This window comes from Accipiter gentilis, chromosome 16 (genome assembly GCF_929443795.1).
Source record: "Accipiter gentilis chromosome 16, bAccGen1.1, whole genome shotgun sequence".
Taxonomy (NCBI): domain Eukaryota; kingdom Metazoa; phylum Chordata; class Aves; order Accipitriformes; family Accipitridae; genus Astur; species Astur gentilis.
Window position 1 is genome coordinate 4,201,874 of NC_064895.1, and position 255,770 is coordinate 4,457,643.

Below are 255,770 nucleotides of genomic sequence, written 5' to 3' on the forward strand. Positions count from 1 at the left end.
TTACCTGTAACTATTGAGAAACAGTTAAACATGATACTTTTTCTCTATTGAAGATTAACCTATTCCAAGCATAACAGCTCTGCTAAGCCTTTGAGTTAGGGTCCTAGTCCTGCTTCTAGTCTGCACTGTTAAATACAAAAATATCTGACTTGTACCTGTTTCAACATTACCTGATGTCTACCCTTGAGCTTCAGAAAGCACCACACATTTGGCAGGAATTCAAATATTAATATCACTGAACACTTGGTGGAGTAACGAATGAAAAACAGTTTAAAACGCCCAAGAGTCTTTTTAAAGTTGGAGCAGGATTATTCCCCAGCCTTTCTTTCAAAAGTCTCCATGGTTTGTTTGAATTAGCCTATTAGACATCATAAAAATCTCATTTTTAATCACCTTCAGAGTACAGGCGATAGCAGTGGATGCTGAGGATCTGGGTGCTGAAGGTCACTCCCAGGACAGACGGCAGTGTCCCCCCCATCAGAAGACCACGGCACCTTCCCTTCCCTGGCCTGGGGTCAAGCCTTGCACCCAGACCCAGAGGGAGAACTGCAGTACTGCTGCCTTGTGCCAGGAAAATGAAGTGACTCTCAGCCAGTCCAGGAAGAAGCCAGGATGCCAGACCCCAGTTCAGTCATTTGCCAGTAGACACAACTCCATGCGTTGGAGAACCTATGGAATTGCTTATCTCCGGTTTAAACTCTGCAATGACATGGGCCATCCCTTTTTTTCTGAACTCCAACAGAAAATTAACTGTTTACTCCTCCTACAAAATGCATCACTGATTTGTAATTGCTGCAGTAGTTTGCACTTACTACTCCTTATTATTAACAGCTGCAACGCAATAAAAGTCTTGAAAGCGAAATCACTTCACTAGAAGTTTCGTTCTTCTTATTGTCAGCCATACTCCAACATTGCCCTGAGGTCAGCCCGCTCTGGGCTCAGTCAGGTAAAGCCGTGTGAAGAATGGGAGAACCTGTGCATGAACCCGGTCAGTACGCGTGCAGCCACGCAGCTGCGAGTGCTCTCCTAAACAGTGTTTCCCTAGGGCTTGCAGAATGGGTAAGAGCAGGCATTGTCGCTTCTATCTGGACAGGAACCTCTCAGGAGACGAAACCAGCCAGTGGCCCCAAAATATCGTGGACCCACAGGCCACCTCTTGTTACGCTGTCAGTGCAGATTATTGTGGACAGATTAGACTGTGCCTGGCTGCACATAGCTTCAGAGAGGCGATGCTTGCAGTGAGTTTGCCAATCCCAAACCTCACCAACCAGTTAGAGGTGAAGGAGAAGAGGAACATACTGGATTTCACTGTCAGTAGGAGCTCCCAGAAGCTGTTGCGCTGGTGTTGCGCGGCAGATGTGTACCTCCTGGTGTTCATCTCAAATGTGTGGCCCTATCTGATCGCAGCAGTGAATGTTGGCAGCCCAAGCCCAAACTCTTCTCTAGACCATGGGTAGATTGACAAGGGCAGACACAGAAGTAGCCTCCCAAACCAATGCTAGAAACCTGAACATGATGTCCACGTGCCTACCGTTAGTCTTACCGCTAAGCAGGCTTAGAGGTGCTTCGGATACATATTAAGTTTGGTGTTATTGCAATGTGAGTATCACCGGTCTACTTCTAGAGAAGCCAGCTTGCAGCAGGGTCTTCCCTTAACTTGTAAGCTACCCCGTGCCATTTGCTTTGGGGTGTATGACTCGACTAGCGTAGGTAGAGCCTAGGATTGCCCTGTGTATGGCTAGATACTACTCCTTGCATAAGTGAGAGAAGTCTCACATAGAAATCATCAGCTTATTTTTGTTCAGACATCTTTTACAATGTACAAAGAGACGCTACGAGAGTGATATATACAACTTATTCATATGAAACAATTATGCCCTAGATAGTACACGTACTGGATAGCCACTATTAACATGCTCACCAACCCCAATAAGGCAGCCAGTGAGCCTGTGCGGTGTAGGCAAGCCTCGGTCAGTTAGGGAAGGACTTGGCTTCTTAATCCTCATAACAGGCTGATCCTCAGTGTTGCTGAATTGCCACTTTCTGAGTCTCTGCTTTTAAGGATTTTTTTAATACCTTAAGGTACGGATTTTTCAATACCTTAAGGTATGGATTTTTCCCTTTGTATCCATGAGCTGCTACTGTTAACCCTTTTAACAAAATGGTTCTCTCTGTGCTTTCACTTTTCTCATTTTGCACAGCTTTAGCTTGTGAACTTCCTGATATTTAAGGAATTTTCTCATTGAAACCGAGTCAAGACCACTGAGCTGTGCCACACCAGGCTTTGGATCCCAGAGAGCTGAACCCTTGGGCCAAGGGCTGCCCTTAGTCTGATGCAGCAACTGAATTTTCTCAAGTAATGATTTCTGAGCCTCCTTCCCATGGCCCGTTCTATGTCACTACCCAGATACATCCTTTGTGCTAGCCAAATCTCCCCTCTGACCACTTGGGCCAACTCTAAGAAGTCCTTTTTTTGCCAGCTTGAGTTGTAGGACATAGCAACAACAGAAACACCAGAAGCATGCACAGGACGGGGTGAGCACTGCGTATCAGACTGCGAGAGGATGAGGGAAAAAGGGGACCATAAGCCCTTGCTAAACATAGGCATTCATTGTGATCCTGACAGGAACGTGTATTTTACCAGAAAAGTAACGCAGGGTAAAGTCATCAGAACTTGGACTAAATATATTACACTACTGAATAAGCAACATCCATTAATTTTATAGTACTACTGAAAAAGCAATTAATTTTTCATGTTGAGTTTTGTGCTTTACAATCTCTCCTTAAAAGATTTTTGTCTCTTAATACTTTTTTCCATTGGTTTCTTAGGATAGAATTCCTAGGCTGTAATTGCCAATATATTTTCATTTTTCATTCATAGACAGAAGTTGTTTGAACAGATAGGGAAACTGTTTTTTAAAGTATGCACAGATGAACAAACTCACAAACCCAGAGGTCCACAAAAGGATTCCTCTTTTGCCCTTCCTATAGTTCCAATAGTTCTTTCTTTTGCTCGTGTTCCTTCCTCCTATGGGCTTCAATCTATCACCTGGCCTAATTTAAACCTAAACCATACCATGTGAATAATCCTCTTGGCTAGACATGCTAGATGGGCTTTGGGCTTTACAAAAATGAAATTCAAGGGGAAAAGAAAGTTGGGTTTTTTAAAAATTCAGAACAAAGCAAATGGTTTGAAAAAAATGGGCAGGAAAGCTTACTTAGACTTTTGAGAATCACACAGATCACACTGGTTCTAAATATGAATTTCGCCCACTTTGTGCTCTACTGAAAACAAGAAATACTATCAGGTCCTTGGTGGATAGACCTATTAAGTCTTGTACAATATTTATAACACATTTATAACACATCTATAGATGTGATTATATGTATGCATTTATATTTATTTTTTAAAGTTTTCAGTACTTTTTTGTTATATTCACCTCTATGTGTTGATTTCTGTCCCCAGGAACTCTCTCCTGAAATCAATGAAATGCTTTTCTTGATTTTTTTTTCACCCTCTGTTAATGGGTATGCTGTCCACAAGATACACACACTTCTATTATTTTTCTATTGAGAAAAGAAACTAATAAAAAAACAACCCTTATATGTCTATCACTCTGTTCATGACATTCTGAAGGACATGTGTGGTGCTGTACCAAGGGAAAAATGTATATTTTACCTACATAGAGAGACTCGCTGGTTGCTGAACTTCTCTTCTTTTCACAGCTCCAGAGTTCAACAGTTTAAATGCAGGCTGGATTGAAATTACACCAGGTCCAATAGTGCAAGAGGCTGAGTAGCCTAAGAACTATTCTATATAAAGTGGTTTTAATTTTAATATTTTAACTGATGATAATGTTTTATAAATTAGTTCATCACATCGTTTTAATGAAAGCAGCAGCGATTCCCATTAAAATGTTAATCTTAAACACAACACATAGCAGTGCGTGAGGACAGGGCTGCAATGCAAAGGTCCTGAACGTATACGTAACTGTGGGGTGACTCCTGGTTCAAAGGTTCAAGGGATCAGGGAGAAGACACTTGACTCGTGCAAGCGTAGACAGTCAGCTTCCTTAGACTTTTATAATGCATTTTGGAAGAAAACTGCTTAAGATCCAGGCTCAGACAACATTGTGTGGGAGCAGCACAGGGTCAAAATAAACTCCAGAGGAAAGTGGTGATTTTTCCACGTGCGCCAGGAGCGCAGCTAGTAATTCTGCCTGCAGTCACCAGCTGGCATGGACACTGCCTGGTCAAAAGGGCAATGAATATTGCATGGCAGGGAAGAATCACCGTGCATGCTGATTGCTGTGGGTGCTGACACAAATGTGAATAATTCCTGGAGGATTTCACAAAATGTAAGTGTCTGTGTGGTGGCAAAATGTGACCAAGGTTAAGAGCGTGGGAGCATTCCTTTCCCAACGATGCTGGCATTTGTTCTCAGCTATTTGAAATACATGGAGCTAGATTTACAGGAGTAAAAATAAGAATCACAACAAACAGTTTGCAACAAAAATACAGCTTTATTTAATTTCAACATTTATATTATTTCTAAAGAAAATACGCGGTGTTATATTGGGCATCTCTTAAACCAGCAAGCACTTCACGAAATGGTATTTCAATATGGCACATTCATGTGTGTATCTCTGGGGTTAATTATGCTAGTACATAAGATTATCTCTTGAAAGAATATTTGATTGTTATTGCTGCTTTGCAATTAGCATACTGGAAGCAATTTTTGTTTCTTAAATGGTGCTTTAAATAACATTTGTGCCGTGGATTCCTTCTCAGTATAGAAACAGGCCTCAAAATACTCTATGGTTTTAGCTCTTGATCCTAATTCGGGGCTGCAAAAGAAGAGTTTTCATATGAACACAAGTTGCCAAAAATACAGATTAGTAAACTGTGTAACATGCACTGAGGTCACTTAGTTTTCCTAATTTGTACAACCTGATGATCTTGCTAACAAGTGTAACTCATAGTTTCACAGAAAAAAACCCCTAATGGTATATTCAGCCACCTTGCTTGTGCTATAGCTGTGAGAGAAGATGACAGCTGGCAGACCAAACCTACCTTGTGAGATGTTTGCCTGTCTTTGCAACAGCCGGAGGTAAACTGGTTTAGCACTTAAATTTCCATATAGCCGCAACTGTCCAGATCCTAAATGAAATCTCTCTCCCTGAAATTTGGACCCATTTCTTTTTCTTCTACTCTCAGGAAGGATGGAGAAGTGACTAATATCCCTTTACAACAGTCCATTATGAAGAGATATAAACTTCTGTGCCTCTACTCTGCCCTTATTTCTTTCCTTCTGTGTGAAGACACTGAAACCTTTACATCTTCTCTAAATCTCCCATTTGTTTCCCACATCCCGTGCAACTGATTCTTCACTAATACTGAACAAAGACGAGTAATTACCTCCATCATATTATAAGCACTCCCTTCCACATCTCCCTGGAATGACATTTTTCTTAAAAGCATCGCCTCTTCAACTCAGGTTCAGTTCGCGGTCCCCTGTAATCCTCAGGTTCTCTCCTGCAGTATTATTGTAATTCCTTTTCTGTCTGTGCTTTTCATATTTCTTTGTATATGTCTTCAATGAATTTTATCATATTGATTTCAAGCCATTCCTCTAATGTAAGGGACATTTTTGGAATTCGAATCCTGCTTTCCAAGCTGCTTGCAAGTCCTCCCAAACGGGCATTATCTGTAAATTTTGTAAGCTTACTGTCCGTGTGATTGAGCAAGTGATTAATGGCAATATTTGATAGTGCTAGAGCTAGAAGACAGCATTGTGGAAGCCTGTGTGAGATGTTCTCCCACTTTGACATCAAATGATTGTTCTCAGAGCCCAGCCAGCCTTCCAATCAGTTGCACATCTACATTATGTGAATTTAATTTAGTCTGTATCTGCTCTGCTTGCTTATGAATGTCCTGTGGGACTGGGCAGAAGGTACGCTGTATCAAACACATTCCCTATATCTGTTTTGCTGTCAAAGAAGGAAATGAGATCAACTTGATAGGATTTGTTTCTGACGTGTCCCTGTGCAAGTCCTCTTATCTCCTTACTATTCTCTAGATGCCTACAAATGGGTTGTTTAATATGTTATTCCAATGTCTTGGAAATGCTATTAGGGCTGACTTTTCTGTAATTCTTTAGATTCGCCTTTCCTCCTTTGTTAGATATGACATTGTGTTCACCTTTCTCCAGTTTTCTAGGAACTTATTCATCCTGCTAATCACTAGAGTTTGAGAAATTGCTTTGGTTAAGTATTTTAAGGATACGTTTCATTAGGCTGGGTCATCCTGAATACTCCAATTTACCTCAGTATTCCTTCAGGTGTTCTTTTGCTTTTCTCTCCATGATCCTACTCCCAAATTCTTAATAATAACTGAAATAAACTTTTCATCATAATTAACGGTTTTTGTGAAGACTGAAACAAACAAAAAAAGACATTGAACATTTCAGCCTTTTCTATACTACCTATTTCCTGATGTCCCTTGTGAAGTACTGTGTTATATCTGCTCTCAAGCATAGCACATTATTTGCAATATAGTATTGTTTAGCAAACCATTCATTTTAATGGTACTATGTGGTTATGCACACATATATAAAATAATATTCATCTTATTTCAATGACATTACTTCGCAATCTAATTCCAGACCATACCTTAATTTCTTCCAGCTCTTTGATTGCAGCCCACTTAAAATTAATTAAATTGTGACTTTATTTTGTGATGCTAAGAAGTGGAATTATTCTGCATTGGTAATTGTTAATAGAAAATCATTCAGCAAATATAGCCAGCTTATTATCCAAATGCTAAATTGTATAGCTAAAGTACCCTATCATCTTCTTAAACAAAACCATAAAAGTTTGTTAAAGTGACACTAAAGTAGTTACATATTCAAAGTGTGACTGTAATCAAGTCAGAAAAATAGTAATACTCACCACCATCATTAAACAGAACCTCTTTCATTGGCAACCTGTAAAATAAAGGGAAATAAAAGGTGAAAACAAAGTAGAGAGGAGAATAAAAATGGCAGTATATTAAGCAGGCACGGTTCTACAAACTGGTGGACAACTTCATACAGCACCTTGTTTTTTTAAAAACATTGGTTTCCTGCATTGTTAATTTATAACTATGCTTACTGAACTGGGGATGATTTTTTGTGCATCGGCATGTTTAAAGAAGTATACTGCACATAGTAAATTTCAACAGACAAGCATCACCCTGGCTAAATGACATTTCAGACTCATGTGGGGTTTCCATTCATTTTTTGGGACCACATCCTGAGAGAACAGAGCATGTGGCCAACCTTGCATTCACATGGCATGGATGTTGTTTTCCTCCACCTTAGCAAGGCTTTCAACACAGTCTCCTACAGTAACTTGGTACCCAACTCTGGGCTACAGAGTGGATGAATAACTGGCTGGACCACTGGTCTAAAAAGATAGTAGTCAACAGCTCAAAGTCTCTTTCCCAGGTGGCGTTCCAGAGGATGCGAGGGCGACATCTCCATCGGGGAGCTGGGTGGTAGGAGAGCCTACATGTCCAGGAATTCTGTGAATGTTACTAACTTGGTGGGGAGGGAGAGACTGATAGGCTGAGGGTACGGCTCCCATCCTGGAGAAATTTGCCAAGCTGGAGGAATGGGCTAGCAGGATGTTTGTGAACAAAGACAAATACAAAATCCTGCATCTGGTGGGGGACAAGGGGGGCAGGGGAAGTAAACAACCCCATGCAACAGTAGAGGCCAGTGGCTGACTGGCTTGGCAACAGCTCTGCAGAGAAGGACCTGAGGTCTGGTTGACACCAGACTGAACGTGGATCAGACTACCCTTGTTGTGATGAAGGATAACCTCATATACAGCTGCGCTAATTAGAGCATAGCCAGCAGGTTGAGGAAAGCTTTTATTCCCCTCTGCTGGGCACTAGTGAGGCTGCATCTGGAACATAGTTTCCATTTTTGAGCCCTCCCAATAGAAAAGATTTGCCAAGGAAACAGAAGAAACACAATGGAGGACCATCAGGATGGTTTCGAGCATCCCTTGATTTCTGGGAGAGGCATATGACATATGAGGGGAAGCTACAGGACTTGTTTAACCTGAAGGGTAGGCTAAAGGGTATCTCTTTTCCCTCTCCAGCTATTTAAGTGGGGTTTAGAGACAGCTCAGCTTTGCATGGTGAAAGGAAAAGAGGCAACAAGTGGGGAAATTTTAACTAGCCATAAGGAAAAATATTTTTTATTGTAAGAGTGGTCAAGCACTATAACTAATTTTTGTCTTATTATGTGATTCTAATTACTTATGCATTATTTAAATATTGTATAATAAAAAAAAAAGCCTTCTTCAAACTGCAACTGTGTTCTCACTGTATTCAGGGCAAGCTCTTTTCCTCTGAACTATTACACAGTACTCCTGCCATTATTTAAAGGGGACCAAATACAACAGCTGTTTCTTAAAGCCGAATAGAATTAGATTAAAATGACAGTTTAAATGACATACTGACATTTTGTACTTTATCTGTATCACATTTATATTACTACCCTTTCAGACTTTTTAATGTAAATTTACCATAAGTAATACATTTACAGTAATTCTTTTTATAGTGATCACATTAGAAATAAAATCCTATAAATGCACAAAATGCTTTTTCCTTGTTAATGCATGGTGAACTAATATGCCCTTTCATATCAGTAGGCTATAAGTGAAACTTCTTACTTAAAACAAGGAGATATCATTGAAGCTGGCCAAAAGTATTGCCCAAATACCCATTCCAAGTATAAATTTCCTGTTGTACATATAAAGTATTAAAAATTAAAATGTTTAAAGCATTGTTAAAGTATAAACTAAATAGAAAGCATGTCTGCTGATATTTAGAGGTTTTATTTGAGAATTTACAAATGTGCGTTGTTTGGACCTACCTTTCTATTTATAAGTAACAGAAGACTGGAGTTTACTGTTCCCTTTTAGTAGCCCATCCATTTTGGAGGTAAAAGAATTTGTCACAGCTAACATCTGAAATTCTTATTCCTTTAGTAAAAGCAATAGTTATTCCTACTTTTAATGCTCATTTGCAGGATCATTAAATTTTCAGTTAAATGAACTGTTAGGATGATATGGAGAGAGCCTAGGGCTGCAGTCCTCGGCTTGGTCAAAATAAACTGAGTAGTGAGACTATCGCTTTAGAGAAGTACTGTTCGGTGTGTTCCAAAATAATTTTGGAAGATCACAGGTCAGGTCAGAACAGTTCTCATTTTGAAGGTAAGTGGCATCAAGGGATTTTCTAATTTGCATCATCCGAGAGCCTTTTTTACATGTATTGCTATTGCTCTTTGCCTTATTACTTGCTGCTTTGATCTCTATGCTTAATCTCAGTCTGTGAAGCATTCTTTATGAATTGCCTAATGTCCCCTAGTTCATTAGATATTTCATAAATTCTGCAGATCAGCAGTGCTGCAAGTTACTCTGCCCCTGCGTCCCAAGGGTGGGAACAGAGGAGATGCTGACGGTGTCACGGTGTAGCACCCGCGTGCTCTGCAGCCTGGCTGGCTACGGAGCTGGTAGCGATGTTCTGCCATACCAATATAAACAAGTTCTCCACTGGCTGGAGGACAGGGCTGTAAATTGATGCAACACTGAAAGCAGAAAGTGAAGAGTGTGTCTGCGACGTGACAGGTGAGCCCGTGTTTTGTGTCTCCAACAAAAGCGCAAGACCAACACAGTCTTTTGCCCCAAAATGTCTGCGTGCAGAGAAGGACCTGTCCCAGCACCACGTGGAAGAAGGTGGTGCTGGAACAAAGAAGTTGACATTTGAGCAGGAGCAGCTTCCAATACAGTTCCCTCTAGTTTCTTTAGGTATCTCTCATACCCCTGTTCATGCTTTGACAGGGATCTTCTTTACAAGTCGAAAAGGTATTGAACAGAACGTGAGAAGTGGATCAATACAGAACATCTGACCACCAGCAGCAGCCTCTCCCAGGCTTTCAGGATAAGCTGGAGGAGAAGGGAGACTGTACCCTGCCCTCGTACCTTCCCACCAGAGACAGGGAAGGACAGGCCTCCGCTGCGGGCACAGCCCACGCTCATCCATCCCCGCTTCAACCTGGTCGTGATGTCAAGCAACTTTGAGGGGGGGGATTGCGTAAGCCCTGGGTTTTTCTTTGTAAATCCAGGGTACAATGACAGTTTCTTTAACTGGAGGAACATCAGTCTGCTCTGATAACGCCGTTTGGGTTGGAGCTTTGGTCTAATGTAAAAACCTTTACATAAATTCTTTAGTACAAGGACTCTTTCATAAAATGGGTGCCTTTTTCTTCTTATATGTAGAACCTATCAATGATTAATACTAATGTCGACCTCTAACCAGGAACACTCCTTAAGTAAATAAAGATTAAGAGCAATGTATAACAGAACTTTGGACCTCATTGACATTTTCACAGAATTTCAAATTTCAAGAACTTCTGCTATTAAAGTTGTTTAAAGTGGAGCATGGCAGATTGTTTCCCCTTGTAAAAAAAAGAGCTTCTTGTACTAAAACTCTCACAAATTTGCGCAAAAGACAGACAGTGAAATCCTGTCACCACTGAAGTCGATGGAATCAGCTTTTTCTCATGGCGTCTTTTTATGAATGTTGACCCTACAGATGCTATTATTATCTCAAATAATTGTTGCAGATCTTTTAGGAATAACAAACAGATAAGACAGAGTAACAGCTGCAGCAAAAGATTATATGAAGCTAAAGTAATTGTATAATAGACCTGGGATTTTGCAAGTCATATATGAATACGGGTAATGAGTACATACCTTTAGCACCTGCATGCAATGTCTTTTTGTGACTCTGCAGGTACACAGGCCCCGTGTTCTCTCTAAAGATTCTGTCTCAGTACAATTCTGAGAATGATTATAACATCATTCACACATCATAACCTGGGAAAACACTAGCTTTAGTTGAAAGAAGACAGTAGGTATCAGAAATTACTGGTATATCTCTTGGTTAGGTTTTAAAGGAGTATCCTTCAGATCTCTTCTGACTAAAAAGCACTGGCTGTAGAGAAGGATTTGACAAGGAGAAGAATGTCCCTCATTTTTTTTCCTGCTTTCACAGAGAAGTGACAGATCTGATTTGCTTCATGCTGTTACAGAATGAAGCTAAAGTTGCATGAAAAATAGATTGCTGTTCTTCTGAATACAAAGGTAACTCCTTCCCCCCCTCCCCCCCCAGTGAATACTTCACTTTGAGGAAAACAATACAAATTACTAAGTAGAAACTAGCAGCACCTTTCCTTCTTCCCCTCTCTCACTCCTTCCTAAAGGTCAAGGAGGTGCTTACATTTCACAGAGCATCTGCCTACCCATTCTTTTTTGGAACTGCATAAATCACACTGACTTTCTCTCACTGTGTTTTTAACTCTGAGGGAGGAACATTGCAGGAGAAGTTGTTAACTATGAGCCTATATGTAATTTTTGATAAAGAAGAGCATTTTGGTGAGGGCAGAGACTACAGGACAGAGATCTAAGGTCTTGTTACAGCAGCAAGAGTAATGTTGGGCTTATAACTTAGAATTTTTCCTAACCAGTTCAGCATCCAAATAGGACTTCACTGATAAAAAGGACATTTTAAATTAGGTGGAAACTTGTGGGTTATGTAAACTCATGAAGTGTAAATTCAGTATAAACAGTTCCTAGAGTCAGGATAGGTTCCTAAGTAAGAAGAAACAATATAGGTGCCTGAAAGATGTTGTGATTTTAAAAATCATCAACCAAGACCTACCTTATTTTTTTCAATGCACTGACAAGGGAAAGCAGCATAACGCGCAATTCTGAAGACCCAAGCACAGGAAAGGGAAAATGGTGAAAATGTGGTGGCTCTTCAGAGACAGCTCAACAGCAATATATCTCAAAGAACCCACCACCCTCAGGGCAGCTAAGAAGAGTTTGTTCTGAGCTGCTCCTGGCCCTATGTAGCTCTCCTGTCTGTCTCCAAGATAACACATATGTTGATCTCCTTCTGGGTGTCAGTGCTGTATACTTCCATCTCCAGCAACAGATCTCAAGGGAAACATGTGCCTTTGTTCAGTCCTTCTTGGCTGAGAATGAGCAAAGGGGGGTGGTCTCTAGATGTATTTGTGTCTTCCCTGCTACCCTCTAAACATGTAAAGACATTGCTCAGCCTCAACATGGCCAGGATGGTGTCCCCTGGTCACCTCCTCTTGCTAAAAATAAGATTAAAAATTGGAGGAAAAAAATTAGATAACACACCCTATACAAGTACTTTGAAAAGTTAATTGGAGAAGACTTTCTTTGATTTGTAATAAAGAAAACAGAAAATGTGTCATCTCTTGATGTTATTTCCTGACCAGTTTGTGGTGACCCTGACACAATTCTTCCTGCTGTATCTACCTATGGACTGGAGTCCACCTGTATAGTTATAGTCAGTTAAAAAATACACATTAGTGACAGGCCCCAGGGAACATGCACAAAAACACCGCTTGCTCAGCTGTACCAAATAGTATCTGACACTTTTTTTAACTTTAAAGCTACCTATTTGCCTCCAGCTAACATTATCGTAAGTAAGTGGTGAATGATCATCACCCAATACGATGTTAATCAAGGGAAACACAAAGAGTACTGATTTAACAGCCCAGATAAATCCTCTTCTTTCCAGCTGACAGTCTTTGATCTTTATAAATGCAACCACAATTTCATCAGAGATCTTTATTCTATAGGTCATGGTACATAGTTTTTGACTGTTGGAGAACATTCAAACTTTTTAATAAATTGGTTGATAGAAATTCTGTTCGAAGTGTTTGTTTAAAACACAAAGCAACTTTTAGAAGAGAGTGCTATATATTTTATCTGCTTTGGAACAGACTAAGTTGGTCTCTAACTAAAGGAATTTTACACTTTTGTTGTCATTGTCAATTTGGAACATGCTACAACCTCATGTTTTCAAGAATATCTCAGTCACAGTAGTCTGACTTTACTATGTCAATGAGATGCTTCACTTTCTGAACTGATCTTAATAATGCAACAGTTAAATTATGTGTCTTGTTTCTTAAAAGAGTTCTGTTCGAAAAGATCTGTCTTTCCATTAGATCTGCAAAGCTCTTCCTCAATGTGTAAATTGTAAAGAAGGATGAGACATGTGGATCTAGCTGTTTGCTTTCCTCTATCTCATTTTCAAATACAGGAAAATCATCTGCATCATCAGAGGCTGCATATATATATGTATATGCACACATACATACAGAGATTTATATATATATACACACACACAAATACACATATATACATGTGTGTATATATATACATATTTTAGAATGCCTGATGTAGTGCAAATCTGTTTCATCTCAACAGCAAATTTATCCTCAGAACTATTCAGTCCCTCTCACCACCCTCTAATGAAATATCTTTATTCAATAGTATTTCAGAAACTTTTCAGATGAGATGTAAAAAAACCAACCTATATCTGAGAAGCTCAGCAAGGTATTTGTTGTCTAACTTCACTTTTTGAAGGCATCTTGGGGCTTCCTTTGGCTAGATCCACAGCAGAAACCATAACAAGTGCTTTTGAGAAAACTAAGAAGTGGTTCCTGGGAGGCAGAGGAAAGGTGATTGATGGTGTAGAAACACGCAGAAAGGTCAAAGGCAAGGAAGAAGGGAGGAGGCTGGAAGGCTGTGGTGAAAATTCAAACAAAAAGAGATACGAAGTAGCTCTAAGTCCCTGACCCCCTGCACAGAGAGGCCAGGGGTGCACACGAGAATAAGAGGCTACGTTCATGTCTCATATACTCCTGGTGCAGAACAGCAGTCTCTTGATCCACCCAACAAGTGCGTTGTCTACTTTTTTCTTTCTTTCTTTCTTTTACTTTTTTTTAACCTTTTTTTTTCAGTGGAAACCGAGAAAAACAATGAGGATATATTGACAAGCTGTCAACAAAATCAGAATTCAGGCAAACCCTCTGCTTCTCTGAAGGCCTCTAAACAGGTGAAGGGCTTGACCTCAAAACTCCCTTAATATTTTTCAAAACAACAAGAAAGTTACTTATTTGGTAGCAATTATTAGCAAACATCCATTTCATTTATTTAAATGCTCATTTTCCTGCTTTTACGAAGACTAAAATCCAATTTTAAAATAATAAATTTTAAATAAACTGTGTTACAAAAATGTAATTATCATTCCTATCTATATTGTTAAACTCATTAAAAAACTTGTGAAATAATCGTGAGCACACATCTGGTGACCAAGAGAGGTCTCGGTAGTAAAAAAATTCATTCTTGTGTCATAAATGTACTCATATTGCTATTACTGGTAGTAAGTTATGCCTTCTTATGTGGATTTCTAAAATAATGTTGAAAATGTCCTTTAATTAAAGATGTTCTATTACATTCTAAAGCCTACAATAAAGAATATGGTAGTTAATTATATTACATATGTTTATTTCAACATTGAGGCTATAATTCAGCTTCATGTTCATGATCCTGTTGGAAAAAAAACTTGCCTGTGCCAGCAGAACTTTTTTAATTTTTATATACTCTGTCTCAACAGAAAATTGATGATGTGTAGCAGAGCGCTTCAGCTCTCACTGAATGAATTATCTAGGGTGGTAACCACTATGGTCCTAGAGTTTAGATATGTAAAAGTAGTAGGGAACTGGCCACTGAATTTAGACTTCAAGATTTGTGTCCTTCTTCAAAGTCAAATAAAACTGGCACTGGATTCTGATACTGGGCAAACTTGCATTATGTGTTGTTTTATGTTTTCCTGACAGTCCTTTATGAAATTCTCAATAACTAATTATCCTAAGTGCTTGTGGTAGTTGCTGTATCTGGTATTTAAAACAGAAACTATACCAGTAACTGCAAATTGTGGAATGCGTGATTTAAATGGGGCTAACTGCACAATTTAACACATCCCGCTCGCTAACGTCCCAACAGCACATATCAGGAACCTAAAGTGCAAATGTTAGTGTTACTCCAAATTCACATAAGCAACACAGTCTGAAAAACAACTCTGTTGGGTCTTTTTTCCTTCGTTAATCATTAAGAATAATTAATGCTTATCTGGTCTGTGCACTGGACAAAAGCAGATTTGGCAGCTCAGCACATTTTTGCTGATGAAGTCTCCACAATCTACACAAATAAAAGATAAAGCTAGCATGCAAATGGTTAAACCCATTAAATATCAACTGATTACCTCCTTATAGCTGAGTGTTTCATTTTCTGGAATAGGCACTATGGGATGACTGGGCTGCTGAGCCAAGATATCACAGGTCGGAGAGAGCATGAGGTTAAAAAACAGGAAAAAGAAATCCATTATCAATTCAATTTCTATATAAAATATTACTGAAGTTTAATAATGAAGGCCAATACCCTCAGTCATGCAAAGGATAGCAAGGCAATGAGATCCCATCTGCGTTCAACAGGCTCCCCGTTGAACAAGCTCTCTCTTACTACTCTGTGTCTGTCTGTATGAAAATCTATTTCAAAGTATGGCCTGTTTTCTGTTATATCATATTCCCATAATCAAAAGACCGGGGAAGGTATAAACCACTTTCCAATTTGAAAGAGGCATCTCAAGTAAAAATCACAGCAAGGGCACCTGCTTTATAATACATTTAGTATGAGATAATGGACATAAATGTGTTTAAAACTGTAACTGTATTTCTGTCACTTTGAAGATCTGTCTTCTTCATTCTCCTCCAAAAGAGCTCTCCTTAATCTTAAATTTCATAGACATAAATCATACAAACATTTAACTAAAAAATGCTGTATAACATTAATTAGTATGTGCAGAAAGGAGTTTTAGATCTCAGTAATTATCAGTGTTTTCACTATTATATGACTTGCATCTGAGTACTGAAGTTCAATGGATGTGACTCAAGTGAAGAACCATACCAATTTCAATAAGGTTTTCATTAGAATACAGGTAAATAGATAAGCTGGAGCTTATAAATGCAATGTTAAGATCATAAGCTTGTGAGGTTTTCTTATACAGTGACACAGAGACATCCTCTTTAGAGCAAAGGTTGTTGAAAGTGTTAGGGTTTGGGTATTTTATAATTGTACAAAAACAAGGTTGGAAGGCATTACTTTGTTTGGTAGTTAGACCAAATAGTAAATTAACAAATTATGTGTTGCTTAAAAAAATATTGCTCTTACCCTAAGAAAATTAATTTTGAAACTGCTTTTTGAGAAGCAAAACTGATCTGCTAAACTGGCGGTATAAACAAAGAAGGATACTGAAGTGGAATATACTCTAGTTTTCTGCAATTACCTTATGGGTCTACTATGTATTGCTCTCCCTCTTTGTGAATTTGCCCCAATTCATTTTCAGGGAAGCAGGAATCGACTCCAGCAACAACAGCAGCAGTTACAGAAGCTTTGAACCACGTAATTTTTTTTTTTCTTTTTTTTTTCAAAAATAAAAAGGCAAGTGAATAACTTTAGGCAATAAGTTTCTTTCTTTCTTCAGTAAATTTAGACGAGGGAATAATTTTAGGCAAAGGCAGGGTAAGGAAGGGGTAAGGAGCCTAGATCCTCTCAGCGGCAGCATCCCTCCCTCTGCCGCACACCTGGATCCGGATTTCGGCCAGAACAGCTGCCGAGGCAGCCCCTAGACCTCCCAGCACCCTGACAGCTCTTCAGACCAGATCCAGGAGGTGTTTGATGCCCTACGGGGGAGACACAAGTCCCGTTTCCAAACCCAGCATCCTGCAGCTACCAAGGGTGGGCAATCCTTGGCGATGCACAGGTACAAAGTTCTAGCAAAACCTGCATTACCTTGGCAAGCTTATACCATTGAAATAAACCCTAGAGTTGAGTTATCTATTGCCTCACTAGAATATCGCATGTCTGTATTCCAGGCAAAGTAAGAAGGGTCAATCACAAAGAGAAGAGGGAAAGTATCGATCACTTTCCGACGTGCAGCTAAGCTCTCTGAGAAGAATTGTCCACTGCTTGCAAGAAAGAAAAGCTCCCTAGTGAGGCAGCAATCCAAGAATGCAACAGCTCTTTTTCTCAAATTACACAGAGAGCAAATCAATGAAAAATGCACTTTTATTGTGTTATCTCATCCTGGCCTTTCTTGCTAGTATTCATTGCATACCGTGTTAACCTGAAATGCCTCCATGAGTTGTGATTCTGCCTTAGCTTGTTCCTTGAGTATGAGGTCTCAAGTCCTTCTTTAGACCTGACAAAAGCAATGATCTTTTTTGTCCAAGAAATATATTTGCTTCCTTTATTTTGGTAGCATCCTCTTTTCGAACTAAAGAGCCAACATCTGTAACAGTCTCCGTAAAGAGGGAAAATTATGTGTATTATGTGTAGTTTTAACAGACGGAGACTGTTAACATTGATTATTTTGGAAAGGCTTAATTGAAAGAAAAAAGTGAGAGGCAAACAAGGTCTTTACTGATTAATAATGGAGGAAAAAAAATTAATAGAGCCTTAAGACTTGGAGAAAAACTGAACAATATACAGTTCTCTGTTTTCACAAGGCTTCTCTGACATAAAATCCCTGACGTTATCATAGAAGAGTCTGTACATTCTACTAGTCAGGTCTGGAGACCTGATTTTGCCATGACAGGGGATCTAGTCTTAAGGAATTCACATATGGCTACATTTGTAAAGAACTTTAAGCAGTACTTTCGTGAATATGGAGCACATAAGCCAAGTGCTGCATCCTTCCTGCTGAAATAAAGCGTAGGTTTGCAGGTCCCTGAGGGGAGGGTGTTGGGTTTTTCCCTGGAATTGAACAGCTCTGCCTCTGCCAGCTGCAAAGTTGCTGAGCTCCTTGGCCTGGAGGACTTCATGCTAACGAGCTGGACGCCGTTGTCTGTGTTTTTTCCATCGAGCGTCAATGTGTCAGCCTTGCAGTGCAAAAGGTTCGGTGCCTGTCCTGCCAGAGTTTAACCAAGAGGCTACAGAGTCTTATTGTTTCCTCCCTGATTTTTTTCTTACAAATAGGATTTTTGTGTTTTCAAATGCGCACCACACCAGTCCCACATCAGGATGGAACTTGCTGTCCCAGTGCACTTGCTTTCTGCAGCTCCGTGGGTAAGGACCGGACGTTTTTAGAAGATAGAGGAGTTTGAACCTCTGCAGGGTGAGATGAGCACTACAATCAGGTTTCTCACTGGCTGGGCAAGCACTACGGGAGGGCATTGGCATCTCCACGTTGCCTTCTCTGCATGGTGGTCAGCCCAGGGTGTTCGAAGGACACTTAACGGGACAAATAGCCTACCTGATTAAACTCAGCCTTCTATCTGAATCCCAGTACAACTGACGGCCCTAAGAACAGGGGAAAGATCCTCACAGAGTATGGTCCTCTCTGCAAAGATGAGCTGTCAACATCCGAGTACCAGACAGACAACTTAAAGGTACCAGAATGCAGAGTAGGTAGAATGAGGTGGGATTAACCCTTCCTCGCCAGCCTTTGTGTGATTATCATACCTCAGGGTCATATAGGAATGTGCCTGTGTCCACAAGATCTGAAGTGTGAATGCAGCTTGGACTGTGTACTTTTTACGGGTGAGTTGTTTTAGTGAGACTGGATTAAGCTCTGTCACTGGCATTCTTTCATCTCGAAGCAGCTGGCAAGAAGGCCTATTTTCTTCTACAAATGTAAAAGGACTGTGTCTGTTGATGGTGGAAGATGACAATATTGCTTTTATAATTCCTATTCTTGTTTCCTTTGCCAGTTAAATTCTGCATTACTCTTACAAGTTAATTAATAATTCGTAACTTTTCTAAATGTCACTCAGTTTTCTGGTAATGTGACATTTTCTTTATTATTTCTAAGAACCGTGAAAGAGCAAACTAGACAAATCTGTATTTGTGGCTGCAAAAATTTTACTGAGGAGAGCAGAATATCCTGACAATATATAAGTATTTGCAGCATGTAAGTTCAAAGGGAAATTATGTACCTGGCCAAAAGAACCTCTTACAGACTCAGTCAAGGCTTAGAAGAGATGTGGTTATATAACATCTTAGTTAGACCTTTGTTCATTTAGCTCTGTAGAGTAATCAGCAAGGCATATTTGCCTTCAAAAGGTCAGTTTATCTTTATTGTGCTATGAATCACAGCTGCCTCTGAACTAATATAAAGCTTTCTGAGGTGTTCTCAGTGTAAGACCTTTCTCATAAATCTAAGTCGCTCTCTAGAGGGTCTGTAACCTTTGCTAATTGAGACATGGGTTTAAAACTCTTTGGAACCTGTGAGAGATAATGTGCATAACAAAAAAATACAAATGTTTCAACTATAGTAACCAGAGAACATTCACATATACGCTATTCTTTCAAACTACTCTGTTAAGTCTTTAATCCACTTTGAACATAAATTAGGTACTCTAGACTTTGAAGAAACATAGAGTCATTCCTTCACAATGTGAAAAATTACTAACTTCTCAAAGACCAAAAATGTTTATTTATACATGCATAACAAGCAACCTTTTTTTATAAAACAATTTTATAGATAACCACTTTTTCTGAGTACAAGAACGTGAAATCTAGGGTACCAGTAAATGGTAAAACACCCACAGCAGCAGAGCAAGGACTACCTTCAACTAAAGGGAGAGAAAATACATAACATAAAGGGACAATTTATAATTATGATGTCTATAGTCTCTCTGAAATGACACAGTATAAAATCCATTTCAAAGATTCAGTCAATCCTTTTGCACCTTTCACCTCTCGATAAAAGGAAATGTGAAGTAGAAATGGTGATCACAACAAAGATTTATAATGTGCCTTCAGCCACGTATGAAGTCGAACATCCTGACTGGCCTGCAAATCATTATTATACACTCCTGTACCTGTGCACTTTTAACTTGAAGGTTCCGAATCTCTCTCCAGATACTGATACCTGCACAAGAGGGACAACTCGGATGCAGACAGTGTTCCCTGACCGGTTCTCACAGGACACAGGCTTGGAGAGCACCAGAGTGGGCTAAGACTGAAGGATTTGTATCTGAACACCAGAGGCTGGAGGAGTTACAGGGCTTAGCAGGAGGGAATTCCTTATCTCTAAGTGGAGCTGGAGAGAGGGAGATGCACGCAAGCCCAGCAGTGCATCGATTTTTCTTGGGATGCCTTTTCCCAGGCCAAGTTTAATATCTCATGCAGGGCTAGTCTACGATGGAATTGGCTAAGGATTTTCTGCCAAATTTTTTTTTTTTTCAGTGAAAAATACTAGCAACAGGAGAATGAAGCTTTCTGCGAAACATTTTGGTGTCTCTTGCAAACTCTCACTAGTCCCTTAGAAAATTAAAATTAAGTGTTTAATCATAAGAAATCCCACACCTCTCTGAAATACTGTGTTTTATGGCCTGGATGTTTTGCTTTGGATCACTTCCATAAAATATTAAAATGTATTTCGCCGCTAGTGCACTTTGTGGAAATCATGATAAGAGCTTCTATTTTCTTCTGTGGGCTAATCAAGCTCTGCAGTTCCTCACAGAGCTAATTATGGGAGCTGGTGACCAGCAAGGGTACGAGGCCCGTAACAAAGACTTGAGGCATGAGAACCACAACCTACACACCTATAGATTAAGGCAGCAAAGGAGACAAACATCTTCTAATCACATGGATTAGATCTAGCTGTTTTGAGTTAGTTCATATAACCCAAATGATGCATATTGATTTCTGTAGTATTTAAATGTTTTCAAATTTACATCTGTATTGGAAAGAAAATTTCAGAATTTCCAACAACACAAGTGTTTGAAATTTCCTTCAGCATATCGACTGTGAACTATTCATGGACTTACAGAAATCGAGTCATTGCTTAGAAGAGACGATGCTTCCCTGCCCCATGAAGGGGCTCATTGCTCATTGACTGCTAGCAGCCAAAGAACTTGAACTGCTTTCCAGGTGAGTGTGAAATGAAATGGATTAAATATTCAGAGCTGACCTTCCCCCCACATATTTTCTTCCCAGATTAGCTGCAAAACTGAATAAACCCTGTTTTCTGAGTAAGCTTCTCATGCAACAAGGATCTTTGACCTTAGCTACTTTAAATCCAAACCACAAACTTTGACTGAATTTTGAAGAGTATACGTGTGTAACTGTCACCTACTATATTAAATTTGTATTAAGATCCTATTCTGCCTATCATACAAGTACTAAAATAATAGCCACTGTTTAATTAAGAAAAATAGAAAGCTAGTACTGTAATTTACAGTTTATCATATATGACCTCTTCATCAAAGTTTAGAACAGTTTGCCAAAAAGAAAAAAAAACACTAATGCCCTGAATTTCATGTTTGTAACATAGGTAAATACTGGCTTCTTTAAATAAAGCTCTAAGTACATACTTGGAATTTCATCAGAACTAACTATACTTTATACATTTTTCTAACATAACTGGAAGTGGAGTTAATTAAGGCCATATTTCAGCGTACACATTATATCAATACCTGCAATAAAAGTTAAGTGAATTCTAATTGTGCCAACTTGTCCTTTAAAATGTAGAGTTGCCAAAGGTTTATCAGCTCACTGTAACTTTTCTTTGATACCTCAGAAGAGTTTTTTTACAATCTAAGAGAGCAGCAGGAAATTGCCTGGAAACCTCTGTGTTCAATGAGGTCTAAGATACAAATTTCTCTATAGCTCTGGGTGTTTTAGGATAGTTTCCATTAATTAAGATTTTTTTTTTCCTTCACACTTTGTTTTCTCACTGTCTTCAATAAAAAGTGTACAAGTATCATTTTTGTTTCTCACACAGGTTACATGTCCACCAAATCTTGTTTGATATTTTTCACTCAATAGTATATTTCTGCTTTTGCCATTAATAACAACCTTTACCTCTGAGTGGATTCTGTTCTTTGTAATTTTGTCTTTTGTTTTTATTACTACGTTACAAGCAAAGACATGTCCCCATGTAGTTCCCATTTGCCAAATCGTTTAATGGAGGTTATTTTTTGACATTCCCATTTTCTATGGTTTCAAATTCCCCTAGAAATGGAGTCATATCCAGTCCAAATCCAGTCATGGATCAGGATCCTAGCATCAGAAGCAGCCTCTGAGCTATGGCAAGCTAGCCCCCATCACCATGGGATATCTCAGAGAATCCCCTTCACAAACCAACAGAGACATTAGAAGCAGATATTAGCAGTGTTGTAGTATTTGGGCTGTTGTGTTTCCTTTGTTTTTTTTAAGATGTGTGTTCACATATTAGTCTGAAGATACAGAAGGCTAAGATAAAGACATCTCAGAAATGAGTTGTTAGCTAGGGCCAGAATTTCTGTTCTATTTGATGTATTAAAAATGTCTGCCTGTAATCCACTAGTCTACATGAAGTCATCCTAGAAAGCTAAGCATAACTGAACCCAAGTTTTATATTATGGAGAGACTTCTAAGAATGAAGACAAAACATTTTAAAGCACTTTTTGTTGCTTGAGACTGGTTTAAGATATTCCAGCAGAGACAGCCTGTATAAAGAAAGCAGCAGCAGTGGCTGTAAGTATGTTCCAAGAGGAAACTTGGACCCTTCTGGGCACAGCGTTCGCTGGGAAGCACATTTTAGTTTCTAAGTATGGAAAGTGCCTGCTGGGGTTTGATCCTACCACGTTCAAGAAAACAAATTCTTGTGTTTTTTCCTGTTTTCTAAATGAACAGAAGTACAAACCAAAGAAATACCAGGGTTCTACCATCCACAGCTTCTCCTAGGGGAAATAAGACAGAAAGGCTCTCAAAATTGCATAACTAGCCAGGCCAAAAGGAGTGATACAGTAATCAATTCCTTTTTCTCCTTTGGAAGAGCTGTCTCTACAGGAGTGGGTAGCAGAGTTCTTTCTAGGCAGTGCCAGATTCGAGACATCTCCATGTTAAGTGCATGTTGCTGTGTCTCCTGTTGAGCCTAAGCTACCTTCATGTCCTGTTGCTAATTTGATGACTTCGAAGAAAGCAATTGATTACCAAGTTATGATCCTTCTAAAGTTCTTTAGGAGAAATGCCTTTCTTTGGAGATGAGCTGAGCAAGAACTCCAGAGGCATTTTCTGCAGGCATTATCAAACCAAGTCCAAAGTGATATAAATGTCATCTAAGTATGATATGATTAAAATAGCTCGCTGAGCCCAAGCAATGCCATAAAAGCATATACAAAGGAGACACAACAATATTAAGCATTAGTATTTTCCCAACAAAGAGCTCCAATTTGTAGCACAGCACTAATGAACTGCCTTGTTTGCCTCTGATTTGTTTTTCTGTACTAAAGCAATTGTTCTGGATCACAGAGTGCAGAAGGTTGATCAACCATAATACAGCTACACAAGTAGAGCATTTAAATATCAAAGTTCAAAAGCAAGAAAAAAACTCTCTTCTAGAAATAAAAGCAGCTGGGATGATTTCTGGGACAAAAGTGCTTTTCCATGGCAACCTTGAAAACCTGCCGCATTCATCGAACGTCAATTCCCACTATGCTACTATTAATCAAATACGAACTCCAATGAGTAGGAGAGTGGATGGTGAGGTAAACACCACTGATTTAATTTAAAAAAATAATAAAGATTCCCTTTAAATATTCTGCTTACTTAGGAGCCTGCCGACCTGCAAGTGATTATGGAAGGCTGACAATTCCAACACAACACTTAATGATTTCAAGAAAACTCCATTTAGCTCCAGGAAAAAAATTAAATTGGCTTGAGCCCAAAGTTGGGTATTAAATAAAACTTGTCCTCTGCAGTCTTGGACCTTTACTCTTAAAAGTAATGTCTGAACAGAAAGGGTAGGTTTTTAACATTTCTCATACCTCTTGCAAAAAGCCAGTTCCCTCCAATCCATTTTCAAGGCTGTGCTGCTAAATATTGAACCGACAGGGAGATTTTCACAGGGATGTACATGAATGATGTGCTCAGCCCTTGCTGACAGAAAGAAAAGGCGGTCTGAAAGTCAATAGGGACCAAGAGGCAGTCCCCAGCTGAGGGAGCTACACCCGCTCATCCCCTGCCTCTTCATTCCTTTCTCCTTCCAAACGATGGACAGTTTCCCAAAATCTAATACAAATATGTAAAATGTAAATATCTGACAGATATTTACATCGATTGTGCCTCCACGTGAATCATAGAATCATAGAACAGCCCGGGCTGGAGTGGTCCAACCTGTTGTAGGAAAGGGACCCTAGCTGAGATTATCTAGCACCCTGTCCAAACACATCTTGAAACTCCAGTGATGGCGGCTCCACCACATCCCTGGGGAGGTTGTTCCAGTGACTGATTGTTCACGCTGTAAAAAAATTCTTTCACATAAAAATGAAACCTCTCCCAGTGCAAGTTGTACCCATTGTCCCTTGTCTTCTCCACGTGGCTCCCTGTGAAGAAAGAGCCTCCTTCCTCGTTGTAGCCACCCTTTAAGACAGTGATGAGGTCTCCCCTGAACCTTCTCTTCTCCAGGGGAAGACCTAACTCCTTCAGTCTTTCCTCATAAGGCAAAGTTCTCCAGCCCTTTGACCATCTTCACGACCCTCCTTTGGACTCTCGCCAGTCTGTCGGTACCTTTTTTTTGAATGGCAGGGACGAGAACTGGACACAGTACTCCAGGTGCAGAGTTGTGCTCTTCCACCCTACATAGTCCTCTATTAAAGGCTGGAGGGATTCTCAGCAGAAGCACTCTTCGGAGTTAACCACAGAGCTAAATGTTACCTCAGGCTCTCCATCACTGCAATAGTTGCACTCAGGTCCACATTCCTGAGCTGTTTTATTCCAATCAAAAGGAAAAGGAACTTTTTTTTTATAATAAAAAGTTCAACTCGTATAATTACTCAAGACCAAGGAGTGTAAATAAGAGCAGCAGCGCCTGGTGCCTGGGGAGCACAGTGGGGACGGAGATGACAAGGCTGAAGAAAACAGAATCAGCTCACTTGAATGGGCAACATTTCTATTTCAGAAGCAGCCTGTGCACAGATGAGAGGAGCCTTCTCTGCTCTTCTCCAAGCAGAAGGACAGAGACAGTATCTTGGTTCCCGCTGCCTCCTCCCATCAAAGCTAAAACCACCTTGGGAAATGATCTGGGGCACAGCTTATGGATTTCATCACTCTGAGCAGCTATAACCTACAAAACCTGCCAGGTCTATCTTTCAGCTTCATCTCTATAACTCCATCAGCTGTGAAGATTCAGGTACTTGGTGGAGCTTCAAACAAAACCAGGCTGGCACTGGGTCCAGTCTGCCTAAACACCACCACCGTGTCCTTTCAATAAAGCATTTCAGATAGAGACAGCTGTTATTTTCTTATGCCCTGAGCCAACAAATGAAATGATACTGGGTTTAGGAGCTCACCACATCTAGTCTCCCTAATACAAGACAGAGGTGATCATTCTGTTTTTTCCCATATCCCATTTCCCATTTCTGAGAGAACACTTGTTCAAATAATTTTTTAATGAAAGTGCGGGTGAAGAGGAGCAACTCCATTCACTGGCACATCCTGTCTGTTCTCAATAATGTATTGACAATGTATTTTCAATGATTGTAAGAATTTATGGCAGCAGGTTTTGCCCTCTAGTGGAACGTGAAGCAAAATACAACATATAGTTAGAAATGTAACATATGTAGAGATGAACCATGTGGACACTGACCATGTGTTTACTGGATGGCTGAAGAGACAGCAAGCGAGTCACCCCAAGGGATGAGGAGTGGAGAGGGGGACCTCCAGGGAATTTACAGCGATGACAGTTCAGGTTTAGTAGAGAATGGAAAGAAATTCCCATGATATCAGGATGTTGTTTCTACACCTGATACTGTGTCTACTGTACTGTGTTTTCTGTTACTTCTATTATTTATGACCAAAAAAATATATAATCATAGAAACATAGAATCGTTTAGGTTGGAAAAGACCTTTAAGATCATCGAGTCCAACAAATCATGTCTTATTAAAAACTTGAATAGCTTAGACTGTAGTTGGGTGGCACAGAAGACAGGGTTATTCTGAGAAATAGCAGGCAAATATTGTCAGGGGTTTTATCAACATATATTGACTCAAATGTTAAATATTGATCATGTGAATAAGATCAAAATTAATCTTCCTTTGGTTATCAAAGAATGTTAATACTATAGACCAAAACAGAAATGTTAAAAAAAATTAAGTGGTGAATATTTACTTCTTGTGTAAATAAACCTCTGTTTGTATTAAACTAGCCCAATATTGACATTTGATTATTCTGTTTCCCAAAGTATTGGGCCAAACCTACCTAGAGAGTGACATCAGTTCAGAAATACAATAAATTTTACTAAAGGTATTTACTAGCACTACCAGTAATGCTTAAAAATCTTACCTACCTCTGACAATTGAGTTGTCTTATTTTATATCAGTTACCCTTATCTTCATTGGCTAAGACTTTAAAATTATTGCAAATAATTCAATTATTACAATTATTTTAAACACTAGGAAACAATCAATGGTAAATTGAGTTATACTGAAAATTCTCCAAAGAAGTCTCAAAAAAGATACTCCTCTCAACAATCTTTGTCATTCTCACCAATTCTGCTTCAGAAGACCTAACTATTAATTTTTTTTTGTACTAATCAAGGTTAACATCATAGATTCCCATGGATTTTCACTAAATCTCATGGAATGGAAGAAAGAACTTGCTACATTAACTAAATTAAGGGATGCATTTGGAGAAACACAAGCATGGTCATTGCATGTGGTCTTGACAAATGTCAGGAGCCTATTTCACCTACACAATGAGAGGGATGGCAGTGGGAAGTCAACCAGAAGCCCAAATGTGTGAACTTTTTTGCTTAAATAGTCACAGCGGTCAGTACTAGGGCCTCATCTAAAGCACAGCCCTCTCAATTAGCTCCCTGATGACATAACCATTCAAAATGGTGCTGCAGAAGTATTTGAAGTAAAATTAAAGGACCCTTTGAGCTTTCCTTTGATAGAATACAGCACTCTTCAGTGACTTTTAGGCTATGGATGGTGCTGCTCAACCCTGGAAAGTTGCAGACTTAAACAGAGAGTCAGAGTTCAATATGGAAATTACAATATATAAAATATATAATATATATAAAAAATATAAAAATAAAATAAAAACTGTTTGAAGATGTGTGAAACTTACAGAACAATCATGTGAAATACCTTTGCTAATAGTGGACAGTAAAAAATGACCCAAATAAGAAAGCAAATTTATGTTATACAGGGAAATGGAAGAAATCAAAGAGATGATGTAGCTCTTGTATTTACGTTGTACAGGAAGAACGTCTTAACATCAGAGAGGTGTGGCTGCATTTATCAGTTTGCAAAGCTCACAAAGGTTGCTTAGAATGACAAAAGTTCCTCGAGATAAAAAATTGTGGATGAAGAGGCCTCATAACCATCACCACATGCGTGGAATGCAAATACACAGTCTGGGCTGTTCTATGACCTCTGCATTCAAGAGAAGAGTTGTGGGTGCACAGTGCTATGGGAAATCAGAGCAGCAGGAAAATTTCCCTATTTCAGCAATTATTCAGCAAGAAAATCCCTGTCTGAGAAAACAGCTAACATGATATAACAAAAAATTACACTATCTTTATTTTCTTCAGACAACTCTTCCCTGCCTTATTCACCTTCCTATAGAATTTTCTGAGTTTCTAGCAGTCTTTCCAGTAGCAATAGCAAATACTCATTTTCATTATAAGAACTGGCTTCAGTGGTCGTATGAACTGTTTGTTCATGTGAATGCCCTGCAATGAACCAGGGAACTTGTCAAAAAATAGGTGATCCTAAAATCATTGCTGCCTAAATAAACATGTCAGCCCAGCTTAGTAAAAATTGGAACAGAACAAAACCCAGTCTAGCAGATGTGAAAAGGTGCTTTTGTTCAGGATGCCTCAAAGACAGAATGGAAGGTTGGTTTTAGTTTTAGTTTTAGTCTTAGTCCATCATAATAAGTGGGTAAAATGGTAAATTCTATAAACCCCACAGGATGGAGGGGCCAACTTCAGACGATATTGACATTGCCTATTAACCTAAGTTATGTTTCTAGTCAATGGGGAGAAAAAGGTGTTTCCAGGCATTTCTTCAGAGTCTGACAGCCGACCAACATACATTCTCTGCAGAGGTGATACTTGTCTCCACAGCAGTCTTGGCTCCCAATGTGCCTGAAACTAGTAATGCGTATTTCACATTGGTCCTTCCCCTGATGAGGAAACCATGATGTAGCCTAAAGAAACAGAAACTAAGGCCTGTGTTTTAACCTCTTGCATCCCAAATAAATCACACTGTACATCTTGGAGTGGGATTATCTCTCCTGGAATCAAGGTTTGAGCATTTGCAGCCAGATTTTGAGTTAGAAAAAGAGGACATGGGAGGGATGCATCTGAGGGGTCCAAACAGCATCTTCTACAGACTTCCACAGCTGATGCTGTTCTAATGCCAGGCAGGGGCTCTCTTGAGGTATTGTAAATACCTCATTCCAGCTGCTCTTCAAAAAGACTTCCGTTAAGACATAGGGCCCAAACTGGCCCTACACCACCTTACAAAGCTCATTAGCCAGCCCTGTCCCCCACACACCTTGGACTACAGAGATTTTTGTCTAACTTCTTCACTGCTGTTTCAAAGAGGACACAAATGTCAGCAAGGGAGTGATTCCCTTTGCATTGGCAAGAGAGAACTGCTTATCAGGATGACAGATAAAGCCACTGGAAAAGCCTATATTTCTCTCAGGTGAACCTCCCTTCCCTCAGGTTAGTCTCCCTTCCCGTTGCCAAGAAAAAAAGAAATAGCCCATTACCTTACTATGGGTAAATGTTAAAAGTAATCTGAGCATGAGAGATGAAATAGAGTATTCCTCTTTTAGAGAACAGATAGCTTGAATGAAGAGTGGTGGGAGCCCTGTCCTAGCTGGTCTGGAGGAAACAAGCCCTGACATAAGCTGTGCCAAGGGAAGGAAAAGCAATCATATCTCCAAGGATGCTGGAGACACAGGCTCATCTGAGATGCATCTCCCAGAGCACCTGCCAGCACTGAAATCTAATGAATCAGCTGAATTCTGCCTAGAATTAAAAGGATGAAAGCCTGACAACACTTTTGAATCACACCACACTTGACGCTCACCTTATTGTACAAAGAGTTGTGACTGTAAGGGCTATAAGGATTCTCATGGACATCACATGTGATAGAAGACAAGTGGCTGAAAGGTCCAGGGTTTAGACAGTCAGCGAGGGAGACGGACGGAGGACGCAAAGGGGACTTAGTTGGAGGGATCAGTTTAGTTGGATAGAGAGGGTGTAGGAGAGAAGTCTCCTATGAAAAAAAGAAAAGTAAACAGAAGCAGATTAATGAATGCAAAAAAACCCCCACGCTTTGGACAGAAAGCAAAGTGCTTGTCTTGCACCTTTTTTACATTTCATAGGGCTTGACGATTAACTAGGAAATATAACTCTACCTTGGTGCCAATACAATTGCTCTACACTAAGCACTTTCACTGGCATGAAAGTACACACACAAAAACCTGCTGTAGACGTCCCATTAAACCAGTTAGGCTTTGGCTGGGGTCCAGTGCTTCTCCCTCTTGCAGCTCAACTGACGCTCAAGTGACAGAGAAGGAAAGCCCAGAAGGATCTTGTGCTAGGATAAAATGGCCCCATTTGGGGACATTTTCTGAGAGAGTGGATTGGAAGCAAAACCAATCTGAAAACAGTGTCTGCGAGGTACAAAAGGAAGTCTGCCTTGCCTATATACTAGCAGGAGCACTTCAGGCTTTTTAACAAGACTATAACAAGATTTTTCGGCCATCTAAGAGTTAAACCAGTGAACGTGCACACACTATACATGTTACTACTGCAAGTTGTCAGCAGTTAATAGTGTTGCTGGTTAAAAAGACCCAATACCTATGCGCTTTTTGCACCTAAAGGATAAAATCCTTTAAAAAAATTGATTTTTAAAAGATTTGGTAAAGACTCAAGAAGGCATACCCAGCTTTTGGCAAAAACTGTGCTTAGGTTTTGTCAAGGCCGTTGTCACAAAACATCCCAAATTCTCACCCGCTTGGCTGGCTGAGTGGAGACCAGAAACCCCCCTGCGCGCTGTGCCTTTGAGCTCAAGACCCAGAAAATTTGTGACGAGCTGTGATTAGTGCCAGCAGAAGCTAATGCATCACCCACCGAAAGAGTGAGCATGAGCAAACAAGCGGATAAGAGCCCGGCAGCGGCAAGAGCGGCTGGAAGGGCACCAGGCAGCCATCGCTTCACGCCGATTTTTGCCTCCTCCTCAGAGACACCAGCCCTACTTCTGGTAATGATAACACTTGGCAAACTGGCCTCACAGCTTCATGCTAAGTGTAACTAGTATCTCTTTAGTTCATCCTTATCTTGCTCTTACATTGCTCAAAGTGGCTTATTTTTTTAATATCAAAGGGGCCTATGTACATTCTTGTCAATAAGTATTTGCAAGCACATTAATCCTCTACCATATACTGAGTTGTTTTCATATTACTATGTAAAAAAATGCCTATTTTTTCCCCAGAAAAGATTGTTCCCCCAGTTTCAAATGAAAATTTTCATGAAGCTGTCACTTCCAGTATATTTTATGGTGCTTTGTTAAACAAATTGGAGCATACTTGCAAAATTTCTGAAATATTACTGAAATGTACTAAGCGAGAGGAAAAAAATTCTTTCTCATGAAGGGGAAATTGTCATCTCCAGTAAGGGCATCTTAAAATGTGGGAAGCTTAATACTGTCATACTGGAACCTCAGAAATACTGAAATACTACACTCTGTCTGTAACAAGTTTTGGATGGGGGGATATCCACTGGGTAGCCAGTGCTACAAGTTGTATAAGTCCTCAGGAGAAAAAAAAAAAAAAAAAAAGGCAGCATGAGCTAATACGAGAAAAAGCCAAAATAAAATGGGATTTTTCCCTGCTTTGTTAATTTGATTGGCAGACCAGTGTCAATCTATACACAGGGTACCCAGAACACAGATAAGAAGAGCTATCTGTGAGCTGAGCTGCATCCTTTCCAGATGATCTTTACTAATTTAGAAATCTCTTTTTGTCTCCATCCATTACCTTGAATTATCTGCATGAGAACAGCTGCCTGTTAAAGCAAAAATTACTATTTTTTTTTACAAGGGAAATGGCTTTTTCCACATGGGGACATTTCTTAATGAAATGAAAAGCAAACAAGCTACTCTGTTGTGCAAAAAAACGTGTTCGACACAGGGACGTGAAGCTGAAGGTCAGCAGTTACGGCTGGCTGCATCATTATGTCTCAAACTGAATGTCACCCACATAGTCACCAGTGCTCGGTGTCACACTGGGAAGGTTTGGCAGGGAGGGGAGGTACTGCAGAGGTCTAAGAAAAATCAAGAGAGAAGTTATTAAAGCTGATGCCATCTGGAACCTCTTCTAGTCTACCGTCCTCAAAGATGCAGCCTGAAAGGGTCTGTCCTTTCCAGATGGGCTGGGTGAAGGAGGGACAGCAACGTCACCTGGGGAGGGAGTTGTTGGCAAGGAAGGAAAGGAAAAGAAAATGCAGAGAGATGGAGAGAACAGAAATGTAAGAGCTGAGCCTCCCAGCAGGACTGGGAAAATCTCCAAAGAAAACCAGAGAAAATCAGTAACAGCATGAGCAGTTTTGCCCTCAGCCACACTAGATGCCTGCTAAGTTCTTCTTTGGGGACAAGTGGACTAGCACCGGCTCTCCCGCAGAAAGCAAGAAAGCCTAGCTACTAGTCTCCTAGTTTTAATCCACAGTTCTCATATCCCATGAAAGCAGTCAATTCACCTGATTTGGGGGTAATATTGGTGGGAACACCTCCCAGTCTTTGAAAGCCAGCCACTGTGCAGCCAAAAATGCTAACTACTGAGGGCAGGTGAAGAGGGAGAACAAGTGTCCTTGTAGGCTAACAACCCTGGGGTTAGAGACAGCCACGGCAATTTTCAGGAGCGTTTCACAGGTGCTGTAAGATTGTGAACATCCTCATGCGGGCACCCAAGTCTCCTCCACTCACAAGGGACTCGTATCGGCACCATAAACCTACTCTGAGAAGCAAGAGCTGAAGTCATAAGCATGTGCTGTCATGTTCAGTGCTTTAGTGTTTTCCCCAGATCTGCCTATTATCGTACTATTAATTGTTGTATTAGACCACCACTAGAATCATATGGCCATTTCTCACACAAACAAAACCAGTTTCTATTAAGTCAGTGAATCCATCTGAATACAGCTCCAGGTACTTCCTTTTTCAGAACAAAGATGTCTTAACAGAGATCTCCCAAAACAACAAGTATTTTACAGCAACTTGTGGTATTTCTTAGGTCAGGATAATAGTACCAATTTATCAATACTTTAAAGCATATGACATTTTTCTTTTAAATAAAGGAAGCAAAACTGAACCTATTCATTGTGAAATTAACTTTTCCATGTATCAAAGTCAGTGTACTATTTGTTTAGTTCATTTTAATACATAGCTCTTATATAAAATAATTTGGCTTTTGTTATAAGAACCACATTTATTCATGGACTTATTACATCCTCAGCACTTCAGTAATATGTATCGTAGTAATTTGTAGGGTGTAAGTTGATTGGTTTTCACTATTAGCTTCAAATGTCAGAAAGCTTCAGGCTATGGCAATAACCCCAGGTTTGTATTTGCCTGAAAATACAAAGTTTGGTGATTGCATCATTTCTTCATCAGCAAAACTATAGCCAGCAGAATCAGTGCCCAGCTCTGATGAAAGGGAGGTATCAGCTGGGGTGGCCTGGGCCAGAAGTTCTCTAGCAGCAGCTCCAGGTCAGCTCTCCTCTTCTTTCATCCCAGGTGAATGGCAGCACAGTGCCTTGGCATCAGAAGGGTTTCAGTAAGTTAAAGCATGAAAAAGTCATTATGAACTCATCTGAAGTCAATTATTCACTGTCAACCTCAAAAGTTCAGAGACAAATTGTAAATCATCATTTTTAGTATTTTACAGAAACTCTACATTCTATAGGAACCTATAGAATGAGAAACCTTCTGATGCTACCCACATGTGTTGCTGGAACCCACTAACACTACAAATAAACCTTCCTCTGTTTGTAATGCTGCAGTACTCTTGAGAAATGCCAGGGTTGTCCTACAGCAAGTCAGAACTATGGGATGGAAAGAATGGAATGGAAAGAGCTAAAATGCAAATCTTAAAAAAAATCAGCTATAAAAGGAAGAAGAGAGGACTGCCATTGCTAAAGTCTCTCTCTAATGTGACTAGAGAGGCATAGAAGTAAGAGAAATTCAATTAGCAAGGTATTTTATTCACATTGTGTCTGACAAGGACTATTGGCTTCATTTGACTACCCTCCAGATGGAAGATTCCGAACATACTGGATAGGTTAATAATAAGCTCCTACAGGGACATTCAGGTTATGTATCACAGTTAAGGTTTAATTCACAATAATGCACACAAACACAAATGCATGCGAAAAGGCTGACAGAACCATTTCTCTGGTGTTTCTCTGAGAGAATGCCTCATACAGGTCAGCAAAGTTCAAGACCTGCTTTTGCAAAGTGATCCTACATCTTTCTGCAGAGGTCTGTGGGAGAAGACGGCACTTTTGCTGCCCCATGGGCTGCCTGTTAATGGTCCTTGTGTGCGGTACAAGAGCTGTCCCCCCGAGCTGTGGAGGGACACGAATACAAACCTGGGGGAGCTACACACTGGGCAGTAACACCAAAAATCACTGGGGCTCCTCTGCGGTCTCCCTCGGAGAGGGAAGAGTGAACCTTGCCCAGTCCTTGCTGGCGTTTTTAGAGAGAATTTGGGACTGGGCACCAAATGGAGGAAGCACTTTCTAGTCGATGCTATCCAGACACCTGCTTGACCGGGGAGCACAGGATTTCCACTTTCTTTTGTAGTGTTTCCTACAGATACCACAAAAAGGTCCTTTCCTCAACATATAGGTTTTTAGATCACCAAAAAAAGTCCCTGTAGAAAGCCCAGCTGCCCATCTCCAGCCTGTAGACTCTCCTCCAGAAGCCAGGTGCCCCTCAGGAAATCATCCAAGATTATTCCATCATCTTTAAGGAAACTAGCTGAAGATATAAAATCCTTCAGAGTGAGTTACTCACCTGCTCAGTATCTTGATCACCGATTTCTTCAAGGTACTTTTTAAAAGGATTGGGTTGATAGGGTTCCTCCTTTTGCTGTGCACTCTTCCCTTTCACCAGCACAGGACGAATGACACCAGGTTTTGTCTTGACCCACAGCACACCCAGAAGAAAAGAGGCGGAAGAAAAACAAAATAAAATACTTCACAATTTACAGAATATTTGTTAGACAAGTCAATTCCAATGGGGTGTACTGACTAGACTTTTTTAAATTTTATTAATAACATATTTCACCACCAAAACTATTCAGGTGTCATGCTGCCTGGCCTACTTTTAACACAGATTGTGGACAAAAATGGCAAAAGCTGTTTTTATGCACAGAGCCTCACCACTGACCTCTGTTTCTTATTGACACAAAAATAGATACTGGGTTGTCAGACTGTGGTTTGTGGGCTTTGCTGGCGGTTTTTGCTAGCTGTTCAGCTGCATCTTGATAAGTTCATCGAGTCACACTTTATGCACAGCCACACATCTGCTTTCACACTGCAAATTCCTTTCTGGGCTACTCAAAACAGTAACAGTGAAACAAGGAAGGTCAACATGTGATGCTGTTAACTTACACCCAGGCAGCAACATGTTAGGGAAAAGTCTTTCTGGGGAATAATACCAGTGATCACATGCTGGATTTTGACAGTATCTTTAAGACTTCACTTGGAAAAATGCATTTTTAGAGAATTTAATCAGCATGGATCTGTGATACCCCTCATTTCAGACAAATTGGATTATTGAATTAAGAAAAAATTTGCTGGTTAGCTACCAGCCAACCAAAAAATTGACTATCAACTTGTCAATTTAATACAGCTGTGATTTTCAGAATTCCTGCAGTAAAGTCTGACATGATGGATTGTGGCATAAACTCTAAACAGAGGCTAGGGGATAATTTTAAAATAAACAACTTGTTTGGTAAGCAAAGAAAAAGAAGAGAAAAGTGTACATTCTCACTGGAATTCGGTAAGAACTGAAGTCCTGGCAAAGTCTGTGATTGAATTTAAACGTCAGTTATATTCTCCTCTGTTACAGCTACCCCACAGAAAATGGGCAGTCTTTGTCATAACTGATACAGATAACAACAGGACTGCTGCTGAGCTCCTCCTGTGGTTGCGGGTCCGGAGGGGCAGCTTGCCCAGCTGGGACTGGAAATAGGTGCTGTCACAGCTCCCCATCCTCAGTACCCAGCAGGGTACAAAAATGCAGAGAAGAAACTTGATTCGCTATTAGATTTATTTATAAGATTTAGATTATGTACATTTAATAACACCATGCTGCCTATTTACAAGAGCAATACACTTACGGAGTCCGTCTGGAAAACAAAAGAGAATGATGCAGCTGAGATTGCTGGATGTATGATGTAAACTGAGTTATGGATCACCTTAAAATAAGATCCGCAGGCATCTGGCAAGGACAGGGCAAGAGGGGTGCACATCGGAGGGGAGGCTACAGGAGGCAGGAGATGTCCCCATGTCTTGTGCTTCTGCCTCTGCCCTGGGGAAGGACAGAGTGGAGCCCAGGGGCTGGGTGGAAGGTGGCAGAGGCAGGAGGAGCACAACACGTCTGGGAAGAGCAAGGCCCAGGCAGCAAAATATCTTCCCTTAGCTTTGTGTTTTATTCCCCTCCCTCTTTTCCACAGGTTGGGGCCCTTTCATTTGCCTCCTCAAATAAGAAGAAACATATTCAACCGAAAGCAAAAAATAAGCCATAAGGTGGTACTAACTTTTTTAAAAGACAATGACTGCCAAGTTGCATTAAAAACTTAAACTTTTTCGTTAAGAAGGTCAACTTATTGAAAGATACGGTGCTCATTTAATGAACTTACAGTCCATATTTCATTACTATTTCTTTGTAGGATTCACCATGAAATAATTATTTTCCTCTCTGAGATTTCTAAGAAGAGTTTCTAAAAGTAAAAGACTCCTGGCTTTCAACATAAAGGTAAATATAAAAATAAAAAGAAAGCTACAGTTGTTATCAAGTCATCATTATGCAGACAAAGGACCTGTGGCCTTCCAGCGCTCCTCCACACCATGTAACCACGCAATTAAAAGCCCATTGAGGTACCTGAAATCATCAAGGATAAGCTACTCTCCTTACGTAAGAAACCTCTTCCAAAAGCACGCTGTAGAAATGCTTTTAAGGAAGCATTTTCTAAACAACATCGTGCGCTGAAGTGCTGACTGAGTCATATGTTTATGTCTGATTCTGCTAACAGAGTGGCAGATATCGGCCAGCAGCCAGAATTTCAAAACCTTTATTAGCTCCCTGACAAGTTATATAAAATCTTTGATCCAAAACTAAAAACTTGAACTCTTTCTTCGATAGCAGGTGGCACAATTGACACTGCCGAGAAACAAGCTAAGACTGTTTTGCCAAGGAAAGCGTTGGTCTTCCTACAACAGTCCTGAAAAATGGTGAAGGCCGTTATGGTAGCAATGGGCTGCCATCATATGGCTACAGCCCTATTAGCAAATTACACAGGGCCAAGACACAAGCTCCAGAGCTGACCCATAATTACTTCTACCGATGCAGCACCAGGGTGCTCCTTGGCGTGGTTTTGGCCCAGGTCAGCAAGTTCACAGTCAGAAATAGGAGGATAGGCTGGGCCAGGGCACCCGTTGATGGGCATTATGGACACGACCACCCTTCTTCAGGGACAGGAGGTATTTTGGATGTATGAAAATGAGCCTTGCATGATATTTGCCTCCAAAGTCAGAAGACTGAAATTCTCATCAGCAGGTGCATGGGCGTGTTCGCCTGTAATTTTTCCTTCTGTTATTATGACACTGACTGTCCCTGAGATCTTGCTGACAGGGGTGAGGAAGGTCCCAGCTGCAACCCCGTTCCTCTCAGCAGAGGCCTAAAATCCTCTGAGTCCCATGTTTCTCCTATCCGAGTCACTATTGTTTCCCCTTATCCAGAGTATTCAGCGATCTCCAGTATGTAGGGGCAGACACCTCTTTGGTAACTAGCAATGACTGCAGTAACTCTTTGCGGTGCTCTGTGTCACTACACAGACGTTAATTGTTCTGGATAGCTGAACAGCTTTCCTGCAAACAAGAAAGTTGCCTCTTAATGTTTAACAAGGAATTAGCTTTTTAATATGTTTTCGATGCAGTCCTGTTTTGAAACAGCCTGTCTCTGAGATAGCCAGACAAATTCTTAACAAAAAATATGACATGATCAGATAAAAATATATAATAAAATGGGAGAGCTAGCCTTGGGATAAGAGTTAGCTGCCCTCTTTCTTTCCTTTCTGCTTTAGGTCCATCAGACCTCATTTGGCAAATAACAAGCCCTGAGTCTATCTGTTCGCCTGCATAGCATTTATATCCAACTTTTCTGTACAAATAGTTTCTTGCAGTCTTTGAAGCCTTCTCCTTCAAATGGGATAACCAAAGAATTCCCTCACGGAGAGGAACCATTCCCAGTCCTTTCTAACGAACTCCTTAGTTTTTAGGAAAGGGACCTTGGGGCAGATTGGGCAAGTATGCAACACAGCACGCCCCAGCCAATGCAGTCATCTTCTGTCAGCACTGAGAAGCCAGAGTCACCTGAGGAGCCTCTAAACGGTTGAGAGCACCTGCTTTCGGATAGTGAGCATCTGGCTCCCTTGTCATGAAGGATCATTGCAGTTTCCACTGTCAGCAAAAAGATGCTTTTAGCCCTAACAGTACAAACAGAGATGCTTTGTTTAGTTGGACTGTGAAACACCTTAAAATAGTACCCTTCTATTTCTTTTCTGCCACAGATTAGACCTCACAAAGGGGAATATGTTATTGAACATATTTAGTTAATCTTTATTTTCCCCTCTCGAGGCCTTACACTTGCCAAAATCCAGTAAAACAATCCAGCCAGTGTGCCAGTCTACAAGGAAGTTCTTCTTTAGTACATTTGAAGGTGTGAAGGCATATAACTGTAGTTAAAAGGATTTCCTCTTCCTCCAGTTAAATAGTAAATCATTCACATCACTGAAAAGCCTAGGAAGAAAGGATGATTATTTTCTCCACCTTCATGCTGAAGCAGCAGCAGGTTTTGCACCAGAGCAGCGAGAACAGTCACCTGTTTGAAATTCAAGTTGTCTTTATTTTTTTTCATACTGAAATATTTGCATTTAAAGAAGCAGCTGAATTTTCAACAAGACGGCTGATACTATATGGTATTATGATTTCCACTGACTCTCTGCTGAACTAAGCCAAAACTAAAATCAATGGATTTAGTTCTTTTCCATTCTACTCACAGTACAGAGATGAGTCCTTTCCTCAACAGCTGGAGAAAACAGACCCACAATAAGAGTAGTGTGAAGGAGGCATTGACCTCTGCTGCTGTTCTGGGACCAGCAGAGGAGCAAGCCTGCAAGTCTGGGACCAGAAAAGGGAGCAGGTTTGCCCAGGCACTGCTCGCTGCCCAGGCTGGTGGCAGGGAGGGGTATGAGGGCAAGCCCTTAGAACTGACGCTGCTCTCTGCTTTCTTCCCTTTCTTTAGGAAACCCTTGAAACACATTTAAGTTCCCTTCACTCACATTTTCCTTTGGTATATTATTAAGCTTTTTCTTACTTTGTTGTGTGATGGCTCTATATGGACCACTCCTCAGTATAACTGACACATTTCATTTCAGCAGTGCCTGTAATTTGGTGTTATTTGGATAGAGACCCATGGCAAGGACTGCCTTCCAGAAGTCATTCATCAGTGCTCAAAGGCCATAAAATCATTTTAGGTGGACAGATGCACCCATGAGCCCTGATTTTATGTTGGACCTGACAACTATGCTATATTTGATGCCCAGAAGTGGGTCTTAAAAGATGCTGAATGCAGTGCTAGTTTATCTTAAAGCAATCATGGTATAGTTCTTGAGGTGGTGTATTCTCAAGCGTGGTTTAATTTTTTTCATGGAGCTTTGGGCTCAACAGATTTAAATGTAGGAAATACTGGTAATATATGTGTTTCAAAATGAATTAATTAGAGAAAAAATACTTCAAGCTGCCAAGTCACATCTAAAATACACCAGAACAAAATAAGCCATAGAAATATGTCTAGATATTAAATGAAACACTCCAGCTTTAACTCCTGGACCAGACCATTGTTATCTACTTTTCACTAATGTTTTTCTTCCTTCAAATGTTTGAACTCATCTTCTGTCCAGTCTCCAGTTCCTGAACTCCTATCCACAATCCTTTTCATGCAAGAAACTGCACTGTGTTCTTTCTGTTACTGTCATTTAAACCTGCTCACAAAGTACAGAAATACCGTTCTGTATTTGCTCTAAATATATATGACTCCCCTCCTACTATTTTTGTATATAAATACATTTTGATAAATCCTTCCATTGCACACTCATTAAAATTGCACACAGCATTAAAATGTCTGAACCCAAAAAACCTAAGAAAATGGTACCAAGGTATGCAAGACTGGTCCCATATGAATTTTGTCTTATTTGCTTAATGTATAAAGAACAATTGTTACAGTCAATGATAATGGCAATATTGTGTGTAGTGTTGGTGTGCTGGGTATGGCTTTGCACTTTGTTATCCTGAGTCATTCACAGCCATCTTTTAAAAGAGTAGAAAAATCTGTTGACAAGAGTCACAGTGGCATGCCCAATGCTTCGCCTGTCCATTGGATAGAAGTCACAGAGCTGAGAGGTGTAGGTATAATAACTGGTCCCTGGTATAGCTGGTCAGAGATTCCACAAGAGGAGAAGTAATTAGCTGAATCACAAATCCTGCAAAATTTCTAAGTCAGAATGTTACTACTGAAGAGTCATTCATCAATAGAGATCACAGTGTGCTCAGAAACAACATTGCTGTCTGATCAAAAAGACACACAAGAATTCCACTGCTGTAATTTAAACATATAGATAAATAATTAAAATAGTTATAAAAAAAAGAGAAAAAAACATCAAAGGAGCTGCCAAAAGGATGAAACAGTTATAAGTGACCAGAATACTGCTTAAGACAGTAATGTTTCCAAGAAGTTATGTACCAGCTTAGAAGAAGACTTTAAGAGATCAATAAATACTAGGATGTTCAGAGCACTGCAAAGAAGTGAAAAAAGGAATGAGGAAAAGGCTCAAAGGACAGAAAGATGTATTCAAATACAGTCTAGAGAAAAAAAAAAAAAAAAAAAAGAAAAGAAAGAAAAAAAAAATCCAGCCCTTAATATAAATATGTCATATAGTAGGCCAAGCAAGACTTTGGGAAAAAAAAACCCCAAACCAAAAAACCAACAAACTTGCTAAATTTCCTTACAACTAAAAGTCTATGGGGCCAGTAGATATAATCAACACATAAAAAAGATGCATGAAAAAGAGGAGACCAAGGCTGAACTTCAGCTTTCCTCACAGGAGGACTTAGGGAGGTTCTCACCCAGGCAAAGAAACAATTTTGAGGAACTGTTTCAAGTACAGTGTCTATAAGAAAGATTTGAGAAAAATCAATAAAACGAGCAAATAAAGTACAAGGAATAAATAAAGTTGTAAAGCAATTCCAGTGTGAAATTGCCACACTATGAATTGTGGAATTTAACTTACTCCTTCAGACATAATCAGTACCAAGAGAATGAGAAGTGGCAACTATGGGACAGGTTTTACTACAGGATCCTGAATCACAAATCACTACATGTGACATTTCAAGCTGTACAAAGTAGTAGGAACAAATTATACTAAAGAACAGAATTACTATACATTTGGACAAATAATCGGGAATGGCTTTTGAAAGGGCACTCATGCCTGATAAATCTTTTACAGTTATTTTAAAGGGTTAGTGATGCAAGAAAGCTGGCTGATACAGCAGTTATGTTTAAACTAGCAATATGAAATCTTTTGGCATCTAGGAACAGACATTAGGTGAAATCAATTGGGAATCAACAGACCATCTTCTGTGAGGCTCAGTGCCTGGGTTTTTTCTTTCCCCACCAGGTCCCTAGATGCGTGACCAGGGATAACAAAATTGAGGCTGCATCACAGATTATAAAGTTCAGCGAATGTTCAGCCACGCTGCACGTGGATTTCCAAAGGCTTTGGTGAAGGTCTTTCAGCAGGGTCTACTAAAGAAATGAAATTGCTAGGAGTAAAAGAGAATATTTCCTATGGACCAGTCAAAAGATAGGAAGGAAAAGGTTGGCATAAATGTTCAAATTTCACAGTGGAGGGAAGTTACAAATAGAGTTCCTCAGAGACGTGCTCTGGAATCTGGGCTTTGAATTATGGATGTAGATCAGCTAGAAAAGTGTGCCTAGTAAGGTGACAAAGTTTGCCAGTAATACTGAATCATTCAGGGGAGTAAAAACAAAATATCAATGCAAAGAGTTGCAGGGAGATTTTATGGTACTGAGCGAATGAATGATAAAAAGGCTGGTGAAACTTACTGAATTCAACATTGATACATTTCTCAGGGAAAAACTAAACCACATCCTAAATTTACACATGCAGTGATGAACTAATTAGCTTGGAAAGTAGCTCTTGCTACTCAGCAAATATGTCTTGGACTTATTGTATACACTTGTATGCAAACATTGGCTTACTGTTCAATACAAGTAAGAACTAAATAAATTACTAGGAACTGTTAAGAAAGGAATAGAAATAACAACAAAGAATGTTATCATGTCATTCTGTAAATAGGAAGCGGAATTGTTCAGAGCTAGAAAAGAGCAGTTCATGGTTTTAGTCTCCCAATCTCAAAAACCAAAACCTGAAAAAGATACAGAAAAGGGCAACAAGGATCATCAAAGATAAGGGACTGTATCCATACTTCTCAAGAGTGACTAAGCAATTTTAACTTTTCTGTATGAAAAAGAGGTGACTGATAGGGTATTATGGTTAATACCTAGAAATCTTTAATATTATTTAGAAAGTGAAGAAAGAACAATTATTTGCTGTTTCAGTACAAGAGCTGAGGTCAAGTAGTAGGTTTAAAACAAAGAAATAATGTACTATTTCACACAATGCGTAATTAAAAAGTAAACCTTATTGCTACAGAATGTTGTAGAGACCAAAGTATAAAAAGATTTTAAAAGTAACTGGAAATAATCATGAAAGAAGAAGTGGTCAAAGATTGCTAAACAGAATAAATTGATTCAGGAAGTCCCTAAAATTCCGTTAGCTGAAATACAATGGGGAAAATTTCTCATCCCCATCTCATTTTTTCCCAAAGCATTCATTAGTGGTCACTGTCTCTTGGACAGGCTCCATGACCTCTCTTCTGACTCTTCTTCAGAAAGTTTGGCTCCAACAGGATTTAATTGTGATGAGAGCTAAAATGAACATCTGATGCATAATCTCCCTTTCTTTAATTGATTTTTACCCTTGTTTTTCACTAGTTAAGCCAGCTTTGATTAAAACCAGTAAGAAGAAAATAGATGCCGGAACGTTGTTGCATATAAACAAAATTGTAGAAGTGGAATATTAAAAGAGTCCAAATACCAGCAGTAGACTCTACAGTTGTCATGTGCCTCAAGATTCAGGAAGGCTCTCTAGTTTGTCATTTGGTTCCTGGGTTTACAAGTACTGTCAGGATTTACAGTTACTTAAAACAGGTGTGTATTCAGTACAGAAGAAAGCAATGCAGCTCTGTGAAAGCAATGCAGCTTTGTGGGAGGATATTGACTGCTGGTTCTTTCAAACGACTAAGAAAGTAAATAACGATTCCTTTAGATTTTGTGCTTGTGCAAATTTTGAAAAACAGCGTATCACAGCTGTGCAATACATACCAGCTGACTCTCTGTTACCACAGGTGCCGATTTGTAAAGGTTGGCCTGCCAAAAAGGTAAATATATACAGTATTACATACAATATCATAGTGATTATAGCGATGACAGAAGAAAAATCCACGGACAGCAGTATGCTTAGGTACAGAAGCTTTTACCACTGATGCAGTGACATGCAATTGGTAAGAGAAGTTAAAATATTGTCATTTCCAGTTTATTTCTAGGTATAATCAAATATAAATGCCCATTAAACTTTTGGGATACTTTTTTCCAAGTGCAACAAAATTTCACTTTTTCACCTCAATCTAATCTCAAAATGAAAATCCTGACAATTCTGAGCCTGCCATTGTCTGTTAATTTGCAGCATCAATGTTATTAACACTATCAATTGTATTGGGAGCTCAGTCCAACTTTCTCATCCTCTGACTTCACATTATGAAAACCAGAACAATCCTACTCAAGCACTACTCTTTTTTTCTGAGTATACATTGAACAGCAGAAGCCCTATTTTCCAGATAAAGGGTCAATGTGATGAATGCAAAGTATTTGTGTGTGTATGTGAAACAGCCATGTGCCACATGCTTATTTGCCCACACAGTGGTGACGTTCAGGATTTCTGGTGCATTGATCCCTCCAATCAACTCCTTCAAGTTCTTCAGGAGTTCCACTGGATAACACAGTTTCTGTATGGATAACGTGACCTTCCTTGATGTAGGTGTGATTTAGAGGCCTTGAGACTCTAAAATACCAATGTTCTTCAGTATGGTGGAAAAAAAAAATAATTACTAGATGCAATGGTTAGATGTTATAGCAGTAGTAGAAGACAAGTCAGTGCCATTACAGCCTGCACCCTCTGCAGAAGGACCACTACAGTTGGTTTTTTATCAACTCAGCTATATGCTCCTCTCACCATTTTGAGCAAGAAAAGCAATTCCAGCTCATTTGGAGGTGGAAGAACATGCTTTTCCTTTGTTCCCCTGTGACAAAGACCTTGGAGAGATTTGGCCACAGAACTCCAGATGTGGTCTCCCAAGTGCTAGAGCTGTTTCCTCACTCCCTGGACCTGTTGGCTCTAGTCCTGCACTGGTGGTGAGAACAGCATCACCATCAGTCACGGTGGAGGACTGTGCTCCTCACTCACATCTCTAAACACAGCCACTGGTGGAGGAAACCTTCCCACCAACACAGGGACAGCTGTGATTTAGCACAAAATCTACGAGAGGTACATCTTCTGCCCTTGACAGAGTAAACTAGAGTTTTTACTAGTGGTTACTTACACACTAGGGACTCACTTTCATACTATTAATCAAGTGTGATGACCAATCTCCTTGTGGGCTTAAAGACATCAAAGCACTTCAGAATGATCTAAAGATACAAGTGGGCTAGAATGAAATTCTCTCACTTCAGTGGTGCAAATTAAATCTCATTTCAAAGGGGTTACCTGAAATGTATATAAGCACAGCAGACCGCAGATAAAGAAAAACGCTCCTATTTCTGCATGTCTGTGTGCATTTTTAGCTGCTTCATATTCTCTCATTTTTTTCACTTGTGTGTCATGTCTGTAACACTTAAAATAGGTTTTTTAGAATAGAACTGTCAAGAAGAGCAAAAAATGTCAATAATATGCAAAGTAATTATTCCAATTAATCATGAGAAATTATTTTTTAAGCAGTTGTAAGTGGGCTAAATGATAAAACTATAAATTTGCTAGAACTTGAAATTAAAGTTAAGAAAGCTTTCATTGGTGACAGTAATTATATGGAAACACAATGACTAAGTATATATATTAGGCACTCAATAGCCATAAAAGTAATTTCTTTAGAGAATGATTATATTATTATATTATTATTACCCATCAGCAGTATCATCCCTAAAGCCAACAGAGATGCACTATTATAAAATGGTGAATGGGATCTTATCAAAGACCATACAGTTTAAAAAGCTGTTAAATGACAACAGTAGTACTTAGTTGTCAGCTGGTACACACTGCTGTAATTTCACTGAAGTCAGACATTTTTCCATACTTTTTATATGCTTCCTCGCTATTTGTACAATCATTTACATCCTTAAAAGGTTCTGAAGTCCATGAGAAGACAAAAAGTAATTGAGGCTGAAGCAAATCTATGCCATTTTAACTGTTAAACGGCAGGCTATTTCAACATATTTGTATAGTCTACCACTCCATATAACCTACTGAAGTAATTAGTAATATTATCATGTGTGCATGCCTATACATTTACATGTGTGTGTTTATAAATAATACTTTAGCATGATGACACATTTTCCTATCCCTGACTCGTAAACAAATTGAAGCTTTTCTTTTAACCAAAAGCACCCTCAAAGCAACTTTTTGTCAAGCATCTCAATATCAGACATCAGGAATACAAAAAGATTAAGAAAATTATATTGCTAAATTACCATTTTAATTCTTTCTAGTAAAATTAATTCTGTTGCATAAACTAAAAGCCTACTTCTGCGAGTGAGCTGCAGGGATGAGGCCAGTGGGAGGGGAAGAGGAGAAGACAACTCCATGGAAAACCCCCTCAGAGCTTGCTCACCCTAAGGGCCGGAGGACAAGCCACCACCTGGTTTGTTACCTGGGACAGAAATAGCTTTTGTCTTCCCGAGGAAGCAGAGCAAGAGATGGGGAAAGAGCTGTGATGTATGGGGTCTGTCAGGGACACGTGGCTTGTGCCTCAGCAGACTCTGCTGCAGGCTGCAGCGACGGCAGAGTCCAGCAGAGCCTGGACCCACCGAGTTCAGCCACCACGCCACAGCTTGGAGTCCACAGTCTATTTTCTGACACACCAAAACTTCAACATGCTTGTACAATTTACAGGAAAGGTTAGCCGACCAATAATCCTCTGTGTTATTCCCAAATGTATTTTTAAATACTGATTTGTTTCTTTATCTAGAAAGTTCCAGGGGAGACTGGGAAGGAAGAGTTTGTAAGGGTGATTTTCTATGCCAGCAAAGAAAACTTAACTGTATCCATAGGCATGTAAGTTGGATGCCTGAAATATGCTATATGTCAGCCACAGTATTAGGAGCTGGAGATCTGCATTGGAGTGGTATTAAATATCTCTGTTCTCACAGACTACCTCTGAAACACACTCTTTTATGTCATTAAAAAGCTCTCTTCCAATATCCTTCCTAATTGCTATGAGCCCACACAATCTGTCGAGTAAAAAATCACAGTATGCAATAAAATATGCATACCACCACATTCAAGAAGCAAAATGGAATTGTTCAGTCAAGCGTTGTGCTGGCATGAGACTAGGAAGCCTCTATTGCTTTGCCAGCACTGCTTTGATTTGAGGTTCAATAGAAATGCTGAATGATGAACAGTAAGCAGAGATTTCTCACCACATGACTAGATGAGTTGTAAGTAAAATACAGAACCTGCAGTAACTGTGTGTGCTAGTGAGAATAAAAATGTTAATTGGGTTTAATGTTTCAATAATTGAACTGATGACTCAATACAGAGATTTTCTTTATATGTTGGAACGTGTGTATATGTGACAGAACAGCTTCTATTTGTCTAAGGCTAAACTGTGGGGTTTCAGCCAGCTCTATACCTTGGAAAGAAAAGTTTGGGTCAACCTCAAATTCTGATGGATAGGCAAGAACCAAAGGAATTCTACCAAAGCAAGTCCCCTACAGTGCAGGCTGAGTCCAAACAAATAAACCCTTCAGCACCCGTAACAGTCTGTTTGCCAAATAGCTGAGCTCTTGTCCAACACTCAAAGCAAACAACAACAAAGAAGTGTCTGAATAAATTAATTTTAACATATTCACACAGGTAAAATTATCAGTAGACACTGCACTGAGGATATTCCAGCCATGATAGACTTAGAGCAGTGGGAAGACATCTCAAGTCTCAATTGCCAATGCTCTAACATGCTCGCTTCTGTGTACTACAGAATGCTACGTGCAGACTCACCTAGTATGGTAGCAAGATTAGACAAACTAGACAGTTACGCATGCAAAATATAGAGTAATTATAAAAGTACTTACATATCTTGTTTCACGCCCAGCTGCTCTCTGCAGCGTTGTTGACACCTTATAGAAAATAAATAGTTATATTAAGAGCAAAGAGTTATTCTGAGGAGTAACTCGGAGAGATTTTCATTATTGTGACAAGTTATTAATTGTTGAAATTCAAGAAAAATTCAGTTTTCCATAAAGATTCATGAGATGATACTTGAGAATAAGGTAACTTAAAGTTTTGCTTGAGATGCTTATTGTAGAAAGTATCACATTTCATTTTTACCACTCAAAAACATTGATCCCACTCTATTCAAGCTGGCCTTTAAATTGCCTCTAACTCCCATAACAAAAAGCTTATTAGTATACAGCCACAAGTGTGGTTGCCCCATGAAATTTAAGTTACATGTGCTCACAAAATAACCTGAAACACCATCTTTCCATGTTCTCCTCTGCAAGAACTTGCTTTCCTCTGACCAGTCCATTCTACTTCTAAGCCATTTACTTATTACATATACTCCTTTTTCCTTCCTGTTTATGAGTCTCTTTTACCCTCAGTTTAGGCACTGTACTCGCTCATTCTGAGGTCTTCAAAATCTTTAGCTTGGTCCCTATGCTGCATCCTGGTAAACTCACCTTTTGCCTCCTTTATTTGGTTTCATGACTGCTAACAGATGCCTTCTATTTGGTTAAGGCTCAGTTCTCAATTGCCCAAGGAAGTAGGTTTTGGATGCTATAGCTCAAAAGTCCAACTTAGTAGTAGAATTTTAACCACTTCAGATTCGGTGCAGGCATTGGAAAACACTTCCTCAATAACAGTCTCTTCCCGCTTTTTGGCTGCTATACTGTTTCCATCTTTCAGCTGCCTGAAGCCTGATTCACCACTGCGTGCTGGTTGACAGAAGTCATTTCAAAAATGAAACTGAAATTTGGAGTGTATGTTGAATATTCCCACTCAGGAATTCTGGTTCTGTGCCTTGTTTTTGCATGGTGGACTGTATATTGTGCAGGATATTTTGAATGCATCAACTTTTTGATGTGTTCCTCTGTCAAAAATCCCTTTCCTCCTGTTTCCAGCTGGATTTCTGCCATTTTCACTTTCCTATAGCTAGAAATACCAACTTAAATTTACCTGGGGTAAACTGAATACAGGACCCTCCTCCCTTGGTTATTCATCCTTCTGAGCCCAGAAGGCACACCAGTATAACATAGTGAAACCAGTATAGAAAGTAACTCCTGCCTCTCACTACCTGTTTCGGAGTTATCCGGGGTAAATGGATGTAGCAGGCATCCCCCTCCTGTGAGGAGCCAGCGTTGAAAGGAAATCAGCATTTAAGAGCAAATCTACGTATTCATTTAATTATCCCATTATTTGAAAGCCAATAATGAATATGATATAAAAAAAGAATTCTTCTGAAACATGTTTCCAATCACTGAAGCTAGAAACATTGGCTTTCCTGTAGTAAGGACCCATAGATGGGATGAAATCTCGGAGATGGCCAGAGACCCTGCAATATGGAAGGCAAGGTGTGAAGGATTTCTTTCTCATGGATCCTCGCCTCTGAAACCTCAATAAACAGCTTCTCTTTCATAACATAACTCCTTCTGACTTCAGGAAAGCATCCTGCAACAAAGACTGCCCTGACTCCAGGGATATAGTTCTGTCTTTCCATGTCTTTTAAATCGCCAGACAATTCTACTGATGTCGCATCTCTTAACTGAAGCTTTCTGTTGCCATGGGCCTTACTGTTGCGATTTTTATTTACTTTATGTCCACCTGGAAAGAGCATTTGGGCTTATTCACCTACCTTGCCAACATCTGACTCCGTGCTCATCTGCAGGAAACTTGGGGAAGATTCGCATCGGCGCTGGAAAATGATTTTCAACAGAGAACAGACTTATGAATGACAAGAGACAAAAGGAATGGAAGACAAAAAGTCAATCCCACATACTGATGGGTTACCATAGTCAGCGGGTCCTGCAGAACTTGGTCAATGACAGCACACAGCTCTTCCGTTTGTTGTCTGAGCTGGGCAGGGGAGCACATCTGAAAAAGGAGGACACATCGCTCAGTGAACCTTTGCTTCTTGTTTTCAAATAGAGATTTGAAAGAGATATAACAGCACTACCTCTGAATGGGTGTCCAAAGCAGTGCCTTCAGTCACACTAGCAGTCTTGGTTGGCTCTTCTAATGCCTGCAATTCAAAAGATTTTAACGTGATAGTGAGTTCAAAATTTTAAAAAACAAGCAAACCTACACTTTTTTGCAATACTGTGTTTCCAAATGTGGCACTTCTCATTTCACCATGGAAAGATGGAAAAAGAAGTACAGGAGTAGTAAGGTTCTTCAGGTTACCAACTTCTGATTCAGAATTGGGGGGGGAAGGGGGGTATTGTAGAGAGGGAGAGAGCTAAGGTGAATTGTCTCTACTTTTAGAGATCAGAAACTACCAGTTTAAATAGCCTTCTCCAACAACTCCCCCCTCCTTCACAGCAAATGTAATGCAGTGAACGTGCCCTGTGTGCCACAGGGGTGTTGGGGGGGGCTGCCTGCCCCCCACCGTCGGAGGAAACCCACCGGCTGTAAGCAGGCAGACAAGGCAAGAGTCCAAGCACACGGGAGGCTCTTTCTTTTCCTCCAGCAGACATTTTCTTTAAAAAGTGCCTCCTGTTTAAAGAGGATGGTGATTCCACATTGCAATAAAAACAGTGCTTGATGGTTTTGGATTTTAGCCTGAAATCACTGTTGTATAGAGCAAAATATGTTCTATACATATGTGATACCACACTAAAACATGGCTGGTCTAAGCAGGTATGAAATCTCTCCAAAACAAAACACAAGCTTCTTGTGCTTGGATATACCTCTTGCTTTCCTATGCCCGTACTTGGAGCAGGCTTGAGAACATAGAGAATTATTTTGCTGATCAATTCACTTTATCAGGAAACTAACAAAACACCCTCAAAAGCCAAACTCCAGTGCTCAGTTCCCTTTTCATCTTCATCCAGAGACTTCGAGGCACGCTCTCACCACCATCACACATTTCTGCTTTGAAGCGATTTCCAAATAGACTCCATGCCAAGACCAAAAATTACTCTGGAAGCCTGCTGATGCATGAAGCTGGACTACAGGGGAGGGACCTGCAGGGTTTGTGGATTTTTTTGGTTAACACATTATGTTTTTCTGAAGTTTCATTTTGCTAGTTATTTGCAAAAAAATAAATGGTAATAAGAGAAAAAAAAGAGCATTGTTGTAAAACACTTTTTCATGATTGTGAGATTCTGTGGGAACTGACTGATCCCAGTACCAGTCACAGAAGACATATGTGGAGCTGGGGGGAAAATGGCAGAATATTTAAAAAAAAATAATAAGCATATACTTAAGAAATTATTTCTGAGTTTAATCTTGCTGAGTACAATTTTTTTTCTCTCCTTGCCCAGCTACTGGAAGCATACTTCTATGTATGCAGAACTGAAAAGTAATGTTCTCATCTCCGCTATCTCACCACTGTTATCCAGCTAAATTCTCAGAGCAAAAGACAGTCCTGTAGAAGAGGAGGGCTCAGCACTACACTCGAGTACTGTATCTGCTGTTCAGCTTCAGCTGAGATTACATCCTCCTGGTAAATATAAAATGAAGTGATAAAATTAAGTAGAAGAGTCATTCCAGTACCCATTGGGACCAGGATTGCCAAAGCAGCCTGTTGTAAAGAGACGATGAGTCTGAATGTGAGTTAGGAAAACAGCAAATTTTCATCAGTTACAAGTGCGGAATGGAGAAATTGCTAAGCTTCTCAAAACCCCCAAGAAATCAGTAGGGTAATGAATAATAAAGTAATTGTTAAAAAAAACCACCCATATTTCTGTTTCACATTCCATTCACCGGAGCAAGTGGGAGAGGGTGAACACAATCAAGGGTAGGAAACAACTACCCAGAAGATACTGAGGAATCTTTCTAGAAGAACTACAGACACATCCACAAGTCTCTGTTCAGAACCAAGACTCTGGATAATTTAAGTACCAAACATCCAACAGTTTCAGTGGAAACTGGCATTATATCTTTCCATTTTGGAGCCTTCGTTGACTAAAGAACTCAGGTGAACACAGCACCAAGGCCCATGCGCTCCACAGTCCCCCTGAGTGTTCTTCTCCCTTTTTAAACCTTTGGGGAAGGAAAATTTTCATCTTCAAAGTGATCCATCTAATTTCTTTCACTGTTGTTTTATCTATCTTCTTTTTTTTTTTTTCTACTTGAACAGCCTGAGTCCTCCAAAGAAAAAGAAGAAACGATAACTAGATTTTAGGCATCCCTATGACCTCTACAAAGAAAAAAGGTTCTGTTTAATCCATTGTTAGCTTTTCAAAGTACAAGTCAAATTTTTTTCCAGCAGACCCTTTTTTTCTTTTTACATTTCTACACAGAGAGAAATGTGAGATTAAAAAAAGTACAACTAGCGTTTCTGAACTCATTACTGGAGTTATCATGCAATAATGTTATGATTAATTTAAAGCATTAGTACTATCTAGGGTACTGTTGACTAGTGCTGTCAACAGTAGTCAAGCTTCATTTCCTATGCTGATGGTCTAACAATATCAAAAGTGGAACGTTCCTATTTGGGCATTCAAATTTTTTTTATTATATATGAAGACCAATAGTAAGAACACAATTTAAAAGACCAGAACAATTCAGAGAATGCAAATGTATTTGTGACAGAATTTAAATGTTCAGATGAAATAACCAGTTGCTGAACCACTAATTTTTTCCTTGCAAAGGGCAACTTTGAGGGTGTGATGCATATATGCCATTGACGTCAGTGATGACTACAACCCTTCCCTCCTCTTTCCCCCAAGCTATCTGATTGCTAAAGCTGTATCAGAGCTGAAAGGATACTGGTAAATGATCCGAACAGGATCTCCAATATTTTGTTAGAAGAATGAAAGGTTTTGACAGCACATAGGAAATATAGAACATTGTTTCATTCACCAATGAACCACATCAATAGAAGGAGAAAAAAACAAATATTGTAACCTTCCTTCTTATTGTATTGTGAAAACCCTGGGCTGAGCAAAAGCCAAGAAGTTTCCTCTTCTTTTATTTCTCTTGCATATTTTTCCCATCACTATCTTTTCCTAAGCCCTCAGCAAATGCAAAAAAATCCCTTCACATACCATGAGTTCCTTTAACTTATTCCTTGAAGATCCTGGGAGATGATACTAAAAAGACCTGACTACTTTTCCTCTTATAAAATAATTGATAAAGCTCCATGGCCTTTGAAAGAAAGAGGGACCTCATAGCCTGCTTTTACACTTGCAGCTTGGTTATTATTACAGATGAACTAGGTCCTTTATCACTCCATGAATGCACAAATTACTTCCTTTCTTTCTTACCCCTAGGTATTTATCTCTAGCCTTAAGAAACATTTTGACATGAACACGTAATCTGGATGCAAGAAATTTACTGAGTGCACACCTGAAATACTTGGGGAAAATGAAAATCTTTTTTTATCAAAATATTCTCAACGAAGTGTTGTCAGAAGTGCTTTCCAGGTCCAGAAAGGTCCTGACATACTTGATAATACTCAACTGTCCAGCAATTAGGTCTATCATCTGAGAGTTGGAAAAAATGGCTTCCAAGTTCCTGCTGTATGATTCCAAAGAGCAACTTGAATCTGCATTTGCCATGATCAGCCCTTATACCAATGGATGTTTGATAATACAGTAGGTAAGAGTTCTGTCAAGGCAAGAACTTAAAGCTGGGTCTTAAAGCTCACTACCATATTTCCTCAGCTGCATTTCTTTCTTTTCACCAAAAACCCCCTTACCCTCTTTTTCCTCCTGCATGAGGAGTCAAATGTTTTGTTTTGTTTTGTTTCTTTTTTCTTTTTTTCCTGCACAAGGAGAGTACACTGCACTGCTGGAAGTCTGCTAGGTAGGTGATGGGATGCAAGCATGCAATTACTAAGTCTTTGGAGTTTTCCTAGAAGTGTAACGTCATATGGTAAGACTGTTTTAGACTCTCTTGAAGCTAGCTAAATTGCATTGTGACAAGAGAAAATATGAACAGCCATAAACAGACAAAATCAATAACCTCAAGTATTTGTTCTTTAAGACAGGAGATTTTTTTCTACATTTATTTAAAATTGAAATTATAGTTCTCTACTTCTACTTAGTTGATAGATGCAAGCCGGATAAGTCAACAGTGCTTTCATTTGCACCTCTTCCATCCACAGCCAGATATACCTAGTGCTTTCCAGAAGACGTGGTAAGTGCGGGATAAGCCTTGACTGGAAAGAGGTGTGCTTCATGGCACACCCCATCATCCTGGTTTCACCGCAGTTCAAAGTGGGGGAAATCCGAGCAGAACATTTGTAGTGCCTCTCTCCCTCAAGTCTACACACCCAGGTTTCCTTCCCATCGAAATGATGCCCAGATAAAAGAAGTTCACCCCAATCAGCCTGCAGAGGGGGGGTGTATCTGGACAGACACAGCAAACACAAATTCCCCTGCATAGACCTAGCTGTAGACCAACGACCACTGAATTGTTAAGAGAAGGCTTTTTTGGTTTGCAATTCCAAGGCATCCAACAGTTTTGAAGTTACATCACAAATTTGACATAATTCTGAAGATGAAGTAGGATCTGGTTCAAGAGACTGTCTACTTAAAGTTAAGAATTTTTCTGTAGCTCCCTGAAATAGACCTTTCATGACTATCTATTTTGACTGAAAGACAGTTTTATAGGTATTTGATAAATAGAATCTCTAAATAATAGATACATTACTTTTTAAATACTATCTGATTAGGAATGGAATTTTGAATTAGACTGTGATCACATCTATATAACTGTAGCAGCTATACAAAAGTGAGTGTCAGTAGAGGGGTGACTCACTAACTCAAGGTTAATAAGACCAGAAGGAACCACAGTGATCACCTAGTCTGACCTTTTCTTTCAACCACAGAACTGTCTGGAATTACTGTATGAAGTGCCAGAAAAGTGTCCTGTCTTGATTTTTCAATTTCTGTGATAAAGAGCCCCTTTCAGTCTCCAGAATTTTTTTCTAATGGTTACTTAATTCTTTCTGTTAAACTTTTGCCTTATGCCTACATTAAACTTGTCCAACTATCTCTTCTAGCCCCTGGATCATACCATCTGATGGGCTGACGAGTTCGTTATCGGTGGACCTCCCTCATTGCTCCGAATCTGTGTGGCTATGATGGCACTGCTGACTGACCATGGTTACCACCACCTCATCATCCCCATCTCTGCTCTCCTTGCCCAGGCACTGGGGAGCTGTGCCCTTGCTGGTGAGGACACCGTCTTGCCAGCCTTGCTGTCACACCGGTTCCCGGTTCACTTTCCCTGACAGAGCCTGGCCATGCTGAGGAAAAGTCCCTTAAAAACAAGTTTTTGCTCTTCTGGCTCTGTAGGAAGTTACAGCCCAATCTTCCAAGAGATAGCCTGGATTTTTCGGAGCAGAGCACAGGTGATGTGAGGAACGTCAGGTTCATACAAACTCCAACAGCTGGAAAGCATGCCAGTTATGAGATTTGATATTAAGTCACTTCTGGGGTTGCCAAAGTATACACATGTATAGTCAATAAGCCTTTTCTTCTCTGCTAATAAGCACAGATTTGAACAACTCCCATTGAGTAAGAGTACTGGAGGATAAGAACATGTTCTAGAAAAACCATTAAGATGGTGATAGCCTAATGGCTTCATAAGAACAAGTTGAAAAATGCTGGCTGAAATTAAAGCATCTACACACACATAAAAGAAAAAATTGAATTGAGAAAGAAAGTTAGACACAAGGAGACAATTTAGAGGCAGACAAAGCATTGTAACTTACATGACATATCAAAGACAGTTTTCTCTCACGGGATCTAATTAATACTGCACATGAATTGTCACTAGGATCACCCATGTGTCAGTTCTGACTAATCTTATTTCTCATGACTACTCAAATTAAGTAATATAATTACTCACATGGTAGAAAAAGTTGACTTCTCAGAATGTGAGTTTCCAGTTCAATCACATAGCAAAACACTTTTTTAGCACTTTAAGCAGATGATATATCATAATCATGCATTCAGCTCTGTGATATTTATGCCTTGCAGATATTACAAGCCTTCCTTCCTTGCTAAAAAAAAAAAAAAAGCCACTCGAAAACTTCTTTTCCACATAACCATTATCTTAATCTTAATAAAACATCACTTATGTAGTTAAATGTCACTGTCTTCAATCTCTTTTTAATCCAGTGTATAAAATGTATTCCATAAAATGGGAGCAACATAATTACTGTCATTGAGCTACAATATGGCATGAGTTCCTTCCCAGTTCCCTCCCCAATATTTTTGAGGGGAATACTTGGATATTAGGGCTTGGTACAATGGGGCCTGCATGTGCCATGTCACTCCTTCATGCCTCTTTAAGAGCCATACTCCAAATGCACGTCAGCTAACACAACAGGACTAGCTTAGGAGCACTGTAATTAGCTGCTGGTATGGATCAATAGCAGATTATTGTCCATAATTCCCCAAATGAGAGAAATCGTGTAGTCAGGCCATACTGAAACATACAATTTACAAAGTAAATTAGTCAAGAACCTCTCCTGAAGGCAAATCCTGTAGCAGAAAATGGATTTCTTATTAGTTTTACCTGACTGTGCTTTTGCTACTGAAGGATACACTCAAGATGATGTTTTCAATAAAGTGGTGGGTATCCAAAAGCCTCTATCTAAATACAGGTATCTTCTGAATCATTACTTTTTCTACAGATACTAGCATTAGATTGTACAATTCAGTCTTATGTATTGGGGATAAGTAGCACGCGGCTTGTGAGTCAATGCCCTGGAGAACATCAGCAAGACCATCAGAAGGAATTCCCTTTCTTCTGAAGAAGCGCAGTCAGATGGCTGACATTAACCCACTAGTTCACATCAGGAGTGTGCTCTCAAAGTGAATACCCTGCTCAAAGTCACATACCTGACTTGGTTTGCAGAGTAGTGCAGTCTTAGAGTGCCAAACTGGATGCCTTTTAGGTTAAGTCAACCTTGAAGTAGCACTTCAGGAATACACCAAATGCTTCCAGCCACTAATGGGCACTCTGCCCAAACAAAACCCTTCCAAAATACATTCCGTAGGGGTGTAGGATCCCCTGCATCAGCTGTTTTCCTCTACAGAGCCATTTCTATTGGACCACATTGCATGCTAGCGCAGACGTAGCCTTTGTTAGCACATTCAAGATTTAAGGAAGGGAAGGATCAGGTTTTATGCAAATAATTAAAAAATTATTCAAGATTAAAAGAACATTGGAAAAGAAAGGAATGTCCCTTTTTAAAAAAGAAAACAAAAACAAAAACAAAAAAAACCCCAAACTTAGTTATAGCAGTTAACTGATAACTACTAGGTCACAATCAGTAATATTTCATGGACAAAATTATCATATTCAAAATTTTTACACGGTTAAATTCACCCTCTCCAGTGTCTTTAGGCTCTGTAAACTCCTAGTGAAATCAGCTGAGCTGTGTATGTGACTACATAATTAAATGTGTAGTTAGGAATGCTTAATCTTACAGAAATTAATCAGAGGTTAAGTTCCTGAACTAGGTCCACAGATTTTTCTGATAAAGCTATAAACTGGATGTCAGAGTGATTAAGCATGCCGTTAAACATATAAGACACTTAGCTCATTGCTCATCATAAGAAATTTTTGTTAAACTTAGTGAGCTATTCTTTTGTGCAAAACTAATTTGGGGAAAAAAACTTTAAAAAATAGACATTGGTGGGTACTTTGAACCCTCCAATGCAAAATTTAAATTTTCAATTGACTTCCAAAGATGAATTATCTAAATAAGTACTATAAAACCCAGACTTTGTTGGTTGTGTCCTTGGTAGAAAATAAATGCACTAGAGACTGTTCTTTGGCTCTATCATCCTGCCCTAATAAATGCACTAGAGACTGTTCTTTGGCTCTATCATCCTGCCCTACAGAAAAAGATTGTTACTGCAAACTATGTACTGGGAACAGCCCCTGGCCCATGCTAACTGTTGAAGTGCTCAGGGAAGTTGTTTGGGAGAAGGCCAGTGCAATGACCAGGACTGTTCTCACAGTTTAACAATACAGCTGGTCAAATCTGCCTATCTTGGGATGTTAAATTTACTAGTATAAGCATAGCCACTGAATAATCATTAATTGACCAAGACCTACTGATTGGTGGGTCCCAGAATAGCAGTGCTCCAGACACTTTCTAATAACAAAACAGACTTTGAGATGTTGCCATAAATGGCAATTCCTTTAGGACACTTTTATTTCTTACAGTAAATTTATTTGCAGAAATTCAGATTTCTGAAGGCTTTGATCTTCAGTGGAAAGTGGTTGACCCCGAAAAATAGTTGGAATTATAATCCTGAGCAGTTAGTTCCAGAGCTTACATTCTGCAATATCACCCACAGAAATGTCAGAATACGTACATAAAGTTGAATGGTCTTAAATATACAGTGCAATTACCATGTCTTTGAGCAAACACTAACCTTCTGTTCCATAAGTAATGTGTTTGTAGGGATTGCTGCAAATGCCTTGTAGCTTGTCTTGATCTTGTACTGCTAAAAGGGTAAACCAGAAAGCAGGAAGAGACGTAAAACAGGGTAGAAGAAGGAGAGGGAGAGAGAGGGAAGAGAGGGGAAAGGTACGACAGAATGAAAGACGATTCCAATTGTCTTGCAGACACGTTGCAACAACATCATGCTTACGTATTACCTAGGAAAGCTATTTCTTAAAGAAAATCTAGTGTTTCTGTTAAGATTTTAAAGGACTGTAACCTACATCTTTTGCTTTTAGGAATGAAGTAGGACAAAGTGAATTCCCTGTAACAGCTTGTAACTTCCAAAGTGATTTTGACCACTTTCTGCTGACTACTATCCTTAACTGAATATCAGGAGAGGCTGTGAGTTTTTTCCAAGTTTGCTTGTGATTTGAGATGATAATGCACAGCTATTTCTGCCAGTACATGTGCCTCAACAACTGCTGCTGTGGGGTGTGATCCTGGACCTTAAGAGGGACCTTAAGAGGGATTTCTGTGATTCCTTTAATGAGACTGATCAGGATCCTTAAATTCTGAATTACTTGTGTGAATGGATAGATCATTTAAGTCATGTCACAGCTTGTCATCTCCTGAATAAGTAACTCTACCACCCAAACAAATACTTCAAAACAAGTATAGGAACTTTCACACTCTAACAAAGTATACAGAACTGACAAATCTAAACCAGAGAAAATGCATGGGTTTGGGTACAAAAATTCTAAGGTCAGCCCTAAAAATTATTCTTTTGAAATTATTTATATTTTAGATTATATTAGCTTGCCCAGTTATTTTTAACTCTTTAGAAACCACACACTACATTTTCTTGGCAATTATGGAGGTTGAATTCAGTAATTTTTAAATCATTGATGAGATTCTTCTATACTTACATGAGTTCAAGAGCTAGGGCTCTTAATCACATGACTACTAGAATTTATCTTTTTTAACAATTAAGTAGGCATTTGCTGCATTGTTCCCTTTTCAGCAACATTCTAATAAAAATCACAAATTCATACAATAGACTTTTAAGTTATTCATTGATTATTTCTGTGATAATCATCCAGAAATAAAGTTACTTGTTAATCAGTTGAGGTCTTTTAATGTACCGTTGTCTGTAGCAGTGAATACTGGTGATTATGAGATAAGGAGCTGAGCAGCATGCTGCACTTTCGGTCATTCTTTTGTCACTTTCTTCTTTTCTTTATATCTAATAAAAGTCTCGATAACAGCAGAGGGGCCAAAATTTTAATTCAGATAAGGTTTTGACTCTTTTTAGTAACACTTCCACGACCCAACTGACATTGATGTCCTGTTTTGGGTTTTGGGTTGAGAAGCCAGCATTCTGCTTAGTTTGATTCCACCTCTAATACTTATTGAAGACTTATATCGTCTTCACACCTCTCTTGCAATATTGTAGGACACTAGCTTTTAATCCTTTCTATACAGAGTATTATGTTTGCTTTCTACTTTACTCATATTTCTTAGTCAGAAGTTGGACAGTGACAGACATTCAAGAAGTAAATGATCACAATAATCATATTGAATGGACAGTCTGACAAAGCAGATGAATGCAAATGCTGGAACTGCACTTCTTTTTCTTTTTTTTTTTTCTTCGGGTGGGCGGGTAGTAGTTCATATGAGATTTAGTGATTCTAACTTGGATGTCTACCATGTAGGTGCTTCAGATAAAACTAATGCCTTTTATAGTGATAAGAATTTCTACAGTATAATTCATCTCATCCCAAAACAGGCACCTAGAAAGGTAAAATAAAATCATCCTGTAAATACACCATATTCCCTCCATTGGCTATCATACAATTGCCCAAGTTGTGCTTGGATATCTAACAGTCAAATGTCAAAAGTCACGTGAGTTGAATCCTGCCCTTTGAACATTCAGACAGCAACATTTTGCTATAAACGTGTGTGTGTTCATATATATATTTATGTATACACAAAATCTATATGCAGATAAGACATAAAACACTGCTCACTGAAGTAAGATGGAAGACCAAAACTCCGAATATTAAAATTGCCATATCCACAAAATGTATCTTTGTTTGCTTATAATTGATATTCGATCAAGAAAATTATATCATTGAATATGTAAATGAAATGCAGTATCTTCACTAGCCTGTAGGCTTTTTCATATGATGAGATGGGTATCATATACAATGGGAATACTGTGACCACTTTGAAGTTAGTTGTACTGTTACATGAACTAAACAAAGACATATCAGACTGTTAAAATGTAAAAGTTTCATTGCTTCCAGATACTGTAGAACCTGTGAGAAATGTGCTGTTGTCACAGTGCCTGAGTGGAAAGTCTTTAATTCAGTTTCTCATCAATATGAATATGTTTCTTGACACATTAGTTCACATTACTTAAAATTATTATTCAATGCCTAAATATATTTAATATTCTGGTTCATAGAAATCTAGCAGTTATTTTTAAACAGCCATGGACAGTTAGGTCTTCTAGCCTGCACCATGATACACTCAAAAGCAAATCAACTCCAATATCAAAGCTCAGGCAAATATCAGCCTGGGAAGTTTGGGGGAAAATGTCCCACTTTTCTTGCTGAAATGAACACCTATGGTACCATCAGGGCACTGCAAAGTGTGCTAGACACATACCTATAAAGGCTTAAAATCAGCGACTAACCATGGCAGTGTAGAGCTCCTCATGAGTAATCTTTCCTGCTTTGTGGTAGATTTTGCCGCTGTGCTGAGCTCAGTGTTGCTACAGTTACTTTATTCCCTGGCTGTTTTGGGTAGATCTACATGTATTCCTGGGCTACATTCAAATAGGAAAAATCAAAGAATGTGTAGGAATGATACCTCATGAAACCACTGCAAAGGGTTTTTAAACAGCCAGGAATTTTTGTTCTAATCTGCTCCTGCAGAATGAGCAATTTTATCTGCCTCCACTCCATCCTACTGTTCATTTTTTTATATCAGGTCCATGAGGACACTATTAAAGTGTCTGCAAAGCCCAGGGAGAGGGGGTTTATTTCCTGTGTTCACCCACAGTTCACACTTCACACTGATCTGTGGATTTATGTTTATATTCACTTTGCAAAACAGCCGTATTTTTAAATCATTAGCAAACATAAAGATAAATATATAAAGCATGGGAAAGCACATGTGTTTATATGTATAAATGCAAACAGTTAAATAAGTTCATAGGTTATTGTTTGATTTGCATGAATTGGTGCATGCATATGCATAGACATATAAAAGTTCTCCATTAAAGAATCCTTTTTGCATAATTGCTTTGATATCACGCTAATGAAAAATACTGAAAAGTACATCTAATGTCAAAATTCCGGTTTTATAGCTGTTGGTTTAATACATGTCTTAACGTTGTTTCAACTGCTGTTGAAGCAACGTTAAGGTTGCAAAATTACACATGCCAAAGTCAAGCACTCCTAGACACTGTGCTTTTCCCCTGATATTCACTTAGCACATTCATACATGCAAAAATTTTGTCATGCATCGCCAGTCATCAGACGGAGCAACCTGCTTTTTGTCTAGTTCTAAAGTTGAGCTGATTGGCACTAAAGAGACCTAGATGCTGCTTAGGACATTAATGTTGTCTCTCCTCAATCTTTTCCTTTTTTCTGTAGAAATAAACTGAGATCTGAGGTTGGAGTGTTACCAGAGAACCTGGTACCATTAACACATCAAGCAAGTTCATTGAGCTATGCCTTAAACTGGGTATGGAAATAAATGAGAGCGGGAGGAAAGGAGGATGTCAAATACACACTAGTATCAACTGTGAATGAAGTCTCAGCCTCACATTTCAAAGCCATAAGAGACCTTTCCTGCACTGAACACTGAGCTGCATTTGATTTAGAGATTTCAGATCTTCCACATCGCCAGTGGAGCCAGCGTTGGCGCTGAGATTAAAAATTTCACCAGAGTAACAGCCCAAGTCTCTTAAACTGGTGTATACTCTCCCAGTCCCCATGGGGTGGTGGGGCAGTTTCAAAAGTGCCACCATATCACATGATAAAGCAGAATTAGCAGGAAAAGGGACAGTAGGAAAGACAGAAAGGGTGTAATAACCCCTGCAAATATAAACACGGGCAAAATCTCTGTGTCACAAGCAGAGAATTTCTTTCCTGCCAGGGTCTCTCACAGTGCTCATCGCACTGACTAGCAGAAACCACAACTGCTTTGCAATCTGCAGGCTCAGTCATGCATTCCAGTTTTGTCTCGGGGGCTTCTCTCTTGGAATTTCTACAATTTCATTTCTCTTTTTGTTTCATTGATACTGGCAGGGGGTAGTGACACTGTACAGCTGTGCTTGGCACAATGGTTCCCCTCGGCTGTTTGTTTTTTAAAAGAATCAGTCATGACAATTGCTACTTTGTGCTGATTTAAACCTCTCATTTTCAATTAACATTTTCCAAGCAGTTCAAGTCTCCCCTGACATGGCCAAGCTGTTAGGAACACATTTGACACAAATTGATTTGGCAGACCAGGCTGTAATTTTGTGCTGTGAACAAATAAATCAATAAACTACCATAGCTTTTCGGTGATAGGCAAAGCTCAGGTATCAGCAAGAGGAAGCACAGTGTGCAGAGATAAAAGAGGTTGGAAAACTTTCTGCAGCTCTGATGTCTTCTGCCACCAGCTCTTCCTTTTTGCATAGCAGTTCCTTTTGTTTTCACCTACCTGCTGCGTGTTTTCTGATCAGCTTTCCTTTCCTTCCCCTTCCCATTCTTGAGATTTATCTTTAGGTTTAAAGCGTGACTGGTTCCCAAGCCCTCCTGCAGCAATCACCAGCATTGCTTATTCTCACTCTGCTGGGGCTCCCCCACCTGCGCCTGGATGATGAACAGCGGGAACGTGGCTGATCCCTGAGTGTGAGACTTTCATATTTGCAGTAGTTCGTGTTGTAGGAATCTTGGCTTTTTTTTTTTTTTCCCCCTCATCCTCTGTCTAGCACAAGATCAGAGAAGTACCAAAGAAAGGGAAGAAGCAGAAGACTGTCCTTGTCTTCCCTCTCTGGCTCTTGACCCCAAAGTCCCGGCTCAGGCTGAACTCAGCCGTGCCTCTGGGCTGGTCCCAGAGTGGCCGGGCAGAGTCCAACCTCCTGGGGAGTCGGGGGGACAAGTGGGACGAGGTGCTGGGGAATCAGTTGTCACTGGAACCGCCACTTCACATCAATGAGGTTAAGCTGCTTCTAGCTCGGCCCTGCACCTAAGATCACCATATTTCTCTTCCTTTCAGTAGGAATACCTGCACATTGACATTAGCATGGGGTATATACAACATGGTTTATGGTTTATTTTTTACACACCAGCGTTTTAGGTGAGCTTCAAAAATACGTGCACCAAATGTATATCAGAGGCACTGGCCACAAATCCATCTTCAGTAGTATCTCCTCCCACTCATGAACAGAGTATTTCATTTTATGCTAAAGGAATCCTACAGCATCTTCCCCATAATATGGAACATTTGCTAGCAATTTGATATGGTAGGATTTAAGTCTTTGCTATCTTCACTATCAATACAATAACTGTTCCTTTTTAAACATTTTTTCCACAGCCCATTTATTTTACTAGCATTGTGCAACGCAGATGTGATTTCTCCTACAGGGACAAAGAACTATTAGAAAATAAGCATGCACCAAGAGTACCTTGGGTTTGATGTTTTCATGGTCAGGAGGCAGGGAAAAAGACTGTGGTGAAGTCAGCTCTCTGGGTCTTGATGGCAGTGTGCCTCGTGACTTGTCCGAGACAGGAGATCTGCACTTTAACACCGGTGAGGTGGCAGATTGCTCAGGTCTTAGAGAGGAGGAATTACACCTATAATTCGTGTGCACCGATGAAGAATTAAGCTGCAGTGGACGGGAATTAATATTACCAGTTTGTGGAACCGGTGGAGTGGGATGAGGCTGTGAGAGAGACCACTGCTTTGAGAGACTTAAAGGGGTAGGAGAGGAGGGACTCGTCTCCTGAACAGGCGTTTGGGATGAATCTGATTTAGATCTAGACGCTGAATACAAAAGACCTGGGGAAGGAGATGAGTGTTTTTCTAGGGTGGGGGAGAATGTGCCACTAAGAGTGGTAGAAGAAAGCAAGGGGTATGACCGGCAGGTAAAGATGGGCGAGTAAGTGTGTACTCTCTGAGACTTCTGAGGTACAGAGGACCGGGACTCAGCATACCACAGCCCTTCTGGAGAAGGAGGGACAGGGTGTGCGAGGGAAGAGGGTGCTGGGACACAAGGAGGAGGCAGCGTGGACTGCGAACCTGGAGAGGAAACTGCTTTTCTACGGGAGGAGACAGGGGATGACAGAGGATTTGGGGAGTCTGGAGAAAGCATTCTGACTGGAAGGTGCTTTTTAGGAGAAAGGGATCTTGTCCGAGGGGTGGAATGAGGCTTGGAGGGTAAAGGCAGATGCTGAGCCCATCCTGAACGCCAATATTCCTCTCCACTGGGAGAATCTGGCCTTATAGGAGGGCTTGAAACAGATTTCCTGGGGGTTGGAGGAGTTGTTTTGGACTTCTGATCTATTGTAAGTGTTGAGGAACCAAGGGAGCTAGGAGAAAACGTAGGACAAGAAGCAGGAGAAAGCGGTCTCCGTTGAGAAGAGCCTGATCTCAAAATAGCTGTTAAGAGAGTGAGTCTAGTTGGCAGAGGGGATCTGACTCCTGACCTTGCTAAATTTCCTCTAGATGACATTTGTGTGCAAGGCTCATTTATACTATATACGGTTGAACAGGAGCCATAAAGAGAGGGTGGAGACAAAGGTTTAGGACTAGGAGATAATGAATGTGTTATTATGTGTACAGGGACAGGAGCTAAAGCGTTCAACCTTTTGGAAGAACGGGGGGATAACGACTGAGCTGAAGATCCTTGAATTTCAGCTGAACGTGGAGGATGGGGGGGAAGACTCGGGCTCTTTGCTGGAACAGAGGATGTGGTGAACTCTCCCGTTTTGCAAACACAGCCAGGGGTATAGAGGCTTGGAGTTTGTATGTTACCATACAATCGAGGAGTGGAGTAACAACTGTTTGATGCAGAAGAGGATATTTTAGACATGGAGGGAGGTGAACTATGGAAAGCAGACTGAAAGTAGAGAGATGAATCTTGCTTAGAAGACCCAGTTGCTGACTGCCAGTTGTTACGGGAGTCTTCCAGCGAAGAGGCTTGATTCAGGTTAACCATGGCACCACACGCTACTTTCTGATTAGTTGGAGAAATTAAGTGGACAGCAGGTGGTTTAGAGGAAAGATGATCAGAGATGGAAAGAGTAGAAATTAACTGGAGAAAAAAGAAAAACAGAAATATTAATATAGGCGGAACCTGTGGAACTGATAAGCACCCCACATTACAGTCCTGTGGTCATGCATACAGTGTTTTGGTTAGTATTGCTCTGTGGGTTAAAAGCACAGGGCTGTCTTAAACTCAGGGATACAGCCTGATGGATAAGGCTCTCAGGTGAGGTGACTGAGAGCAGACAAGTTTCGTGTTACTTTATTTTTATGAGACCTCGGTTTTGTTGACATAAACAAGGTTTCAAGGCTACTGTATTTTTCATTTTAGTTAAAACCCAAGACAGCTGTGCCATCAGTGTCCAGAATCATGTGATGCCATTCGCATTGTATAAACACAACAGAAAGTGAGAAAATTGCGATATTGTCCCATCTCACTTTACCAGTTCAGTGGAAAGTGCCCTTTCTGTAAATGAGATTCAAGTCAAGTACCCATTTTCTTATTCAGTAAACACCTTCTGCAGCACTGTGATATCAGAACAAGAAATTTGCTCAGAACTACTTAAATCAGACATCCAGTTTGTTTCTCACTTCTCTTGTCATTCACAAAGCAGTGCATTTGACAGTTTGCAGGCATATAAGAGTCCTTATCCCCTTCTCCACAGTCTTACAATACACTAATAAAACAGTAATGAGCTCTTTCATGAGAGCCTTTTTTCTAAGGTCTATTCTAATTAGGATTTGTCAAAACTAATTAGAGCATACAAGTATATTATCAACCTTTTATACAGTTTTATGCTTCTAAAGAAAGAAATTGTCTCAAAATCTTCCAAGTCGTTATAATGCTGCAATTAAAAACTGCAGTATACACAATATGAGTAAAACCTATCAGTATGAAATAGTGAGCTAAGTCAACTGTAAAACCAAAAGGCTACAAATTATCCCCTAACTTTTGACTGGGCAATTTGAAAGCAGGGAAATTGACTCTAATCCCTACAAACTTTACATAAATACAAACCCACCTATTTCTCTACTGTTTGATATCCTGAAAAAATTATGCAATTCTATAAAAGACAATTATACCATTCAGTTTCTACATACATGACCTGCACTTGGCTGTGGCTCAGCATATGAGTTATATTTTTGAATACAAATGTCTTCCCTATAAGAAAGAGGAATCATGAGGATGATTATGATGATGATAATTATTATCATGTCATATAGTATTGATACATCACAAAACAAAAATAAGAACAAATCAAATGATTTTCAGCTGAGACTACGTGCTGGAAGAAGCTGTGACAGAATAGCAAGACTTAGCAGCTTTTAAGGGCTAAACATGGGCTAAACAGGCACATCAGAACCCTATTAGCCCTTATAACTTAAAATAAGTGATCTCTTCCTGCTAAATGATACCATATAAGTAGCAAGGCTTGTAAACGGAAGACACTTTTTGTATAAGATCCTTCAGAAGAGCTAAGGCAATGCCTTGATTTATAGAAATAAACACCAGCCATCAGGATGCCTTTACAACCACACTAACTTCCCATTATTTTATACATGTGTTAAGGTATCCCATTTCAAAGTAGAAAGCCAACGGATGTATACAGGGCAAATATTGGAATATAAAAATTAATATCCTTGATATCATTGTACCATATATTCTATTGGATTAAGAAATTATGCCTCTTGTTGGAAAAGCCGCTAATTAAGAATAAGAAAAAATACCAGAAATTGAGAATAATTTATCAATATTTAAACATTATGAAAAATCATTTTTAAATAAGTCATGAAACATAAAATTATTTAACGAGTTCAAAAGTAGCATGGTAATACATCCGATAAATTGGAGCAGCCCCCTGACTTTAATAATGAGTTCTGGAAGTTGATCAACTACCAAAACAAAACTGAGGAATGAAATCTCTATATTTCAAAATAGATTAGATAAACTTCCCTTACAAAGACAACAATAAAAGAAAATGAGGAATGAATGTGAAACTCCATAATGAAAGAGCAGGATGTGCAATGACTTCTAGTTAGTTAAAAGTTAATAAGCAATATTTATAAGCAGCTAGGAAAATGTTCATAGTAACAAACGATAAATATTCTTCTTCAAGTATGATAAAGACATTTTGCAGTAGTCGTCTTCCAGTTTGAACACCACTGAACATTTACATGCTGAGCTAATTGAGCCATTATTCAAGTCTTCTGAAAAGATTTTGCTATTTGTATTACATCTACAGATGATCAGCCTCGAGTTTACAGGATCAGAGAATCAAAATCAAAGTTGGTTGGAAGTGACTTCTTGAGGTCATCTAGTCGAGCCTCCTACCCAAAGCAGGTGAGACACCACCACCAGTGGGTCAGGTCGGCTGTGGCTATGTCTCGCCAAGTCTCAAGCCCCTAACGGAGGTGGCTCCAGTACCCTCTGGGCAGCCTGTGTCAGTGCTGCACCACCTCCCAGTGAGGAAGCTTCTCCAGATGTCCAGCTGGGATGTCCCATGCTTCAATTTGTGGCCATTGCTGTCTCACCTGCCACTGCTGAGAAGAGTTTGGCTCTGTCATCTCTGTAACTGCCCTTCAAGTAGTGGTGGACTGTTCCTAGACACCTCCTTGGCTTGCCTCTTGGTGGGAGTCAACAAAGCCAGGTCTCAGCCTCAGCTCACGTGCTCCAGCCACATCTATAGCTTTGTGCAGGACCCCCATTCCCTTCTTCACAACTCTTGAATTTGGGGGTGAGTGGCCACCAAACTGAGCAGGCTTTTACAGGTGCAGCCTCACCAGTGCCAGTAGGTGAGATATAATAACTTCCCTCGATCAGTGGAATTTTTTTTTGGCCTTTTTTTTCTGTTCAGTTTCTCTACTGGTTTAAAACACTTCTGTAGTTGCACTGGGTTAGTGCAGAGGAAGTGAGTGACCGAAGTAGATTTGTGTTCCTTTGGTCTGTGACTCAACTGCAAGCCTTTTTCTCTTCTCAGGAGCACCTCAGATATACATCTCTCAAAAGTGTATAAAGAAAGTTGAAATAGGTGGCAAGGTTACTGTAGCACAAAGGGATCAAGGAACTTGAAAATTATCTTTATGCCTCATAGATGATGATCCCAGAAATATCAAAAAGGTCATAGTCTTAGCATTGAGCCTTGCAGGGGAGACCTTCAGTACATTTGAAATGGCAGAGCTGATCTGGACACAAGGCAAGTGGTCTTTCTGGTGAGATCGCATTGTTTTGGAAGGGCACAAAAAAATTTGGTTACTTATACCAGCAAGACCCTGAGAGATGTGCTGGTCAAAGAGGAAAAGGAAAGAGTGTGACACACTGAGAGCCCAAAAGGCAAAAATCATGTCCGAAAGATGATAGGCTCGATGTAGGCCTGGTCCTGGGGCCAGTTAACCATGCTTTGATCTCACTAGAATTTGGTTATAGATAGGAAAAAATAAATTCCCTAACAAGCCTGAAACCTGAGAACCAGAAAGTCAGAAAGAAGTGCTGGAGATTGTGGAAAACTTGACAAAATCTCTGGAGACAGCACAGTAAATCAGACTGTGAGCTGAGACCCAATTAATATAGATGCAATTCAGAACAGTCCAGTTTCTCCCAACAAGGAATGTGTATTCTTCCTGGTGATGGCAGGAGTTTGTAGGGAGTCTTGACTGATTTGTCTGGAAAAGCCAAACCAGATGACATGCACTGGACAGAGGAGTGTCAAGTGACTTTGACTAGCTATAAAAGCCTTCTGGCTATTGATCCCCACAGCGAGTCAAGAAGTTTCTCCAAGTTGAGTTCACGTCCTAGCATTCAGGGGAGCAGATATCCCCCTTATCCCAAAGGGTAAACTCCCAAAGACAGGAGTCAGTCTGCCTGACTAGACACTCTTCAACATTTAAAAAAAAAAAAACAAACAAAAAAACCAAAATCAAACACAATATATAAACAGTAAACTATCACCAAATGTTCCAAATATTACCAGAATAACTGATCTTTTTTTTTAAAACTTATTATCTTTTTCAGACTTCGAATATAGTGTGGCATTTTCCAACATCAGTCAGGACCTTTATGCCTCAAAGAAGAACAAAAGCTTCCTTTTTTTTCAATGCTCTTCTTTTTTTCTTTCATTTAAACAAAGTCAGAAATGAATGAAGCTGTAGGAGCCCTCTGGTTCAGTTAGAGTGATCCCCTGTACACCAATGGTCCCCAATGCTGGTCCTTGTTTTTCTTATCTCTGACAGGAAATGCATAGTCTAATTATGCTTTTAAATGAACATAATGTTATATGTAGTAACTCTTAAGTGGGACATCATACTGCGCTTATAATCCAAGAACAGACAAGGTAGCCCCTATATGGAATCCTTTGTACAAAGGAAATCTACCAACAGATAACGAATGCATACATTTAATCTTTTTGTAATTTTTCTTCATTTCTGAACTGATGATACTTCATTAGATAGTAAGCTAGAAAGAGTGATGCCTAAGGAAACACCAAAGAAGAATCAGAACATCAGTGAAAAGTAGCCTAGTAAAACCATCCTAGAGACAACTAGAGATATTTAGATAATGAAGACTGAGGAAGTACTTACTGTCTTGAAAACTTGTGACTTAAGAATAATGATGAGATATGCATTACCCATATTACATACTACCTCTCTTCACATTCAGGTGAACAGTTAGTAAAGTTAGGCTTTAATTTCTTGTTCTGTGCAATCTGTATTTTCTGTTACTTTACCAGGCAAATCCCTGTTTACATGTCAAGTCATCATTACAGCATATGAATTTTCCATACAGTCTTACAAAAAATCCACCCAATTTCTGTAATAGCTTTTAAAGAAACCACCCAAGTAATCCTGGCAGAATCTGCATACTGAACATTGCTGAAGTAAATTTGTGTTTCCCTAGGACAATTACTCTTTCACAAGCTGCTTCCTCTACATAGATTTTTCTACACCTTTATACCCTCCCCTGGTAAAATTCTCACTGACTTCACTGGGAGCTTCTCAGAAGAAATGAATATTTCACAATGCTGTGAATCCCAAACGAGAGTGGATTTCTTATTCACAATTTCCTCAATCAAAAATTGACACTGAATTTGATGAAAAATTGAGTAGCACAAGTATTTCAACACAAGATAGAAACTCCTATTCATTTTCAGAGACAAAGTAGTCATACTTAACTTTTTTTTTAAACTATCGATAAAGAATTGCATTTTCAGCTGATGGAAATCCTGTCGAGGTCAAAGGAAATGTCCTAATTTACTCCATGTGAGAAGGATGTTGCTATTTTGCTAAAGGTAGAGTTTTCCACTGCATATACAACCTTGAAAACTATCAGTGCTCTTTCCAAGATGGGAGACATTAACTCTTCATGCGGTAAATCAGATTGATGCCTTTTGAAAATGAAACATTTCAAAGTCACTTTTTTGAATTCTCCCAGTGACAATTTAAAATTTTAATAAATCGATAAATGTGCCCTATAAAGATCAACATAAAATGGACCTTTCATCTTCATTAGTTCTTTACACCTGTGCAAAGTCAGTGCTAACTAACAATCAGAATAATAGGAATTTTTACAGCCTCTTTCTCTAGCATAAAGGCCTGCAGCAGGTGCGAAGAAAAAAACCCTAGGCCTGAGAAGTCTGATGCTAATAATTCAAATGATCTACAGGCTCCATTGATTTCAATGACCTTAGCCAATTTAGACTAGCTAGGAATCTAACAGCTTCTGATTAATTTACTGTCATGATGAGCTGCTCTTAAAGGAAAGAACAATAGATCTGCATTACCTGCTCCATGTATTTACCAGGGCCATAGGGAAAGGCGTCGGAGGGGGTTGGGACACCTCCTTAGAGTCCAAATATTACAGGAATGGCCAACAAAAATGCTAATTAAAGAATAAATTGGCCAAGCTGCTTTACAAACTGACTCAGTGCCCATGACCTGAAAGCTTTAGAAAGCAAAAGTTAGCTCTAAAGAGCAGGTTACCTGTTGTTTCTGTGGATCAGCAGCGCTGTGGGAAAGCGCAGGACCTGGAACGTGCCCGTCACCAGGACATCTCCCTGCTCCGGTGCCAGGGGAAATGTGGGACGTGGCCAGCAGCTGAGCGCTGATGGGACCGTAGCCGTTGGAAGGCCGGTGGACGTTGCTTGAGGCAGCGGCTACTTCATCTTCATCACCAGAGTCCGTAATCAGGATAAACTCAGCCTTAAAAAGGTCATTCTCCTGCATTTCTCCTTTGCTCGAGTTACACGCCGGGGACCAGAAAGCCGTTCGGGTGCTGTCTGGACGGACGGTGGGGACGCAGTCTTGTCTGGCCCCACTCTTTAAGACCAGCTCATCAATGACTGCATGAGACTGTAAAAGATACAAGGAAGAAGATCCCAATTACCTGCATTTTACTTGTGTTCCCCAAAATGCAAAGTCATTTTGGCTTGCGGCAGTGGCTGGCACTGCTCTACCAAAAGCACAGAGGGTGAATGAAGAATTTGGGCACGAGCACCTAGCAGAAGCCAACCAGCTCCCCAGGGAGCCTCCTGCTTCCAGCCCCCCCAGCCGAAGATTCAGGGGCTGCCTTCCCACCAACTCGCAGAGCAACGGGGGACTCTGAGCACAACGACGGCCCGAGCCCGGGGCTGGCGCGGGAACCGAAAAGGAGGGTGCAGTCAAGCCGAATGAGCTGTCAGACCAGACTACGCCAGACACGATGGGAAGGCGTCCCGACCGCGGGATCCACGGGAGCAGACAATGCTCCTCAGAGGAGCCTGACAGACAAATCTGGGACAGAACCTATACATATTAATGAAGAAACAAAGGCCTTTAAGCCAGGGCATTCTCTGAAGAGAGCAGACAAAGAATCCGAGGTCAGAGAGCTTTACTGTATGTTCAAGCTTCTCAGCACAGACCACAATTGTTCTTCATATTTTCTGCCATTTCCACTTCCAGTGTGTAACTCCTTAAGCACGCTTTGGATGAGAGCAGGAGTAGTGCAAGCTGGGCGTATGATGCACACATCACCAAATCATTCAGTATTGAAACTGCTATGGTAAATCATATTTCTCTTGAAGGAGGAATCAGGTAAAAAGAATAAAAATATGGTGTACTGCAAGAGAAAGCCTGTAGGTGGGGCTCATATTTGAATCCTGCTTGAGGAATACAATAATTACAAATTTCCACTTCACTTACAGCTCCACAAGTCCCTGGAGATCAGTTCTTTAAAAAAAATATTGGACCATAAAGGGGAATCCACCAGTATGACTTTGGAGGTGTTATTTTCATTATCTGATGTTGGTTGTTTTTTTTTAAACATCGTTCAGGTACTAGACCTTTTAGAAAAGGGAGCAATCAGTGCTATGAAGGCCTCAAGTACTGCATCACCTTCCAGGATAGTTTTCTCTGCCTACAGAGAAACACAGGGAGACAGATGTTGGGAAGACCTGATTCTGCTTTACCCAGGGCGTTACTTACAGTAAAACCAATACAGAGTGGCTGGAAATGCAATTATCCTGAGGATAATAATCCAGTGCGTATCTCTTCACACACATCTGTTCTCTGCCCAGACCTAACCCTTTTTAGACAGATAGGACACTGAAAATGCTAAAGCAGGTTCAGGTCAGAGGGCTGTGAAATCCTGTAAAAAGTTTATTACGTGGAAGAGTACCCAGAACCGCAGCCACAGCAATGTCCCAGGGAAGGAGCTGCTACACAAGAGCAGAATCACCGTAAGCACGAGTATTAACCTGAGGGTTGCAGTTGCCCTTCAAGCAGCATGGAATAAAATAAGAGGCCGTTAAGTGTTGTGAGGCAGGAAGGGAATAACAAATATTGTGGGCTGGCTAAAGGAAGGAGAACCAGGAATGTTGTGCTCCTGGCTTCACTGTCACAGGACACGGGGACAAGCTTTGAAAAACAAAAAGCAAGCTTCCACTTTGATGCGTTACTACAGAGCTATGAAATGGACTGGCACCTTTGCTGGAAGCCACAGCACTGGCATTTGCTGAAACCAGTGACCAACATCCAATTCCTGTGAGGTAGCACTCCTCACACACCACCCTTACTCCCATGAGGATGAGGAAGGAATCCCCCCTCATCTGCCAAGAATATAGCCTTGCATGCCTGACAGAGGACAGTATCAAGATGGGCAAGGGTTTCCTTCCAAGAGAAACTCTGTCAAAGGCAAGACAGGCCATTGAGCAGGTAACAGCCTTCTCTTGCGCAATGATTCTGCATCTCTGGTAGGCTTGGTAAATAAAACCAAGCCCAAGCCAAGAAACAGTTCAAGGGAAAGAGCTTCAGTTCAGTGATGCTCAGGATAAAATCTTCTGTATCTTTTGAAAGAGTGGAAAAATCAGTGCAAACAGAAATCTACCTTATTTATAATTTCTTGATTGCTCAGATCCTTTGGTTCCTCTGGAATTGTCACAAGGAACTTAGAGACATCCACAACCTCAAAATGAGTTGGAAGTCGTCCAACGGATGGTACAAATGTGAAGGTCAGTGGTTTGGTTCCAGATTCTTGAGAAGTGACCTACAAAATACACAATTAGTTCAACTATATTATCCAAATAAAGATTATTTTTGTCAGAGTTGAAATAACATTAATTAATCTATGTAACTTACAAACCTATTATTAACTATACCGGTCATTGTTTTTATCAGGTCATTGTATATTAAGGTCTTCTTTAACAGACAATACTGCCTTGATTATACCCATCAACATCCCCTATATTCTAGTGGTGTGGCACAGGAGACAGGAAAAAAATTGTTCAATAATGTTATTATTTCCATTTTCCACACCAGAATCAGAAAACCATACTCAATTCATTTCAAGGCTGTTTTTATCTCTGTTTAACTCCACTTTAGTAGAACAACAATGTAATTATGCCTCTGTATCTGGACACACTATAGCCCCTAGAGTATCTGCTTAACAACTTAAAACAAACTGGAAAAACCTTTGCTCTGCAAAAAGAAAGCAAAACATGTTTACATTTTCTAAAGCAAATGCAGCTAATTCTGAACATCTGGGATGAATTCTGGTTCAAGGAAAGGATCTTCTCCCATTTTCTTTGGGCCATTCAGCCACAAACACCAACTAATTGTCTGTCTGTCTGCTCATTTCTCCCTCCCCACCTTGCACTCTCGTTAGGATTGTGTACGAAGGACCTGAATGAAGAGAAGAGAGACTAAGAGAAGCCAATTTCACCTAAACGTTCAATTTTATCACAGTGGTCTCCCATCGCTTCTATCTCCTTCACAGGAAATGCTGGACAAGAAAACCAAGTCCACACCACGATAAAGCTGTCAGTTGCTTTGCCACACATCAGGGAGAGGAACTGCAAAGGCCTTGGCAAGATAAATCGGGGGAACCACATCTCAAACCACTAAACCTGACACGCTGACTTTCCCACTACTAGTTGATGTAAAAACCCTTCTTTCTGATTCAAAACTATAGAATGTGTAGATTTTCCCTTGTTTTATCATCTGATTCAAAGCTTACGGGAGTTAACTGTGTTTTCAATGAACTCTAACATGCAGAGCCTTGAACTGTATTGAATCATACAGAAAAACAGGACTATTGCTTTGCCTCTTTTTTTTTTTGTCTTGCTTGTTTAAAGCGAAACAAATTGGAAAGCTATGGCTCGCATTATGCTTCTTTGTAATTTGCATCCATAAGTAAATAGCAATTACAGAACAGAGTGGAATTATGGCATACATTCACATGACTCGATCTTCTCATGGCTGGAACATTAAAAATGTTTTTTCCAGTTTTGAAAAAAAATCTAAGCAAATATTAGTTACTTCCACTGACAGCTGTCTCCTCCAGGGCTTGGGCAAAACAGAGTCAGGTTATTTATACAATCACTGCCAGCTGCTCTTTTCTCTACAATTTAGGAGAACTCTGCTGTCAGACACACCCAGAATAAATTTACATGTGTCCACCCCTAATTCTGAAAGAATAAGGTTTTTTCTGTCTCTAATTAGGAAATGCAGCTTGTGACTCTGGCTACCTCGGTCGTCTTTACTAACATTTTCCCCCTCTACCTCACCCTCTCGTCATGCTCCGACACTTGACAGCAGCTGTTCTTATCAGTGGATGTTCTTGTGTCAGAGTACAAAATATTCCTTATAAAAGAAAAAGGAAGAGAGAGAAAAAGTGTGCAAATAGCAAGCCCACACACAATCCAATTTATAGAAAATTCCAATCAAATGTGGTAGCATTGCTAAACTCCCAGTACTTTATCTGCATATTTGTAACAAGGAAATACAAACAAAAAGCCAAGTTATGAGGCTCCAGACCATTGCCTAGTAATGGGGAGATCTTGCTAGCACCTAATTCTGTACTGGTGAAAAAAATTAAAGACTACATGAAGAAGACCTTGCTGTGTTTGGCCTAAACACATTGTGGAAATAACCATTAAAATTGCTTGCCAGGTAAAACTAAGATTGAAAACCACATATAAAGATGTGCAAGCTAGAGTATTTTTTCAGGCAGAAGATGCCATTAAAGCATGGCATTCTTTATATTCCCCTAATATATTTTAGTTTTCCTAGAGTTGAGAAAGTATAAACCAGCAAATAGAATTACTGCATTTCAGAAGGTTTTAAGTTGCCAGATACTGCGTGAGGCAGTGTGCAGGAATGCTCTCCTCTTAGATTCACTCATAGCAAGTGGGAAACAGGAACTTCTAGCAGGTAAAACTGGTCATGCAATCTAGGCTGCACCACAGAAACCTAGACAATGAGCAAATATCACAAGACTGGTCAGGAAATGCAAACATTTCTGCTGGTGAAAACAAAAGAGAAAAAATTCTTGCTTAAAAACATCTTGGAACTGGTTGTTTTTAATTACAGATTTAAAAAAAAAATAAGTAAATATACTCTGAGGCTTTAAAATTTAAGTTGGACAATGTGAAGCAGAAGGAACCTTTACATAGTTTTCTTTTTTTTTTTTAAGTCAGAGAAAGGATTTTTGCACCTTTTTTTCATATACTCGTCGCATTTACTATACCTCACTGGCTGATGTTTCTATTCTTGAAGAACTCAAAGAAATGAACAGGTTGGACTTTCAGCATTTAATTACATCTATTAATAGCCACTCTGACATGTGGAGGTAAATAATAGAAAAATAACCTTAAAATTCAAATATATATGAATATATGTATGAAACCTTCTTGCAGGTTATCATATTTTCTCCACAACCAGTAGTAACAGCAGAAGGTATTCAATGCCATACATTCCCTGCTGCTGTAATTTGCTTGAATCAGTAGAGTTACTGTCGCAGAAAAATGCCATATGGATGTCTATTCAAGTTAATGTTAATGAATTCTGGTTTATATTATATAATCAACTTTATGCACAATGAAATAATTGATTGTTTTTAATTGTATCCTTTCATGTTACTTAGGTCTTTGAAGAATATAAATTAGAAAATTTAATATAAATAACCTTTGAATATCCATTGGGGGCTATAGACTGCTGCATAATATATTGCAGAATAGCTTCAAAAGGAGAAACTTATTCTAGATGGCTTCCATGACTTCCTATGTCATCAATTTACAAACTGGTTTGCTGCATAATTAATACCATCAATTTACAACTGCCTCAGGGATAGTAACTTAAATTATATTAATTATTGTTTTCATTACCACAGCTTCTACAGTCCTTAATAGTAGAGCACATTTTTATTGTCTTGGTTACCTTATGAAGACAAATGATCACTTCCATTTAATCTCTCTCATTCTCTATACGCATTCAGCATACTGCCTATTTTGTGATTTAAATTGATGTCCCATTGTCAGTGATTGCTTCCCAGGATTTCCTTCTGGAATACAGATTGCTGAAGTGAAATTGAATATGCTGGTTCACATTACCATTTCTTCCACCGATTTGCTAAGTAAGTCATTTTGCTAATAAAATGGCACCCTGAGAAAACCTCACTCTTAAATACCAAGTACTTCCTTTTGAGGCTGTTAATTTATTTGTTTAAAGGGCCGAAAAGGAAATATATATATATATGAAAATAATAGCAAAATAACAAGCGTGTGCATCATGACATAAAACCATGTTGACTGAAGCGCTGTTTTGGTCAGAGCATAAATTCACATGCCCACAATTCCTGAGTGATAAATATAGCTCTAACACACAGCGAGAGGACAGCCAGCGCCGCTCGCCCAGCCAGGGAGAGGGGCCATCTGAAAACACGCGCCGGGTTGTGTAACCTCCCTTTAAACTCCTTTTCTGTGTTCGGACTAAAGTCAAGCCACAAAGAGACATTGTCTCCTCCTCAAGACAGAGAAAAAGGCTACAGGTGAAATTAGCAGTTAGTGAGATGTAAGAATCTGCGGCATATCTTCGCGTCCTGACTTATTCGAGCTATCACAGTAACCTAATATGGATTAGCTGATTATTGTGTAATATGAGCTCTGGCTTATCTAAAATCTTTTACAAACAGCAGCAGATGATCAACCGAACGCCAACTTTATATCTGTAAAACTTCTGGGGAAAAAGCTAAATCCACTCCAAAAGTCCAGGATGAAATTACAGCCCAGCTGAAGTGTGTGCCAAAATTCCCACCGACAGCTGTGGTCCAGGAGCTTCCCCAAGCCCTGTGATGTGCCCATTGTATCACCTTCAGCAAATCACTTTTGCTTCTTTCAATACAGCAGCACACACTAAAACACACACGTAGACAAATCTCTTTTGAAAATCGAGGTGTGTAAAGCACTAGATAAAGCAAATGAATAATAGTATGAATTTGTAATCTATTATTCAAAATGCAAGAGCTCATTCAGCTGAAGTGTTTCTTTTCAACAATAATTTTAATTAGCTCTTCAGGCCAGCAGACTTTATACAACTGTAATTGCTCTTTCATACTGGTCTATGCATATGCAGCTAAGCATAGTGAAAACTAAGTAAAGATAACCTTTAATTTCCTCCTTTGCAAAGGGGGAGTAAAGTACCTTGCCTGTTATATTTAATTGATTTAATTAAATGCAGTTTGACTAGATGGTCATAAAACATTAGACCCAATGGTGACCTGGGTCTCTAAATCATATTTTAGGATCACTGACATCCTTTAAGCTCTTGTTTGGTCCAGTCTCCTAAGCCTTCTAGGAAGCAAGATCTTCCGAGCTAAAAACACCTCTATTGTAAGAACCCAAGCTGCTGTAGGTAGTCCATCACCCACGCACAAACCTGCAGCCAGGCAATCCCACACCCAGACTGCCTCCAGCTACTCCCTCAGCAGGTAATCACCATTTCCTTCCGTCTGTCCTGCTTTCATTTTACTGTGTGGATCCATCAGAAATGACCCAGAAATACCGATGCTGATTTTGCACAGGTTTTGTTTGTAGTATGGCCAGGTTTGCCATCTGGCCTTGCATAGAAGGCAGTCAAGGACTGGCAAAAGTAGACTGAAAAAATTTGAAGGCTGATTGCAAAAGAAAATTTTTAAAAAAACAAAACACCAAACTGGTGCTGTCTAGCATGCACACGGACCGCTTGTCAAATACGTTAGTGGTCAGAAGACTGCCTTCAGACCAAGTCCAGTGCCTGTAGCTACATAAAATATCTGCACCTAAACTTAGGTCCTTACAAGGTCATAGGATTTACGAGTTTGTACGTAGAGTATCCATACTAGTGTATACACAGAGACATTCACACACACTGATATACATAATATATGCTTATACAATGTCATGATACTTCTGCCCAACAAAAAGGCTGCAGACTGCTTAGTCACATTAATATAACAGTAGTGAGGCACAAAAGATCCCAGTTTTCCGGTCCTTTTCTTAAACAACTCCATCTCAATTATTCAGTGAGAATTGAAATTAAACCTGTATTCTTTTTCCTGTAAATGTTTCTTGCAATTTCAGCCCTGCAAGAGAGTCCCAGAATGCTGCTGTCATACTCACAGCAGTCTTGGAGCACAGATTCATTAATGTGGATGATATAATTCCCCTCATTTTCTTTTCCCAAAAGCTGCACCTATCAGTAAGCAGGTGTAATTTTCAAATCAAGCACTGGGAAGGGAAATAAATCCCATCTTACATCTGTCAGAGCTGAGAGATCAGTCTTGTGGGATGACACTAGCAAGGAACTTCAATTTTACAGTAACGCGCATCCGCCATTTGCCATTTGGTTTCTCGAGATAGTCTGAGCGGTTGAGGGATTTCAGCCAGACCGGCTCCCTCCCCATGGAGCCGAGGTTCATACGTGGTGAGGTTTCACCACCACACCAGTGAGCACTGCCAGTCCTGCCCTCGCCACCACGGGAGTGTCAAACCCACGTGGTGCTGCCGCCACAGATGAGCACCTCAGAGTTGTCCTTTCAAAGATGCATTGCAAAGCAAGTTTGGTAGCACACCAGCGGTATTGTTGCGAGCAAGACATTTTGGGGGCAGATGGTGCCCAGTGTCCCATCTGTGTCTACACATATCCCTGCATGCGTCTTCTAACGGACCATTATTTTTGTACAGTGAACAAACTATTGAGTGACTCCAGAAAAAGGAGATATATATGTGCTAATAAAACTATGTCATGTTATCAGGAAACCATAGCTTGAAGGCTGTTGGAGAAAACCAGGTGATTTTAACAGATGCCTCCAAAAGTACAAGCACAAGATAATAGCAGAGGCCTTAAAAATGTAAGTATAGGGTAGAGGCCCTAGGGCTAGAAGCACAAATCACCCGTTATTAGTCACTACAGGAACACAGCCTTGTGTGCTGGTATTAAGGATAACAGAGGAAGCAAAGAACCAGTACCCAGCATATGTAAAACATACCAAACACCATAGAATTTGGATATAACAGAATTTGTTGGTCAATGAAGAAAGAACAAGTAAGTGAACTGTTAGCAAACATAGAAATATAACTTCAAGTGTGCTAAAAGTGCAGGGGAAGTAAGCCACACCATCAACATCATACACCTCCCTGCAAAGAACTGGAGATGCTGGCAGCTTCCGTAACAATGCATGGAAAAAAAAGAAGTGGTAGAAATGAGAAAGTTTGTCTAGGTCAGTTTTAGCCGTATAATTATTGAGAATGAGCTGTAATAATTGCACCATTTGGACTTTAAGTGTGAGCATCACTGTAGCTGGACATGTACACGTGAATTTATGTGTATTTATTTGTGTGAACAGTACAATGAGGAGGTGTTAAGAGAAAACAGTAGATTGAAGAGAGGGTAAGTATGAGAGGTAGTGCATAGACGTCTTTTCTAAACTGATAAACTCAGGAGATGAGTGGTCCAGCTGAATACACAAGAAATTCAGAATACCAAGAGTCGGCCCAATCTGCTGAAGGCCACCAGGACATGCTGGCATCAGCACTGAACAAGCTGAACCCCATCCAAGGCGGCCACAGCTGCTATACATGGACAAAGGCTGTGGGATTATACAAGCAAACAAAGAAAGAAACAAGAGGCCCCTAACATAGCTTTCTAACCACTCACCTAGAAGCCACAGGCATAGCAGCAGAACCTTCTGCTTCTGGTTGTCCTCCCAGCTGTGGCTCCAGCTGGGTAGCTGTGAGTTAGTGCGTGAGTGTACGAGCGACCTGAATGAGTAACTAAATGCACCGTGTGGATAGTTATCCGCCGTTAATGAGAACAGCCTCATTCTATTAATGATAATAGCTTAGCCAATAAAAAATGTTGTGATAAATACTGGTTTTGATGAGTGCCTGCTCCAACTTGACCCCCTGTCAGGGAAAAAGGAACTAACAACATTATAACTCTGTGATTAGAATGCTAATACTTCAATTAGATTAACTACAGATTTTTGGCATCTCTTTTTGTGTTTCTCTAGCTCGCATAAGTTCCCCAAGATGTCTGGTCTTTCACCACACCCTGGAGGCTTGGTAGTGATTTGGGTGCAGCAGATGAGATTGAGCATTTCCCACTTGTGCAACTTTTCTACTCACGTTTGAAGAACTGCCTTCCTGCTTTGCTTACACACAGCTGAAGGAGGACTGGTACAGCCTCACTCTAGCAGCTGAGTTATGCTTTGAACAGCTCGACATCAACAGTTGTATGTGAAATCCCTCACGGACTCCGATGAAGATGTGCTGGATGTCAGGGCTGTCAATGCTTCACCGCGAACCTGCTGTTACTAAGAGCCCTTTAGCAGTATTTCAGCGTACGCACAAGCACTGGCAATCTCTCTGTGTTTCCCCAGGTATAACTCTAGCCAAAACACTTCAACACAGAGTGCGAACACCCCTATCATCCACGTCTGACAGCAAGAAATGAATAACCATGGCCCTTTATACCATGGTCACCTGGTATTGTAGCACTTACTCTAAAAATATTCTCCTCGAACCTGAAGGACCACAGGTTCAGGCTCAAATTCATTCTCACTTCCAGCACTTTCAGCATAGAAAACCAGGGGTTTTTTTCAGTTTCAAACACCAGGAGGTCTCTCCCTACCCAGAGAATTCAGCTCCCTCTGGGTGGCATGAATGTGCCCATTGTCTCTGCCCCAGGTTAATTACTCCTGTCATTACCTGCTCTCCCAAGATACAGTCAGCTCCCACTGAAACACCAAAAAGCAGAGAGGTGCTGTTACTCACGTACGTCCTGTAGGTACCATACGCATATGCTCTGCACTGGCAGCTGTCTCCTCGTTCATTTTGACTCTTTCTGGTTCCCTAAATTTTCCTTTTCCTCTCTTTTAACTCTTTTATTACTTCCGTCTATTCTCAGCTAAACAATGTTAAAAGTACCTTTAATTTTTTATAGCTTTTTCAGGTTAGTTTTTAAAAAATATTTTCATTTTTTAAAACTGTAAAAAGTAAGGGCGTTTCAGTGTTAAAATATTTTGGCCAAGTTTTGTTTAATCGGAAAGTAACTTTTCATTTTAAAAAAATTGATCTGACAGGGGGAAAGAAAAGGTTGATGTGATTTGCCCTTGGCAGCACAGATTCTGTCACGTTGTCTCCTGTGTTTGGACTCTTCCATTATTATTATTATTATTACTACTACTAGTAGTATTAACTTTTGGTTTTATTTCTTTGAAATCTCTGAAGTATGACATTTTCAATAGATACCTCCTTTTCCAAACTGCTACATCTTGTGTCTGGGCATTAGTCTTTCTAAGGAGCTATATTCCTGGAGCAGGGATCCAAAGCATAAAAAGAAAGATATAGAGCTGTGCAGCTTAAATTTTCAAAGGCTATGCGCCTGGCACCCACATATCAATGCCAGATAATAGCACATCTTTCACATTTTAGAGTTATCTCGCTACTTGATCATAACATATTCTCAAATATGATTTTCAAGATCCAAAAAGCCATCTGGTATCTGGATTTATCAGGTTTTTGATCAACCAGAAAAATGTATTAAAAAAAAAAAAAATGCTTTCATAGATTTCATGAAGTGCAAATTAAAACTTTAGTCTTTATCCACTCTTATATAACCAGACCGAGGACTTCTAGTTTATCTGCTGTCATTTTTTTCTGCTGCAATTCTAGGAGACAGCAGTGAAAGTCTTGTAATACCAGCTAGCCCAGATCCCTCAGTTCCTTTCCATAAAGTAGAGAACAGAGTTCTCACTGATGGTACATTAGGGATACACAGAGTATTCTGGAAATATCAGATACTAAATTCTCAGCTTTTTAATCAACCATAGCAGGAGGCAGTTGGTATTTTAGTCATTAAGAAATGGATTATTTCATCCTGTATAATCGGCAATAGGCTTCCCATCAGAAACTGCCCCACCCTTTACAGTCATCTGCGCAAGGGATTTAATGAACAATCAATACGAGCCCATCTACAAACTTTCTTACCTGTCCTCTGCTAATAAAACTCAGTGGGCTGATAATTCAGATGCCTCCTTCCCCAAGCTGCTGTCTGTGGTATGTAGAGCACAGTTGGGAGATAAGTAAAAAATGAACATAAAAAAGCAGTGAAAAAATGTGTGTGATAAAACTGAAGAAGAGGTCATATTTCCCCCTTCTCAGCAAGGATTTTCAGAGGTCCTTTTAACGAGCTATTTTCTGAGTAGGTCTGTGTGGGCCCAGAAGAATGCTGGCTACAAAGAGTAATTATTCTGGCACTCAGCTACTAATAAACAAAAAGGTAAAGCTGAATGGCTGTTGGCTTCTGCATGTTCACAGGAGGGCAGGATGATAAACTTAGGATCTTGTTTTCTTCTCTGTGCTAATCATTAAAAAGCAGCTATCTTTAAACATTTAACTTGAGCTTTCCTTGATGTCAAGAATATTGCATGTTTAACAGTGCCAGGGTCATTTTCATATGACTTTATCTATTTGGAAGAATAGTTCAACTTGTTCCAATTAAATAATTTTATTCTTATTTTTTCCAACAAAACATTTGTGTGAAGAATTGTCATTTTACAAACCTGACTTTGTCTCATCAGAAAAAAAAACATTTTGAGTTTTGTGCTCTGGCATAATCATTCAGCTAAATACAGTCATGTACCATTCCTCAGATATTTTAGAGTGTAGGAGAAAGAATAGGAGTAGATTTTGCACAGCAGACTGTACATTTTGTACCAAGAACAAGCATAATTTCTTTAGCCAAGAAATCTGGACAGTCTGCAAACTGAAATCTATACTTCGCCTCAGGCTTCCTGTGCAGCCCTGAGTAAGCGCCTATAGCCTTGTCTATACTAAAATATTCTGACAGTCCATGGGTAACTGCAACTTCTTAGCCATATATTCCCAGATATCCTACATCCACATGACATTATTTGACTAGGTTCAGGGAAGGTAACATGCGTAGTTAGTACACGCCAGCCTTAGGACAACTCTCGCCTCTTTGGTTTCTCTACCTAGGGATGACATATGGCATCTATCAAAGCTTCAATTTGAGTCCAGCCAAACAGCTCTTCCTAACTAGGACTATCCCATTCAGATGGCCACCTTTACCTAAGTCAAGTTTGGGGTTTGCCCTGCAAGTCATATATCTGCCAGAACAGAGATATAAGTGATGCTGTTTACTTTCAAAATCAGGTTTTCCTTCTTTCTAGCCTTATGCTCTTGGTCTTATATTTCGGTGTCAATTAACACATCTACTGATCAGTGATTCTTTCCTTTCTCTTTTTATGTTGTCCTTACTGATCTCTTATGACCTAGGTTTTTCTCAGTCCCTCTCCTCTCCATTTCCAGTTTGCAATCTACCTTTAAGTTATGGCAGGGTTTGCAACATTTTAAAGCAGACTTCTAGAAAAGTGAGAAACTCAGTGCATTTAGGCTTGGTTTCATGACCAAGTATGCTACTAATGTCAGGCTTCTAAAGAAGTCTTCCAAATTTAAGCAAAACCCTGTCAATGTCATAAAGAATACTTTAGACTTTCAGCTGAAAATGTGTAAATAACACTATAGATACTGTGAACTGACCAAAAGGATCACAGTATTATAAAAAGGGCAGGTGACTTAATTTTAATCAACAAGAATCTGCATGTTGCCATTTACTTTCTACCAAGATTTTCTTCAGAACTTCCCGGTATAAGAGTGCAGGTGACAATGCAATGGAAAACACTTTTGCATGTAGTAACAAAGAATGTAGATTCAGTGCTTGATTCTGAAGCATTTGTACTTTCATGTTGCATCTTCATTCTAAGCAATTGGACGAAGGCATGGATGTAATAATCGTAGCTTTAGAATAAAGAAGCAATTGAGTTAGCTTACTGCCAGAACTACAATTTCAGAGATTTTATAAACATTTTTATCACCTTAAAATATTTCAAAGCCCATATTCCCTATAATACCCCAAAATAAACTCAGTCCAATCAAGGCTGACCCTGACAGCAATTCCAATATATTCCATATAGATCCTTAAACCACCCTCATCACCGGGGAGAACTGGTTACCCTCAGGTTGTGCATTAAGTGACATAACTAACATATGCCACATGGGATGTACTCTTTCTCTCCTCCTGTCCAGCGATTTAGCATTTTGATAATTTTAAGTGTTCTTAAGTCAAGATTATCTTGTGCTATGGTTTTTCTTAGTTAAAGACACATACCCTCTTCTTCAAACTATCACTTTTAGATTCCAAAATTCTGTAGCCTTTCAAAGAGACCTTTGCTCCTTTTGCTTTAGCGGCAGATGACTCTGCAGTCTCCTAAGAGCAGAGCTGCCAGATTCAGGGATAACGTTGCTTGCTTACTGCAATGTTCTAAAATGTCTGGATTGAGGACAGTCCTTCAAGACTTCAGAAGAATTGCTGATTTTTTTTTTGTTACTTTGGACCATTTTTTTCTGAGAGTTACTTGAAATAAGTCAAATTTTACCTGAGAACTGAGTGAAAATGGATGCAATTTCTGAACTTGGTCTTAGCTTTGAAAAGGGAAGAAATATATCTTGGATGTCAATTAAACATTATTTCTGTCATTACTAGTAGTAGAGCTGTACCATTTATCATTATGCTCCAGTTGTAACAATGTACATTATTTCAAAAAAAGACTCAACTCTGAGTTAAAGTCAACTTCAAAACTCTGGAAAATAATATTATATATGCACAATCTGCTACCAACAGAGATTCTTTCTATCTTTCATCCATCTCCTGAAAAATATATTTCAGGTAGAAATGAAAATTGCAATTCCAATTATATAAATAAGGAGGTTAATATGAAAATTAAAAAACTTAAAGTGTTTCAGTTATCAGTTTGTTGTTTTGAGATATTAGTCAAAGTTTTCATTTCCAAGAGCAGGGATCATTAAACCAGACATCAAATATATATCCTTCATTTAAATTCAAAAGGAAAGACCCTATAACTCATGTATTATTTTTTCACCCAATGTTTTGACAAGTTAGAAGATTTACAGATAATAAACAGATTTGGACTTAATAAAACTCCTTCTTATGTTTCAACAAATAACTCTTGCTAGGATTCCTTATCCCAGAGATTATATAAGTCCTACGCACAGTATTAAGAAATCACAAGCATTTTTAATAAAGTTCTCATATCTGTATGCACAAGGCATCATGCAATCTGAAAGCTTCATAATCAATGTCTTCTGAACAGCTTCACAGGTTTACACAATACAGAAGCATATCTAGTCTCAAACTAAAAAAATAAAAATAAAAATTTCAAAAACCCTAAAACTGTAAGTCGTGCATTAAGAACATCTTAACTGCAATGCATTGGCAACGCAAAGTAATCGTATTTATACGCACGTCGTACTAAAGATTCAGGTTATTTTAAAATTGTCTTAACATAGTTTTTGAGAAAAGGACATTGCTGTACTATTTCTGTCAAATTCTGTCTTACTCGTGGTGTTAGATTTTATGTTCCTACTGACTACGGCTGTTTCTTCAGGAAAAAAAGTGATTAGGAGCTCAGTCTTGCCAACATTATCCAGCTGGGGTTTTGATTACAGCAGAGACTACAGGTCAACGGGAGAGCTCAGGCACTCAAGAAAAGCACAAGGCAGATGTACCCACAGGATCAGTCCTCTTCTGTGAAATGCCCGTTTTCTGACTTTTAAAGGAAGTGTAATAAATAACATGCATTTTACCAAAAAAGTAGTTACCTCATGCAGTACGTCTTACAGCTCCATCTCTGATTTTGAATCTGTCCTGCCTATTAGGTCTTGTTTGTTAACTAGCCAGAAGTTGGCATGGAGAAAAGAGTTTGAAAGTTAAGGAAATGAAACAAGTTATTTTTGGAAGTGACTCAAAAGCCCTCTTGTACCAAGTACTATTTTTCCTCTGCTTCCCAGAAAAGATCCTAGTAGGAAATTACCGAATATACTAGTAGCTGGTAAAATTTCCTTCATTTAAAAGGTTGCCTTTAATTTCAGTTAAGAAGACAAACTCTGTGTTTGCTGCATGTAGGATCGCCTTGGCTGACTCTGTGTTGCCATTATACATAGGAAATCTCATCTCCTTTGCAGTTCTGAAGTGGACCAGGAATTTTTCATTTAAGTATTTTCTTCCACATAAAAAAGCCAGTTTGCTTGAACAAAAACGTTTAACAGAACATATTTGCTTTTACCCACTTTTCATCTGGAAGGTTCTCTGAATCCAGGATGGACTGATTAGTAGAAACACCAGGATGGAGAGACAGAAATGCTTTTGAATATGCCTCTCTGAAGGACAAAATGGAAACTTAGCCCACGTTTCCTACAGGGCTAGTGAATGCCCCAGCTACCAGGCTATTTTCAGATGTCTCTTTCTCAGACGTGTTCTTTAGCGTAAGCTTTGAAACACGTCTTCCTCCATTAGCATCAGAAAACAAATTGCCAAAGGTTGAAACTTTCCTTCAGAGAAAGTTTTTTCCTAGCCAGAAATGTCAAACCCAGTCATTGAACGTTATAATGACGATATGACCTCCCAGGGTTGGGGAAGCAATCAGCAGAAAAATCCTGAAGCTAAGGCCTTGGGTGAAGAATTTGAGGAGCAAGCAAGGCAACTTTGAGAGGCAAAGGCACCCGCCTTTTGCCAGCGAGCAGCCAAGACCCACTGCAGCACCTGAAGTTCACAAACAAGCCAGAAAGCTGCAGATGAAGGGTCTGGGCTGGAGGGTTTTCATCAGCCTTTATTCTTCTTCCAAAACAACGCATCTGAGGACACAGATAGATTTGAAGTAATTGGCCGGCATTTTTGTTTGGCTTCTTACTAATGATGAACAAACACAGATTTAAGGCTGCACTGGCCCATAGCTGCTCTTGACAGAATTCAACAGCAAAAAAGGCTGTTATACAGAGGATTTCTGCTACAAAAACAAAATCAGGTCTGCTTCAGAGCTCCTTATCTGCTACATATGGTACAAACTATTTCTTATTCATTACACTTTCCCTCTGGTTTACTAGAACCTCAAACATTCATTAGAGCATTCTGGCATGCTTTGTGTAGAAAGAGTGTGTCTGTCTGTCTGTCTGTGTCTGTTTGCAAAATGAAAGACAGGAGAATGCTACGTGGGTGGAGGCGAAGTGCCAAGAATTTGGGATTTGCTTTTGCAAATAGCTATGTCAGCAGACTATATACTTGTCCTGTTAAAATAAGTTAGGCCTTGCTCACATGATACTCTAGAGTTTTTAATGGTTACCTGGGAAAAATTTAAATTTTGATCCACTTTTTATGAAGTTTTTGAGATCATGTAAAAACAAAAATAAAATGTGCTGTGCTACATTTGCACCTGCCTACTTAAAAATATACTTCATTCCATGAAGACTATTTAAAGGCACGGTCCCACAAGAAGTATCCCATATCACATCGAAAGTTCAAATTCTAAATTATCAGCTTGTTTCAGATCTCATAATTACCTAAGTGGCACACTTGAGAAGTTGCTTTTTTCATCCATACTCAGCTTATCTCTCTTGGAGCATGTGCATGATTGTGAGTCTATTTTAAAAGGTTATTATCTGTCAGTGGAGGTTACAGATAGTGAACCAACCATCTATACACTGTTAGCATCTGCAACTGCAAAACAAAAAAATGACCGTGAAGAAAATGGGTTCATTTAAATTAGCCTACCATTGCTTCTTCCCTGGGCAGCATGAGAATGTGTCTCCGCTAACGAGGGATAACTCGTTTGAGTGTGTTACTCCAGCATTTGCAATCATGTGACCTCTCATATCTGGTAAAACAAGCCTGAAAGATCACGAAAAACTCTTTTGCGGGATTTCTTAGTCAGCAGCATTGAATTCTGTATCTCTTCTAATATATTCAGGGGGGTTTTGCTGTTTTTCACCACTTTGAAACAACTAGTATACAAATACACACTTAGAAAGTATATTCTGGGTAAGAATTTTTATATACTGTATCCCTCATAGAAACTGACTGGCAAGATAAACCCTTTGGTAAGGCTTCACGTTTCTTCTCTATTCAGACTGAGTTCACACTTTCGCAGCACCCACACAAGGTTTATCCGAACCAATAAATGCTATCTCTACCTTTAAAAAAAAAAAAAAAAGGCACAAAAATAAATATCAGATTATTGCCTTCTGAAGGAGATGTTAAGGGCAATGCTAACAAGTGAACTGAAGCAATATACAATAATCATACTCCTGTCAAGGAATATGTCATGAAGAAGTCAATGTGATATGTATGTTAATGCATGCCAAATTTATTATAACATCAAATCAGAGTCCTAGGTCAATGTTTTGCATAGTTGATGATAAAAGTGACACTGGTAATTGCAATATCACTTATCAAGATGCATTAATGTCAGCTTGCTTCTGTCACTGTCAACAGCTAAAATGTATAGCGATAATGCACTACATATGCTACCCACGTTTCTCTGCCAACATCAACCTAACATGTCAAATCTTTCTAGAAAACACTCATCAGCATGCTTTGCTAGAGAAAGCTGACATACCAAGGCTAACTTAAGAAGTCGATGAATAAATAATAAACCTTCGAGCATTACAAGCAAACCAAGATTCCTCCAGACGTAGATATTATAAAGAACTGACAATGGTTGCAGTTGGACATTCAAATAGTTTTTATGTCAGGAAAATACCTCAGCTTCATAGTACCACATATAGCACCTATTAATATGATAATGGCAGTATAGTAGAAATATTTGATTATCTACACAAGACCATGAAATCATTTTACAAATTTACTCCCAGTGAAGATTTTATAAGAGTTAAAGAACCTCAGCAGAAGAATGCAAGAAAGAGACATGTTGCATTTTTTCATTGTTGGTAAAGGAGACAAAAAGAACCTTCTGTACCATCACTCTAGCCTAACTATTGTTTTCCCACTGTGACAGCCTTCATAAAATAAAACTAAAAATACCCCTTAAAAAAACTCATATGAATGACAGCAGCTTTTCTGTGCCTGAGTGTCACTTCCAGGAAAGCCTAATCCCTAAACCTCGAACAACTTGGACGTAGTCCTTGGTACCTCATCTCTACTTAAACGAGCTCCAGTGAACATTGCCTACGGTGGTGGTGGCGGATGCTCACATCACGGTCACTTATCAGCATGTTCATGTGTCACTCAGATGGAAGGGTGCCAACGTAGCGATGTATCTGTCCGAATCAGTGAATGAGTTCTGAGGTGGGCAGAGGTGGGATGGAAATACTGGGACCAGAGGCGCCTCTGAGATTTTCGCTATTGATTTCAGTGAAGAAAGAACCTGTCCTCAAAGTTTGTCCAAAGTACTTCAATGAAAATGTTTATGCAAGGTCAAATGGATATCTTTTGTTCTTGCTTTCTCTAATGAGACAAGAAAGCACAGGGTGGACTTGGGTTGTGTTCTGTCATATGATTTCTCTCTATTTACGTACTAATTTTCCTTTAACTGTGAAATTATTGTAGTGGGATCTTCTAACGGAAACCTAGTCAAATCCTGGGCAAGATCCTCCCAAATCATGAGACAGAAGACTACACTGTAAACGAGGCTAGATATTACTACCGTGCAACACTCAGAACTAAATGTAAAATATATATTATAGCTTACTCATTACATGAGCCTCCAGAAAAATAACCTTTTTTATTATTATTACTTTTGACATGAATATCTGTCTCCTTAAGAAAGACATGTGACAGGTGCTAAAAGATTTGAAGAATTACTGATAAAGGTGTTAACAATATTATTACTTTAAGAAGCTGGTGCTTTAAAGAGTTTAAATGCAGTCAACTTGCAAGATATTTTCTCCATGCTGTCCAAAATCAGGAGCAGCACATCTTGTTGTGACTGGAAGTGCACCATAAATATTACAGATGGTCAGAAGTAATGTATTAATTTGTCAGATTCCAAAATGGCTGCTTAACCACTAAAAAAATAACTTACTAAGTTTGTATGAATAAATTACATCAGTAGCCTTTGTACTAAGTACCATCTAAGACCAGGTTTTACATTTACAGTGATTAGCATAAGGTTAATCTCCATCAGTCAACTGCAACTGCAATAAAATACACTGAGAGCCCTTGAGCTTACTGTATGCAATACTGCAAAAGTAATTACATTTCTCTGCCTGTTATGGAAGTGAGGTTTTTTGATGACAGTCAGCCAAGTTCATTCCTAGTGATACAGAATACCAATGGTATAAAGGCAATAGCCTCAGGGTTCTGTCTATCCATTACATCCAAACAGAATCAAGTTCATGTTTATATATAAATGTAAATATGTATAAATATTAGAGCACCTTGTTGAACCTCAATTCTCTAAAAGCATTTCCAGAAAACATGCTTAATCCATGCAATAAATACCGTAATGAAACAAAACTTTAAATTAAACCAAATAGCCTCAAAATTGACAAATGACATGACACTGAGAAAAGGAAATGCTAAACATACTGTACTCTTTGATTCAGTTCCCATGATTTGTAGGCAAATCCCAAACTGTACATTAAACATGATACAGAAAGAAAGTAGCAAATTACTTTCTAACCACAGAATCACCATAATATTAACTCCTTTGGGATGGATAATCACAAAAATAAAACAAAACTTTGTTCATTAGCACAAATCACTGAGAATATCTGATGAAGTCTCGGTTAAGCTAGTGATCACCTTTACCTAGCAATCATGTAGCAGTCAACTTCAGCCTTTTTATCGTCTATGTTACGTGTTGATATATAGTCTCAAAGCTAGTGATCACCTTTACCTAGTGATCATGTAGCAGTCAACTTCAGCCTTTTTATCGTCTATGTTACGTGTTGATATATAGTCTCGTATAAAACACTATATACCATATTGCACTGTTCCTGCAGAATACTCTGCTGCAGAGCAGCAATTTAGGACCCTATAAAATATTGCAAGCCCCTTCCTTTTTCTTTAAAGCTGTCTAGATATATCGGCAGTAGTAAGCAAAAAAAAAATAAAATAAATCTGACACCACTTGTCCTGGGAGAAAGCGTTAAAACAATGATGGGACAAAGTTTATAAAGAGCTAAAATTGTGCAGTTGGACAGAATGATTCCTATGGCTTAAAAATCCAAAGTGTCTGAGGAGGAATTCATGAAAGAGGTAACTCTCACCTGAAGGAGGATTAAGAGACTGTGGGCTGCTTCTTCAGCTGGTGTGAACTGGCACCACTCTGTATCTCCCTGTGGCTTCACTAGTCCACACCACAGAACCAGCGGGGAAAAAAAATGGAGCAGGAAAATGTTTCAGGAAGGTATTTCATCTGGGTATCAGGAAACATTTCCCAGTGCCGTCTATCACTCTGTGAAATAACTCCCCAGGACAGTAGTACAAATTCTGTGCCAAACTTCAGAGATTGGGTTTTTAGTAACACTGAAAAGTAGGTAAGGCTCAAAAAGGTATTTTCTATCTCAAATATTCATGAATCTATAGTAAGGACTATTTATTTCTTACAATGTTTTCCTTTAGCATATACCCCATTTCTAAATATCTTCCTAAATCATATTTAGCATCCAATTAATATCATCCATAAGCTATTTATAACTTTTTTGATGCAACAAGTTTTCGGAAAGCTCAAGTATTCTATCTATCACACCAGGGACGAGACTGGCAATATAAAGGTAGTTACACTACTAAATATTGAGGCAGGTGTGTAATAAAGGCAGTTCTTTTTCCTTTTAAAACAAGCTTTCTGAATAAAGTCTGCCTGAAGAAGCTTAAGCCCATGTATTCCCCAACCACCAGGCAAGAGGCTGTTATTGCAAGAGATAATGCTCATTCCCTCTTCTATTACAGCTGCTTTATATTCAGAAAATATTCAGCATTTATGATTGCTTTTTGTCCGCTGACTGTTGGGACACATTCTTAATACAGGGTAAGATTTGGGTTTGGGGATGCATCTTAAGGTTGGTTTAAACAAATTATTCAACGACTGGGTGTCCAGGATGCTGAAGACCCTCTCCCCCAGCACCCCCCAGTAGGATATCCTCTAGAAGGGGCCAAAGACTTTTCTTTTCCCTTTGTATTAAACAGAAATGGCCACCCTGTGCAACTCCGTTCTCTGAGGTGGGCCTAGATCAAACCCATAGGATCCGATGACTTGTGAAAAATAACTCCTGCTTTCTGCATTTGTGATGGGGCTACGGTTTCAGACAGGCACCAAAATACTCGGAGTATACTGTAAAACAGTCATTGAAGTGAAATTGATGTGCTTGGGAAATTTTGATATGAAAGAGCCTTGAATGCCCTTATGTTGATTGTTGCCCATGACTTGAAGGGAAGTAAAAATGCACTTTTCCAGAATTTTGACTGAGATACTTAAATTCTGTCTGAATCTTACTCTGGATGTGAAAGGCTTTTCAGCTCATGTACCCAAGTAGGAGACTCTTCCTTGCCTTGCACTGTAGTAAGCTAGGTTGCAACTACGGTCAGTAAGAGCCATTTACTTTTTTTGTCTTTTGTCATCTCTAGTTAAAGCATTTTAGTATAAATCTAGAAAATAATGGGAAGAGACCAGATTTGTTTTAGACTAAACAGACTATAAATAATCTACATGCCAAAATATTACAAGGACTGCTTTGATACATTGCCAATAAATTATCCTAAGGTTTATAGGATCTTCAGAACAGGGTTTTGGGGGTTGGGGAGAAGAGAAACCTGACCCTGACAGCCAGCCAGTCAACGAACATATAGTGCTCTGCTGTGACAGTATCAAGCGCTTCTGCCCACTGGTGTAGAATGGGCCCTGGAGATGCTCAGTACCTCTTGCCATTTAGAAAACTTGAGATAAATGCTTGTATGTCCCTACTCTAACCCAGCTATTCTCTATGCACTGTGCCACCAAGGACCGTAAGGGCAGCTGCAGTGTGAATGTTTATTCACTTACAGCTTGGCTTTAACTGTCAAAACTGACATGGCTGTGGATTTACTCCTGTGGTTTGTGCCCTCCCCTTAAATACTTTTTTCTCTTTACATGGTTATTGTCTCCACTTCTGTAATGTTGAATGCAATTTAATCACCAAAGGCAAGGATTTGAATGCACAGGCTCTGCTTGGGAAAGACCATGCTGGGAAGCCCTTCAGCACTCTGGGAAGTCCCGTACCCCATCAACGCCCCCACCAGCCCTCCGAGGCACACGGCTGCTTTCCACTGCCATTAGCAAAGGTTTGGGACTTTTGTCCCAACTGTCCCTACCGTTTGCCAGTAGCGTGCATGATGCTAAGCCATTGTGTTCATAAGGATCAGGTTGGGAAGGCAGACGAAAATGAAGATGTCTTTCCAAGACTTCCCTTTGGGTCTGTGAATTAAATAAATGTAGATACCTTTTTACAAAGGCAGGGTGGGGGTGCACAGGGAGGAGAAGGCAGCTAGCTTCATGGTCTTATGCACATTTAGGGTCAAGCGGAGGTAGAGAATTTTCTAGAAAGCCTGGAATAATTCCACATCAGCTTTCAGTAAAACTGATTTTTTTAATAAGGTCTGACCATAGCAAACTGCAGCTAACAGTTTTATATATATATACACACATATTTCCACTTCACACTACTTAACTTCAGGCAATTGCTCAGTTGAGCCAACTTGATTTGCAGAGCCCATAATCCAGCAAGAAACATGACTGAGAGAAGCAGCAGCTCCTTTCCCAGTTCCGCCCCCCTTCTCACTGCACCTGCAGGCACAGCTCTCCTCTGGCCTGACTCCTTGTCTGCAGGTGATGTGGTTTTGTCTCCTTCGTGCAAATGTCCAGCTGTTTGCGTTTCCTTAAGTAATGTAGATTTTTCTTCTGAAGAATTGTTTCCTCTGCAAGAAACAGTCTACTAAAAGAAAGTGCAGCCAATGACTCCTGATTTCATCCCATTAAGTATGGATCACGAAGGAAATCAGGTGACTCCGAGGCCAGGTGCAATGAGGCAGAGTATCTGGTTAAGTTATACAGCTACAAAATGGGTTCACCTGCTATGGGTACCATGGCCGATAGCTTTGATAAATCTCATGGACTTCATTCCTGCCTCCGTCACTGTATGGCCTTAGGCAGGTCACAATTCAGCTTACCCTTGCATAACATATTTGATTTTTTCTTGTTGGGGAGGCTTCATGTTTGTAGAGTACATCACTCTTGGTGATGCAGCACGGCATGGATATGCACATTAAGAAAGTCTATCTGGTGAGATGTAACCCAGTCCCCCTCCCTTCCTACAAAAGAATGTCCTTACTTCTTTATTTGTAGACAGAGTCCTTTGTAAAGTTACTCTTGTTTAAATGAGAAAAGCTACTCTTTCTGTAAAGATTTTAAGTTGCAAGATACTTTTTTCTAGAATTGAATTGTTCTGCATTATTATTTTCTAACAGAAATGAAAACTAGATGAGAACAATCAACTGGCTCCTCTGTTGCTGTAATTCCAGTAAATTCTTGCAAGAAATTATGCAAAGTTCCTGCATAATTTTACTGCTTCAATTCATATTCAATAGAGTATATACACTATGGAGTTAAGTGAAATTCAAGCAGTAAGAGTGGGACATTTCCACATACTTCTGTCCCTCACTTTCATGAAAAAGAAGTAGAAAATTTCCCTGCAGCCCAAGTGAAACTTTCATTGATACTTTGAAGGAAGATGGACTGACTGGTCCAATCTGTGAATACATACTAGTTAAGTACATTGAATCACCTTCTGACAAATTCCTACTGGGAGAAAAGCATTTACTAAGTATAAGTAATTCATCCCATTAGTATAAAGACCTTTTCTCCATATTTCTTAATTCTATTTTCCCAAAACAGAATAGAGTTTGGAAGAAGAAAACAGGTAGTTCCTTTTATCACACAGCCAATTTTTTTCTGAACGTGTGATTGTCCCCTCTCAGGACATGTCATGTCCCTTCACGTTTTTTTTCTTTCCTGACTAATAACTACTAAATCATAGAGATCATCCTGAATTTACAAATACAGCAAAGAAAGTAGCCTTCCGGGACTATTCTCTTTGATAAGAAAATAAAGGAATATACAAACTGCGTGCATCAATCCCATTGCAGTAGTGATGTCTAAATGGCAACGTTCCCTACCAGGAAGGGGTTATGGTTATTACAACTCGGAAACTGCAGTACTTAAATTCACATAATTAACAGTACAAATTGAATGCTTTCCTAATCATTTTATTCTTTATTGTTCAAGTGAGAAACATGAGCAGAGCCTTGTTAGCTTGCCAAATGTGCCAGAAAGAATATTCAGGATGTAGTAGAATATTTAACTGGGATATGTGAAAAAAATTACTTAGGAAAACACAAAAGAAAGACAAAGTGTGTAAGATAATAAATGCCACTGACATACTTAACATGCTAAAGTCCTTTTTCAGACTGAACCCCCCTGTGCTATCCATCAAAAAGAGTGGCTCTTAAAATAGCCTAACACTTTTCACAGGAGTAGGAATATCACTGGCTATGTCTTGGGACTTTGCCCAGATTTCAGTCTACATCTTCTCTGCATTTTCACTTGTGTGTATCTTGAACTTCACATCTAAACTTTTGGTGTGTCAGCTGATACCTCTGTTCCACACGAAAGATAACTCTGAGCAATGAATGAAATAATTTGAAAGGCAATAAAATAGCATTTCAATAACCTGAAAAGCCTAAGTTTCTGCAGACTTAAATTGCAGTTTCCTGTACAGATAGTTAAGGAAATGTAAGTACTTACCACATCTATATTTATGTTTGTTCAAGGCTGCATTATGGTCAAAGGAGAGAGAAAAGGCACTTCTTAAAAAATTATTAATTTCACCATAAGATTGACATCTAAACTACATCAGAGAATAATGCCCAGAAGTCCCTGTTTCCTTCCACTGACTACAACAGGAGTCTAGACGACCTGTTCAGATGTAAATGCAGCTGTCTAAACTCAGGAGAGGTGAATCACTACCTATTGACTAACCATGTGAACTAAAATAAGAATTTCTAAATTTCCGACTTTAGGGAATGAAGATAGGGTAATTAAAGCAAGATCAGACTCTAAATTAGTAGGAGAAAGGATTGTAACTCAGGGCCTACCCACTCTCCTTTCTTTGATTATTCCTCAAGACTAGCAATTAGAATATTGAAATCTCCTGTAGGTCTCAAACTCCTAGATCTTGACTTCCACATCCAAAGTTCACAGCATAGGTCCTAAATAAACTTAAAATGGTACTCTGAGAGTTTCTTTGCAATTTCTGTATTGAAATCTCATGCTGGCACCTGAAATTTCTGTGGGAAGGAATGCTGAAATGCCAGAACAACCAAGATACGGGCATGAATGTCTTTTTTGTTTGTTTTCATAAAGCATAGCACAAGAATGCCAGAAAGCACCACTAGAAGCTAAATGTCATTTGCGGTTAGTTACAGAAACTGCAAAGCCAGGGTAAGTCAAATGCTAGAGGTTATTGAATGTTTACTTATTGGCTCCATCTAGGATGGTTTATGACCTTGGATCATTTTTCCTTTCTTATCTTTTCGCTAGAAAATAGTTAAAATCAAAATACTATTTCCAATTACCTACTGGAATCAACCACTATGGATTTGGCATAAGGATCAGGAAAGACTTGACATCAAAAGGGCAACATCAGTTGCAAGGCAGTATGTTTGCCAGTGTGCAGTATGACAGCGACAGATTCCTCAGCCGTCAGGGAGATCAAATTTTTGGAATTTATTTGAGATGGCAAGCTCTCAGCTAAAGGCACACCACCCAGGCATTTGCAAAATGAGGCTCACTATCTGCCTGATACAGGGACCAACTCTTCTCCTCCCCTGACCCTGGGATCACCTCTTACTCTCAAACCCACTGCACACCATGTGCTTGTGAGGATAATATTTACCTGCCACCTTGCTTTAGTTAAAAGAGCAAAGTGGGTTTTTTCACCTTGCCTTAGTTTTTTGTGTGTTCTCTTTTCCTCCCTTTCCCTAGCTGCCAAACATAAACAACATAGCATTAATCAAAATGTGCTGGGTGACCTTTTAAGACCCACTGTGCTGGGAACCCTCTTTATAGTCCAAATGAAACACTTACATCATCCCAGGAACGGGCTCTCTTGAGATTATAGACAATTTCACAAAAAAAGTGTGGGCACACCATGATGTCAGGCATTAAGGAAAAAAAAAAAAAAGTTTTAAGAGTATTTAATTGGATGAAATTGCCTTGCCATTTCTTTCTCTACTGCAGAAGCACCTTAGCTAGTGCCCAAAGGGTCTAGCTGCCACCTGCCCAAGGGGTGTCTGAGGAAGGACAGCAAGTAAAATACACCTTACCAGCCTGTTACCTGGTGAATGATTTCCTAAGGCACAGTTGTTTCCCAGGGTTATGTATATTCCTTCTTCCCTAGTGAATGACTTCACTAAGAGTGATATTGATCTGACCAAATGCAAAGGTGTCCAGAACAGAAATCTACATCTGAATCGTGCTCTCTTTGTATGCAATAGAGAGAAATCGGCACTTCTGCGATGCAGTTCATCCTCCTCAAAGTGAAATGTCTAATATGGATCAGATTGATTAATCATGCTCTACAATTCCTATGCTTGTTTTTTTAATTGACTTTAAAAGAAACTCAGATGAGTTTCTCACTCAGATGTACATTACAGACATCTAAGAAGGGATATGAATCCTGTCCAAGCAACATTAATTGGACCATTCATGCACAAGATTCCCTATAAACATGAGCCAGTGATACCTAAAGCAAGACTATGCCTACTGCAATATTGTGTAGAAAAGCAGATATGTATAGTTTTCACTACAATGTCACGGATTCTTGGTATAAGACCAAAATTGCCATGAGGCACCACACAAATTTATCATACAATCAAAACTGGTAGGGTTTCATATAACACGTAATTACATTATAAAACTCACTGCCTCAGGAAGTTCCAGATGCCAAGAAGAAAAACAGTTCAAAACCCAAGAGAATACATGCACAGTGAATAGATCCACTCATTAACACTGAGGCCAGGAGGAATAGGAAGGGCAAGAATATCTATCCCTTTCCCCATGACTTTTTTCCTTAAGCATGAACTGCAGGCAGCAGTCGGGGACAGGACACTGGGCTAGATGGACCTCCAATTAAGTCAGTATGTCAATCCTTATTTTCTGACCTAATATTGCCAACACTTTTCTGATGGCAGTGAGCCAAGCAAGGAATATTATAATGCTGCCTCACACATACTATTTTTCCTAGGATTACCAAATACAGGTTAAACCTCAATTTTACACCAGGAAACACACTCAAAGCGCAAACACAAAATGTAAGCCATCAATGTTTTGGGTTTTTGTGGTGGGGTTTTGGTAGCGGGGCGGGGGCTGCAGGGCCGGCTCCTGTGAGAAGCTGCCAGAAGCTTCCCCGGCTCCAAGTCGGACCCGCCGCTGGCCCAGGCCGAGCCCGTCAGTGACGGCGGTAGCGTCTCTGGGAGAACAGAGTTCAGAAGGGGAAAAATCCTGCAGCAGGGGAGGAGATCGGAATGGGAGAGGAACCCCTGTGCAGATCCCGAGGGGAGTGAGGAAGGAGGGGAGGAGGAGCGGGGCAGAGAGGAGCCCACGCCGGAGCAAGGGGATGGATGCCCCCCAAGATGGCCGCCGCTCCCTGGGAGAGCCCGCGCTGGAGCAGGCTGTGCCTGGAGGACTGCAGCCCGCGGAAAGGACCCATGGTGGAGAAGTTCGTGGAGGACTGTCTCCTGTGGGAGGGACCCCCGGGGGAGCAGGGGCCAAGCGCGGAGTCCTCCCCCTGAGGAGGAAGGAGCGGCAGAGACAAGGGGTGAGGAACTGACCCCAACCCCCATTCCCCGTCCCCCTGCGCCGCCGGGGGGAGGAGGGAGAGAAAACCGGGAGTGGGGTTGAGCCGGGAAGGAGGGAGGGGTGGGGGGAAGGTATTTTGATATTTGGTTTTACTTCTCGTTATCCTTGTTTTGATTTGATTGGTAGTAAATTAAATGTCTTTCTTCCCCAAATTAGGCCTGTCTTCTGGCCATGCCCATAAGTGGGGAGTGATCCCTCCCTGTCCTTGTCTCAACCCACGAGCTTTTCTTCATATTTTCTCTTCATCCCACCAGGGCTGGGGGGAGGAGTGAGTGAGCACCTTCGGGCTTAAACCACAACAATCACCCCACCTGCTTTTACAATCCTACTTTGAAACATTTGTGCTTGGTCCAATTCTCTGTTCCTGGTACATTATTTCAGTACAGATATTTACTGGTGAGGACAGTTAGTGTAGGAGTCAAACACTTACTTGACATTATCCATTCTGTTTGTCATCAATATGACTCATCAGCAGTAGTCTCATCTTCCATCCTTTTGGGCAAGGTTGAGAAATTGCTAAGAATAGCAGCAGAACTTGACTGCAGAGTGTTTTTCTGGGGAACTCAAATCTTAGACTGTGACTAATGCTGCTAATTGAATTTTTACCTCCATCTTGTTAAGGGGAGAAAACAAACAGTAAGAGATAAGGCTGCTTTTTATAATGCTTCTTTCTACTGCATTGTCCCTTTCTTATCATTTCAAGGCAGTGAAATACCAAACCATTACACAAAACCCTGTCCTAAAGCCCTGCAACTATTTTTCCTGAGAATCAGACACATGGGGATTTCCCAATAACAATCTGGAGCTCAGTGGTGAGCTATCATAGCAATACAAAATAGCACATAAGCTCTGACCTGTTTGCGATAAAAAATATTTCATGTATGGCATATTCTTTTTCTTTCCTCCTCCTCCCAACCCCTCCTCCTCCTTTTCTTTTAAATTAGCCACCAGGGTAACTACTGTATTTCAGCAGTGACTGTTGCTACGCATAATCAAATCTGAACTCTCATGACAAACTGAAATGGGCACATATTGTTTGCATTAAATACTTCTAGGTGACTGAGAGAAGTATGTTAGGGAAGAATATTTGTCATATTAGGCTAAGACACTCTCTTTTGAGCCCTTTTAAATCAGGTCTACAGAAAAAAAACCCTGAAAACTCCAAATAAGCACAAGAATCCTAAATATACCTAAGTATTACTACTACTAATGCTAAGTACCGTTCCATTCATCCCATACCAATCCAGGGAGCAATGAATTACTGTTATCTTTCAGTACAATCAGTGTAAATTAATTATTTCAAAACTGGGTAGAAATAGACTCGCCCAAGCAGGAATGTTCAAATGCTGCCAAAATCAGGAAATAGTTACAGCAGTTTACAAGAAAATCCTTCCAAAACCCCACCAAATTTCCTGTTTGTTTGTTTCCCCAGATTTTGCCTGTGTTCACTGCAGCCAAGCCTGTATAGAGAGCCCATAAGAACAGACAGCACCAGGAGCAGAGACTATTTCAATATGCAGGCTGGCTGGCTGGGGTAAACCTGTGCTCAGTAGTGGCAAGCTTTAGAAAAATATTTGAAGTTTCAGTGTTTGGGGTTTTGTTGTTGGTTTTTTTTAATCAAACCAGGATTGGATATAATCAAAACTGGCTGCATTTGTAGAAAGGGAGCCACATGAAGCTAAGCACTATCAAGTAACAGTGTGAGTACTTTTTCTAATGGCAAATACAGTCAGCGCTTACATTCATCTCTGTATTAGCAGCCAATAACACAGCGCTTACAACAGTCATTGCCATGGAGTTACCAAATTTTTCAACCGCAAACTCTGATCCCTGTGGAGATTAAATCACAGAAGCAATCCAAACAAAATCAGCGGAGTGCTTCTAATGAAGTGTGTGCATAGATCCGCACAAAGTCATAGCCCCAAGTATTTATCAGACAGGAATCAGGCTGGTAACCAGATGCCAAAAAACCAAATAATATGTCAGCAATGAAAGACTAATACCAGTCAGTCTGTTGTTGCTGTAAGTGACAGAAGACAACTGAAAAGAAAATAAAGGAACCAAAACACAACCTTGTGAGATCCCACAAACAATCAGGGCAACTGCACAATCTAATTTATGTTATCTGATATTGCTACAGGTTTCTTAATGCTGAAAAAAAGTGAGGTTATGCCTAGACTCAAATAAAGAACCAACCACAGGACTGAAGAGTGCTGCAAAGCTGTGAAAGGACAATTCTTGTTATTATGCCCAAAGCTCCCATCAATCTGGGGCACAGTGGCTGCCTCACATGCCTGGTGTGCAGCAAGCTAGAGTGACACAAATCCTGTAAACACTTCAAAAGACACGGGAGAACAAGAGGTCAACCAAAATGTGACATATTGCCTGGTGCTGATGAGTGAGAAGGCAACCTTGGCACTAAAAGAACAGCAGCAAGGGAGGATCGTCTGCAGACTAGAGAGATGTTAAAGATGGAAATAATAATAGCAAAATAAATCAAGCCAAGAGCTGAAGCATGCTCACTTGAAGATATGATGGAAAGTATCACTCCTGGCTTCCTGAGCAGAAATATATCTTCTAGTTATACAGCCATCCTGGGATAGAAATTCTTCTTTATACTTATCCATATCTGTTTATATAGATCAACATAAAATCATTTGGGTAAGACTGAGTAACAAGTGCAGTCAAGTGCTTTATATAAAAGTGTTGGAGGGAAATCAAAATCTTGTTTACAGTTCAGCTAGGCTCAGCTATGGGAGTCAAAGGCAAAACTAGTTTGTACGGAAAGAAAATAGTTGTCCCTAATATCAGTATCAACCCACGTGGAAAGCTGTGCTAATGAAGCCAGCAAGCAAATGCAACAGGAAGGTTTTGGTCTCCTTACTGAAATCCCTTATCTTGCAATATGTGAAAAACCACAACTCAACTTTTTCTTGCAAGAGGCTTTATAAATGTCTAGTGGGGAATTAACAGATGTTGGGAGGTTAATGTGAAAGGTTGTTATAAACACATTAGCATATGGAGTTTCTCCCGCTAAGCCATGCTTACCTGCCACTTACAGGTGTTCTGCCAAGTAATCAGTGAATTCTACACAATTATTTACCAGAAGTGTGAGGAAACTTAGTATCAGGTGCAAATGATGAAGTATTAGATCGATCGATAAAAAGCAGCTATTCACTTAACACATGTCAATTATTAAAAGGATAAGATTTCATATTCAGCCCATCACATCCCCTATTTTTTGCTCTTTCTCTATTCCCATGTTTCTTGAACTTTTTTTATTTACACTTATTTATTTAATTATCACTCCCACCTTCTTTTAGTGGTTTTACTTCTTTTTTCAGTAGTAATTCTATTTTTTCCTTTTCTTTAATTTCTCCCATTTCTGACTCCTATTACTTTTTCTCTACCTTCTCGTAATGATTTTTAGAACTCCCAACCTCTCCTGTCTTACTACTTCCTTTCTTCCCAAGCCTTGTCTAATGTGTGCATTACAACTACGTCTGTAACCTGCAGGGCAATACTAAAAAAGTTAGCGGTGTACATCACATCGCTGGCACTTCAGCCAGATTAATTCAACTACTAACGCTGCGATTTTCACATTTTGCCGCAGTACTGCTGAGTATGAAGACCCCCCCACAGACTCGCCCCACTTTTTCTTTCACCAGTACTTTTCCCTACAGCACTGATTTCACTGGCCTACACAGGGTGGGAGTAAAATGGTGGAGCTAAGTCCCATTCATTGCCTCAGGAAACAACCAAGCGCTGAAGCTCCCACCAAAACCAATTTAGCAATTCAAACCAGCACTTATGCCTCAAAAATGCTCCTAGGTCCAACTTTTCAACTCCTCCTCCTCCTCCTTTCAATGCCCAGCCCTTTTCAGCATCTGCAAACCCACATGTGCCTGAATTTGGGGACGAAAACGTCCTAAGGTACCTATGCTACCAGTACTGCTTGTCCAAAGGTGCTACTGCCTTGGCTCAGCTCAACGTCGAGGTGCTCGTCTCACTCCCAAAGCCAGCCTGTGATCAGGTATCACAGACCCACATCTCCTCATAGGCAACACGCAATGCTCAGGAAAAACAAAGATGCCACATTACGAAACCAGGCAGCGCGGTGCAGAGGCATTTCCGTAGCATTGCTGTTCAGCTGGAGGAGGGCAGAGGGGGATGAAACATCATGCTAATGGACCAAAAAAGTAAGCTTAACCGGTGAGAATATAATGAAAAAAAATTTGAAAAGTAAGCGGCTGTTGCAAATAACCTTCACTGAAAAATAAATGGTTGCTCTGTGTCTATTTTTAAATATTAAAAAGTAGCTTTCAATTTCTTTGTGGGTTAATAGTTCCAAATACCCTAAGTACTCACCATGCCACATAATACCTCCCTAGTCATTTCAGTCATTTTCTAAATAACTGACATAGCTAACAGTCAGAAATGTACTATCTGATGATTTTTCTCTAACTCAGATATGTTCATTGCTTTAAAATGAAAGCAACAGCAAAGAAAACATTTTAAATTTATGATATAATTACAGTTTTAAAATGTCATTAAAACATACCTCATTTTCCAGCACAAAAACACATATAAATTGTAATCTGTGGCAATAACTTTCTCTTTACAAAATCCACATATTTAAAATTACAGACATTTAATTAGAGAACTATTTATTGAATTCAAGAATACAACAAATGTTGGGATGTTTAGTCATGAATTAGAGGGGAAAAAATGAGCTGTTTACAGTCTCCTGAAGATTGTTTCAAGATCACATGAAATAGTGCTTTTTCCATATATTCAATAGCAGCTTAAAATAAACATCTGAACTTTACAAAGAATTCATATGAAGAATTTAGCGTACAATAGCATGTGCAGCGTGTTCTGGAGACAAGAGTAGTCATTGGTTACGTATTTGCTCCTAACCCTGAGCTAAGAGGCCCTGATGTAGATGATTCATGGGTAAAATTGGAGCATACATCATATAAACTTAGAATATTAGTAATGCTAATGACGATGCAAAGATTATTAATACTTCTGCGATGATTTTAGAGTCTCCATTGTTTTCCAAAACAACCATTTTGAATCCTGAATATTATCCAACTCACTTTACTTTCAATAAGTCGAAGCACTAAAATCTTTCTCCCAATTTCCACCATCCCCCAGATAAAAAAAAGAAAATGTGGCTAGGACACGTCCCAGAATGGCTGGATTCTTTCAGAAGGCGGCACAGCCACACTCTGAACAAGCCTTGGTCTCTTCTTTTGAGAGCAAAAGCTGCTGCACTGAACTCAGAACCACCTAATACTGCTCCAAAATACCTTTGGGTTCAGCTTCAAAAGTGAAAGCTGGTTTACAAAACAGCTTATCAGCTCCCTTCACATTTTCTGCTACAAATGCTGTCCCATACCTGCACAGCCAAATAAAAAAATACTATTCTTCATGGTTTGGCATCTGTTCTGCTGCAGGGCAATATTTCAGGCATGCCACACAGATCATCGCTTTATCTAATGTAGTCTATATGAGAGAAACATACACAGGTAAGTCACAACAGATTTACTGGGAAATTGTCATCTGCTCACTCAGACATTGATTGAAATGGGTTATCTGCTTTTGAAGGGACTTAAATATTTTGGGCATCATTGACTAACCCTCTAAATCATTTACATGCAATGAATATTTGATAAATTCTTGGACTACACATGTAAGCTGCTGGATAGCCATTTAGAAGTTGTACCCTCACAGACATTAAAAATAAGGTAACTACAGGATAAGACTATGATATATCTCTGCACTTACAAAGGAAGACAAACAACTATTGAACTGAATTACTGCTACCCTGAGATAGCTCAGTGAGATAATTACTGGTAACTATTTACATTTTATGCAAAAGCTGTTATTTCAAAGATAGTTCACTATTGGAACAAATTGTTCTTGTTTAAGAAGTTTGAAAGAAGACAACTGAAATACTTAAATCCTCTCCTGCGCCATTAATGGAGGAACATCTAAAGCTGTAAGATTTTGTACAAGAAATAGTAATAAAAACAGAACTCAGGAACATTAATTGCAACATTATAAGACAAAATTTCATAGACGAATAATATTTTACTAGATATCTACAATACACAACAAAAATAAGACTATATAAGTAATTCTGTTCTTAAGAGCATTTCCTATCAAGAAAGTTGTGGATAAATCAGAAAAAAAGATGCTTTCAGAATACTGAGGTCAACATTTCAAATGAGTTTAAAAGTTCTGAATTTTAAGGAGTATGTAATATCGATTGTTACACCATTGTATGTTCTGAAAATCAACATCAACATGTGTCAAAGCACATCTTGACACCGCAGCGCCTGGCCTTACAGCCCTCCTAAGCCTTACACTGCAGAGAGCATCAGGAAATTCATCTCCAGACTTTTTCATGACACTCATATCTGCAGTACTCGAGCACTTCACAGAGGCACTAACACAGTGTTCCTAAGAAGTCAAGTGGTCTGATCTTTTCTACTTCTAAAAAAATTACTAATATCCACAAATTTTGCTGGTTTTAAGACACAACTTTAACTTGTCCCTAGCAATTTTGACAGTGCCACCCACGCCCCTTCCTGCCAGTGGGTAATTTCTGAGAGCACTTTGCAGTGTGCAGAACCGTTTTCTGAATTCATCCCTTTGACTGCCTTTGTGTGGGAGGGTAAAAATGCCAAGTTTCCTTCTCTTTGGACATCTCAACCATTTGACTTACATTTTCTCGTATATGTCAGGAAGCACATGTTCTGAAAAATGCAAAAATATTCAACTGGAAACAGAAGGATGAAATATTAGGTTTTATTTTACTGTATTTTACTTACCATTGAGGGTAACTGCTCTTTTGTTCGATCACATCATATCCTGATGTAGCTGGTGGTGGCAATTCCTAAGCACAACCACCATTTGAGAAGAAAGAAATAGCCCATAATCCTGTTATTGACTTTTATGTCATAACACTTAAAAATAAAATAAAGGGAAAATTAAATTTCCTCAGATAATCCTAATTTCCAAACTTTAAAGTGCATTTTTTCAGATGTAGATTCTTAGAAGCCATAAACACTGGAGCTCCTAAAAATCCCAGGCAATCCATCACACGATGCAGCACTGTGTCACCACAAGTCATTGGCGAGGTTTGCAACCTTAGAGCCCCTCAGTCCTGACTTCTGCTCCTTAGAAACTGGGAGGAACTGAAGGCTGACTTCATTACAGGAATAATTTATCTTCGTAACCCTGCAGCACATACGCTTTCACAGAAAAAGACACTATAAAGTAGGATACCTTGATATAAAAAAAAACAACAAACCAAAACCAACCACCCAAAAATCTTTCTTAGATTTAGCTACTCTTCTTATCACAAATAAACCACTGACAGTTTCTTGGGATTTTTTTTTTATATATACAAATATCATTATCAGTTCACTTAATAGATTGTAAATAACTTAACTATAATGAAAGCTCCTGTATTTTCAACTAAGACCAGTTTCATGACATTAGTGAAAACATTATCCGCTAAAGAAAAACAGAGCGAGAGAGACAAATCATATCCTTTTCTCTGCTGGGATTTAAAATACAAATACTTTGCATTTTGCTCTTGTTGTCTCAGACTGAAAGAGAGAGCCCAGTTTTGGCTCAGGAGCTTTGCTAAGAATTACCATCTCTTTGTTTGATTATCACTTAGTTCAGCTGATGTCTGGCTTTTGATTTGGATGTATTTCAAGGTGCATTTACTAAAGGATATTGAATTACTTAGTTCTTGCTTCACGCTGAAAAATCTAATGATTTTTTTTCTAGTGTGTTTGTTATACAAAATCATCACCAACAGCTATATTTATAAGCAGTAAAATGATGATAAATGTGCTGTCAGTTACTTTTTGTGAGATGTACAGAACCACTATGAAAACAATTTTAAATCTATTCAACAGGGGAAAAAAATTTTGATGGCTTTTTCCAGAATCTCCAATTTTAAGTCATTCAAGTGAATCCAAATTACTTATTTCACATTATTTAAAAACATAGCATTAAAAATTCCTATAATTTTCTCATGTTTGATTTCCAATTTTCTTCATGATCAAGATAAGAAACATGAAACAGCAAAGACAGAACGGTAATGATTGGATTACTGTCCCATAGAGACAAATGTGAAATTGTTTTTTGGATTTCTGTAAATATATCAGCTCCGGAGTATGAATATATTCATTTGTACAATCCAAGGTACGAAAAGCTTTGGCCTGCTGCTTTCGGCTTTTCAGAATCCTGAACAAACTAAAAGCTGTTGAGCAAAATTAATTTTTCACCTAAATTCAGAAATCTGCTTTTGTCCCTTTTCCTCAAGAATGGATCTTCATTCGTTCAATCTATATTTAATTAATCCTTTTAAGCTTACCAGCTAGGGATGAATATAGTAAAAACACCATCAGAAAGTACTTTGCAGTATGTACTATATGTCACTATCAGTCCTTTGGAAAAAGCTACCAGTTAACTCTCAGCAATGAAGAACTTAATGCAGAAAAGTTCCCTGTATGACCATCACATTCAATCAAGATCACTCTTGTCTTAAAACAACATCATCATATAGATCTGATGACAGGATGACCACTGCCAAAATGTAAGATGCAGTTTTTGCTACTGGACAAGATGTCTGATAGTTCAGCTATCGATTCCATGATAAACATTGAAAAATTAGATGTGAGCAAAAATGTCATGTGAAAACGCAGAATCATTGTGGAAAGCCTTCTACTTCTGCACACACGTTGGCCTGCAGATTTGGCTGTGCCGGATTGCGTCTGCTGCGATGGCATTTGCAGGGCTTTATTACAGTAACTCCCGCGCCTCGGCACACCAGAACGTGCTCCCTGGATTCTCTCCACTTGGACTGACACAGCATTTGCCTCCTAGAAAGGCAGGGAAGGCTGCAGATTGCCTACTAGAGCACTTAGCATGCGATGTGGTGGGTTGATAAGCTGGCGCACTTCTTTTTTCCTGCCGTAGACAGGAGACTGTCTATGGCAGGAAAAGAGTTGCAGCTCTGCTCCTTTGATACAATGGGAGTTAGACAATTAGGGTAGTAGTGCTCGCCTATAAAGGAGAAACAACAGGAATCAGAGGTTGTGGATGGTTCTAGAAACTAAGGACCACCAGGCATTGCTCCATTTTCCATCCTGTTAGGAAGCAGTAGGTACTCACCAGCGCCTCGTCATTTGCCTGCAGGACAAACTCTCTCCACACGCAGGTTGCGTTTCTTCAACCTGCCTTTGCTAACATCAGTGCAGCAGACTATATATTTAAAAAGTGAAATATAAGCCACCCTATTCCCACTTCTCCTCATCCAAGGGAATCTTCTCCTCAAGGAGAGATGAAAAAAACCCAAACATCACTTGACAGAGATTTGATGCATTAAAGTTCCTTTAATAGTCAACAGTACATTATATGACCAAATTTTTTATAAAAAGAGAGAGAAAAAGTAACCACTGCCTGCCTTAGGAGAAAACTTTTGATAAAATGCTCTGATCAAATTAATTCATTTTTTTGAGAAATATCAATGAAGTTATTGTTCATTGCTGCCATGACACCAGTCTTATTTCAAAGACAAGCAGGAAAAAAAAAACGCCCTGATATTTCAATCATTTTCCTTTGAAAGACTTAGTTTTTTCTGGATAAGTTAGTGCATAAGGTGTTCAGACTCAATGTCTAAAATGCATTTAGGAAACTTATTTTGAGATGCAATCCTCAATTACCAGCCTTTAAATAGAACCTGATGGTGTATCCAGGGAGGCAATATGGGCAAAACATACTGAAATGCTATGCGGTTCATAGTTGATACAAAGCAAACATGGAAGTATTTTATTGCTTGTCTGCCTGTTGCCCTCAAAGTCTAGCTCAGTTAACGTCCACCTTCTCTCTCCTTCTCATTAATCACTTCTTTCCTTTTATTCTGTTCATTTTCAAGTAGCTCTGTTTCCAAGAATTCATATCAAAGTAACAGATTTAATGCCACTGCTGTATTATTGAGTGCTTTCAGAATTCAAAGGACAGTGAATTGAAAGCAGTATGTTTATAATGCAAGAATGAGGAGGTCTTAATGATAAGTACAGTCTCATTGTGTATCCATGTTAAAGGTGTCTTGCAGATGGAAAAAGCTGTTAGCATGCTTCATGACAAATGCAGTAGTGCAGCTTCAAAATTGAAGAATGAAAGAAATGTTGTTTGGAAGGGACCTCCAGAGGTTATCCACTCCAGCAACTGGCTCAAAGTAAGACTACTGCCAAAGCAAGGTCAAGCCAGCCATGGCTTCATATAGTTAAGTCCTGAAAATTTCCCAGGGTGGGTAGCCCACAAATTCCCTGGTTGTTCCAGTGCTGCCCTCCGCTTCTAACAAAGGAGCTTTTCCTAGTGTCCATCCCAAATTTCAGTGTTAGCAGCAGCAATGGACAGTGAACATCTTCCCAAGTATCACTCATAACTCACTCCCATATTCCTGAGGAATATCTTTTGAAAACACATGATTTTTCTGAATAATAGTCTCTATATCCAAACTTATTTCTGGAAATTTCAAGCTACATGGTGGCATCAATCCGAGAAGTACCAAACCAATACCCCACCACAGACCAATCTTCCAATTCAACTGAATTCAGGAGAGTTCCAGTGCCTAGAAACATTTCCCAGAGCGGTTTTAATTCATCAGCAGGGGCTGTCTCTCCATGCTAATACTCCTTTTTTTTGCTGCCTCCCCCAAAATGCAATCATCTGAATTGCCCTGCATGACTTCGATGCAGCTGTTGATCCAGCTGTTACAGGGGCCTTTATCTTTCCTCACCCCAAAAAGTTAAAATATACAATTGCTACTTGTTCCTAACAAGCCTCTTTCACCATCACATTCAAGTCCCTGCAGGAATCTGCTGCCCTCCTCTTCAGAATCCCTGCGTGAGTTTGCACGGTAACGGTTCACGTAACCTCCAACCCAAACCGTGCTGCTGACATCTCTCCGGGATAGCTCTTTTCCCACTGATGCAACCAAAGTCTACCTCAAGCATTCCAGCAGCGCCTCTGTATGACTGGCATTAGGTTGAAGAAAAGGTAGCATAAGCTCAAGTAAGGCGAGACCTAAGTGACAGGATTAGAAAGGAGGGCAGACCAGGATTCAGTGCTTCCCACTTGCTTTGGTCCCGTTTAATGTCGCACCAACGGTGCTAAAAATATGCTGCTACTTGCAGCCTCCAAGTTTATTCCTTCCTCCTCCGTGATCGCTTGCTGGAGTAATCCTTGCCTCTGGAGCGCCAGGCAGCGATGCCTCAACCCTAGGTATGCAAGAGGAAACACTGATCCTCTAGCTGGGGTGCTGTCTCGGCCATCTTATACCTGCACAGCGAGATGTGGTTGCCTCCATGCTAAGATCTTATCAGTTTCTTGCTGTAGCCACTACGAAGCCTCAGTCCTGATCTTCAAAGCTCAGGGATATTTGAAAGTGTCTCCCATGACCAATCCCTTTAGCTGAGCTGCTGTAATTTGGGACAAGGTAGCACAAAATACCTTAAGTGTGGCAACTCACCCAGCCAAACTCAGCTGCATGACAGAAGCCCCCAGAAGAGGTCACAAACGACCTCCAGAGCAAGAAATAAAGCTTTCCTCTTAGATAAACAGGAATCATTTAAATGTATACACACATAAAACCTTCTCTGACTCTGTAGTAAGTATGTGTGCTTGTTTAGTTTCATATGCTGTGCTACAGACGAGCATCATGCTCATACTTCAGTACTGAATCATCAAACTGAGGAATGGATTCAGGCAGGCAATGTATTTTTAGGAGTTTCTTTTTTGGGTAGGTGTGTTCTTAGAGGAGGCAGAAATAGAAAAGTCAAGGTGTAAAGTAAACCAGTTAAGAAGGAGGATTTAAACAAAAAAGTCTCATTTGACCTCTCACCTCTACCCTCTCATCGAATCACGTGAACTGGCAGCCTAGCAGCCACCAGCCTGTCCTCTGTTAAGGGAGAGAACAGGCAAAGAGGATGAAGGGTTTGTATCTAGCAGTCCTCCGTATACATGCCACTGGCTTTCTCACAGAGCATAACCTGCTGGAGCACCTATACGTTCTGCACTTGGAGCTGTGCCACTGTATTCCACCTCCTCTGAATCTCTGCCATCCTCCCCCACAGTGATTGGCACCTCCTCTCTCCACAGAAAAAGAAGATGCCGGGCTGACCTCAGCAGTGCTGTTCCGTGATCCTACACCGCTGTCCTGGCTAGACGTCTACAAGCGGGCAGACCCTGAGCCGTGCACGGATGTGAGATACCTGACGCACGAGGAACCTGTGGCCCTGCTCCTCTCCAGACTCCAATGCCAGCTGCTTCCCTTGAGCAGCAAGCACGTCCCCCCCATCTCACCCTTTCCAGGCTCACTTCCCCCACCCACCGCAGCGAATCTGGAAGGGCATTTGCTTGTGGACAACGGGAGGTGAGGCTCAAGGGCTGGTGTGTCACACGGGCATGAGCACAGCTCCCTTCCGATGTCGTGGGCAGAAGCGACCATTCTGTCATTACTCAACTGTCGAGATTTCTGCTGTTGCCAAAGATGATCCTGTTGTCCGGGCATTTGACTCCCTGTATCTGCACAAAGAAACACTTGCTGGGGACTCGCAGGGACAGCCTGAGCCTGGAAGCTGGGCTATCGTCTCTACCTCTCTGATGCCAGCCCTCACCAGCACAAGAGCCAGGGTGATCTGGTAGAAGAGGTCCCCATGGGGTGATCTGGTAGAAGAGGTCCCCATGGGGGGTGATTGTACTCGGCCCCTCCTGCCATGCCCACCCCCACCATGCTTTCCTCCTCTTCCCTTCGGCTCTTGAAACAACCCTTCCCATCCCATACTCACTTCTCACCTGGTCTACACACAGTCAAATCAACAACTAAACCTGCAAGCAAGGCCAGTCATCACCGTGTTAAGTCACCGGCCTCCATTCTGTTTGGGCTCCCTTAGGTTTGCAAACTTCAGAAACCGGGCCGTCTTCTCCCACCCTTCCCACAGAGAGGATCTGACCTTGACAAGACTCTTTCTGTGGGTACCAGTGTACAAAGTTTAATCGTTGTTTCACTTGGGCGGGCTTGATCCGCACTGCCTCACTCTGTACGAGCTGTACCCGCATACTGTTTGTGAAAAGCAAACACTAATGCTCTGAATGAAGTCCTGCAGCTCTTTCTTAGAGAGCACATCCTCTCATCCAAAAACTAACCTTAATGCCATTTCAAGCAGTGCATGTCATTCTTTCCGATTCATATATTCATTTGGTTCCATTTATTTGCTCCATATGACTGTTCTTTTCTTGATAGCTACTTAATGTAACAGGAGAGTAAAAGAACAGAACCCCTTATAAATACAAACTGAAGTATGAAGATTGAATGTTCCCTGTTAAACATACCAATGTAAACTTTATTTTAAATGCAATACTTCATGTGCTGTATTTTCATGGGGAGAGAAGAGATCAAATAGGAAACAGACAAGTGTGAAGTATAATTAAAATAATTTCAAATAACAGAGGCAATACACATTAACGGAGGAGGACTTCAGAATGTAAACAGACTATTTTGAGCTGACCTGTCGTTTCAATAGGGAAACTCTAGAATTACTCCGTCCTTCTGAGCTATGCTAAAACCAAAACTATGAAAACGAAAATTGAGTCCATCTGCTTAGTCCAGTCTATTTGGTAGTGAGTCATTCTATTTTCCCATCACAAAATGGGGCCTCCATTATCTTCCATTTCCACAGCCAGCTCCACACAAAGACTCTCTTCAGGATTCTGACCACCAAGGAGTCTTCCTCCAGGAAGCATGGACAAGAATTCCTTAACAATAAATTTCACAAATATTAAGTGAAATAGCCTGAAGTGGTAGAGAATTTTATATTATTATCTCATCCACAGTAAGCAGTGAAAGTAAAGATACAATACTACTTAATAAAACTGCCTGTGAGGTTGTCCTCTATGGAGGTTATACTTTGTGCATGAACTGGTCTCTGTTTAATTGTCACACTGCAATCAGAGTATTTTCAGGACGATATAGACTTTGCTCTTTTGAAAATAGGTAGAAATATTTTTAACAAGGTATAAAACCCCAAGATTTGTCTCACATAAATATACCTAGGTCATAGAACTCTGACACTGCAGAAATAACTGAGACGCGGTGGGATAGCTCACATGGCTACAGTGCTGCAATGGATGGACACAGGCTCTCCAGAAAGACAGAACGGGGAAGAAGAGGAGGAGAGGATCTTTCTGTGTGAAGCAGCAGCTCAAATGTGGGGAGCTCTTGTAGGGCTGGGCGAGTACTTGTGGGTCAGGATCAGAGGAGAGGTCAGTGAGGGTGACACCACGGTGGGACTGGGCTACGGACAGGACGACTGGGGTAAGGAAGCGGACAACGCTCCTCACAACAACTTCTTTAAACAACTCAAGGAAGTATCTGGATCGCGGACCCTGTTTTTTACAAGAGACTTTCGCTTCCCTAACACCTGCTGGAGAACAAAGGGGCAGGATGCAAGCAATCTAGAGGATTTCTGGAGGGTGCCAAGGGTAGCTTCTTGGACAGGCACTGGACAGGCCGACCAGGGTTGCGCACAGCTGGATCTGTTGTTCAGAAACAAGGAAGAAGTGGCTGGGGATGGAATACTCAGTGGCAGGCTTGGCTGTAGCGACTGTGAAGCTGGAGATCTCGGGGGGGACTGAGGAAGGTGAGTGCCAGAGGACAGACCCCGGGCTTTAGGAGGGCTGACTTTGGCTTATCCAGGAGCTGGTAAGTGGGAACCCATGGGCAGCACCTTGGAAACACAAGGAGCTTGGGAAAGCCATCACGTCTGTGAAAACAACCTCTTACACGTGCAAGACTGTCCATGCTGACGTTCAGGAAGACAAGCAGACTTACCAGGACACCAGCGGGGATAAACAGGGAGTTTGTAACTGAGCAGCAGTGCAAAAAAGCAGCACGGGAGGTGGATGCAGGTACAGATAAGGCTGGGGTGTCTCAGTGATGTCTTTCCCTCAGCCTTCACCAACAAGGTCTCCCAGACCTCCGTGCTCAGCAGCAGGGGTCAGAGAGGAGGAGAGCAACCAGCAGGAGATGAGGATCAAGGCAGGGATGACTTGAGTTAACTCCATCCATACCCGCCTGTGGGAAGAACATCGTTGGGAACAGCACATCAGCCCAACCTGATTGCCTTCTATGATGAAGTGACTGAATTTGTGAACGAGGGGAGAGCAGCGGATGTCATTTACCCTGACTTGCCTCCAACACTGTCTTCCACGGTATTCTCATATCCATGCTAGGACGTGACAGCCTGGGTGGAGGACAAGTAGATGGCTAAAAAGGTGGTTGGATGATTGGGCTCAGACGTTCGTGGTTAATGCCTTGTACTCTTCTTGGAGGATAGTAACGAGTGCTGCAGGGCTCTGTCCTGAGACCTGTCCTGTTTAACATCTTCATCAATGACCCAGAGGAGGTGATGCAAGGCATTCCCCAGATTTGCAGGTAACAAACTGGGCCAAACTGGGCGGAGGAGTCCTGCCTGAGGGCAGGGCTGCCATTCAGAGGGGCCACGGCAGGCAGAAGGAATGTGCCAACTGGAGCAATATGGAACTGGGAAGGGAGGGTCCTTGTCAGCCATCCAGGCTGGGGCCTGACTGCCTGGGGAACAGCTCTCCCGGGGGTCTTGGTGTGCAGCCAGTTGAGCCTGAGCCAGCAGCGGACCCTGGCAGCCGGGATGGCCAAAAGCATCCTGGGCTGCGCTAACAGGAGCGCAACCAGTAGAGTAAGGGAAGGAATTATCCTCCTCTCCTCAGCGCTCACTAGATTACATCTAGAATAGAGCATCCGATTTGGGCCCTCCAATAGTAGACTCGGAAAAATTGAAGCAAGTTCAGGGGAGACCACCAAGATGGTCAGGGCTGGAGCACTTGCTCCGTGAGGAGAGGTTGAAGGAGCTGAGCTTGTACAGCGTGGAAAGGTAAGGCTCCAGGGGGACCTAACAGCAGGCGCAGTTCCTGTGCGAGGTTATTGAGGAGTTGGACTCAGGGCTTTTTACAACTATGCGTGGCAGAAGGAAAGAGAAATGGACAAAAATTGAAACAAGAGAGATTTTGACTTGATAAGAGGAGAAACGTTTTTCCTCATGAGAACAGCCCAGCAGTGGATGTTGCCTGGAGGTTGTGCAGTTTTCATGCTTGGAGGTTTTCAAGACCTGACAGGATTAAGCCCTGAGAAGCCTGGTCTGACCCCGTAGCTGCTCTAAGCAGGAGGCTGGGTGAGAGACCTCCTGAGCTCCCTTTGCACCTGAGTTACCCTATGCTCCTATGAAACATACATCAAAAAATAAAGTATCATCCAGTTATATAAAGTATCATCCAGTTATATAAAGTATCATCCAGTTTATAGGCTGTAATATTGAAAATGGATGCTTCATGGCGCCTATAATATGAAACAGTTTATATATTTGCTAAACTGAAGTTAAATATGCGAACAGACATCAACAATAACATGTACAAATAGTATCTGTACCACAGATTGACACTGCTCCCATGCAGTGTTTGAGCATTGACCCGACCTGCATGTAACAAAGAGAAAAGGGCAGAATCAATAAAAGCCCAGGAGGTAAAAAAACAGGGGGGAAAAAAAAATGTGGGAGCAAAGTGAAATCCATCTAGCAATCGGAAAGAAAGGCGTTAAGACTAAATAGGCAAAAAGAGAGAGAGGTGGGACGGAGGGGAGGCTAGGGCTCAGCTGGAAGGGGACGGGGAAAGGGGTGGGAGGGCTGGCAGGGGGCCAGGGCATTCCTCCGCCGTCAGCAGAGCGATGACGTGAAACCCGCCGAGCCAGAGCCTCCTCCGTCCCCCTCGCCGAGCACCCGCAGGGATGTAACCCCCGCTGCTAAGAGGGGCTCTCTCAGCCCGACGCGTTCGGAGGATTCAGTTTTGAAACTACTGAACAGCGGGTGACCTGGCACGGGCATTAATGTGGCTCCCATCAGCAGGGTTCCTGTTTGCTCCAGTTTGTCATTCTTAAAATTAGTAAATGATTGCACGCAGAGAAAGTCATCAGAAGATCGTTAGGGTTCCAAATGAAGCGTTCTGCATTTTGGAAAAGCCTCACTTAAGGATGCCTGCTCAATTCTTTTTGTATCAGGATGCAGTCCGCAATTAGATAATCGTACTGCCTGATTACATTGCTATATATTTTCTCCACACATGCACCATAACAAAATTTCAAAGGTTTCCTTTGAAAGCTTTCCTGAAGCTTTTGTGGATTTTACAACTGTTCTTAATTTTGAAGAGTTTTCCTTATATTTTATATATCAACCACAAATTCAAAATGAGGTCTAAAGTATTAATTCATTAATGAAAAAATGAACAAGTAAAACATTAGATAACAGTCACAACTTCATACTGAAGCTCTAGCAATGCTCTTTCGGATATTACTCTTTAGATAAATACTTCTTTTCATAAAAAAAAGAAAAGGTACTTTAAGGCCAGGTTATTACTTTCAGTTTCAGCACTTCCCCTATTTCCTACCCCATACACCTTGCCTTGGTGAAGTTGTATTTAAAACTATTAACTAATACAGAAGCTTGCCAAGTCCCCCTTAACTGAGGCTAGCAGAGGCAAACGTTGTGATTAAACAAGAGTAAACACTGGCCCACCATGAAACCAAAGCAACCGAGTACCACCACTATTTAAGATAAGTGCTAAAAAATTTCAGTGCTCATTTTTTTCTTAACAAAAGTGATGGCCACCTTTCTTCACAGCTTTGCAAAGCCAAGAATAAACTGCCCTTTTTGTGGTATCAAGAAAATAACCTCGTTAATGCAAGGCAAATTACGAGTTGCTTTTCAAGCCTACGCTAATTAGGAAGAAGCTGTGTTTTGACTGTTTCCACTTTCTCTTAATAATTTGGTTTGGTCACACCTCTTTTCAGTAAGCTCCAGACACAGGCAAACGATTTCTTCTGCCATTTACTGATCTAAAGTTATGGAAAATAATGCACAAAGACATGAAATAGTCCCTCAAGAAAAATCCAAGAAAACCACAGACTATTAACTATCAGTCTGGGTTATAATAACAAGTCAACATTGAACTAGATTTCAGTTCTTGCACTTCACATGCACACAACATGCATTCAAAAATCTCTGTAATTTCCACAGAAATGTACCGTCATAATGAATTTAACATACATGAATGAAGTTTTAATCTTCAAGGTCAGTGGTTAAAGGAAACCGGGAAATACTCCTATAAAGCACAACAGATGATTTCCCTTTCCTTCTTACTATTACATTAAAAATAATTTTCAAAAATCAACATTTCTCAACATATCTTACCGTTTGCTTTTCCTCTAAAGCTTCTCTTCCTGATACTTTTCTTTCATGTTTTCCTAACTCCATTTCCCAGGGGAAAGAAAAAAAAACAACACCCTAACGTCCTGAGAAGTGACCTAACTACATGTTAGATATCCCTGTACTTTTGGAGTTGGGAGAGAGAATACCAGGCAGTGCTGTGGTGATTTCTGGTCAGAGTGCGTTTCCATTTATAGCCGTTGAAAATCCACAAATAGAAGCGTGGAGAGAGGGCAGGCAGCTGCCTCCGATAACAATAAACGTTGGTTTGGCATCACAGCAAATTGTTCAGGAGGGATTTTGGTTACCAGCCCCATTCACTCCCCCCTCGCTCCCTCTACCCCAAAAGCTCAAAGCGAAAAAGTCCACAAAAATAAATAGCTATGTCCTGGTAGCGCTAACTTGTGTTCACAGAGATTATGAAGCAAGTAAAATGACAAATATGATTAGCTGGCACCACATGTTATGTAGAGACAGAAAGCTTATGAACAATAAATTAAAATGGTGCTTTAGCATGACTATTGATCTTTCCCTGTGGAGTGTTTGGGACTGAACTATCTTAATATATGCTTATGCAGAGTGTGCTCTCCTTTTCTAATATGGGAACACAACATCTTCTTGGATTTTTGAAATGCAGAAAGAATTGCAAAACTTTCAGCAGGCACTATGAGCACCCCTAAAGACAAGAAATGACTGGTAAGCATTTAATGGAGCTAATACCCATACTGGTGGTTGTGGAGCCTGTTAGTTGACTGTATAAGAATAACCTGGCTCTAGTTCACAACGATAAAGTCAGGAGGCCAATATTAGAAACTGCAGCACTGGGGGAACCTCTCGGTGGCTCTGCTGTGGATGCCAAGGTTTATAACACACCCTCCGGTTGCCACATCAACTGGGCTCTTGCTGTCTCGGGGGGTGATTCACACACACGGCTGGTTCTACATGTACCAGCAAGGGAATGGGAAACATGATGACACAGGATCACACGGAAAACGTTTGCTGCTGTTAAACAAGAACGTGCTCTCTGGTCAACCTGTGATTCATTAAGAAATGCATAAGCTTGTAAAGCTGGCAGTTTAAGCATCTCAGTAAATCCCCACTAAAGAAAACACACGTACTTTCCCTCTCTTCCTCTCCACTCTTCTAAAATAAATATATAGATAAAGAAATAACTATAAAACCCTCTTTCATCTATCTTTTTTCAATTGTCTTTGTAGAAATGACAGCCAAAACTAGGCACACTCCTTTCTGCTCTGCTTGTTTCTTGATAGATGCTATACTCAAGTCATCTTTAGAGCCTTGGATAGGAAGAAAAGGCAAAGAAGTCATCACACAACAGTCTACACATACGAAAAGTTGGCCAAAAAAACCCAACCCCTTAGAGTATTCCTGTTCTGAAACATCCTTCAGAACAAAGAAAAAGTTACTGCAGTGACAGTTCTCTTTAGTCTTTCTTTTACCTTCATTTTCAGAAGTGTAAGGCAGCCAGCAGAAGGGTAAATGTGGCCAGGCAAACACAAAGAACCAGTCAAATCTACAAGGGCTGCCATAGTAGAGGGAATAAATACGAGCTTGATGTCACAAGAGTAAAAATACACCCCACTGCATCTCCTGGAAATACTGGGGTACAAGGAACAAGAGTAAGCAACATAATACCCAGAGGAAAGCTCTAGTTCTTCTCTTCAGCAAGAAGGCAAACAGTAATAAGAAGTTTGTACCTCTAAAAACTTTTCTGTGAGGCTGAAACTTATCCCTGTGGCAAGGGACTTGCATAATGCCTTTGCACCACTTAACATCCTCAAAGAAGGACTTCAGTGGGATCCAAAAAGCAGTTTACATTACGCTGCTGTTTACATCACTGACCATTGCTGCAGCACAGGTGAAAAAACCTGAAGCACCTCCACTCCCATTATCCTGCCCATTTGCAATGGCTTTAAATCGCAGATGCCCTGGTTTCAGCTGGGATAGAGTTAATTTTCTGTCTAGTACCTGGTACAGTGCTATGTTTTGGGTTCAGTATGAGAAGATTGTTGATAACACACTAATGTTCTCAGTTGTTCCCAAGTAGCATTTAGACTAAATCAAGGATTTTTCAGCTTCTCCTGCCCAGCCAGCAAGAAGGCTGGAGGGGCACAAGGAGTTGGGAGGGGACGCAGCCAGGGCAGCTGACCCAAACTGGCCAAAGGGGTATTCCAGACCATGGGATGTCATGCCCAGTATATAAACTGGGGGGAGTTGGCCTGGGGGGGATCACTGCTCGGGAACTGACTGGGCATCGGTCGGCGAATGGTGAGCAACTGCACTGTACATCACTTGTCTTGTATATTGCAATCCTTTTATTATTATTGTAATTTTATTATTGTTATTATTATCACTATTAGTTTCTTCCTTTCTGTTCTACTAAACTGTTCTTATCTCAACCTACGAGTTTTACGTGTTTTTTTCCCGATTCTCTCCCCATCCCACTGGGTGGGGGGCAGCGAGTGAGCGGCTGCGTGGTGCCGAGTTGCTGCCTGGGGTTAAACCACGACAACAGACAAGGACCGGAGCATCTCAGGTGGGCACGTTCAGCTGCATGTGCTCGGTGCGCTCCCCAGCCCTGTCCCACCGGCGGCTGGGATACCCGGGCTGTCCGCAGGCTCCCAAACAGCAGCTCCCAGGGCAGTTGTTCCCTCCTTGTGCTGCGGAACAGATACCCACGTCGATAGATAAAAGAGCAGGCTGTCAGTGGTGCAGCAAGGCAGCAATGTAGGACTTGAGACATACGTTAAGTCCCTCCAGACTTACACCAGCCTTGGCAGATTTTATCTGGAATTTATGCTGTGTGTAACTTGGCACTTATGCTAACTACCCTAAAACATAATCTTCAATCACATTTATATTCTCTCCTTCCAGGATCTTATATTGTTTTCATGTGTCAGTCCACCCATGTGAACGTCAAAGGCAATCACTACAGAAAGACCCAAGGAAGTGACTTTACTACTAATAATAACAACATAAGATGCTGATGAGAGTATGCAGTTTTACAAGCCGGTTTTTCATTAACTTTCTTGTAAAGGTGTCTAATAGCACTCACAAGAAAAAAAAATTAACTCCTTCCCCCTCCACTGTGTGGCTACTACAGCCTGAACAGGAGATTCCATAGAAAGAATTTAAAAAAAGAAAAAAGGTGAAAAGTAAAATATTAGGCTAGGGAAAGACCTAATTGCTCCACTCCTTGTGAATGGAAATTTGTATTCTGGATGAATCATGCTGCTGACTGTAAGTGCTAGGGAGCTGGAGCAGACTGCACTGGAGATGGGAACAGAAGCAAAAAGATAAGAATGCAACAGGTTACGACACCAAACTTCATGCCACCGTGTTGAAATCAGGAAGCACAAGAAACACTGGATGCAGGGCTCTTCTGTAGCCTGGATGCTAATTTAGAAGGTCCCTGGAGATAGTGTAGAAAGGCTGACATCACCTTGTAATCTACCACATCTTGCTCAGCATGACATTTCAACTTAAACCTGAGGAAAGACCGTGATCCTAACCATATGAGAATTTGGTTTTATATAGTTATGGGAGTACCTTTCTGATTCCTACATAGAAATAATGGTTATTCTCCTCTGAGGACTTTCTAACTGTATATTTCCTGTTTTACTTTGCAAGGGAAAACATAGTAAACAGGTGCTAAGTAAAAAGCATGTTCTAGACATTGCCTAAATTACTCTGCTATTTTCAATTACTTCTTTGTATTACAATCACTGGTCTCTTGACACCTGTTTTTCTTCTCAGAGCGGGACCTAACAAGAGGCCACGAGATGAAGTTGATGGGGGGAGGGTTGTTTTTTTTTTGTAAGAGGCAAGTGCTGAATATCCAAAATAATAATATTGTGTAAATAAACCATTTAAGCGGATGTATTTTCTGTGCTCGCTTGGTCTGCTGTTCTTGGAGAAGGAAGCAAGTGACTATCACGATGTTTGTGTGTTACTCTCAGCTGTGTTTTCACTGATGCAGCTACTGTAATTCTTTCACTTTGCACATTTTCGTTTTCCGCCTGACTCAGCTGTAGCCCAGGGCTGCCAGCCAATTACTATATTGCACGTCATACATCTGCACCGCTTCTTTCTTAAGCTGGTAGCTTTTATTTGCTCAACATCAGACACACCGTAAGCACTCAACAGTCAGAAGTATTAATTCTGACCCTGATGTGCTCAACTGGATCATACTCGGTTGAAAGCCACCTACTTAAGTCACATATACCAGTTAGAAAACCTAAGACTAATACAGAAATCACATCCGCAGTGATTTTTAGAGGTCTGATGTGGAGAGTGTGTCTGTCCCGCACTTAAGTCCAAAAGTTAAAAGAAAAAAAAAAAAAAGGCACAAAACTCAGGAGGCTCCCTCACTACTTGTAACCACCAGTCCAGCAGAAGCCACAAATTAAGATTTCCAGGTTATTTCTGGTGCCCACCTTTCTCTCAGCCCCAGCACGCCACGCCAGCAAGCATCCCCTACGTTACTCCAGCGCATCCACCCAAGGTCACACGCACTTGCCTGGGAACGTCAGGACCTTGGCAGCGTTTCTAGCCGGTATTTCATGGCATGTTCCTTGCACAAACGAAGAGCACGACGGAGCTGCCGGGACGCTCTACGGAGCAGGCTTACCTTCGCAGGCGGCCGGGAGCCGAGGTCGGGAAGCTGATCCTTAGGAGCGGTGGGTCCACATTCCTGCCGTGGCACCCGGCAGCTGCTGCTGTCGCTCCTTGGTCCGCCTCGCTGGCTCCGAAAAACGCTCCCGGAGCGGGAGGGAGTAGGCGCGGAAAAAGGGAAACGATGCGGGCACCAACAAATCTCTGCTTTGCCTTTGAGGAAGCAGAGCCCTACGTGTCACGTACGGGGAGCAGGAGGCTCCTTGACAATTTTTCTCCAAAGGGGCAAGTCTGAATACGTTCTAGGATAAAAATAAGGAAGGTTATTTCAACATTGCAATAAATTGATTTGGAGAGCTCTGAGCCTTCTCTGACATGGCTGTCCATGGAAGCTCTAAGTGCTTTCTTCCTTTCACGGGTCTTTTAAGTCAACTATGTTAAAGTGGAGTATCCTTGTGCTGGCAAGGTCCTACATCTGCTGTCCTCCAGGAGTACAGACAGCAGTGGAACAACTGACCTCTCTTCTGTTGGATCTCCATTCTTTCAGCTATATATACACATGACGTCTGAATATTACTGCTATGTCCCAGCAAACCAAATTATTCCAGGCTGTAAAATATATTTCAATGCATCACAAAAAAAAAAAAATCTTCCCTCCCATATTCAGTGGTACTGTTTGCCTTGCCTTCCTCCACAATGATGGAAGTGGCAATGGCAAGACGTGGCTAACAAAATACATTAGGAACGCATTAAATACCTTCTTAGCTATCTTTTAACTGATGTGGCAGCTGGTCAGCAGGATACGAGCTGTCATCAACACACCAACTCCTATTGCACCTTTTCCACCTCCTGTCTCTGCCCACTCTTTTCAAACACCAACCCTCAGAACAGACATTACTCAGTGCTGATAAGGACACCAGCATCCAACCTCCACCTCTGCCCGTCTTTTGCAGAACAAAAGTGAAACATCATCACCTGCCCCAGTATTTTTTTGCTTAAGCGAAGCCTGAATAAATGTGTAGCAGAGGCTTTGATGGATATATTTATATTTTGTAGTGTTGCATGTCCATTTACAAAACTATTTGGGTTCATTTGTCAATGTGGGTTCATTTTTTTCAATAGAGAATGTTACCACCATAAGTCAATACTCACTAATACTCTACACTGCAATATGAAATTTGCCTTGAAAGCAAATTCAGTTGAAAAGGACAGATAAAGATCCAAGTGTTCAGAATGCTGACAGCATTTGGTTAAGAGTACGTAATTTTGAGAGCAAACACTTTGACTTCCAAGCCCTAATGAAGAATCTGAAACACACACCTGTGCATGAGGAGGAAAAACACTGACGATAGAATTCTCAACAGAACTCCTACTTTACTTTACTAACTCTCAACTACAATGTATTCTGCAGCCCCAGGCTGGTTTATAACAGCAGAATGAGTTTACTTTTTCTGCAGTCTAGTAAGACATAATAAAGCAATAATAAACCTTATGTTACTAGCCGGACTGCCAAAGCATTTATGGGTTCTGAGCTTGATGATATTTTTTGTAATATGCGTTGATCAAACATGAAGTCATGGTTGAAGAACCCTGTTTATTTTGGAGGAAGAAAAGGGATGGGAAGCAAATATTTTTAAATATAATTTCATTTATCGACACCATTTAAGCTAATTCAAATTGCAATTTTTATGCACATAATACAGTCTTTATTATTAAAGCTATAGCAGATTCTAAAGTAATGTTCATTTTGCGAATGAATGAAAATTAGTTGAATATTCCTACTGCTGATAAATTATCTTAAATTAAAATGCTGATCTACATGATAATGAAAAAGCCACAGTGGATGGAGTTGAGAGTCAAGAGAAATCTTGGTATCATAGTGTTATTGCAACCCTATTTTTTCAAAATAAAATATCCCTTTTATCAGTAGGAGATATTGTTCTAACTCTGTGACAGCCATACCCTCCTGGGAATTTCCTAATTCCTGAAAATCATATATGAATGATCACCTGAAAAATCTTTCAGAATGTGAATAAAAGATGAGGATTTACCAGGTCACTGAGTTGTGCTATATTATATTTACAGGAAAAGCAACTCTATACACATCATAAAAACCAGACCCCACCTCTGAGTTAAGGCAGCACCATGGAATCCCAAAGAAAGATCAATCCCAAAAGGTTCTTCTCAAGCACCTCAAAAATGCATTAGAAACCTGAATAGCAGTGAAGAGAATTAAAGGATTGAAGACTGTTGTACAAGAACATTTGCTCTTAAATCCTTACATCATATATATATATATACACACGCATATATATATACACATGAAATACTGGCATATTGCAGTAAAGCAAATTTAAGGTGTTCTGCTTATATGCAAATCAGGAGAAGAAATAAAAGTGCGTCAGACAGTTCCACAAGAGTAAGAAATTGCTTCTCATTTCACTCTCAGGTGCATAGTAGCATAAGATACCTCCTGCATTTAGGTCTAATAAAATGTAACTTACAAGTCATGTTCAAATCTGATATACGTTTGCATTACTGATATACCTGGAGAAACGATTCTTTATTATGCTAAAATGAGACACAATTGCAATGGAAATAACATTTCTCTGCAGTGAAAAAAACCAGCACTATCTAAAAGACAGAAAAGGATTTTTTTATTCTCATAGAAAACAACATTAAAAGGGACAATTCAAAGGAACCTGGGGGTAGACAAAAGGGTGACCTATATAGACAAAACATGGACACAAGATTTAAAAAAAAACAAACCCCAAACTGTACAATTGTTTTCAGTGTGTTCCAAGTGGGTAAAGTACCTTCTGAATAAAAATCACCTGCTCTTTTCACCGTCGCATTTAGGTTGCTGCCGGACGCCCTTCCAAGTGCCGACTGAAACACGGGGTGACATTCACATAACCTCACCTAGCGCGTTTTGTTTCAAGTGCACAAGTTCTGGCCGAAGGAAAGTTCAAGGCAAAGAAATACAAACAAGGTTCTCCTCCGCCAGCTCAAATCCATCCTCCGTGTAATGGTTTTCGCTACAAATAAGGCATAGCGGTTCAAGTACTACGTTAAATGTAATCGAACAATGGGACAGAAATCCAGCCGTGAACTCTTTCCAGAAAAGTACTTTATTAAGGAGGATAAAAAGCACTGTTCAGGCAGTCCGAATAGGCATGGCCTTCTGCGCTGTCAGGCTCCTCGGGCTCAAAGTCGTCCGGGTCTGGGGGCAACTGGTCGGTATCTTCATCGGAAGTGGAAGGGCGTGTGAGGATTATCCGAGGTATCTTCAGCAAGATGCGAAAGATTTCAGAGAAAAGAGTCAGATCAGGAGCAGGGAAGTGTTTAAAGGGCATATTTTAAAGGTACGGGGGAAGCGGGTGATGAGAAAAACACGTCAGAGATGTAACGCCGCAGGGCGTCCTGACAGGTGAACTGTTCTATGCCAAAAATTGCATGGATAATTAAGGCAAAATGAGATAAATTGCCTTTTCCTCTCATTAGCTAATTTTAAGAAAAAACTTCTATAGGAAAAAATAAAAAAAAAAAATCAAAATATCTCTAAAAAATAAAACAAGTCAATATGAAAGATATACATCTACTTTTATTTAACTTCATTGTTCATTAAATTTATGCACCTGAAAGCAATAAAGGATTAATTAAAGACCATAAAGCATATAAATTATTCATCTTTGAAAAACTGCTATTTTGGCTTTTTTACTGACAAAATATATTTAAGGGAAACATTAAGACAAAATATCAATGTCTAAATTCATTAGTTAATAAATATGCATAGACGGATTTGACTCATCGATTTATTGGCCAAAAACTTTGTGTTCTTTGAGAACTGTACTGTTATGTTTTAAAATGAACTTAAATTCTGTAACTGAGCAAAGAGAAGACTGTCAGGTTCTTTACGCATAGCCAAATAATGTATCAGTAATGGTTTGTATCAATGAATGGATTATTACAAATTTAACTGTGATGCACAAAGTCATCCTACCTTTTACTAATTTTCAAAAAAAGTTTAACATGTAATGAAAACATAGAACAGTAAGTCGATATATCTAACAAGTAGGTAATATAATAATGTGTAATAAATAAAATGTCCATCTTACCAGTAGTCTGAAAATTTTCAAGGAAGGTGTAGTATTTCTTATTTATCAGCTACTTTGTTGCATTTCTTCACACTTTATAAGAATGTTTAATGTTGACACCACACAATTCAATCATTTATATGTTATTTCCTTGCTGTACATTATTTGATTTAGGAAATGACAAAAGCACATAGGTGCTTTGTGGCTGTTCAGCCAGCCAGAAGGTTTCTGCGTCAAAGTAAAATGAATTGTTCCCCTGGCTCCACCAACTGCCTTAGCTCCAACCCCTCCGACTATCGGGGCCCTGGCACAGCCCTGGCTCACGGGCAGGCACACTACACGTCGATCCCAAAACGCAGGTGTCAGTCTGGAGCTGAACCTCACCCATGAGAGCTGTAAACTAATTTTAAAACCAAGAATAAATTTTGTTATATTCCCTGGTGTATTGAATTTTTCCCCCCCCCTTTTGCTTAGACTAAGAAGGACACATTTCTGGAAGCTTTAAATAACCTATATAGGTCCTAAGTACTGCCCAAGCTAACAACTCCTGGGAAGATTTGCTTCTGTCACGCACACCTGACAGCATTTATAAGCTTTCCATGCAGTGGATGTTTCTCTCGGTTCTGTTCATTCTAAACGACAGCCAGCAGCCAGCTGCTTTGTGCTACAGCAAGCGCACATCCTATACGTACGGGTGGTATACTGGGTCATATATTGAAACTCTGCCACCTCAAAAACCAGTGCAGAGGTCTATGCCTTATCTGAAGTTACCTGCAGAAATATCCAGGACCAGACTTTGCATTTCATTGAGCTGTCTGTTCAAAGCTCAGGGAAGACCTTTCTTTGCCTGCTGTGCCACTCAAAAATAGAAGTGTGCACATTTTCCCAAGATGAAGCAGGCGTTGCATTAGCAAGTATGAAGGAAGAGTCGCCGGTACGGCTTCTGCCTTTTGAAGGGTAGCCCTTAGCCATTTTGAATGTCAGTAACTGAAATACTTCTTATCAGCATGGTTTCTAATCCCCAGTGATCCCACTTGCAAGGATTCAAATCCAATTCTCTAAAAAAGCTTTTCTTCAAACATATCCTGACTTCTGGAGCCTGATTCTTGCATACTATCTTTCAAATATTACGATAGGACTAGGTCTTACAATCACAAAATTAATTTAATTGATAAACTGGAAAATATAAAAAAAAGCCTTCTAGCTGTTGGTGAGGCATAGCCCTAAAGATTTAAACTAATAACATTAAGTTCTTGTGGGTTATTCCATTTCACCACCACCCCCAAACATACACACTCAGAGTTTTGATTTGGCACAAAGGTCCTTTGAAGACTTTTTTTTAGGCACTCTGAAATACTCCTTATTTTAGAGACCATTATTTATTTTAATTAGTACTCCTTTTTTTTTCTCTTTTTTTTTTTTTTTTTTTTTTATTATCTCTCTACATCTGAAAGAAACATAAATCTGAGACTGTAACAATATTGCTAGAGGAACAAATCCCACAGGATTCTCAGTTCTGGCATGAATACTCTTTCACCTTTCTCCGTACGTTCAATACCCTGCAAGCTGTAGTTAGCCTTTCACAACTTTCCTGAAAACTTATCTCCTTAATGACACACTATTGCCCACGCTCGGAAAGCCTGCGCACCTCCAGCACCCGAGCTGTGCTGGAGAATATCCCCTCCCCGCCGGCAGCACGACTCTCCTACCAGTGCCCCCAGTTTGGCTCCCAGTTAGATGACCGCCCACCCACCAGTTCACGCTTGTCCAATATTTCTACGGTCATTACATATATCAACCGCTGTACCAATGACAAAGCGACTCCTGGTTGCAGATTGGGCCACCTACACAATTGCAAACTGAGAGTACATCTAAGAAAGTGATGGAGTATGCATTTGCACAAGGTGTAATTAAGTGGGAAGAGGCTCCGGCCTCTACTTGTTCTCTCCTAGCATCAAAAGTTATCAATTGATCTCCTGTAAAAAAAACCCCAAAACCTAAAACAAAACCAACACAAAATGGATGTAAGAAACACACATCACAGTTCTAACCACAGCGGCCTTTCCATCCCCACCGAACTATCCCCCAGGAACCCAGCACCCTCCATCACTGCGTTCACATTCACACTAGCTCCAGGAAAATCACAATCTAAGTGTATTGGCTTTGTGTGGCAAGGGTTTGGTAGCGGGGCAGGTTACAGGGGTGGCTTCTGTGAGAAGCTGCTGGAAGGTTCCCCTGTGTCCGACAGAGCCCACACCAGCCGGCTCTGAGACGGACCCGCCACTGGCCAAGGCCGAGCCCATCACCGACGATGGTGCCACCTCTGGGAGAACAGATTGAAGAAGGAGAAAAAGTTCCTGGGACAGACAGGAATGGCAGCCAGAGAGAGGAGTGAGAATATGTGAGAGAACCAGCCCTGCAGACCCCCAGGTCAGTGCAGAAGGAGGGGAAGAGATGTTCCAGGCGCCGGAGCAGAGATTCCCCTGCAGCCCGTGGTGAAGACCCTGGTGAGGCAGGCTGTCCCCCTGCAGCCCAGGGAGCTCCACGGGGGAGCAGATCTCCACCTGCAGCCCGGGGAGGACCCCACGCCGGAGCAGGTGAGTTCCCGAAGAAGGCTGTGACCCTGTGGGAACTGGGCGCTGCAGCAGGTTCCTGGCAGGACCTGTGGCCCCGTGGAGAGAGGAGCCCACGCTGGAGCAGGTTTTCTGGCAGGACTTGTGACCCCGTGGGGGACCCACGCTGGAGCAGTGTGTGCCTGAAGGACTGCAGCCCAGGGAAAGGGCCCACGCTGGAGCAGTTCATGAAGAACTGCAGCCCGTGGGAGGGACCCCACGCTGGAGCATGTGAAGAGTGTGATGAGTCCTACCCCCTGAGGAGGATGAAGCAGCAGATACAACGTGTGATGAACTGACCGTAAACCCCATTCCCCATCCCCCTGCGCCGCTGGGGGGTAGGGATAGAGAATCTGGGAGTGAAGTTGTGCCCGGGAAGAAGGGAGGGGTGGAGGGAAGGTCTTCTGAGATTCTGTTTTATCTCTCATTACCCTACTCTGGTTGATTGCTAACAAATTGAGTTAATTTTCCCCAAGTTGAGTCTGGTTTGCCCGTGACGGTAATTGGTGAGTGATCTCTCCTGTCCTTATCTCGACCCGTGAGCCTTTTGTTATATTTTCTCTCCCCCGCCCAGCTGAGGAGGGGGAGTGATAGAACAGCTTTGGTGGGCACCTGGCATTCAGCCAGGGTCAATCTGCCACACTAAGCTTTATCAGCTTCCTTTCCTCTTCCAGTTTTGTTTTTTAAAAAACAAAACAAAGTAACAAAAACTCAACAACTCTAAACTTCCATTATCTTTTGTTCCACTCTTCTCTTCCAGAACCCCAGGGGGGTTTTACCTTTGCTTTTAGATTTCCATGCTTATCTTCACTGACTGCAGCTTCACCCTATTAAATAGGCAAGCTTTGCTCTTGGAGCTTTTCTTTAATATACATATTTGAATGTACATTTCCTGGTGCATCAGGAGCGAGGGAAGACAGGAAAACAGATTTCATGTGCAAAAAAAGTCATAGCAAAGAGGAAACAAACTATTTCCACTGCCCATTACAGCCAGGGCAAGACAGAGACATTTCAGATGGAAACAAGGAAAACCTTTCCAGCACGGGCAGCTGAGCTCGAGCTGCTGCCCTAAGGCATGTGGGAGGGTGTGGAATTTCCATCCTCTACCGGTAACTCTTCAGAATAAGTTGATCCTGGTGTAGGAGGACAGATTATCCAGGATCCTGTCTTGTTCCATTGTTTTACTCCACTAGTTTTTACTGAATAGCGTCTGAACTTGTTTAAAATATTTCTGTTGAAATCACAAAGTCCTCATACTCACTTTCCATCATCATGCACTCATTATTAAAACAATACCTGAAGTACCAGTCAATCCCAAACCATCAAAATATGTAGAATACTTTTTCAGAAAAATGTATGATTAAATCTTTGAAACAGGTTACCATTTTCCTTTTTTCCCCTGAAATTATATTTTCAGTGCCTAAAAAGTAAACTTCATGAAGGACACATCCTGTACCAAAACCAGTGTGTTCACTATGGGAATTCTTTCACTACCTCATTGTATTGGTTTTGTTTGGCAAGGTTTTGGTAGCGGGGGGGGGGGGGGTTACAGGGGTGGCTTCTGTAAGAAGCTGCTGGAAGCTTCCCCTGTGTTCGAGAGAGAGCGAGCCCATACTAGCTGGCTCTAAGACGGACCCGCCGCCGGCCAAGGCCGAGCCAATCAGTGAGAGTGGTAACGCCTCTGTGATAACATTTTTAAGAAGGAAAAAAAGTTGGGACGGAGAGAAACTGCCGCCGGAGTGAGGAGTGAGAACATGTAAGAGAAACAAGACTGCGGACACCAAGGTCAGTGAAGAAGGAGGGGGAGGAGATGCTCCAGGCGCCGGAGCGAAGATTCCCCTGCAGCCCGTGGTGAAGACCCTGGTGAGGCAGGCTGTCCCCCTGCAGTCCAGGGAGGTCCACGGTGGAGCAGATCTCCACCTGCAGCCCGTGGAGGACCCCACGCCGGAGCAGGTGGGTTCCCGAAGGAGGCTGTGACCCCGTGGGAACCCCGCGCTGGAGCAGGCTCCTGGCAGGACCTGCGGATCTGTGGAGAGAGGAGCCCACGGAGCAGGCTTTCTGGCAGGACTTGTGACCCCGTGGGGGACCCGCGCTGGAGCAGTGTGCTCCTGAAGGACTGCACACCGTGGAATGGACCCATGCTGGAGCAGTTCGTGAAGAACTGCAGCCCGTGGGAATGGCCCACGTTGGAGGAGTTCGTGGAGGACTGTCTCCCGTGGGTGGGACCCCACGCTGGAGCAGGGGAAGAGTGTGATCAGCCCTCGTCCTGAGGAGGTGAAGCGGCAGAAAATAACGTGTGATGACCATAAACCCCATCCCTGTCCCCCTGTGCCGCTGGGGGGGCTTGGTGGTGAAATCCGGGAGGGTAGTTGTGCCCGGGAAGAACGGAGGGGTGGTGGGAAGGTGTTCTGAGATTTCATTTTACTTCTCATTACCATGCTCTGGTTGATTTGTAATAAATTGAGTTAATTTTGCAAATTGAGTCTGTTTTGCCCATGACGGTAATAGTGGATGATCTCTCCTGTCCTTATCTCGACCCGCGAGCCTTTTGTTATATTTTCTCTCCCCTATCCAGCTGAGGATGGGGGAGTGATAGAACGGCTTTGGTGGGCACCTGGTGTTCAGCCAGGGTTAACCCATCACACTCATTTGCACCTTTCTTACACTTTTTCAACGTAAACACTAAGACTTCAGACACTAAAAAGAGTCACTAAAAAAAATTCATTTTTGTTTGAATCAGGCATAGCTGATTAAAAATCAAATTATTTCAGACACTCTCATTTAACGGAACTACTGCCCTCCATTGAAAGTTGGAGTCCTTCACCTGAAGCAGACACGGGCTGTCTGCACACTCCTAGTCCACTGCAAGTAAAACAAACCCATCTAAATAACCTGGGGCAATTCAGCTGCAGTGTTGGCTGCAAAAATTCTTTCATATTGCAACAGGATAGACCAAACCCACAACTAACTATGATGCTACGAAAGCATCTTCTTAAAGCATGATAAACGAGATGTCCTGCCAACAGGTTACCATCCAATAACTTTTAACTTCCAGTTGTGCACGTATGCTTTCCTTTTCCACTTCTAATAAAAATGTTTGTCCAAAAGGTTGCAGAACAGTCCATAAAGGACAGTTCCTTATGTCTTTTTATAACCTTTTCAAAATCAAATCCAAACAGAACAAATCTCGTCATCTTTTTTCCCTTTTATAAGCCTTCCCCTGACCTCCCCCCCTCACAGGTCCATACTCCAGTCTCAGCAGAAGAAGAAAACTCTCAAGGCAAGAGTCACAGCTAAATCCCAAGCTTCACATAAAAGGCATAACCAGCAGCGACAGGGCAAAGCATGGCTGAGAGCAAGGCCAGCCACTGGGGAGAGAAGCTACGAATCAGAAGGTGGTACGGCACGTGAAAAGCCCAAGTCTGAAAGAATAGGGGCAGAGGAAAAGGATTTGGATTGGCCTTTTGGCGGAAAACCAGACAGACTTTTAGTCTAGTTCAAACAGACCGCTTTCTAAAGAAAATATTCCCCAGCTAGAAAATACCTGTAATAGGAAAGCCTGCCCAGTTCAACTCCATATATCTAAATAGTACATATTTTTGAAATCTGACTTAACAGCTGATCTGCACTGACACTAGTGCTAAGGCTGGTACCGTTCAGCTGGTGGAAACAGGGGAAAAGAAAATAATCTACCCAGTTAAGAGCATTTGCAGGGGGTTCTGTAAACCTCACAATGTTATGACTTCATGCTTAATTTTACCCTTTTTTGTCATCAGTGGTGATGGCAGAAGTATTTTAGACTTGAACAACAGGAAATTCAGACTTCTCACTAAACTCTGAAAACGTGCCTTTGCTAGATGCAAAAGGTTGCACTTCATAATGACTGTATTCACAGAAGAAACCGTCTAAACCAAATTTGAAGTGAAAGAGGACATTTAGTCATGCCTAAAAAAAAATTACACAGCTGGATTTTTAAATAATAGTTTTAAAAAGAAGATGCCAAAATGCATCCAACAAGAACAGCAGGGAACGGGCTGATCAACTGCTGCACGGTTCAGACCAAACTGGCAGCTGGTGACTTTTTAATTAAAGCAATGCGACGTTTCGCTCCCAAAGACAGAGACAATGGATAAAAGCAACCTTCTCCCCAAAAGAAAACGTACGGGAAATACGAGTTAAAGTGGGAGAAAGAGATCTAATTAATTCCTTGTGAATTTATTACCCAGAAACAATCTCACCGCCCGGTGGAAGCGGGCAAGGCAGTCAGGGTGCAAGGGGGGTATGACAAAAAACCACCTAACGCGCAGCCACGTGCATGAAACTGCATGAATTTGCAAATCCTGCCTAGGCATTCATCCCAGCTTCCCTTTCGTAGCGCGTTATCAGGAACATTTTCACCGGCACGTGTTTTACGGTGCACCCTCAACGCTCCTGGTCTCAGAAATCCCTGGCTGCATCCTTTTCCCCGGCGCGTTACAGTGCTATTTCACCGCTTTGGAGGCCTGCCGCCAAACTCCAGAAATTGTGAATTCAGATGGAGAGTGAGGTATAAACCTCTCTGGCACCCTGGGGAAGACAAATCTCTGGTGAGGCATGGGTGAAGCGCCTCGTCACACCGGGCAGCAGAAGACATCTGCAGAAGGAAAGCAGCCGGCTCAGGACAGCACCTACTGCTGCTCGGGGTTGGGAGAGGGCAGCACGTACTCCGGTTCATCCTTACGCTCTCCAGCACTGCCAAAAACCAGCACCTCGGCTTTGGCACCGCGGTTTTGAGCGCGCTGCCTCGGGTCTGCGTGGCGAGGGACCCGAGCCGGGGCCACCCCACCAGCCCACCCCTATTCCCTCAGCTCGTTGCTCTTCCCACGCTGTGCCTGGTGATTTGCTCCGAAATCTAATTCGGGTCAGTGTGATTTCCCGGAGGTTCGATGCACCAGACAAGGGCCACTCCAGGTGCTTTCCCCTAAAATTTCCTCTGTGGGAATTTTCTAGGGACTGGTATCTTTTAGAGGCCAGGTTTAAAACTGGGTATTTTCTCCACTTTTTATCGGGATAGCAAGAGAACACCTTTAGTGTTTTACCTGTCTCCCAGTGTGTAACATACATAAACATCTGGGCATGTCACATTCAGAGGAAAGATCCTTTCTGTCCCTCCTATCCGGCAGTTCAGTGCCTCCCAAGGGCAATGCACAAGGCAAGGAAAGTGGAGTTCAGTCAAACTCAGCATCGCATTTTGTAGCGGACAAAAATGAAAGATCAGCGTCCATCAGGTCACACGTGCAACGCCGTCAGACACAAAAGGCTTTTACGTGATTCAAACTGCTTATGAAAATTGTCCTTGCTCCATTTCTTTCATCTTCTAACGTACCACTGGACTTCCCTGACACTGGAACCTGATATATAGGTTTCCATTTAAGTGCTTTCTGCATAATCGTTTATGGCCTGACACTATAAAAACATTGAAGAAAACGCATTGCTTTGATCCCATTGGAAGACTTGAAAGCCCCCATAAGCAGCGCTACCCAACCTTTTGATTTTGAAGCAAGCTCATCACCCCTGTGCAAGGCAGTGGTCGTAACTGAACGCCTGCAGGAATTCCGCACAGCCTCCCACCCCGCTGAATTCCCGCAGAGTCCACAAGGACACCTTTCACAATGAGAGATGTTGCTGATCACTTCTGTGGTTGTTCAAATATTTATCCTCTTTTATTCTCAAATAGTACGCTATGTCCTACAGCGTGGTTCCAGGTGCCTGGCTTGAGCCTACTTGTCTCCTGTATGTATTTTTGCTTCTACTGCCTGCAGTACTTATAATGTCTACCATATGACGGGTTTACTTTGTAGATTTTTTTCTTTAACTTTGAGGTATTTGAATATGGGTCTTGAAAAGATCAATTAATGACTTCTCTTTTTTAAAGGTTTCTCCTATTTAGCATTGTTAATTACAAGCTCTGCAAAAGCCAAGAGTTTAAAGTTTGAAGTGAATGATTTCTGACCGAGTCCTGTGAGAAAACTACTTAAAAGGAAGAGAGGACAAAAGATACACTGTGCAAACAGAAGCAGTTGTTTGGAGCAGGAACTTAATCCCAAATTCACAAAGTCAGTTCCCTAACCGCTACACTATAGATGTAAATACAGTGCCTATACCACGCACCTTTTACCTTTCACCCTGACTCAGAAATACTCAGTTACTTCGACAAAAGTGGTATCAAACGAGCAGATGAAGTGGCGATCACGTGACAGATGGGTGCTCACACCCCGCTGAAACGCACACGATCAGTACAGGTCAGCTAAGCCAACACGGCTGAGCATGGGCTTCTTTGCAAATGTTTATAAATCTGCACAAGATGCAAGGCAGTGAGGAGTCAGACTCCTGACTTCTAAAACTAACTTACCTTGTCAGAATAAAAAATAATAAGATAAAAATACCAACACCTTTACCTGACAAGATTAAGAGTCACCAAAATGTTTTGGAGAAGAGACAAGGCAGAAAACTTGAAGACTGAAATATGAGGTCATATGTTGTTATGGGAACAGGTCAGCCAAACACTGTCTGTGAGCGAGGTCTTCATTGTTTGAAACGAGTTGCAGAAGAAATCTGTCTTTGATGATGATAGGGACATTCTGAATCCCACTTATTTGTCTTCTTTTATAGTGCTTCTCTGACCTAAGTATTCTACTGGGTTTGCTTTTAAAATTGAAAAAAGTAAGACAATGACTAAAGAAACAAGAAAGAAGTTTTATTACATTTAAGTTGTATAATTACGGTTTTCTGATATGGCTAGAACTAACCTGCTCAGGTGAATAAAGAAAGGGTTTGATACTTAGATTTGTGAAGATTTTTAACTCATATAAGTGCATAAAGACTTTTTCCTGAAAAGTCTGTATCAGCTGGAAATGAAGAAGATAGATCTGCTGTGATTCTCATCCGTGTAAGGTTTCTCATGACTTGCATCTAAACAATGTGGGAGAAAGGCAGAAAACCAGAAACCTACGTATTGTGGGAGCACAGTATATGCTTACTCACTTTCTGCAGGCATTTCACTTTGAGATATGTTACAGGTTCTAGTACACAGAAGTTCTCGTTTTCTCACCTTATTTAGGAACATTTGGTATCTGCATTTTTAACAGAGCAACCAGAACATCTGGCTTTTTTAGCTTGAAGAAATTCTTCAGATTTTTCCAATACTGTTTAAGTTTCTTTTCAACAATCACTTTTAACTGGTAACTCTTTTCTTTAAACTTCCTTGCAAATCTTCAATGTAAGTGACACTTGCACATCTGGTGAACTACATAAAAAAAAATCTAATTGAGGAAATTCCCAGGGCAAAAGCATACAATTAAAGAAAATAATATAGTAAGAATTAAAGCGAAATACTAGATTAAAATATTTAAGAGATTTGATATTCATTACAAAGTACCTAATATTCTTACGCTGTTGATAGCCCCAAAAATGGATCAAAGAAGATGACATGATGATGCACGTCAGGAAGTGACAGGAGATGCTGAAACCTGTCAACACCCTCCAGTCAGACAAAATCTACTGGGAATTTCAGGCAGACTTTGAATGAAAATATTTTTTGATGGAGAAAGATTGCGCACAGTTGGTTCTATGTTTGAGAAGATGAGGAGGAAATAAGAAGCAGAGGGCAGAAGACAGCAAAATAGAGAAGTGGAAATAAAGACTCCAGAATCCAAGTTAAAGTTCCTTCTGTTAAGTCAGCATGGGGCACTATTGGCAATGTCTGTATCCCCTCCTTTTTCTTTTTTTTTTGCCTGTAGTTAGACATCCAACATTTTACACACAGTCTGCATGTAGATAGCCATATTAGTTGTGGTTCTAATCTGTTATATTTTGGTGCACATCTTTACATAGATACTCTTATTTTAAGATTACAATTTTAACACCCAAAGACTTGGTTTATGTTCAATTAAAATATTTGTATTTATATATATATGTATTAAACAAAGTAAAATAAACAGATTCCATATTTTTGAGGTGTGATTAGCATAACTGAGACAAGTCTATAAAATACAGTATTTGCAAGAGAATCTAATTATAATTAAAGTTCTGGGGCCTCTACATTTCAAAAAAAATACTCAATCGTAATTAAAACAAAGAACAATTCTCATTTTTCCTTTGCAAAACAATGACTCGGAGTGAAAGAACTTTTCATTGTCCAATTAATTACTGATCATTTACACTGTCATGAAATCTTAAAGCTGGCACAAAGGGTTTGAAATTGAGTTTGGCTGGATGAGTTAACAATTCAAATGAGCTTTTTAGAAGAAGTTAGAGCAACCAGGTCCATGGAGAACAGAGAGGAAACTTGAATCTGGCAGCAGCACTGCCCTTTGTAATGTCAGAGCACCAGGCTCGGAGACGGGATGGGCGATGGCAAGAGATGGCCAGAGGGCTACGGCTAGCAGGAAAGAGACAAATATTATCACAGATCACATATGCAAAGAGGATGTTTATTAAAATTCAATACAAACAAATAGATGAAGACAGAGTCTCTGCTGGAGGGCAGGAAGCAGTGATGACATGGAAGAGAGGGAGAAGGAAGATGGGCACCATCCAGCACATAATTCAGCTTTTGCTGGAAGAATAACAGGAACCTTTGGCTTCTTTGCCACCATGCTTCTCTCCTTCCCTCCTTTAATGTAGATGCACCCATCTTCTCCCGAAACCTAGTCAGAAATACAAAGGAAACAAACCTTCCTAGATTCCTAGCAAAGAAGAAGATTCTGCATTAAAGGCCTACTGTCACCTGCTTATCTGAACATGCAAAGCATGTCCTCCATAAGAAGCCAGGCTATAAACATTTTTCAGAGAAGACGGTTACTGAGGAATAAGAGGAACATCACCGGACTAAACCCAGAGCGAGAGCAGATGAGATACTGACTGGTTCCTGAGTCAGCAGGATACTCCTCAAAAGCCCGTAATCTCTAAGACTGATGAATGCTGCTCTAGGTTAAAGGCAATAACATAGACAATTTGCTACAGCACAAAGATTTTGATTTAAAAAAAATGAACAAAACCAGAAATACAGGTATTTCTCCACAAAAGAACTTGCATATTGGCTACTCTTGACACTTGGAACATATTCAGCCAGTTGACCCCCTCTGCGCTCTGTGCTCTGAGCTAAGTAGCTTGGTCTAATCTGCCTCCTCCTCCTCTTGCAGCTGAAGACCTTTAAAGGGAGGCATGATTTTCCAAGAGGCATACCACACAGAAAATGGTCATTTCTGCTTTTTGGCTGAAAAGTCAGATACTACTGCGACAGATCCAGGCCACTAGCAACGTGTGAATCAACCTTTTCAACGGTGGTTCCTCTAACGGGAAGCCTCGTGCTTCCTGCAGTGCAGGTTAAGACCATAAGAAACAGCTACCAAGTAGAGCTGGAAAAAAAAAAAAATTCATGGAAGCGTTTTCAACTGAAAAATAAAACTGCTCTGAAAAATAAAACTGCTCTAAAAGTTTCACAAAATGGTGTTGGAGACCAGAGGCCTCAAAATAAGTTTCTTTAAGCAACTGAATAGAAGAGAAAACCTTTGTTAATCCATCTCATAGACAAAAGCTGCAACTCAACCCTTCTTAAATAGTAATCCATATAGAAAACCAGATTTGCATGGTCTATTTGCTTATTTTTCAGTCAACTAACAAATCATATTTTTAAAAATGTGAATGGTTAATAAAAACTGAATGCAGTCTTTGATTATAGTCTTTTATATAATAGATGAACTTTCATTTTTTGCCATTAGCTGGGTTGTGAATGGTATTCCTGGAAAAGGATAAAAAAAGGCTGGAAGAAGGGGATTCAAACAAAGCATTCCTCTGGCAGAATGAGAGAAACAGTTGTTGCTTCCTGGTACTTCAGGCTTAATACAAGTAGTGCTTTTTGACCTTAATCATTCAGATACCTTGATCTTATTGTACATTCCTAGTAAAGCCATAATTTCAGGCGTGCAGGCAGATGACCATGACTAGGCTAGATCTCCAGAGAGTTAAATTTTTTAGAGATCGACTTTTCACAAAAGCGGACCAGATTTCCAAAAGCCACCCTGTAGGCTTGGCTGTTTTCTTCTGTGACGTGTGCGGTAGGCTTAATCTCGCCTGACATCAGTCACCTAAAATATGGGCATGGAGTCTTAGCCTGTCACACAAGTTCCCCCTCCACTCAAAGGGTAAAAATGGTCACCTCCAGGTAGCAGCCAAACCTCTCCCTCCTAAAAGAGGCACCCTGGAGAGGCTGCTCCTTCCATTAGCTAGTGAGGGAGTCCGGACAACAGAATAAACACTTGAAGCTGGAGGAAATGGACATCACCGTTAAAGCCCCCAAACTAGAGTGGTGCTTCAAAAGCTCTGGTGTGGTACACTGGTGCTTATCCAGGAGCTGAGCTCCTCCAGAATCCACGTCCCAGCTGCAGTGACAGCCAAGTAAACGGACAGTGGGGTCTCTGGTCTTTGGTAGGTGTTCTCCTCTGGCCCAGCCACTCAGGTTTTGTGCCAGTCTCTACCATGTTTACTAGCATTAATGACAGACAACCCAAAGAATTTAGCTAAGAATGATTTTTTTTTACTCGCTGGGGCCATCTTACTTACTGTTATGACGTGGTTTACTGTCGGGAAGGGGCTGCCCTTGGATGAAGCTTCAGTAGGACCAGCATCAAGGGCACTGGGTTCCGAAACGAGGGATGCCTTTAAAAACAAAGCAGCAGAAATGCATGGTTTTATTCTGAACGCTGTTTAAGAGCAGCAATTCCCTCCCTCTCAGGTTAGGATACAAATACCTGGTCCCATCGTTACATATGGTTGCACAACAAAAGCAAATAAAATTGCAATTCTTGCCATTCCCCATTTTTGATGAACACACTGTATATTTGAACTGTTGAAGTGGTCAGTTCAAGAATAAGAAGTTGTAACACATGGTATCAAGAGAAAAATGCTGATTATTTGTACACAGATTAGTCCTGTGGTCAAAACATTAGGACTCCTACAGCACACCTGAATGCATTAATTCCTTCTCAACTCCCATGCATACAAAAAGCAGAGATTATTTTTTTTCTACGTTCTTTAAATAGATGAATGATTCTGCCATCTTGTGGGAGACAGAGAAATCATAACTATTCGTACAATAACAACAGCAGGACAGAACAGAAATTTCTTCTCTTTTTTACATGGTTCACTATTCATTAAATGAACAGATATTAGTAGCTAGTATATTTCAAATAGCCCCCAAAATAAGAATGAATTATAGCCTCAGGGAGGAACCTGAGCAAAGTGGTTGATTTTTAAGATACTGACTTTACCAGAAACTCTGCTCAGAAGTTAGAGGTACAGCAACTAAAAATCTGGACTTTTATTTCCCTGATGATCTGATAATGTGAAATATGTAAAGAATTATTTAAATTCTCTTACATCTGTTAAAATACAAAAATTAGATAAGGGTAATAATTTCATAAAAGCAAAAAGGTAAAATGATACAGAATTTTAACATAATTAAGCTTTTAAGAAATGTTAAATTAACTTCCATATGTGGATTGTGAAACACAATCCTCTATTAATACGTCTATAGCCTAGTTTTACAAAATTAGCAGACGAATTTATCATTAATTTGTCTTTGGCTGATACAGGCTGTATCCTTATTCCTGGCAATTTAATAGACATAGAATACTGCTTGCTCTATCCTACCTTAATTCAACAAGGAGTAAAAAGCTATTAATTTAAGCAAGTATGACAGTTTAAGAGAACAAAAGCTGAAAAAAATTATGGACCAGTTTCACCTCAAAGTAATTTTGTAGAGGCTCTCCTCCCACTCTGCCTTTCTCAGCAGGTGGAAACCAAACAGGAGGTCCAAACTATATTATCACAAAACTGTAGGTGATCACCACTGCTCTTGGGAACGTCCGAAGCTCAAAAGAGTGGCTTCTGCCAGGAAAGATGAGGCTTGAGGTGGAGCAGCCCAAGAGACACATTTATCCCTTGGCACTGTAAGCCTCCATCAGGGGAGTTACTTGGAGCTGTTCTCTCCCAGCCAAAAATTACCTCAGAGAAACAAGCTCATCTAGTTTGTATTTCTTTGTAACAACTGCAACGAACTCATCTAGTAAATCCAATACAATGTCATAAGAAAGCTTCTTGGACCAAGTACAACTGCATTTGTGCTTACATAACTGCTTACTAAGACCATTGTTTTCCTTTACAAATCAGCCATTTAAGTGAATAATATTTTGTTATGCACACTGAACATAAAGATCTGAAAACCAGAATACAACAAGAAGGAATACAACAAGAAGGAATACAACAAGAAGGAATACAACAAGAAGGAATACAACAAGAAGGAATACAACAATTCAATTTCATTATAATTTCTTCATAATGTAGTTTGGGAAGTATCTAAAAAGCTAAGGCAAGCCTAGATCTAGATCTCGAATTCCCCAACTGTGAGTGATTTGATTTAAAGGTAACAACAAGTGAACACAGTCCACATTGACGAACAACCCACCTACCTCTGCCGCTCGGTCTCCTGCTTGTAGCCCAGCCAAGTCTGCTGGACCATCTTTCGGCAGCCGTGCAGTCCCGATCCCCTGGTAACACAAAAGACAGTTTTCAGACCTGACAGGGTTTCTTCCATTGTTCTTAGATGTAAAAAGCAAACGGGAAGTAATTGGATTTTCAGGACTTGTTGTTCTGCTGCTTCTATTAAAATAAAAACTAAATGTCTTAGCACATTAGCAAGAAAAACAAAAGCCTCCATGGCTGACACATACAACAATGAACAAAAGTCATTAATTGTTTACACTGTGCCATGGGGGACAGACTGGGAAACAAAGATTTATTTAAATGATAATTAAGTGCAAAGATGTGAGAAATAACTTCTCTCAAATCAAGTTAGCTCCTGGGAATGATCAAATGGGATAGGACAGGCACGTGGATTGCCAAGGGAGTGACCCCAAATGGAGGTAGAAAGTGGAAACTAGCCAACAGTGTTTCAGTCATCAGGTTGTCTTTGGAAAATCATTGGTTTACATTGGATTTACTCTCCAAAATCATCCCTCCAGGAGCTTCCCCATCAAAATCTACTGCCGGCTTCTACTTGGGAAATAAGTTACCCATGTTTACCTTTGTTAACTTTATTACGCAGACAGTGATGTTACACTGAGGACAACCTCAGAAAGAAAATAACAAAACACAATAGCTTCAAAGAACCTCTCATCAGTTTCTTTCTAATGATTACTAGATAAATTTTGAGTAATGAAATGCACCTCATCATTGTCTTTACATGGAGATGAGCCCTTTCCACCAGCAATGCTAATACCAAGACTCCCCATTTGACTGCACACAGTAATGGTTATCTGGAAAAGAATTATAAGGATAAGTGGCCTGATTAATCAAAAACATTGCCTACTAACTACATGAGCAATGAAAATCTACCTCCCACTCCGAATACCAGCAGATTTGCTCCTATAGAGCTCAGCCCAGAGAAAAACGGTGCTATGCTTCAACACTGGCACATGCAAGGCTCGTCTTTACTCTTCAATAACACCAAGAATGCATTATTTCTCCAGGTTTTAGAGTCATGCCAAAACCGTATAAGGCTGTTTATAAGGCGGCTGACCAAATCAGTTGTTTCATAAAACCCACCAATTTACTGAGCATTCACGATGGCAACAATGCCAGTACACAGGAGGAGGGAAAAGTAAATATTTTTTCTTAAGTTTATGAAAAACCTTTCCTTTGGAACCTCATCTACAGTCTGATTTGCTTACTCTCAACTCTTTTGCGAACAGATAACTGAATTTGAGCACTATTACAGTAATTTTCTTTTCTTTAAACAGGCTTTCTGTATGTACGTGTTAACCCCATCAAAAGATTTGACAGTACTTTAACCATTGACTTAAAAGTAAAAATATGAGGAAGCTTTTTTAAAAGCAGCATAAATTGTAATCTATCTAGTCTATTCTCCTCCTGCTGGTATCACCAAAAATTTAGTACAAAATCTTAGATAATTTTTTGAATGTACACAATTCACAACAAAGACCAACTAAAACTAGTTTCAAGTTTTAAAGACAACTTACATTTAAGAATTATTCCCCCCAGTTGGTTTTTTTTTCCGGGGGGGGGGGGTGGGGGTGGGGGTGGGGGTGGGGGGTGTCTTTAGTATATAATATACTTGGTAGTAAATAAGGATTTGATAGTTGCTAAAACAACAATCACATTAAATTTAAAGAACACCTTCCCATAGCCTAGTGGAATCTGAACGCAAATTGCATTTAGAATCATAGACTCGTTTAGGTTGGAAAAGACCTTTAAGATTGATTTCACTTTATCACCTTATATCACATTAGCGAAATGCTCTCATTTTCATTGATTTGCTTCATATCTCTAAGACAATTGAGGCTTGAATAACTTGTTGTATTTTATAATTAAGAATATTTCAACACAGCTGTGTTTCAAAATTTAACAAATGCATGCAGTTACTCTTGCATGTATAACATACTCATCTGAAATTCCTAATTCTTAAAAAGATATGAAAACACCCTATCAGTCAAATGAAAACCACCCTGCCAAATGTTGCTTAGACTTAGCATTACCTGCACACTTGAGACTTCACCAGTCCGTGATTACCAGCAGTGTTTTGGTGACAGGTCCCCGCACGGGTACCACACCGGGCGAGCTGCCTTTCCTGGTGCCGATTCCCGCAACCCTGGGGATGCGGCGCAATTCTGCATCTCCTGCCCCACTGGCAGTCGGCAGAGGTGGGATCTGTTCTGGACCACCTCTGGGAGCCAACCCCATAAAGCACATTTCCTCCTCCTGTGCTCCAAAGCATGCCAAGACGGGGTATGTCCACTGAGTTCAGAGTGTAGCTTTCTCCATAAACTTCAGCCCAAATCTTGCAGTTCTCACTGATAAATTTTCACTCGAACATTCCCATCCCTTTTCGCAGGACAGAGGCTTTCTCACGCCGTGAGGGTAAGGCCACGCCACTGCTCCTAAACCATGGGCTAAGTGAAGATGAGCTGAGTGCCCACCTGCACACACCCTTGGCTTGACCTTACAATACCAAAGCTGGATATAGAAACTGAGACAGTATTGATCAGCTACAAAGTTGTTGTTTTCTTCAACGGAAAATGCTTTTTCCATATAAGCCAGCGGGAGCAAGGACAAACCTCAGCTCACACTCTGCGAAAGGTGAGTCTCACGACACCTACCATGCAACGTCCCCCCTTCTTTGCAACTTTTATAAACTGCCTCGCACAAGAAGCCGGCTTCCCCGTGGACATACGGACTTCCCCACAGACACACGGAGCCCCCCCCGGCTGTCAAGCCCAGCCCACGCAGCAGCTCAATACCTTCAGCGGGGGCTGCAGCACATCCACCGCCCTCGATTCCTCCGGGATCCGGCCATTCTCGCCAGGGATGCTGCCCACTGCTGAGACAGGTAGTTGCACCTTAGCGTTAGTCCCTGGAAGAGTCTTGCCCTTCATCGCCGGCTTGTGCTTTTCTTGAAGAGCTGTTCTGGTATTTCTTTGATCTCTCATGCTATCGTCGGTATCAAAAAGGCTGCCAGAAAACTTGGAAATAGGTTCCTGGGGGGTAAAGATAAAAAAAAGGTAAACATGACGACAGCAAGGAGAATACTTATCTGATACCCAGACCCTACCTGTGGTAAATTGGATTTGTTCCTCTCTATCACATTGCTGTACATTAGGATTTGTTTCACTGAAGACAAAACTGCAACTTTAAAGTGAATGTACAAGTATCTTTCTCTCACCGTTATTTCTCTGGGCAAGGTTTTCCCTCAACATGGAGATGGAAATTGTGGGAACAGGGAGAGAACTGGGATTCACATAGCCTTTCTCTAGATTCCCGTGGCACACACAAGCACGTATAGTGCACATATACCCAACTAAATCCTGCAATGCCCTGTGAAAAGGATGGAGCATGAGAACAAGACCATTTTGGGCAGCCTCTGGCAGCTGAGGAGCACTGAATCTGCTGTCCCAGGGCAAGGAACCACACACATGAGGCAAAGGAAAGGGCTCTCCATACAGAAAGTAAAACATTTCTCATAGCTCCTCCAGGCTCACATTGTATTTTGGGGAGCACAGGTGTGAGAGGGAAGGCAAGCCCCTACGTTGCATCAACATCTCTAAGAGAAGATTTTAAGTAATTGGATTGACTTTATTTAGCTGCAAATGGCAGTGAGTGGTGACCTTAGCGATTGAGGGGTCCACTGGAAGCGGAGCCTCAAAGGTGAGACATCTGGAAGCCTGCTCTGAAGCCTGGCTCTAGGCTGTACCTACTCTGAGATGCAGCGAGGAACTGACAATGTCACCCTATGCTTAGCTAAACCACAAGGGCTTGAAAAGAGAAATACACAATTAGACCACATCCACGAAACAATTAAAGCTTCAGACAAGTTTGACTGCAAAACATAATGATATTTTCCAGTTATCAGTTATGCTTGGTGAAGTGGTTAAATGAAATTCAGCCATGATGTCTGAATTCTGTTCACATTTTATGGATGCTTCATTTATCTTTGGCTGATTTTTGCTCCTTAATTTGATGGGTAAGGTTGAATCAGATCTTCATATTACCATAATCCTTATATCTTCTGTTGGCAGTAAAATGATGCAGCCAATGAAGGTCAGCACCTTTCCAAATAAACCCCATAAATGTCCTCCTATGTTTGGAAGTTTAATACCAGACGCAAAAAGCAGTGGCATTACCATCAACAGCTGTGCAGAAACCCCACTGGACACTTCAGTTTTCAGTCAGAGCTTTCCCACAATCTCTTTTCGTTTGGGATGGAAAGCAGCATCGCCAACCAGGGAAAAGCAAGTAAGGCATGACTGCTTCCTATTTGCACTTAAAAGGGAATTTGTTTAGCTTTAACTCACATAAAACATTCATCGTTTCTCTTCTCTTGAGAGAGGTTCCTCTTTAACATCACGGGGTTGACTAACCCGGACCCACGAGCAGCGCTGGGGTGCTGTGGGTGCCCAGGGAGAAAACCAGGAGCAAGAGGTGGGAGTGAGGGTTGGAGGACAGGGCTGGGGACTAGGAAGGGAGCAGAGGTCCTGGCAGAGGAGCAGGAGCCCCAATTCCTCCCTGAACTCCCAGCAAACATCTGGAGGAAAGACTGGGGAGCAACGCTCTGAAAGGGAAAGGCTGCAAAAGTACAATCGCAACCTCCTTTTCCCAGGCTGTGACTGAGAAGACAGCCAAGCTGCCGCCCAGGTGACAAGACACAACCAGAGAAACCACAGCATCCAGGGTTTCCCAGACGTCAGCATCCTCAAAGAGCGCTACCCGAAACTAAACACGCAACTAAGCACTGCAACCTCGCTTTTCTACCACGCAGTCCTTGGGAGAGATTGAGCTTCAAGCGCTGCTAATGACCTGATTACCTGAAAGAGATGGAGGGATGTGGGTAACTGCAGCTCTAAGTAGGAGTAAAATAAAAACATATGTATCTCATCACTGCTCAGATTACTCACCTTCACCTGCAAGTTGCACTGTACTCTTGGGAGTTGGATGGATTGTTTAATTGCAAGCAAAGTAAAGGAATATAACACTGAATGTGATTCTGTACGCTCTGCACAAGCAAGGATGTGAAAGTACAGTCAGTGCAGCCTCCCGCTAACCCGAAGTGCTTGGCACCATAGCACCATGAGCAGATTGTAGTTTCTTGACAGACACACAACATTGTCCCTCCTGACTTCAAGGAGACTACCTACATCATCAGGATCCTCCAGTTCCTCCGCTTCTTGCTCAGGACTGATTCTTCCTTCCCTCCATTTTCCATTAGCAGAGCTGTATTTGTACAGGTTACCACCATGAAAACTTTCCTTTCCTTTCAACGAGGCCCAGCGAGAGCCCTGGGAGCTCCAGGTATGGCCACCGTACAGTTTAGGAGACTTGGGAAGCCATTTAATAGAGTCCTGAGAGGAAGATGACAAAAAAAAAAACAGGCAATGAATAGACTTTAAGAAAGTGATTGAAGTATGTATATGCAGAAACTGTCTGGCAAGTTCTGCAAGGTATTTTAGTATCTTGTAAATACTGGGTTTCCCCTTTTTACCTTGAGAGGTACCTTCAGTCCCAGAGAGACACTTTGCCAGTTAATGGGCAATACTGGTGATACAAAGAGCAAGCGAAGGCTGCTGAAATTAGTGGAAGCCTTCAGGGACTTACATGAGCATGGAACCAAGCCCACCTTCAGCATCGTAAAGAAGAATTAATGATCAACAACAGTCTTCAATAATGTTATACTCTGTACTATTAAGAAAACAAACAAGAGTACTTAGACCTTTAGTGACCATCTCATCTCACGACCTGAGTTAAAAAACCCTATCAAGTCACCCGCCTCTTTTCATTATTCATTAAATAAAATGTTCCATTTCTTGAATAGTCCCAAAAGAAAGTACAATACTAAACTGATCTTTTAAGGTTTGCTCATTTTCAAAGTGATTATAGTCCAGTTCTCCCAAAACGTCCATTACTTATTTACATCCAAAGAACTCCACCTCTCTTCTTCATACACAGAAGTTCGTACGTGACAAGTTGTGTCAAGGTTGCCTATATACCTTAATTTCACTGAACTTCAGAAGTTGTTTTTCAAAGTAACCTTTATCTTTCTTCTCAGCTTTATTTTAAACTCACTTTTAAATTTTCTTATGGTCATACAAATCCAATGGCAGAAAGCAGCCTGACGCCATATGAACAGATACATTAACGCACATGCTCCAACGAGGCAAAGAGATGGATAACACAAACAAACAAAAAAAATTATCAACAAGCTTACAATGGGGCAACCAGCAACACACAGTGACTTTCACACTGTTTAAACAGTATTTGATTCAGATTTAACAATTCTTTAAGCTCCCATTTGTCCTTTTTAATGCAGAATAGTTATCTTCACACACAGAGAGATTTCTTGCTGTTATCAGCACCCCAGAATGTCACGATCTCTATTAGATCTAAGGTTGAGAAAGAAAAGGAGATAGGACAGGGCCGTCCATGCTGGATGTACTGATTCATCTTCAGCTGCCGATGGAGCTCCCCCTGGGATTCTTCATTTACATTCGGGTTTAGGATGGCTGAAAAGACTGGGAAATGGACAAGGACAGTATCTCAGCATCTCGTTGGAAAAGATTATAGATCTTTCTGTGAGTCTTGAAAAGATCACAGCCCCAACAAAGGATTATTTGCATTGTACACAGAAGGCATGACTGGCCTCTATAGGAAACGTGCTGTTAACCACATTTTGAACTGCACTGACACTCAGCGATACCACCATTTGCTGATAAATAGCCCGTATTTCTGGTTATTCTAAACCACATCGCTCAGGACAGTTGAGCTGATTGTCGATTTAGTTCAGCAGTGAATTGAATGCAAAAGCAGCACAAACAATCACGACATGGTAGTGGCTCCCATTTCTCCTGACAATTCAAAACACAAGGCGGGATATCTCGTGGTAGTTCTTTACGCTTGCCTTGAATAAGGAAACATAGGATATCCTTAATAGAAGCTTTGTTTCCTATGAATATTAACTAGGTGGATAGCAATTCTAATCAGGTAGGCAAATAGCACACTAGCTGAAATTGTTTGCTATCATTTTGGTCTGTTTTATTTCAGAATAGCAAATGTGACACCTCCCAATGTTCAGGGTATTTCCAGAGACAGTTTAAATCCTTGTCAACTTTTAAGCTCATTAGGGAGTCATAAAGCAATTTCACTCTAAAAATAAACACAGGTACAGTGAAGCATTTCACTTTTTCTGAGGGAATGTCTCATCCTTGTTTGACCCCGACCCCTAGTCCTAAACAAGAGCTTCTCAAACCCAGCCTGCCAAGTTCTGTAACACCAGTAAAAAGCTATTCTCTCAAGGTAACAGTTACAGGTTTCAAATTAAGCTTATGCTGACCATCAATTCACCATCTTAAGCATACCTTCAACTGTTGTGGTAGCCTCTCGTATGCACGAGGAGCAAGCTGATGTCCATCAGCAGATTTTACATCCCCGTGCCCCCCGCAGCCGAGCTCCTGCTCTCTGTCCGTCTCTTCCTACGGCAGGAACCTTTTCCTCATGCTGACATACAGCTATAAGGGAAATTCATTTTCTGTTTCACACCTCGCACCTTCTGTAACCTGAGAGATCTTAGTCTTCCGTATCCTCGATCTACAGTACTTTAAAGTAAAACAGAAACAAAACTACAATTCTGGGTAAGAGCTGTTCACATTTTCACCAGGTCTATACAATACCATGGATGGCATTATCTTTATGAAAGCAGTTTCGCAGTTTAGTTGTATCAATGGCAAAAGATTGAACAGAACAACCAGAAGTGCCTTTTAGCCTACGTTTGCACATACCTGTTGTAAGCAAAACACGCCGTGGGTTATGCTTTCATAAAATAAAATGGAGAAACTAAGCCAATGAATGCTGCTGCTGTGAGTGTAGGCTAACACTACTTTGAAAACAAATCTTAATCATTTTTTTACAACTTTTTGATGAAGGAAAAGGGGTGGGGGATAGAAATAAGATAGTGGACTTAATTCAGAGTTCAGTAGCAATATAAGGTGAGGAACAGAGAATGTCAGGGATGCTGTTGCTGGGCCCACTGACTGCCAGGCTGTTACTGTGCTGGGCTCTTCGCATCCTTTTGTACAAAGCCAAGAGTAGCCATGGGGCTACTCAATGCTGCGAGATCTTAGTGACACCAGGCACTTGAAGAGTTTGCTAGAAGGAGATGGAATGTACAGCTCTGTTGTGTGCTGTGCTTTAACGCAAAGCAACCACGCAATCTCTTTATTGGGTTTTTCCCCCCCCCCAAAAACACCCCCACCCAACTCATTACTCTGATGTATTAATGGGTATTAGATGGGCAAAAAACTTCTATCACCCCCCAAGGTGGTAATTCCTACAGTTCAGCTAACAGATAGTAGATTTGTACTCCAAAAATGTCTTAAAAAACCTCTAGTAATTTATTAGCTCATTCTCACTAAATTCAATAATACAGGGCCATGCTTTGAGACAAAATAGACTACTGGCAAACATCCTAATATTAACGAGAGAAAAATCAGTTCTCCTTACAGAATTTTACAGATGATAATTGGTCTTTTTACTACCCAGGTAAGGTAGGAGGTTTCTTCCTGTGTTTAATACATGAGGAAGCTGAGAACCCCAAAGATTAAAATAGTCAATGTTTTAAGTCATTAGTAGCAAATACAGAGTGAGACCTGTAGTTTTACATTCTCCTTAAAAATATTCAGAATAAAACAAAGAGAGAAGGAAAATTCACTATTTAGGATTTTAAGCTTCTTGGGTATTTGGACTGTGTGACACCACTGTTTTGCAAATGAAGAAAAATATTTGGGAGGAAAAATTATTTATCAGGCTCAGCAGTTGTTGTGTTCCATGGCAATACATTTTTCATCTCTCTTAGTTAGTAATGATCCTAACTGATTGGTAACAAATCATTTTCCTTCACTATTTCACCAGTAAGTCAGGTGGGCTCCCTTTATACCTCCTTTGAACATGTTTTTCATGTTTTCAAAGGTGGCCTCTTCAGAACATATATACTCCTCTGTATCATACCCCTGTATGTTAAGAGGACAAATTGTTCTCATAAAATACAAGGTGTCTATTCCAATAAGATCTCACTAATAAGTCTGGAGAATGAATTTCCTCCAGGCAACAAAGGTGTGCAAATGCTATGTATCACCCTAAATCATTGTGGCAAATAAAAAAAGAATTTAAGACACCCTAACATTAAAAGCCAAGACAGGATAACCACCCATGTTTCTGAAGTACCATACTGAAACCATACAGTGACAATGAAACACCCTGCTCGCAGCAACAGCCTGGTCACCATCAGCAAGTAGAAGTCAGTGCTTTCAGTTACTTAGAATATTTCAATGCTAATACACCTGCTACTATTATTCAACTTAGAACCTCAAACACACATTCTTGCCTATTCTTCTATTAAAAAAAAAAAAAGTTTAAATAGCTTAATTAGTCAATACAGGAAAGAAAATGTCTTTAAAGATGTATTTCCTAGAATATAAACATTCTCTTCCTTTTAAGTACAACTATACATAACATTCTACTAATTGAAAATTATTTCAGACTCATTGCCTTTTTAAAGTACAAAAGGCTGTCTCTAAAAGAGCTTTGTGTGATTCTCATGAAATAAGAATGAAAGCTAAACAAAATGCTGCCGAAACAAAGGCAGCCTTCAATAGGCTTTCACTGTAGAAGAGGCAACATAAAAGCTGCCTGAACAGATTACTGAAGCAAACCTTCCACTGGGAAACTTTACTAGTGGTAAATACATGACTTAATTTTAAGCTTAGATGTTCAAGTATTAACTAGCCAGATAAGATTTTTGAATTTCCTGAAGACACTATTTAAAAAAAAAATAAAAAAATTGTTGAAGGTTATCCTAAAAACATCCACTGTGCAAATGTTCTTCAGACTTGCAGTTTTCTCCCCTTTTGAATGGAAAAAAAATCATCAGTAATATTCAAATGATCACTCTTTTTGCTAGCTAGTTTAGATTTTGTTTTGGTTTTAAGTTGCTTAGTGGAAGTCCATAATGTTATCAGCAAACTACAGAGAAATTCACTCACGTTTATAATCATGTAGTACCCTGTTCAATCTTCCAGAAATACAGGACAATCATATCCACTATGAGCTACTTCAAAATGGTTTAATGCAGCACATTTGTTCTGGGTTTGGGTAAAACTGGCAAGTTACTGGGAAAGATCAGAGAGAATCAGAGTGTTTCCGTCACTAGCATAGTCCAATAAGTTGCTCAACTGTGCCTCAGGACCGAAAGAAGATAGTTTTAGTCCAACACAAAACTAACTTTGAAGAGCTAAGTCCTGTCTCCACATTATTCTGGGGATGCTTACAAACTGAAATTCAAGCTGCTGATGGTGGGATTTGCAAGCTGTGCCTGCATCTGTGGATTTTGAGGAAAGTTACCACAGTTGGTACTTGTCGACTGCAGTGAGCATTGCTAACATTTTGGGCATGGCTGTTGCCATGCCTCCAGCTGCACATCCAGAGATTTCGGTCAAGACAACATTCTCCAGCAACAGACGAGCACAAAGAGAAAAAGTGTCAAAAGTTACTGGACATCAGGTGTCAACTCCCCAGTATTAACGCCAAGGGAGATTTGCTAAATCCCTTCTCTGAAACACCACTGAGGAGCCACAGAGTCCTTCCCATGGACAATATTGATGCTGTACTTTTCAGGAGAGGACCTCTCCTGTATAAAGATAAGCTACTTCTCAAGATCTTGATGTTAACAGACTAACAACATCAGTGTTAAGAGGCACACCCTGAACAAGTTACAAATTCAAAACCAGATTGCCAGGGACCCTTCCTTCTGAAGTTAGTACAAGGCACAATCCAGCCCCACGCACTGAGCCCTTCAAAGCCCTCTGCTCTGGCAGAACCCAAGACTGGCAGTCCTGTTGCCACAAGAACTGTATGAGAGGCAATAAAATGCACAGTGTCTCCAACATCCACCAGTAGAGGCGATAAGATGGCTCCTGCAAGGCAGCTCACAAAACTGTCCTCAAACTAGGTATCTGCTTTTCCAATTTGAAAAATCTCGGATTTTTCATTAAGCTGCTTGAATACTGATTATATTCCTGACTTCAGAATGAGAGAGGAAGGCACTATCCCTCTGAAAATTTCACAGTTGGTTCAGGAGGAAGGCAACACCCAAAACACTGATAGCCAAGACCAGTCACTTTTCTCATCTTCTTTGTCAGCAACCTAAGCGCAGAAACAGATCTGTGTATTTGACAGAAACTGAAGAGGGGAAACACCCTTATCAAGTCAATTGAAAAACTAAAGTAATTTTATTTTCCAGAGTCAAGGCACAGAATAGCAGTGAATTCCCCACTAACAAAAGGTCTAGACATTTCTGATAATTAGTATGCTCCAGTCTCAGTGGGAAGTAGACATTTACAGTCAGGCACGCTAGGATCAACTGATACTAAAGAATATACTCTAAAAAAAATGAAAATTCCTGCTGTCAGTACTCTCCTCTCAAAAGCCGAATTTCTGAGCCGCAAGTAGTGAAACATGCTGAGTAGCTAATCAGCTAAAACCAGTTCACCCTGCACTAGTAAAGCACTAGTATTAGACAAGAAGCAGGCTGATCAGCTTGTCCTGGACACAAACAAGTCATTTGCTGGAAAGGACAGTGGTATGCAAGTGTCCAGTACTCACTTTACCACAATACGCTGATTATCAAAAATACGGCATGTAAGCCAGAAAAATAATCTTGACACATAAATTATATGAAAGCTGTGGAAAAAGCTTGGAGCAACACACATGGGATGGAAAAATCTGTTCCTACACAAACTACACAAAGAATGGTAGCAAGAGAGCACCTTTTTTTTTCTACTCTTGCAAGACTATGGAATTGTGACTTTCAATAAAGAGAACTCACATGCAGTAACTGAGAGGTTAATATTAAATCCGCTCCACAACTATGGAACTTTTCCCTAGTTACCTGTTTAGCTAATAAAGCGGCATGCAAATTTTGTAGTGTTTCTTTCCTTGCATTAGATGGACCCTGCAAAGGACTTACAAAGCAAATGAAAAAGTAAAAGTTTAAAGAGAAAAAAAAACCCCCGAAGTTATATTTACAAAACTATATTCACTGCTCAGGTTCCTCAAAGCATCAGAAAGGGAAAAGAGCCAAACAGAGACTGGGAAGGGAGGGCTCATGCTTTCAAGGACACGCACTGCTTCAGCATAACAAACATCATCAGCTTTTTCTTGCTATAAAATACAGTTAAAACTGCCTGGAACCTTATCAACACTGTTGGGAGGACAAGTGTACCTAAACCACTTTATGAAATGGCACACTATTCGAGAGATCAGATGCTAAAAACAAACCAAACCACAGCCTCAAAATGAAAAACTGTCATCACAGAGCATAGAATCTTGATGCCTTTGGCTTTGGTCTGTCTTTTTTTTTAACTCATTTTCATCTCAAATGGGTTTGCCGAGGTTTACTCGGACTCTGGGTACAGAGTTTACTACATTTGTAAACTTTTGTTGCGTCAATCCCAGTAAGCACTTTAAAAAGAAAATTTTGCCCAAGGTTGGACCCAACTATACCAAAACCTCATTTTCTTTCTGGTTTTATTTTAATAGCAGCTTACCAAGAACAACTGGCAGAACTCTGCTTTGGGAAGAATGAAATTATGCTACCCATGAACTAACCTAACACCTGTCAACCCACAGCAGCTTCTGCAAAGAGAAGCCTGAAGCTTAAATGAGAAATCTCTGGACAAGGAATTTCTGGGATAAGAAGAAATCATAAAAATTAATATATTTTGCCAGGTTAGAATTGAATATTTGCAGACAGCTTGCAATACCTACTTGTTCAGTATCAAAAAAAAAAAAAAAAAAGCAGTGCTTCACGTCAAGAAGTTAAATTACAAAAATTATCAAATAATGCAGTTATTAATTTTAAAACAGAAATTATTATCACTTCCCTGATCTCCTCCTTTCCCGTCTTCTCCCAGAAACCCTCATATAACCAACAATTACTGAAAGAAATGTTCAGCACAAGGGATGTGGTTAGCCATACATGAAGCGTCAGGTCTTTCATTTTGTTGAAATTTGGGTTCATTGCATTAGCTTACACTAAATGTGTCAAATCTTTGCTCTGAACTCAGACTGCTCAAGTCCCTGCACTGAACGAGTTAGTGGCCTTTGTTAGTTCGTGGCACATACAGAACCCAGAGACACCAAAATCAATCTTTATCAGCCTTTTTCAAAACGATTATTTACTGAATTCAACTCAGTTAATACTTACCTTTATAAACAAACCAGAACCCACAGATTTAATAAGACCTTGAAATCAGCATTGGACCACTAGAATTGCAACACAGTAACAATGATAGTAAATTCCAGTATCAATGCATACATAGTTTAATTGCTATTTTAATGATACAATAAATCTACTGAAGCTTTTAAAGATTTTTTTTATTATGGTTTTATATATTTATATAAAACCACCAAAGCACTTTAAAGAATCATGCTTTCTTGTGTAATACATAAAACTAGTTTCATACTGTGCTTCAGAAAGTCTACCGTGCTGTTTTTCAAGTTATTTTACAGATGGCACATTTAAAAAAACCAAAAACAACGGAAGCATGAATTTCTAGTGACTGCAATGCAACACAGCATCCAAAACAAGATGTTTCATTACAACTAAGTTAAAGTGTGAGTGCATCATGTAATAAACAATAGCAGTTTGGTCATTTAAATCTTAATTCTGTTTACAACAAAACTAACATTTGTGCTTCACGACCTAAAATCCCATGATATAAACATAAGTTCTCTGCTGTAAAAATCCCAACAAATTACTGTCCAAAAGGAAAAACATATTTAAAACAGGAGACCAAGTTTAAATCCACTCACTTTCCTCAAGAATTGCTATATTTAAGACTAATATGACATAGAAGACACAATAAGGCACAATGGGTGGTACAAGCGAATGAATACAGTTGTCCATGAAACTTGTTCTCTTCCACAGATACTAAAATATGTACCGCTCAAGATAAATTTTCTCTTAAAAATGAAATACATCATTTTGTTATGAAAGTCCTATACAAAAATTTAAAATTTACACCATCTGAGCTGCCAAAAAAATAAAAAAGTGTATCAATTTTCCACAAAACTATATTTCTCACCAGCACATCCAGCCACTGGGAAAAAGATGTCCCAGCACTCTGGAAAAGGAAAGCATCATTACCCCTGTGTTTAAGACAAAAATATTGTATTCTGCATACAGTAGTGTATTCTACTTAAAAAAGCCTAGCACTATTAATATTACAATATTGATTTGGAAATTATTTGTTCACTGCCTGGATGAAATAAGGCACTTTCTTCCAGTGGGCAGCACTTTTCACATATATGGAGATGATGAATCAGGTTCTGGTTAAAAACAAAAAGGGGCTCAGTGAGGTCCCAGAAGACGACAGTAACATTTCAACAGCAGGGGAAGACACAGGAGGTAAAACCTGGAGATGAAACTCTACACAGAAGTGGTCACTCTGTCAATGGCATTATTGACCTCGTTTTTGTTTGAATCCAGTCCTTTAGCAGCATTCATATCATTCCGTAAATTCTCCACTGTCTTTTTCATGTTCTTTAATTCTCCAGGGTGTGGAGTGGCTCGCCTTAGAAGTGTTCTCTAAAAATAAACAGCGCAATAAGTGGTTTTGCCTTTGTCTCTTTGAAAAACAACATACGCTTTCAAGGCTTTAGCATTCACATACCAAATATTAGGTATCGATTTTTTTATTTTTTCCCCCTTTTCCTTTTCAAACTACGATGCTCTATGTTGAACGTTATTTTCATAGCTGCTTGTTTATGAAGACAGTGCAAGAACGGTCTAGGAGCAAATTTTTTCCACTCTTGACCTACTAATCTGAAAGCTACTCAAGTGAAGTACAATTACAAGTTATGAAGTGAAGATTCTTTCATAAATATAGTTGGGAATTTCCGCCTCCCCCCAAAAAAACCCCATCCAAGTGATTTAAGATCACATTTCAAACAAAAATCATTCAGCTGGTTTTGAAAGAAACCCGCAAGATCTCTTTACAGTGTCAAATACATGTTTGTGTGGAGGTCTGTATGCCTTCCAGCCCCACCACACAGTTTGGTTCTCTTGACAGCTGAGAATAAATATCTTGAAAGGAAGAAGAGGGAGCATTTCTCTACCATCTTAGACACAAGAACACTTAATATCATTGTGCTGAAACCTTTACAAGGAAAACAAAATTTACAAAACCCCCAGTTAGCATCCAGATTAGAGACCAACAGAACACCAAGAATAATTGCACAAATATGTATCCGTACAATACACATATACATGCAATTACTTTTCAGTGGTATACACGTACACTGTGCAGATTACAGTGGAACTGATGACCCATAAATGGGTGCATTGGTCAAGACTGCTTTGGAAATCCACCCTTCCTCCTCCCCAGTAGAATCATAAACTTCTTTTTCCCCTAAAAAGGTTCTTGCCTCAAGTCAGGCTGTAATACCATGACTGAAAGAAGTTGTCATTAACACCTGAGCCCTCATTATTGTATGGACATTCTCAGGTTGGCAAAATTGTTAAGAAGCGTCATTCTGAACTCCCTTACGAGTCAGTCTACAAACCACGCTTGTCAGAGACATTTAGTTTCTGCTGCTTTAGATTAAGCAACCACCTTGCTTGAAAACTTACATGTTCATTTCCCTACTAAGTAAGAATTTTTATAGGCACTTTTTAAAGTAAGACCATGTTTCTAGTGCGCTACAATCTGACAGTGCCCTGAAGTATCTCAAGCTGAGCTCTAATAAGGACCACCAGCAAGTTTTTAGAGCATCAGAGAAGCACACTGAAAATCTGATTGAAGCAGTCTTAATCTTCACAAAGACTTTTAATTGCTAATGAAAGTTAGTAAAGCTAAAGATCATGTTGCATTTTGATCTTCAGGACATGCAGAGCCCAACTTAATGAAGAGGTCTTATAAGTACAGTGACAGATGTTCCCACATCCTTTAAGTGGGAAACTAATGAGCAACGTTCTTGCTGTTTATAGACACTATGGTTCTATGGTTGTTTCAATGCAAATGGTGGAGGGAAAAAAAAAAGGAAGAAGAAATAAAGAGAAAAAGAAGGAGACTGGAAATAGAGATTAGAGAGACAAACAATGGCAAACTTAATGGATACACATGCAAGAGTGCTGGAATCCTAAATTAGACCCTATACACTTTCAGGCAGTAAAGCTTCACAGATGCAGGGAAAGATCCTATCTTGTTTCTGGAAAGAAAACATCCTGAGCAGACACAGGAAAAAAAAAGCAAAACAAAGACTGTCCTGCATTAGAACATAAGTTATATTCAAAGCAGGGAAAAAAAAAGTTTCAGCAGTCAGCATGAACAGTTTCTGCTACAAACGTACGCAAAAAGCATGCAGTCACAGCTGAAATATTTACCACAAGAGAGCTCAGATACTTTTTACACTTTTGCATTAAAGTCACAGCGTCTGCAGGTATCCAAAGGCTTGGAAAACATACCATTTCATTATCCTCTTCATCTTTTTCATCTTCTAAGAAGCGAATTGCACTGACTCTATTCACTGCCCGCTCATTCCATGTTTCATCTGACATTTCGTTTACCAAACTCTCCAGTGCACCACATCGTGGTAGGTTATCTGTTAGAACAGCAAAATGTGACTAAAGATTCAGAGCAAGTCTAAAACATCAACATGTTATACTGTTAATAACTGCAATATCCAACCAATCACTCACTGAAGATTTACAATTGCCTATTTCTATTTTTTTGATAGAAAACAGAACTTGCATTAATTTTCTGTCATCAAGTACACATAATAAATAGTTTCTCTATAAATGAGAATTTTCTGTAGTTGGACTGTTTCAAGTTTGTGGCAGTTTTAGAGTACTGTTTATATAATTTAGTATACTTGACACTATACATGCTTTTCTTCTGGATCATGGCTGCCATACGAAATTAGCCAGTTCCCTAAATGGCATTCTGTAACACAGGACCATTGCTTTTACTGACCTCATCCTTTCAGTATTTTCAGGCATACACATCCAAGCCTTCCACCCTTGAAGCCATGAGATTCATCTGCAGAGGAGGCAATCTACCTTCTAGTAGTGAGGGCTTTAGAGAAAGTCAGTCTACCTCAGTTGCTCTTCTTGAACTAGCTTAATCTTCTCCATATCCAAAGGGGTTAATTAATTTACTTATTTTAATTCTTAATGCAATTTGTATTCCTAAAATCCAGAAGCTGACACAAAACAGAGCCATTTCTACATTTCTACTGCTTTAATGGTTTCTATTTGCTCCAGCTGCATAGTATTGAAAGAGTGGAATTAATCTAGGTAAGTTTGGGTACCTACAATACAGATACCTACAGCTGAGCTTTTCTCTTCAGGCCCCCTTTGTACTCAGTGGAGAAGAATCCACATGATTTCTTCTAAAAGTCTGTTCTTGGATGGGATAAATTACTCTCCAGTGATTACAGCACAGGCTTAAATATTAGCTCAGATAAATCCCCTTGAATGTTCACACATAGCTATAAAAGCTTGAGGACAAAAAACATTCAGAAGTTACTGGAGCAGCAACCCAGCCAACAGTGAAAAAGAGTTTATGGTTCCACCTGACCCAGAGGCAAGTTTCAGCACAAAAGGTAATAGCAACTTATATTGCAATTCTACACTTGCTGAAGAATATAATAAAGTTACTGTACAGCATCTTTGCTTGAAAGAAAATTAGCTTGCGAAAAAGTAAAATGTCTACCACTCATTACTAGCTATACAATTATTTTTCTGGTAAAGAGATCATAGCTAGAAAGCCACCAATTTTCACTACATATATATGTATTTAAGATGTATAATCAATGTACACAAATATGGACACCACTACTTGGCCCACTGGCAAGCCTCTGAATAATGATACGAGTAAGTCTTCTTCCAGGTCTGTAATTTATTTATTGTAGCTGGTGTCACCGTATTTTCAATAACACAGCCATGTTTTTCAAAGTCTTCTGAAAACTAGTATGATTACAAAAAAAAAAAAAAGTTTAAAAGTGAAAATACAACCAGAACTTTGCTCTTTAGCTTGTTAGAGCTTATACATGTTTTACAAACACTTATGGAACAGACAACACAGTAAACAAAGTAGTAATACTTCTATATGTAATGAAAAACTGACTCTAGGCACCTACCTTGGTGACCAGGCTCAGAAGGCATTTGAGGAAGTAATACACATGTTAAAATCTTTTCTCCTGTTTCAGGGTCTGTGTCAGTCTGAAATGTCAGCAAAGGTTGGGACTGGTTATCAGACAACCACAAAGCCTTCAGCTTTAAGGTAGTCAGTGAAAGGGGAAGATACGTCAGCCTAGTTCAAAAAAGAAAAGTAAAAAAGTCAGGGCAATCTCTTGGAGACTTAATAAATGGTCATGAAGTCAACTCTTAAGTATATATCCCTAGGTTGGAATAAATAGGATTGAGATTAATGCTTCTAACAGAAGGCATTGCAGTGGTCATCAACTCCAACTACTCTATTCTTTACAAAAGAATCTGCAACTTTATACCATAATTCTCTGTAGCTGTGAATAATATATAAAACAATGCTTTTTCTACTGCAGTAAAACACCCTCGAAGGCAGTCAGCTCTTCTGCTTTGGAGCCTTATATATACACAATTGCCAGAACAGAAATATCTAAGTGCCTATGAGCAATTATATTGCATAGATGAGATGCCATTTGCTTTTTCTCTCCCCACCCCCATTTCACTTCCTACTAAGCAATGGAACTAATTTGCTGGTTTATGCTTCAATCCACTCCTTTTAGCATTTTGATGTCTGAAGCATATCAACTAAGATTCACGAGAAGCTGCAAGATCAAGCGGCATTATTTGTTACTTGTACTGTATCTCTAAGATAAGACACTCAATATTAGCGTTACTTGACATTAATGCTGATAGTTTCAGCTGAAGCACTACCAAATTGCCTAGATTCTCAGTTCTAATTCAGAAATATAAAAAACCAGAGTTTTTTCTTTTTTTTTAAATCCTGTCTTTTCCTCAGGGTCAAAGCAATCGAGGAAATGTACTCATGACAATACACAATTTATGCTACTTTGGGCCAAAGGGGAAGACTACATTGACAATTTTATCAGTAATGCTAACACAGAAGTCATAATTGTTTTTTTGTTGCTGCATTCTTAGACATATTATCTTTTGATGTTAGAAAGAATTAAATAAATGCAGCAAAAGAATGTGACAATACAAAAATCTCTTACCTGTTTCCAGCAACATCCAGGACGTGAAGTTCAGTGGCTTGTGAAATTTCAGAGGGAATTCGAGATAATCTATTGTCACGTACAGAAAAGACGTTAAGACTGCAGCAACCCCCAATCTATATTAGAGGGGAAGAAAAAAAAAAAAAAAGTCTGGTTTTGTTGCAGTATGGTAGTATAAACAAAGGCATGCAGTATGGGTCACATAATATGTCACAGCACATTCAAGTTACGATGCCTGCCAGACACGTCACCCGGAGGTACAGACTGCAAACAAGTGTTAGCTTAAAAGAAGTCTGACCTGAAGCAAGCCTGTTGGAGCAGTTTCTTGAACATTTGTATCTGCGAATAACATGTATCTCTACAAATAGGTACCTTTTAGAGCCTTTCATGCCGGGAAGAGTTCAGTAACCACACTGATGCCGCTTTGTAGACAGCCCTCACAAAAAATACTAGCTTTGTCTTTCAACTTTTTCTAGCTCTATGTTTTACATGTTAAATCTTTCTTTCCCCATGGTAACTTCAGATACAAGCAAGTGCAACTGGGCTTTAGGCAAGGCAAAATGCTAAATACACCAATCAACTCCCAACGTTTATTGAGTCCACAAAGAGTAATGAAGAGTTCACAAAAAGCAGACGACTTTATGAGTAACATCTTTGATGCCCTGTTTTAATAGAAGCATCTAATTTTAAGATGATTCCCATATGAACTGGCCAATTTAGTCTAAAATCCTCTGTCTCTACCAATTTAATCAAATGTAAGTATCTGCATTCCCAAGCTAATTTTGGGGTACAAAAGATGCGATTTTTCAGTTTTACCCTTGAAATATCTGTATTGTGCATCAAAGGTACATGTTTTCAGAAAAAATAAACCCTCTACATTTGATTTAAAAAAAACCACATTCCACCTTTTTGTTCCAGATGGCAATTACTACTCCTATAAACACCAAGATTATTAGTTTTAGCAACCTGAAAGCTGGTTCAAGTAACTCTTTGTTCCTATTCACAAAGGAAACTTACCTTTGTTTGCTTATCATATGGAGCTTCAAAAAGCACTGCTGTTTGTTTGCCAGTTCCACAACTCACCATGAGAAGGGAAAAAAAAAAGTTTCTTCTCTTAATCCAGGTATTAGAAGCAAAATATCCCAATGCCTTTTGAAGCTTTCAAGTTAAGTGGACTTAGAACATAACTATAGACAGCAAACCTACTGAAAGGTCTTAGTTCAAAGATTAGAGGACTTCTATAGTCACACACATGCAAGAAGGTTCTTCTGTCACAATATAGCCAACATGTCACTACACCTTGGTCAGGAGACCCCAAATCTGAGCTGAAATTCTGTGTTCTAGTTAACTGTCAGTTCTGTCTTTGCAAAATCCACAATTCAGTCCAAACCCAGGTTTGAGATTACAGACAAAGACCACAAAAGCTTTTCTACTAGTCAAAGTAAAAATCATGTTGATTTAACCTATACTATTTACCAAGGAAAAAGCCATTTTTTAAAAGAAGCAACTCTGGCTTCGAAAATAAAACAAACAAATGGAGTATTTATACCCCACTCATCTTCCTTTGTACCATAAATATGTTTTAACGGAAGAAAGCAGCAATCAGCTGCTCAGGGCTTCTGATTCACAAGCTATTTACAGTGCAAAGTTACAGCATAACGTTCCGACAAAACAAAATCTGGGATGGTTTCCCTCAAATCACTGCACTCAGACGCAGCTATTTCACAAGAGTATCAGCTTTCCCAGCCCTGCATGCACACTAGGAGTGGCAACCTTGTTAGCCATTTCAGCTCGTGAATCAAAGCCCTTAGAAACCAGTACTCAACTCGCAAGCAAACATTTCTTAGTGCAAGAATTCTGCTCTTCACTTTACAGTGTGTAGAGATTCTTAAATAATGTGCCTTGACGCATTCATAGAATACAGTGCCATATAGAAAAAAAATAAAATGTATATATAAACACAAACACTAAGTGTCTGATTGGTGTATCTAACACGAAGAGCTGTGAAAAGCAAGAGATACAATTAGTGAATGTTGATGAGCTGGCAACTGATGTCCTAACTGTACACAAAGTGTTCACTTTTCCATGAATGAATTTTGCGTTATTCAGTCTTGGAGCATGGAGATCCAAACAGTTTAGCCAAACAAACAACGTAAAGCCATGCAGCCCTGATGAGACCAAAACTTCTATACTTTTGACAATGGAAAAATGCAGCAGTGGAACCAGCCAGCCTGAGTCATCATGCATTTAAAGCAGTTTAATGAAAGGTAACAGTAGAACCGTGGACTGAATAATACTTACAGGGTTATCAATTTACCTGACCCATAATTTTCCAAGCGGCTAACAATTAAGAAAATACAAGAGATGTTCAATTTATTTTTTTTTATCCATACTGGAGAATTGCATGCCAACAAATGGAGACAGAACATACATTCTTCTACTGCCAAAGAGGGTTAGAACTCCTAGGTTATTTTAACTTCAGTTATTTTAACTTTGCTCTATCAGTCAATAGGCAATTGTTTGAAGGTTTTGTTTCATTCAGAGGTAGTGAAGACCCTTTTTCTTTTTTTTCTTTTTAATAGGATAGTGGGGGGAGATAACAGACACTGAATTTTTTTTTATGAAACTGTTTTTAGAAAATGAAGGCAGCATCTTACAAGCAGGATCAGGTGAGATTTCACAGAGAAAAGAGACAAGCTGACAGTTTAAAAAAAAACTAAAATCTTTGTCATTTCAAAAAAAGATCACACCCATCCAGCAGTACAGAAAGACATCAGGTCTAACGTTTGAAAACCTAAACACAAAGTGGTACCACTGAGGCAAAGTGCACACACTAAATGGCATGCTGAAAGGAAAACATCATTGTGACCACCATGAAGTCATACGGTATCGGAACGTCGCTGGTTTGGCTGAGTCATTAACTGACAAAGAGCCATGCTTTCCAAGGGTTTGATCACATGCTTAAAACAGACTTTGCCAAACCACCACATAGGCACCAAGTACACAGTTGAGACCACAAGCCCATTTAACAGTTAAGCACATAGTTCATTTTGAGCACAGACTTCAATTAATGGGGACAAGCATGTGCTTAGTTCTAGGCACATGAGTAACTGTTCCAAAGACTGGAGCCTTAAAGAAGTCCTCACGTTCTTCTGCAGTGAGCTAGACATCAGGAAAAGGCCTGAAAGGAGTTGTGCATGTGTAAGTCATATTCTTGGGAATTATTTCATTCTAGCAACTTTTAGAGTTATTCACTTGTCTCATCCCACCACCTCCAAAGAACAGTCGGCCCAGATAAAAAACAAAAACAAAGCCACAGAAACAAAACCCACACACCAGGCAGAAAATGATCATTACTACGAAATGCTAATTTTGAGATCACTGACTTTACAGTACTGTAAAGTTTGAGCAAAACTGCTCATTTGCATTCAGGTGGACTCGCTTCAGAGGATGAGTGTCACTAGGACCCCTTTGGGTTCCACACAAAACTCTACCCCTATGGAGGATTTTTTTTATCTTTTCTTCTATCTCAGTCTGAGGCTCATCTTTCTAACAGCTTCCTTGTTCTGGAAAAGCAGTAAGGGTTGGGCATACATAGAGAGGATGTCAGTTTGGCTGCTAAAACTCCCCTCTACATTCTGATCATGACCAGCATTCACCACTTCAGCTTCCTGCTTTTTTGGCATCCACGTACCCACTGCCAGTCCATCTTAAACAGTCCTCCAGAACTGTAAGTCGTAAAACATCACTTCTCTGCTGAGTTTCTGATGACTCCTCTACTGCTGAGAGACTATTGTTTTGACACCTGCATCAGTTGTGTATTTTTGATCACCTGACTTTTACTGTGCTTCTCCGTTACGACACCCTGGTGGCTGCTATTTGATTTTCCTTGCTGTTGACGCCTTTGCAGCTTTCTGGAGGTAAACCCAAGAAGAGTGTACAGATTCATCCCTCTCTTCCCATTTAGATCCCTCCCCAAAACTCCCATTCACCTCCTCTCTTGAGCCCAGCCATCATTCACAGTTGTTCATCACCACAGACCAAATCCCACTGATTACAATGGCGCATCCTCACACTGTTGGTGCTCTAAAGCCAAAACACAAATTAAAGGTGGGAAGCTTAGAAGACCTTCAAGTTACTTTAGTTGAATAACACCTTTTGATGTCAGCGTCTGTTAACTTCTTAAAAGCTATGAATCAATTCTGCTGCTCTTTACCAGTTAGCATCTTTCACACAGGTATAAGCAATTGTATTGGGTTTGTGTGGCAAGGTTTTGGTCGTGGGGGGCTGCAGGGCTGGCTTCTGTGAGAAGCTGCTGGAAGCTTCCCCTGTGTCCAACAGAGCCAATGCCAGCTGGCTCCAAGATGGACCTGCCGCTGGCCCAGGCTGAGCCCATCAGCGACGGTGGTAGCACTGCTGGGAGAACAGATTGAAGAAGGGGGAAAAAACTGCTCAAAGGCAGCCAGAGAGAGGAGTGAGAATATGTGAGAGGAACAGCCCTGCAGACCCCTAGGTCAGTGCAGAAGGAGGGGAGGAGATGCTCCAGGCGCCGGAGCAGAGATTCCCCTGCAGCCCATGGGGAAGACCCTGGTGAGGCAGGCTGTTCCCCTGCAGACCAGGGAGCTCCACGGGGGAGCAGATCTCCACCTGCAGCCCGGGGAGGACCCCACACCGGAGCAGGGGGATGCCCGAAGGAGGCTGTGACCCCGTGGGAAGCCCGTGCTGGAGCAGGCTCCTGGCAGGACCTGTGGCCCCGTGGAGAGAGGAGCCCACGCTGGAGCAGTCTGTGCCTGAAGGACTGCAGCCCGTGGAAAGGGCCCACGCTGGAGCAGTTCATGAAGAACTGCAGCCTGTGGGAAGGACCCACGTTGGAGAAGTTCGTGAAGGACTGTCTCCTGTGGAAGAGACCCCACGCTGGAGCAGGGGAAGAGTGTGATGTCCCCCTGCGCCGCTGGGGGGTAGGGGTAGAGAATCCGGGAGTGAAGTTGTGCCCGGGAAGAAGGGAGGGGTGGAGGGAAGGTGTTCTCTTCCGGTTGATTGGTAATAAATTGAGTTAATTTTCCCCAAGTTGAGTCTGGTTTGCCTGTGACGGTAATTGGTGAGTGATCCCTCCCTGTCCTCATCTCGACCCACGAACCTTTTGTTATATTTTCTCTCCCCTGTCCAGCTGAGGAGGGAAGTGACAGAGCGGCTTTGGTGGGCACCTGGTGTTCAGCCAGGGTCAACCCACCACAGCAATGCAAAAAAAAGTACGACATTATGACAACTACTACAATGATTATTCTTTAGCATGTGACTATTTAAAGTCCAGTGATACATCTCTTTTACTCAACTCTCAATACAGCTGTCAGCATCAAGAACTCTCACTAGGCTGATACAACTTGGATAAATACATTGGGAATTTAAACCGAGTTCCTATCTTGTTGTAAAATCTTTTCCAGGGTGTCATAACCAAAATTTTGTTTGGATTCAAAGTAAATAAAGTCAGAATTTTCCTTGGCCCCGGATACAACAGATTAATTCTTTAATTGCAAGCACAGAATACATTTAGAGGTGGAAGAAACTGCCCAGTTCACTATTATTAGCTATTACTATTAACTTTAAATTGGCTAGGAAAATCTTCTGCAAACTCACTTCAACACCCCCTGCACCACTTGTGAATAGTACGGGAGGAGCACAGCAATATTGCTTCTCTGCCCTCTAACTCAAGACAAGTTTTCCTGCATTTTTCCTTAGTGCCTTTTGTCCCTTTGAGACACACAAACACATACTTTTACACAAATGAGGGAAGGGACAGGACATTGGAAGTTAAAACCAGAAACAACAAAGTGGCCCCAACTTGCTTAAAAAAAAGATAAGAAAAATGTAAAAAGCACAGTTACTGAAGAAAACAAAAACAAACCAAACAAAAACCCTGCAGTTTTACCTACTGTAGTAATAATTCTCAGCCACGACACACCTCAGAGCCAGGACGGACACATTACCAGATCTCTGCAGGTTGTAGAGACTCATTAACAAAAGCACATGAACTGGAAAACATTCCAAGGAGGTTATTTATGCAAGTGCCAAAATCAACACGCCAGTTTCACCATCGTTCCAGTGCCAGGGTGGGATTTCAATACCCAAGAGTCACCAGGCAGGTCTTTCAAGTCGAAGGGGAAAAACATTTGTAACTATGAACAGGTTTAGACATTCTTATTTCTTGCCGAAGTTTGTTTCGCCACTCAGTTCAATGAGAGAGGGATCAAGCTGTGAGATACTGAAGATGAAATCTGTCAGTGACTCAAGTCTTGGTCAGACATTCAGCTGTTTGACGTTTTACCTTATAATATATTGGCACCAGATACAGAAGAACCTTTGAACCAGGAAACTCTGAAGCAGTATTTGCATACAAGCTTCTCAATAATCTCAAGTCAAGAAATCTTAGACCAAAAGGTAGAGACTGGTTTTACAAGCGTGTATTGCAACAATCTGGCAATGTAATGGTTCGACAGGCTGACCCAAAATCCAGTGCTACTGAACTGCTAACAAAAAAGCCTCAAAAACCCAACAACCACCAAAAAACCCCACACACTACCACAAAAAGGCTAGAACTCAGATTATCTCCCCAGGTTATATTAGAGCAGGCACATAATTTCTGCCGTCATATCTATAAAAGCTCTCTGCTACAGGGCTAATTTTGGAGAGAAGGACAGAGACATCAGCAAGTAGATACGATATTTGTTACATGTACTCTCCTCCCTAGTAGAGTCCCATTTTTTCTGTACACGTTACCAAACTATGTCTTTGTCCCTCTCCAACAGACACCAGTAAAGGCCTGTCCCACACCCATTTCTTATAAGGATGAAGAACACAAATGCACAGTTTTTCTAGCACTCTGTAAGGCAGAGAAAGAACGAGAGAAGGCGGGAAGGAAAGGAAAAAAGGGGAAGATACTGAGCAAGAATACCTGCAGTGCATACTCTACTTCTGCCTCTGCTTCTGTGTACAAGTACTAATACTGATTGATGTGCAAAGGTCTGAGACCCCAATCTTCGCCGTACTATCTCAGGAGACATCTTAAGCAACTCACAGCAGGCAGGGGTGCTGAAAATGACTGCTGTCAGAAGCTTGTGCCCAGCTTTAAATATTAATTAGTCAGTTTGAGATGAAAATAAATTAAAAAGATGGTATGCTTTCTCACTGTCAAGCAGAACCTTCCAACAGACAGAAAAAGGGTGACACATTTTTCAGTTTTCCTTAGGTGTTCTACCAATGCATTTTGGGTTTGGTTTTTTTCCAAGTCAGTAAAGATAAGAAGGAAAATGGAAGTTGAACATTTCACCAAGACACCAAATTTTTGCCGTTATCAGCACCCCTGAAGCTGCTCACGTGGATGCTTTGTGCAACAGCAAACAGCACTCATTATACCTGTGCACTCTGTTTACACAGAACATTTTTCTTTTAGAGCTATGAAATGTGACTCTTCACTGAATTCCTCTGAATTTTAACCAGAAACCTTATACTTCAGAAATATTCATGTTTGGTTTAAAGCAAAAAGCTACTGGTTAAGAAAAATGCTACACAAAGAAAATGCAGCTCCAGGAACAAACAAAACATGAGCAGAGAGCAGTAGATTTCTTTCTGTTTCCAAAACTAGCATTTCAGCACTGTTAGAAGGCAATCTAAAAACTTTGAGGGAAAAATATTTTATTGCACAGCCTAAGCACAAGGAATTGAAACTGAAACTTGAAACACTGAAACTGAAAAGTCTTGTTAGCTAGACAGTAGGTTCTGCAATACATGCATATTAACAGTATTTTTGAGACAAACCACTGCATCAGTTGTTTATGCTTTCTATTTGTTACCATTACCAGCTTGGAATTCAAACGCACTAATCTAGAGGGTCTATATGACCCTCCAGTTGGAGAAGGACTGACTTCCTTTAAAAATAAAAAATAAAAGAATTTTTAAAATCCACAGAGCAAAACATACTTTAATGAAACATTCCGGAAATCTTACATTAAATGTAATTAAGAAGTGTTTGCTCTACTGAGAAAGATATACAGGTGTGGAGACCTTTACAGTGAAAAAAAAAAAAAATTCTATTTCAAAGGAGTGATACCAAGGGGCTCTGTTTCTTCTGTTTCTCTGCCAAGCTCTGTGGGAATCACCCTCTCCCATCTTTATTTCCTGGACTTTCTAGAACTCCCCAGCTCACGTCATTCCAGATACCTCATTCCAGATTTCCTCATCACCCACCTTCTCCAAACACGGTCATCCCTGACTTTATCCCACCCCTTGTGCTGATGTCCCCTCCCCTCTCCCTCATGTGCACTAACATTCTCCACACACGTTCTTGCTCTTCACTTCACTCCCAAATAGACACACTTCATATTCACCCTGCTTTACCTGCTTCTGAAGCTGAGTCTTCTCTCAACTGCTCCTGTCCCTGCTCCTTCCAAGCCACACTGCTTGCCCTCATGCACCATCTCCAATACCATGAAATTCATTAACTAAGAAAAGTGCTTATACCCTATGTAAGCTACTAATGGCCAATCTGGAAATAAAGTGTATCAGTAAAACCTTACACGCTATAACAAACTCAGAGCAGTTCTGCTTAAAGGTGGACTAGACACAAAATTGTACAAGTCTCAACGTACAGATAGTTTAAGACACCTGCATAATGTATCAAATTAAGTTCTTTGTAAAGACATGGCAAGTTTTCTGCTGAATGAGCACAAGATCAAAATTGCCATCACATCCCAACCCGGAAACATGGTTTTCCCAAGGTCCTGCCTCTTGCTAGCATTCATGCAACCCATCTGGGTACATCCTCTGCAATTTTCTGTTCAGAACCAGCAGCACGTCTGCTGAGGAGACACTGTCCTGCTAGAGGAGCTACAGTATTCACATCTTCTCTTCCCTCCCTCATCTTCGCCCCCCCGTCAAACATACATGTACAAGCCAATCTGTAAAAGAGAATAAGGGCTATCGTGGAGACCTGGGCCATTGGAATTGCAGCTGCCAGTGCCACAGCAGTATCTTCTGCCCTTGCTTGATCCGTCTTCTTCAGACCATTGGCTCTCCCCCATCTCCCAGGTCCCAGCAACTTTACTTCCTCCTCACACCTCCTCCTCAAGCTGTCCAAGCTCCGTAAGTAAGCGGGCCTGAGCAGAAGTATGTGCTCACTAGCCAGACCTGATACTCCTTTCAATTTCCATCCACCAGCTGCCACCTGAGTACATACCCCTCCTGCTCCTGAAGTGACTGAAAGTGGTGAATAAAAGCTACGACCTCAGTGCCACACGTTAGAAACAGAAAAATTAAGGGGGAGAATCACTTAAGACAAAAATTACAGAGAAACCAGTAGTGCAAACAGAACTAACTTGCAGTCCCGTGCTCCAGTCACAGGATGCTGCTTCCACCGACCTCCTTCCAGAATTTACCACTGACCTAAACTTGTAGGGTCTTCCTTATATTTAGTTTCACAACAGAAATTCTAGCCTCATTTCATTCCTTATACTGTTACAATAGACAAGAAGTCCTAGTGATCACAGCTTTAAGATTTCAGGTATCAGTGATCTTGATCACATCAGGTCATCACATTTAAAGACTAAAGTAGTCCCAGCATCTCCAAAACCAAAAAGACTCCAAATCACTTTTCAGAATATGAAACCTTCCTTTTGCTATTGCTCACAGGAGGCAAGGAAGACTTCGGCAGTATTTTTATACTACATCCAGAAGACGCATATTGATGTTTAAATGCATTCACTCTACTAGAACTCCCAGACTTCAAACAGTGCTGGACCCAACACCCACATCGGGAATTACTAGTTACAAGCTAATTAGATCCAAGCCTTCTTGTTCAACTGCAAAGACATTCTGCACTTCCAAGCCACCAAATCACCACAGCTGATGTTCAGATTTATGCTGTTCAGATTTAATGGACAAGTTTCTGGTTGTGATTGGTTTGGGAAGAATACCCAGTGGATCAAAGCTGCCTGCTACTTCTTGCAGACATTTGAAATCAAGAGTTTCTGTATAATTGCATCTGTGAGAGTTAATTGCACAAAACTTACCTCTTTGGGCAAAGATGTTAATTTGTTTCTATCGGCATTCAAATTGTTCAGCTTCTTTAGTTTTCCGATGCTCTTCGGCAATGACTGTGCCAACAAAAACAAAATGATATGCAAACAGAATTTGAAAATTCACAGAGTCAGAACAAAACTTATCTCACTTTAAAAATTAATTAATAGACTGATCTATTTTCAAAACTGGAGTGTAGCTAACCGTCGTTACTACCAGGCCTTCCAAAGCAGATCCAAGGCTTTATCTTGCAGAAGAAATGTCCAGGAATGTCAGTTTCTAATACAAATTCATTCATGAGTTATCTCTGCACTAAGATGACAGATGCACAACAGCTGAGTACAGAAGCTTGTATGCAGAATGTCCATATTATCTAAATTTAGGCTCCCTAAATAGCTAATTGAGAGGCAAGCTTCTAACTTAGGTGCTATGAACTGACTTCTAGAGAGGCATCTTTCCAACAGGGTTAAGTTCCTAACTCAACCAAGCACCAACCTAACTTAAGAAATGCTCAAACCTAGATTTTTATAAACACTTCTACTCTTCAAGTGTCAGTGTCCTGTGAAGGCAGTTTCAAAATAACGGAAGGAAATATCTAATGAAAGGAAGTCTGAGATTTTATTTTAATTGACCACATATCATATTTAATACCTGGCCAGATTAGATCAGCAGAGCAAGGAACAGTACAACAGCAGCTCTGCAGCGCTCAGGGCTTCTGGTCAGTTCTAGCAAGTCTGATCCAGATAATGCACAGCAAAAGTTGGCAACAACGCAACACAGTACAAACTCCGCATGAAAAACACAACAAAGTAAATGATGCCTGTGCTCCAGGTGCTCCGATTCCCTTACTGATCATGAAAGATTCAAGAGTGAATATGTAACTGCTTAAGTCCTTGGAAGGGAGGATTGTTAGTACATACAACTTGATCTTCAGCATTCATTTAAGGTTAGAAATAAGATGCATTTAAAGGAAACTTGCTACTTAACAGTGGTAACACTGAGTAACCTTACAAGCTAAGTGATTCAGCACTTAACAGCGGGTCTTATTACCACCAGACATTTGAGAAGTCAGGACCATGCTTACCTGCAGTTGGTTTTCTGTTAGAACTAATTCAGTAAGACTTTCGCAGTCTCCAATTGAATCTGTTAGTTGAATAAGTTTGTTCTGATCAACCTTCAAAATGGAAAGCCTCCTCAATTTTCCTGGAGAGAAAGAACAACACATTTGATTAGTTTAGTATCGTCTGATACCTGCTTTAGTTACAGAAAATCATTCTGCTGCAAAACTTAGAAATCCTCTAACACAATGAATTTTTTTTCAGGTAAAAAAAGAATTCAAGCATTGCTTCACTCGGCACTTGCACTACTTCTGCAAGTTTATAACATCACTGAATTCATATTCAATATAAATATTCATATTCAATATTTAAGCATATGAAATGGTATTAAAGTTGCAATCTGAATGGTACCTCATGTAAAAGTCAAGGACATGTCTACCCAAAGGCCTACAAAAAGAAGAAAATTATCTATTTTCTCCTCAATTATACAATGTTTATTCATAAATGAGTGTTCAAAAGATCACCTATGCCTACTCAGCCATAGTAAGAAAGGCTTGCACTGAAGTGACAGCCCAAACTCAAACCGGGTCAAGGTCTCTTTGTCCTAATATAAAACCCAGTTAGTCAGACATAAAACCCAAGTTCATTTTTCAGAATAGAAATCAAACTTCTTTGAAGGTTTTCTCCCCAAGAAGGACAAAATACTATTTCAGAGCAGAAAGCTCACTTTGTTCTTCCTTGTGTAAGGAAGATATTTTTTACAACGAGGGTGGTGAAACCCTGGAACAGGTTGCCCAGAGAGCTAGTAGATGCCCCATCTTTGGAAACATTCAAGCTCAGGCTGGACGGGGCTCTGAGCAAAATGATCTAGTTGAAGATGTCCCTGCTTAGTTTGCAGGGGGGTTAGACTAGATGACCTTGTCAGGTCCCTTCCAACCCAAACTACTCTATGATTCTGCTCCTTTGTATCAGAATGATCTTTGGTGCAAAGCAGAGGTGACCCAGGCAGAGCTCAAGACAGAGAATTCAGGAGACATCACTAGCTCCTGACACCTCCCTGCCCATCCCCACACTGTCCAAAATAGCTGAATAGGCTGGCACATCAAATTCACTGATGATGCTAAATCATGAAGAGACAGCTGATACACACTAAGATAGTAATCCGAGGTTCAGCAAGGAGAGGTGCAGAGCTCCGCACCTGGGCAGAATAACCCTGTGCACCAGTACAGGCTGGCAAGTGACAAGGCTCTACAAGAGCCCTGCTGGAAAGGACCTGGGGCTTAATGGTGAGGACCAGGCTGAATATGAAAGAGCAGTGCACTCTCACCAGAAATAAAATAAAATAAACACTAGCTGGACTATGTTAGGAGAATTACAGCCAGCAGATCAATGGAAGTTACTATATCCCATCTACCTGGCACCAGTGAGGCCACACCCGTAAAATCATGCTCAGTTTCATGCCCTGTCCTGTCTTTGCCCCCCTGACTCCCCAATTCAAGAGAGATGCTGATGGGGGTCCAGTACAAAGCTACGAAGATGACAGGGCACATGTGAGCTAAGGCCAAGAGAGCTGGCTTTGTTTACTCCAGCAAAGAAGCAGCCAAGGAGGTGTCTAGGAACAGTCCACAACTACTTGAAGGGCAGTTACAGAGATGATAGAGCCAAACTCTTCTCAGCAGTGGCAGGTGAGACAGCAATGGCCACAAATTGAAGCATGGGACATCCCAGCTGGACATCTGGAGAAGCTTCCTCACTGGGAGGTGGTGCAGCACTGACACAGGCTGCCCAGAGGGTACTGGAGCCACCTCCGTTAGGGGCTTGAGACTTGGCGAGACATAGCCACAGCTGACCTGACCCACTGGTGGTGGTGAGAGCCCTGCTTTGAGGGCTCTGTAGATCCACCAATCCAACCAAGGATTCAGTGATCAGCTGAGCTCCTCCCAGTAGCTTTCACAGAGACCAGCAAGGTTCACGTCAAACACAATACCAGATTTTCTCAATTTCACATAATAAGTTCCAGCATTACACAAAAAGAATAAAGTACTGTAGCCCTACCCAGTTTTCCAAACACAAATAAGCTATTATAGTCACATAAGTAGCAATTTTTTTGGCCTTTATAACAATAAATACATCCAAAAAATGCACATGCAAACTAGGTCTGGCCTGAAACGGCCTGGCTGTTCACAATCCCCTTCCCCAGCAAAGGATCTCCATTTAACAAGATTCTCAAGAAGCAGCAGCTCCTCTTGCTCACCAGCTGGTGCTACAGACAAGCTCCCCACTTGCACACTGTGTGGGCTGTAGCCTTTCGGAAGATACAGCTCCATTTCTGATGTACAACAACTGTACTGGCCAGCTCAGATCACCAGAGAGGGCTGCTACAACTCTCTACCAAACACACACTAGCCAACTGTAGGACTCACACTAGTCACCCCACTCCCCCAAGTTTAACTTCTAGAAAAACATTAATACTTTCTTAGGCTCATATAGCATATGGAGGGAGGCGGAAGGTCTGTCCATTCTTTTCCACATTACCGGTTAAACCACATTCACGAGTCCTCCCTCTCCTACACCTTTTTTTTTTTTTTTTTTTGGGGGGGCGGGGGGGGGGAAGGGGGGGGTGGTGGAATATCCTGGCAAGCAGAAGGCATGCTCTTGCAACACAAAACTCTGTGGAAAAACAGCTGATGAGTAGTAGAAAAACAATGCCTCGCTGACTGCTCATCACAGCTACTGCAGGGGTAAAAAAACCTTACCTTAAAAAAGACACTGGTAATGCTTCAGAAAACATTCCTCAATCATTAAACCTGTTTTAAGGGGTCAGACACAGAAAAGTTGTAGTTTGGATCCTCAAGGCTGAAGAATAATGGGCTGAAGCTGGAACAGCCTTCCACTGGTTTCAGTATAGGATTAATCACATTGTCCAATTGAAGATAAATACACATCCCTACTAAAAAGGATGTCATTTTTGTAGTGATACTGTCCGTCAGTTTTATCAAGTGACCTACAGCATGTTACAAGCTAGGATTTTACAATGTTAAAAGAGTTATTACGGCGACATGGACACAGTAGGAACAGAGAAGATATATTAACTTTTCTTTTGCTCAGGTAGGTATCAAGGGAGGGCCAAAAAAAGATTATGATGTAGTTATTATGCAGACAATTAAAATGCAAAATTAGTAGAGCTATGCATTTCATACTAAGAAAGAAAAAAAACAAAGCAAAAAAACCACAAACTGAGACAAGCTCATCTCTTGCACAAAAAGACTTCAAAAGACTTGAAAACAAACAACTTCCAATATATGGTGGATTAAATAGTTCTGTGTGATAGCATTCACCTTGTACTTACCAATGCCATCAGGTAAGACCTGAAGTACATTCTGAGAAACAAGCAAGTCTGTTAAAGAAGTCAGACCACTAATTTCTTCAGGAAGGCATTCCAATTTATTTTCAGAAACATCCAGACAAAGCAGGTTTTTCAGGTTTCCTACTTCCTGCAATACAAGAAAAAAAATTTAAGTCATGCCCAAACACGTAACAAAGCAATTTGAAAAATGTACCATCACAATGAAAATTCCAGAAAGAAAAACAATTCTCTGTACAACCTCTAAATTGGCCATTCTTTGTATGACCTCTAAATGCAGAAAAAAGTAAATAATTACATTTTATATACGATAAACCAACCAAGTAATTCAGTTCACAGTTTCTTATTCTAACTATTAAGACTTGCTTCAGTAGTCAGACAAGGTATGCTGAGCACACCCAGGCAAGCACCAGCCAAAACTGGAGTTTTCCTAAAGACTGCAAAGTTGTTTTTTCAGAACTACAGATTATCAACCTCCACGTAATTAAAGTCTGCCACTCCCAATTAACCCTAGGCAAATTAGGATTAGTCCCTCCTGGCTGATACAGCAACATGCCATGACATCTAGGGATTTCATATCTTCGTATCTCCCACCTGCAACAAATGTAGAAATAGGAATTGGGAGTGTTGCTCTAGCTAGCATATTTGAACTGCCAAGTTATACTGCCATCATCTACAATTATTTATGATTACTTAATTTTTCACAATGGTAATCTGCCAATTAGCTTAAAAGTCTGACAGAAATACCTTTGTCCCTATTAGCCATCAGAGCACCTTCCCAGTCCCCATGTACACAGATACCCCTATACATGCTCTAGAATAGTTCTCACATCCAAATAATCTTTTGGAGAACAGAACGGCTGGGGCAGAAGTGCCCTCTACTTTTATAGATATGAAATTTTCACACAGGAACAGCCTTGATCCAACTCACAAGGTCAGTCCTTTTATTTTGGAATTGTTTGCCTCTCAGAAGGATCTTTCATTAAACACACACACACATACACACACACCCCTTTATCCTACAAGTTCATCTTTTGGACATTAGACAAAATACACAGTAATAGCCAGCTTCAATAAAAACAGCTACTGAAGTCACACTTGACCTTTTATGAATGATTATCAGTGTTTAACTACATCTACTTAAAAAATTATTAGGCCAAGCCAACAACAACAAAGTCAACAAAACCCACTAAACTGTAACTGATTTCCAAGTTACACTGTTGACAATGAGATCAATACAGCAAATAACGGCAAACTGCATGAGGAACAGGAGAAAACAGGTCTTGACTTGGCTCTAAAGGAAAAAGAGGGAAAAGAAACCATCCCACATGTTATTGCAGTTCGTAAGAAAGGGAATTTAGAGAGCTGTAAGCTTTAAATGCTAAGGCCCCTCATCCTACAACCGATGTCAGATGGGGCATTTGCCTGCATAAATCAAAATTTCTATTTATGGCAACAATTCTATTATTGTACTTCCCCCAAACACTGTATTTGAATGGAAGAAGATGACTACAAAAAAACCAGCAATTCATCCTCAGAACTGTCAAAACTGCAATTTAGATAGACACAAAAGGTGAGGGTTAGCTCAGCCAACTAGTGGCTCCCTGATCATTGAGCCAGGATTGTAAACAAGAGGATGTGTCATCCTAAATTGAACAATGTGCCTATTAGGAAACAATTCTTTTGTCAAAATGTTTAAAAGAAAATGTCTGACAAGACAGGATATCATGTACAATCCCTTGCAGAGGAACTTATTAAGAGAAAGGCCTTACACATCCAAAACAAAACCCAGGCAAATTGAACTGAGAAAACTACTCGATTTTACATCATCTTCCTTTAGGTATGAACAAAAAGGTTTTCTTTTAAAAGCATCTTCAAAACAGCATCAGTAGAGCTCATCTTTACCTGAGGTATTTCAGCTAATTGGTTTCCATCCAACCAGAGGTCTTTAAGATTGAAAAGTGCACCAATTGTTTCTGGCTATAACATAAAAAGTAATAACATTAAGTAGCATTGGAGCTTCAAGTAAAAACCAAACAGCCACCCCATAATTACAGTCTGAGTGAAACAATCCTTACTCCAAGCACTGTTTAGAGGTACCACGGTTAAATGCAGCAACAGTGAATGTAAGCATTTGGGAACTCCATCATAAAAATTAGTTGTTACAGCTTAACAAGCTACCAAACTTTAGCTGACATGCACTAACAAATTGCATGCACACTCTTATCTACTGCAAATCCAGCATTTAATTGAGTCATCTGAAGGGAGGTAACACATCTTTTGGTCCATCTATCTGCGACAGTGTCAGACACTATAGCCCTCAACAGTTTGCCTCAGCCCTTTCCCAAATATTCCTACTCCCACCCTGGAAACAGTTGAGCATTCATCTGTGCTCAGCCCGTCCAGCTCCCTACAGAAGCCCATGTGTTCATTGTAACTGCCAGTGCAGACAAGAGTTTGTGCCCTTCCACTCCTTTTTCTTTCTGTAGAAGTCTGTGCAGCACTTTCATTTTTTAGAGATCAGCTGCAGTTTTCTCGGAAAAGTAATACTGTGCTGAACAAGACTAAGCAGATATGGAAAGCACCAACTCGCTGCCAAAATTCATCTGTATGTATAAAAAGACTTTTCCTCCACACATTTTTCTTTCTTCAGTTTTGGACATCCTACAACCTATTCAATCTAAATGATGTGTAAAACAAGACCAACATGTACTTTCAGTAGCATGTTCTCTTACCAAGTGATAAAGCTCATTGTTTCCTAAATCAAGTTCTTCTAGTCGCTGCAGCTGGGCAAGTGATCTGTGAGACAAGATAAGTCAAAGCAAAACCACATCAGACTAAACCAACAGAAACCCCATGTATTTGAATGAGCTCATTTTACTGAAACTCATATTTCAAATTACAACGTATTGTAGACGGACAGTTATTTTACTGGGCATAGACTATTTGCAGTAATATCTTACTGAACAAAATAATTTGGTTTGTCAGTATAACTGTATGCCCTTGAAACTTAAAACTTAGTATAGGCAATCAAATCATTATTCTTTATTTTAACCATCAGCCCCTCAGGGTGGACGACGCCACACAGTTTAGTATAGTTGGTTACGTTTATTTTTAGGGGGAATTTACAGTTATGCAACTGGATAAAAATTCCCCATAGTGATCACAGGTAACAGTGTGACTCAATACTCAATAAATCCATCATTTACCTTCTTAACATGATCTATCCATTTCTGAAGTAGTCCAGGTTGGATTTGAGGATGCAAACGGAGGGAAGCCCGAAAGGATGTAAAGGAAGTTCTCTGAACATGAACAGAGAGGGCCATCCTTCTATTTCAAAAGCAGTCTGTGGCAGAGCTCTTGCTTACCTCCCCCAAAACCACAGCAGCAAGAAAGCCAGCGAGACTCATCAGCTACATTACTGACAGTCAGGATTTTCCAGGAGCAATAAAATTGTCAACATTTGTGATAACTTCATTCTGACACCACATGGCAAAACCTAGATAGTAATTCGTATCTTCTGACCACTGACATTTAAAGTGCCTTGTGGCTCACGGCTATAAACAACCACAACCAAGGTACTGGCTAGATTGACAGGAAGAAAGGACCCCAAAAGGACTGGGGAACAGATTCTTATTAAAATAGGTTAAATCTATTACAGTATCTATTAGATTACCTAAACAAGCAGAATAGGAGTCACCAAAAACTTTGCAAGAAGCAGACAGGTAGTGAAGGAAGGAAGGAAACTCCTTCACTAGGGAAAAACGAGGCTTCTTCCAGGCAGCCAAAAAGGATCCTCCAAATGTAAGATACCCGATTAACCTTACAAAAGCCCACCAACTCCTCTGCCACAATAAAGCCAGCACAGACACATCTAGGTATCTTTTTTCCCCAAAAATCATGGTGGGTAGAGTCAGACTTCAGACATCAGTAGGCCTAGTTTGTCACCAAGCCTTTCATCTCCAGGTTTTGGAAGCTTTTGTTTACTTAGCTCTGAACACAAAGGCTTACTTAAATGCTATGAAGGCCAGAGTGGAAATCTCTCAGATCCTATTACCCTACTTTCACAGTTACGAAATTTCAGTATGAGAACAACCCAAACCACCACTCCCACTGCTGATCTGCTCGTTCAATGGGTGCAGGAAAAATTGTTTGGTGCTGCTGTATCTTATACAGAATATTTTTATAGAGCAAAACCAATTGACACAGACTGCAGGCTCCTGCTACTAACCAAGTACAACTAGAAGTAATGGGTGTAATTCGGTGTTGCTAAAACAATGCTTTATCTCATACATGTTGTCAATCGGCACTAAATATTTTTTCTATCTGTTATTCACTCTCATAAGTTAGCAGATTTTACGAATAAGAACATTTTATGTTAGTATAATGAAACAAATGAAATGTCACTTACTCAGGTAAATATGTCAGCAAATTTTCTCTAAGTTCCAGTGAAGCCAGGTTATAAAGACTAAAAAAACAAAACAAAACAAAAAAAACCACCAAAACCACATTTTAATGCAATCTTACTTTCTTACTTTTTATATTCCACACTTTCAGAAGAAAAAATGTGTGTTTACAGAGTTTAAAACAAAATTGCTGTGAACTGATTTTTTTATTGTTTTAATTCAACTAGACCATCATGTGAAAGGCAGCATACAAAGACTGGAAGTTTTTGCTTCTTTCTCTGTGATACTTCAACATGTTAAAGCTAGAAAGTAAATAGACAAAACACAAATTTCCATTTGTTAAAAGGTCAGTAGTTGCAAGTTACTGGATAGAGCATATTCATAAGAATAGCATTTACTTACTCACTTTCAGAATCTGGCTTGGGCTACCAAAGTTACAGAGCGTCAGGTAAACCCATCACTGTTCTAACAACAGCATGCTCATTACTGTAAGTGACATTACGCTTCTAAGCGGCTCACTTACTCCATATCCCAGGCTTTTACTAACATCACCATAGCAACATTCAGATTTTTCAGGGGTTTATTTATGACTAAATGGAACACAAGGAGTCAGACATTATCCCAACACTATAATCTGCTCTAATCCTCCAGCGTCCCTGGGAAAAATAAAAATCAGATATGGCGACTGCAAATAAGTAGTCTCCTACAACAGAATATGTTCTGTCCTGGTGTGCAGGGAAGGGGGACAGTGTGCTAGGCCTTAAATAAAATCTAGATTTAAAAAGGAATTCCACTAAATTTGAAACACATGTTAAATCTAAACCCAAAATGTTTGTTTGTACACCTTAGGAAAAAAACCCAACAAATACACAAGCCTGTGTACTTGGATGACATAAAACTGGAATATATGTTTTCACTTCCAACAATACCAACATAGTGAATTACAGGATCATTAGTTAGCCCCAGTATAAAAAAAGCAGCTGATAACCTCAATAAAACTAAAGAAAAACCTTCATATTGTGACTCCAATACAGCTATCTAAGCAGGGAAAGCAACATAACTGATATAATGAGTTATTAAAGAGGAAGGAAGATTTTTCATGGACTGACTTTGGATGGTGTCTGAAAAATACACCCTTATTTCAAGCACCTATTTCACACTCTATTCAGAAAACAGTGAACAAAATCTCAAAGGAGCTCTGATTACAGTCTCAGAAGTCATCTCCAGCTTTTAAAATATGCACATTTTACCCAATGGTTTCTGCATTCCTCCAGAAGAAATACAGTTAAACCATACCATATAGGTGAAGATATTTTAGTAGAATCCTATTAAAAATTCAATTAAAAGATAAGTGACAGTAACTCAGTTACTGCCACTCAGAATCATTTGACAGAAACAAGATAGTAAGGAAGCCATCACTCCAACAACACAAGAGAAAACTCTCACATAAAAATTTTAACACTATAAAACACAAGTCAAGATGGCACAAAGTATCCGACATCCTCACGGAAACCAAACCAGTGGAGGGGGAGAGGTGATGGAGAACCGTTTCTCTCCGAGAGGAATGTGGGTTTGCTCTTACTCACATTGCCACCCACAGACTGCCATTACATTTTTGTTTACAGGTCTTCTAGAAACCAATCTTCCTTTGGATGTCACACTTTCTCTTCAAGCTCTTATTAGGTGAGGCCCATGATTCACTTTTATCAAGAGAATACAAGAAGGATGCGCACACCGCCAAGCTGCCTTGTAATCTTGTGTTTACAGATCACCCCGCATCTACTTATCTCCCTCCCCATCACCTTGAAGCGTCGATGAGTAAAATGGTGCAATCTCTTAATTTCTCCTCTTACATCAGACACCACTTCGGCTGTGGTTAAACAGAAACCTTTGTCAGCAAAACCACGTTCAACAGCAAGAACTTGGGAACCACCATCTTAACCAGCCTCATCATACCATTAAACTGGAGCAGGCAAGTGAATCAGCTCAGGAAATTGATCCTGCTTAAAAATAACCCAGCAAAAAGAGTAAGACAGATCCCTAATCCAACACAGAATAAATCCCCTTAAACACCTGGGCCAGTACAACTGCCAAGAAGGTGCAAGGAACACATATGTACTGCCCAAGCGAGCAGTGCTATGCGGAGGCACTGGGTAGCTGTGCCCTTGTACCCACCAGCAGCTGTCTCTGCATCCGACCGCGCACCATCCATTTCAGAGACTGACTGTGGTCAATGGCAGTCCCAGGCTAGGTTCTCTTCTTATGGGAGTCAGCTACCTACGGGATTACGTTTTCATCTCTAATGACACAGCTTTCTGGAGGAGCAATTTATTCTACAGCTATTCTCACCCACAGCATGCTCACAACTATAACTCTACCCTGGAACAAACCAAAGACTGCCCTCCGCCCCTTTAATCTACCCTTTCTACTTCTTCCAAGGTCTTGACTCCAAACCCAATGTAAGCAGACCCCAATAGGCAAAATGAAGCTTCCCACCAAGTAACATGAAATAGAGACTAAGCCTATGAAGTTTATACCAGCAAAGCTGCCCCATTAGACTGAAGTATTATGTTTAAGGTGGATCCATCTGAAAGAGAGGCCAGAAAAATCAGAGGAAATTTTTGACTCCTTACTCTGAAAATTTCAACTAGTTACAGAAGCAGCTCCCAGCAAACCTATGTGCTGCAGTTTAAAATGGGAAAATGTGGGAGTTATCATATGAACTAGCATCATATAAAAGGCATGCTGATGTATTGAAGCACCAAGCTCCGATACAGAGCTGAGGTATAGCTCTTCCTTAAATTTACCAACAGGTTCTTAACACATTGTACGTTCACTAACATTTTTCTGGTTTTAAGGTATGTTAAGAAACAGGATTTTTAGTCATTTGCAAGAAAAATCCTACATTTCTTGCTATTTTTCAAATGCATTTCCTGATTTCATCATTCTCTCCAGAAAGTGTTAATTCTTCCTCTTGTCAACTAGAAATAGAGATTTTTCACAATGTACTAAATGAAATAATTTCTCTTCCCTCTGCCCTTAATTTTACAGGTACACTGTTAGTCAAGAGCCTTTCTGAAGTCTCTGAAAGGAGCTAAAGGAAGCCATGCCTTAATGATTTCAGAGTCTTTCCTTAACCCCAAACTTCATCTACGACAGAAAACCAGTCATGGGGGGATTAGCTGTTTCAATCCATAAAACACAAAGGCAGCAGCAACTTAGTCTACTCAGACAGGAGACACAGTTCCGTCAGCAGCTGTTCACCAACTGCTTTTAGAAACCATAGAGCATTGCAGGCTGCTCTCCAAACACAGGCAAAGGGTCCTCAGTCTCCCCCAAAAACCCAACAGAAAATGTACAAGCAAAATGTCACCTATATTGTAAAGGAGAAAGAAGAAAAACAAGAAAAAACACACACACGCACAAAAAAAAAAAAAAAAGCAAGGGGAAAAAAAAAAAGAAGAACCCTAAGTGCTTTTCCAAGACTACTATCATAAGAAGCTATTTCACAGAAGCTTGTAAAAAGCATTAATATTGTAATAATTCTCACCACAAAAGCTACCACACACACCTCAAACACTGAGCATGGGTGTGATTACCGAGTACAAGGCAACAGCCAAACTAGGAGGAGGATGCAGTAACTGAAATAATTACAAAGTTTTCCATCTCAGCATGCCAGATGATTTCTGCTGTAAGGGTGGAATCAAGACGAATTTAAAGGTACAACATGGCTAAAAATGTTATTTTCAGTACAAACCAGACACACTTATTCAGTGCTCTGCCTAAAGTAAATGTAGGTATTGTTATTCATCATGTGAGCTAGAAGAACGAAGAGTGTGAAATCAGTAATTAAGAACAAAACTAATAGCAACAAAGTTCTCCATAAATGCTGGAAGTGTCTTTCCTGAGCATTCCTGTCAGGATTTGAGAGAGAAACTCGTTCCCAATCTGTAGACAGTCTTGGATTGCACCACAAATACTCCTTCAATTCAGCCACAGTGATCTCCTCCAAAATAAAGGTAAGACTAGAACCCGCCACTAAGATTGGAATCAAAGCATATTCTTCTTCTTCTTGTTCCAAAGCAAGTCAGTTTTAGTTTGGATTAATTACAGAGAGATTATAGTAGCAACATGCCCTACAAAACAACCATTTCAAAAGCAGAAGACTCTCTGGACAACAGCAATTCACTGCAATAGGTAAAACAATCTCAACTGCAGTTTTCAGGGGAAAAAAAAACAACAACAAGAAAAGAAAAAAGAGATGGAGAGACATGTTCCCTAGTTACCTTGGATGAAATTACATTTTCAGTGTACCACATACATTAAATATACTCTGTCTTGTAAAATTATAAAATACAAAACTGAAATGAGTTATCCTAGTGTATTAACTTTGTCAGTGACAGCTGCATCATCCCCCTGTTCAAGGGGCCAGAAAGTCAGCCTTAAGATTGACAATAGACTACACTATATATGCCATTTTTATCCCAGCCCCTGCAATAGGACTGGGACCACCCAAGCCCTTGGGGTACATCAGCAAAGGCTTCTGAGGAAAGCATTGGGAAGCACAGTAAGACATATGCTATTTTCTTGTGAAAATAAAGTTAAAACTACAAAGGCGAAAAGAGAAACGTGGAAAAGGCTAGGAGAAACTGAAGACAGCTGATAAAAAGACTAATATAAAAGCTAAAGGTGCTCACTCAGTAAAAACTGAACAGCCTTCTCTTATTTGAGTAATAAGTCACACATTTTGACCTTATGTCAAGAGCACCACACAGCTGAGCATGCAAGAAAAGAAGTCAGCCTTTGGGAAACAAGAAAGCAGTGTTGGAAGAGATGAAGATCTAAAGCAACCGCAGAAATGCAGGGCCCCATCTGCACCCTTTCCAGCAAGTTTCAGCTGATTAGGGGAATGTAAAATCCCAAAAGTCATTTTTCCTCACATTTGTAAGACTGCAAGAAGAAGGGAAAGACAAGGAGAATGGACATGGTCCCCATATTTATACAGAACAAGGGAAGGTCCTACACAATAAGGATGGCTAGGGTGAGAACACAGTATAGATTCTGAATTTGGTCTGGTATCACATTTTTTATACAGCACTAGCGATGGCTACAGAACACAGTCCAAACATGCAGTATATGGAAACAGGACATTAAGTCCACATCCTGGCTATTTCCACCAGTGCCAAAGGAGTTCCGTTTGCTGGGCCAGCATCTGAAGATTATTGTTACTTTGGTAACTCCTGCCCCTGTATCTCTACACAGCATGTACACTTTGAAACATTAATCATGACACTAGACTGGGAAGGAAGGGAGTTTAAACTAGACAACTAATTTTCTTTTTTGTGCAGAAAAGGAACATGCCGGTTTTTCTATCAAGGGTCTTCCAAGAGATAAGAAGGTAACTGTGGCACTCTGACAACAGCATACAAAATGTGTGAAACTAGCCATATTTAAATATATTACAGCCCATCCCCACTGCTCAAATAAAACTACCAGTAACATGTACAACCCTGCCCCAGGACACACCAGTTAGGTGACTAGTCACTCATCTGACAGGATCCTATTAAGCTACTCCCATCCCACAAGGCTTCTACCTGCAGACTGACAATTCATTAAGAACTTGACATTTAGCAGCTTTTTTTTCCCCAAGAAAATGACAGGGTTAATCAGTCACTAGCCAGCTCTCAAAATGCCACTTACTCAGACCATAAGTACTTGAAAGTACAGCATATACCTTCGGGATAGGCTCCTGTTGCAAGTTACTCCAAAAAGAAGCCTCTTGCTCTCACCTTCTCTTCATTGACTGTATCACTGACTGCAGAAAGAGCCTGAAAAGACCAGTTTCCAAACTCCAAGCCCTATGCCAATCACATCCTGGGCTGCACCAAAAGAAGCATGGCCAGCAGGTCAAGGGAGGTGATTCTGTCCCTCTACCCTACTCTGGTGAGAGCCCACCTGGACCCCTGCATCCAGCTCTGGGGTCCTCAGCCCAGGAAAGACATGGACCTGTTGGAGCAGGTCCAGAGAAGGCCACAAAAATGATCAGAGTGCTGGAACACCTCTTCTGTGAGGAAAGGCTGAGAGAGTTGGGGTTGTTCAGCCTGGAGAAGAGAAGGCTCTGGGGAGACCTTACTGCGGCCTTTTAGCACTTAAAGGGGGCTTATAAGAAAGATGGAGAGAGACAATTTACCACGGCCTGTAGTGACAGAACAAGGAACAATGGTTTTAAATTCAAAGAGGGTAGGTTTAGGTTGGATATAAGGAAGAAATTTTTTACAATGAGAGTGGTGAGACACTGGCACAGGTTGCCCAGAGAGATGGTAGGTGCCCCAACCCTAGAAACACTCAAGGTCAGGTTGGATGGGACTTTGAGCAACCTGACCTAGTGAAAGATGTCTCTGCCCACAAAGGAGGGCTAGATTAGGTGATCTTTGGAGGTCTGCAGTGGTGTGAGCGCAGACAGCAACAAAGCACCACAAGGCCACTTGCTCACTCCTGCCCTGCCAGTGGGATGAGAAAATATAAAGAAACACTTGTGGGTCAAGATAAAGGACAGGGAGGGATCACTCAGCACTTATGGTCACGGGCAGAAGACAGGCTCAACTTCAGGAAGAAACAAAATCAATTTAATTTGCTAACAATCAAATCAAAACAAGGATAACGAGAAGTAAAACCAAATATCAAAACACCTTCCCTCCACCCCTCCCTCCTTCCCAGCTCAACCCCACTCCCGGTTTTCTCTCCCTCCTCCCCCCGGCGGTGCAGGGGGACGAGGAATGGGGGTTGGGGTCAGTTCCTCACCCCTTGTCTCTGCCGCTCCTTTCTCCTCAGGGGGAGGACTCCGCACTCGGCCCCTGCTCCACCGGGGCGTCCCTCCCACGGGAGACAGTCCTTCACGAACTTCTCCACCGTGGGTCCTTCCTGTGGGCTGCAGTCCTTCAGGCACAGCCTGCTCCAGCGCGGGCTCTCCCAGGGAGCAGCGGCCATCTTGGGGGGCATCCATCCCCCTGCTCCGGCGTGGGCTCCTCTCTGCCCCGCTCCTCCTCCCTTCCTTCCTCACTCCCCTCGGGATCTGCACAGGGGTTCCTTTCCCGTTCCGATCCCCTCACTCCGTGCAGGTTTTTCCCCTTCTGAACTCTGTTCTCCCAGAGACGCTACCGCCGTCACTGACGGGCTCAGCCTGGGCCAGCGGCGGGTCCGACTTGGAGCCGGGGAAGCTTCTGGCAGCTTCTCACAGGAGCCAGCCCTGCAGCCCCTGCCCCGCTACCAAAATCCCACCACACAAACCCAAAACAAGTCCCTTCCAACCCAAACCGTTCTGTGATTCTATGAAATTGGGTGCTTAAAACTTGGGTGGTTTCAAGAGCTTCTGTAGCACGCACCCCCTTCCAGAGTTAACTACAACTCCAGTTCTTCCCCAAGTCTGCCTTATTTCACCCACACACAGTTACTATACCTGCCGGCACCATATCCTTCCTTAGCGTCTGAAGAACCAGCTCCATGTGGATTTTTGGTCTAACAACATTTCCAACACAACAAAAGCAATAATAGCCTTTACAGGGAAGGTTTATGCTTCCTGAATTTCCTAAGGTTCTGTTAACATATAACCATGTAGTTTGTGGTCTATACGCTCCTAGTATGCATTTTGCCCTCCTTTTTAAAAGGTTCAACACCACACCCTTATTTTGCTTCCAACTACTGCTTAATGCTGGCATATAATTTAACAAAGTGATCATAAAGAACCTTAGAATTCATACCCATTATATGGTAACCTACAAATCATACGGAATTGCAGCTAGTTTCCTTTTCTGAAGAAGATTATTTCTCCAAAAAGTCTAGCTTAAGCTTAAAGCCTTTTTTAATTTTTTTTTTTTCTCCCCCTCATTTTAACCAGTCTCCTGCCTCTTTGTTTGGTTACCCTTTGGTTATGGAAACCTGTTTTACAGTGTGAATGATAAAGAAGAACACTAATAAATTTTTGTAAGATTAATCCAGTAGAATTTAAAGAGAGAGACTGTATGCCCACACCATTCAATAGGGGAGAACAATTTTTGCAAATTCTTATCTACTGAATCCCAGAAATTCTTGTGAGCCAGAAGCTAGAGGAAGTGTTAATTTCCTAGATGAGAACACCTCCATTTCAAAGCAAACCGTCTTCACAGACGTGAAGTCCTATGGTTCTATCTTGGAACATAAAGGATGATGTAAAAACAACTACAAAGCAAGATAACTAAGATTCAGTTTTGATGAAACTGTTATTATGTCTCACCAGTATTGTTAAAGACCATTCTTCCAGAAGTCATCTTTGAGAGCATTCCCCCTCCTCCATTTTTGGATGCAAAGCAACTGGAAGTAACTTGCATCTAAGTTAAACACTATTCTTTCCTCTCAAGTTTAGGTGTATAATGTGCAAGGGAAAGGCACGTGAGGCTTTCCTTAGCAGTCCACTTGTGGAGATTGACAAGCAGGATAGTATTCTAGTAAGAAAATCTGAAAGTGAGGATTATGTTCCTAATACTTGCCATTTTCTACAGAGCTGGGAGAAGTGCACACAAATTACAGGGGAAAAAATACCCCTTCCTTGGAAGACTGATTTTAATAGGTACAAAAGAAAGTAAACTGGTAATTTTGTCATCCCAGACTTAAACAAGCAAAGACACTGAAAGCCAGAGGAAGAGCATCTGCACAGTCAGTTACTTGAACTGAATTGTCAATACCATTAATTAGCTTGTAAAAAGCTACAGATCTTCCACAAGTGAAAACAGAAGGATAAAAAACATTAGGATCTTATCAGTCACTAACTGAAGGAAAGACTAAACAGATGACCAGTACTATAAGTCACATCCAGATTTTAAAAACAGAGGAAAGTTCTACAGTTTATGGCCAAGGAATTCCCTAAATATGTAACAGATGTATTCTAAGCTGCTAATTAAGACTAGTTTTCTACCTAAGCTTGGTTTTCAAGTTACTGAAATCAGTTCTACTCTCTCCCTCCCTCACACGCAGCAAGCAGCATGGTCCAAAAAATTGACAGGAACACTGAACTCCCTATGACCTTCAAAAGGCATCATTAAGAAGAAGAGAGAGATTCGTAATTACGGCTCAGCCTGTTCACTTTTGAATGCTTTAACTGAACATTCTCCAATTTGCTTATCAAGATTACTGAAGCAGGTTGGGGAAGCTAAGCCAATTCACTATTACAAGATTTCATTTTCAAAATATTTTCCATTCCACTCATGCAATGTCAATCTTCAATGACAACTAAAAAATGGGATTAATTTCTTTCAAAAAAATATTGCTAAATATATGTTAAATATTTCTTCCTTGTGTAACATACAAGATGCAACATCTCTTATTTAGAGGCCAGATGGCACTGCATTCACTCCTACATTGTTAAACAGTGTTCCTGCAATAAACTTTTGAGTTCCCTAACATTCAGCTTTGCCATTCAGTAAACAGCTGTGCTTAACACTGAATGCTGTACCTACTCAAACTCTGTAAATATTACTTGTCATGCTAAATTCAGATAAGCCAGAGTGAGAGCTTTTAGTACTATTTATATCAGCCTAGCCAGACCACCTACAAACAGTCCTCCTTCTATGTATTTGCAAGATAAGCCTCCCCATCACTTTTGTTGTATCATGTAAGACCACATTTTAATCATAATTTATGCTAAACCTTAAAACAGAATTACATTGTCTTGTCCCACACAATTTTAAGAGCATTTTCCATTCTGTGTGATGCTACCAGATGTGTAATCTACACTTTAGGCATCCTAGCATACACTAAGAAAAACACAGTCAAGAACTGGCCCAGGAATCTATTATTCAGAATAAGTATGCCATTGTGATCTGCTTCTGGACCATCTCCATTGAGTGCATAATCTTTGCCTTTGAAGACCTTTTTATTCTCCAGCTACTCCTATTCAGATCAACATTCAAGATTCTGAGTTCAGAAGTTGCTGAAAACTTCAAAACCTCTAGAATTAAACACACATGCATATAAAAAACCACCACGCTCAGTGACTTTGTTTCTCTAACACAGAATCTTTGGATATTTGTGGTTCCATGACTCTTGAAAAGCATGCCTATAACAAACCTTTCTGCAAAACAATGCTCCCAAGTGCAGTAACATTTGCTCTACTCTTTTCATTATGTTCACTGTCATAATGAAATGCCTATTTTGGCATTCTAGCTGCTAGCTGCAGACGTTAAGAGGAAAATTTATCTGCTTACCTGATAATTCCCTTTCAGTAGTAAGGTCCACAGATCCATTCAGCCTGCTTGCAGCTTGGGGGTAAACCAGACTCATCAGTCACCGGCATAAGAATATCCTTCCCATCTAAAGAAATTCACCCCTCCCCACATCAAAAATTTCTAAAGCTAAAATAAAGCTATTCTACTTTCTTGCATCACGGCCTGTGTAGTTCTCTCTCTCAAAAAAAAAAAAAAAAGGGGGGGGGGGAGGGATGGGGCAGGGGAGAGGAGGCTGTAAATGATGGGGATACTACAAATTACGATATTACTATGATCTTTTGTTGAATCCTCAGGATTTGGAGATCGTGTCCAAGTAGGAGACCATCTGTACGTTTCAGGGTGAGGAGAAAAAAATAAAGATTGTGTATGGCAAAGGAAAGCTTTTTTATTTGCCATGCTAGAGTTCAGACAGGGAACTTTCAAAAAACTCTGCCTGCCAGTCAGTAATAATCTTACACTTTAAACCGTAGCATCCAAAAAAAAGAGGTAATCTTTACCTTTTCCAGGCACAGACAAGACTTCTGAAAAAATGATGAAAGCTAAAAACCGGATACGAGTTAGATGCTTGGTATGCTGACAGGCAACAGGCCTTAAATCATAATTTAAAGCACAGTAGTGAAGCTCTGCTTCAGCTGTTAAAGAAACTTGTTGATTTTGTTGTTCCCACAGAGTTTGACAGATAACTGTCTTTTTCAATTACACATTTCATACTGAAAGGACTGGTTTTTTGGCTAGGGCTGATTCCTTGTGAAGCACCCATCTGAGAGTCCAATGCTAGATTAAACATCAGAGACACACATAAAAGGCTTTCCAAGAAGGCACCTGGACTTCATTCAAGCCTAAGAACCACAAATAAACAAACAAACATACAAAGCTGACACAATCTCTTCTCTTTCTAGACGTTAAGCCATGAGAGCACTGTATGGATCTCTAAGTTCCCAAATCTTTGCTGGTAAAAAGCCAACATCCCAGTGGGCTGGTGGTGGTGGGGAACTAATCCTGAAGCCAACGCTACAGAATGAACACATAAGGACAGCAAAGGTGCTGGGGACAGACAGACATTAAATTTTTCATACTTCTGTAAGGTATGCCCTAGGAAGCCTTACAGACAAACACCTCGATTTACCCAAATAGCCCTACATACAAATACTCTGATTTTTTAATTTCAGGAATAAGTCATGCCCTGTGTTTTGGGTGTTACATGAATAAGGAATTATTGAAGAAAAATCCTGGAAACAGCTGGAAATTCCTAAATGCTACCCATGCTGGGAGGAACAGGTTATGCTTGCTCATTGAGCAGCTCTACAGACACACACAGTCCTGCAGAATAGGCAAGGAAATTAGACTTAGCACTCATTAGACTGAGCAACGCTGTAAAAGACACTCCCACTCACAGCTTAAACTGTGTAACTTGTTTCTCCAAATGGTTCAACTACCCAACAGGACAACTCCTGCTCCAAGCTGCACCCACCTAATTATTAGCTAAAGTATCTCACATGCATCAGCATTCACTGTTTTACTCCAGATAGCAACCACATCATGAGTTAAGAGAACACAGGTCACAGAGAAACACAAAAAATAGCACTGGTAATATTAAGACATCTAGTCTGTTATCAAGTCCTCAAGCAGTGTGTCACATATCTTTCTAGTATGCCCAAAACAATGCATGAGCTTAAAAGAGGAATGCTTCATCTAACACGGGAAAACTTTCAGCACATATATCAGCACTGGATAAGCAGATTGAAGTGATTACACAGAAGGAGAAAAGCTGGCATACACTGAGTATGGCTATGCACAAGCAAGAGGAAAGAAAAAAAGTTCAAGGAATGCCTTGCCTATATTCTTCAAACATCCAGTTGGGACCCTTAAAAATACTCCTTCTGGCAACACTGAACAAGAAAAAATATAAAAGGTCTGTGCAGAAGAATTCATAATGGCACAGTAAAAATACTAACAGCAACTCTACACATCAATGGCTTGAACAAGTTCACACTGGCCTGGGACAGTGAACCTGAACATTGGCATTTACCTTATACATCAGATCATGTGAAAAAATGGACTGGATATCTGAATTCATGAAGACGACACACTTCCACTAACGGTTCACCGCAAGGCAATTCAAGTCTCTTATCTGCCATTAGGAAGAACTTCCTAACTAACCTTCAAAGTATTGCTGTTTAGAAAATATTTGCCATTACTTTTGTTGCTTTCCCCATTTAAGACAATAGGGCAAATTTGCAGTGCCACAAGATTTTGAGTAGGTAGCTTTTAAAAAAGAAGAGGCACTAAGTACATACTGATCACTGTACTACATGAAGATGAATTAAGAGATTTCACTGGCTGTATTGGGCAGTTTCCCAGACAAGAGTATAAGACCATAAGAATTTAGGATGCATTTCCCTAAGTTTCCACATACTCTAGCAGCCAGAAGACCAGCAGGAAGCATAGGGAATTCAAGTTTTTCCCAGAATAAGCCCAACTTTAGTAGCATAAATCACCAGTATATATTTGTTTGCTCACTATTTGACAGATCTCACACAGAGCACATAGGTCCAGCCTATTCCATCAAATAACACCATGGATTATTATCCAAAGCACACAGAAACTCCAGTAAGGCATTTACAAACATATCCAAACGCCTCTAAGAGCCTTACTTGGAATCTTTAGCCAGAAAGACACAATTAGCATTACCTTCTTTCTAATGCCTAGCATTTTTTGGGTCCCAGCAAGTGCAGAGGGAAGAGAACAGAGAAGGGAACAAAAAGCACAAGCAGGCAACCTTTGGAGAAGCCACAGAGCATTTCACTGCTTTTACCAAACACAAGGCAGTCGGCTGCACCATCAAATTCACTTGCAATAAATGATGAAAATTTTGTGAACTAAAAGAGGGAAGCTGCACTTGTTGGTAGCCAGACTGAAAAAAAAAACCAACCCCTATTACTTACAGATCTAATGCTAAACATTTGATAAAATTCACTCTCAGAAGTAAGTGACCCATAAGGACTTCAGGTTGCAGTTCTAATTGGCTACAAAAAAGACCTCCCAATAATTTCCAACTGGAGCAAGACAGAATCCCTTTCTCTCTGTCATCAAGACATTCCCCAACAGACTTCAGGAACAGTTACGTTTTGGGTGGACACCCCATGAGTTTCCCCTCACGTTACAGTAATATTCTTCTGAGTTGGAAAACATGCATCTTTAGCCCAAGCTTACCGTCGACTTCCCAACTGCCATATTCCTACCTATCGTGAATACCTGATGAGCCAAAGACAACAGCCCCACACATTTGTCTCTGCTTCTTTAAGCATAAATCTGATAGAAGAAATTTATACTAATGAGATTGAATTGTTTTTGTAAAAATACAACATTCATCTTCTAGATAGCTAACCTGGGAGCACTTCCCAGATCAAAGCAGGCCTGTCAAACTTTTATTCAAGTCTAGCCCTCCAGGAGAACTCACGAAGCAAGTGAGGACCCCCTGGTTTTTAGCTTCAATATTGGGAATCAGGTACAGGCTTTGAGGGAGGATGGGTTATGCTGTTCTGCTCTGCAACAGCTCACATAAGGCTGAAATAGCATCACAGCATTTCCCTGGACTGCTTAGGATCAATAATAAGCAAATTTTTACCCTTATTCTTGCACAGGCCCACATATTGACATCTCTACAAATGCCTGGTATCACCGTTTTAACCAAAGTTGTTTCTAGTCCTTTGCTCCAAAACAGAGGCTATCACCACTCACACTACCAAATCAACAAGCAGGACAAGCAAGAAGCCTAAGCCACTGCAGGCAGTGACCTCTCAGGGAAGCCAGCAACCTTCCTCTAGCTACTGTCTGCAAACCAGCAGTCCACCTCATGCTTTGGGAATTGTTTCAGCTTGTCATGTTTCTTGTATTCATTTTCAGAATCCGGCAGGATCCCAAATTTTTGGCCTTGGTTTTCAGTAACCACAAAGTCTGAACAAGCCTGTTCTTAGCTGCCAGTGCTGAAAAAAGCTGCATGAAAAGTTTTGTGAACTTTTACAGAAAAGGAAGAATGTCACAAAATCCCCAGTCCATGCAATTTTTAGGTAAGACTTTGCCATAGTCACTGGGCGCACATTAGCTGTACCTGTTAGTGCTTGTGGAAGGTTTCAAAAGACATTTTCCACTTCTGTTGCTGCTGGAGTGGTGCCAGCTGACAGCTTTCATACCCATGGGAAGTGGCTAAAGCAATGCTGGTCTGAACTTGACTACATTGCAGGAACTCTTAATAATAAGATCCCTTCTGGACGACTCGTCTGTTTAGAAACAGTTGGGTTTTATTGTTAGGGACTACGCTGACTCCCCAAAGAAGCCACGTTAGAAATATTCCACTTTATGAAAGGATGTCCGAGATTAATAGGCCTCTACTGATACTCATGACTCAACATCTGAGTTACTGTAGCTTTCTGAAGAAAGATGGAAGTGGTTCAGTATACAGAAACTTAGAATAACAGTATAGGTAAGGTAACCATAAAGGTAGGTGCAGAGTAAAAAAAAAAAAAAAAAAAGGGGGGGGGGGGGGGTGGGAGTGTGATAGAGAACAATCAGGTGCTGCAAGAAACTTCAAATTCTCTAAAATTGTATGTTTCCCAGCAAAAGTAACAAATAACTTTTCTGAGTTAAAGCACAGATATCTTAAGTTCTGTGAAGACTATTCCTGAAGCTGGAATAGCAAGTTAGACTCTTCAGCCTGGAAAAAAGCACCTGGGGATACAGTAGAAAACCACAAAGGCATCAACGGCAGATCAAGTGCATAGGGATCAGCTGCTCACTGTCTCTTCCAACACTAGGCATCATAGGCAAGGTAGATAGAGCCAGGCTCAAAAAAACCCCAACAAATCAATGCAATGGGTAATAGACCTGTGGAACTATTTGCCAGGGGAGAATACTAAAGATGCCTATACAAGCTCAAGGAGAAACTAGACAAGTACACCTAAGAGAGATTCATTATGGGCTACCAATTAGACAAACCAAAATCCAAAGCTCAGGAAATCCTCTGAACCAGAAACAGTCAGGGGATGGAAAGAGGAGTAATCAAACACATGCTTTTCTTATTAATCCTCACTAGGCATCTACTTCCTGCAACTGTAGAAGGAAGCTGGGCTAGATGAGTCTTTGTTCTGAACCAGCACAGCCATTCTCACATATTCAGGTGAGGAGACATGGAATTACCTCTTCTCCTTTAAATTGGAAAAGATACTCTTCTCTCCACTGAGAAGGATTTCCCTTCTGTAAGTGTGGATGTTCATTTCAGTCAAAAAGAGACAGATAAACAATGTTCTCTTTACTCTCCATCTGTCTCCACTTTGGAAGTCTGCCCTTGCAACCCTTCCAAAGTTAACAAACACATCTTAAAAGCTTATCAAATTTCATCTTAAGAGCTGTTCTGTGAGTTTTCATCTCCACAGCTCCCACTGGAGGTTTTTTCAGAACCAGACTGCTCCTATAGTTAGGAACCTTCTAATTTCCACCCTGATCACAGCCAGCTTTTACCCATCTGTTCTTGTGCCAACAATTGTCTGGTTTTGAGCTAAGCTGCAAGCCATCTGACATGTTCACAATAATGGATCAATGGTCTACTACAATGAAGGGAAGCAAAAGGTCAGATTTGCATCACAAAACACCTATTTAATTTTGCAACCAAAATTCCAAGTTACTCCAAATCCCGGAGAACAGTCAAAACATACACGTGATTCAGATTCTGCATTAGCCTGCTAATGACAAGTGGAAATGCAAAGGGATTTTTCTTAAACAGATCTTTCAAACTGGAAAAAATATAAAAAATAAGCGCAGTCCTGTAAATAACTTTACAGGTATATTACATACAATTATGCAAGTCATGTATAATAGGTAAATAGGTAAAACAATAAAGAGAAACAAATTAAGATAGTAATAAAGTATAAAAAACTTACTTCCCAATGTTTTCAGGTAGTGCTTGCAGAGAGATGTCATTTACTGAAAGACATGTTAGATTCTGTAATTCAGGAAAGCTTTCGGGCAACCTGTGGAGATATTAATTCAAATCAAGGACTTCCAGCAGAAGTATTCACATTCATGTAATACATACTGAAAAAGAGAACATGTAGTGGAAAACAAGAGTCTATTTAGCAAACAGACACAGAGGGAGGCATGCCCAGACTCCAGCATGACTCTCAGAAAATTCTAAGGGACATAGTAAGAAAAAAAACAACCCATGAGTTACGAGATTTTAAAGTTTCTTCTTTGTCAAAGAACAGGTAATATCCCCGTCTCCTAGACCCTGTCTTCCCTGCCCCCAATTTGCAACTTTAAAAATCTATAGAGCTTGAGAACATTTAAAGCATTTTAACAAATTTAAAAAAATCAAACTTATTAAAAAAAAGAAAAAAACAAACATTTTTTACTATTATTTTCCTGTATCACCTAGATGGTAAAATAATTAAATTAACTGTTTTTATTCAGGCTTCAGCTCCATACATGCTTACACCATGGCCTTTTCCTATTAGCTACTAGGCTGCTCTTCAATTGCTGCTTTTTGAAGAAACAGTCTGTTCACTATGAAGACAATGTTCTGCTGTTACAGCATTTCACATTTACTAGTTCACAACACAGCAGCATGTAATCCCTCCCTTCTTACACTATAAAATGCAGCCACATGCAAAACACTCCCAGAGTTCCCAAAGCCTTTAGGTCCATCACCCAGTTGGTCTTCTGCAAGGCTTGGCTTCTCCTCCCGCAGATGGGTTCCTGGACCACTCACTGCACCAAGCAGCTCAGTTTGCAGTTGCACAGGAGACAAGGTGGGGTAAAGGAGCAAGGAGGCAGAGGAGGAGAAGCCCCCGGCCCAGCCATCCAACTTCTGCTCGACCCTCAGAGCATGCAATCTAAGCTCGAGCTGCAGCGTTTGGTTTGGTTCCTGCTCTCCCCATTACCCAGCTCAAGGCACATGGTATGACCTGCAGTCGACTAGTCAAAAGGAGATGCACACCTACAGGCAAATACAACTGTGCATGATGGGGAAAGGGAAAAAGACAAATTGCAATGGGGGGCAGAAGGGGCTTTTCATGTGCTCAGCTCCATACTGCACTCTTTGTCGACCTTATTAACGGAACATGCTCAATATCTGTACATTGTGAGTGCCACTGTAACTATCCATTACTGTTTAGGCTCTAACAGGTTTAAGACTGGAGTTAAATGGGCTGATTACTCTTTGGTCAGCCCTCAAGTGGACAGGTAGTTGGACTAGATGATTGTTGTAGGTCCCTTCCAACTAGAACTGTTCTCTTCTATCTATAGCATATAGTGGACTTCCAGTCTAATCTACAATAAATGAGCCTTTTTATTACCATAAACCTGGCATCATCTGGAAAAATGGTCTGCCAGCCACTTTTAATGCTGCAGGTTCATCAATGATTAAGTTTGACAATAAGGCAACATACTGTATTAGTAGTAGAACACTGACCGGGAAGATCTTTGACTGGCTTTTAAGCTTAGAGGAAATAAAGATGAGAATCAGTGGCTGAAAAAAGTTCCAGGATATCACACAAAAGGAAATCACTATGAGACTTTCCCACTCCGCCTGGGCAAAATAGTGCCAAAACCTACATCCTGTTATATAGGTAAAACTGAAATTCTGGATCTCATCACAGAAAATACTTGCCAACTATGTGTAAACAGCTTCTGGTATCTGTGTTTTCTAACTTAGTAAACTGCTTGGAGTGATGTTTTCCAGGACATGCATACACTTTGGAGCCACTTTATCAAGAATTTTTAGAATTCCCTTAAACTGTCAACAAAGAGTTATGAGATCTATTTCAAGCCCATTAAAAAGCCTTTCAACTCTTTTGTTAATTCCACTCAGCTGTAGCTGTGCATTACAGCTACCATTTAAGGAAATATGTTACTTGGGCCAAAGGCCTTATCCAGCACACAAAATAGAGAAGGATAACTAGCACACTACTACAGACAATTTTGGTTTCAATACCACAAGATGCAGCTCTGAGCTTTATGTACTGCACACTGATGACTGGGAAAAAGCTGTTCAGTGACCCTCACCACTTGTGTATCTGAACATCAGTTCAGCCTCAGTTTGCTTTACCAGATTTTTGTGGTGGTGTTATTATCCTCACTATATAAATGGGCTACAGAGGCACAGGGATTAAGATCACAAGTGTCCCTTTAACACTCAGAGATGTGACTTTCCAGAGAACTCAGAACACACTATGGGTGATATTCAGAGCACACTTCTGAAGAATCCCAGCTGCACACATGGGAGAAGCCCGTCTTGCAAAACCACTGGAGTGGCTTGAGACATTACAGACACTCTCCTGTTTGTTAGCACTCCTGCACCCCAGCCAGCCAGCTAATCGTGCAAGTATTCCTAGCCCATCTCAGTGCAAAGCAAAGCACGTCAGCGAGCGAGCGCCCACCGTGAATACTCTGGCTTATGTGACTTGCTCCACATCACAAAGGAGCTCTGTGGCACAGGCTGCTTTAGGAAACAGTTCTCCAAATAGTATTCAAAGGTCTTAACTAGAAGATCACCTCTTCCTTGCTATCTCCAGCCTCATTGCACTAGATGAATTCAAAATTCTTCAGCAAAAGGAACAGAGAAATGTAAACAAAATTCCTCTTCTATACTAAAAGCGTGCCTAATCCCCACACCCCAGCTCATCAGAATGCAGACTGGCAGCAGCCACTGACATATGCAGTGCATTTTTGCCACATGTTACTGCATGTCACTGTGTCCCAACTGATGGGAGGGTGATGAAACACTAGTCCAAGCTTTAATCATTAGTAAAAGCCATTATCTGCAGCGGCTGATCTAAAGTCTATTCCGAATCGTCAGGCACCTGGGTTTGTGCCAATGCATTTGCGCTAACCATTGCCTTATCTCTCCCAAGTATGAGCATGGTTTTCCTATGCATTTAGGAAGAGGAATGAAAATTACTTGAGACAATCAGATTTACATTTTTTCTGGCTGGCTAGCAAATTTCATCCCCTCCCAGGAAAGATGCACATCACTTTTTAAATCTGAACTTTTGCTGCAGTCCCTGCCAGAGACAGACACCGTTGGCAAGATTTCATAGAGATCCTCGATCACAATTTTGAAGGCCTTATTTAAAATTGTAATTGTTACAGCAAGATTGTAATTCTGGTATGGCAAGTACTAAGAAGAAGGTGGAAGTTACCTAGTCAGTGGATTCCCACTGAAATCTGCTACCTGTAGTGCTCTGCAGAATGAGATGCTTTCCGGTATTTCAGGAATATCTGCAGAAGAAAAACAAAAAGAAAAAATTGTCAACAACTGTACTGCATCTACACTGAAATTATTGCCTCATTACATTCAGTAACTTGCTACTACAAGGAATTATCTTGGTACCTTTCAAGACATTTCAACACGCAAGACTGCTTCACGTCCAAGTACACAGCTGTTGTGGCAGAGCCATTTTGTGCTTTTTCACATCCCATTTCCCCCTCCTGCTCCATACTCATCTTCCTGATCCTAGGCTACTCACCTGTCCTTGGACTGATCTTTATCAGCCTCTGCCCATCAAAAAAACAGACCTTCTATATGCTAGGACTGTCCTAAAGAAACAATTAAAATCTGAACCTCTTGTAATTTGATCAATACATGCCCACAATCTGTGCTGGCAAAAAGTACGTGGGCAGGGAAAACAAGGGAAGGAAGAAGCGAATGTGCAAGTCTCTCCACCTGTAACGTACACTCACAGGAGCAGCCCTCGCACTAAAGCCAGATAATTTGAAAATACTCTTTAAATTGACAGGTCCCAAGTAAGTACCAGTACACTATCTCAGATTGCCAGAAAGTAATCAGAGATATTTGTCTGTGAAAATAGGGTGGTGGTTTTTTTCAAGTATCTTCAATGTAACACATTTACCTACTGAAGTTAGGCATGCTATCTTAAAAATACAATTGTCTTCCGGGTCTTTTACATCAAGCTGTATTTCCACGAATAGGCTGTGACTCCTCTGTGTAAGTCCTTGTTTACTGTCATTGAGATCCAGCAAAAAAATGAAATTAACTTGTTTGGTTTCCTTGTTTAGCAACTTAGATTTTTATGATTCATTTTGAAAAGAATTCAAAAAGAAATAAAGGCAAATCTTAAAGTAAAAATCAGATTTCTGTTTCCAAGCTTTTTCTCCTATTTCCATTTTTTCTACAGAGCATTACACCTACTCCATCTCCTCTTCCTGATGTTCTCATCACAAAGAATACTTCAGGAAATGTCTTCACAGATTTTTCCTCATGCAAGTGGCACCACTGACCTCAGCAGCCATCAGTGAGCTACTTGTTGAAAAATATTTGGAAATTAGGCCTCCTCCTTCCTAGCTGAGCAACTCAGAATTGACTATTTATGTATTTCATTCAGCTCTTCTCCCCAAAAGTTGTGCAACAGACAGAGGAAGGAGGAGAGTATCTGCTCATCAGGTTCATCTCTTGCCAGGTAATCTGAGCAAATGCATTTCTTTTGAATGATTCCCAGCTCAGAACTGAACCCAGAGCCAGCAAGAACATCTTCCAAACCCACAGGTCACCAGTTGTGAGCGATCAATGAAAAGGCGGTAGAGGAGCATCTCCTGGGAACCTTCTTCTGCACGAGTGGGAAGGGCTGCAGGGAAGAAGGGGTACGGGCAACCCCAAATGGGTTTCACTCCATCCCAAGAGGTGCTTCCTCTTGGAATGGCAGCAAATCACTCTTGCCTTATGAACCCCAGTGCTCCCAGTACACTCACCAGGCACAGCTCTGGAAACAGCTGGGGCAGACGGAGAAACGGTTCCTAATGATTACAAGTAGCTCTGGAGTGGTCTAATCACTAACCCCAGAAACACACTGCATATTCAGAAAATATATTCACTGCTACTAAATATCAAAATAATGAATAAGAAAGGTGAATACCCACAGTGTGCCATATCAAACAACCAAGCTGTGCTTCCACAACATCAAACAAACCCACCTAGGTTGAGGTTTGCATGGAGCGGTGTGTGCAGCACAAATAGTTCCCTCAGTACTCTTGGTGAAGGAGAATAAACTACTTTTCAATCTACATAAACCCTAAGTCCTGTCAACAGCAGTAGTTGTCCCATAAAACGGAATAGGTGACTTTAGAGACTAAGTCCCATCAGAGATATTTTATATGTTCTTACCCACCCATTCCTTCATAACAGCTTTGGTATTTGAGGGGAAATAGTTGATCTTTCCTAGAAATCCAACAGCAATGAGCGAGCAACCAAGCCTTGTCATCAGCCTCTTCAAACCTCTTCATGGGTTTCACCTCAAGCCTCAGTCCAGCACGACACACGCCCGTGGTGCAGTCAGCCAGCAGATCCTCCACGAAGAACCTCAGAAGTAGCCGTGGAACTACCACAGGAGCCACAGGGCTCCCAAATTCAAATGGGAGACACTTGAACAACCAGCCTATTTCCAAGTGTCACATTCACAAGCGATTCTGCTGACCTCGCTTCAGGAGTCAAAACCTCACACTATTGGTTTCACATGGTAAGGACAAACAGGTCTGAATAGTGCATTTAAGAAACTAAAATGAAAAACAGAAGTTTCATTAAGATTGCCTGATTAAATTAGACCTTAAAGTGATAAATTCTTGAAACACTCAAAGCACTTAAAAACATTTGCCTGCCACCAACACTCCAGAAAGTAAAAGCACTGATGTCATTACAGGGACATTGTTCTGTCTTGCAGAACAGATGGCAAATAAACTAATACTTCCTCCTTTTTCTTTTTAAACATTCACGTAGAAGCATTCACTTTTGAAAGGGTGTCCTATGAATTGCAAACAGTACACAGAAATGGAAACTTTCCCTTTTCCTACAAAGAAATACACATCAACTCAAAACAATATCAAAATTGCATTTACAGACAGCAAAGCTGATGGCTTTACCCATTCCATGATTGAGTGCCGCCTGTAGAAGACTGAATTTGTACTACAGGATGATTGACAACAGAGATCCTACGTGCACTCGAACAGATGTGGTTACTTCTACCTTGCATTACAGCAACGACAAAACACCAATACGGAGCTCAGCTAAGCAGCAGCAAGTAAAGAATGTGTCATCCACCATCTAGTCTTCATATCATCATTCCCTGGATAACTAGCTGGAAAAGTCCTGAAAGGGACATCACTATTTCAAAGCTTCTGAGGACTCAAAATAACTCATTTCTTTGCAGCCAAGCCAGTGTCTGCAACTTTTATATTGCATATGTGCACACACACAACCCTTTCATATACAGATACACACTTTTCTGTGTGAATCATTCTCCCAAATAAAAAAAAAAAAAACCAAACAAAAACCCCCCACAAAAATCAAAGCTCAAGTAGAACTAAGTATACTAATTTGTTTGGGAATAAATATATATATATACACACATAAAAATGCAACACATAAAGCAGAAGATAAACTTAAATCCTCAGTAGCAAAGTTTCTGAAACTAATCATGCTACAGATTTCCTCCACCAACATGTAGTTTCATTGCCAAACTGCAAATAATTTCTCTCCTACTTCTATGAAAACCAGAAAATATGCCTTCTCAGCAAAACTGTTTTGATAAGCTTTTTCTCTTACAAGTATTGGGTATTATTTCTAAAAGCCAACAAGTATCTGAGCTAAGTAAAAGTTACTCCAATATAAGACACTACTTGAAGTAAGACAGTATAGGCACTGCTTATAATTTGGATCCATTTGCAAATTACTGAATCTGTTTTGAAAATGAAATGTGCTTTCCCAGCTTAGATATCCCAGACTACAAAGTCACTACACGAGCAAAAATCTTTAATAAGAAATGGTAACAGACACAGGGAAAAGAAAGGAAATTCCATTTATATAGGGTTTTTTGCACATAAAGTGCATTTTCCTCCCCCCATTGATACTTTCACTATTCGTTTTTCTCCTCCACCTAACTGGACAAAGGACAGACAAAAAACTCAGTGCAACTCTCTGAACTAAGGATCATTACATATTTAGTATGTTCAACAGGTTGAAATATAACTCATCTTAAAAACATTTCTCAGGCAAAACACAAACAAGTCATGAGCAGATACTTTATCACTACATGTGAAAACTACTATAACATTGCATCGAATAAATGAACTCAAACAGAAAAGGCAAGGAGCATTTTAGTATATGAGAAAAAAAACTGGAGTGATAATTATAGCAGAGAAGATGATGCTTCCATAATAGAAGCATTGACATAATCAACTGAAATGCAACAGAGGATATTAAAATATATAAAGACGTCCTTCTGTCTCTTGATGTATTAAGCAGCTTTCACCATTACTGTTGACTACTCAGTTTCGTTACAGACATTAACACGTACAGCTCTGCCAGTATTAGCTGCAGTAACGTTGAATGCTTTTCTTGCCACTGTTGGATAACCAGCTCAAATCCTACTTAAATATCCAGGATTCTTCTAATGCTACACACTGACGAATGCTCTACATTTACACGATGCCCCAGATGTTCTGGCATACAGATTGTGCAGCATTGCTAATAATAAAGCCATAAACCAAGCATAAGCCCTGTGACATGTGACAATACAAATACACTGGCAGCAAAAAGAAGTCATGCCAGCAGAAGTGGATGAAAATCAAGCTTGGCAGTCAGGCATATAAGAGGGCACATTCCCCCCCCGCCCCATTCAAAATACCTCTTCAGATATTTATTGTCCTAGTTTGCACAAGAATTTGCTAAGGACCTAGCAAGCCCTGTAAAAGTGACTTAAGAGGCAAGTTTAACACTAGGGAATTCTGTACTGCCCAAATGAGAAAATTACTTCTAAAAATCCTTTTGTTTGTTGCTGATTTGATTTTTTTTGAAGATTTTTACAACAGCTGCATCTCCCAGTCCCCATTCCACCAGTTTCCTTCAGGGGGAGAAGACAATCTTATTTTTAAGCTGACAAAACTTTTTGTATGGCATGTTTTTACAGCATTTTATATTGAATTTCAAGCACTGACAGTACTTTTTTTGTCTACCCAAAGGCTAAACAGCCAGCATGCTTTACACATTCTACAAGAGAGAACATAATTTCCAATACTCAATCAATATCAAGACAGCAAGGTCCGAGACTGCGACAGAGCTACCAGACCAGAGCTACTCAGTGGACTCTAGCTCAAAGTAAAAAGCATTTTTGCAAGAACTTTGCTGAAGTCTCAGACATGAGAGATGCACCACATTCCCGAGGGAGAGTTTGCAATGTTCAAGAGTCTTTCAGGAAATAACTACTGGATGCTGTTATATTTTCCAGCTAGGAAGGCAACACGGAGCACTGTGCTTTAGGAGGGCTGGAGCTGGCACACTGCATACACCCCAGCAAAAGTCAACCAATAGTCCTGATCTAGATGGTCATAGTGGAAAGCCCACCACCAGGTATATACAACACAGGCAAAACACCTTCACTGCTTAGCGATTAGTAATTCATAAATGTTCCCATTCCAGACTCAAAGACTGTGAATCCATACAGCATTATCCCTCAGCCGCAAACCAGACCTCATCCATCCAATTCAATACACAGAAGATTTCTCCCCCTGCCTCTTCTCACATAAATAATATACGGTATCTACGACAGTATATCACACACACACAGAAGGCCCGTTGAAGCGTTAAGCACTGCAGTACTTGAGTGGTTTAGGAGCCTAAAGGTTCTCTTCTTGCTTCCACAGAGGTTCCTCCGTGCCACCCAGCTTCTCAGAGGGCTCTTTGAGAAACCTGCCCTTGGGAATGCTCTCCGGACCTGCTCTCCACCTCCTCCACCTTCCAAACACGGGAGGAAGGAAACTGCCCACTCAGTCAAATACCTTGCAAGAAGGAATTCGTGCTGCAAACACTTTTTTGTCTCTGCAAAGGGCTCTTCAGCTGGAAAGCCCAGCTGAGTAGGCCATCGTCTCGCACGTGCCACCACCACATCTCTCGACCCTCCCCGAAGCAACCAAGTGCAGCTCCCAGAGGTTCTGTCTCTGCAGGAGGAAGGAACGGAGGAAGGTTCCTCATCCTCTCCCTCCATTTCCACATTAAGATCATGACACACAGAACAATCTGACAGGCTTCTTTTTTTCTATCAACCCAGGTTTTGCTGCTAGCCCTGAAGGCTGAAGTAATCAATCTCTTTAGGTAAAGTGCTACAGCTTCTGGGGCACAATGTGACAGAGTCACGCGGTTCTTGTAAAATCTATTGAGATTAAGTGGCTCTTGTACAGGTTGTAACATTTTTCTCTTCACGCTCTGAGGCTGAGGATACACAAAATACAAGAGATATGGCTCTTTTAAGACCCATCTTTACAGCTGTAGGGAAAATTCTCAAACTGTTTCAGGTTGGGTTTTCCCAACTAAATCCCTTACTGTATAATCAACAAGAAACTGAAGTGAGGTGCACATTTCATTGCTCCTTCTCATTGCTTCTGGATACATCCCTTTTCCAAAGGAGGAGAGGATCAGGGAAAAACAAAATCCCCACAAAGGTGCATTTCACGGATACATAGATATTAGGCAATTTACTTGAAAAACCTGTGTGGGGACATAAAAACAAGCTGGTTTTTGAACAAACAGCATGTGGTAAATCAATAGACTGTCCTTCTCAGCTCCAGGAATAAGCAGCAACAGAGGAGCAGGAGCTGTAAATTGGAAACGGGAGGAAAAAGAAGCAGGGAGTGGAGGGGAGGGGTGAAGCTCAAAGATCAGATCCCAAGGAAACAATAGCTCTAGGTGAACTAAGTGGAAGAGCCCGAGTTCAGCAAGGAATTCAGGTCTTCTACCTTTTTACTCATACATGCCTATGAAGAGTTAAACAAGGCCAGGAGACATTTTCATAAGGATTTCCATCTTGGACCTTGAGGCTAGCAGGAATTAAATACTTTTAGTCTGAGAAGCAAGGAAAAAAAAAGGAAGTAAAAACTAGTATTATACCTATGGAGCTGTGGATGATAGGGTATTAAATGTTTTAACAGCAAAGTTACAGATCTGTTAGATTAACTCCTCAGTAACTTCATAGTCATGGCATCTAACCTTCTCAACAAAAAAGAAACCAAAACCCAAGCAACTCTGTGGATACAAGAACTAACAACACCTGTTTGCAGACTGTCATTTTATGATCTCTAATCTAGATTATCCAGAAAATGAAGTATTTATTTTATGTCACTCCCATATGGACTGCCTGATGTTTAACGCTTTAGCTGATACTTCAGCAGGCCAAAGGTTTCTGTCTCCAACTTGTCCTGCTGCTTCAAAAAACAACAAACCTCACTAAAAAAAAAAAATAAAAAAATAAAAAAAATAAAAAAACCACACCCACAACCCCAAAACCCCCTTTCAAAATCCATAGCCTTCTCTTGAATTTGGATGAAACCAGACACTGTTGCTAGATGTGCACCCAAGTACACTAGCAAAGTTTCCTCAGAAAAAAACAGTTAAATCTGGCAGAATATACCATGATGGAAAAATCCACTTTTCTGTAATCCATTTAAAAATAACACCTTCTAAACTTCTCTAATTAGATTATTCCATCATGAGATTTCACTTATCTTCTCTTTCTCAGTCACAGTCAGCACTTGCTGCTTCTTCCTTCCCTGCCCTGATGAGCCTTGCTCAGTGACAAGGTCCAGTCTTTTCTCTCTCACCTTACTTCTCCTGCTGTATGTAAAGTTCACCTCCTCCTCCAGCCTAACATCATCAAATTCATTTTAGTTAAACACATTCACAAATTCCAACTTTCACACCACTTCTTCAAAGCAAGCAAGAATTTCTACACGGCTGTGGGATTCTGCAGTGCTCCAGAATCTAAACACAATTTGCAGTACATGTTTCTTTCTTCCCCACTATTCTGCTTTGCACATCCCTAAACTTCATGTGTAAGACAAAGATGATAAAAGTTTTTTAAGCACAGGTTTTAAACTAACCTCAAGTGAGGGAGGGGAGAAAATGTATCAATACAAAGAAAATGCATGTTCCTAGAAATTAGATGTGTCAAGAAACAAACAAACAAACAAAACCCCAATGACCCAACACAACTGCTGGCAAGCAACCACCTAAAAGAGTGAAAAATTCTGTTATCTCCAAGTCTGCAACAAGGGAGCTTTGCTTTCATTAGCACAGAAAAAAAACCAAACAAACAAACAAAAAAAAACCAACACAAAACACCACAAAGCCAAAAAACAGTCACTGGCCTGACCCAGGCTAAAGCTTAAGACCATCTGCAGTAGTGGTCTACTACCATACAAACCACAGTAGTCCCTGGTGGGATGTCCCATAGCTTTCAGGTGTTCACAACCAGGGCTGCACTGAGTGCATTCACAGGATGCTTTCTTGTACCAGGTAAGACATGTCCATCGAGAAGTAGGAGAGCAATTCTTGTTTGTCCATAAGTGCTCACCTGGACACAAACCAGTTGAGAAGGCAAACAAGCAACATCCAGCAGTTGCATATGTTAAAAAAAGAGATGCATTTGCCAACTATACTGCCTCATAGCACAGCTTGCTGGCTTCCTTCTTTTTCTCTTGTCCACCAAGCAAGCGTCAATTCACATTTATTTCTCAGCATTCTGGGTTATGCTGTTTACTACCAGATTTGTACCAGCACATTCATGTCAGGGCAGCTGGTGGCTGGCAGAGAAGACGACGATTTCACGGAGGAGGTCTCTGCTTGGACACTGTGGAAGTGCAGCAGAGGTGGACAGTCAGATCCGAGGTGAGAGCACAGGGCAAAAGGCAGCAGCTGTTAGATGAGAAAGCAGAGACCATGTAGGGCTGCAGGACAGGATCTGAAGACTTAAGAGTGCTTCTGCCTAATTAGCTTATGTCCTCACTGTAAAATAGCTGGGTCACCAGCCCAGGCTGAACTGAAAGAAGTGTTCAACCCTCTCCTCTGTCAGTACTTCTAGTTTGAAAACACTGGTTATCCTGCTTTTTGGTGGGGGAGAGGAAAATGGGGACACTTACCCACTTTGTGGGCAGAAGGGAGGTAAACCCGCAGTACAGATGACAGGTATGTCTTTGAGAGCAGACAGCTGAATTAAAAAGGGAAAGCACTGGTGTGCATGCACTGATACAAACAAGTGAGCTGAAGCCCCAGAGAGCGAAGCAAAGACGACACACTGCTTTTCAGTGGCATGGACTGCTGCTCTGCAGGTCAGCTGCTGCATGCTCACCCGACCTTCTAAGGAAGCTTTAAATGATTTGTTGAATATAAGGTACCTATCATGCCATACGGAATAAATGTGGTGTCCAGAGGATGACCAAGATCTCTAAGAGACTTTTAACTAAAAGTTGTAAAGCAGCTAAAAAGAATAAACACTTCAAATACAAAGCAGTAATATCAAACCACCTGCAACTGGAAGTAGAACAGTTAAATACCATTGCTGTTGATTTCTGAAAGTACCTTGATAAACGAAGACAAAACAAAATAGAAGTTTCTAAATCTGCAACTATAATCCATTTTGGAAGCAAGGACAAAGTAAAAATAAGGCTCATGGAGCATTTGGAACACTGGCGTACAGCTACCAAAGACTGACCTCCAAAATTTTGGACGCTCCTCAGACCGGCAGCCTTTCGTTACAGCAGCTCTCTCCTTACACTACAGTGTTGTGACTGTTGAGATGCTTCTGAGGAACCATCTCTACTGTCAGGGTGATCCTGAGGTAGCACATTTATCTTTTGTGAAATCTGCAATTATTTTCACGTCAATGACAGTGTATTGGCCATGACATGGCAACTGTGTTGAGAGGATTTTGGAATGAGAATATCCTGATGTCACGAGACTTGCGTCCACAACAACTGCACTATCAATACAGTCATAAGCTCAGTTTAACCAGAAACTACGGAAATGGGTAGCAACTAATATATCATGTAGCCAGAATCCATCTGTACACATTAAACAAGCAGTATTATTCTCACTGGATATCAAAGTAAAGAACCACGTTGAGATTTTGGTATCAAGCATCATGCGGAGTCAAATACAGCTTAACAAGATCCACCCACACACAGATTTCCTCAGTAGATGCCACAGCAAACCCATTGCTCCTCAGTTCACAAAGTAACGCATCTCAGCTCTGCTGACAGTGGAGTCAGCAACAGAACCACCATAATCCATCTATGAAGATTATCAAAACACATTTAATTCTCCCAATGCACGCACATTTTTTCCACGGTTTTGAGACTCGGAGCTTGGACGCAACACCAAACCGCAAGGTTACAGAGCACTTCCATGGAGGAACAGCTAACTTGAATTCCCTTACCTGCTGCCAGCTAGAGAGCCACTACAGACAGTTAGTGCAAATCTGCCAGTACACAGCAACTACACTGATGCTATGGGCTTGCGTGACCAAGTCCTTGGTCGATATGTTCAATGCAAGCAAGAATAGCCAGGCTTTTATTAGAGAGAGACAGCAACGTGCAGGTGGACACAGAAGAGCAAGAGGCTCATCTCCTACATAAGCAAGGAGGTTAAGTCTTCATCTGAGAAGGGGCTGGACAGCAGGACAGTTCAAATGGCACTTCTGCAGCTGGGAAGGCTAGGAAAGCCACCCCGGTGCCGAATACCCAGCAGCCACTGTCCAGTGTGCAAGCTCACAGTGATTTTCTTCTTATCCTAAAAGAGCTAAATGAACTGACAATCTGTCAAAGGCTGGAAAAGGTACAGGACATTAAAGAAAAAAATCCAGACTTCCACACCACACCTGTTAAGGTCAGGGGGGGAGTGGTGGGTAGCAATTTCTTTCAAATAAAAATACTACACTTAAATTAACACTTTGGGGGAATTTTAAGGAGCATGCAATATCGTGACAAAAACATATCAGTGGAATCTGGAGGATTTAATACTTGTCAAAGGCAAACAAAAAAACCTCTTCTTGGAGAAGAGGGATACTAAAAAGGAATACACGTCTGCAAGAACACAGCATCCATACGTAGCATACATAATCCCAAATACCAACACGCATTAAATTAACTACAGAAACTTCACGCATTACCCCTCCTGTCTGGAAGAAGCTACAGAACAAGAAAAGCCATTAACATTTTAATGAATCTGGGATGGCAGGGCCCTAAACTCTAAGAATTCAGCCTCCAGGCGTTGCACAGAAGAAAAGAGGGGAGGGAGTCACTGGAAGAAACCTCTGCGGGATGTGTAGCGTGGGTAACAGCCTGCTGCAATTCCCAGGGATCTCAAACAAGCTGCACACACTTTGGGAGAGACAGAAGCTTAATGAAGTGCCAGCAGAGGCGCAAGGAAAAAACTGCAGAAATTTGAGCACATCTTTCTTCCTTTGGAGACTGCACTTATTTTCTGAATCACGGGGTCTTTTGAGACTTGTCCAGGAGAGTGCCCAAGTGCTGTGGGAAAACAAATAGCACACAGGCGCTTCTGATTGTACCTAGAGCAGAATCTCTCCTCTACCACGTAGAGCAAAGACTTGGGCTGAAACTCAATGCAAAGCACAAGAGCCCTACCTAAGCTTCAAGAACACTTCCGTGATGCAGTATCCTCGCAGAATTCACCACTGATGTGAGAGTCCAGGAAAAGATTTACCCAAGCTTGGGGGCTCTGAGGGAACCAGCGGTAGTTTCAGATACACAGCAGCTGAGCATCTATCTCAGAAGATGCTGCAGGGAATACTCCGAGTCTCAGACACGCTTTGCCAGGAACTCAAAAGCTCAGGCATCCACTGCTGAAATCCTACTAGTCTGTTTTCTTTAGCCTCAGAACTAGTACCTCGGCTTTTTGAACAACCTAAGACCAAGGGGCAGAGATAAACTGCATTGCCAAATAACCTTCAAAGTGTTCACCATCACTATGCTGTTCTCTTAGTACAGCTTCCCTGCCTTCTGATATTCCCATCCTTGATTCATTCATTCAACCTTTGCTCAAATAACAGCCTCAGCCAGGCTAGAAAAGCACGGTGGGGGTGCTTCCTAGGAAATCTGCATGAACACATGACCTTGCAGAGGAGTAAGAAATAGCATCAACATGCAAATAATCCAGGAAAAATTTAAGATTATGTGGCTTCTAGCATTCCCCAAATCCTTCTCCTTCTGCACCACCGAGGCTCTCATCTTACCATCCCCAAACTTCTCTCACATACACCCAAGATCACGGGAGCATCAAGTTTACATATGCTGAAGATTTTTGAGTTTTACTTAGAAGGATTTTTGTAGTTCTAGATTCACTTATTAACAAAAAACTGCTTAAAGGATTAATTATGTAGCACATTTTTAACATATACTAGCATGTCTCGGGCATTTTAAAACACTTGGGAATAGAAGAAAGCCACACTTACGAGTTTCCCTGTTCGCCTTTCCTGAATGGCTATGAACTAGGGCTACTTAGGCAGCACATAACGTGGCATCGCACAGGCATGCAGAGCTAGAGTTGGGAGGGATCCTTCCTGGAGGGATCGACCTCACGTCCAGATGCAACACCTCACCACTGCACAGAACGCAGGTGGCCACTGCAGCCTGGAAGCGCACCCACATCCAGCCATACCATATACCCACCATCTCATGGAGCTTCAAAGAGCGTAGGCTGACCAAAGGATTAGAAAATATGAAAAAAGAAGACATGCTACCATTTTATTATGAAGGAAATGGAAGCACTTTGTTTATACAAAACCCTTCCTTCCTCCTCCTGTGATGAGATGTTAAAATATAAAGGGCTACTCCTGTACAGAGAACATTAAATGAATTTATATTTGCGTTTTTAAGCTCTTGAGGAAACAGAAAGGCCAGAACTGAAAGCAATTAGTGCACTGAACCAGACAGCTAAAACAACAGAAAACACAGAACAATGATCTCTTATTTCCCAAGTTCAGATGTCACCAGCACACTTTCCTATTCATGCAGCATACTGTGTTTTGAAAAGCTGGGCTGTTTTTCTCTGCCTGAAAGGAATACAAAGAGTTCCTATTTTTTTTTTTTCTAAGTACTTTGGTAGTTAGAAAAACAAAAACTGATGGAGTGCAAACCACCAAACAGGAGAAACACTTGGCAGGTTGAGAATCTGACATATTGGAAGGTGGGTTCAAAATACAAAGCTAAGAAATTAAAATACCGTAAATCTCCAAAATTTTATGTGAGAATTCCCCCTGCAGCATCCCAGATGGTGTGTGTTTTGCCTTTTCATTTGAAGAGCTGTGAGACAACCATAACATGACCAAACAGCAGAAAGCAACATCAGTCATCTTCTGCTGTGGTCCCCCTGCATCACATCGCATGGTGTGTTTTTCATTTGAAGAGTCAAGTCATTCAATAACTGTGACATGATTAAGCAGAGGGAAGCAGTATCAGTCACCTTCTGCAGTGAACCACAGAGAAGAGAAAGTAATGCAGTAAAACGGGCGATTAACACTGAACCTTGGATATAGGAAAGCAATTGCTCCCTGCCACCTGCATCAGTCCAACCCATTACTTGAGAAAACACTTCCCTGTGCAGTAACTTCTAATGACACACACACATCTACCCAACCATAAATGTTCACACCATCTGTTCTCGTTACAGTTGAGCTCTCAAGCCAACTTCCAAGTCAGGCTGACAAGAGTTCACATGGCTCTGATCCACCAGCTCTTTTGCAGCTAGTTATTCATTTGCAAAGAGAATTACTAAGCCAACTGAGTGTTTCCTTTTGTATAAGGTCTGTCACAGACAGCCCCCAACTCAGCCAAACTCAGTAGCCAAAATACTGAGTCAATTAATGCTCGTGCATTTCTAAAATGTTTTAACTAATGTGTCTTTTCTGTCTCTCAGATGTTTGGGGGTTTTTTCCAGTTTTCTTCTCTTACAGGGTTTTGCAAATGTGCATAACATTATATGGTTCACAGAAATTCTTCAGAAACTGCCTGGAGACTCATTACACTTCATCAATTATATTATCAGATAAAGCTGGCGTTAGAAGCACCAAACAAATAAAGGAAAGATGCAAATTTCAGATAGTTACAGGAAGGTGAAGTGGCCATTGAATATTCTTCAGTGCCAAAGGGTCAATGTGAAGTTAAACCATAAAGAAAAAAAGGCTCCTGGTTACACTATGTCTTCCCTTGAATATTCAATTACATCCCTCACTTATTTACAAGGTTATGCAACCTTGCTCTCTCCCACCCCATCCATCACACCTCAGAGAGCATTTTGTGCATATCCACTGCATATAAGGAGGCAAAAATAGCTGACAGTTGCTCTAATTTGGTAACACGGATTCACTGTTTCTAGATCACTGGGTCATAAGGCTGCTTAAAGGTGACCCACCAGCCCCTGAACTTCTTGCAGAACTGGTAAGTTCACCAGGCCACACACACAAAAAAAAAAAAAAAAAAAATTTTCACTCCGTTACAGCTCGGGACAATATAAGCAGCAAATATTACAACCAAATGATAAACTGCTGTGGCTTCCAACCACACGTTTTAAAAGACAGTTTCTCCCAACATCCTTTTCTGAATTTATCTCTGCAGCTGACAGACTGATTCTTCTTCCAGAAGTACAACTAGAAATACCAGCACTCTGCCTCTCGCTAATCACAGGTAAAGAGGAGAGCAGAGATAAAGAACTGGACTTCTAACCCATAGGCAGCCTTTTTTTGGACTGAAAGGAGCTTTTTTATTTCAATCTTTTTTTTGTCTCCTTAAATGCTAGGCATTTCAGAGAGCTTGGGGGAAGAGATCAACATTATGACAAACAGACATATAAAAATAGGATGTAAAGCATTCTTTAAATTGGAAAATAAAGCAGGCTCTTAGAAAGGCAGAACTACAGTCAAGCATTATTTTATTACTGTATTTCCACCACCAGCTCTCCTCTACTCTTTCCATCCTCCCCATCTAGAACTACAGGCAAATCCATGAATTACTCGGAAAAGCATTCTGTGGGACATAGCAACTTCAGAGACAGAAAAACCCTGCTTACCCAGTTTTACAGACCATGTCATAGGACAGTACAGAATCAAACAAATTAGCATCGGAGCTTACCATTACGAGACAAATCAAGTTCCACCAGCTGCATGAAATTCGCTATTTCTGGAGGCAGCCGCTGGATTTCATTATCACTAAGTCCAAGTTTCCGTAACTTCACAAGTTGAAAGAAAGGCTGAAAGAAAGAAAAAACTCCATGTCAGAAAATATTCACATAACTCACATATAAGCATGACAAATGATAAGCAATAACTGGAAGCCGCTTTCAAAATCTGAGCTAATTAAAGTTATTGCTTAAAATCAGTTATGCAGACCTCTTTCAGACCTGCATCAGAACAAACATTTTGTTTTAATTTTTACATGCAAACAGACTATAATCTGTGTTTTACCTAAAATGAAAATTTACTTTAAAAAACCACAACACACACATCTGTAAAGCTCGCTATTGAAGATCACAGCAGACAGACGCTAGCAAAATCCAGAGTGCCTGCTTCAAAATCATTCATGGGGTGAGGTTACCCAGCAGGGTAATTAAAAGCATCCTAACTACACACCGGGGTTCATTAGGAAGTTAAGGCAGAGGGATGCTTCTAAAGGACGATCCAGAAAACCCACGGAGAGGGGTTGCCAAGGCCGTCTTCACCGGCGAGTGCTGTAACCACCCAGGTTACAGAGCCAGCCTCCCCTGGGAAGATTTCTTTCTAGCCTCACACACCTGCTGCTCCACGGCCCAGTTTCAGAAGGACTAATGAAAGCTGGGCAGGATATGCACAATACCAGTCCTCCCAGCTTGAGGAGGAACCCAACCCAACCCAGCCCTGCCTCTACAGCAAGGACATAGGCACACAATGCAGACACCAGGATGCTAACTTTCCCTGATCCCCAGTGACTGCAAGTGGTGAGGATTTGTGCAGAATTAAACGACTCATATATAAGTTGTCTTGACCATAACTGACCAGACTCCTCAAATTTCAGGAGAGTTTTGTGCCCCCAGATCGCACAGGCATTTTTGCCCAGCAGTCAGAACCTGTGCATCTCACCCGCTCGTGGCGTGTGTGTGCCTGTACCCTCATGGGTTTTGCTCCTCAGGGTAACTGGAAGATGCTCATAAGTTTGGGATACCTGCCTACCTTTAATCACCTGCAATCCCTCCTTGGAAATTAGCACCTTTTTTTGGAATTATTTTATTTAGATGCTGGAGCACGTGCTCTGAATGTTACTCAATTCTATCTTAGATTGACACAAAGAGGGGCAGTAAGATAGGCATCTTACTAGGACACAAGGTAAAAGCACAGTCTTATGAGTCTGTATTATGATACAGGTTTTCAGTCTTAGTTTGAGTGTCTTACACCCATGACCATAAATCAGGTTTTAAGTGCAAAGTTTTGCAGCCTCAGCACCAATCTTTCAACATACATTGCTGTTGCTTTTCACAGAAAAATAAAACACAACTGAAATGAACATGTCTTCCCTCAAAAACATGGGTTCTTTTTACGGAATAAAAAGGATAGAGCTTTAAAAAGTTTATAAACACGCAGCAGGCAAAAGATGCATTAGATCTGAATGCGAAAATTCAAAGGCATTTTTTGAGTCAGAATGGCACTCCTTCCACCCCAAGTCTTAAAGGCTTTTGGTAACAGAGTTGAAATTGTAAGAGGAAAATAAAACCCTTTACAGTTCCACTTTTCTAGCTCCCTAAAAAACATATATTACAATTTAAATAGCCACCAATGTTTTTTTAATCCTTCTTTGTCCTCCTAAGATCCATAACTGTATTTTCATATCATTAACACTTTATCTGCTAAAACAAATGCATCCCCTTTGCTAAGTATTAATTAATATGACTAAATCAAGAATCTATCAGAAGCCTAGAAAAGCACTTAAAGATACTTTTGTGAAAACACAGGAGTACACTCCACAGAAGAAATCCCAATCTGTCCTAACACTGTCCAAAATAAATACTTGCCAAAAAGTGTTCCTCAGCCAGTGTGTAGCTGCTAAACTATATGACAGCCATAAATATTGATGTTCTACTACAAATCTGCCCATAAGCAACAGTTGTCCTTGCCCGAGATGCTCTACAATGGCAAGTGAGAAGAGACAGGAGGAACGTGGTTAAAAGAGAAGAATGGTCATCAAAAAGCTATTAAGGGCTGGGCATCCTTAAGAAGGTTTAAGGGCCCTCACCACACCAGGTGTCAGTGTTGTATATAAACATGCAGAGCACATATGTGCAACAAACAAAATTACACAATATCTAAAAGCATTCTTGTTTCTTTAACTGACTACTTAAAAGAAAAAATGAACTGGGAGCTTTATTTCTAGTTTGCATAACAATTTTTAATGAATGACACCATTTCCTAGATAAAATCAGAAACTGCAGTTATGTGAATGGTATTTCTTTGAACTTCTTGTTTGTTTTTTTCATTTAAACTACAGAACTCAATCACTCTTGCATGTTTAGTACATCCTACTCCCATTTCAGCAACTATTCTTCCTTTATCCAAGGCACATCATTAGCGCTCTAAAGCACTACTGGAGAGGCAAGCACCTCCTTTTTGCCATATTTGTTTTACCTGTCAAAAAGACCACAGGGAAGAAAGAGAATTAAGAGCTTACTGAATAGAGTTCAACAAATGTAAATATCTATCTATACACATGTATATAAATTTATGTAATTTCTTAAATATATGCCAACCAGAAACACGCTCCTAATTCAATAGATCAGACACAGTTCAGCCTCTATTTGAAAAGCTCTAACACAAACCAAAGTGCAGTGGGGTTGCTGGCCAGAGCAGCACATCCACCCAGCACGCTGTAATAGCAGGTTTTGATTGCAGACCCGACGTCTCTACGAGTATCTTGGCAACACTTCTAATGCTGCTTAGTTTAGCCAGCCTAATTAATAGCGCTTCAATGAGACAAATAATTCCATGCGCATCAGCACTAAAGAAGCCTACAGCTTTCTATGTAGTGGCAATGCCCAACCTTCAATTGAAGCTTTTCCTGCTATCAAAGAATTTATAGTGGTTTCTCGTATATGGATTTTCTAAGAACGCACATCTTGAATAGAGCCCTTCTTGCACTGGAAAACTAACCAAGTCTCTCTCTTCCACCCAGCCACATATTTTTTAAAAAACTTCATTCTGACAAAATTGGGTCAATGTCAGCCAACGGAAGAAAAAAAAGAAGAGATAAGTGCATGCATGACTCACTGGAAAGTATAGTGTGATGCCACAGTCCTCATTTTTAATACTTTTTTTTTTTAAAGAATACCACTACAACTGGCACTCTTGATTCTAGAAATACACGTTAACAGTATTAAGCCAAACTAGTAGGACTGATAAAACTCAAAATTTTCTCCTGCAAAAGTGGCCAAAACAAGACATCCCTGGCTTTCCTTCAATTGTTCGGTCCTGGAACAAAAAACATTCATGCCCAAAAATCCTGCATGAATGCTTCAGCACCTTTCCTGATGGAAAAAAAAAAATGGAAATAGGTGAAAACAAGAGGCAATTGAAATAAAAAACACAGCACAAAGGGCATGAGGACCTACTTGCAGCTAACGGTGTTCAAGGGGAGGAGCAACATCTCACTGCCAGAGCCTTTCCAGTGCTAGAGACATGTCACACTCCAAACCCATTAGGCATAGGTAGCATAACTAAATGCTTACTGTGTTAAGCAAAACGTTTCCATAAAAAGGCCACTACTAGCAGCAAAGAGAATTAAATTAGAGTTAAATTAGAATAAATTAATGAAATCCACTGCCTAATTTTTGAGATGGGCCAGCATGAGCAGCTGAAATTAGAACAAAAGGGAGAGGGAGGAAAAAAACTGCAAATTAACTCCAGTTTCAGGGCTATATTCACACAGGACAGAAAGAGGTTTGTTTGGGGGGGTTTTTTTTGGTGCAAGCACTTGAGCTGTTGCTGACAAGCTTAAAAACTTGTGAGTACTTGCTCTTATGTCAAGTTTCCCTTAGACACCAATACAGATTTTCAACATATGCATGCTGCCTCAGTCTTTAAGGCTTCTTCAGGAAATTACAGTATTATATTCAAACAGGAATTAAGGAAACTACCAAGATACAGTACATTACCAGGTCCTGTTTCTTGAACAGCATCTATATTTATTTCACCCATTTTCCAAACCTAGAGCTGACCAGATAAAGGATATCTGCACTTTAGAATTAAAAAGCAGCACACAGTAACTTAAATACAGTTTAGCTCCTAATTGCATTCCTGCTTCAAATCTTACTTCAGGCTCCATTTTCTTTTCCTACATTGTAAACAAAAATCAGTGGGAGAAGCCCTCACTTTATTTGCTCATTTCCATTCACCAGCTACCTGTCCTTCAGTCACCAGATAAGGGAAATTGCAATTAATCCTTCCCCGACCCTTTGTATACTGCCTCAGAAAGACCTGAGGAAAAGGTCTTTCTCCAGGCAAACACAAGCAGAAGCTGTAGTTTGATTTTGGTAAGCAAAGCAGTGAATGAGATCAGGCATCAAACCCGTGAAATAACCTCACAGCGTGGCTGATGCCACACTCTCCAGCTCCCCAACAAGGTCCCCCATCACTTGGCTTTCGGCCCCTAGAAGTCATTTGTTTGCCCACACCGATGCACAGCTTCAGCAGGGGAGGGCCAGCCTTTCTTTAGGTGAACACGCTGCGTGGTGGTCAGGGCACTGCGAGGAGAACAAGGATTAAATCACGTAAGGCAGAAGCAGCGCTGAATTCAAGTGTTCGGCCTCCCGGGGATGCGCTTAATAAGCGGGCTCTGGGGCAGGCATACATACAAACATATTCCCTGTCCGTCAGAAGGGCAAAGGCGAAGAGGGAAGGGCAAGCTTTTCCTCGTTCCTCCCCTGCCCCGCTTTTGTAGAAGTCATCAATAGTCAAGTCTTGGAAAGATCATCCCCAGGGGACGCTCAGCGCTAAGTGTTCCAAGAGGACGGGACACTCGATGGACACCTACGCTAACCAACCGGTGAGATTTCAGATATTGCTTCTTCTCCAAAGTCAGCCAGCGGACACACCAGCCTGGAGCTGACAAGAACCACGTCCACGCTGACACTCACAGCGAGCTGTCACGCACCCTGCCCGCCACTCCAGCCTCAAGGCACCCCCAGCCAAAAGCCACAACTAACTTGCAAGCAAAAAAAACTCTTACTAGGATGCAATCCTGTACATCGCCATCTTAAAATCCGTCCCAGAGACTCCCGCCAGCAGCACGAGCAGGAGCACTGAGGACAACCAGCAAGAGCACAGCAAACAGACCCCTTCCCCTAGAAGCACATCCTAACCAGTTGCACAATGAAATGCTAAGGAACCTGGCTCCTACCCCAGATTCATGAAGTATGTAATGAGCTCTCGGCAGACTCCAGTGAAGTCTAGCATGGGCTTTATCAGCTTGGCATCTCCCACAAAACCTGCTATCAACATCAAGATCCCTCAAGTCACTCCACCTGCTTTCACCTGGGAGCAGGGACAGGCTGGTGGGGGCAAGAGGGTTTCACAAATACGGACCCCACGTGATCCTTTGGGCCAAACACTTTCAAATAAAGTACGAAATGAGATACTGAAATGATTTCTGAAGGCAGGGACTAATTCACAGTGCAGCACAGCAGCGTCACCATGCAGTTGATGGCTCTGGATCAAAGCGTTACTGCAAGCAGCTCATGGATTTCCTCTCAAGCCACGAGGAGATGCAGCAGCAGCTGGTGATGGACCACGGTATGCAGACCTCTGCCTGCTTGCTAGGTGGCAAGCCGGCAAACGGACAACTGCTCCGCACAGCTGAGGTCTCCAGTTCTGTCTTCACACATTTCGTGGCAAAACCAGAACCGGTACAGATTTTTGGCATGGTGAAAGATTGTTTCACATGCCCAAACCACGTTTGTAGAATATGTTGAAGCTGTACTTTGGTCTTGCAGCATCCTAGCACCAACTTGGTCATCGTGAATATTAATGGTCAATGGCACAGTGGCACATTCAAGCAGAAATCCATACAAAACATTAGTAAAATTACTAGATGTCATGACAAGAGAAAGTAAAAATGCAAGATCACAGTTCATGGGCACGTACCCTAAACAGAACCAGATGTTGCCGCTGCTATCTCCCCCTCCAATAGATGCTTTAAAGCCCGATACGAAGGATCACCCAGGCAGAAGGGTTGTGGGGGAAGGGTCTACAGGAGACAGAGCAAAAATGATAACCGATACCTCACCGAAGCTGGCATTCAGCACCTACCCACTACGTTTCTGGCCCCTGTTCAAAGCACCTGCCACTTTCTGAACTACAGTCAGCAATGGGCCAACTGCAGGTCCCAGTCTCGGTTGTTATGATTCATTTTCGAAAACGAACGAGGGACTATCCGCTCTCAAAAACTGATACACTGCAGCACTGAATCAAAACGCTGCTCTACCGAGGAATGCATTGAACAAGTTGCCTCATACCATTTACTGGCAGGCAAGGATTTACTTTCTCTGTCGATTAAGCCGAGGCAACAAAGGTTAAAGAGCACTTGATGCCATACCCGTTAAGAGTACAGCGGTGGGAGGGACTATCTCTGCCTTTAAGAGAGGCCAGAAAACATCTGCTACAACGAAATATGGATTCATTGCAATCAAATGCATTTGCCATTTGGGGGGGGCGGGGAACACCAAACCACCACACATTTAATCTCACTAATGAATTTGTAGCATGCATTTTTCCAGTACACAAGATTGTTGGCAGAAGGTAACATCTTTTTTTAGACCAACTGATATAATTAGAAAAATAATTCTACGTATAATCATAAAATTTATTTTAGAGCTACCGATTTATAATCTCTGCCCACAAACCTTATCTGTGTACATCACACAAAGAAGGAGATGCTACCCATTTACTACAACAATACAACCCTTACAGAAAAAAAAAAAGTTAAAAGCACTGAAACCTAACCACCTAATTACTTTCTTCCAACTGAGGTCAAAAATCAGCAGAACTCATCTGTTACTACAAAAGAACTGCCATTAGAAAATATTTTAAATCAAGCAGACTTCAAAATCTTCTGAACAATCTCAGGGACATTAAGAGGGAAGTCAGACTTTGTAGGGGGACACCAGACTAAGTTCTCCCTCTGCTCCCATCAAACTGTAGTCTTTCAAATTTGATGTCAAAAGGCATAGTATTTTCTTCAAGTCTTAAGCAATACAACAGAAGAATCTGGAAGCTAGCAGAAAAAAACAGAGATATTTATCTGGTAATAAACTTATTTGGAGCCTTCAATACAGTGTTCTGTGTTTAGAGGGATGTTAATATAAGGATCCAATGTTGCTTCTCTACAAACCATATTTATTTTAATAATTCAAGCATGCATTGCACACTAGTACTAATTGACTGTGCTCACAAGAGGTTTTTACAAAAGGTAAGTATTCTCAAGACAGTGAAGTTGTAAAGTTGCAGGTGTTCTTAGAAAATATTTTACGTAGCATTCGTCATACTGAAAATAAAATTCTTAAACTTTCAGTAAAACTACCTTTACTGTGTGCATACAGTCTATCTCGGTTTCACACGGTGGCATAGTTCTTTCTCTGATACTAACTGGAACTACATGCTTGTTCAAATCACATAGTGGTATTTCTCCAAGGATTTACAGCAAGATGTGCAAAACCACCACGACACCATTAATGTTAAAAGTAAAACGTGACACTTCTATTTGCATCATTAAAAACATCAAAGCTAAAGACAGGTAAAATCCTTGATATGCCCTCTACTGAATCATAGAACACTTGAGGTTAGAAGGGACCTCTGGAGATCATCTAGTCCATCCAAACCCCCTGCTCAAAGCAGGGGTCACCTAGAGCAGGTCACCCAGGACCATGTCCAGCCAGGTTTTGAGCATCTCCAATGATGGAGACTCCACAACCTCTCTGGGCAATCTGTGCCAGCGTTTGACCACCCCCACAATAAAAAAAAGTTTTCTTATTTCAGACAAAATTTCCTGTGCTTAAATCTGTGCCCATTGCCTCTTATAATGTCGTGGGGCACCCTGAGAAAAGTTTTGCTCTGTCGTCTTTACACCCTCTCATCAGGTATTTATATATACCAGTAAAATCTATGAGCCTTTTTCTTCTCAAGGCTAAACTATCCCAGCTCTTTCAGCCTCTTCTCATGACAGATGACCCAAGCCCTTAATAGTCTTCATGGCCCTTTTCAGGACCTGGTCCAGTACGCCCATGACTCTCTCCTTCTGGGAAGCCCAGCACTGAACACAGCACTCCAGGTCCGTTTTCCCCAATGCTGGCCAGAGGAGAAGGATTACCTGCTGGCGATGCTTGTCCTAACACAGCCCAGGATACGGTTAGCCACCTTTGCCATGAGGGAGCATTGCTGGCTCACAGTCAACTTGTACACCAGGTCACCCAGGGCCGCCTTCTGAAAAGCTGCTTTCCAGATGGTCGGCCCCCAGCCTGTACTGGAGAATGGGGTTATTCCTCCCCAGGTGCATGCAGGGCTTTGTATTTCTCTTTACTGAGCTTCATGAGATTCCTCTCTGCCCATTTCTCCAGCCTGTCAATGCCCCTCTGATTGGCAGCATAAACATCTTTCTTATCAACCACCTCCAAGAAGATCCCTGAACTGCCAAAGTCTGTTCCCTGAAGTCCGAGGTTGTGGTGCTGCTTTTTGCCCTGTTCTCTCCTCTCAGGATCCTGAACTCCACCATCTCACGGTCACTACAGCCACTGCAACCCTGACCTTCCTATCTCAACCTCTCCTTTCATGTTTACGAGGTCCAACAGAGCACCTCCGTCCATTGACTCCTTCATCACCTGTGTTAGGCAGTCATCGATGCACTCCAGAAAACTCCTGGATTGATTATGTCCCGCTGCGTTGTCCTTCCAGCGGACGGCAGGGTGGTTCACGACCCCCATGAGGACCTGGGCCTGCAAACGGGAGGCTTCTTCCAGTTATGTGGAGAAGGTATCATCTACTACTTCTTCCTCACGAGGCAGTCTACAGCAGACACCCAAAACAGTGTCACCCACTAACCCCTGCCTGCGCTCAGCTGGCCCATCATCCATCCCAAGGCAAAGCTTCACATATCCCTGCTGCTCTCCCACATGAAGGGCAACTCCTTTCCTTTTTGAAAAAAAGGAAATAAAGCTTCTAGATGTTTACATCTTAAGAAGGGATGGTTACAACCCATAAGGACAAATTTGAAGAGGGGTATAGTATGATATCATCTCTTTCCACAGCAGATTACTGGCCATTGACCAAGCAAGCATCTTTCAGGCTTATGGTTGCATAATGGGAGAAACTATGGTAGAACAGTGAAATTTAGTCTTAAAAGGTTTTCTTCCTGAGAAAGAGGTGTGGTATGGGAAGAACAGAGGGACTTTTTCTCTAGGGAGATTTCACAAGATTTTGCTATGATAACAGCCCCCTCGATTTCAACACCACACATAATAGAGATACAGGCACTGTCTAAGCCAAATGCCAAGCAGCAGCACACTATCGGCTTCTCTAACACAGAAACTGGGGCACGCGAGGAGGCCAGAGTTTAACCAGGTCTCTCGGGCAAGGGGTCTCGCATCAATCAAGTAACTCGACAGAGAAGCTTTAGCATGTAAAACCAAGAAGAAAAATTACAGATGACAGATACAATCTGTAAGCTCAAACAGAGAAGTGAAATGATTCAGAGTTGCATCAGATTAGGTTTACAAACACTGCACAAAAATCATCAAAAGAAGAAAGAGTTCAGCAGGCTCTTAAGCTAAACTAAGTGCACACATAAAATTCTGAATTAATTTTTTTGCAATTGGAGTTTTCACATAAACAACATCTGCAAAAGTCTCATGGGAAAGTGGTCTTTATCCTTTGAGTAAAACAACTAAGCAGCAGCAAGACAAAACAGCAGCACAACAAGAGTTATAAGCTATTTCCACCACCCACCAATGCAAAGAATGCTAGTGATTCAATATAAAAGCCAAAATACAATACTGCATTCAAAGGTTCATAAGATATTTCTATTTTTTCTACCCGTGAAAAAAAAATACGCAGAGATCCAGTTTTGTACTGCAAATTCCATGCACAGAGAAATTAAGTTGACAGGATGTATTTATTGGCCCTTAAATTCTAATGTACAGGAGTAGAAGACAACATTTCATCAACTACAGACTGATCTATAGAATTGAAAGCATTTTATTTTTATCTGATGCTTTTCATTACAGAAGCTATTGAAATGCATCATGCAGAATGTGTTATTTTCTTCTATGAAAGCAATTTGCCAGAAAGCCTACTCTTTGGTGAAGTATAGGTTTTGATGTGTAGCAAATGATACAATACACATTACATCTTGAGTTGAAAAAGCCTTCAAGTTTCCACTCCTAAAGAAAATAAAAATGGTCCAGCTTTAGAAAAAAAAAACACAAACTACATTTTTAAGTCACTGTATGCACACCGGTGACCATATACCATGTTTTTTTCCAACCAAATCAGATACACTAAATATTCAACAGAAGGCACGTAGGATCCAACAGAGGAGAAGGAACTTTTTAAGCAAGTTAAGAGCCACACTCCACCACTGGCCCTATACAAAGCCCTTCCTTTTGAGACCAAAGGGTGCAGCTCTTTAATTTGTCTTGTAAAGCAGAAGTGGTGAGAAGCATGCTGACAGCTAGAAATTGCTATTCTGTGGGAAAACAGCCACATCTGCCAAGAAAGGCTAGAGAGACTTCAACATTGTGGAAAACCACCAGCAGCTTAATAGTACACAGCCTGCTCCTCCAGCACATCCCACCAGGCTGGCTCATCCTGCAGGAAGGGCAAGAGCAGAACAGGGAATCTGGCAGGCAGCAGAAAGGAAGGGGAAAGAGCAGAGTGCAAAGAAAAGGAAAAAAAAAAAACGTTTGCAAGGGCAGCCGAGAATCCGGCACAGAAAGGACAAGAGAGGAAGCAAAGAATCAGAAACACAAGGCAGGCAGAGCTGTTTAGGTCGGAGGAAGTAAGCAAGATCCTGGGACATCAAGGACGGGGGAGGATGGGAAAGTATGAACACACAGGGCAAGGAGTCCGAGACACCAGTGGAAACAACAGAGACATAAGCACAAGTTCTCCATCACGTAGCTGGGGAAGGGAGGGAAGAAGGAATCGAGGGATCCAGTAGAGCAGCTAAGGAGACCCAGGGAAAGAATCAGTGTACTGACATGGGAAACCAAAAGGATCCCCTGTGCAGTAGCAAAATGGTATCAAAAATTTGTGAGTTACTGTACAAATATAAATTATTAACTTCCACTCCTGAGAGGCTGACAGGTATAGCTTAGGAAAAAAAAGGGGGTCAGAGAAACCGAGTTCTTTTTCTAAAGGTCTACATATGCATTAACACGCAAGGGAGCAAACGAGGGGAGGAGTGGAAATAATGGGAGCAAAGACATCTCCCTCTGCTTCTTGGACACTTCTTTTCAGATGTTTTCCAGATTAAACCTTCCTACCCCTCTCCTTAAAAAGGGGTGAATTCTACCACACATTCTGGTCAGCCAACACAACAAAAATAAAACCAACAAAGTAACTCTTTCAAAACAATTCAAGTGTATTTCTTGTTTCTCCTCTCCTCAGCATACCTCCAATGACTCTTATAATGTACAATGCAGAAATATTACTGTCTTTCTGCTAGATCTTTCCCATAGAGACGCTACAGCAATTCTTTAAGTTTTCTATCTTTTGAGGTTTTGTGTGTATGTGTGTGTTTGTTCTGTTGGGGTTTTTTTCGGAAACACCCTAATTTACGCCATGCTCTACTGTCCTCTAGAATAAATAGAGGGTTTAAGTATGCTAGCAAAGACTGCAGATTAAACAAAGCCTAAGACTACTTTTATAGTCTTAGGAGCTTTTAGGGTGTATTAGAGTGTATTCTTTTACAAGTGTATTGGAGCAAACCAACCAAAGAACACCCTTCATTGCTACTTAATAGAAACAGGGGCAGGGAGAAACAGGGGAGAAGGAAGGAAGCGTGTGCATCCAACTCAAGTTGCCCCGTAGAGAGAAACACAAGTCCATGTATTCCAACGTGCCACTTGCCAATATTTTTCTGCCTCAGAAAGCTTCACATTTGAAGGGACAAAAAAAATCGTGCAAGTGGAAGGAAAGCAAACGTCTAGCAATAAAGCCATCATCACTGCCTCAGACTTGCTGCATGGCGAAGCTGGGAAAAGAACTCACCGATATCTACTTGGTTTCAGAGAAGTATTACAAGACCTCCTGCCTGCTGTAATAGCCATTTCAGACCGTGCCAGCCCACACTGGGAAGATGAGGTCTGAATTACTGGTGTCTAGAATGAAGAGCAGGGCAGCAGAGTTGGGGTTCTTCTCATCCATCCAACTACGGCAACTTCTGCTGCAAGTCAAGAGTCTACAGAGCGATTCTTCTTCACAATTTCAAGGTGAGCCTTTACAGCAGCAATTTCCTAAGGAGAATCACAACCATCTCAGTGACATGAATACCTTATTGGTGTTACGGGATATATCGTGGCATCAGCACAGCCCACAGATGATTCACCGGGAATGAGCACAGATCACTGTGAACTTCAGGACTTCATCAAGTATGGGAAAACACCTAATTAACCAGCCACTGAGAGTTAAACAAGTGTCCTGACTTGCTTCGGCCTGAACTGAGCCCAAAATCAACTTGATTTTGTGTTATGGCCTTCATGCATATCGAGAGGAAACCTAACTGAGGTAAGGCAAGACTAATATAATGCATTACACTAGATTAAGGGCATAACGACCACTAAGTTCTATGCTGACCTAACAGTTTGTTAATTATACGCCCTAATGATTTCCCTCGTGTTTTCTCTGCAAGAGGTACGGTGTACCCCTGCTTTTTGCACTTATTTCCAATTCTGTATCTGTACTTTGCATCAACACTACCCTTTTAGTAGAAAGGGGAATCAGCAGTGTACCCTGTAGCTAGTTTCCACAGACAGATCTTCCACTATTCTCTTGAACCAGATTCCTATAGTAGAACTTTTAAAACTATTTGCTGGTAGAAATGCTAAATGAGGCTCTTCCCATCTGTTTCCAGCATCAATAGATTAGTTTCACGTACAGGACTGCAGCTGCATTTTTGTACCCGAAATTCCTACAGAGTCAACACGTATCTAAGAGGATGGGACTATATCCCATTTATCAGAAAACATTAATAAGGAACTGACGAGGAAAGTTCATAGGCCCATCCAGGAAGCCCTAATAAAAATGCCTTCCTGCATTGCTGACAAGGCACAAAGTACTCGGGGCAGATACTACAAGTATGTCTCCACAGTCGTATTTCATCGGATTCCTCTCAGTCCAGCTAAAAATCCACAAACATATTCCTACAATATATTTAGGCACTCCTGTAATCTGATCCGTGCACATAAAAAAAATCCTCTTTCTAACTTCAACTTTTGCTTGATTTCACTGCAATGCCAAGGAGCCTGGGTTGTTTGGTTGTTGTTTTTTTTTTTTACCCCCTCAGCTATTTTTTACATGTATGGGACTTAATCTGTACTTACACGTAAGTAATGGCAAGAAACAGTCTTTTTAGCCATCACAGAACAAAAAAGGCTATTTCATACATTACAATTCAAGGAAGAGGAGAAACAATGAATAGCTGCACTCTATTTACAGAAATAAATACCATACAATACCATGAACAACAGACATCATCACTTAACATTTGCACACAGCAACCAGTTGGGGGGGGGGGATTTATTATTTTTAAAAAAAAACAAAGAGACCCAGGTCTCAATGTGATTTCAGTCACAAGCACATTCAATACCTCTGCAATAGTAAGTGTACAAGCCTGAAAGCCAACCCTAAGAAGAAAGTCTAGTACAAAAAGAAAGGGACTCCTGAGTCTAGTCTGTGCACAAAGCCAGCAGAAACTGCTGGAAGTAAAAATAGCACCCACACGGCGACTATGTAAACCAGTTTTGCTCTACTTCAGAAGGATAAAGGGCTCAGTCACAACAAGATGCAAACCTGTGCCTAGGATTCTCAAAAGAAAAAGCCAAATTTAATATGTCGTCTCAACTGAACATCTTTACTGCTGTCTCTAGGAAAACTTCTCTGCCATGACTACTCTTACTACCCAGTGTGGAAAAAACAATTTATGAAAAGACTGTTTAAGTTTTGGTATGAAAGGACCGATTTCGATTCAGGTAGAAACAAAGATGCTTTTGAAAATTGCTCTGGCTACTGAGTTCAGTGTCTCGGATTCCGAGTTAGTAGGAGTCTGCACACTTTTAAGGTGCAGCTTGCAGATAACACTTCCCCTCCAGCGTCAGACTCTACCAACCCCAACTCACAAAGGCTTCTGAAGCATCCAAAGTTTGGAGAGGAAACGCTGAAAAATGCCCTTGGTTCACCAATTCAGAAGTCGAGCACACCTCCCACTCGCTCCATATCCGTGGAGCAGAACAGTGCCTCGCTGCAATCGCTCCGATGGAGTTCCTCGAGCAAAATCACAAAGTGCCAGCTGGCGAGTCACGCTGGCGGGTACCACCACCTCGGCGCCTCAAAACCACGTTGAACTGAAAGCGAATTCACCTTTGGCGATACTACCAAAAAAAGTACTATGCACAAAAATCTGGCCACCTGTTTCACGCAAGAGGCAGAACACTGACAACTGTGTGGGACTCACACCGAGAAAAAGAAAGAGCTTATTCGCCTCTCGTGTTTTGCATGACGAAGTTTCCAGGAGTGGAAGGCAGAAATGGGAACGCCGCTGCCTGCTAGAGGGCTTTGGGTTTTTTCCCATGTACAGAGCAGAGAGTATCTGCTGAAAGGGGGGGAAAAAGGGGGAGGGTTTAACGCCCTCCAAGGTCTCGTAATTCCGATGACGCGAACGTTAATCACAACATATATTCACACCCTGCGACTCCAGCCCCGACCCCTCAGCCCCCCGAACGCCGCTCTCCCTCCCGCAGGACGCGCATCCCCAGGTTTTCCTCGCCATCTGCCGCTCCGGGCTGACCCCCAGCCCCCGGCTCCCTCCTTTCAGCAACTCCGGGGGTTTGCCCCCCCCCCCCCCCAGCCCCCAGCCCAGGAGCCCCCTCACCGCCGCCTCGGGGCGCCGGGCCGGGGGGAGATCGGCGGGCACCTGCCGGGGCGGTTCACCTGCGGCCCCGGCCCCGGGGGGGGTCCGTCCCCGGTCCCCCGCTCACCTTGGGTAGCTCACGGAGCTGGTTGGCGTCCAGCAGGAGCTCCTCCAGGCTGCGGCTGTAGCGGTAGATCTCCTCAGGCACGGCGGCAAGCGAGCAGTGCCGCTTGTCGATGGACTCCACATGGCGGTTGCACCGCCACAGGGGGATGCAGTGGAACATCGCCCCGCCGGGCAGGGCGGCGGCGGGGGGGGAGAGAACCGGGCCGCGGGGTGGGCGGGCGGGCGGGGACCGCCGCCCCCCCCCCCCCCCCCCCGCCGGCCGCAGGAGCCGCTGCCCCCCCCTCCGCCGCCGCCGCGGCAACGCGGGTCCCGGCGAACCGGCGGCGGCGGCGGCGGCGGGAAGCGACCCCGGGCGAGCGCGGCGGCCCCCGGGGAAGAACAATGGGGCGGGAGCCGGAGCGGGAAGAAGCGAGAAGCCGAGGCGTGCGGGGCGGGGGTCGCCCCCCCCCCCGACTGCTCCTCGGCGGGCCGCTGCCCTCCCCTCAGGAGCATGGCGGGGCGCCGGGCGCAGCGCTGCTGCTCCTGCTGCTGCTGCTGCTGGCGCATTCCCGCGCCTGACCCGGAACACGGGCGGCCTCTCCCCCCCCCCCTCCCCGCTCCCCTCCCCTCCTCCCCCGTCCCGGCTGACATCAGCGGGGCCGGGCCCGGCCGCCCCGCCCCGGCCTCGGCCCCGGTCCCGGCCCGCCGGCCTGACCGGGGAGGGCGGCCGGGCCGGGCAGCCTTCTGCCGCCCCGGGTGGATTCGCGGGCGGCGGTGCCCCGGGTTGTGCTTTCGGCCGGCGGTTTGGAACGAGCGGGGGCCGCGGCGGGGCGGTTCGGGCCCCCGCCCGCTTCGGCCTCGCAGGGGGGGGAGAAGCCGCCGTCCCTCACCTGAGGCGAGAGCGGCTTCCCGCCCCGGGCTGCGGGAGCACAAGGCGGTCTGGGAAGGGACGGAACGACGGGCGAGGACCGCTGTGCAGGTACAACGGCCGCCGCCGGTGTTTTTCCTCTCAGAGTACGTTGCTGTGGCATTAGGAAACAAAAAAAAAACAAAAATCCATATGCTGTCCTCAGGGCTCTCTGAAAGAAGGGCTTTTAAATCTACTTTTCACGAGAGCTGACTGCAAGGTCAGAAGGATTAGCGAAGGCAAATACACCGGCAGGCAGCGAATACACCGGCAGGCAGCGAATACACCGGCAGCCCCCCAGCTCCTCGTCCCGCTGTGAGCGGGGCGACGCGCTGCGCCCCAACGACCACCACGCACCGTCTCCGAGGCTCTCCGGTCACGCAAGGGCAATTTTGTCACCTACACGGCGACGCGCAATACTTCTGGAAACGGGCGCTTAACGTCAGAGCTGCGCTTGGAATATTGCTGATTTTTTGCGTAATTGTAACTGGGTGCAGGTGCAGGAATAGGGGAGAGGGGCAAGTTTACTGTGGTCACCTCCGTTCTTCAATCCCTGCACGGTGCTGACCATACTTAACTTCATAAAGTTGCAACGTATTTATCGTTGGGTTTTTCTTAAATGTGCTGATAAATCTTGCAAGCTACGCTTGCTTAATTTCGCTGGGAATTGCAGTGATCTGCCTATTTTTTGGCTTTAAAAAGGACGTTTTAGGAGCTTGTGTACTGTTACTCTTTGCTGCCCTACAAAACAGGAAACTCTAAAATGTCACCGTTTTCTTTTAAGTACTGTAAAAAAATCGGTCAGAACCAACAGTTTCTTTCTCCAATCGATATATGCAGTAATTACAAAAAAACTACATGGAACCTCCCAACGTGTCTAAATGAAGTAAGTAAAGAAATCCGCTTTCCCCACAGGCGTGGGGAAAGAACTGTAAATATTGCTGACCTGGTAACAACTGAACTGAAGTGGGTTTTTCAGAAAGCCACAGGAAACGATCTGACTTCTGACCATGCCATGACCGGGTTTCCAACGTAATTTTCATCCTCTACAAGCGTACAAATCGTTTATAGCACATGCAAAAAGAAAGCTGCGATTGATCTCTTTCATCCTGCACTCGAAAGGAAGATTGTTACCTAATGGTATTCTAAGCAGGGCTCAGAGATTGTTTTTTTCAATATATCTACAATATTTGGAGGCAAAGGCTTCCTCAGCTTCTGCCGTGCCCATGGAGGGAGTGTTCATAAATATGTTCACGTGGGCTTGGAAGCAGGGCAGGCAGGCACCAACATTCTCAGGCCTTCTCCACCCTGGGGCAGGAGATCAGATAACTACAAGACAGGAGAAAATCAAACAAAGGTGCCGTGCATCGGCACGGAGCTTGGCAAGGCCAAGGGATCCAGGAGGCTGGCCGGCGGATCGCAGAGGTGGGTGGAGGTGAGGAGGAGCATTTCCATCACGCTCCATGGGTCCCAGCCAGGGGCCAGCCGATGCACTTTTTCCAGTTGCTGGTGGGGCTGGTCGTCCCTGAGGGCGAGCCGAGGGGCCAGGTTCAGCACATCGAGCTTCTCCTGGCAGCTCCCACCCAAGCTCTGACACGGGAGGTCTTGAACCAGACGCCGGGAACACGGTGCTCTCGGCAGAGACCAACCAAGATCTGCTGCCACGATCGCCTTGCCTGAATTCAGAGACTGTTTACAGCTCCTCGGTGCCTTTATTTCTAGGGAACCCTCTGGAGAAGCAGGACTGCAGGGGAGCCGTGCAGCAGGGCATGTGAACGAGGGAGGGCTGCAGCTGACTGCCCCCAGTATACATAGGGCGTGCAGTCCTATATGGGACTACATCGTAGGGATGGGGTGACATCGAAGCATTTGAAATTGAAGAACAGCGTGGCTTGCTTAATAGCCAAACAGAAGGATGAACAGGTTGACTCCTGAGCTCCAGCTCTTAAGAACAGGCTCGTGAGTGGCACTTCAGGACCCCCTGTGCACCTTCTGCTCGGCTGGAAGCATCCACGTTATCCTACAGCTGTGTCTGACACCAGGCAAGAGCTCCAGTGGTGGCTTACGCGGGAGGGATTTCATGCCAGCTTGTGGGGCTCGCCGTCCCACCGTCTGCTGTGCTCTTCTGGAGAAATGCCCAGTACACCCTCCGGACAGAGGGCTTCGCAAAGATCCCAGCACACTGATCTGTCTCAGAGGCTTGTAAACAGTTTGAGCCTTTCTTGCGTGATACAGACACAAAGTTTGGCATGAGGTGTCACTTCTGCAGATGCTGTCACCTGTCTCGTGACTGCGTCTCACTGTGACAAGTCTAGACAGTAACGGGGGTGACCATGACTATCGGGTGAGTCTGTGTACTTTAATGAAGGATGAGGCAAACTATTTGCATGCTTCTCATGAGTGTCAGGGAGTCCAAGGGACAGAGTGATGGCAAGAAAGCTTAATACTTATTCATGAGATCTGCCTTCACCAGCTGACAATGTAAGGGCAAAGAGCCTCTTCCCCTTCTCTGAGATGGACAGCTGCTGTCATAGGGTCTTTGATAAAATCCTTGGGAGCCTAGGACATTGAATCGGTGCTAGTGGCCCTGGTCCACTGCACACCTGAAGATACAGCCTGAGGCTATGGTATGGAAATAGGCATCAAGCAGGCCAAAAGGCAAACCAGCACCTTTGTTGAGGAAATAGTATTCTCACAGCACAAAGCATCATCCTGAGCGAGTAAACCTGTTCAGCTTGGGGCAGTGTAATGAGTTACTAGTCTCTATTGCTCTGCTGTACTAAGAAATAGCAGCAATAAAAAACCCTTCTCTAAACCAAGAAGAGACCAATTCTGTATCCTGTGTGGCCCGAAGAGTGACCTCATGTCGGGGCAAATTTTGCTGGGAGAAGTCTCTGAAATGGGGTGGGAAAAGAGAATGGTGATACATTAGAGTAACTAGAAGCTGTAACCAGGCACGCAGGAGAAGCTGAGCGCAAGCGGAGGAGGACAGCAAATTGCCGGGGTTCGTACTAACACATACCTGGCAACCTTTTTACCTGGGGCAGTTGTGTCCCCCAGGGGCAGAAGTATCGCCCTCCCTGACAGCAGCAGTCCTGCCGTGTTACACATTGCCATGGCAAGGCAAGGTGTGGCTCAGGGGGAGAAGGAAATAAGGTCTGTTGCTCTCCCAGTTCTGCAGGGGATTACCTGGCTCCACACTGCCATTTGATAACTATTAGGTCTGGTTTACCTTTTTTTTTTTTTTTTTGAGCTTTGTTATTTAAATCTTTCCATTTCTACTTTTTTTTTTTTTCCTTTTTAGTACTTCTAAAAGTATTTTAGTACTTTTATATGTGGGTTGGCTGAATTTTAGTTACTTGGGACAACTTAATATTATTTTTAAGACTCTCCCAGTAATGCCAGGAGCCTTTGAGCTGTATGAAATCTGTAAGACGGGTAATGCCACTACCGCTTCTGCAAGAGCAGTGAATGAGCGTGGGGAGCAGCTTTGTGTTTCTTTCCTGGAAGGCCGCTTTCTTCAGCCTCGGGTAGACAAGGTCAGACTTCTACCAACTCTGCTTCAGAGGGGAGCAGATGAAGTCTGCTCTCACCACGATACCACAGTTCACATTTCTTTCTGCCATTCGCACTGTGATCAGGCAACCCCCATCAGGTTTTGCGCCAGTCACTGCTGCCCCCATTAAGCAGCGTTAAGGTGCCTGTAAACAAAGGTTGCACCCCTAGTTATTCGCGGCACATACGCAGCAGGAGGAGAGCAAGCTCTCCTGCACGAGATTGCCAGCGGGGATGTGTTGCGTGCAAGGGACTGCCCTGCTGAACAGGTCAGTGCTTCCAGGGCTCTCTGTTGGGAGTGACAGCAGGGGTACCAGTGACACATACAGTCACATCACAGTTGAAATTTGGGAGACGGGTCGTGACCAAAAAATTAATGTCTTATAGTCTATCAAACAAACAGCTGTCCTTCAATCACTGCCAGTCTGGTCTGGATACGTAGCCAAGAACTTCAGTGCTGAAAATCTCAATTTCTCTTTCTAGATACCATCATCCTGTGTGCTCCTGAACAAAAAATGAGGTTTATGTGAGTTTTAAGGAATTCAGACAATGAAATGTAAAATACAGATAAGGCTGGGCTGATTTCAGGAGTATTCCTGGAAGTTTTTGTTTGAAAGAAGCAAGAGCAAGGTCACACTGCAGCTCTCCCTCCTCAGCGCAGCTCAGACAGAATTGCTTTCTGGCTTGTCAAAAGGCAATTCAAGCAAACACCACCAAGTTTTCAGTTGAGATTCTTATAAAAAGCCCTAAAGCAAGGATAACCATGGGTTTCGGTGAGCACAGAGGAGGCTAGTGCTGCTACAAAGCAAGCAGTAATATTCAAAATAATCAGAACTTAACAGTAATGTACATTGTGGGGTAGAGAGAAAAAAAAGAGAATGGATGGAAATAGATTTTGCATCAGCATAGTTTAAGTAGTTCATAAAGCTCATAGTTCAAAACCCACGTAAATTAACACTAGGAAAATACAATAAATAATAGTAAAAATAAAGTGGGCCAAGTTCCTGTAGCCTCTTCTGCATGCGGGACTTCTTCCCTCCCCCAGGCAGATTTCCTGAGCCTCATTAGGGAGAAAGAGATGCAGTTACAGAGCACCGAGAAGCCAGGGCAAAACAAGAAGAGTACGAAGAGAGAAAGATCCGAATACTACAGACAATAGGACCAGTTTGGGGGATAATAATCTAACCAGCGCTCGATCGCTGCTGGAATAGTAGTTGCCCACCCCTCTGAACAAATTAGATGGGAATAGTACTGAACCCGCAGTAACTGTGCTACAGCCTGCAGAGCTGCTGAGAGCCCGGCCTGGCAGGGTGCTGGAGTTAATTAGCACTGACATACTTCTCTTTTCTCAGTTTTGCTGGCTGAGGACTCCAGTCACATTTACTCTTCGGTTTCCATTTAAATTGTTTAGAAGGGGGTTGTAAAAGCAGCAGGTCGATGTGACTATAAAGTGTTCCCATATTGATTACAGAGCTGCACACACAGTTACAAATTATGGTTACATCATCACAAGTGCCACATCTACAAAGTTTTTATATGTCTGAAAGAACTGATACAGAATAATATTAATGTATTATTAATATAAGGGCACATCTAAGCATTGCAATGAATGATTATAGCCATGATACCAAGCTTAAGCGGCACTTGCTCATGGCAGTGCGTTTAACACATTCACTGTGGTTTTACAGTGTTATAAATAGCAATCACTGTGAGCAAAAGCTGTAGCATCCATTCTCCTCCCCACCCCCACCCCCAAACAAATCACTCACGATAACGTCAGCTTTTATTTGAACACAATGAGCTGTAATCACATGAGGTATTACTCTGCTTTAATCCTATTTACTTCAGTTTGGTTTGTAAGGAGTGGCCAGTAATACGTGGTTGCATTGTGTCCGATGGTTCCTTATTTCACACCAACTTTCAAGGCCTGACACCCCTCATCTTCTTTGGCCAGAAGAACAAAGCAATGGTTTCTGGCAGGTAAGGAGAAGAGACATTCTGGTGTCTGGGATGGGGGTTTTCCGTTCTTTCTTGGGTTTGTTTTTTTTTTCCCCTCCCAATTCCTGGGCTGTCTGTCACAGCTGATGGATAGATTCTGAGCCCCAACCATCTTTTTCAGGTTTTCACTATTTTCAGCTGTTCCAATACAACCAGATACAAATCCTCGCACCAAATTTTGCTTCTCCAACCACCGTGAAGAGAACAAGTAGAGACACAAACTCAGGTCCGGGTTTATTTTGTCGCATCGACATCGTGATGTAGCTAAATACCACTTGACTGCCTGTAGTTTGGTGCTTTGTTACCCATGGCCAACAGAGACAACGACGCTGCCGGATTTGGCATGAAATGAAAAGGCAGATACCAGCACGAGGTAGATCACCCTACCTATCAGCCCAGCCTGGGGATTTTGGTAGGCATTAAGCCACGCCTTCATTTCATGCCATTTCATCATCTTTATCCTCTGAATGACGAGAGACCCCCAGCTTCCAGTGGGCTCTGACCCAGGTTGCATTCAACATCGCGGGGTGGGAGGAGACGCCGGCTCTGCTGGAGAAACTGGGCTGGTGCAGGGTTGTGCCAGCGCAAGGGCAGCATCACTCCACGTGTGAAGAACTCGTATCGGGAGCATCCTCACGGCCCAGCATTTCACATACTGATTGATGGACCCTGGAGAACATTTTACCAATGGGAGGTAGAAGCAGCTAGCACTAGGGCTAACGTAAATTTGACAACAATGAAAAATATTTTGACTGGCTTGTAATTTTTTCAAAACTTTTTTTTTTTTTTTTTTTGGCATGTGGTTCCGAATTTCCTTCTTCCTCTCATCTTAGCTGGAAGGGAAGTTTAATGCCCTTAGAGTAGTCAAATGGGGTCTAATCTACAATTACACACACATTCAATTCCACATTGGTATTCATAAATGCAAGTTTAATGTTGAGTCTACTCGTCCCTAATTTCCTATAATAGTTATTTAGCTCATATAATGCATGTTAATTAGACAGTTGTACTTCAATGACTTTTACCATAGAAGATTTTTTCTTCAAATTATGAACTACCATGTTAGAAAAGTGTTGCTGATCCTCAGGAAAAAAGAACAAGGACATTTCTGACGTTTCTCTTTAGAGCAAGAGGAACTGATAGACTGTGAAAGTTGCTTATTTAAGGAATCAGATTCAGGATGAAGGAAATATAACTGGAATCTATTCAGAATGCCAATGGAAAAATTGTAGTAAGCAGTTGCACCAGGTAAAATATTTTTTCTGCCTTTGTGTCATAGTAACAATTGGTGTTGAAAGCAGACATGTGAATCCAGATATGATGTAACCACTCAGTGAGAAGCACAATTGTCTTCAGAATTAAATACCTTTCTGAAGAGATGTTATGCTAGGGACCGAAAGGTAAACTAGCAATTTAGGACATATATGAAAAGCTCAATCTTCTAGTTAAAAAAACCCCACAGTTTAAGAAAACAGCTAACATTAAAAAAATAAATAAAATAGAAAAATAACTGCCTATGCTGTTGATAACAAAATGGCAGAGCTTGTGTGTCCAGGTCACAGCATTTATTAACCAGCTACCCAGTTCTGCGCTACAGTTGTCACAAATGATGGTTTTCAAAAGAATTTAGGTCAAGTAAACACTTGGCAAACAGACACTATGGTAAACTGGAAAGTTCATGCAGGCACCTCAGAAGCTCTGCAGGCCAACAGAAGGAGTAAATGGAAAGCAAAATGGGCTGGAGCGTGACCCTGGCGTGCCTTTAGCGAACTCCCAACTGCAAGGAACTTCTACCAGCCCAGCAGTTGGACTAGACAATCGCTGTAGGTCCCTTCCAACTAAACTACCTATCCTATCCTATCCTTGGTCTTTTTATGAGAAAAGAGGTTTTGCCAGGTACCAATGTGCTCAGTTAAACCTGTTTTGTATTTTAAGAAAGTATTGAAATTAATTTGGTTGGTTATGTGAAGATCTGAGATGACTGCAAACACTTGAAAATGTGTGGACCGGAAAAGAATCTGGTCGATTCTGTTGGACACAAACCCAAAAAATAGGCTTCTTCCAGCTGACACCAGTGGTGCAATATATATCTGGTCTTGCCCATTGGTGGGACTCCTTACATGGAAACATCATCCCCCGCCGTGGATACTGCTCAGCTTTCATTACAAAATGGCCACTATTTCTTCAGCCAGCATGCAAACACAGATCTTGAGCCTGCATGTTTTATTCAAGTTTTTCATTCTGTATCTCCGTTTCCACTTTTTAGCGCTTCATCCAGACACCTTGCAGAGGCATAGACTAACAGGAGGCCAGACGAGGGTCTGCTTCAGCGTGCTCGTTGCAGCCACATATTTGGCAAGAAGCAGCTTGTAATTTTGCAGCCTACGCATCCATGCTGCCTTGCTGCGCACGGTGCTGGGCTCTCTCAGCTCGTGGCACGGGCTTGACTTCTCGACTGCCTGAAATCCCACTCCTTGTCATGGGCTCGCTTGGTTTAGGCCGTTCAGATACGGCAGTGCTTTCAGGTTTAGGAGCCCTACAGTTGGGGTTGTTGCCCAGTGGAAATGCTGCTGGGACATGGGCTCCCCCAAAGAAATGGAGCCCACCCAGGGTCCCCTTTCCTCCTTATTGCTTTTCCCCCAACTTTCCCAACACAGCCACGCTCATGCTGTGGCAAACGGTCTCTTCCCAGCAGGAAGGACAAGCTGCCCTCGAGCGAAATCTCAGCAGAAATCTGATCCCAGGATACAGATGTTGGGCCTAATGCAGATCTGGCTGGATGATGCGGGTTTTCCTCGATTCTTTTGTCTTCCTCTTCCACCCTGTCCATGTCCTACAAGACTTACATGAGAACATGACATTTAATTTCTGGAAGGTGGGAAGCTCGATGCTATATTCTGAATTAATCTTGGGGCTGCAAGCTGAAAAGAAGGGAAGCTGAGAGGACACAATAGCTATAAATGAAGCCAAAACTAAAAGCATCTTGCCCTTTCTAGCTCCTGAAGACACACCGTAAACACCGAATGGGCAGCTTCTCCTCTTGCACACAATGCCCAGCTACTGCAGGTTTCCTATCTTTGTCTGCTTCCCTGCAAACCTTCCTCAGCCGAAATCCCACCCCAACCAAAAACAAAGCCCCTTTCTTTACATTTGGAAACCTCCCTAGGAAGCAGAAGGGCACATTTTCTCCTTCTGTCATCAGGAGTGATGGGAAGAGCTGATAACCTCCATCGTTAGCTGGCCCGGTACTTCCTTTTGCAAGGTCTAGTTTCTACTTGCTTGCTACTTCCCCAGACTCCAGCTGTCAGGATAATGTTTTCTACCTTACATGTCTGACTTAGACTCAGGTATTTTTAAGAAAGTTTCAGCTAAAACGATCAGCTGGTTCTAAGAACACACTTACCAGAAAATACGCTATGCCGCACCTTGAAAAGATGCGCAGTAATTTTGCTGCTGTGATTATTTGTTCTGGAAAAAAAAAAAAAAAAAAAGAGTTCTTTTACCAGAAAGGGCCGCTGAGCGGAGAGCACCCCCCAAGAGCAGCAGGAGGCCTGGGGGTGCTGGGGACCTGCCTGTCCGAACTGGGGCGGTGGGAGAAGGGGGCTGCCTCCACCGAGGGCTGGGCACACACGGGGGGGGACGCAAGGGATAGGGGCTGTGGGGGACAGCAGCAGGGGAGGAGCGAGAGGGAGGGGGGCAGAGAAGGAGGGGACAGTCCCCAGGGGCACAGACCCCAAAAGCGCCCTCGAGAGCTGGACCCCACGGCAGATGCCAGCAATTCCTTCCCAGGGAAGGGAACAACCTGAGTCTGCTGGTGGCAGTGGGGGCTGCCACCCCCCAGAACTGGGCTTCCAGCAGCCGGTGACATCTTGGGGCACGTCCCAGGGCTCTTGTCCACGGAGGGGGGGGGGGGGGGTCCCTGCAGGGTCCCACAGCCGGGACGCACCCCAGCTCACTGGAAACCTTCCCCTGCGGAGCCATCCCACCAGCCCAGTTGCTGGGAGCAGGGGAAGCAAGGGAAGCCCTTGCAATGTGCTCCCTGCAAGGACCCATCAGAGCAAGACGCCGGTTCATTAACCAGCTGAAGCAAAAACGAAATTCCTGTAGATCTGTCGTTAACATAGCAGGAATGTTTCTCTATATAGGGAATAAAGGCACATGACCCGTAGCCTGGCGTAGCTGCAGTCAGTGATCTGGGACACGGAGCACCAAACAGAGGAGAGTCACAGTATGTTTGCTCAGCCTCATCCCATATTATAGCATCTCAGGGAAAAAAAAAAAAAAAAAAAAAAAAAAAGGTTTATTTTGAGTTCAGCCTTACAGGCTGCATCCACACTGCTTATTTCAAGGCAGATTTGTTGCCCGTGCAAGCTACGTAGTTTGGGGACTGCTGCCATTTCTCAATAGATAAATCCTGGCTGCACCCTGAGCTTTAAAGGGCTCTGCGCTTCTCTAACGAGCTGTGTAACAGTTCAGCAGCTTCCATCTGTCTTGTCAGTCCTCCTCTTGGCATCCAGCAGGAAAAAAATGGCCCCAGCTCATTCCTAGAAGGGACCAAGTGTTGCCCGCTCGATGAGCAGATATATTTGCAGGCAGCCCGAGTACAAGCTGCTTAAAAGGAAAATGTGCACACAGGGATAAGGTTTCCCAGCCTACGTGAATGTAGTTGCATCTGTAAATGGATGTAGATCAATTATTGATTTTAATTTGAGCTGCATCTGGGCTTTTGTACTGAGGAAGCAAAATCCTCTGTGTTTGCTGTAAAACCAAGGTTTGCTGCTTGCAAAACCTTTAATCTCTTTTCAGCACTCCAAGTCCAGTTTTGGAATGACTAAAAGCAGCGTACCACATTTTCCAAAGAGCTCTTCAAAAGCCACAAGAAGAAAGAGCAGGTAGATCCCCCAAAATCACAGCGGGCTTCAGCTCTCCAGGGATGGCCATGAGTGCCAGAGGGAAAAGTGGCAACGTCCGACCTCAGAACATAGATGTTAGACTCCAGCCCCATTTCTTCTTCATCCGTATATGCCACCACTGTTAGCATGGCCCACAACACCCTTCGGAATGACAGAAAAGGATCAATAAGTTTTCTCCTGCAAGAGGGTGAAGGCTGAGCAGACCGCAGGCTGTCACCAGTTCATAAGCAGTTTAGAAGCTGAATTTTCTGAGACGATAATTTAGATGCACCATCAGCGTCATTAGCCTAAGGCAAGCAAATTTCACAGTTTCTAGGGCAGGGACATGATATTTAATTTTCTCCCCCGGCCTGGTTAGTCTCGCACCAGCAGTGGAGAGAGCTCATTTCCATCAACCATGGCCCGCTCCTCGGCTGCCAGCACCTCCGGGATGGGAGGACTCCTGCAACACATGTCCTCTTCTGAAGCTGCTCTTAGCTCCTCACTGTGTCTACAAAGCAGTCTGCTTCTACCACACTCTGCTACTTTCCCCGTTACGGAAACATTGGCGCGTACTTGGGGTTAAGATAACAACGTTGTGACAAGCATCGTGTCATCCAGATCTGCCGCGGTGGTTTTCTCTCTGTCCTTCATCTTCCGAATCTTTCTCCCGGCTCACCGAATGTTAGGTTTGTTTCAGAGGCCAGAAACCAGCAGGGTTACTGAGCTGGGAGCAAATCCCAGGACTCAGGAGTCCTATCAGGAGCACCCCAGGTTACTGCCCACCGGGGCAGCTCTGGGCATACCTCCCCTTCCGCGGCGGACACGACAGGACGCGCAGGGGGCGAGCGAGTTTCCATGAGGATCTACTGGTCCTGCAGAGCTGTGCGTGGAAAGATAACATGTTCATCTCTTTTTCTGAAGCCTTCATCCAATGCTGGACCACTGAAAAGAGATGTTAGCAAGTAGATAAATAAATGGCCCCAGTCACCTTAGGAGGTTTCAGCAGCTACAGAGGGTGATTCCTTCTGGAGATATGCCTCATGCACCAGCGTGGTAGGAAGGAAACTATCATGCCATTATATGAAGTGTACATATCTAGTGTAAGTATGCCCATTTACACCAGAAAGCGAGTTTCCTTTATGAGGGAAAGAAGTCTAGCCTCAATTTTTCTACTGAGTTTGTCCTCTGGCAAAACCTGCTTTCACGATTTCAAACAAGTGTTCACAGAGCACAAGCTGCCCCCTTGTTGGAAAGACAACATGGTTTAATAGCAGCCTAAATTAGAGAAATTAAAAGGCAGAAAGCTAAGAGAAGTAGATTATTTTTCTTTTTGAAACTTCAGATCAAAAAAAACCCAACAATGCAGATTTTCATGAACATGTTTTCCACATTTCATGAACAAACATGAAATCCACGTGCGGCTACAGACAGCCCTTTGCCAATTTTTCTGCCAGCTCAGATTTTTATAAGTTGTTGGAGAGTGTCTGACAAGCAATGTCAAATCATAATCAGAAGACAGGAATGTTTGGCAATGAGGATGATGCCATTAGAGCTGCAAGAACGAGGAGGCTGGATGAGAGCTTTAGCTGCAGGGGAAGCTCAGGCTGAGAAACACCTTCCCTGATGGTGCAGGCAGGGGAGCCTGCAGCAAAGGAAAGGTGGGTGGTGATGGCTCATGAGCTGCAGGAGAAAGCAAGCCTTCTGAGAAAAAGCAAAGTGAAGCTCTCTGGACAGGTGTAGCTATGCGCACGATGCGATTACTGATCACTGGCAAAGTCTTCATGGGATCAGATCAGGACTCCTGCGAGCAGAGGGATGCGCCCGTGGGAATTCATAGGAACTTGGAAAAATCAAGCTGCAGTCAGAATCTGCAGTAAAAACTGCAATAAACTCCAGTGAAGGTAACACTGGAAAAAGAAAGAAACGTAGCGAACTTCTTGGTGTTTAGGAATGCAAGAGTCCTGCAAAGCAAGCTGTTACATAAATTACAGTGAAGTCAGCAAAAAAGAGAACGAGATGGAGAAAGCAGCAGATTAAATACATGTTCTGCATCCAGTAGGAGTTTAATTACCTTGAGAAATGAAACTGATTCCATTGCTTTATGGGTGGTAAGCTTGGAGTTTGGCAATACCCAATACACACAGAATATTTTTATGCAGTGCTCTGCAAACTGTCAACAACACGTGGCTTTCCAGCCCATCAACCTTTGCAGACCTTTGAAAATGAGGACATCCAGTGGCTGAACGATATAACTGGGATTTTCATCAAGGGTTTATATCTGGGGCAGAACCTCTCACCAGTTAGGCCAAATTTCTGCCCTTCACAGAGACCTAAAGAACGCTGAGTGTAGAGTCAAGGCTTTTTACAGAAACCCTCTGCGCTGGGGTAGATTCCACTTAATTAAAGGGCTCATGGTTGTAACAAACTCTTTGAGGCAGGCTCAGTGTCACCCAGTCATACCTAGAATATTGCCTCACCTTTCTTGCTCTGCTTCCCTGTGATCATAGGCTCATGCATTTATTTATATTTTACCAAAAAAAAAAAAAAAAAAAAAAAAAGCTTTCAAATCCCAGCACATTTCTAGTTTGGCCTCTAAGTCTCTTATTTAGTTTACAGAGAGTAAACACGGCTGTGAGTTTTAGAAACCCTTAGCACCTAACCGGTCCCTCTGGAACCAATCAGTACGGCAAGCGTTGCACACCATGCTTTTAGTAATTCAGCCTTAGATGCACCAGTTTGAATATTTACACTTAACTCCTATATTACTACAGTATTTAAAGACCAATTGCAGCAATTAACCATGTTTCCAAATACATATTGTAGGAGAGGAACTAAAATGTTAATAGTTCAAATTCATGCTTTCCTGCTGTGAAATTGCAGCAACCAACAACTCAGCAATATAACATTCCAGGACAAGAATATTGTGCCTTGTACAAACCATAGCAGAAAAAGAATGAAAATAAGTAAAAATCAGAGTCATATCTAGAGGAAACGGGCCACTGGAGCTTTTGCACATTTACAGGCCATGATTTCCCCTGGGGAGTAGCCATACAATATCACTGCCTGCAATAAGTAACTTCTCACCCAACATTAGGCACTGATTTTGGCAGCTGAGAGTTGTGCTGAGTTTCCAAGATGAGCTGGGTAAGGCCGGTGAGTAGAAAAACCCTTACCTTCCTCAAAAGTTGATTTGAACTAATGTCGCTTAGGATTGCATCTACACACCCCAGAGTAATCCCTTGAAGATTTCATACAATTCATAGCTCTGAACCAGCAAAGTCAAGTACTGAAAACAGCGGGAAGAAGAGCACCCCAGACCTTCTCCCATCTCCCATCACTCCTTTTCAGCGTGGAGTGCACGGTGCGGGTCCAAGGGCAGAGACTTGTGTGGTCTCCACCTTCTGCTCCCACTGCTCTTTCCTATCTAGGCTGACTATAATTGCAGTCATTAAGGCTCCACACCTGGGCAGACGTAACCTGCTCCTCAGCTCACTCTGGATATGAAATGTCATTGCAGTTTAAGCCTAAATCTGGGCTGTTTAAGCCTAATTCTAGGCCGCTGCAGTCTTGTCCTCCCCCACCCGTGGCTCTTTCTCGTGCCAGCCAGCACGAATGCTCGTGCAGGCACATCGTAGCCAGTTCAGGCAAGCCAGTTCCATTGGGAACTAACCCAGCCATCATTAGCTATATCTGCTCTCTGAACCGCTTCAGTTCCCAGTTCCACGGGACAAATACCAATTCCATACCATTTTCATCAGTTGCATGTTTTTAGACTCTGAGGCTACACTTTCAGTTTAAGCTTAAACCACAAGACAGTCAGTTAAGTTAGGCTTATACTACCATGTCAGAAACCGAACCCAATGCCCTTGTGATCAGCAAAGGAGAGCGTGTAGCCCTGAAACTCCCTGGCAGGACAATTCTCTCTTGCTTTGCCAGTAGTCTTGCAGCTGAGCACAGGCTGGACCACATCTCAGAGGGCTTCAGGTCACTTTTGGCCATCCTAAGCCACTCTTCAGTCTAAACCTCTCCAGTTGCAGACTTCTGCTGAAAAAAAATGCCCTTCTGCTGAAAAAAAAAGTGCTCTTCTTCATCTCCCCTTCCCCAAGCTCTCCTGTGCATTGGTTGCAGCAGTGGGGTAAGATCAAGCTTGCCGATCCGGTGGGAAACCAAACCGCTATGAAAAATACAAAAAGACAAGTTTTTTATTTCATTGGCTTTGAATGCTGAATCACTATAGCGTGTACATGAGCATTTGATCTGATCCAAGAAAGGAGGTGTAAATGTTTGGTCAGCAGTTTGGGAGTCTATTTTTACCAATCTGGCTCACTGCTAATTCAGAAAAACACCCGGCTGGGTGCAAAGAAGGGACCAGGAACATACAGCAAGAAAGGAGAGAGAGACTGTGGCAATGCCAGTTTTGATCAGCTCATGTTGCTGTATCTTAGACTTAAAGAATTTACAGCTTTGTCATCCGGGAACTATATTTGGAGCTCATATAAAAAAAAACCAAAACAATTGATGAGCAAAGAGCATGCTGGGCAGTCCCAGGAACTTACTCTCTTTGAAGGAGAGCTGTAGATTCCAAGGACTGACTCTTCCAGGACTACAGCACGTTTTTCTTCTCTGGCTTGGGGCTTATGAAAAGCAGAATGAGAATCCCATCATGGATTTCTGCACCCTTATATTAAAAGTTCCTGTATGATAGGCAGTATTTGGGGTGGCCACGCCTGCTGTCTAACAGCATATAAACTCCTGCCGTCTTTCACGTGTTGTAGTGTGGAAGCAAAGAGCACGAGAAATTCAGGTTATTTTTTTCCCCCTCATCACTCTTGGTGTTCTCTGCCTCTCTAATATCTTATATCTTTTCTGGACCATTAGTGTCATACTCAGCTACTTATCTGATTTTATTTATTGGTAAAAGTTACACTGTTTTGAGAACAGATGCTTAAACCAGTGCACTAAGCAAAGTCGAGTCAAGGTTCCCAGTCAAACTGAATTACCTGACTTTCCTCTTTCTTCCTCCACAAAGGTAATTTTAATTACATAAACTTCATAGAGAAGCTCGTGAGGAGCAGCTGAATTACAGACAGCAGGCAGGGACAGGTGTGGAAAAGTGGCTTGGAGCTCCAAGAGGTGTTGCAACTTGTGCTGTAACACAAGAGAATTGGCAAAGCAACGGATTATCATCAATACCACGAGCATCAGGGATCTTTTCTTTCTGTGACGTGTTTTTGACATAGAGTCCCTACCAGCTCACAAGAATTTCATCCTGAAATTAGAAAGATCTTTTCAATTAGCTTAGTCTTATGGCTAGATTGTCCTGTCTTTATACAAGGTATCTGCAGCATTTCATTGAATTCATTATGAATGCAACCACAAAGCATGTACTTATTTCTCCGGAGGCTGCCTCAGTTTATGTGTTGACAAATTATATATTGACAGATTATATGGCGACAAGCAGTTCATCCTTCCATTCCTTTCACCAGTCCATCAAAGACAGAAGCCCCACTGTACACAGGCTGAAAATGACAAAACCACCACATTAGTTCTCTCTCATGTGTCTAATTTGCTTTCAAATGCCTGTTCTCAGCTGTAAGGCATAAAGGCAAAAACATTCTCCTCCCTTCTACTTCAAGTGTAAGAGGGGAAAAAATTGTGTGCGTAAGTACTGTAAGTAAAAAAAAAAAAACAACATCAAATAGGTATTGTGGTTTTTCCAATAGCACAAAATTTACATAGCTGTTATTGACAGTAGAATCAACCTCAGATGTCTGTGGAGGTGACTAAATCCTCTCCCTCTGCTCTGTATGGCATCAAAACTGTTGTTTTCCATTAAAAACATTCAAAAAGTTATGTACTACCCATGCCTCATCCATATTCTCCCTTTTCAACAAACTAGATGCTACAACATCATCACTTTCTCTGCGTCAGCCTGAGCCAGTGATCCGGATCAAACCCAGCTGTCTGTAATAAGACTGAAAACACAAGGCAGAGAATTGCTGGCTGTTCCCTGCTGGGGTCTGAAAATAGTGAGGCAATGTATACTGCGTTTTGAAGAGATTCATCTATACTTTCACCAAAGTCGCTTGCAATTTTGAAATCCTACTGAATACAGCTATGCCTACCATACTGAAAAATAACAGATATATAGCACAGAGCTTTGTTTTTCCAGTTTGGTGATAGTGGATTTTTTTATTGGGCTTAATGGACTGTGAATATTGCAAACGGAGCAATTCATCTGACGGCCTGAGTGCATATTGCCATTCTGGTATTTCTTGAGTTGCAGCATAAATTTTCTAGAATAAATCCCAAGCGCTGAATATTAGCACAGATGTAAATAGTTCAGCTTCACAGCTATCGACTGCTGACCGGGTATGGAAACATCCTTTGCATTTGCCATGGCTACTCGTCCGCTGATACCCATTCTGCTCAAACACAGGCGCTGTGCAGGCATTAATAAAAAGATAGGATCTCGCCCTGATGCTCAGAAAACAGATTTTGAAGGGATTATCCAACCAATGGAAAATTAGTTTTTCTGAGTTCAATCCGGTGTGCCCTCCCCCACCCATCCCCTGCAACATTAAAGAGTCAACATCTCTGCTCAGATTTATTCTTCAGTCAAAGGCCAGGGGATTTCAGTAGGGAACTCCTATTAACATTCCCATAAAGTAAGCATTACCACCTCTGTATCCTGGCGGCATCAGGTTTCTCTAACTTTCTGAAACACCTATTTTTCCATAAGCGTTGTCTCATGCAAGCAAGAGATTTTTAGATGATATTCGCTATTTAGAGCGGGTAAAAAGAGGATGACTATAAAGAGCTGATGGGGCTCCCCAAGCAGGGAAGCAGCGAGCCTCCTAGTCTGTCCACAAATGCGCTGCGGCATAACTTGAAAGCAACGTCACTCTCCTCCAACCTTTTGCGCTTCATTTTCCTTACTGGGAAGTGGCAGGCCATTAGCAGCACACCCCGAATGAAATTTGGAGGTTTGCTGCCTGCCACCGGGCTGTACCGCAGCAGCCGATGTGACAAGGGGACATATTTTACGTACCCCAGTTGTAAAACGATGGAGCTCTTGGAAGACACTTGAGGAAGTCTTCCCTCTAGCAAATCTTCCTCCTACTTTATAGGGAGAAGTGACATCTGATTAAAGATGCAAGCTCAGACGTTGATCTTTGGTCTTTGTAGGCTGCTACACTGAGGCCACCAGACCTCCAAACAACTGAGCCATGTGTGGTCTTGGATGGAAATCAGCATAGCTACTGCTGCTCCAGAGTATCTTGTCTCCCCTAGATAAAATAGCACAGTTTTTCCTCCGTGACAAGAAAAATACAAACCAAAACAACAGTCTTTTTTAAGAAGCTGCCAAAAGGCATCTGAGCCAGAGTTAGGTGAGCAGAGGGCAGCATGTTTATCTACTCGCTTCAAAACAGGCACAGCCCACGCGTCATGCGAGGCTGTAAGCGGAGCTGCGGATGAGCAATACCCGAGAACAAGTCAGGTTTCAGGTAGGAAGAAAGCTCCATTTTTGAAAAGTCCCATTTTCAAACACAGGCATCAAGTTTGGTCTTTCTAAACCTGATTTTGAAGCATCTGCTTTCAGGAACACAAGCATCTAGTTCACACTTAGCGACAGATCGGCAAGTCAAAGTGTGAAGAAAACAAATTTAGCAGACCAAAAAGTATGAACAAACACTTGAAGAGAGCAAACACATCCTCATTTTTGAGCATGTCGACAGCATCCTGATTATTTTGGGATACCTTAGCAGGGAACAGCTGCGTCTCTGAAACTAGGAAGCTTTAACTTCCTGTAGGAGTGCTCCGAAAAAAGCCACTGGAAATACATTTATAAAATTATCCATGATGGGGAATAGGGAATGCTTTCTGTGTGGCAACTAAGGTGACACCCCTGAAAACGAGAGAGAAAAAGAAAAGCGTGTGCACACAACACAAAAAAAAAAGGCAGAATATACACTAGGGTATCTCACAGAGACGTTCCTTCACGTGGCACTGCGTTGCCATATTGCATCAGAAGCTAGAGGAGGAAGGATGATGATAAAAAGGACAGACAGACAGACTGCAAGAGCTGAGTGGTCAGAAGAGGTGCCGGGGCAGGGGTAAGGACACAGCATGGGTTAATGAGCCTTTCTTTTTTGAAGAGAGGCTGGTAACACCAGCAGGCTTCAGGCAGAAGAGAGGTAGAACCAAAATTGCCTTACTCAACATTATGGGGAGAGCTGGCAAGGTGAACAGCTACATTAGCTTTTTAGGTGACAGACTGAAAAAACAGTGTATAATTTTTAATCTCACAGTTGGGGATTAGCCTGGTGTTTCTCTGATTTTTAAGACTGCCCACGCTTGTGGCTTGGCATCTATCTCGAGGAAAAAAAACAAAAAACCTCTAAGCTGCATGCCAGCATCCTCGGAAAGGGGTTGTTAAAAGGAAATGAGCTGAACCGTATTTTTCATGATTGCCTGAGGGAGTTAGAGTCGGACCATACCCAGCTTCGGAAGGAAACGGGGACCTAGTTCTCAGCCACTTCTTGCAGTGCTTGAAGCCCTCCGTCACAACCCCTCCTGGGCCACAGGGCAGCCGCCGGGAAGGATGGATGAGCAGGGACGGGAGCCATGCTTCAAGAAGGGCAGGAGGTGTGATGCACAGCCCCCACCTGACCCCTTACCCCCTCAGGACCGTGCTCTCATGGTGACACTGTTGTCCTCCTGCTGTTGAAATCCTTGTGAAATTTCATTGCAAGGAAACCACGGTATAACCACCTTAAAAAAGCCGAATAACCTTTAAACTTCGGTAAGCAAGACGTACCTCAGAGCAGAGGAAGGAAAAGGCAGCCCACTGCTATCTCCCTGTAGGCAAGAGCCTCCCCTTCCCCGGCAGTGGCACGCTGGTAGCTACAGCTAGGTGGGAGGCAGGGAATAATGGATGGGCATCCAGGAGGAAGGTCAGCACCCAAGCAAAAGCATCTTCTCTCCTATGGAAACACCAGTGCCATCGGAAACTGTCACTCTTTGAGAATTATAGCAATTCATCCCCAGAAGAGAGGTACTATAATTCAACAGATTATTATAAATGATGGATAGGAGATGAAGCTTCCTGTTCCAGAGCAAGGAGAAAAATATTGGTCCCCTACAAGCTGAGGACCTCAGTGGGTTTTAACTACTGAGAACCAAGAAGAATGTAAACCACTGCGCTAGTCAGACCAGCACCAAAACCATGGTCTGTCACATCCTTGGTTCTTCCCTAAGTCCTCAGAAAAATGTTTATGTGCTCTAAGTGCCATAATTTTGAGAAAATTATACTGTTTTTTCAATGTTTAACTCTGACTTATATGCAAAATATGGCTCAGTCTTACTCAAACAACCGAGACAAATGCTTCATACATTATGCATGAGTTCTTCCACAAAGCTCTTGATGCAGATTATAGAGAATCAAGATATGCTGTCATTTTAGTGTTGAAAGTTTTGCTAACACTGAATGATTAAATAACTTCATAGTAGATCCACTCCAAGGTTTTCTTGAGGAAACTCTCCCCTAAGCTCTCTCATTAGGCAGGCCAAAGCGATCTGAGCCCCCAGTAATGAAAAATGTACCAAACAGCAGAGGAAACACAGGTACAGTTTACTACAGCTCTCCAGATCAGGAAACTTCTGGAAAAGGCATTCAGTAGAGACTGGGGACATTTCCCTTCTTAGGGACCAGTACCTTTCTAAGAAAGTTAAATTTTAACATTTTCTAAGGACCATTAAGAACTTATTAGGACTTCTAGAATAAAGCAATGTCTTGACATTTCCAGTTTCCACCTCTTCTAAAAGCATGTGTTCTCCAAATAGTCACTGGGAAAATAGGTTTCAGAAAATATACATTTCCCTGGTTCATTAGGCCCAAAGAGAAGACGAGGTGGAGAAGTCCAAGAGGCAACATAAGGCTTATTTCCTCACGTGTTTCTCCCCTTCTTAAAGCAGTGAATCATTTTTGCTACTATTGTAGCTGTCGGCCTCCTCATAGTGCAATGCCCCTTACCAAAGAAAGGAATTTGAAACGATGCCAATTCATTAATGGGCTGGTGATCAACATCCAGATCACAACAAAACCTTGTGGCACAGGGCAGAGAGCTCCTTGTTATCATGAGGTCCCTGATACATTGATTTTGCTTTTTCAGAGCCACATGGAGTATTTTTCTCCATCCCTATAAAGGGAGAGAGAGAGAGAGATCAGTACCTCTGCTTAGGGTCTGCGGTGTTCATCCCTCAGCTGCAGAAGCAAACTCAGGTCTCAGGCTTTCTGGAAACCTGGAGAAGCTGCTTTGTGCACAGGCCTTTGGGACTTCTTCTACAACATTTCATTCTCTCCGTGCTTTTCTAAATGCCTAAGCCCAGAACTCCGCTGTCAACACCGCTGCAGCATGATACTAATGCTCTGAAAAGTCACTCTTTAATGCGCCACTTTAGTGCTTATCTAAATTTCAGACAGACTAATTATCCAACTTTCAGGTTGAAAGGTCTGAAAGCATTGAAAAGCACATCAACACAGGTAATTGTGGGAAAATGTTTTGCAGAGAGCTGGCTACAGCACATCTGTGTGAGAGAATAGCTGAGAACTCCTCGAGCATTGTGAAGAGCTGTAAGTAGGGAAAGTGCCTTTTCTGGTGAAAGAAACTTATGACATATATAGAGCAAGGTGGCAGGAGGACAAGGGCTTCAACTTTTTCCTCTCGGAGAGGTCAGCATCTTGAAAAGAGGGAATACTGCTTCCCAGTCAGGTCTCAGCAGCTTTCTCCCCTTCTGCAGGGTAGACTCTTTCCTTCTTCCAGAGGCAAGCAGAAGCTCGCTCCTCGTTTCTGCCCGAGCAGCTTATTTTCCTGCTTCTGCAGGCTTCAGCAAGCAGCATCCCTTCTTCTGCAGCCTCAACAATTTCATAAACACTAAGGGATACAGACTGAAGAAGTGGTAAAGACCTTTGTCTACTGCTTGCATACCCACTTGCAGTTCTGTAGGAGGACAGCCACGTAAGATTTTCCAGAGCTGTTCAGCCCTCTCCATGAGCAAGTGCCATTTTTAGGTCTGTCACCAGGGATAAGAAGCAGCAACTTCTCTGTAAACAGAGTTCACAAAACATACACTGCTGAAGGCTTCCACCGGTACTTTCCACAGTAAGCAAGCCATTTAGGGCTTAAACTACAAACATGACATTTGTGACTTTGTAGTTTCACATTTAAAGCAGGGATTTTAAAGTCTTGCAATTTGGGACAGACACACACACACCACCACACCCAACTGCCCCAACCTTCTGCACTATCTTGACCTGAATAATTTCTTCTTCTGAATCTGAGACACTTGGATCCTGAAACTAATTTTCTATGCCTTAAAATATTTGGTCACTTCCTGAATATTTGATGCTTCATTTCTGAAAAACTACAACAGCCTCATCATATATTTAATTCTACAATCCTGACAATTCCAAGCTCGTTTTTGTCTAGGGCCACATTGGTGAGGAACTTGAAGAGGGTTAAATGCACAGGACCGTTAGACCTCAGATTCCAGGATGCTCCATCCACAGCTTCTCCTTATCTTTATGGTTCTAGGCCAGGAGAGACTTGGACTTTGTATGTCCATCTGCAGAAACAGTTTTCTCAAGTCTTGTGGGATTAGTGCGTTCCTTTGCACATTTGGAAATGCTTGGTTTTCATCTGCTTCTTTGTTGTTTTGGATCCCAACTCTCCACAAATTATATTTGTTTTCTGAAAAGCCTGCAATTCTGTCTCTAAAATGTGTGTAGTCAGAGCCCCCTTTTTGCTAAAAATTAAGGTTGAAGTTTTAAAAACAACCCAAGACATGTAACCAAAGGAAATGACTGTACCACAGAACAAAATGTAGTACAGCTTTGTGAAGAAGTTGAGAGGAAGAAGATCCAATAGTTGTGTAAGGATGCAACTCACAAGTGTACAAAACAAAATTTAAAAAGCACATTAAAAAAATGTTTACTAGAAACTGTAAGAGAGAGGAGAATAATATACCTCTGTTTACTCCACCTTACTTCCATTAAGCAGGAGGAAGAATGATCTATTCCCATTCTCATGCCAAGCAACACAACAGCAGAGAGCGATTCCACCAACTTCCTGAAGACTTTCAGTGCTAAACAATGGTACCCAAAGCAGAGACCCATTGACAACCAAAGGCAAATGATCACACCAAGAAATGCCAAACCCCACTCCTATAGTGGATCAAATCTGACTGTTTGTGAGGATACATCACCATTCTTTTTTCCCTGATTGATTCAACAGATCAGAAGGGAAATGCTTTGGGGTCTGCATTGCTCATATGGAAATCACTGACAAAGAAAAAAAAAAATCCACAGCATGTTGGCCTGTAAAGAAACAAGAAAAAGACCGTTTCTCCCACAGACCAGGTGAACCAGGAGAGCAAGCTACTCCTCCTTACTCCCTTGCCCGGTAGGATTAAGCTTGCCACAAGAAGACATTATGAATCTGGAGAGAACAAGAGTTGTTCCTCTGGTGGCAATAACTAGTTACAGCTGCAGGAAAAAAAATCTTGATAAATTCTGCTGTGGACACTGCCTTTGGCAGCTCTGTGGGAGGAGGGAAACCTCTGCTCAGTGGCAGGGGTGGCTGCAAGGGGAGACAGTAGGCTAAGGCCTTCAACCACCCACTCAAAGACCTCTCCCATCTTTCCAGGAAGGGCAGAGAAGGACAATAATACAAAGAAAAGAATCAGGCAACCCTCACTGGTTCTTTTGGGTTTTTTGTTTTGTTGGGTGCTGTTTTGTTTGGGGGTTTCTCCCCTCAAAAGCAGTATATCTAGGAATGTCTTCTTACTCAATCCATCAACATTTTTCACCACACTAAATCCTGGCACAGACATTTTCCTGAGCTTTCAGATGGCAAGTCTGAGATTTGCACTGTGTGAGGCGATTTCTTTTCCCTCTGCTGAGATTAGATGACTACCAGAAACCCTCAGAAATGCCCAGGTACCAGACAGTCAACAGCACCATGCTCAGAGCTGTAACATCCTCCCTGCTAACAGGGTTCCCAGCTGCTCCTTGCTTCAGCAGCAGCAAAAACACTCGTCCTTGGAACAGCAACAGCAAACAACAGCATGCATAGGGCAGTTCACTGAGGTCTCCAAATTCTTCCAGAAGGATCACGCCAAACCCGAAACTGCTCCCTGGCTTTGGCCCAGGACTTAACCTAGCATTTGAACGCCTACATGGTCCCCAAGAAGAGCTTAGCTCCTGGAACTTCACATGCCTTCTGAGCAGGGTCTCATAAGAACAAACGCTTCACCTCAAAACTGTTTTCTCCTCCTGCCACAGGGACTCTTTAAACAGCAAGATCATACATCCTTTTTCAAGTGGAATAGCAGTCAGGCCGACCATTCTTCCTGGGTTCAACCACTAACAGGATGGAAAACGTTCCTGAATGCTATGAAACAAACATTGGCAGGAAGTGGAAAGTGGTTTCTATGCATGAAATGGACAGTTAAAAAAAAATATTCTCCATTTGTGGTCTTTTCCACAAGAGCAGGGTTTTCCTTTTGTGACTGTATTTTCCTCCCATTACTTATTTAATTTGCCGGAATGAACACAGAACTTGCTCATCACCTGGAAGGAAAAGCAGTCGTGCTGCTGGGATGAAAGGCTCATAGATACTGCAGGAGAACCAGGAGCTCCAGTGTGCGCACTCACAACTTTTAGTCTTCCTGTGAAAAATAGCCACTTTACCCAAGAAGGATCACAGGTCTCCTGCTCCAAGCTGCCCTGAGTCAGGCTCAGCTCTCCACCAGGGAGCTCAGAGCCAGTAGGCAGCAACACAAAACAGGTCAGAAGCAACACAAAACACACAGCAGGAGGATACAGGACATATTAGGAAGAAGGATGTGGCAACCAGCCTGGGGAGGATGTACCAAAACCAACCAAGACTCTTTCTGTGCATCCACCAGAAGAAAAGCCATCTGCCACAGGTCAATATACTCCAATACCATGTATTGTTAGGTGTGTCAGATGCCTAGCAAGAACTCCTCTTTACTGGAATAACTGCATACAGGGATGGAAGGCAGGAGAATGCAGAAACATCTACATTAGCGTTCTAGTTCAGATTAAAAGGGTATACTTTTGAAGTAACCTTTGAATTTACCGCCACATACGCTTTGAATTGTGTCATGAACCAGTATCAAACCACAAAAACAGGATTCCTCACAAATGAGCCAGGATATGCATTCCCAGAGCACCACTGACACACTACAGCCTCAGGTGGGCACTCAGTCCATAGGAACAAACCACATCACATTTGAAGTGGAAGAAAAACCCTAGCCTAAAGTGTGTGTAGCACCAACTACTTTATTGTAAAGAGATTTGCTTGTCTGCAGTATTTTCTAATGCAGAAATTGTCAGGAAAACAATCTAATCCCATGGGTACCCTCTGCATATCGCTTACCAGAGACACATCTATATACTTTGAAGTGACAGAAAGTGAGAAAAGGAAATGAGAGCCACTTAACCTTGAAGTCAAATTTGCCCTCCACACAGCTCTCCCATCAGTGTCATGGATAGGAAAAGAAGTATCTCCAATTAACAATGCAAGTCTACTAGTTAAAACAACTATTTATCCTGCAGTCTCCCAAGGGGACACTCCTGTCCTCTGTAGCTGCTCCGAATGGTTACAGCTGTGTTCTCTAATGCCAGAGTCCAACAGAAGGCTTAGTTAGGGCTTTGTCTTTTCTTACATAAAAGGATACTGTCAACAACTACAGCAAATAAAAGTGACTTAGTAAAAAAACAGAATTCTTGAACAATTCCCACAACATTTGATACAAGCCTCCAGCTGAATTAAACTTCCACCACCAACTGATTAGCAACTATATGATGACCAGAGCTGTTTGATGGATGAAGGGTGGTACACTGGCCATTCAGCCAGGTTTAAGTCCTGAATAGCTCCTCCCAGAAGCATTCTTTACAGATGTGTATGACATTGCACTACCTCTCCTACCAGTCAATGCTTTTTTTGATCCCAGAGACAAAGCTCCCCATAGTTTCCAGGTCAAAACATCGGTTTCCATCTTTCATTCTTTTTAGTGCAACTATAATGCATGGAGAAAAAACACAACAGAGTAGCACACCTGCTGACTTAAAAATCCCTCTATAAATACAGCATTTGCACAAGCTGTTATGTATGGGTGATTACATTACAAAAATACTGCTACTAAAAATGGCTTGTACAGTCAGGTAATCTACCTGAAAATTTATACGATTGTGAGGAAATTCACATATAAAGTGTCTTGAGTAAGAGACAGCAACTTGTTTCATGATGGTCTTACCCTTACCCTGTTCTTCAGGAGAAGTTCTAAGATGCCAAATGCTATAGAAATACAAAGGAAGAAACAAGACCTACTTGCAGCTACTGAGTGCAGTCTATAGAAACAGTCCCTCCATTTTTATG

The 255,770-nt window shown here is 41.3% G+C and overlaps 2 protein-coding genes across 7 annotated transcripts; both read right to left on the minus strand.

Moving 5' to 3' along the window:
* Positions 1-4,503: 4,503 nt before the first annotated feature.
* Positions 4,504-117,541, minus strand: MLIP (muscular LMNA interacting protein). Its single transcript, XM_049819363.1, has 15 exons — positions 117,479-117,541; positions 72,894-73,052; positions 70,514-70,882; positions 62,961-64,589; positions 57,267-57,338; positions 48,872-48,937; positions 48,706-48,789; positions 48,551-48,610; positions 46,773-46,817; positions 42,759-42,803; positions 34,023-34,148; positions 29,037-29,225; positions 15,202-15,255; positions 6,951-6,985; positions 4,504-4,847 (listed from the first exon to the last, which is right to left on the minus strand). Exons 1-14 carry the CDS (start codon positions 117,539-117,541, stop codon positions 6,959-6,961), a joined length of 2,988 nt encoding a protein of 995 aa, XP_049675320.1. The 3' UTR covers positions 4,504-4,847; positions 6,951-6,958.
* A 6,573-nt stretch (positions 117,542-124,114) lies between these two features.
* LRRC1 (leucine rich repeat containing 1) lies at positions 124,115-229,202 on the minus strand. 6 transcript variants are annotated; one of them, XM_049819364.1, is made up of 20 exons: positions 228,971-229,202; positions 213,841-213,958; positions 199,059-199,137; positions 195,801-195,890; positions 179,614-179,670; positions 177,938-178,001; positions 177,108-177,182; positions 175,188-175,332; positions 171,865-171,983; positions 170,774-170,857; positions 160,713-160,828; positions 159,636-159,808; positions 157,960-158,096; positions 155,962-156,081; positions 146,585-146,788; positions 144,194-144,430; positions 142,103-142,192; positions 141,347-141,424; positions 139,440-139,535; positions 124,115-125,415 (listed from the first exon to the last, which is right to left on the minus strand). In XM_049819364.1, the coding sequence occupies exons 1-20, from the start codon at positions 229,127-229,129 to the stop codon at positions 125,263-125,265; spliced, it is 2,394 nt and encodes a 797-aa protein (XP_049675321.1). In that variant the 5' UTR covers positions 229,130-229,202; the 3' UTR covers positions 124,115-125,262. The 6 variants fall into 6 exon arrangements, with proteins under 6 accessions (XP_049675321.1, XP_049675322.1, XP_049675324.1 ...); XM_049819365.1 differs by lacking the exon at positions 179,614-179,670; XM_049819367.1 differs by lacking the exon at positions 155,962-156,081.
* Between the last annotated feature and the right edge of the window lie 26,568 nt (positions 229,203-255,770).

What these genes read in the sequence shown, in the direction of transcription:
- MLIP (XM_049819363.1), bottom strand. Translation starts at nt 117,541, where the DNA reads ATGGAGTTAGGAAAACATGAAAGAAAAGTATCAGGAAGAGAAGCTTTA. An exon ending in CGGAGTCAGATGTTGGCAAG is followed by an intron (nt 46,818 to 48,550) that starts GTAGGTGAATAA and finishes ATTTTCTATAAG; the next exon opens with GTGTCAACAACGCTGCAGAG. An exon ending in AAACACTCAGCTATAAGGAG is followed by an intron (nt 6,986 to 15,201) that starts GTAATCAGTTGA and finishes TTTATTTTACAG; the next exon opens with GTTGCCAATGAAAGAGGTTC.
- LRRC1 (XM_049819364.1), bottom strand. Translation starts at nt 229,129, where the DNA reads ATGTTCCACTGCATCCCCCTGTGGCGGTGCAACCGCCATGTGGAGTCC. An exon ending in GGTCTTACCTGATGGCATTG is followed by an intron (nt 171,984 to 175,187) that starts GTAAGTACAAGG and finishes CTTTCTCTCCAG; the next exon opens with GAAAATTGAGGAGGCTTTCC. An exon ending in CAGTAAACCACGTCATAACA is followed by an intron (nt 125,416 to 139,439) that starts GTAAGTAAGATG and finishes ATCTTGCTGAAG; the next exon opens with ATACCTCGGATAATCCTCAC.